Below are 235,544 nucleotides of genomic sequence, written 5' to 3' on the forward strand. Positions count from 1 at the left end.
TGGTGCAGGCAGTGAGAGATTGATCACCTACTTATGGGGGATTGATCCCATACGCAATTATTTTGAGGATATGGGAGCCTAGAGTCTCACTGTTGGGAAACGGAGCTACAAACATGGAAGGTAGAACACTCGGATGAACTCAGTGGTGTTGGAATGGAACTGGAGGAATGAATTATGTAGAGATAGAGAAATGGGGCAACAAATGAACGTGTAAGCATGTGTGTGTTTAGCTCTGTCCACAGAGAGAGCCTGGAGACTGACATCCCCGCAGTAATGAGCACACCTCCTGTCCAGATCTTGGCGGCTAACACCACACTCCACTAAACAGAAACACAGCATGATCCAGGGCTGGGGCAGAGAAAGAACAAGATACATCTGGAATATCTGGTGACAGAAGGTAAGGAAGTGCTCAAAGAATGATGAGGACCAGCTTGAAAGGCTACCCTGCTGGCCAAATCAGGACCAAAGTGAATCCACCCAGTCGTGTCCGACTCTTTGCGACCCCGTGGGCTATAGCCTACCACACTCCTCTGTCCATGGAATTTTCCAGGCAAGAATACTGGAGTGGGTTGCCATTTCTTTGTCCAGGGGATCTTCCCAACCCAGGGATCGAAGCCAGGTCTCTTGCATTGCAGGCAGACTCTTTACTGTCTGAGCCACCAGGGAATCCAATAAATCAGGACCAAGTTGAATATCAAAATAAATAATGGTAGAAAAAATTCTGGAGAAGGGGATGACAGAGGGTGAGATGGTTGAATGGCATCACAGATTCAATGGACATGAGTTTGAGCAAACTCAGAGAGATAGTGAAGGACAAGGAGGCCTGGCGGGCTGCAATCGATGGGGTTGCAAAGAGTTGGACACAACTGAGCAGTTGAAAAACAAGAGCAAAATGTATATGATTATAATAATGATAGTAATAGAAGAGGAGAGGGCTGTTTGCATACCACACACATAGGGCTTGCCAGGTGGCGCTAGTGGTAAAGAACCCACCTGCCAATGCTGGAGATGTCAGAGACATGGGTTTTATCCCTGAGTCCAGAAGATCCCCAAGGGGAGGGCACGGAAACCCACTTTAGTATTCTTGCATGGAGAATCTCATGAACAGAGGAGCCTGGCAGGCTACAGTCCATAGGGTCACAAAGAGTCAGACACTACTGAAGCAGCTTAGCACTCACACACACATACAAATGTAACACCCACACACACACACACACACATACACAGGAGATGTGGGCAAATGAGCTAACCCCCAGCTTCAACTTCTCCATCTATAAAATGGGACTGTTATAGCACCTATTTCACTGTGGTGAAAGTAACTCTACAGTTGGCAAATCTGGCAGAAATGACTGCAGTCCAAAGAACAAAGTCACCCCGGTAGGCTCTGGGACAAATAGAAATCTTGTCCCACCTCCTATGATGCAGGGAGCAGAACACAGCGTCACTTCTGTAGGTTCCTGAGAAGCTGCAGAACCTGAATCTAGACATGAAAAACCCCAGCTAAGACCATCACGGGAAAGAGCAGGCCTGTGCCATTTGGACGTGAAAAGATCGGGACAGGCAAGGACCTCTGCAGATGAAGACGGTTAAAGACGCTGTGCATGTGGGTGGGTGGGGGTGGGCACGCCCAGCTGCTCAATGCTGTCCGACTCTTTGCAGCCCCTTGGACTAGAGCCCACCAGGTTCCTCTGTCCATGGAGTGTTCCAGGCAAGCATACTAGAGTGGATTTCCACCTCCTCCCGCGAGGGATCTTCCTGACCCAGGGATCCAGCCCGAGTCTCTTAACGTCTCCTGCATTGGCAGGTGGACTGTTGACCAACAGTGCCACTCGTGTGACAGCTAAACATGAGGCGTGATCTGGGATCCTTTTGCTATAAAAGACGTTCTGGGACCCCTGGTGAAACTTAGATGGTCTCTGAGCATCAGACGGTTGTAATGCATCAGCATTAATTTCCTGCCTTGGTGGTTGTAATGTGATTAGGTGGAAATATCCTTGTTTGCAGGACATGCACACTGGTTTTTTTGCTTTGATTTGTTGCCTTTTTGCAGAGGTGGGGGGTTTCAGTGTGGATGGTGCCTGTGTGGGCATCTTCAAATAGTGTTTGGAAAAAGAAAGATTTCTACCTCAGCCTTGCTCTACCTGAGCCCATGTGGATGTAGCTGATGGAAGAGTCATCACTGCCCCATATGAGTACCAGCAGGGCGGCTGGGTCTGTCTCAATCACCAAGGAAGTGCCAGCACATGGCAGGCACTATATAGATGGTCCTTTTTACAATTTTAAAAATATGGACCATTTTTAAAGTCTTTATTGAATTTACTACAATTGTTTTTGTCCTTTTTCTATGTTTTGGTGTTTGGGCCACAAGGGGTATGGGATCCTAGCTCCCCGACCAGGGATTGAACCTGCATGCCTGCCTTGGAAGGTGAAACCCTAATCACTGGCGCACCAGGGAAGTGCCTATTGATGGTCTTCAAAGGGGGAGTTTTGGGGTCACAAAGGCAACCTGCTTATCAGAGAAGGGCTGTGCCTAGGTCTGGGTTCATCTCTCAATTCCTTAAGGGATAGGTTGGCTTTGTGATTTGGGCAAAGTTCTGTAACAACTTCAATTTTCTTGTTAGCAAAATGGAAATAATAATAAAGGAATTGGACTGGACAGTCAGTTGCAGCTAACGTGGAGAGAAGCTGGAGTCCCAGTCTCGGTCAGGGTGTCTGGCATCCTCACCTGGACCCCTGGACCACACCCTTCCTACCCCTCAGAGTTCTGGTTCATGCCGACTTTTGTTTCCTGGGGCCCTGTGATCGGCCAGCCCTGGAGTCGGATGCCCGTGGGCCAGGATACATCGGCCGTGAGCTCCCTTCAGTCTGGTGAGGACCACAGGCACATTGCCGACCACGACACAGTGGGGCAGATGCCGGGGGACCCCCAGGAAGGAAGGAGAGGCCAGTAGCCGCCCTGGATTTGGAGAGCAAAACCACCAGACTCGGCTCATCTGCCCAGGTCATCCCGACACCTACACGGTGGGGCGTGTGGGGATGAGCCTAAGTGACAAATCCCTCCAGCTTCAGTCACGGTCTCTGGCCTGTGCTCAGCGGCCCACATAGAGCATTCACTGTAATCCAGGAAACAGCCAAGTGAAATAGCGCTATTACTGCCCCATTTCATGGATGGAGAAGTGGAGGCAGGGGTTAGTGCACTTGCCCAGGCAGCTATTATGTGAACGCAGGCAATTCTATCCTTTCATATCGTTGGGGCCAGTGGGACGGGGAGGGTAGAGATGGTCCTCACTGACCCGCTGGCCATGCCAGCATCCTAGCAACCGAGAAGGCTCTGAGGAACACCTTAGTTAGTCCTGGAAGACTTACTTTTTTTTTTTGTATTAGAAATGTCACAGGAAGTCCACTCAAATGTTTGAAGTCACTGCCAAGCGTGCACACGTTTGATATTAATTAAAGCGAAAGATGACAGCCTCCAGGAAAAGGAGCAATTTTCTTCTCTTGGAGAAATGACCTTTCAGGAGAGCTTGTTCTCAGTTCTAGCTGGTCATTATCAGAAATTACTGAGTCTTTTCAATAAAGCTGGGGTGACCAGCTGGGGTTACCAGCTCCACCTCCTGGTAAGAGAGGGGGCTTCCGTCCTGGGCCTGGGGGTGGGGTGGGGGGAGTCCCTCACCCTTGGCCAAGCCATGAATGATGTCCTTGGTGAGCGAAGAATGAACTGTGCTTGGAATGCCTATAGCCCCACCCTAGCCTGGGCCCCTGCAGCCCAGGGGGACAAGGTCTCCGCTGCCCAGCGCTGTGGCCTCCTGCTTCCTGTGGTCCCGCCGTCCACCTCATCTCAGGCCTGCGGCCACGGCCGCACCCTGACCTTCATCACCCCTCCCAACATCACGCCCAGCTCACCCCCTCTGCACCCCCTTCCTCCTCTAGCAGCCCCCCTCCGCACCCCCTCCCGAAGCTGTGGGGACGCCCCGCCCTGGCCAAGATGGCCTTTCTGTCCTTTAAACCACACAGCCTCCCAGTCCCTTCCCTCCCTAGGGAACTCACTGCAGCTCCTCGTGGGCCACACCACCCAGGAGACCTTCCTCAACCCCCCTCACTGGATGAAGGACCTTCCCTTTCCGGCCACCTGCCCACCTGCTCTCTTTTCTTTTAGGTCCTTGCCAGCCTCTGGCGCTGTCTTAGCTGTGTCCTGGCGTGTTATAGGATTCTCCCTCCAGAACAGCAGGCCCCCGGGAGTTCCAGGCCCTCCCGTCCCTTCCTGAAAGGGAACCCACGTGGCCCAGGAGCCCCGAAAGCCAGGAACCGAACTTGGCCAGAGCCTAGGTCCTATGTTCCTCTCCCAGCTCTTCTCTCTGACCTGGTTTCCTCATCCACGAGATGGACAAGCCCCTATCTCGGGCCACAGGAAAGGTCAGATGGGATTGCAAGTCACCCCTGGATGGGAGGGTGTGAAGGTGGCCCACCCGTTTGCCCTCTACTGAGCAGCTCATTGAAAGCCAAGAAATGCCCAGTTGATGCCCACTTCATGTCTATGGGCCTGTTTATTTCTTGGAACATCCACACGCCTGTCCCATTGTTGGAGGTGCCTTCACTGGTCCTCGAGGTACACGGGCACACCATCCATCTCAGTCCCTTGGACGCACTTAGACTAATAAAGGCTGAGCCTCTTTACTGTGATGGAGGTGAAGCTGCTTCCAGGTTTCTTCTTGCAAGACAAATAGCTGGTGGAAAAGTAATACCGCATAATAGAATATAGTCAAGGAAGGGAGTGTTTTAATATAGCTGGATGCAGCGTGTGGGTGGTGAAAAATAGCTTAGTTTGTTTTTAAATAAGAGAAAAGAGAGGTGAGATGCTTCGTCCCCGCAGGAGAGCCTCCGAGGCCCACAGAGGAAACACACAGACCCGGGAGGGGTGCTGCAAGCTGGTCACCAAGTGATGGGAAGAGGCAGGACCAGAGTCCCGAAGCTGAATTCAAGTCGCAGCATCCTCTCCCGGCAGGTGCGAGGGAGTCAGTTTGGCCTCTGAGGCCTCAATTTTCCTCCTCTAGAAAACAGGGGTGATCCACCTTCTTCCCAAGTGTCAAAGATTCACTACCATCCTTCAAGCCCTCGGGGATGGAGGGACCCTGGTAATTTGGTGGAGAAAGAAGGGATGCCGAGTCTCAAGGACTCTGGAAGGTACTGAGGTCCATTATATTATCTTTATGTCTCCCTGGGTAAAGCAATGAGTGTTCTGACGGGGGCGCTGGGTTACATGTGGCCCAGGGTTTAGAAAAAGGAATGTGTGGAGGCTGAGTGAGACGGTTGGATGGCATCACCAATTCAATGGACATGAGTTTGAGTAAACTCCGGAGTTGGTGATGGACAGGGAGGCCTGGCATGCTGCAGTCCATGGGGTCGCAAAGAGTTGGACATGACTGAGCGACTGAACTGAAGGCTGAATTTGAGGAACCTTTGACATTGAGGAGGTCACACTTCAGTGGTGAAGGTGGACATAGAAAGAAATCATTAAAGCCCTTCCGGGTCTTCCCAGGTAGCACTAGTGGTGAAGAGCCCGCCTGCCAACGCAGGAGACGTGAGACTCAGCTTGGATCCCTGGGTCGGGAAGACCCCCTGGAGGAGGGCATGGCAACCCACTCCAGTATTCTTGCCCAGAGAATCCCACGGACAGAGGAGCCTGGCGGGCTACAGTCCACGGGGTCACAGAGAGTCAGACGCGACTGAGTGACTCAGCGCGCACACGGCACGCACACAAGGAGACCAAGGGGAGAGGCAGCAGGAAGGGTTTCCCGATTTTGTGCAGGCCATTGGAGCGACGTCCTGCAGGAAAAGCGTCTCTGTCTTTGTTGCAAGAAGTTTTCTTGGTCATTTGAGGCCAGAAGGCCCCTCCTAAGCTGCCAGAGGCTTTGAGGCCAGGGCAGTGGGCTCAGTGGGCAGCCCTGGTCAGCCTCCCCCTGGCTGTGCCCGTGGGGTGGGTGAGGGGTGGGGGGCGTCACACGCCTCTTTGGGTCCAGCTCCTTGTCTGGACAAAGGTGGTCATCACAGCTCGTCGTGTCGTGGGGGGAGGGCTGCAGCCGGGCTGCCCAGGTCCCAGTCACACATGCGCATGCACACTCACACACACTCACACTCACATCCGCAGGGTCACACACAAAGGCACACTCATGCACTACCTTCGCTGGGCCTCAGCTTCCTAGGTCATCAAGCCAGGTGGCCCCGGAGCCTCGAAGGGGAGTGATTGACTCACAGGGAGCGCCCAACGCATGCGGCTGCACTTGGCATCCCTCCCATTATCTCTTCTGTCTCTGCCAGTCCCTGGGTGGGGGGACTCGGATGGCCTCAGAGGCAGACCATAATACAGGTCCCATGCAGCACCCACATCTTGATGTCGGGGTGGAGGTAGGCTTGCTCCCCCCGCCGGGCGAGGGCTCAAGTCCATGGGGTGGGGGATGGCACAGGTGGGCGGCAGATAAGGAAAGCCAGGAAAGGAGGGGGCTTTCAGGCAGGTGGTGACAGGAAGGGCCTTCCAGGGGGTTCCAGGCCCAGGGGAGAGGGGCCCAGGCCCTAGAGGAAGCATCAGTGAGATGGTGCCATGACCCGCCCTCCCTGGCTGGCCGGGAATGGTGGGCTAGCACCCCAAAACCCACCAGACAGGTAAGTGCTCCATGCATGCGACCCTCTCCCCTAGAGATGAGCTCCAGCATGTGTTGCTATTGGCTGAGTTTTTCAATTGCCTGGAAAACCCTGTCCTTTTTCCTCTGTGTGGGCTACCAGTCTCTCAGCATTTCATTTCAAAAACAAAAAAGCACCACTTGGACCCTTATGTGCTGCTACAGATTTGTCTGCAGTTCTTGCTGTACTTTTTTAAAAGAAATTGAAAAAATTTTTTTGTGTGCAGCCTGGCAGCTCAATTTTCTTGCAGCCCCGAGAACGCAGCAGCCGCCTCTGGGCATGGTCCTTAGAGCTTCCTGAGGACTCTCTCGTGGAGACCCTGTCCATGCGGGCAGGCCTGGGACCCCGGTACACAGCGGGAAGTGACAGGCCGGGGTTCAGGCCCAGGCAGTCGCAGCCAGGACAAAGGGTCTTGCTCTGTATTTTTGAACTGAATTTAGACTCACAGAAAAGCTATAAAAACAGTGCAAAGTTCCCATGTATCTGTCACCCAGCTTGCCCTCAAGTTCACGTCTTGCATGACCAGAGTGTAGCGAGCAAACGCAGGCAATGAACACGGCTACTGATTAAACTCAGACCTTCCTCAGATGTTAGCAGGTTCCAGCGTCCCACCCAGGGTCCCACACCCCTTCATTTTCCTGGCTCCTTCATCCTCTCCAGTCTGTTAACAGTTCCTCCGTCTTCCCTCGTCGTTCACGGTCCTGGCACGTCCGAAGAGTATCAACAAGCTATTTTGTAAAAGGTCCCTCAATCTGGGTCTGCGTGATTGTTTTGTCAGGATTGGATTGAGGTTGTCCATGTCTGGCAAGAATCCCACGGAGGTGATGCTGTGTCCTGCTCGCTGCCTCATATCAGGAGTTCATGGCGTCTGTGTCTCTTCACTGGTGATGTTGACCTTGGTCACTGGTTTAAGGTGCTGTCTGCCAGGCATCTCCACTGTCAAGCTCTGATCTTTTCTTTCTAATCAATACATGTCTTGAGGAAGGTACTTTGAGGCCATGCAACTTTTGTTTCTTCTCGAACGTTCACGCATTAATTTTAGCATCCATTGGTAGATCTTGTCCACCACAGTTAATAGCATGATGTTTGCTAAGTGCTCACTTTTGGTTTTCTTCTTTTCTTTTATGTTAATAAATAGGAATTTGACTGTAAGGAAGAACTTTCCCTTTTCTCCATTTATTTACTGAAATGATTGTTTATATCAGTATGGACTCATGGGCAGATGTTGTAATCTATGTATTATGACCCAATACTACCATTATTTATTTTATTGCATAAACTGTTCCATCATTTTTATCACTTCCTAACGTCCTGATACCACAAGATGGCCAATCCAAGCTCATCTTGTATTTTCCCTGCTCCAGTCCTAAGACTAGTTCCCCCAGGAATCTTTATTGGAGGATGGTGCTTAGAAACCAAGATTAGGCACTAGGGGTGCTCACTGTTCCCGGGGCGTCATTACTTCCAGGCCCACTCCGTGGACAGAGCTGGGAAACACGTGTGTTCTACATGTGCTAAGCACATGCACGCACATCCATGATCCTGGTCTCCCTGTCTCATCACACATAGTAAAAACCATGAGTTCATACAGATCACAGGAATCATTTTAGCTTTCCTCTTCTCCTCCTTTGTAACTTCTTTCTCCAACAGTGAGAAAACCAGCTCTTGTAATCTGCAATATGATTAGTAGTTCAGTTCCCGTGGCCGAAGAGAGGAGTTTCAGGATTGCCTGCTGACCCATTCCCCTTCGAGAGACTCATTTCCTGACTGGATCTGTGTGCAGCTCTTTCCCCTGTGACCTTACAGCATCCAGTGAAGACACTGATTTCCAAAGTTACTTAGGTTAGTTCCTTCCCCATACCCTACAGGGTAGGTGTGCTATTCATGTGCAATGTGGCTTGGTTCATTGTTGGTGGGGGTTGTTCCATTTGGGGCTACTCTCATATCTCGGTTTGTTTGATTTGGGGGGCAATGTGAAGGACAAGCGAAAGTCTGGGAAGCATTGCAGAGGTCCTAACTCAGAGCCTGGCCCACCGCCCCCACTCCCTGCCACCTGGTTCCATTCCCCACTCCTGGGAGCAGTCAGAAAAATGGGGGAAAGACATGAACAGACAATTCACAAAGCCCTGAAACATCAAACAGTGTCCAAACTCATTCATCATGGAGAAATGCAATTTAAAGCAATACCGATGGACCATTTTCTCCCTATTAGACTAACAAAAATTAAAATACAACATATTCTGTTGGTGAACTGTGGGAAACAGGTGCTCTCATGCACTTCCGCATTTGCATTCATGCAAATTAGTACTTCCCTTGCAGGAAAATGTGGCAATACCCAACAGAGCTATGTATGCACTTACCTGTCAGCGTAGCAATCCCACTTCTAGGAATCTGTCCTGAAGACACACCTGCAACATGTAAAATAGATACACACAAAATCATTCATTGTAATGTTGTTTGTTATTGTAAAATACTGGAAACTGCTTAGAAGTTTATGAATAAGAGAGGGGTTGAGTCAACTCTGGTACCTCCACACAGTAGAGGAGGAAGATCTTCGTGAGCTGACCTGGAGTAATTTCCAGGATATGCAGTGAAGTGAAAAACGCAAAGTGCAAGAGAGTTTCTATAGCACGTTGCCCTTCATGGGAGAAGGAAGGCAGTCTAATACACTCATTTATGCAAAGGAAATACAGGAATAAAAACAGACACTAAGGAGATGAATTACATACAGGCAGTGAGGAACTAAAAATGGAACTGCCATATGACCTAACAATCCCACTTCTGGGCGTGTACCCAGAGAAAACCATCATTCGAAAAGATACAGGCGCCCCGTGTTCATTGCAGCACTCTTTACAATAGCCAAGACGTGGAGACAACTTAAATGTCCATCAGCAGAGGGATGGATAAAGAAAATGTGCTGCATATATGCAATAGAATGTTGCTCAACCATAAAAATGAATGAAACAACGCCACTTGCAGCGACATGGATGGACCTAGAGATTATCAAACTAAGGGAAGTAAGCCAGACAGAGACAAATATCATACGACATCACTCATATGTGGAATCTAATTTTTAAAAAATAATACAAATGAACTTATTTACAAAACAGACTTACAAGTATCAAAAGCCAACTAATAGCTACCAAAGGAGACACACCGCGGGGAGGGATAGATCGGGAGTCTGGGATTAACACACACACGCCGCTACAGACAGAGAAGGCAGTGGCAGCCCACTCCCGTGCTCTTGCCTGGAGAACCCCAGGGACGGAGGAGCCTAGTAGGCTGCCGTCCATGGGATCGCGAAGAGTCAGACACGACTGAGCGACTTCACCTTCACTTTTCACTTTCATGCATTGGAGAAGGACATGGCAACCCACTCCAGTGTTCCTGCCTGGAGAATCCCAGGGACAGGGGAGCCTGGTGGGCTGCCGTCTATGGGGTCGCACAGAGTCGGACACGACTGAAGTGACTTAGCAGTAGCAGCAGCAGCCACTATATATAAAATAGATAACCAACAAGGACCTACTGTATAGCACAGGAAGGCTGCTCAATATTCTATGGTAACTTACATGAGAAAAAAATCTGAGAAATAATGAATAAATGTATATGTATAACTGATTTACTTTGCTGTATACCAGAAACTAACACAACATTGTAAATCAACTATGTGGTGTTGTTCAATTGCTAAGTCACATCTGACTCTTTGCAAGCCCACAGACTGCAGCACACCAGGTTTTCCTGTCCTTCACTACCTCCCAGCATTTGCTCAAACTCATGTCTGTTGAGTCAGTGATGCTATCTAACCATCTCATCCTCTGTCGTCCCCTTCTCCCCCTGCCCTCAATCTTTCCCAGCATCAGGGTCTTTTCCAATGAGTGCGCTCTTGGCATTAAGTGGCCAAAGTACTGGAGCTTCAGCTTCAGCATCAATCCTTCCAATGAATATTCAGGGTTGATTTCCTTTAGGATTGACTGATTTGATCTCAACTATAATCCAATAAAAATTTCTTTTCAGTTATGTAGCCAGTCAAATCTATCCATCTTGTGTTGCTACTGGGTTTTCAGGGAAAGTTAGAGAGTCTTCAGCTACCCCTGAGTGTAGTCCTTTAAAGTGGGGAATGGGGAGGCGGGGAGGAACAGGCATGGGGAGGTGGAGAGCTCTGCTGGAAATAGAAGACAGGCCAGTTCAGTGTGGAGCTTGAAGGGACTCCAAAGGGACTCACTTACGCAGGTAGCTCCCCAAAACACTTCAGATTCGGGTAGATTTGCTGAAATTGAGCCGAAATCCCATGCTTCGTGAGGACGTTTATTTATTTCACGGTGAGAGCAGAGTCAAGGGCAGGGTCCTGTGCCTCTGGAGCATGTGTGGAGGGGTGGGGAGGGGACCATCTGAGCGAGGAGAGTCAGAGCTGGTGTTCCACCAGCGGGTTCTTTAGCTGCTAATCTGTGGTCCAGGTGGAGAAACTGGAGTTCAGTTAAGTAACCCGGTCACGTGGTGGAAGGGCTGGACTGAGTCCACCTTCCTCCAGGGCTGTGCTGAGGTGCAGCGGGGGCTTATTTGTCCCCCAGGAGACCCGTGCCCCATCCCCAGGGCAGTTTCGGCTAATGGCATCTGCAGGCCCCAGGCTGTGGTCCTGGGCTCACCTCTCCCCCACAGGAGCTTCCCACCCACCTGCCTTTCTTCCGAACCTTCCGGCTGGACCTCTCCGCCTGCCCTGAGGTTTATGCTGCAGATGCCCGGGCGGCTCCCTACTCTGGCCTGCACCCCCAGGCGCCGTGTAGAGCGCCATGGGGATCTGTCTACACTTCAGAGAGCCCCTCCCTAAAGGAGAAAAGCCCCATTTCTTCTACCAGGTTGGTGGGGGGGTCGTGGGCGGCTCTCTAACCAGCCTCCAGCCATCTCAGGGACGCCTCCTTTATCTCGGCCCCATCCCTGGCTCCAGCCTGCCAGCACAGAACAGCCAGGCACCAGCTGCCCCCCTGTCCACCAGGGACAGTACTGCTGGCTGCTGGGGCCAGGCTCCCATCCACCTCCCCTGAGCCCCCTGCATCCCTCTGACGTGCCCAGACCAACCCTGATTCCATCCAGTGTAGGGGTCTGCTCCCCAGGAGGTGGGCTTCCCTGGTAGCTCAGCTGGTAAAGAATCCGCCTGCAAGGCGGGAGACCCGGGTTCGATCCCTGGGTTGGGAAGATCCCCTGGAGAAGGGAAAGGCTACCCACTCCAGTATTCTAGCCTGGAGAATTCCATGGACTGTATAGTCCATGGGGTCACAAAGAGTTGGACATGACTAAGCAACTTTCACTTTCATTTTTCCCCTGTAGGTACTGGGCAGACTGAAGATGCAATAAAATGTCTGAAACAAGCTATTGTGGACAAGGAGGAGGAGAGATGGGGTGGAAAGAGGGGGATGGAGCCAGGGAGGGAAGTGCGGCAGGAGGAGTGGGGAGGTGGGAGAGGACTGGACCGGGTCCCTCTTGGCCCAGGAGGTCAACAGGAAGCCAGCGCAGGCCAGAGTCACCTTCGCTGCAGTTCCATGGCTAAGACACCACGGCCTCTTTTAACCAGGCCCCGCGGAGGGCCCAGAGCATCAGGTGTGCTCAGATTTAACACAGGTTCGCAGCCTGCAGGGATATTTCGGGATCGGCAGATGCTGCTCTGCGCTCCTGCGTTTCCCTTCCGCACCCTCCGAGCGGCAGGTGTCCCCGAGGACAGGCTGCTCCCAGGAATTCTGTAAAGCCAGTTGTGTCTTTGCCTGCAGACCACAGTTCTCCAAGAAAGTGACCTTTCCTTCCTGAAAGTGTGAGGTCACCCTGTGAGCTCCTATCCGTCCATCTGTCCCCTCTGCCTGCAGGCGGAATGTTGTGGAATTGTTGGGAATAAAGCATTCTAGTGAAAGCCACCGTTCTAACCATTTTCCAAATTATATTTTGTAAAAGTGTAAAAGACTGTTTCTTGTTTTCTTTTTTTTTTTTGGCTGTTTACAGTTTCAGTTTTAGCTCCCCTCTTGCTGAGCTAAATGGCTTGCGCTTTGTTCTTCTAGGGCATTTTTTGGGCACCTACTTTGTGAAAGGAGCAGTGAGCACAGGGAGCTGTAAATGGGGTGTCGGGCACCGACTGCAAAGTCAAGTCTCGCGGTGGGAGTGCTACAGTGGGCATGCAGGGAGGACCTCAGTCACAGCTTAAGGGTCCAGAAGCTGGATAGCAGGGGTGGGGGGAAATCCAGGGCCACAGGGCACCCGTGGACCAGGCAGGGTCCTGGCTCCATGCATATCATGAGTATTTTTTGGATAAATAGGTGTAATTGTAGGTCTTAAATGTTCCTTAATGTTGAGCATCTCTGTGCTGAGAAGCATTTATTTGCACAATACAACGGCAGCACCCGCAAGCCCCAGACACCCAACACCAGCAAAAGCCCACCTCTAGAATCAAGTTCTTGGCTGGGTCCGGGAAGGTACCTGCTCCCCAGGCGGTGGAATGCAAGGGCTCAGCGCGGTTTTCCGGTGGGCGGGTTGTCCCGGCTGGCACGGCCACCAGGGGGCGCGAGCGGAGCAGGGGAAGGGAGATGGCCCGGGTCGGGCCACCTACAAAGGCCGCGGGGAGGTGACCCAGGGCGGAGGGAGGGCGTGGGTTGGGTTGAGAGTGGAAAGGGAGGCTTGGTTTGTCTTCTGTTCTGGGGCGGAGGAGGTCTTGAGGTCCTTTCTCCGCTGTTTCCCGTGCCGGGAAGAGATGACAGAATTCCGTCCCGCGTGGACACGGCTCTGGGGGGCTGCCCGCGGCGGCGGTGTGGGGGAAGGGCGGGCAGGATGCCCATCGCTCAGCCTCACCCTTGGCCTCCGGTGGCCGGTGACCTAGCTGTCTGATGGCTGTTTGCTCGTCTGCCCGTGGGTCATTTCAGGGATTCAGGGTGACACTTTCCCTTAACACACGTTGTACTTCGTTGCCAGTTTGCAGAAATTATTTATTTCAAAATGTGCAGATTGGAGACTTGATGCCTGAAATCTACATAATTTGAATGACTAGAATCCTGAGGTGAGTGAACAAGCGCCTATACTCATATTATCCTACTAACAGTGCACGGTATTTGGGCTTAATTTTTCTATTTCCTCAGCTTGTAATCTACTTTCCTTCCCATCAGATACACAGCAATTCTGTTCTTCCAGGATCAGCTGTTTTATAATCATCACCCTGACAGCCGAACTACATCCCTGTATTCATTTAATAACTATTTATCATCCTCTATCTTCCCATTTTCAGAAAGAAATAAGTGCTCCAGAAATTGGAAAAAAAAAACTGAAATTTGACCTTTATTAACTGGGTTAATTGTCAAAATCTCTGCTTGTAAAAAAAAATTAATGACCAAAAAGTGTAACTTTTAGAGTTTCAAAGATTAGGTTCATGTCCAAGGAAATATAAACTCTGACCTTTTTGACACATGTCATAAGTAACATCTATCCTAGTAAATTGCTGCTGTGAGCAATTATAACATTTTTCCTGTATCCAATTATGCAATTTAATTGCCGCTGGAAATTCTGGCTTCCTTAAGAGATAGCCTGAAGAATTTTTTGATACCTACAGGAGTCATTTTATATTTGTTCCAGGGGAGTATATTTGTTCATTTGGATTTCTAAGAGATTGAGATGTCCTGGACAAAGCCTAGCCGCTTTGGCCAAAGGCAGCTTGATTAGTAAACAGCAAAACTTGTCACAGGAATGAGGGGGAAACAGAAGACAAGATTCTATGCCCAGATGCAGTCTGTCACTGAGGCTGGATCCTCTCATTTCCTTGTTAATTGTTTGTTTTAGGTGCAACTTAGTCAAACTCCATGGGATTAACAAGCTGGTTTTTTTTGTTTGTTTGTTTGTTTTCTATTTTTTTAAACCTTTTATTTTAAATTGGAGTATAGCCAATTAGCAATTTTGTGATAGTTTAAGGTAGACAGCAAAGGGACTCAGCCATACTTATGCACGTATCCATTCTTCCCCAAACTCCCCTCCCATCCAGTCCATCACATTGAGACAGAGTTCCCCATACTATACAGTGGGTCCTTGTTGGTTATCTATTTTAACTATAGCAGCGTGTATATGTCTGTCTCAAACTCCCTAATTATCCTTCCCCACTGTTTCCCTCCTGGGAACCTTAAGTTCAAGTTCATTCTCTAAGTCCGTGAGTCTCTTTCTGTTTCGTAAATAAATCCATTTGTATCATTTCTTTTGATTCCATGTATAAGGGATATCATATGATGTTTCTTTCTCTGTCTGACTTACTTCACTCAGTAAGACATCTCTAGGTCTATCCGTGTTGCTGCAGATGGCGTTATTCATTCTTCATTGGCTGAGGAATACTTCGCCGTGTGTATGGACCACATCTTCTTTATCCATTCCTCTGTTGATGGACGTTTAGGTTGTGTTCATGTCTTGGCTACTGTAAACAGTGAGCAGGTGGTCTTTTAGATGCTATCATTCGGGGATGGGTGTTTGCAGACTAGTTTGAGGAAGCGGGGCTAATGCCCTGCGTTCACACTCTCACACACCGGTCTCGTAACAGGTTCTGTTGTTTCTGTTTCAGCAAAGGAAACAGGGAGTTCAAAACTGCTATTAATCGAGTCACCCCAGAGCTATGATGCTGGGGTGCCCTCTTATCATTCCATCCTCATCGGAAGATCCCATAATGTTAGAAAACCTGGAAATGTAGGATCTAATAAACATGAAGAAGATTCTAGTTCCCTGAGGCATGTGTTCAAAGCAGTTAAGTAAAGTTGTGAAATCAGACTTAAACTCTCTACTGCTTGGTAATAGAAATGAACCTTTGGGGTGGAGGAGAGAGAAGGAATAAAAATCAGGCTAAGAGAGAACTAAGGTAATCTACCATTTTGTAGATTAAAAGCCCTGGCCAGTCTCTTATGTTAGGAATAGGAGAAAAAAAAAAGGAATGTACCTGAAGACCTGGTTTGGGGGTGACTTCCCCTTGGAAGGCCCCCCGCACCCTTCAGACATGGGCAGGGGGCTGGAGCTCCTTGTGGACAACGGGCCCAGGGTCTGCACTCTGTCCCCCCAGCCCTGATCAGGTGCCACAACTGTGGGCAAATCTACAGGTATCACTGAGGGAAAGTCCCTCAGTCGTGTCCGACTCTTTGCGACCCCATGGGCTACAGTCCATGGAGTTCCCCAGGTCAGAACACTGGAGTGGGTTGCCATTCTCTTCTCTAGGGCATCTTCCCAACTCAGGGATTGAACCTGGGTCTCCTGCCTTGCAGGCGGATTCTTTACCAACTGAGCTATGAGTGTCTCTGAATCAAAGCTTATAGGAAGAGAGAGTAGGATGAGACCCTGTGGCCATTGGTGGCACCTGGAGCTGCGTTTTGTCGCCTGGGAAACAGGGCTTCTGCCCTGCCCTGCCTGGGCCCCTGGGTGCTGTGGGAGGGAGCAGCAGACCAGGGCTGCCTGAGTCCCCGTGGAGAAGAACCCGCACCTGGAAGGCTGTCCGAGCTCCGAGAAGACAGACCTGGAAAACAGCTGGTCCCGCGGGGACCCTGCTCAGCCTGGTTGGACTGCCCCCCACTCACATTGCAGGGCTGAGTGAGTACCTGGAGGAGACAGCTACTCTGTCCGCACAAGGACAGGCGGGAAGGTCAAGCTCTCCTGGCGCGCTGAGGACTCGACCCAGGTGTCTTACGGGGGAGAGCGAGACCTGCTGCCTGAAGAATTGGGGAGCGTTCGTCAAGGTAACTGACCCACTAGTTAGCGGTTCCCAAGGCCTCTCAGCAGGCGGCAGGAACGCATCCAACCAGGCTGCTCTCCACCTCAGATCCCTTGGCACCGAGTCCGGCCGAATGCACACTGGAAACGCTCTCTGTGAAACACCACCTCTGTTCGAGCTGCTGGCGGTTAGGGGTAGACAGCCCTGACTACGACAGCACAGTGTCCGTGACGGCCCGGCTTTCTGCGCAGGGAGGGCGGACGCGAGGCGCTGTGTGGCGCTTAGTCGCTCAGTCATGTCTTGACTTTGCGACCCCATGGACTGTAGCCCACCAGGCTCCTGTGTTCATGAGATTCTCCAGGCAGGGATACTGCAGTGGGTGGCCATTTCCTCCTCCAGGAGATCTTTCTGACCCAGAGATGCAACTTGCGTGCGTCTCTGATGTCTCCTGCATTGGCAGGCGGGTTCTTTACCACTGGGCTTCCCTCATAGCTCAGTTGGTAAAGAATCAGCCTGCAGTGCAGGAGATCCCAGTTCGATTCCTGGGTTGGGAAAATCCCCTGGAGAAGGGATAGGCTACCCACTCCAGTATTCTGGCCTGGAGAATCTCATAGACTGTATAGTCCGTGGGGGTCAAGAGTCGGACATGACTGAGCGGCTTTCACTTTCTTTCACTCTCTTTCCACTAGTGCCACCTGGGAAGCCCAAGTGTGTGTGTGTGTGTGTGTGTGTGTGTGTGTGTGTGTGTGGACTCACACACAGGTACACCTGAGCCGTAAGAGGGCACTAGGAGACTGTGCCTAGGAGTTGGCCCTGAAATGAGTGCGAGCACCTGGGTTAACTTTCCCAACCCCACAGTCAGGCTGCCATGAACACAGGTTTCTCTGCAGTTTTATCGTGTTTCTACAGGAAATACCGACGGTGGCATTTGTGTTTAAAGCAGCTGGCTGCCGCTCCATTTTTCCACCTGAAGCTCACTCCCTGCAAGGTGGGTGAAACTCCGCAGGTGCTCTCCTGGGGGCCCCTGAGCCCCAGCCCAGTCCAGGAGCTTCCTGTGGGGTTCCTCGCGGAGGGATGGGGCTCAGCTTCCTGTGCCCTCACCGGGCCGGGCACTGCCCTGCACCCAGGGGAAGCCCTGAATGTCCACGTCCCACTTCCCCCAGCGCTTCTTTTCCCGAGTTCCCAAGTGCACAGAGCACCCCCTTCTCTTGAAGCGCGGCCGTGCTCTGCCCGGGATGGTGGTTATTTGTTCAAATGGCTGCCCTGCCACCTCGCACCCGGGCCTGAAGTTCCCTTCTCAGTGGACAGATGTGAGCAGCCTGTCTGCAGAGCAGGGACCCTTGTGCTCCCCCCACCCCCAGTCCCACGAACACTTCCTGCCTCCCGGGAGCGGCTCAGACTGAGAAAATAGTAATAACTCACATCTACTGAATGCTTAGCACGCAGCCGACACTGTGCCAGAAGCTTTTATACCCATTACCTCATCTGGTCTTCCCTGTCCCCTCGGGAGGTAGGAAGCACAAGATACCCTAAAGGCAAGTACAGAAACACCCAGGGACTGTCCGCAGGGCCTGGGAGAGCAGCCTGGGACCACGGGCCCCAGAACTTGCACTCTCAGCCAGCACGGACTGCCTGTATAGTGATGAATAAAATCAAAGTGCCCCTGGCACTTAGAACACACTCTTCACATCAGGCACCCCTTCCGATGGCCGGCGGTCTGTCCCGGTTCACGGGCACAGCGGCCTTCCTCGGTGGGGCTCTGCCTCCCTGACCACTGGCCAGGGTTGTGCCCAGAGTCCCATCCCTCCTTCCAGGGAGGGCTCCTCAAACACCCAGGATCAGCCCTGCAGCTTTATTTAAATAACAAATTTGACAGTGCATCTGAATGCAATCTGAGTTCCTCAAATTCCATTGACACACACAATTTTAGGTTTACACTATACAAGTTGCCACTGATTTAAAAAAACAGTAGGCTGACCCTTAATGAGGTGACTGGATTCTACTCTACACTTACCTGAAATTGACATTTAAATAAAAGTGAGCCCAATTCTTTGGTCAGGTGATAGGCTATAGCCTGTTAATAAACATGTTCATTTTGCCAGATCGATAATAATGGGAACGTGGCACAATATATCACAGAAAAAGCCTCTCACTGTAGCCATGGTTACAGCCAACGCTTCACGATCTGGGTTTTCTGAAACTCACCCCCTAAACCAACCCCCACTAACCATGATTCCTGGTTTTCTTTACAGACACTGCTATTTTAGTTCTGAGCCCAAGTTGTAGGTACTTTCTCTGGGTTTTTTTTTTTTTTTTAATTCTTTCACTCCAACATGTATGCATTAACCACCAAAAATATAGTTAAGTGATGATTTATAGAAAACGAATTCCCTCATTTTTAAGTGAAAGTTTGACTTAGCACAACCCTGTATGTTGGGAACCTGGGAATATTATATTTTTAATGTCTTACCCCATCTCTCGGAAAGATTAAACACATCTTTTAGTGAGCCTATTCTAGAAACTATTGGGGGAAATCACCCATCAATGGCCAGCTTGTGTGGGAAAACGGGGTGATTTTTCTAGGGCTGGAGAATCTAATTGCTAACTGTTTACACAAATAACACACAGAGCTAACGAAACAGAAGCAGAAGCTGGCGTTTTTCCAATGACTAGCCTGAGCAGCCTCTTATCCAAAAGCATTAGGAAGAAAGTAAACTTTAAAATGATTTGAAAAAGGTCTATTTTCATGACAGATGGCAGTGAGGGTTCTTCAATGCCAATTTAATCGCTTTTCCTCAGTTTTCAAAATGCTTCCGTTGTGAACCCAAGGGTCTGTGCGGTAGCACTGCGCACCTCACGGGCACAGGGGGCCGGTGACATGCACTGTGGTCTTGCTGACCCCGCCGGGGTCCTGCCAGGGTGATTCTCCTCGACCTGGGAAAGCGTGTTGTTCAACACACTGTCTTCCGACATCGAACGCGTTCTATGAGCACCATTTTTGTCACAGAGAGCCTCCTCCATTGGAGCCTAACCTATGTAACTGCTTTCTGGTCCAACAACCTTAACAAACAGGTCCTAGTGGAATTAGTGGACAGAGCAGTCTCCCAATTTTTAAGCAGGGACTGTTGATAATTTAGTACCATTCTCTCATCTCCCAAGTAAATGAAGGAACTGAGCCCTGAGTGTGGGACACCCCCCCAAACCCTCCTTCGGTGCCCTGAGGACCAGGGCTTGTCCCTACCCCAGTCCAGCTCCACCTCAACTGGAATCTTCTCCAGGGAGTATTTTGAAACCATCCCATCTCATGAAGCTAGTCTGAACCATACATACACCTTTCAAAGGACACATTTCACATTAGACTTGAAGGCTGTTATCCAATGAGAAACTCATCTACATTCCCGTCTCTGGGGCTTCTGTTCCGGACAGAAAACTCCCTGAATACCACTGTGCTTTTGCCTTTTGCAAGTTAGCCACGTACGTCTCCCAGACCCATACTTTGGTAAAGGGCTGATGGGAGAGTTGGTGTCACAGGCAGCCTCTTAGGAGGAAGTTGAAACTGTGATTGCATGAACAATGCAGGATGTTAACGGGCGCCGACCTCATGGAAAGATGAAACCTGCCGCGAGTGTCCAACGCGGCGGGTACACTTGATGCGCAGAGCTTGGGGAGGCAGGGTGTCCTCAGTAAAGAATGAAGCAAATGGTTGACAGAGCTGTGTCTTCTCCAAGGAGAAACCCCAAGAACATCCTGGAGACATCTGTGTGCAGTGATGTTACTGAGACAGTCGGGTGAAGAGTTCACTTGGCATTTTTAAAAACAAGTGATGTATTTAATAGGGCTTCGGAGACATGTGAAAACATTAACATGAAGTTGAGGATGACTGGCAATGAGCAACCTGAAGGCTGGTGGCTTTCTAGGGATGGAACCCACCCCACCCCCAGTCACCACCTCCCCCGACACTAAGAACCCCCTTCCAGTGTTCCTGGTGCTGCCGGGCCTCCCAGAGCTCCCCCTGCGGCTGAACACAGGCTTCTCATCCACCTTGCCAGGGGAAGCGAACACACCCAGCACAGGTCAGGTTCACAACCTGCCCAGGAGCGAGAGGCATGGTGTACATAAAAGCTCCCCTGGTGGCTCAGACGGGAAAGAATCCGCCTGCGATGCAGGAGACCTGGGTTGGATCCCTGGGCCCAGAAGATAACCTGGAGAAGGGAATGGCTACCCATTCCAGTATCCTTGCCTGGGAAATCCCACGGACAGAGGAGCCTGGCGGGCTACTAACACTTTCACTTTCGACTCAAGAGGCCTGTCACACTCCAAAGAAAAGGAATAGACAAAAATGTTAATCACGTTTTCCTTTTAATAAGGCTTGTTACTCAAAAGTGTAGCTTTGAAAACCTGTAGCTTGTTGTGACAACCAGAGAAGCCGGGAGCAGCCTCGCCTGAACACGGCCGCGGTGCCCTCACGGGCTCTCCGTCGCCGGCGAGGAGGGCGAACGCTTTACAATCTGAGCCAACGCGGAAATTTAGGAGCAGGATATGCATGTCCTACTTTGATTCCAGGAGAAAGGACAAGTTCTTAACACAGTAAAACAAAACACAAAGTAAACAAATCTTTAGAAATCACTAGACATGTGTGTGTGTGTGTGTGTCTGCGTGTTTGTATCATTAGGATTATCATCAACATTTAAAACTATTAAAAATAAGGTTGCCACCTTTCCTTTTCTTTTGGTACTGGGGCATTATTTTTTTAGGAAAAAAAAAAAAAATGAATTTCATTTTCTTTGCCCAGACTCCCAGGTTTCCTAACCTCAAGCCCGTTTTCCGCTGGGCAGCCACCTGCACCAGCGTAGCGCGGCACCCCGTCGCGCCCCCCTCAGGCAGCAGGCGGGTCAGGCCTGCCCCTGGCTGCCGAGAGGCCAGGCCCACAGAAGCACAGCGGACGGGGGAGCTGCATCTTCTCCCGAGAGGAAAAGGCGTCCGCCCGCAGCGGGCCTGCAGAACCTTCCGAGGCGCCGCTCCTCTCTGTGCTCTGCTTGGTTAACTGGTTGGTTTGGCCTAGAAGCAAGATGGCAAACATAATCAGAAAGGGAAGCTAGATTTTTTAAAATAACTTAAAAAAAATCATTTTTATATAAAGCAGCAAAAACATATTTTTCTCTCAGCAGAAAGAAACAGGGAAACACAGCGATGTAAACGGGCCTGTTCATTAAGCCTCGGCCGAAGCCGGCGCTACTTTGCACCGTCCTCGGCGCTGTCGGAAGAAGGTTCTTTGGCGTCTCCAGTCGCTCGTTTACTCTCCTCTTGAGTTAAAGTCTCCTTCTCTGACCTGGTCCCGTTGGGGATAGAGCTTTCGCCGTTGACGAGCCCGTGCTCTGCGGCCTGGGCCCTGCGGACGGCCTCGGTGAGCGTCAAGGCCTCCTGCGCGCCCGCCTCCCCGTCCAGGTTCCTGAGCACCAGCGGCAGCCGCGAGTCCGCCACGCCCTCCAGCAGCCCGCCGCCGCTCTCCTCGTACTTGGGCAGCGGGGCCCGCTCCTCCATCTGCCGCCGGTAGAACTCCCGGTTCGCCGCCGCGCTCTTGACCGCTCTCTCCAGGATCTCCTTCTCACCTAAGCGCAACTTGACGGCCATGGTGGCACGGGCGGAAAGGTCGTGGTTTTTCAAGAAAGACTTATCTTCCTGGAAAAGGAAACAGCAAAATCAACTATCACAAGTCGCTAAACTGGTAAACTACACCAACAGAAGGCAGGTCAGTCATTGCCGGGGAGGAGGAGGGCACAGGGGGAATTGGGGTGGGGGAGGAGGTTTGAGAACTTGATTGTGGGGGTGGCTGCATGACTATACACTTACACCCAAGCGTACGCTTCGGAAGTGTGAATTTTACTATATGTATATTGTACCTAAATAAATGATGGTCAAACACAAAAGAGGAGCCTAAATCACAGTGCTTGGATGCTGGATGAACAATGGATATTTGAAGTCAAGTGACCCAGGAAGAAACTTTGAAAGCACAAATAAAAACTTACACTTGCTTGTATGAATTAGAAATTATAAAAAAGCACTAAATAATTTTAAAAATTTATCTTCTAATCAACAATGCCTCGTGACTCTTTTGGTAAGGGTAAATGTGTTAAACAGAAAAATATTAGTGAGTTAGACTTGACTGTTGTTTGGCCGCTGTCGTGTCCAGCTCTTCTGCAACCCCATGGGCTGCAGCCCACCAGGCTCCTCTGCCCATGGATTTCCCAGGCAAGAATCCTGCAGTGGGGCTGCCATTTCCTTCTCCAAATGAACTGAATGAAAAATGTCAAATACACAATGATTTTGCTAAAGAATTATAGTAATTTACATTTAAGACTCTGATGAAACATCTTTTAAAGCATGACAAAGCACAAATCCTTGTTTAATCAACTGAATCACCTCAATGGTTGTCTTATATGTTTTTAGAAGAAGTGATGCTCGGTCTTCAAGAAATGTCCACAGTCTGACCTCGTTGTCCCAGCTGACAGGGTACTCAGAGTTCCCCAAGGTGAAGATTCTGTCAATGGCATTGTCTCCCAGCAAGTGCTCTTTCAGCTCTTCTACAGGAAACACAAACAGTCACCTGTTAGGGGAAACAGCACTACTTTCATACTAACCAGCGGCCACCTCACAAAACAGCCTCCCAGCGGCGTCCTCTGCCGTGATGAAGTGCTCCCTTCTCCCGGGTCAGTCAGAGCAGGGTCAGAGCCTGACCTGTCTCAGGGAAGGAAAAAGCGGAGAGGTCTTCTTGATTGGCATCTAGATCAAGCCTTGCTTGGCCAGCACTCCTCATCTCATTGTTTTTAAGAGGGGCCCTGAGAGCCTTTAGATGGTTGCAGAAGATGCTTCTTTAAAGACCATCTGGAGAGACACACCCCTCATTCTGAGAACACCCTTCCCGCAAACCATGAGCCCAGTCACACCAATTGGGTAGAAGAGACATGCAGGTGAGCAATGCAATCAGGGAAGACAAACAACAGCACAGGAGCCCAGTGACCCTTCTAGATTGAAATCTGATGGTACCAGTTCCAGTAGCTGACCTGACAAAGCTATCTGTCTCATCTTGTAACAAGTAAACCACAAAGTGAAACAAGAAAATGGACTAGAAAAACCTTAATGAAAAAAATGTGCCTATATCCCTCACTTGTCAGGCATTTAAATAGGAATTACAAATAAACACAAGTGCACATCTCAATTACCTTCAAATGCATGTAAGAAGAGGAAAGAATTCAGCAACTGCTCTGAGCACTTTATCTCCTGGCACATTATCTTCAAAAGACCAAAACGTGCCGATCCTATTCACGCTCAAGAAGCATGCCCGTGCTTCTTATGTAATTATGAGACAGTGTCTCTTTCAGAGCAAAATGCCCCACAGCTGTCACTATTTACAATTCAAATGGAAGAACTTCTGCTGCCAGCAAACCAAACTTTTATTAGTATTAGAATGATTCAAAGGACGCATCAATTGTCTTGACATGACAAACTATCTCTCTATGACTACAGAGAAACTAAAGAGAAGCAGCGAACCTAAAATGATTCAGAAGCAGGGTTTCTTTTTTTTTTTTTTTTTAATAAAATAGAAGTTAATCTAATATTCAAAAAAATTTATTAAGTTGCATTTGTTAGCAAAAGATCATGATAAAATTCAGGATTTTTAGATTTTTGAGCCTATAGTTTTATTCTTTGTATAAAGAATATAAACTCTGTGGGTGGAAGAAATGTCTTTTTAGAAGCCCCCGATACTAAGGTTCCTATCTTTTTTCCTTCCTCAACCTACTCAAGTTTCACCCTTTAATGAACTTTGTGAAGCCAAGGAGCTGAAGCAGAGTTTTCTCTCTGCTGCTTTTCACAGTGAAACCGGCCTGACTTCACACACCTGGAGAGATGAAACCTAGGAAAGGCCATCCACCTGCCTGCAACACTCGGGAAATGAACACAGCCTCCGGAAGCAGGCTTCTTTCCCCCTTCCCCGACTCACAGACCCTTCCTGGATTCCCTGCCGTCACAGGGCTCCTCACCACTGCCCTACTCCCCCCACCCCAGCCACCACGAGAGCGTGGTTTGGTGGCCCCCAGCCTGGCTTCCGTGTCAAAGACCCTGCAGCGCCAGGATCTCTTCCATGAGCTGCAATTCCTGCAAACCAGCCGGAGCCACAAGGGGGCTTGGGGCACAGGCTCTGAGTTGGCTGAGCTGGTCCCACGGGTCACTGCCTGTGAGCTGAGTGGCCAAGTTCCTCTCCTCGTGGCATAAGAGTTTCTACGTCAGTTAAGTGGGAAGCCCTGCCTCCCTTCCACAAGGCGGCTGAGAATGAACAGCCTGCTCCATAGTCCTCTACAAATGCAGACTCTGACACGGTTAGATAATCCAAGATGTTGTAAGTTTTCTCCCAATGAAGTAGAGAATTATGTGTTTATTACAAGAGCCCCGCGCAGAGTAGGGCTCCCAGACCCCAGGGGTCATCATCGTCATCATTGCTCTTAGTTATAAGCTTCTTCAGGCCATGAACTCAACTCTGTAACCCTACCTTATATGCAAGAAAAGCCCACAGTTAGCCCTAAACTCGGGTCCACTAAACTGGAGTGACGACTCGCTACCACTCACAGAAGCACAAGCTCTCACTCAAGGGACGGGGAGTCCGGAGCAGTGTGGCTGTGAACGAGGGGTGAGGACCGCCGTGCGTGTCTCTGGGTTCTGCAGTTGGGGTCTAAGTGGCCTTTCTGTGCTGCGGGACTCAGTTTCTCCCACCTCCATCCCGATGACCAGCCAGACCCAGGCAGCACTTCCTTGTGCGGATGTGAAGATAGGAGCTGGGCGGCAGAGCCCAGCAGGCTCCCTCCAGGGGCTGGCATTTCTGCTCCAGCCCAGCTGGCCTCGCTCCAATGCTCGGACAGCCTCACACTTGTCTTTTCAATCAGGGGGCACTCGCTCGCTTGCTCACTCTTTCCCGCCCAATCTGTTGTGCACAGGATCCAAGGTGCTTTACAACAACAGCAAACTCACACACAATTAACAATGGAACCTCACGACCAGAGGATCTGGAAGAGTGTATTTTCCGATGAAGAATGAAACACGACCGCAAGAGGTCACAACTCAGTACCAGAAACTCCAAATGGCTTATCTTACGGAAACATAAAATCAGTGCTCAATACTATGTATATATATATATCAAACTCTTTCTGTGCCTGAAGTAAGAGGCTGTTGACAAGAATATTTTGCAATTTAAACAGGTTCTGTTTGCAGTGTTATGTACTCCAACTGGATGCCTGGCATTAAAAGGCCTGCTGGCGACTTTGGATCCAAACCACAAAGCTGGTTAACAGATGAAGGCCTCTGGCCCACATGGGCCCCAGCCAACCCCACAACTTCAGTGACAATTGCCCCCTCACTTGTCCAGATGAATTAGAGACATCAGACCCCATGAGTACACAGAGGTTCTGTCATCCCAGGTAAATAAACACATCAAAAACTCCTGTCTGCCAATGAAGAATCTGATACGGTGAGATAGTCCAAGATGTTATAAGTTTTCTCCTAATGCAGTAGAGAATTATTTGTTTATTACAAGCGAATATTGACAACACATCGAGGATTTAATAAAAAACTTCCACGATGAAACATCATTTTCTTCTTTTTCCAATATTACCGTCTTACCTCCTCCCCTGAAGTGCTTTAATTTTAAGCAGTTTTATCTTTAATCTGAATCCCTCAGCCTCACACTTCATGAATTAAAAAAAAAGTCAACATTTTTTTCCCTGAGATGATTTACCTTCGGTCATGCAGAAAACGCGGAGAAAAGCCAGCAGCTGGGCGGAGATGGGCGGCTCCGTGAAATGCAGGGCAAAGACGCTGGAGCTGACGAGAGAAGAGGCCGCATCAGTCCCGGGAGCCACTCCTGCCCGCCCGCTCCTCAGGGAGATTTCTAAGCCTGCCCTCGGCGTGGTGACCCTCAGGGAGCGCCGGGCCAGCCATAGGCCCCCCAGCTTCTCCCCCAAACTCTAAATACACAGCATTCAGTCCTGGCAAAATGCAGCAGGGCTGGGCCGGCCCAGGAGGACGGCAGAGACCGTCACTGCCAGCGGTCGCCGGTCTAACAGCCTTCACCTCGGGGGCACATGACATACTAGGAGAGCCGAGCACACCCACGGTCCCTAAAAGGAGGTTACGATAATTTATGTTGAGTTCACATTTTAATCATTAATCAAATATTGACAAGTTCAATAAAAAAAGGTCTAGATAATCCATTTTCATTAAGAATGGTTCCTCCATTCCCTGGAGAACCAATAAATCATAATTCTTGTCTTCTTTATCATTTTGCACCTCAAATGCAAGAAGATCTTAAAAAATTTAACCAGAAATTCTTGAAATCACTGAGGATCATGACTTCATTACAGAAACTAATGGTGGCAAAGAATTAAATGAAACAAATTGATCCAGGTCATTAACCTTTTCAAGGTGAAAGGCATTAATGACATGGAGGCTCTAATTTAACTGAAGGAGGATTTCAGGCCACATCCCCAGGAACTGGCTGTGGACGCCTTCAGCGACATGATTATGTTCATCTGAAAACGCTGGTAAATCACCATACATCTAACGGTTTAAATTCGCAGTATAATAGGGATAAAGGGATTAAGACAAACTACAGCAGAGGAGTTGCATTAACTCGCCAATTAAACACTCTGCAACTGGAAGTATTTCAAGGGTCACAGGAGAGAGCTGACAGACTGTGTCTACGTACGTTGGGATGCCAGCGCGAGCCAGGACCTCGGCCTTCATGGCGTAGAGCCGGTCACTTTTACTCACTCCAAGCTTTATTTTCACTCTGTCGTGTGAATTATTGTCAAAGAAAAAACCACTGTGGATCACAAACTCTGCATTTGACCGAGTGCCATAAAAAATGTAAATCTGAGATGCAGTAAAGAAAAAATAAAGGGATATAAAAGAAACTTAACATCCATTCTCAGTACAAAGCAGGGCAAAGGGTCAGTTCTCATACATTTAGCGCGACTTTACACTAAGAGGACAGACAGCCCTGAAGGAACCACACCCTGTTCTGAAGGCCCGGTGCGGGCCCCCCAGGCCTCCCAGCACACACAGGAGCTGGGCCCGTCCCGGCCTGTCTCGTAACCCCTCCCTGCCCAGGCACAGCAATACTGTCCCTTTAGAGCTGCACGTGACAGTTCACCACGTTCTCCCCTCCCCTGACCACCAGAGTGTCTGGCGGAGACCCATCTCCAGAGGCTGCGGCAATTCTGCCCATAGCAGAGGGGTGATGAACTTTCCTCCAGACATTTGGTTAGGCCGACATTTTTCACCCTGTCTCCGAGGAATGTCAGTGGCCTGTGTCAGTTCTTGGTCACGGCTGACAGAGCACAGGTGTTCTTACCTGCGTATCTGCAAGCTGACTGAGAGGCTGAGCCCCGCCCACCCCGCCCCAATTATTACTGGAAACAGATTCAAGTATAAAAAGACAGCTCTTATGGGTCCCAATTCCCTTATGGTTTTGCCACTTAAATACACTGCCTCTGTATAAAGAAGGTTCTGATCCATAGAGAAAGATATGAAAGCAACGCAGTTTATATAATGGAAAAAATCTGTTCTACTGTCGTAACACAGAGTCGATTTTCAGTGGACTGTGTTACACACAGTAGGTCAGTTGTGCAAATCTTTCTCCCTGGCGGGACCAAAGGTCCCATACAGAGCATGATGTGTTTATCCTGGCTTTGGGTCCTAGTACATACTCCCTAAACAAGCCTCAAATACAAATCTCACACAGTGTGAGCTGAGGGTCTCAGGCGGAACCCACCTGCTCTCCGGCCCGGAAGTCCTGCAGGGCCACACACTCGCAGCGGTCATCCTCCAGGTTGTAGCCGGTGGTGATCTGAACACGGGAGGGAGGGGACAGGACAGTGTCTGAGTGCTCTGGCTCAGAAGGGCCTTTTTTTTTTCTTTTTGGCCATTAGAGGATAAGAAACACCCAAAGCTACTTAAAGGGGTACATTTGGCCCTGCTTCATCAAACTGAGCAGAGTTATTTTCATTAATTCTGTTCACAGCAGACATCCTCCTGGAAGACCCCAAACCTGCACTGAGGGACATACCCTTCAGAAAATGTACACATTATCCCTTGCTGGTCTTAACCAAATAAAATTATTCGTTACATAGTTACTGCCTTTGAGCCCATCCACCCCCAGCCCCACAACACAGGACAAGCACTCCCCAAGGAGGAAGCAGGATCCCAGGAGAACTGTGAAAGTGAAGTCGCTCAGTTGTGTCTGACACTTTGGGACCCCACGGACTATAGCCCACCATGCTCCTCCATCCATGGGATTTTCCAGCCAAGAGTACTGGAGTGGGTCGCCATTTCCTTCTCCAGAGGATCTTCCCAAATCAGGGATTAAACCCAGGTCTCCCACACTGTAGGCAGACACTTTACCGTCTGAGCAACCAGGGAAGCCTGTAACAGACTTGCAAATAGCATCTTTCTCCTATCTGGCCACTAAGAACCCAAAGCGAGTCTCCTACTGGATCAAGAATCAGGGAGAGAGAAAAATCCTGTTTCTGAATTATATACATATTTTACTCTAAAACTAGAGAAATTCAAGCTTTCAGACAAGCAAAAGAAAAACAGAACAACTTAGTTACATCCTATTTACTTTCTTTATGCTGAAGGGTACACTGAGTTTCTAAATTTCCCAATCACTGACTACACGGAAAACATGCATCTATCACCGCTCCTGTCCTGGGGCCTGGAGAGGGAGGGGAGAGGCAACATTGTAGTCCCAGCACTTATACCTCCACTTAATTCTCTGGGCCTCAGCTGGTCAGCATGTCACCTTCCAGGTCGCCCTTTGGATTCCATCTGTCCAATCATCCCCCTGCTCGTTCATGCCTGGTTTATCATGTGCAAAATCCTCCCAGTTGGTCTCCAATTCCTGCACTGTCCCTCCTGCATCCCTGGGGATATTCATTGTTGATCTCTTGTTTACAACCTTTCAGTGGCGCTCTCCTTTGCCTTCAGAAAAGAAAATCTGAATTCCGGAGCAAAGCCAGTTTTCAAGGAGCCCTGCGCCTCCTTATGGCCTCTGGACCTGCCACTCTGGCCACTGTCCCCACTCCCTCGTGCTTGCAGCTGCCTTCAGCTCCTGTTCGGCCTGAGCTCTGCCTTCTCTGGAGGTCTCCCCTCATCCCAGATTCCCTCCGTGCCCCCCAAAGCCCCTCCCACCCCACAGCAGGCCATTTATCTGTGTACCTGCCCCTGCCAGCCAGACCTGCAGCCGAACCCTTTCCACCTCTGGGCCAGCAGCTTGGCTCACCGTGCCTATCACCCGACGCTGCCTCTGCCCTTGACAACATCTGCCTGACAAAGCAACCTCCGGTGGGGGAAGAACACGGTCCCTCAGCGCAGCCCCTGCCATATCTTAGAGGGTCTGTGCGTGTAAAGTCAGTCACTTCAGTCGTGTCTGACTCTCTGTGACCCCATGGACTGTAGCCCGGTAGGTTCCTCTGTTCATGGGATTTCCCAGGCAATAATACTGGAGTGGGGTGCCATTTCCTTCTCCAGGGGATCTTCCTGACCCAGGGATTGAATCTGTATCTCCTGCGTTGGCAGGTGGATTCTTTACCCACTGAGCCACCAGGGAAGCCATAGAGTGTCTGTAAATGCTCATTAATAAGTTTGATCTCCTCATTTTATCCCGGAGAATCAGAATTCAAGACAGCTTCACGTGCTATTTCCTAATAAAGGTGTCAACACCTCAAAAGATTACTTCTGAGTCTAGGGAACGGCAGGCCAGACAACACTGCTCTCTAAACCCAGCACCCCAGAACCAATGGCTGAGTAGACACAGACCGAGAAATCCACACATTTGTGATCTGCAAAGACCAACGAGAAACAGGAAAGTGACGAGCACATCATGAAGCCAGGTGTCCCAGCTCCTTCTCACTCACAGCACAGCCTCAACACTTGATGAAGGAAAGCATGGCCTGAGGAGGCAGCGGAACAGTCAGTGCCGAGGCCCCATGGAGGGGTGTGGGGGTGCGGGGGGACAGTCAGCGCAGAGGCCCCACGGTGGGGGTGTGGGGGTGCGGGGGGACAGTCAGTGCCGAGGCCCCATGGAGGGGTGTGGGGGTGCGGGGGGACAGTCAGTGCAGAGGCCCCACGGTGGGGGTGTGGGGGTGCGGGGGGACAGTCAGCACAGAGGCCCCGTGGGGGGTGTGGGGGTGCGGGGGGGACAGTCAGCGCAGAGGCCCCACGGTGGGGGTGTGGGGGTGCGGGGGGACAGTCAGTGCCGAGGCCCCATGGAGGGGTGTGGGGGTGCGGGGGGACAGTCAGCGCAGAGGCCCCGTGGGGGGTGTGGGGGTGCGGGGGGACAGTCAGTGCAGAGGCCCCGTGGGGGGTGTGGGGGTGCGGGGGGACAGTCAGTGCAGAGGCCCCACGGTGGGGGTGTGGGGGTGCGGGGGGACAGTCAGTGCAGAGGCCCCACGGTGGGGGTGTGGGGGTGCGGGGGGACAGTCAGCGCAGAGGCCCCGTGGGGGGTGTGGGGGTGCGGGGAGACAGTCAGTGCAGAGGCCCCACGGTGGGGGTGTGGGGGTGCGGGGGGACAGTCAGCGCAGAGGCCCCGTGGGGGGTGTGGGGGTGCGGGGGGACAGTCAGTGCAGAGGCCCCGTGGGGGGTGTGGGGGTGCGGGGGGACAGTCAGTGCAGAGGCCCCGTGGGGGGTGTGGGGGTGCGGGGGGACAGTCAGCGCAGAGGCCCCGTGGGGGGTGTGGGGGTGCGGGGGGACAGTCAGTGCAGAGGCCCCGTGGGGGGTGTGGGGGTGCGGGGGGGACAGTCAGCGCAGAGGCCCCACGGTGGGGGTGTGGGGGTGCGGGGGGACAGTCAGTGCCGAGGCCCCATGGAGGGGTGTGGGGGTGCGGGGGGACAGTCAGTGCAAAGGCCCCGTGGGGGGTGTGGGGGTGCGGGGGGACAGTCAGTGCAGAGGCCCCGTGGGGGGTGTGGGGGTGCGGGGGGACAGTCAGTGCAGAGGCCCCGTGGGGGGTGTGGGGGTGCGGGGGGACAGTCAGTGCCGAGGCCCCGTGGGGGGTGTGGGGGTGCGGGGGGACAGTCAGTGCAGAGGCCCCAAGGTGGGGGTGTGGGGGTGCGGGGGGACAGTCAGCGCAGAGGCCCCGTGGGGGGTGTGGGGGTGCGGGGGGACAGTCAGCGCAGAGGCCCCGTGGGGGGTGTGGGGGTGCGGGGGGACAGTCAGTGCAGAGGCCCCGTGGGGGGTGTGGGGGTGCGGGGGGACAGGCCGAGCAGGCGCTTTTCTGCCACTACAAACACCGGGGCTTTCACCTCGAGACTGAAGCCTGACGCACATCGAAATGTTTCAGACTTTTCAACACCCCAACAGAAAGGCCTTGGGGAAGAGCCTCCCTTGGTTCTGCCTGAACCTCCCGAAGCCCGCTCACCCTGACTGGCAGAGGCGCGACTCAGACCCAGGGGCTGATCATCCGACATCCCCACCTGCGGGCAGGAGCACAGGGGCCCCAGACGGCCGGGAAGCGGCCCTCTCTGTATGAACAGACCGACCTCAAGGAAAGGCAGGCAGACCAGCAACCCCCGGTTCTGACCCAGACACACAGAATTCAGACACAGCTCAGCACGGCGCCTGGAGACCTGTCTGTGTGCTTCTCCCAGCGGATGGGAGTGGGTCCCCTGCGCCAGGCTGCGGCCGGCCTGGGGTAGCCACCCGGCCAGCCGCTTCCTTCCTCATGACCTTCCTTGGCTGCTGCTTTGGAATCAGTCACAGAACCTGACTCTCCCACCTCTCCCCCCGGAACCAGGTGCGGGCACACTGTCAGGAGCGCGCGACGTTGCCCGGTTACTCATTTCTGTCTCCTCCCTCAGTGGCAATCAGATCAGACAGACAACGGCTGCCAGGACAGACACACAGAGAAAAGCTTAATTTCAAATACCTCACTTTAAAAAAGATACTAACTGTTCAGATGTATGACATGCAACTTCACAGTGTTAAAATAGATTCTGAAATTACCCAGACAGAATTTCCCATGAAGTCTTACAATTACGACGGCAAACAGTTCAACAAAGGTGCAGCAGAAAGAATTAAGTATGTGGAGAGAGTAACCACTGGAGCGAAAAGTACTAACGTCTCACATGAGCCTTCTCAAGGTCAGCAGTGTTCCCGCCTGGGCTGCAGGGGTTAAAGACTTGGTGAACAGTGTAGTAAAAGACAGCATGAGCAGTCGTCATCAACTCAGTAATTTTATTACGAGATAAACTTTTTTTTTTTAACTTTTAGGGGGAAAATGTGAGTAGTGTACATGAAAGCAACATAAAAGCAGTCTGTGTGTGAGTGTGTGAGGGGGCAAATGCATGCAGAGACTCTCAGAAAGCCAGTGGCCAGCTGCCCAGAGGCATGAGGGGAACAGACCACGGGGCCCGGGACTGGGGGCAAACTCTTGAGTTTCACCTTGCAGAGGCTTCGGTTTTGTTTCACAGGTTATGTTTGTTCACAATAAAGTGTGTGCTTTTCACATTTTAGAAAGAAAAGAATAAACCCCAACAATCAATCAAGTCTGGGAACCAACGTCCCAATCCAAAAGAAGAAAAAGAAAAATGCTACAGCCAAAGATTAAATGCTATTTGAAAATTTTAAAACTTCAATATGATAATCAGTTCAAAACAGCTCTGAAAGAAAAGGAAAAGAACAAAATGTAAAATTTTATTAATGAAAATAAATGATAAAATATGCTAAGAACACCTCAAAATGGCTAATTAAGCATATCTAAATCAAGGCAAAAGTACTTTTAAAAAGTCTGGTTATTTCTTCTCTACAGTTTAAGAGTGTACTGGCTGCTGGACCTTCCCAGATCAGCACTAGGGTGCTCTATCTTAAGTGTTTGGCAAGTGTTACCTGTGTTCTGGCCATTTTGTGGAATTACATGTAAAATACTCATTTGCAGCATTTTTCTAATCTATTTATAATACTGCTAATAATAACAAAGAAAGCTGACACTGAGAAAAGACGAACAAAAAACTAACCAAACCCGTATACAAGCATAATGTATAAGTTCAAAACGTCCTGAAGTTGACTATCTTTCCGACACTGATTTCAGGAAACCTCTCTCGGACGCCGTCTCCACACAGAGTGGCACTCTCGGTGGTGGTTCACAGTTGAAAGCATGCTGAGCCAGAGGCAGGCTCCTCTGCGCGTCCTGACTAACCATCATCGCGGCATCCCCCTGTCTCCTTAGCATCCGCTGATGCCAACAGACTCCTCTATCCGAGGCCACATGCACCTCCCCCACCCCACCGCCAGGGCCACCAGGACAATTAACACCAGGTTAATCAAGGGAGCCGAGGACGTGTCCGCCTATCAGGTGAAGGAGTGGGCCAGGGGATAGAAGAGCATCAGAGAAGCTTAAGGAACCGGAAATCGGTCAGCAAGGAGAGAAAACCAGCAACACTGAAGGAAACAGCAGGAGGAGACAGGTTTCTTTTTTTTTTTTTTAATAAACCAGTATTTTTAAAAGAATCAGGAAAAAGAAACTAGTTTAGTCTGTGGTCCTTAGATAAGAAAATGTATGTCTAGGCTTAGCACATAAATGCTGTTCATTGTGGCTTCTGAAAGTGACATAAGACTCCCGTTTTCAGGATTAAGTAATAAACAGAGGGAGAAAACCCCCAGCCTCTACTCAGGGGAGGCAGGGCAGGTGGCAGGTTTGTTCTGTTTGCCCCTCTGGGAGGGGCGGTGGGGAGACTGACCCGAGGCAGGCCGCCCCGTCCCGACTGCACACGACCCGGGAGGTGGGTGCTCACCAGGCCGCTGGTGTGGTTGCACATGTCCCACAGGGGGATAAGCGCCAGGGTCACTCGGGAGCCATCCTCCGTGGGAATCTGGTTTTGTCGAGTCATAACGGAAGAGACCGCCCACCTGTAACAATCCAAAAAAAAGAGGCTGATTAGGTCTGGCACATCGAAGAGCCCAGCACAGTCACAGTTCAACCAAAACCGAGGTGCCTGACTTCTCAAAATTCTTTCCTAAGTTGCAAAGGTGACAACTGGCCACCTTCATCATCATTTAAAATTTACTTTCAGAGATGGTTGGTGGGGGAGGGGGACAGGTATGGAAGGAAAGGAAGTCAGGGGCAATAAAGGAGTAAGCGGATAAGAGGAGGTTGTTCTTGGGGGAGAAAGTAGCCTGGAAAAAGGGCTGGCTGACACCAGAGCTGGCCAGCCCTCTGCAGGTCCCAAGCTGGGCAGCCACAGGGACTCCATGCCTCTTTCACACAAACGATGACTCTGTTCCTATGTGCAGCCTCAGTGAAAAGCAAGCAATATAACTCCTTTCTGATCAGAAATCCTCTAAGAATGCTTCAAAATGTGGAATTCTATTTTTTATTATGCTGTGAACTACACTGAATCTTTTTGTTTAAAAAAAAAAGCCCCTACGTCAAAGCACTAAAATAGTCTACTTAGAAAGAAAAAAGATCCCCACGACCACCCCACACTAATGTTAATCCCGGGCAGCACTTGGCTACAACAACTAATCCCCACCAATACAGGTTAGTGGAAATTTCCACATGGCTATGAAGATGTGGCTACTTACCCCAGCTGTCCGGGGTAACTTGGGAAAGACATTTTTTACAGGCTTTAAGTGGTCATGCCAATCACTTCTTAGCACAGCTCTTGGCGCTTCTGAGACCCCAAAATCACTCAGGAACCACCCTCCGACACATATGCCTCCTGCACATACACAACACCCCCCATCACCCTCCCACACACCAACCTGTAGTCCTCGTATGTGAAGGAGTCCTTCAAGGGCAGTTTGTGGGCATGAGGATGGGTCTGGGAATGAGGAAGTTTTAGAAAGCAGAGGTGAAAAGAGAAAAAGGGAAGACAGAAATCAGTCAGCAGAATTTCATTATTTAGCTGCCTAACGGATCCTAACAAGAGCCAAATGAAGCAGGAGGCGTCCAGCCGCGCTACTGAGGGCTCATCGTGCTATTATGCGCTCATACATCACTGTCAACTTAATTTGTTGTGCCCAGCAGCCGCCATAAATCTGCTGCTTGTATTCTGATACCAGGGCCCACAGACAAGGCACAAAAATAAAATTTAAGGTGGACTGAGTTTACAAAAGGTAGGCACACCCACACTCTGAGTATCTGATCAACACAGAAACCCGGAGCCTAAGTCAGGTCCCACCTCCCTCCACATCCTAATGTGCGGTAAGGCCCTTACGAAGAGTCCAAATCTCCTTACCTCAGTAAAAGGAGCAATTAAAGGTACTCGAATAAACTGAAACTTCTCTCATTAATCTCTGACTTAAAATCATTTAGAAGGAAATCAACTTGTTATGGGCAAATGAATCACACACATGGCAGATGCAGCTCAAGTACAGAAAATCAAGAAAAAATACAGTTCCGTAAATTATAAATTAAGTTTTACAAACAAACATAATGAAGATAAAATTGAGATCAGCACATTTAAACTTCACTACTTTTTTTTTTTTCTCTAGACAAAGGATCATTTGATGAAAATATCCCAAATTTCACACACTGGAGAAAATTTTAAACATCTCAGGTTCTCGCTCCGTAACACTCTCCCCCGCACACCTTAGACCTTTTGAGCACGTAAAAAACTTTGTCTCAATTAAGAAATTAAAAGCTGTAACAGTATAATTTTAATCTTCAGTTTCCATTACAGGCTGATAGACAGATTGCAGTAAGTGATCAAATGAACAAATGGTGATTTCTGGGACACACATGGAATCGGCTGCACTGTCCCTGCACCACTGTTAATGCATGAAGCCCCATGTAGTATGCAGTTTTTACTCTTGACGCATTAGCATCACAAGTGCACGGCAATTTATCATCGCTCACTGTAATGTACTCGCTGGCACCGCACGCAGGACAGTGGGGGATGAGGTAAAAGTGGCTCAAACCGTAAATCAATTAGAAAACAAAAGCTGGTGCTCCGCGCGCAATTTTAGGCAAATTATATATTACAAGAGGCTGCCAATTGGGTGCTAGCTCCCAGGTGCCTGCTTCTCCCCTCTAACCCTCAACCCAGTTTTAACCCTTTGGAAGAAAAGTCAACATTAGGAAATACAGTTACACAATATGTAAATGTTGTGATAATAAAAATGAAATTAAAGAAGATGCCATTTAACATAAAAATATCCTATTGCCCAGGAGCATTCCCTTGCTACATTTCCTAACTAGGAAGATTAGGCAATCCTGTTTCTGGTTTAAAAAAAAAAAAAAACACAAAACCCTATACCATGGTCAAGCGCAGCAAAGATGGGAGAAGCTTCTCGTTACCTCTTCTTTGAATAGATAAGATGTAAGGCTGTGCTCAAGACTCCGAAAGATGCTTTCCATTTAATTATGGAACTTGACCACAACGGTGCTCGCGTTTTTTTCTCATAAAAATATAAATTCAGCAGACAGGAACTTCTCTACACTCCAAGCTGTGATAAGTACCATAGAAAAGCTTCCAAACTTTAAAGAAAGGAAATTCTATATTTCTATTCTATTGCTAGAATTTCCTTTCACTTATAATGAAATGAAGTTTCTCATAGTCTGACCTACTAGAAATGCGGCACAGCCCATCTCTCCTCAAACTCTAGGTGGTGAGAAAGCATTGCTGCTTTTGTCATTTTAAAATATTTTAAGTTCATTTAAACTGTGGAATGCACTACAGTATTTTTGAAAGTTGGTAAATTCCAATGCTAAAACCCCTAAGTATTAAAAATTTGACCCCTCCCCCTCAAAAAGTTTGACCTATTGGAGAAAGATGACAGTTTTCAAAATTAGAACGCTGAATGTCACAATGACTTGAGGAAAAATGCTCCAGACACTCAAACATCTTTAAATAGCTTTGGACTCTATGAAAACTCTTCAAACAAGGGCCACCTCCCTAAGGACCAAAAAGATGGAAAATTAACTCGCAAAACTGTCTTCCTTCCTACTATTTATATACATTTCTTACCAAAAATATAAGTTCATGTTCACTGTCCTGGCAAAGTCGTAAAGAAAACTCAAGGAAAAAAAAAATGTGCAAATGTTTTCTGCAGATTAATTTTGAAGATTATTTTGGCTGTAGAGTTATGTAATATTTGCAGAATCTCTTAGAAACAGTTGTTCTTATGTGCTTAAAAAATAAGGTGTGCCCACTGTATGTAATTCTGGTTTAAAGAAATATATGTGTTCTGCCAAACACACTCACTTAACAGTTAGACTGAAGCGGAATTTGAGGCTATAGAGAAAGGCGAGTAACTGCCATTTCAATGGGGCTCACCACTGTGACATCAGCGCCACCTACTGGCGTCATGGTGGAATACATCGGCGCTGCAGGGTTCTTGAATTAACAGTATTTCCCAGGGTAAGAGGCCTTCAGAGCAACTTATCCTAAGCCAAAACTGGGTTTATCCAGAGTGGCTACTAGCTCAGATTTACTCAAGAGAAATTTGGTTTGTAAAAAAAAAAAAAAAAAATCTAACCTTCCCCTTTAGATATATAATAGTTTTTTCACAAGGATCTTGAAACATTCAAATATTGAAATGATTTGCATGGGTGAAAGGCATTTAACTTTAAATATAAGTATTTTAACATACCCTGAAAAAATAAACAAGAATAAGAAATGTGTCTAATGCAGACACTGTTTAAACTTTGGACAGATTTTTTTTTTAAACACATTAAGTCTCAAGGTTTAAAAATACATCTTCCAAAAAATTACAATATTAATCTGAAGTTACTTGCAAGTTTCTAAAAATGTTCTTGGATGAAACTTATTACACTTATACTTTATGGGGAGGATAACTGAACACTCCTCACTTTATAGAGCGAAATCCTATAAGGATTTTGTTTATCTCCAGTAGAAGCCAGTCCTAACATGTACTTTAAAAATAGAAATCTAAATGAAAGCAGAAAATGTGGCTAATTGATTTAAGTTGAGATAGCTGTTTCCAGGATGTACCTACCTACACGCTGGATGGGGAGGGGCTGTCTGGCTAGAACAACAGTGACTCCATAAATGCAGTTTAGAAACCAGCCATAGATCTTCTGCAGATTTTTTAAGTGATTGATATTTTCACTTTCTTATGCATTATAAATATTTGAAGTTGAGATATGAACAGTTGCTGCAGCTCATGATCAGACCTGAAGCCCTGCAGAGCTCACTTTTAAAAGAGGATTCTTGTTTGCTCATGTCAAGCCCGGCAGCCCAGGGAAGCCCTCCCCGGTCCCTCTTCCATCAGAGGAGGTGTTTCAGATGAGACACAATAATACTGTACCTAGTACAAAATAATCACTGTGTTTGGGAAAGATTAATATCTAAAATCGTTTGTTTGGCTTCAATAAAAAGAAGTAATATTGCTAAATATGTAAGTATGACATTTTGAAGAATTTACCATATTGCATGGGTCTGGTAGCTATGCTTAAGGAAATTAAAAACCACTACAGTCAGCATATTTCATCCTTATTAAAGTTCTGTCTTGAACTATCACTCACATAAAACAAAAATAAACCAAGAAGAAATTTAAATAAAAAACCTATGGATTACAAGAGTTTGAATATGAAAAAAATGAACAATATTCTGGCTTTAAAAAATTGATTTAGCATGCAGCTTCTCTTTATAGTCCCTTGATAAAAATGAAATCTCCCTAACAAACACTTAATAAAACCTGTCAATATCTCTAGAAAGAAAAATGACACAAATGCATTAAGTATTAAATACCCTTGGAAAAAGTCACATATTCCATGAATTTTTGATGTACTATCTTGACATTAATGTAAAACCTTGATATTTATAATTGACAGATATTTAATAAAGTATAAAAGAAGATGGCTGCTGTGTAGCATGCAAATTCCTCAGGTTGATCAGAAATGAAAGATACAGTCATGTACTTAAACTAAATAAACAGTTAATATGTGCTGCACGAATCAGCTGCAGTCTTATTTTAAGCTCACACAACAAACCTTCGCAGAGAAGCAAAATAAGCAGAATTCATTATTATGTGAATTCCTAATTCAAAAGCATCTAGTGTATGAAACGGCTCTGAAACAGCTCTGCACATGAAACAAAATACATTTGAGTTAAAGTTGTTTTTTGTTTTTAACATTTGACAGTAAACATTTCAAAAATAAAGATAAGCACTTTGAGAACTACATGGAGAGGTATTTCCTAAAACAATTCTTTTTTAAAAAGCCACACATTTATCTGGAAGAAAGATTCAACATCCTCTAAGGAAATTAAAAAATAAAATAAAAAGGATTAAGACACATAAATGTCTCTAGGACATAAACACTTCTCAAAATTAGATCTTTACTTTTCTAAAAAATCCTCATCTCTAACCTTGACCAGTGTTTATATGGAAACTGAGTTGAACACATTTAATAATCACCTTCCATGAGGCATTTAAATATATTAAAAGGAAAGTAGCACAGTTCAAAAAAAAGACTCTTAAATACCATATTTTAAAAAATTTATAGCCTGCTATAATATATAATCAATTGTTAATTTGAAAACTATATATGGTAGTTCAGTGACTTATTAATGGTTCTACAGTATCAGGAATGACAAAATACAATTTAGAAATTGTACCTAGTTTGCTCTGGTTAAAAACCACAGCAACACGCAATTAGAACTTTCCAGCTATAACACGTCATAGGTTGCATTTGGCATACATACTAAAAGGCAGGGGACAGGGGAGGAGGAGAAGGAAAATTTACACTTAGAACACTGAGTTTCCCCTTCTAGCTCCAAAAGTAGGCTAATTAGAAGCGCTGTCAGGCAGCGATTTCTAGTAGGTCCGTCAACCCTCCTGCTCATATTTCATTTTCTAAGTGGATAGAATACAGTTTAACAGAATGACAAATTGCAAAATATCTACTGAATCTAGAATTTAGTTTTGATGACCATAAATCAGAATCAAAGAACGCTTGGTTCATACATTTGGCTCTTGAGGGAAAAAAATCAATTTTTAAGACTTTTATGTTTAAACACAGATTACATCCAACTCTTTAGGGAATTTTTCATCATAAAGTTCTCTGAATTCACTCAATACGATCAAATAAATACATCAATACACATTAAATTTAAACTGTTTGCCTTTTGCTTATATATATATATATTTCATTTCTATAGCAAATATGTATTACCTTAAAATAAAAATTTTTAATTAAGAAAATGAGATTAGTGGAGAAACATCAACACTCTTCAATAAATTTATAAAATTACTTTGTGATGGAAGAATTGTTTTTTTTTAATTGAAACACTGAAATCTGTAACCTACATCCAGTTTAGATTAAACTGAAACCTACTAAAACACTGCGAAAGATATGCCTGTTTAAAAACTTTATTGGTTACCATTTGCATTCCCTGAAGAGGGGCAATCATCCATGAATCAAATTTAGTTATAATCAATCTACACTTTTGACTGTCAATCATTTGTTCACTCAACAAATATTCATTGACTCCGAAAAGAGTTGAATAGGTTAGCACTAGAAATTCAACAAACATTGTCTTTACTGTCTGTCTTGAGAGGTACACAACGCTCCGAGAGGTGGACGCTGTCACCACTCTCGGGGGGCCTGCCTGGCTGCAGTCAGATAAGCGACTTTAAAAAGAAAGGTGACGCCCGAAGGTACACCCAGATGCCCTCCCTCCACCTCCGGGCTTCCGCACTGTGTCGGCCCAGCGCTGTGCCCTTCTCCCACCGTGCGTGTGTATGTGTATGTGCATGTGTACACACACACGTGCACATGCGGTTTATGCTTCTTGGCCCAAGGAGGCACGGGGGGCAGGGGCCATGTCCTTTCTGACCACTAGGGAATCCCCAGTGTCTCGCGGGCGCCTCATTGCCCGCCTGCCCCCGTGAAAGGCAAACACTCCACCTGCCCTTTGCCCTGGGCAGTGGGGAGAGCGGCCATCGCGGGCTCACAGGACTTCTGCATGAACCCGCTGTGGCCTCCATGACAGGAGAGCCGACGAGCGGCACCACCAGGGTCACCAGGCGAGTTGGCTGTGCCCAGACTGCAGCCCTGGGTACCTGGTCTCCACGCTCCTCTCAGAGGAGCCGGGCCCTGTGCGCACCGCTGCCGCACAGAGACACCGCCCACACGCTTCCAGAGAGGCAGGCCTGGGTTTCCTCTGCCTCCGACTTCCATCTCTCATGAATGGAGTATTTTTCTACCATAGGGCCAAAGAATCTTCTCTCTTTTGTTTCCTCCAAATCTACCTTCAAACACGTTTACTCGAGAAAGCTCTAGTTTAAAAATCTGCGGAATCTAAAAAAACGGCTCCGATGAACTTACTTGCAGGGCAGGACAGAGACGCAGAAGGGCAGGAACAGAGACGCAGACGTGGAGGACGGAAGTGCTGATGCAGGAAGGAGGCGAAGGGGTCAGGATGCACTGGGAGGCGGAGACTCCCACGCACACACTCCCGTGTGTAAACAGATAGCTGGTGGGAGCCGCTGCACTGCACAGGGACGCTCAGCTCGGCGCTCTGGGGTGACCCAGAGGGTGGGAGGGGGTTCAAAGGGCAGGGGGCACATGTATGCACACAACACATAATGTCATGTATATACACACAACATACGTGTATACACATTCTCACTGCTCTACAGCAGAAACCAACACAACGGTATAAAGCAACTATACTCCAATTAAAAAGAAAGAATCCACTGAGGAGCAAAATGGACCAAGCCCAGCTGTTCCCTGCTCCAAATGGTCAACAAGTGTCCCTCCAGCACACCCCCATGCACCCCAGCAGAGGCACACCGTTAAAGACAGCAGTGTCCTTCCTGGTCACCTCAGATGACCTGACCCTGAGCCTCTGAATCTGAAAATGGGGCCAGACAAGAGACCTCTATCTTCTAAGCTCTTAAATCTTTTGGTTTCTTTGCCTTTGACACTCCTCTCCACCAAATACCTCAACAGATGGGTCAACTTAAGGACTCTAAACCATGATTGTCTCTCTTTTCTGGTCTGCAAAAAGATAACAACTCCAAAGCAATATTTGCAACTTCTCAGCTTATCCCTAACCAGAAACAAATAGAGTGGTAAAAGCAGTTATCATTTTAGATGATTATACCTGCATCAAAAGAGCAGGCTAGAATTATTTATCATCAGCTTCACAGTATTCTACTTTTCATTTCAGCTACTTTAGATTTTAACAATTCAGGATAGAGTCTGTGGACTCTAAGTTAATCAAGCTAGCATGATAGGGGCCACCAGTCATTCATAAGAGGAGAGAATTCTGACCACCATGATGAAGCCCATCTTCTGGACTGACACTTAGAGATGCAAACAGACCTTGTCCCAGACAAGGTCAGAGTCAGAGAAACTGAAAAGGAAGGAGAGAGGGAGGCGGGTGGCAGAGAGGGAGGGACTGTTGTTTGGTCGCGAAGTTCTCTCCGACTCTCTGCAACCCCAGACTGCAGCACGCCAGGCTCCTCTGTCCTCCTCTGTCCACTATTTCTCAGAGTTTGCTCCAATTCATATATTCAATTGGTGACGCTATTAACAACCACCATTTGCTAAACCCTCAGTGCAAGGAACTCTTGTGAACTTGACATGTACTACATACATCTTGCTTCTTAGGAAATAGGCACTATGATTAGGCCCACTCCATTGCTGCAAAAACTGAGGGACAGAGAAATCAACAGTGTGTCCAAGGTTATTACCCAGTTAATAAATGACAGGGGCGGGATAATGGCCAGGCAACAGTTTTCTGGAATTTACTGAAAGGCACAGAATAATTAGCTGTACCACTTATATAAATTAAGTTTACGTTCTGATACGGTAAATACATTTTTTCTTGTTGAAATGCTAGAAATAGAAAAATCCTTGATAAATATTGCTCTCATTTAAAATTCAGCACAGAGGGCTTCCCTGGTGGCTCGGTGGTAAAGAATCGCCTGCCAAAATTCAGGAGACACAGGTTCAATCCCTGATCCGGGAAGATACCACCTGCCACGGAGCAAGTAAGCCCATCCACCACAACTACTGAACCTGCGCTCTAGAGCCCGGGAGCCCCAGCTGGTGAAGCCCAGCTAGAGCCAGCCAGCGCTCCGCAACAAGAGAAGGTACCACAGTGAGAAGCTTGTGCAGCGCAGCTAGAGAGGAGCCCCCGCCAGCCACAACTAGAGAAAGCCCACGCAGGGACAGAGACCCAGCACAGCCAAATAAATAAATGAACACTAAAGTTTTAGTGCTCAGCACAAGCACAGAGATATTTTAAGGACATTGCAAAGCTTACAGGCAGGCAGTATTAGCAAAACTAAGACTGAATCTGTTATTTCCAATTACCAGAAAGGACACCATATTGAAAGTCACTCTCTACAGTCGTGAAATCTCAGACCCAGGTGCTGACGTAGAGATCATCTAGCCCAATTTCCTGGTCATTCTGGAAGTGAAGAACCCTGGTTCCAGAAAACACACGTGTACCAAATACATGTAGAGATGTATACTCTTTTCCTTCAATACATTTTAAAACACAGGGGTCATATTTGGAATTCACTTTCTGGTATTTTTTTCTTCATTAAAATTATGCCACATTGGTGTTCCGACAACTTCCAATACCACGTTATCTGGAACCCCTATCATTTCATGATAACTCTGAATAGCCTCTAAGACACCCCACAGCTTTAATCAATCATTAAACCAGTATTATCTCCACGTTCTTACACAGGCACTATCTCTTTGGGCTACTTTCAATTCTCCTAGTTGTCATGTTGTTAGAAATGAACTTTGGTCCCTTAAATTTTCTGCCTTTAAGCCTAAAGGAAGTTGAAGAAGTCACAAGCAGCCAGTAAGAAGTGAACCCCAGGGCTGTGCCACGGAATCTGAGAACCCACATATTTCAGACTTGGGATTCTGATAAAGATGGGCCAACTTCTGATGTAATGCATCGATCCAAAGGATTCAGGAGGGTCCCTACAACTGAGCAAGCCTCTGGAACCTCCACACTCTGAGGCACGTCATATGAGCCCATACATCATGTATGCTCCTTTGTCACCAGCTGCTGCGAGTTTACTTTGGTAAACCCCAATGATAACAGAATCTAGGGTAAAGGTCCCTGAGGCACAGAGCCAGCTGCTGGTCACCAGGAAGGTGGTGAGGGTGTGAGGCTGAGATCACAGCGCCGAGGTCGGGGCGTCTCCACCAACCCTGATGGCGCTGGGGTGTGAGAGAGAGAACATGGCCGCTGGTGAGGGTGCTGGCCCCCCTCCACCGCAGGAGCACTCCCATCCCTTCCTTTCCCCTGGTCCGACACTTAACACAGTGCTCAAGAGGGGCCCATCAGAGAGAAAATCCCCAGCGCTGTTTCTCTGGGTCCCTGTCAGTAGAGCAAAATTACAACCAAGAGGAGAGGCACGGAGGCCACGGAACACGAGGCGAGCACACAACTCTTGTCCCACGGCCTGGTACACAGGAAAGCTCCCTGCATCTCCAGGAGAGAGACAGACAGGCAGACAGACCGAGAGAGAGAGGAGGAGGTAGAGGTGAACAGTATGTCACTGACAAAGAACTATGCCGAGAAAAGTGTAGAAACCTTTTCTGTATCCCCTGAAAAGGGAACCTGCAAACATATCACCCTGAGATTTGACAAAGAAAACAAATATTTTAACATTTTTTGGCAAAAAAAAAAAAACCCCCATTAAAACTGCAATAAACTGAATTATAGGCTATAATTTATTAGAGTCACACTAAAATGTTATTACAGTAAGTCAAGACAACTCACTTGACTAACCAAATATAATTTAAAATGCCCATGCCTTTGGGTAAAGTAGCTGAGAGCTTTCTTTTTGATTAAGCAAAATTATTTTATATTCCGCTTCAGTTGATAAAAAAAAAAAAAAAAAACTCTCGTTTCAAGAGTCCATAACTCTTTCGAGCACTGTTCTATCAAAAAATAAAAATTAAGAAAGTGTCACTAAGATGTCATTGGTATTTATTAGCTATTTCTCTATCGGCATTAAAATTTCTAATGGAGAAAAAGTCATAAAGAAAAATTCTTCTGTAGTTAAGAGTCTACCTTGAAACAAAACCGGGTATGAAATTGAGCAGGTTTAAGGGCTGATCAAGTTGTGCAGGGTTGCCTGCACCAGACTCTGCTCGGCTCCCACCTCTGAGAACCAGCCAACTGACAGCCCAGCAGGACAAGCAAGAAAATGCAAATCTACTTCTTTTCCCACCAAAAAAAAAAAAAATCCTTTGCCTTATATTTCCGTAATTAAATGCTTTACTGATCAATAGTTATGAGATGGATTTCATTCTCGTTTTTATCAGAGAAAATGCTGTCTCACTTTCTGAGAATAACACCACTAAACACCATTTTGTTGGAGCAGTCAATATCTGGAAATGAATTTCCAGTGAGAGAACAGTTTAACCAGTACACAGCTTTTAATCGCTACCTACAAAACAGGCAATTATCAAATTGTTCACTTGGAACCAAAAGCAAGGAATTGAATACATTAGCTAAAGTTACCTTTTGACATAAGATGACTTCTGATTATAGTTAGAGATGAGAGAATATTTTAGAACTGTGTTTTGAAAACCAGGTCTAACCCTAACCCAGAGTCCCAAAAGTTGGGGAGCACCCCTGTTCAGGGGCAGGAAGGGCAGTGACAGAAGCGCGGGGGAGAGCGCCTGACCGGTCAGCAGGAGCTCGGGGAGGCCAAGGTTGCAGGGCGGCAGGAGGCCCGGGCGGGAGGACTGGAGGATGGGACCCACTAGGGCGCGTCGCTGGCGGTGGGAGCACCCAGACCCAGCAGCCTGAGGAACTCTCACATGTAGAATATTCTTGGTAAATGCCGTAAGTGAAGACCGAGGGGACAGGACATTATCTCAGAGGCACAGGGACGTTGTGTAAACCCAGGGGCCACAACCGGGAAGGAAGGAAAGATGGGGATGGAGAGACAGCATCCAGAGCGACATCACAAGACCCGGGCACGGGCCACCAGGCTCATCTTAACTGCTGGCCAGGACTCCTCCACAGAGAGACCAAGGGAGGCGAAGACACAGAGAAACTGAGCTGGAGATAGCAAGAAACAGGAGGGGTGCCTGTCGCCAGCTCTGAGCTCTCTCTTAGTAAAGCAGGAGCGGGGGGAGCCTGGGGGCAGCTCAGGACTGCGGAGACTCTGAACCACCACCTGGGGGAGAGCCGGTCAGCAAGGCATGACGAGGCATCTCTCTGGCCAGGCGGGGGCTGCCTGTCTGGGAGCTGACGGTCACCTGCACACTCCTGACGATGCTCCTGGGCCGGGATCAGAGGCTGAGAGAGGGTGGCACGGAGCCCCGGGGTCTGCTATAAAGGGCAGTGCATACGCCTCCTTCCTAACAGACGACAAGGGTTTCAGAGTTAGTCTCAAGAGACTCAGGCTGGGGAAGGCGGTGCAGAGAGAACCTCTTTCTAAACACTTAATGAATCTGCTACAGAAAGAAAAAAACCTGTTTTCCCATCTGCACTTGCAGACGCCTATAATAATGTGACATTTTCCAACATAGGTTTTTCTAGATCATTAGCTTTGTCAATTAAGACTCCATGCTCGGCAAAATGACCATTGTTTTTTTCAGTCATCTCCTAATTTCTAAAAAAAAAATGTTGCAAAAACCTGGAAGTAATCTTATATATCCCTGAAAAAAAAATGTGATGTGGAAAAGTTTCCCCAATTCTCACAACTAGTGTTTGGTATTACTTTCCAGAGTAGAATGATTTACTCCCTGTCCAGTGATTCACTTTGCCAACCCTAAGACAGTTTAAGATTCCTCTTATTTCAAATCGTCAGATGACCTCCAGTGACCTCTGCATTTCTAAAACTGAAGTCTGCAAAATACCACCTAGCATTTGACTTCATACCATATTAAACTGCTCTTGAGTTGCTCCATTCCTTCATTCACTCACTAACTTGTTCAACAAACACTACCGAGTGCCCGCTCTGGAGTGAAGGCTGTACCCGATGGGGAACAAGTGAACAGGATGTCTTGGCCTTCTACTACCCTCCTGGCACGTCCTGTGTGCTGGGTAAGACAAGGCCACGGACAGGCTGAGAGGAGGAAGGCAGAGCAGAGGGGTGATCCAGCCAGGCAGGCGGCAGGGGGTGCAGGGAGGGAGGAGAGGCAAGCAGAGGCAGCCCTGGGCTCCCCTGCTGAACCCGCCACAAGCGAGCAGCTGACCCTGGTTCGCTGTTCCCACTTCCTGTTCCTGCTATGGGTCAAGCCCCAAGGGGGACAATCAGTAAGACTGGTTCCCCACACTCAGGGGCAATGACATCATCACAGGTAGGTGTCCGGATGGGCAAAACACGATGTGTCACGGCAGACTACATGCCGTGTGCTGGAATCACACAGAAGGGGTTGCAGACATTGTTGGGAACAAGGTCAGGCAGTGACTCACGGAGGAGGGGGCACATGAATCAGGTTTTCGAGTGGGAAGGTAGGAAGCGTCCTGGGCAGAGAGCACCCCGCAGCTGGGTTCGCGAGGAGGGGCTGAGGTGTCCTGGGTGGAAAAGCATGTGCAGAGCAGCAGCAGGAGGGGGCGAGGACCCTGCAGGGGAGGGGACAGGGCCCAGGGCATTGGCTCTGCAGGGGCCTTCACCATCGGTCAGCAGCCTCACCGGGAACAGGAAGACAGTGCCCGCCCCCCTAGGTTTGCTGGTACTTGAGGAGGCATCAGTAAGTTAGTATTCTTCCAGGGGGAGGGACTTGATTTTAGTAGACGTTGGTAAATTAACAGAAATGATGAAGGTCTTCTTGGAGCTGATTTTTTATATTTTTTTAATATTCTGGCCACACCACACAGTTCCCCAACCAGGGACTGAAGCAGACCACAGCAGTTTGACACTGCTGAATTCTAACCAGTGGGCCACCAGGGAACTCAAAGAAGGTCTTCTTCAGGTAAAGTAATTTACCAAATGGTGAATCAAAACAGAGAGCCAAGGACATAGAGAGTATGGGGAAGGGGCTGGTAGTTTGTGAATCTGATCAAAACCATAGGTCTGAGGTGGGAAGACCTCAGCCACGAGCAGTAAGAACTGCGTCCCCGAGGGGCAGAGACCTGCCACCAATGACGAGAGAGAGCCGGGACACGGATCCCATCCCAGTCAAGCCCTCAAATGAGAGCATGTGCTGACTGCAGACTGAGAGACGCCTGGACTGGAGGATCCAGAGAGGCCACGCCTGGATTCCCACACCAACCATGAGGCAATAAAAGTGCACTGTTTTAAGCCTTTAAGAAACACACAAACAAAAAAATGGGCCTGGGAGAACTTCTCAAGGAAGTTCACACAAGCACATACATGCCTTTTGAGTCAGGATGGGCTGGGAGCTGCTGTAGTAACAAGTGTCTTCAGTAAATGTTCACACCTTTCTGCCTTTTAGGAAAGAGGAAGTGACCATATTAACCAGAAAAAAGGAAGAAGATGAACAGAAAAGGGAGTAAGTGACAGAACAAGGACACATGGGCATTCCATTACCAAGAGCACAGATAGAAGGGCGAAAGGTGAAGACAGAACAGGAGTGAAGCTACGGGGAAACTCTGAGGAAAACAGAGAGAAACCACAGAAACTAAAGGTGGACAAAATACCTCAATTCACCTCAAACTGGAGGCCAGAGACTTTGCTCAGAACGAGGGGCATCTGGTCAGCTTTACGACCATTAAGACTGTGATGACATGGTTTCTGGTCCCTTCTGCCCCTATCTGAGCTCAGCATTCACTCAGTCACCTGAAAACTAATACTCTATTTCAATCCTAAATTTACAGCTCTTGCAGACATCCAAGCTCTTTGAAACATATGCTATGTACTCTGAACAAAGACACTGGCTAGTTAAGATGTGATAAACAGTTGCTTCTACACTGGCAGTCTCAAACAGAATCCAGTCCAATATAGAAACCCATCTGAGTCTCTTTAATTTCCAAAGCTCCTCATGAAAATCAGGCACTCTGAAGGCCTCCATAAGGCCCATCTTATATGCTTAAGGGTTTATTTTGGTCTCTTCAGTTCCACACACCTGTTTTGTTCTGTAAAACAGATGAAAACTGTGACGCATACAGGGGATTGTAAGAGACCCTGGACAGGCGCCAACAGCAGGCTCTCTGCTACTCCAGAGTCCTACAGTCCAGGGTGCTGCTCCCTGGGGGCAACGTCCAGGCCTCAGCCCAGACCCACAGACCGCGAGAGCGGCGTGCAGGAAGCACTGTTTCTAACAAGTTTCCAGGTGACTTACCCTCACTCGAGTTGGATCCAGGAACTGGGTGTACTGCCAGCTGCCACCAAGGAGGAGACAGTGAGGATCTCTGCTATCTGATCAAGCCCTCCCCACGCCTCACATGTACATATGTGCACACAGATGCACGGTGGCAGGATGCAGTCTGGGAGAAGCTACACTTCAGACTGAGGTTTCTGGCCCATCTCTGCCCAGATCTGCCCACTTGAGGTTCCAGGTCACTGAAACTCTGCCAAATAGAACATACAAAACCTTAACTTTCCCCCTTAAGCTACAGTGTATTTATTATTATATTTACGTATAGTTTCCAATTTTAAAAATAATTTCACTTAAAAAAAAAAGAAAAAAAAAGTCAAAAAGGCCTCTGACACCAAGGCCAAAGACTCAGCCACATGACTTTTTCCTCTAAAGTGATCTTAAAAACCTCTAACATGACTCTTTCGGCCACATTACTTTTTCTCAGGATCCCTAACATAGTTTGGGACCTGACCTGCAAATAATTGATCATCAGAATTTACTCAACATACATTTATCAGGGGCCATCAGGCTCGGAGCAGTAGAAACAAAATCAAAGAAAGTTTGTTCTCTGCCCTTCTGACGTTGAAATGGCCCCATTAAAGAAACTAGTGAAATTAAACAGGTGACTCATTAACGAACAATTAAACTCTGAATCTGCTGAGCAGTGAAGACACAGGTAAACGCGGGGCACCTGGCTCTCATGTCTCCTCCTTCCCGCAGCAGGCCCTCTCTGCCCATCATCCCCGCCCAGCTTCACAGCGTGGAGGACCACAACCCCGACGTCAGGGACTCATCACACCAGCTTCCAGAGGCCCGGTCAGCCTGTGCAGAAAAGGGTCTGACTGAGGCAGACACTGAATTTCATTGTTATCCAAATCAACTCTACAGTAACAATAAAATAATTAACATTCACTGAGAACCTACTATGTGCCAAGCACATAAAATATCCTAGGCATTTTACTGTGTAACTAACTTAAACCTCACGGGATTCCTATAAGGTTGGTACCACCATCACCCCCATTTTACAGGTAAGGAACGATGCCCCAGAAGAAATGAGCCCCAGGTCACCCAGCGAGGAAGGGGAGGTCCTTCCACATCTACTCACCTAATCTCAAGTGCTGCCTCAGTATAAACACAACACACGTCACAAACAAGTGGGTGGACCCACAAATAAGTGGGTGTGTGTTAGTCACTTAGTCATGTCTGACTCTTTTTGACCCCATGGTTTGTCCATGGATTTCTCCAGGCAAGAACACTGGAGTGGGTTGCCACGCCCTCCTCCAGGGGATCTTCCCAACCACGGGATCGAACCCGGGTCTCCTACACTGCCAGTAGATTCCTTACCATCTGAGCCATCAGGGAAGCCCTTGAACCAAATGGGGGCCCCCTCCCATTTCTGTGAGGATCTGTACTTCACAAAGAGCTCGTCACTCCTCAGTCAGTCCTCCAGGACCCACGTGGGACAGCAGCCAGTGCCTCCCCTACCAAAGTGGGAAACTGAGCCACCCCTGGTTTACTTAGAGGCAGAGCCGTGACTCAGACCCAGGTGTTGACTCCAAATTGGCACCTCTCTGGCGCACACTAGACACAAATACGGAGAAAAAGGGGAACCAGTGTTGCCCTAAAAGAGCAACATTATAGTATTTTTAAGGATTTTAAAGCAAAATCTAAGTATCTAACCCTAAAGCCCCTAGATCCCCTTGACAGGGTCAGTTTCAACAGCAAGCAGTTACCTGTCCACAACATATGCTAGATAAGATGATTTCTTTTCCCCATCTGACCACTCAACAGCCATAAATTCTTATATAAAATTAGATTCTAAAGAATATCATGAATGTACTGGACACGACATTAAACACAGGGGAACATTCACACAACAACCTTTTTGTCCTTGCCGTCCTCCTGAACAGCTGTCTACACGGGTTAAGGGCACCACTTGTGAAGTTAGGTTCTCCTCCTCCTACCAATTACTAGGATTTGAATATTTAAGTGGTCAGTTTTGTGGAAGACCTGACAAGTAGAAATCCAACTGAATTACAATGGAAAAACTAAACAATTCCCTGTCTGGCAAATTCTAATCATGACGCTTATCTGCAAAGAACCAGGTAAGTGAAAGTCACTCAGTCATGTCCAACTCTTTGCGACCCCATGGCCTATACAGTCCATGGAATTCTCCAGGCCAGAATACTGGAGTGGGTAGCTGTCCCCTCTCCAGCAGATCTTCCCAACCCAGGGATCAAACCCAGGTCTCCCGCATTGCAATCAGATTCTTTACCAGTTTAGCCACCAGGGAATCCCCTCAAAGAACCTAGTAACAGTCTAGTGAAAACAGCACAGGTCAGAGTCAGTTTATTTTTGTGAGTTGCATCTTTTGTGTGGGTGTTTTCATTACAGTTGCAACCTGAAAGTTAAAAAACCACAGTAACAAAAACTCTATTAAGTCCTTAATAATGGAGTTGGAAAAGGAAAAAACCCTTCAGTTTCTGCACGTGCCAGGCATTCACTTCATGCTCCAAACACTGGCCTTTAGACCACCAAACACCAAAACTTCAGTTCTGTATGTGAAAGTGTTCCATGTACGGTTCCTGACAATGAGTTGAATTTTGTTTTAAATAAAAGGCTGGAGGCCCAGATGTGGAAGAATCAAGATTTCTCTCAATTTCTTCTCATCCCATATACCTGGGTTACAGAGAGATGGATCACAGACTTAAACTGCTTAAGGTAAGGTGGGAAAACTTCCAGAAGCGAATGTACAAGAACACCCTGATGATCCTGGCCAGGCCAGGCTCTCCCCAGCTCAGCACTCCCGATGCTACGGGCCAGATGAGTCTGCGTTGTGGGGAATGTCCCGTGTGCTGCAGGCTTGGCAGCCTCCCAGGCCCTGCTGTGAGAGTCAAAAATGCCTCTCTCCCCGAGGGAAGACTGCTCTTGGTGGAGAGCCCCTGGGTTTGGCAAGGAACTCGTTACAAGGACACTAAGAACACTACCTTAAGAATAAGATAAGACTGATAAATCAGACTTCATTAAAATTAAGAACTTCTGTTCATCCAGTGATATCATTAGGAAGGCGACTAGGCGAGCCACAGACTGGGAGGAGACAGTCAAAACAGGTCGTGTGAAAGCCACACATCCAGAAGAAAGGGAGAAGGGAATGGTAACCCACTCCAGTGGGTAACCCACTCCAGTCTTGCCTGGAGAATTCCACGGACAGAGGAGCCCGGTGGGCTACAGTCCATGGGGTGGCAAGAGTCAGGTACGACTGAGCAACTAAATCATCATCATACAGAAGAAAACGCCAAATTATTAACACAAACAAATAATGGAACAGGGCGGGGGCAGGGGAGTTACTGCTTAATATTTACAGAGTTTCTGTTCATGGTGAGGAAAAGATTTTGATAGAGGTTATGGCTGTACATTAGGGATGTAATTACTGCCACTGAATTGTATGCTTAAAAATGGTCAAACTGACAAATTTTACATTACATATATTTTGCCATAATTTGAAAGCTTAGTAACATAATATAGTACTCCCCCCACAAAATACACCCTGGACTTTGATGATTCATTATAAAAAATCTAAAATATATCATAAATCACTTACACTGATTATATTTTTAAAGGATAATCTTTTGGCTATATTGGGTTAAATAAAATATATTATTATAATTTTATTTTAAATGAATAAGATTGCCATGGGCACGTCCCTAAAGAAGGTGTCCAAGTAATTAATAAGTGGGTGAGATCACCCTCAGCACTGCTAGTCACTGGGGACAGAAGTCGGGACCATGAGGAGACAGAACACATGCACAGGACGCCCCGAGGCCCAGGGCTGGGAAGGAGCTGAGCAAGCGGGACGTTCGTGCACGCTTCCCACCACCAACTGGTTCCCGCTGCTTCAGAAAATAGTCTGTCAACGTCTACTGAGGCTGGGTGGTCACAGACACGACCGCCCCACACCCTAGTTAAGTCTTCTTCCAAGAACATGCAGAAGAAAGGAATGCGTATGTCCACAAGGAGACATATACAGTATTATGTATAGTAGCTTCGTTTACAACAACCGACAGTAGGAACCACAGAAATGTCCACCCATAAGAGAACGGATAAATGCTCTGTGGTACAATTCACACACTGGAGGACTATACCGCAGCGATCAGACACAAAACCACTGCCACCCCAGCGACAGGGATGGAGCTCACAGACGCCACCCCCAGCACAGGAAGGCAGAGCTGAGTCACACCGCACAACCCTAATGCCAGGAGGCTGGTGAGCAGGCAAAAGCAACCCTTGGTGACAGAATCCCCAGGGCTCACCTGTGAAAACGGGGCAGGGAGGGCACAAAGGAGTCTGGGGCGCTTCCTGGGATGAGGAGATGCTCCATATCTTGATTTCGGTTCAGGTATTTAGTGTAAAGACGAATCTGTACCTGCTACCTGTGTGCTTCGTGAGTGTAAATTAAATCTCAATTTAAAAAGTCAACAGAACATTTCCCAAACTGTTCAGCTTTGTCACATGATGAGTGTTACTCACCTGAGTTACTAGAGGGCTGCTCCCTTTACTTTTTCTACTATATATTTATTCTATCAATATTGACCACTTTAAATAACTGACGCACTCAAAAGCCTATTCATTATATGTGACATAATTCATCAATAGATTTGTATCATTTTTAACTTTTTCAATTACTTGCCATGTATAATGTCTGGGGAGACTAAAGATAATCTCACTTTAAAAACAGTTTATAATGTTCAATGTTTGGAAGCGATTATTGACCTTTACTGTCTTTACAGTACTGCCTATTTTTATGTGATAAAATCTTAAACCATTCAAATCTTCCTGCCTCTAAGTTTTTGTCTAGAATTTTGGTAACCGACCTTGTACCAACCAGCAAAAGCCTCCATCACCATAAACCGTCACTGGCATGCTCTGCTGCCGTCCGGTTTCTCCCCATCTGTCTCACTTCTCCCAGGAGGCTGAGGAGAGAACAGCAAGCCCCCTGCACCCACCGGGCCGAGACTGGAGCAGCCACTCCATGCTCCTCTGAGCCAGGAGCAACCAGGGCTGGCCACGCAGCTCACTTCACACCTCATCTGAGATTCGCCTCTTCAAAACCCCCAAGGGGCAGTGACAGGCAGCCTCTTAAAAACAGGCCTTTGTAAAATGCTCTATTACCGAGGAGCAGCTTCCCTTCACTCCTCACCGCGCTTCACACGCCCGCAGGGGACACAGGGCAGGTCCCCTTTTCAGTGACAGACTGAGGGAGCGTGAAGGGCAGGTCCCTGCTCACGACACTGCGAGCCACTGCCGGGGAACAGGCCTGCGGGCTCTGAGGTCCGCTCACCAGTCCTCCCAGCGCTTCCTGTTCAAGCCCATCCTTCTAGCGTGGCCGACAGCTTCGTGAATCAAGGGAGGCTTAGTCTACACACAGAGTCTCCCTGGCTGTTCATCACCCAGAAACGGGATCGGCATGCCTCCCAGGTCCGCAGAGCTGCCCCAACAGGAGTGTGGGCGGGACAGGCCCAGCAAGTCAGCTGGAAGCCACCGTCACCTCTCCGACCATGTCCAAGGCACTCCTCTGCTACGGCACCAGGCTGAGTGAGTGCCTTGCTGAGACAAAGTATCTTCTTTAAAATAAAAAGCAGAACAGTCAGTGAAGTCGGCTTGGGATGACTCTTTCTCGGGGCGCGTCTGACTTGGCCCACAGCTATGTTCTCACGTGCTTTTCATTCCCAGAGCAGCCTGTCCAGGAAGCTGGTGCCGCCCACACACTCTAAAGGAAACCCAGAATGGCATCCAAACGTGCCGACCCTGCGGGCGGTCCCCACCTCCTCTCGGCCTCACCCAGGAGCTCTCCTTCTTCCCCGGGAACCAGGCCCCTGGCTCTCACTGCACACCAGCCCTCTCTGCTCTGGGTGCCCGACGGACACTGGCCAAGCCCTGCCTCTGAGGGGCTTTCACTTCCAGAGGACTCAGGGGCACACGTGCACGCCTGAAGCATTCCTACTGCTTGTGATGAAATGCAAACCAGATGGCTGGGCTGTGAGCACCCACACGTGTCGATAGAGTGAGCAACCGGCTCCCTTGGGTACGAGGTGAGGTCAGCATGGCATCAGAGAAGGGGCCTCAGATTCAGGCGGGAATCTAAGGCCTCATGTACCAACCACAGGGGTGAGTTTAAGTCCTGAAACAGATGGACCAGCAAAGAGGCCTCCATGTCTTCATCTGTCAAATGGGAACAACAGCCAGAAACAGCAGGGTGGTGGTGAGGATTCAGCATGCATCCAGTGAGGTGCCACCGCACGCTGGCTCTGTTCGCTCCCTCCCAGCCTGTCTCCCCTCCCTCTCTCCCTCTGCCCCCTCCCCCGTACACCAGGCTCTGGCTGCAGAGTGGCCAGGCTGTGTCCCTCCCCTCCTCAGCAAACCTGGACCTTCTTCAGCGTCAGCACCCCGCCGCCTCTTGGAAGCCTCTCCTGACCCCCAGGCCTGCTGCTGCTGCTCCCCTCACCTCTGGGCAGTGCCTCCCCAGCTCCGCTCTCCTCTCACGGGATGGGCTCAGCCTTCCGCTTGAAGGATAGCGCCCTGAGGCCAGAGACCAGGCTTGCAGCCCAGCACCCGCCAGGGCTCCTCTCACACCACTGGTGCCGGGTAACGGGGGAAGGCCTGGATGCACTGGGACTCCTGTGTGACTGTGTGATATGTGATGTGATGTGTGTGTGTGAGAGAGACCCATCCTTCCCAGGGGCTCTTTCGCGGTTTGGGAATACTCCTCCTAGGTCCATACATCCCGGTCCAACACTGCGCTCACTGAGGAAGCTTCACTCACATCTACGGCAGCTGCGACTCAAACACTGCTCCTGTGACTACACTGCCCGCGCTCAGGGACGACCTGGTAGCATTTAGACACAGCAGCCGTGGCTAGGTAGTCCCTCCAGCTACTGGCCTGCTAACGGGAAGCTGCCGTCCTTCTGGTTCTAGAAACTACGGCAACTAACTCCCATTAGACTAATCAGAAGACCACACAAGAGCCAGGACCTCTAAGCCGATGGTAGCAGTTGATATCAACACCATCAAATAAAAAAAAAAAAAAAAAAAAAAACAGGCTTATTAATTTTAAAGGACTTCACAGCATTTAAGGAAAAAAATGAGACTGACACAAAGATTTCAGAACTCATTAGAGACAGCCTGAAAATCACTGATATATTTAAATTGAAAGCTGCTCATCTGACAGCCCTTCGTTCAGACGTGCTATTGTGTGTATGTCACTACGGTTAAGGTTGAGTGAGCACTTCCATTAAAACCTTCACCTTTGCAAGCTTATAATTTCACAATAAAGATTTGCTCCAGGCTTGACTTTTGCATACAAAAGATTTCTGCTTGAAATATATATTCCAAAATATAAAACAAACCTGTCTGGACTGAAAACTCAGATACAAGGATTACTTTCAGTGTCTTGGGTTTAAATAAGTTAGAATAAACCAGAAATTTAGGATCAAAAGTTTCCTTTCTGAACCACAAAGGTTAGAAATACAGAAAGGTTGGGAAAATCAGTTTAGGAACAAGGGGAACATACTAAACTTAAAAGGATTTTATTCCAGAAACCACAGGGTCATCCTACACTAACTCTCTCCCAAACTCTTCTCAGCCAGTTTGTCACCACTGTCAATTCCACCTTTAAATACTTCTCAAATTCCTCAGGCTAACTGGTCTTCTGGCTTCCTTGCAGCGAGGTTATCTGTAAGCAAGCAAACACACCCAGGCGACGTGTGACCGCTCCGCTGCCCGGGGCACCCTGCGACACGAAGGGCACAGTCCCCAAGGCCGCCGTGGTCTCCCTCCCTCCCTCCCAGCTCCTGGCAACAGGCCTTTCTGCCTCCTGCCTTTTATGTCCACTACTGGAGCTTTCTTTTTTGATATCACTGAAACATGCTCAAATCTGGCTTCTGGTGAATTAGGTTAACAGGACGCTATGTTTTAAAACCACATTTTATCCCCTGATATCAGCTGAGACAGGGTGGGATGGAACAGTGGAAACTGAGGCGCCTAAGCAGGTGTCATAAACCCAACTGCGGAGGTCACAGCTCTTCCCTCCCACACTGGCCTGAGCCACAGAGGCTGCAGGCATTCCAGGGAGGCGCCCGGATCCACCTTCGGGGAGCTGGTCCCTGCGGCACACCCCTGCACAACCTGCCTCAACTCCACGGCTGCGGCCTCGGCAGGCCACTCTGTCTCCCATCCTCAGAACACATCCTGCCGCCCCTGACGCCATCCCTCAGCTGATGGTATTTCCCTCCCTTGGCCAGACAATTCTGCCCTTCGAGCCCCAACTCAGGCGCCACCTGACTGCCCCCAGGGGCTCAGGCAGCAGTCGCGGCCTCAGTTTACCATCTGCTCTCCAACGTCTCCCGCCGGCTGTCTTCCTCCCATCTCTCTCTAACTCCCACCACACAAGGGTCTCAAAGGACTTTTCTATCTCCCCAGAGCACCCATCACTGACTGGGAGGAGAAGCCAGCATTCAGCAAAACACCCTTGTTATAAGAAGATATTTTAGGGGGTACTCTTTTGCCCCCTTCTGATGCCTATGTCAGAAGCTTTCTCTATCTCCTTTATACTTTAATAAAACTTTATTACACAAAAGCTCTGAGCGATCCAGCCTCGTCTCTGGCCCTGGATTGAATTCATCTCCTCCGGAGGCCAAGAATCCCGCGTCTCATTGTTCAGCAACAACCTTTCATCTTGGGGGCTCTTCCGGGATCCTTCAGGACAAGGCATTAACAGAACTCCGGGAGACGACTCCTGACCCAGCCTCTGAATCCAGCAAGCCTCTATTTGAGCCAGGAACCGAGGTCCTCATAAAAACATTGGGATCTGGGGGCTCATCCCTCGAGCCCCTCTGGGAAGGCCCTTACCAGATGGGCCTGACAATCTATGTGAGCCTAGTTCTGCTGACTCCAGAAATCCTGAGTCTGCCGTTTGATCCTCAAGACAATGCCTTCCTGTCCTGGGCTCACTCCTATGCTGCATTCCACAATCGGTCTAACTGCTGGGTCTGCGGAGCACTCCCCTCTTCATCAGTGGAAGGCGTCCCACGGTGGACATCTCCACTTCAAGGAAAGGACTTTCTCCAAGTCTGCAAATACCGTCAACAATCACATGTGATGCCTCTTCTTAAACTGATGACATCTAACAACCTTAAGATGGACTGATGTAACTATGGACATAATGTGACTTTTCATTTTGATTTTAACTTGGTTTAATGACTATTTTGCCTTACATCTGTAACTGTATAATGGGGTTTTCTAACCGTCTAAAAGCTTTTAATTTACCAATAGTTGTCCGAGCTCCTATGAGTGCCACAGCCTCCTCCAACTATTACTTGGAGCCCCTGGATCAGACATCCTCACTATGAGGATTAGGAGAATATGTTGCCTCACCAATTTAGGGACAACGCCCCTTGTCAGCTCGGAAGCAGTTATGGAATGAGAACGACGCCCCTTTTCCCTAGGCAACATAAGTCTCCTAAAAGAAAAGGGGGGAATGAGAGAGTCATTTCCTAGGCAGGTTGATAAGAAGTCTAGGGGTCCCCAAGGAGAGAGAGGTCTGGGATATTCAAGGAGGAAGAAAGGACAAACCTTTTTACTTTTTTTCCTCTACATTCCTTAGGATTATATAACAATAATGTATCCTACCTGAGGACAGTCTTTGGATTAAACCCTCTGGCTAATTCTGTTATCTTAAAACATAAATTATGGGAGTAGGTCTGGTCTTTACAAGGATGTATCCTGCCTGAGGACAATCTTTGGATTAAACCTTCTGGCCAACTCTGTTATCTTAAAATGTAAATTATGGGAGTGGGTCTGGTGAGGTCTTTACAACCTCCAGACATTCTTTGGATTCATTGGAGAGTATATAACTCCATTGCTAACACTAGCAAAAGGGGTACTCTTTTGCCCCCTTCTGATGCCTATGTCAGAAGCTTTCTCTATCTCCTTTATACTTTAATAAAACTTTATTACACACACACAAAAAAGAAGATATTTTAAATAGATAGTTATCTGACTTTCAAAAAACTGTAATGAATACTATTGCAATTTTTTCATGATGAGGCTGAATGTAAATAAAAATAGAGTATCCATTCTATGTTTTCAATGACTAATATTTAGGACTCATTTTTTCTCTTAAACTGGAAGAATAAAATTGATTTGTGAAAGGACAAAATAACTCAAGTCATTAACACGTGACAAAGTTTAAGAACTAAAGAACACAGGTGGGCCTAAAAGTAACAGCTCTCCAAAAATATAATTTAGGCTCAAACTGTCGATAATCGCAGGGCGTTTTGCTACAGCTGTATGCGAGGTGGAGACACCCAGTAATTTTCAGGAGGAAACAGCCAGGAAGAAGGTCAGGAGGGACGCCCACGGCCTCAGACGGCCACATGGCAGCACGCAGAGGAGGGGACACCGGGCCCCGCGCGGTCAGGGAGCCCTGGCTGGGGTGGACTGAGTGGACGGGACACAGCAGCAGGAGGAGACCTGGAGGGAAGTGAACAACGGCCCCCGGCGCCCCTGCAGGGAACCCTGACTTGGAGCCACAGAGCCTGGTCGTGGGCACCAGGTGAGAAGGAAAGAACTGAAGCCAACAGCGCAGTGAAGTACATTTCACATCACCTAATCTTTTGGAAAATACAGACTATCTTTTTTAACAGAGGAAAATATAGTAGCCCAAGAGAGTATACATCAGTGATGTGGACAGCAGTGAAAGTAAGCCTGCTAAAAGCAGAGGATCTGATAAATCCTCCCCTCACTGCATGGTTCGTGTCCTGGAACAAAGACCGGGGCACATACATCCAGGGCCGCTGTGCTTCAGGCACAGTGAGGCCTTGCTCTTAGACTCGGGCAGCCCTCATCCACGTGGTTTCTCTTAGGGCCCATCAGGCTTAGCACCTTGACATGGACCTCCGCACAAATTGGAAATGGCTGCCTGCAGCTCTGTGGGGACACAGCTTGGGAAGTGGAGGATCGGCTGGATTTTGGCCATTCACCTCCCACGAGGCCCTGGCCATGCAAGAGTCACATGGAAAACCTGCGGGTGATCGGCTCCCCCAGGGAACAAGCTCTGCCCAAGCTCTGCAGGTCCCACACAGTGTCCCTCTGGGCCTGGAGAGCAGGGCCCCTCCAGAGGAGGACACAGATAGTAGGCTAATACATCAATATTACAAAAGCCTGCAGTGAAGGTGGATTTTGTGTGTCAACTTGGCTGAGCCTCGTGCCCACATGCTTAGTCAAGCATGATTTTGACAGTCCTGTGACGCTGCTCTTGGAGGAGCTTGCCATTTAAGCTGGTGGACTCTGAGTAAAGCAGACTGGACGCCCTAATGCAGGGGGGCCCCATTCAGTCAACTGAAGGCCTGAACGGAGCAAAAGACACCCCACTCAATCAAGAGGGAAGTCTGCAGCAGATGGCTTTTGCATCTGAACTGAAACATCAGCTCTCTCCTGGGTCGTCAGCCTGCTGGCCTATCCTGTGAATTTTGGACTTGCCAGCCTCCATAATCATGATACCCAATTCCTTGAAATAAACTCCTTCTATATAAACAGCTATGGTTTTTCCAGTAGTCATGTGTGGATGTAAGAGTTGGACCATAGAGAAGGCTGAGCGCCAAAGATTTGATGCTTTTGGAGAAGACTCGAGAGTCCCCTGGACTGCAAGGAAATCAAACCACTCAATCCCAGAGGAAATCCATCATGAATATTCATTGGAAGGACTGATGTTGAAGCTCCAAACTTTGGTCACCTGATACTAAGAACCAACTCATTAGAAAAGACCCTGATGCTGGGAAAGATTGAAGGCAGGAGAAGGGGATGACAGAGGATGAGATGGTTGGATGGCATCACTGACTCAATTGATATGAGTTTGAGTAGGCTCCAGGAGTTGGTAAAAGACAGGGAAGCCTGGCATGCTGCAGTCCATGGGGTTACAGAGTTGGACGCAACTGAGCAACTGAACAACAAACATACATACGGTCTATTGGTTCTGTTTCTCTGGAGAGTCCTAATTAACACACTAACACAGTAGATAAGGAAGATCTACTTGAGAGAAAGGAAAGCCACACTCAAACTGTAATGTTGTAGCTGAAACCAGAAGGCTGAGAAAGAAGCAGTCACTCACAGACTAGGGGGAAGCCCCCGCAGAAAAGAAGCAGGTGGCAAAGCCCTTTCAGCTACTGGCCAGAGAGGCTAGGCAGCACCGGGGAACTGATCGCAGCCAGAGGGGGCAGACAGCAGTGACGGGGAGGAGGGCGCCCAAGAATTCACCTGAAGCGGGCAGGAGCAGCCACCCTGGCAGTCCCACCCTTTGGGCTTTCCCAAGTATGATGGTACCAGCGGCACGACACAATTCATGTTATGAAAAGATGGCACTGGTTCTACTCAGACCTAGACAGGAGAGGTCAAAAGTGCAGAAACCCTCTGGAAGGGAGGACGGTGTCTGTCATCACTGGAAGGAAAATGAATTCCTAGGAAAGAAGACATGACAGTAAGAAAGCCCCCAGCCATTTTAACAAGTCCAAATTGTTCCAGATTGAAAATAAAACTAGAAAGTAACTCACTTGAACACTGAAAGAACCTATACATGGGACCGCAAAGTCACTGCTGGTGATCTCTTACAGACCATGGAAAATTTTAAAAAGCTGTCTGAACACAAGAGACAAGCAAAGCTCCCCATAAAAAGAGAAGCCAGGAAACACAGAAGTCTGCTCCTGACCCCTTGCAGGTTCCCGAGGAGCTGAGAAATAAGACGACCAAGCAACAGGTGGCCCAAGTTCTGGAACTCTGAGTTGGGCAGGGAGGGCGGTAGCATGTGGAGAGCAGGGGCTCTGGGGTTTGAGCTGAGCCCGAGACCCAGCCTGGCTACTGCCCACCAGAGATGCCTGGCAGGTCTGTCCTTCAGGAGTAAAGCAGAATTGTGCCTCTCACTGGCTCTTGACAGGAGGAAACAAAGTAAGGCAGTGTCTGACCAGTTGCACTAAATGCCATTTGCTGCTGTTTGGGCTATTGGCTGGTGGCTTTATTCAGTCAACAAACAACGGAGCCCCTGCAATGTGTTAGGTACCTTCCAGGTGAAGACGAAACAGCACCTGCCTGCAGTGTGCTGACATTGTGGTTGGGCAGAGAGACAAATAAATGGAGAAATACACAGGTTCCGACACACACTGAGAGGAAAAGTCGGCAGAGGTGAGGGCAGAGAGCAGTGGATCCGTCTCTGAGGTCACCTTGTCCAACCACCACTGCTTCCTGTTTAAAGCGACAAAAACCAAAAAAGTCCTCCTCAACCTCTCAGCTGAATGGACTCTTCCTTCTCTGAACTTCCATGATTTATTTTTTCAATCTATGCCCCCAAATATCATTTTAAGACTTTTTTTGATGTGGCCCATTTTTAAACTCTTTATTGATTTGTTACAACACCGCTTCTATGTGCAGAGATCCGCCCGGCAGCCCCTGCAGCGGACGGTGACGCCTCCACCACCAGACCGCCAGGGAAGCCCAAATATCACTCTCTACTGGACTGACTACAGAGGGCCAGCAAGCAAGCTCCTGACTAACTTTGTAAACCGCTGATTCCAAGCAGGTGCACCTTTCAGAGAGGTGTTTGCTGAATGAAGGCCTCTGCCGGAGGGCGGCGGGGGAAACTGGGGAAGAGGAGTCATCGTGGCAGAGGGCGAAATCTACTCTTTCACTCTAAAAGTCAGGAAACAGCTTTGAACGATGGCCCTAGGGAGGCGGATTTTGCCTCCATACAGACTGGCATCCTGAGTAGTCCTCGTGCTGCGAAGGGCGACGTTGTAGGCGCAAACCCTGAGCAGCCTGACAGATCAGAGGGTGCCTCGCAGTGGGCAGGGACCAGCAGTGTATGCCTGTGGGCTGGCTCCTGGTGCGGGGCCTGCAGAGGGCCTCCTGCTCTGCTCTACACGGCCTGGCCAGCAGATGCCCATGTGTCCTTTCTATAGATAAGGGACACAGACTCCAACCTAACCTGCACAGATTCACCCAGCAGGTGACAACTCAGACTACAGGGGATTGTTCCTTCCTCTGCAGGACACTGACTTCTCTGAAAACTGGCAAGCTGGGTGCAGAAGGGACGGCTCATGTAGAAGCTATAATTAACAAGACTATTTGAAAATTATTACATCGCATGGGCAATCTTCTCGATAATAATTGTAGCAATAGAAACATGCTGCTGAAGAGTTTCCGTGATGGTAAAAGATGTGGTCCGCCTGGTCTAACCCACCAGGGCTAGAACAATGCACCGAATACTCACATCAGAGTGTCTGCCAGCATCAATCCTAGGCAGAGCAAGTGTGCAGGGCAAAAGCAGTAAGCATGCAGCCCCAGCGGCACCAAGAGCAAAGCCCCACCCACAGCCCGGCTCTCAAATCCAAGAAGGTCAGGCAGCCTGGACTGTAGGTGTGTCTAACCCACGGCAGGCACCTCATGGAACAAGGGCGACAGAACACGGGCATCTCTGACCGGTCTCTGAGGGTCACTAGCCTTCTGTTTCCCAGAGCGACTGTCCTCGCCACCTCACTCCATGCAGGCCTGTTAAGTTCACTCACGCTCACGGCTCCACTGGGTATTAAAGCGCGGCGGGGGTGGGTAGTCCCAGCTCTGCCCACACATTCAGCTGCTGAGAGGCCCCAGGCTCAACTCAGGTAATAATGACATATTAATAATAAAAAAACTGGTGTTACCAAGGTTCCTCTGCTATCTCCTTCCTTCTCATGCCTCCACGGTAAACATTTTTCTCCCTGAGGAGGAGGATACACAGAGTGGCCATGGGATGTGGGCAGCCTGAGTCTTAAATTTCTTGGGTCATACACAATTACAAAAGCAGAACGGTTCTGCAGGGAAGGAATGGAATTGGGGCGTCAACATCAACCAACACGAGTGGCTGCAAATATGCTGCTAACACGAAAGAGTGTTCCAGTAAGGGTGCTTGTCAGAGGTCTCAAAAATAGAAGCAGGTTCCCACTTTATCAACACACTCAAAACAAAAAGTAAAACCCCAGAATCCTATCCCAGAGGATAGGGAACATAATCATCAGATACAGATCTCAGGGGGCGTAAGCAGGTTTTAAGAAAGATTTTTCGAAGCTTTTGTTTTTAAATTCGTTTTTTCCAAAAAGTTCTACTGATCAGATTTGTGGTCCTTCCCAAAGCCGGAGCCTGAGGAGGAGACGGGAATTGTAGAGAGGCCTGGTCTGCGGAGGTGAGGGAAGTGAGAAAAACAGCCTCCAGGGTCGGGCAGATCTGGGTTTCAACTCTGATGCTCAGCCCATCTCCTCACCTGTAAAACCGGGGTGGCGTCAGGCTCTGGGGTAATCAAACCACCAACGACCTGGGGCTGGGCCTGGGGGCTTCTGGTGAATCTAATTTGATTAATTCTGTCTCAGATTCTTATGGGAAGGCAGTAGTTTCTGGAATAAAAGGTAAGAAAGCTCTCTCAGTGCTGGACACACAGCCAGCTTTGCCAAGCATGATTACCCTTGGGATGGCTTTGCTGGACTTCCATTCCTAACTCTGAGCAGCAAAGCTGGACGCTCTTCTCAAGGGGCCCAGGTGACGAGTTCCGGGAGGAAGGCTGCGGTTCACAGAAGGACGGCCAGGGGGAAGCGCCAGCAGGCCCGGCAAGGGCAGGAGCCTTACCTGGAGAGCTTCCACAGGAGGACCCAGAGCGCGGGACTGCCCAGCATCTCCCCTGTACAGACACCGCAAGCCAGCACCCCCCCTTCTCCGCCAGGACGGAACACACGCCACCAACCGCACACAGGCGTGGCTTCTCCCACTCAGAACCAAGAACACAGAGAAGAGGCACCGACTTCCTGAGGCTGCGGAAACAAAAACTGGAAGCAACAAAGAGCAGGATTCCTAGAAGGTGAAGTCTGTATCTCTTTGAATTGTTATAATTTTACACAAAACAAGTCAACAACTAAAAACACAGATTAGGATTTTTTAAAATGTCTTATCTGCAGCCTGTGTTTATTAAAATGGTGAAAATTAGACACATGTTTAGGACTAATAATCTACAAAGTCAGAAACCTTACATGAGGACACGGTCAGGACAACACTCATACATTAACACAGATTAATAATGCTCAAGGTCAGCTATCAGGAACAAGCAAGGACACGGGCCACAGCATCTCAGCAAGACAGCCAGGGGCTCTAACAAGATCCCAAAGGCCCTGGAGACCCTCCAGAGAACACACAAGCCTGGAGTGATTCTCTTAAATCCCACTGTTTCCACAATTTTTATAACATTAAAAGCCAAGCTGTTAAGGATAAAGGGGGAAAAGGAGAGAGACAGAGAAGACCCCCACTGGTCCCAGCGAGGGGGGAGCTTCAGCCTGCGGCTTCCTCTGCAGGTGACTCTCTCCCACCGCTGCACACAGCGGGGCTGAGGCGGGGACAGGCTCCTCGGGGAGTGGAAGGAACTCCAGCAGGCTCCCTGTGCAGGCCCAGGAGACAGCCCAGCTTTCTGTGAAATGAGAGCCCAAAAGGGAGATGAAACAAGACTGCTCTGCCCTTAAACCAGATCGCTTCTTTGTCCCCAAAGTGAAGACCAGGAAGGACCGCAGAGGCAGACCGTGTCCCACCAGCCCTGGTTCAGGAGGGCTGGGGTCCGGCCATCCCCACCTCCCACTGCTCATTTGCAAAGGGAGCACATGCGCTGCTCCCTGGCAGGGTGACTGTCAGGACCAAAGCCCTAAGGAGGGGCCCAGGGAGGGTCACCTCAGCGAGTGGCTCTGTCCCCACGCAGCATCTTCGTTAGTGACCGCAGGTCCCTGCAGTGTGCTTGGGAGCCATTCCAGCACCCGGCACAGAGCACGACTCCCAGATCGGGAAGAGGCCCCGCTGCCTCTGGGTGCAGCTTGACACTGGTGGGCATCATGTTCTCCCCATTACATCCTGAGTCTCCACCAAGGCCGTGACCACAGAACCCGGGCTCACCTCGATACCCTGAGCCCCTGAAGCGCCTCCTCTCACCCCCGCCATCGCCCCCGCCTCACCTCTGCAGCGCTCCACACCCCCGCCCCCCGTCGGAAGTCACAACACTGTCAGGAAGCAGGCTGAGAACCAGAGCGCCGCACACAGAAGGCACGTGCTCCAAGGAGGAAACCAAGTGGGCCAGGGCAGGGGCAGAGTGTCCAGGAGGCGGTGCCCACGGCCAGGCTTTCAACTCTGTGTTAATCTCGCAACTTCTTTGTAGACTGAGAAAATCATTTTAAAATAAAAAGTTCCAGAAAAGTCTTCCTCCCTGTCCCCAGGTGTGGTGCCTCACACTGGAGATCTCAATAAACAGCAGATGAATGACTCAATAACCAGGAAGATATAATGGGAGAAAACAGAAAGAAAGGGGAGTGAGCCCAAGGGCAGGAGGAGCAGGTGGGTGGCTTTACCTGGGAGGGAGGACCCTTACACGGGCTTCCAGGTGGAGAGGAAAGGCCAACAGAGGGGGAAGCCGGCTACGGAGATCCCCCAAGTGCCCCGAACCGTGGATTCAGGGATGACACGGAATAAACCCACGCATAAACCGGGGGGTGCCGGCCACCCCCTCAGCCACCCACAGAGGTCAAGTTCTGTGAACGCGCACGCATGTCCTCCCCTGTGGTGCTGCTCGGGCACACACATTCACACACGAGTGCCAAACAGCATTCGACGCTCACGCACATCACCCGCAGGGGTCGATGTGTTGGATCTTTAAAGTCTGTGGAGGCCCAAGGGCTTGACTCAAACCCACTGCTCACTCCTGAAGGCCTCGGCATGATCAGATTTCTCTATGCAGACGCGAGCCTCACAGACACAGGGGCAAACCCGCCTCCAGAAACGCACGTCTGTGCGTCCCGTGTGGCTCTGCCAGGGCGAGGACAGCGGCGAGGGGCGGGGCCGCGCCTGGGGCTCAGCCATGTTGCCCGGGCTGCAGAGACTGCAGTGCCAGCGGCCTCGGGCCCTGGACCAGCCTGTCTTCAGCAGGCAGGGAAGCCGGCTACCTGGGTCCTGCGCCACCGAGGGCCTGGGGGCGGGGAGTTGGGGGTGGTGGCGGGAAGCTGCCTGTCCAGGATGATGGCCGCCATCGCACAGCCTCCCCCTACCCTGTAGCATGAGGCTGGCAGGGAGGAAGCCCACTGCCACGGACACACACAGTGAAATACTAAAATTCACAGCACTCGGCGCACAAGTGAGCTTCCCCTCCGCACCCCTCCCCTTGCACCTCTCAGATTCAACCAGCGCAAAGGAGGAAACCCAAGGAAGGTGGACAAATCACTTACGTGATGAGATCAACCAGAGACAGTATTGTCATAGATATACCCCTATGCTCTATGCTGTTATACCCCAAACACTTGAACTTACTTAAAAGAGTATCCTGTTCAAAGTCAACAGCACGGGAAAATGCACACATTCCAAGAGTACTCTCAACCTTTGGATAGGCTGGTGGCCCCCACCCAGGGCCTGGACCACCACTCAGGATCTAGTAATTTCTTTTCCACTGACGTGGGTGAGACACATTTGGACTATTATTCACCTATGTTGAGTCAAGATAGAAATTTCTTCCCTTTCTCATGATAACACTGCTTCAAAGTTGGGTTTAAGCTAAATCCTGCTTTTTATTCCCACTGATTTCTGTCACAAAACTAGTCATTTATTTCCACGCAAAAGTCCCAACTTGGAGCCAAACTTTGGAACGCCCTGGCCTGTCAGGTTATTTTTACTGGTTAAAGCTCTGCAGCAGTTTCAAAGGCCAAGTTCTCCCTCCACCACTGATCCTCTCTTCTTCCCTGGCCCCTCCTTCACAGACAGACAGAAATCCTACCACCACACAGGTTCTCAATCCCCACGAGCCTTTTCCAGCACTTGGCTGAGCCACAATTTCTAACTTTAGCTTCCTGAGTTTGGGTGTGGACATTTCTCAACCATGAAGCTGCAGTATAATGTTTCACCAGCAGGTGTTAGGTCTTAACACAGGTATGCAAGAGAAAGTTCCTGAGTCTGAGACCCTGGTTACATACTATCACCTTTGAGCACCTAAAAGACACCCTGTACACTGCACATCTCAAGAAGAATACAATGTAGGTATAGGTAAAAACCCTGAAGAACTGTAAAGCTGAAACCCTACTGCACAGGTGAGGACCAACAGAGGCCTGGAAAGGCTTTTAAACCAACTCTAGGAAGCAAGGTAAAGACAGAAAGTAAGCTGAACTAGCAAACAGCCACACTGAAAAACCCCTGACCAAAGAGATACGCTGGGAGGCAAGAACACAGGAAATTATCTTCCTAGGTCTGAGGCAACAACCAGCAGAGAGAGAGACACTAAATAAACAATGCAGGGCAGCGGAGAACTAGCAGAGTAATTCACAATCACTAGACGTTAGTACTAGTGCTGGGTTTCTTTTAGAATAAACAGCCTAAAAGCTGAAGCAAGAGGACTATGAACACGTCTCTGGGCTCCTCTCCAGGGAGCTGGGATCGCCACCAGACACCCAGACCCGGCATGCCTGGGTCACCCCGCTGTTGCACCGGGAGGCCGCGGCCAGCACACCCGGAAGCCAGAGGTCAGCTCAGAAGACAAAAAATGGGCTTTAGTTCAGATGCAGAGCTTAGGACAGGTCCCAGAAAATGACTTTAAATTGCAAGTCATAGCAGAAAACTGCAAATCAGGTTCTGGAATTTCAGTCCCAAAATGGTAGGCCAGGGTTTGTCATTACAGCGCACAGGCATATTTCTTTGGGAACAGAGTGCCCGAGACCCTGAAAGAGGTTAACGGGGCAGGTCACCACACTGAAAATGTTAACTCCGGGCTGCTGTAACCCTGGCCTCACCCCTGGGAGCTAGTTCATTGCTGAAGTAGTCTGTGTGCTAATAACCAGGAGCCAAAACCCAGCATCCAAGCCTAGAAAAGCAGCCGGTGAGAACACACTGCACAAAGTAGCAGCAGCAGGAAGGGAGCGGTCACGCTCACTCTTAGCGATCACTGAAGACTCCACAAGCAGTGAGGGCACCCTGAAACCAGAAAAGCAGCGAGACTCCGAAGGTGGTGTTTAAAAGGTAACTCTTCCTTACATCTGTTTTTCTTTGTCATGAATTCTTATGCAAAAACCCTCTTCTCCACAGCCCAGACCGTCTGGTTGTTTCAGCAATACATCTCATTCTGGGCTGCCTGGAGCTTTCATAGCAATGGACACAGAAGTTAAATAACTGATTAAGAAATTTTCTGTGAGTTTCAGAAAATGAACTTATGGTTGCCAGAGGGAAGGGACAGTTACGAAGTTTGGGACAGACATGTACCCACTGCTATATTTTAAATGGATAACCAACAAGGACCTATTGTATAGCATGTGGAACTCTGCTCAATGTTATGGTAGTCTGGATGGTAGTGGGGTTTGGGGGAAAATGGATACATGCACATGAATGGCTGAGTCCCTTTGCCATTCACCTGAAACTATCACAACATTGTTAATCGGCTATACCCCAATACAAAATAAAAAGTTTAAAGTCTGGGGAAAAAAAGAAATTTTCTATGAAAGTTCATTCTGATGTATTTTCAATTTGTGATCATCTCTTCTGCTGCCTTATTTTTACTAATTTCAAGTGACTATCACATTTGCTTTTCCTGAAAAAGACCCCCCCTTACACTGACCACACCGAGGGGCTCAGGGTGTTCACTCCACATAAAGCCAAGCTTCTCCAGCAGGATCCTGGGTCCTGGGCGCGCAGTGGCATGCAGGATCATGGGAGAACAGTGCTGGTTCCTACAATGCCAATCTATCTTGACAGTAAGCCACCTCACATGAATTTCAAACTTCAGCAAACAAACAACTGCATGAATTTTTAATATCTTAGGGGCTTTCCTGGTGGCTCAGATGGTAAAGAATCTGCCTGCAATGTGGGAGACCCAAGATCAATTCCTGGGTCAGGATGATCCCCTGAAGAAGGGAATGACTACCCACTCCAGTATTCTTGCCTGGAGAATTCCATGGACAGAAGAGCCTGGCGGGCTACAGTTCATGGGGTTGCAGAGAGTCGGACATGACTGAGTGACTAACATTTAATATTTAAAAACATGAGATTGAAAAAAAACCCAACAATAACAACAAAAGCATGAGGTATGGAAGCAATTTCAAATTTGTGAAGAGTCACTTGGGAGGACTTTCCTGGTAGTCCAGTGGTTAAGAATCTGCCTTGCCAATTCAGGGGACATGGGTTTGAGCTCTGCTCTGGGAAGATTCCTCATGCCACAGGGCAACTAAACCCATGCGCCCCAGTGCCCATGCTTCCCAACAAGAGGAGCCACCACAATGAGTGGCCTACGCATCGTAAACAGAGAGAAGCCCTTGCTCACTGCAACTAGAGGAAGTCTACACACAGCAACAAACACCCAGCACAGCCATAAATTAACTAATTAATTTTTTAAAAAAAGTCACTTGGCTCTAGGCCTAAGTCTATAAGAATGCGCTTTATTATCCACGGCCAGTAGGGATTTTAGTAGGAAAGTTAAACACTAACACGAGGTACTGTAGGACAAAGGAGGTGCAATTTAAACAATAAAACACAAACAGAAACGGACGAGTACTGCCATGATAGGTACTGCCGGATGGAGTGCCTCACACAGGTTAGCTCACTTCGCCCACTCAGCCACTGGGAGACAGATGCTGTATCAGCCCATTTTACAGAAAAGCAATCAGAAGCACAGAGACTTGCCCAGAATGAAGCTTCGGGGATTGGAGCCCTGGCAGGCCGGCTCCAGAGGCCACCCTCTCCGTTACCCAGTTGGGGTGGCTCCAACCACGATCTCCTTCATGTTTCACACATCCAAAGGCACCGCGGCCCTGGACTCTGCTGAGGGCTTTGGCGAACAACCCAACTTGCACTGACAATAGTTATACTGGTCTTCTAGTTTTACCTAACTTATTAGGAGACAAACACAGAGGGCTAGGGTAAAGCAACTAATGACAAACCACATTTAATTTAACTAATAAATATATTTATTAGGATTTCTCTGCTCTTCCCCAGTAACATACTGGATACCTACCAAACTTAGGCCAGGACAGGCAGGGGGCGGGGTGGGGGGTGGTGGTGCTCATCTTCCACTGGCATATCTTTTTGCCTTTTCATACTGTTTGGATGTGAGAGTTGGACCACAAAGAAGGCAGAGCACCAAAGAGTTGATGCTTTCTAATTGTGATGCTGGAGAAGACTCTTGAGAATCCACTGGACAGCAAAAAGATCAAACGAGTCAATCCTAAAGGAAATCAGCCCTGAATATTCACTGGAAGGACTGAAGCTGAAGCTCCAATACTTTGGCCACCTGATTAGAGCCAACTCACTGGAAAACACCCTGATGCTGGGAAAGATTAAAGGCAAAAGGAGAAGGGGGTGACAGAGGATGAGACTGTAGGAGGGCACCACCGATTCAATGAACATGAGTTTGAGCAAACTGTGGGTACAGTGAAGGACAGGGAAGTCTGGTGTGCTGCAGTCCATGGGGTTGCAGAGAGTCGGATGTGACTGAGCAACTAAACAAACAAAAGAAGTTTGCATTTCAATTCAGGTCTGTCTTACCACAGAGTTTGAGTTTTTTCTGTGCAGCCTCTCTCGCGGGCAGATCATCTCACTGCTGCTTCGACCCTTCCTGAGACCACCGTCAGTGAGGGCAGCCCCGTTTGGGGCACGTGGTCCTTCCCCTCTCTGAGTCCACTGCCCTCTTCCTGACTGAACTCTCACCAGCTCATGTGGAGCAGTGATGACAGTCCACCAGATAGAGTTCATTTTCAAAATGCAATTACAAGGATCTCATCTTGACTCGTTAACAACTCAAACATCTCCAAACCTAGTTATAGACTTGTAAATTTTTAAAAAGAAGGGATGTTTGTTAAATGGAAGCAAACAAAAAAGCACTTCAAACACATTCCCCCAGCCACAGCCAGCAGCTACTGCTGAGGGGGTGGGCAGTGGCCCAGGAAGACTTTCTGACCTACCAGCAGCCAACGCCAGTCAGACTCTAGGTGTCCAATCCCGAGGGGTTCTGGAATCACACTGGTGTCTGAGGTGCTGTGCTCACTGCATGAACATAAAGCAGGGTTCTCCGCCTCTGCACCACTGACATCCGCACTGGACGGTTCCTTGTCTGGGGGCTGCCCTGGACGCCATGAGAAGTTTAGCAGCATTCCCCCCACCACCGCACTCCACCCCGCCAAACCCAACCACCAAAACCATAACCACACACTCTCTCAAGGACAAATACCCTTCGACCGCCCAGCTGAGAAGCGCTGATGTAGAATAGAGGAACCTATTAAGTGGGCACAAATATACTTTGCTCTCTCTTCAGTTTGATAATTCTGACAGTCAAGAAAAACAGGGTTTCATGTCACCCTAAAATATTTTTAAACTTTGTAATTCTGTAATGTTTTTTCTTTTTACCTTTTGACCCCCTTTGCACCTTTATAAAATCATGACCATTATTTTTCAATTACTCAAGACTGACTTAATTATGCAAAAAAGCCAATGTTTGCCTGATGATTATACTTTCACATTTGATATATCCTGTTTCATGATTATTAGCTAAATTTCTCAATAAAAAGGAACAATAAATAAAGGAAACCCATAGGCAGAGGAGCCTGGAGGGCTACAGTCCAGGGGTCGCGAGAGAGTCAGACACGACTTGGTGACTGAACAACAATGACGATAAGGAATAATGACGGATAGGTCCATTAATGCTTTAAGCCTGTGGGTTTTCTTTTTAAGGACATTTGGATTTATTATAATTTATACAAACTGTTCTTGTTAGTCATGTGAGAATTTTATTATTCTTAGAAAAACCTCTAAATTAAAGTTTATTTTTAAAACATTCTCTACTTCCTGAGATATTCACAATAAATACAATTTACTACCTAGACTGTGGTGTAATTCAGTCACCTCAGCATCACCTCAGGGGGTTTATTTCAGAGGGTTGTTAAGAGACTCGGCATAAGACAGTTCCCAAAGAGAGTGTTTTAGTGACTCAGTCTTTAAAAATCTCATTGCCTAAGCAAAACCGCACTACTTCATTACGGCTGAAATCAACGGACCGGTGCATGCAGTGAAAACCCAGAGATCATTCTGCCAAGCCAGCTGTCAAGAGACCCGGCACAGTTCCAGAATTCCTGACCTGACCGCGGAGGCGCTACCTTCCCTCTCAGGGCAAGCCACTGGCACTCGCCATCTAACCGCCCCGATTTGAGAAACACATTCATGGAAAGAGCTAATTTCCAGGTTGCTGCCTAATGATAGGAAATGACAGAGGCTTAGACCTGCCAGGGTCAGCTTCACGTTTAGTCACTGAAGACACGAACAAGAACTTGGAAAAAAAGCACAACCCTTTCAGGTCACGAAGAACCACACCAAACTTCAGACTGCAGGACGGTAGGTGCAAACTAATTGAATAACCAAAATTTTTATTTGGCTCCATCTGTCTTTTTTCAAGGCAAGCACACTTGAAGTAAACAATGTATAGATCCTGTACAATAATTCTTAATGACTTCCTGAAGGTTAAAGTTTAGAAAAGCAGAGATTTCTGCTTGAAGATAAGAGTCATACAGTTTTTTTATATATCTGAAGTATTTGACCCACTGAAGGATGTAATTTTTGAGTGCAATATTCCTGTGCAGTAAGCATGCTGAATAGACAAACATTTATTTCCTGTTGCAATGAAATGAGATCACCATTTCTTGCAGATGAAACACAGCAGAGAGAGACCAGCTAAGGGAACAACCGTATCAGGCCTAATTCAGGTTATCAAACTGCCCAAAGAAAAGGGAAGGGAGCAGCTCATTTTTCACTGGCCACTCGTTAGGTACAGAAGCCCAGGAGCTGATCTGTGGGCAGATGAGAAACGGGGTGAGTCAGGAAGCAGAGACCTCCGCCCCTTCTCAGCCCCAGGGGAACCATGACGCTGGCCCTTCACCATCTGAGTGCCGACCAGCTTGAGCGGAAAGAGGATGTAGGGATGTTGGCTGAACTGCTACACCACAGCAAGGAGCAGCGAGGCGTAACTCAAATGCTCACCACCTCCTAGAGACTTCTGCGTGACGCTTCCACTTAGAACTAATTACAATTAATATACTACAGTGTACACTTGGAGAAACATAAAGAAATCAACTGTCAGTACTTTACTACTAACGTATATATGAAGAACCCATAAAGGGGTTTTCATCTTCTTGGAAAATTTAGACCTGGAGTATCTTCTTGTATCAGATAAGACTTGAGTGATTTCTAACATTCCAAAGTTATCTTCTGCTTCCAGAACAATGTCATGACTTTCACGAGATGGGAGTAACCGCTGCTTGTTTTCACAGGGGCATTGAGGCAATCAGATGTATTCCAACTACATTTCAGTGACATTTTGTAAAAACAGAAACATGCACTCCATGCCTCTTCCCTTAGAAAGCAAAATGCTTAAGGGCAGCACTCAAGCCCTCGGCTCTCCTCCTCCCCACCCCGCCAGCGCCGCTCACCTGGATGACCTTGTAGAAGTACGCGTACTGCCGCGCCGTGTTCTTATACTGGCTGAAGACGTCGTGTATGGCCTGTGTGGACTGCAGGTAGCGCACCTCGTCCTCTTCGAAGTAGAGGGGCGTGTCGTACTCGCTGGGGAGGGTCTGGATGTAGGGCTGCCAGAACGAGTTAGGGTCGGCCCGCTCACACAGCAGATGGAAGGCCAGTGTTATGTTCCCCATGGCCTGAAGAATTCGGTCTTGAGAATACAAGGGTCCTAAGTTAACCCAGAAGTTAACAGCATTAGTGCCACAAACTGCCTTACAAAGTGTTCATTTCAAAAGATACATTAAAGTTACAGGAGCAATCTGATAGTCTCATAACATTTAAAGTTTAAGTGCCCCATTATTCTACTATGTCATATTACAAGCATGGAAAACACTTCATGGGGACTGTGGGAAATATCTCACTAGTCTAGAAAACAACCAAAGATGGTCCTTCCCTCACAAAATGAAATTTTATGTATTTTTATCATTTTTGCTCTCCTTTCAACAAACAGAAATTATTCTCACCCAACACTGAATTTTTAGCAGATTCAACAGTCATTAGTAATTTTCGTGGAACCCATAAAAATAATTCTTCTGCCTAGGAGGAAAAAAATAAGAAGACTAGAATTACCAAAACATGTTACAATTGTCAATCCAACCACATCCATGGTCAGAAATCCAGTCACAAGGAAACACAACTTAAAGTTGCCAACTGGCATTTCATTTCTAATTATCAAACACAGTTCTAAATACAAACATTTGCATTATAGTTTAATGAGTATATGAATGATCTTGAAACATGTATCCAAAGGAATAGAGAAGAAAATGGCAACCCGTTCTGGTATTCTTGCCTGGAGAATCCCATGGACAGAGGAGCCTGGAGGGCTACAGTCCATGGGGTCACAAAGGAGTCAGACACGACTGAGAGACTAAACAACACATCCAAAGAAAATCCATACACACTGAGAAGAAATGAAAACAGTAGCTTTCAACTTGAATTTGAAGCAAACAGAACAACGTGGGGTAGAGCACAGGGTGTTTATTCACTGGTCTTTTTTTAAGATTTATCTATTTTTGGCTGTGCTGGGTCTTTGTTACTGCGCGGGCTCTTCTCTAGCTGCCGAGCGCGCCTTCTCACTGTTGCAGAGCACAAGCCCTGGGGCGACAGGCCTCAGGAGCTGCCACACCGGGCTCAGGAGTTGCAGGGTGCAGGCTCTGGGGAGCTGGCTCAGTAGTTGTGGCACATGGGCTTAGCTGCTTTGCGGCATATGGGATCTTCCTGGACCAAGGGTTGAACTGGTATCCCTTACATTGAGAGGAGAATTCTTAACCACCTTGTTTATTCACTCTTAGCCACACTTACATTAATTCTAAGAACAAAACAAAATCCTACCTCCCACAAAAAGCCTCACCTACCAGTGTGAATCGCCACTGGGTTTTTGAGGCCAGAGTAACCTCCCTTCCTCCACATGCTTGCCCTCAAGCACAGGGTTACCGATTTGGTAAGCGTTTTGGTTACCGATTTTTTCCAACAGTATCACCTCACCATCTTGGCAACATGAAGGCTTGGGTTCAGGCAGTCCTGCATGTGTGTCTATACTGCCTAAAGCATGGACACTGCTTTAGTAGTGCCTCAGAGAGGTGATGGTGTCACAGATACACACCTATGTCCAAGCTCATCAAAGTGTATTCATTAAAGATGTGCAGTTGTGTGTCAATTATGCTTCAGTAAAGCTTGATTAAATAAAACACATGCACACCATGAAGACGCCAGCACCAAGACACTGCGGGCAGCAGCCACACTCCCAGGGCTGCTCTTCTGAGACATGTCTGCGCGGGCCGCTCACCAGCATCGCCCGTTCCCTCTCACGTGTGTCTGGTCCCTTACTACACATCACAAGTGTCATGAAGGGAAAGGGCCTGGTGTTCTGGGAAACATGGTATGATGATGAACAAGGGACTATTCACATACTAGCTATTCAACGGGTATCTAATAAAACAGCGTACGGCTTATCAGTGTATCATTGAAAAGTAAACTACAACTTGACCACAAGTGTTGTTGGGAGTTTGAGGGGACCCAAATAAATAATATCCATTTCCTCCACCTAAGCTCTGAACCAACTGAGAGAGACACAAGAATACAACAGATGGTCACACAAAACGTCACCTACGGAATCCCAGAATTAGACCGACTCCCCCACCTAGTTACAGGCAGGACTGGAGCCCCGCAGGCCTCCCCTGTAAACTCTCAGGGTGGGGAGGTGGACACACATGGCAACCAGCTCCATGGAGAAAAAGGCCAGTTCCTTTTTCCGGAACCGTCAGGACTGCTACGCCTCCTCTCGAGGAGAGGCAGGAGTGAGCGCCAAAGGGAGGCCTGGTCAGGGAGGCCGCTGCTCCCTCAGCTGCTGGGAGGCCGCTGTCAGGGAGGCCGCTGCTCCCTCAGCCAGAGGAAGGACTGAGGCTGGAGAAGAGCACTGGCCCCTTCTTCCTTCCCACCGCCCCTGCTGCTGCCGTCTCAGTAAGCGGTACCTCCAGGCACTAGTTACCCACCCAGAAAACAGGTCTCCACCCTCAACACTGTCGATCCTCCCCCTGACCCCGCATCCAATCCCTCACAAGGTCACTGGTTAATAGTACAGTTCCAAGGACGACCTGGAAGGGGCTGCCTTGAACCCTGAGTCGAGGCTCCTCCGGACCCACAAGACCAGATAGGAGGCTGCAGGGCAGGGAGGGTGGCTGTGGACTGCACCGCCGAGGTGCCCACAGCCTCAGAACTCAGCCCAAGGCATCTGTCCCCAGGTCCTGGGCCCTCCACACCCCACACCATCCAAACACTGAGCTCCCGCCCACCCAGACCCACAGCTGACCTACAAACTCACCTTGATGTCTCTTGTTGCTCTCAAACCGAAGCCCTCTTCTTTGAAGTTCACCATTTCAAAACCCTCAACAGAGGCTCCATTTTCAGAGGCCCATTTCATTAGATCAGGAAAGTAATCTTCTCTTTTTCCATCAAAAGTAACAGACAGACCTATATTCATCCAGGTGTTAGAAAACAAGAGCTACTTTGAGGACATGTATCAGTCACACTGCCACAGAAAATAAAAAATAGACTACTGGAACTAACTACCTGGAAAGAGTAATAAGACTTCAATCTCAAAAAAAAATAAAAACTGACCACCAGCCAGTCACAGTGCATACCTTAACTTGTGACAGGAAAGGCAAGTTAAACCACTAAATGCCCCTGCTGGCTACAGAGAAACAGCTGCGATCCCAGGTAACGTGAACACTGGCTGTTCGGTTCTATCAGGTGATATCAAGGGATGGTACCATGGGAAGACTTCTGACCAGGCAGGTTTCCAGAGCAACCTGCCCTCTCTCATATGCACACGCAAACAAAACTCCCACAAGCACCAAGATCAGCAATGCACACATGTGCACGAAGACACGTGTGGAAGGGGAGCCCTAGACCCCGATTAAGAGCACAAAGCTGAGCTCTGGATTCCACCCAGCATCTGAGATGACAGGATCTGTATGTATCACTGTAAATAAAACACAAAACTTTACAATGTTTTTTTTCTTGAAAATGCAATAGTATGATACCATTTATGTAAACTGTTAAAATACCAAGTAGTACCATCTATTTGTATGGGGTTATAAATGAAGCAGAAACACATTCACTGTAAAAACAACCCCCCTGGTTGGGGGGTGGGGGTGGGAGTGTGGGGCTTCAGCTATCCCTGAGACACCTCCTTTCTTAAAAACAAATATAAGAACCAATCAAAGCACAGAGGGAGGGGAAGAGATGGGACCAGTAGGTGGGAAGGGAGGAAAGAAGAACCTGACCCAACAAGACTTGGGCGCGTGTTCAGGTGATACAGTGGATGCTTAGGGGTGATCTTCTGGGCCTCGCAGCACATTTAAAATATCAAAAAAGGTGAAAAGCCATGCATAGGAAAAATCATCATTTTTTTGAGGAGTAAGGGGAGAATAGGAACTTTAACCACATGAGATGCTGGGCATGGCATCAGCCCAGGGCCTGCGGCCATGTCCCCAGGACACAATTCATGGGTAACTGGATCGTGGGTTTGTGCCAGGTGAGACCTGCTAACTGGGGAAAACTGAGTTTGTGAGGAGTACTCTAAGACAGAATGTCCTCTTCCCTCACTGAGAACAAATGAACGCTCTAACCTTAGTACCAGGGGTAGTAAACGATCTCTACTCAGAACAGAGACTCAGGACATACAAAAACTGTTTGGCAATCAACGTAGTGAGCCAGGATGAGCACAGTGTACCAATCAGTGCAAACAAACACTCTAAAAGAGCCGGTCCCCGTGAGGGTCTGAGACCGTCCCACCTGAAGCCTGCCAAGCGTGCAGGAGCCACAGGACAGCGCGGACACTTCACACCCGCCAGCGCAGTGAGAACAACCGCCTTCCCACTTCCACGGCGAGAAACAGACAGGGAGCCAAGCTCTTTCATCCTTTTGAATGCAGGCTCCTTACTGTGTTCTCTCCTCCCACTTTCCCTGTGGCCTGCATACAAATCTACTTTTTGTGTTTTACAGCACAAAAACAATAGGTATATTGAACAAACTTTTCCAAATTGACACTTGGTCCTGTTGGCAGCCTGGTTGAGAATCATTAAGATGCCTACTGAATACACCCTGAAAAAACACAGCTTGAGAAATATAGCTAACTCTCTCATTCAATCAAGTTAGATTTGAGTTCATCATAAATCTTATTTAACAAGACACTAATCAATCTGGATATATTTGTGTGCTGACCATACAACATCATGTACTGACCTCAAACCCTGAAGGAAACACAGGATATCAAAACAGATTTAAAAACATATTTCATAAAATAAAGATCAATGAAAGTTGTACCATTTTAGTCCCCAGACACATTCCCCCCACCTGAAGCTTAACATTTTTATTCCTTCCAAAGCAGTCAGAGCACCTCAGAAATGGGAAAAACCCTGACGGTTTTCTGATGCAGTTTCCCCTCCAACCTAGAAGCCCTTCCACAGACACTCTCCAGACAGGCATGAGGCCTGAGGTTTCACGTGGAGACCTTCCTTCTCAAAACTGCTCTGCCTTGCCGGGGCCAGGTCTCCACAGGATATTATTAGAATAAGATCACTCGAGGAAATTTACCTTTTTGCTTTTTTCGTATTTTCTCCACTAGAGACCGGATCTGCACATACTCTTCCCACTCTTTTCCAGGGCCAGGGGCAGGGCTACTGCATTCTGTAACACAGAAACTATGGCATGCGAACAGTTTTCTTTCACCTTAACCTGTTAGCCTTCAGAAGAAAGAGGATCTGGGTTTTGTCATCGCTGTTGGTTTATTTTTAAAGGACAAAGATACTGTAGCTGTGATGACCAAGGTGAGAAGTACAAACCAGGTATGCTTTTTTAAAGCACATAAATCCTCTGAAATGGGCTTCCCTGGTGGCTCAGCGATAAAGAATCCGCCTGCCAATGCAGGAGATGGGGGTTTGATCCCTAGGTTGGTAAGATCACCTAGAGGAGGAAACTGCCACCCATTCCCGTATGCTTGCCTGGAGAATCCCATGGACAGAGAAGCCTAGTGTGTTACAGTCCATGGGGTCACAAAGAGTCAGACATGGCTGAGTATGCACACAATCTCTCTGAAACCACTCAGGCCCAGTGTTACACGGTGCACACAGACACAGGTGTGGGCACCTTACCTGCATCTACCTCATTCTTGCTCCTCGGATCAAACTTCCTCAGAATACACTCATAAACAGGAAAATCTAAAAAGCTAAGCTAAAATGCGAAACATTTCCCTGAAAACTCTTGTGGATGGTAAGAAGAAGGTACATTAAAAGTCAACATTTATTTCGAGTTAAACCCCATAACAATGACTCCCCAAGGGAACCAGATAAATTGGACATAAGGACAATTAGTCAACAAACGTTTCACACCCATGTGTAAGGCTCTATAATAAGCGCTCTGGGGGAGTTACAAAAAGAGACGACACAGTTGCTGCTAACAGAGCAGCGAGGATTCCATCACTGGGCCAGAACGGGCGCTGTGGAGGGCCGCACACCAGGACCCTGCCTGCCAGGGCCCTGCCCTCTTTAAACAGCTGCATCTGTTTCAAGACAGAGACCGCGCCCCACGTTCCTGCCAAACCTCTAGGCCCCCTCTGTTCCCCCAAAGAGAAGACTAGATGTGTAAATAATGGATAGTAACTAGTTACGTGTTGATGCATAACTATCAGGTTAACCAGTCTTACTTCTCTCTTCCATCAACACCGAGTGAGGCCCTGGGATACAGGAGTCTGTCCTTAGGCCATCTACAGTCTATCTGAGGAGACCTGCGGGAAGGAGCAGGTGGGGGAGCGTGTCTGTGGGGGCCCACGCTGATCTGCGGGGGGGGCACCCCCAGGGGAGGATGGGAGCACTCGGGGAGGGATAGTCACAGCCGGCCCCGTATCTGTTAGGTAACAGTTACTGTTGGTACCGTTTCTCCATGTTTATAGCTGGGGAGACTGCGGGCTGGGAAGATGGGTAATGTGCCAGGTCCCATGGCTAACCAGCTGGGAACTGACAATAGTCTGTTTCACCTCCTGCTCCCCAGACCAGGGACCCCTCCCCACAAGGAAAGATGCACGTGCCCCCCAAAGGCGAGTAGCCGAGTTGGGACTTACTCTGCAAGAGCTCACTGGTCAGGTTCAAGGTCTCCTTCGGGGACACGCTTGCTGCAGCACCAGTGCCTGATTTCTGCGTTTTCACTCGGCTCTTCTTACCCATTTTCTGACTACAGAGAGAAAGAAAAAACAAAGAGGAAAAGCCCTACATTTCCAAAGAACAAAATCAAGTAATAAAACAGAGCACTGCAGTGGCTCAGCCTGGAGACATTAAGATCTTACCTTGCAGGAGCCATATTCCTGAAGTTTCCTTCCAGAAAAAGCAACGTGTAACAAACACTAGTGTTTGGAGGCACTCAAATGGGGGGGGGGGGGGGGAGGGGAATGCTGCTTTGTAGTCTCTGGAAGAAAAGTTCATTCCTGTTCACCTACAAAAACTACAGTGGAAGCAAGTTTTACTCTGGAATTTTTTTTTAATTACATAGACTTCGTTGTACATCCTACGATGTTTATTCTGTGACACTACATTCATGTATCACAAACTGTCACATGGCCACAAAAATCTAGATATTCTTTTCTCACTTTGCTTTAAAAGAATAATTTCCTATGAAGAGTACCTATATCATAAGCAACAAATCAGACTCTCTGGATAAGCGCTAAAGACACTCTGGAGATCAAGGAAACTTTAGGGAGCTAATCCAATTCCTCAATCTCGTTTCAAGGAAAATCCACAGTGCCTTGCCCAGGGTTTCACAGGAGTCGATGGCAGACCCGAGCCTCAAAAGAGGTCTCCATCACTGCCTCCCCATCTGGCACTGCAACTACCCTGGAGGCCTCAATGGTCTAACAGACAAATGGCCACAAGCAAACAAGACAGTGGGACCGGCAGGTACCAATGGATGCTAGGCAGAGATGTTATAACATTTGTGAGAAAACAGTTGATGGCAGTGAGTCAGCAGACATATCTTGAAGAAAGCAAGGGACTGGGACATGTGAAGACAGGGTAGGCAACTCAAAGGTTGGGCAAGAATGAGAGGGGCACCTGGGGGCCCGGTGGGCAGTGTGCCCGCCTGGAGAGGAGTCTGTGGGGAGTGGGGAGAGAAAAGACCCTAATTGCAGGAGGGGTACCACTGCTGCCCGAGGACTATGATCCAAGGGCTCTTCCTAAGTCAGAAGTGCCTGAGGACAACAACCCAGGAAGATGGGGAGAGGCCAGGCGAGCAGCGACTGGAGCCCCCTGCACACTAATTGTCAATGAACGCCATGGTGACGCTCCACGGAACTCTCGCCAACAAGCTTCACTTCATCGCAAGGGTGAGCCAGAAAGCCAACTCTGACCTACTTTAGGTTTTTACAAAGAGAAACAAGTACTGAAGTGGGAGAGCTGTGACGGGACAAAGGGTTAAAATGCATGCTCTCCCACAGTCTAGCTGCTCGCTCACTCCACTGTAAAGGCTCCATGCACATACAGGCAGTGCTCAAACAGGAAACCGCATTCTCTTAAAGGACTGGCTATGTAGCTTCTGTCTCTGATGTAACTTTGTAACTTATGTATCCAATAAGCCTTCTAACACAGGGAGTGGAACACACAGTATCTGGCTTCCCAGAACCAAAGGAAACAAGTAACAAAACCTAAAACTTGTGCAGCAAAGAGAGTGAGTTATTTTGAGATCAAAAGCAGGGGAAAAAAATATTAAGTGTGGGGCAGGGCAGCAGGCAGAGGAACAGTTTAAGCACCTTTTCCTAAACTCAAGGACTAAAGAGAAGGAAGCTCCCATGTTCGCTGGCTCTCGGCCTGGACAGAGTGCCTGCCACTCTTCTCTGCAGCAGGCCCTCTCCACATCTACAGAGGGCATCTTTGCGGAGGACCGCTGAACTTGACCTGAAAACAACTAAGACTAGCGCTAAGTCCGCAAAGAAGGGCTCCTATCACACTTCCAAATGTAGCTTGGCAGGAGCAGTCGGAGATGGGCCTGCTGGCCTCTCCCTACAGCCTTGTGTATCAGACGCCAAGCAACTTGAAAACATCACTCCAATAGGAGCTCGAAGACCCTGCCCCATTCAGCAGGCCTGCGGCACAGTGAGGCCAAGGCAGCCACACCCCCCACCCCCACACTGGCTGCCTCAGGACAAGGACCCAAGGGCTACAAAACAGGATTTCCACTCTGCCTGCAGCCCTTGTGCCCACCCCGAATGCCTTCCCTCAGGAATCCCCCTGCAACTCCCATCCCATGCCCCAGCATCTAGATACCTGCCCTTAGATAAGGATCCTTAATTAAAGCAGCAGCAGCAGCAGCAGCGACTGTGCGTGCAATCCTTAACCTTTGCCACACGCAGCTAAGATGTGTTTGATCTTCCCAGACACTCTAATCAACAGACATTAACCTCCTCTTCTAGATGACATTCTCAAAAAGCTGCAGCGAGGACTCTGAAGCCTAGGCCCGGCCACCGCCCAGCGGCTCCTGTGAGACGCAGAGGAAAGCACGGCGCTCCACAGGGAGCAGGAGACAGGCAGGTCTTCCAGACCCGACACCAGCTGCGCCTGGACAAGGGGCCGCCCTGAGGACCTCAGGCAACCCGCCCCTCTGGAATCCACCTCCTGCTCAGACTGCAACAGCGTCCTGCGTTCTCCCTGCCCACACCCACCCCTGTAACGAGTCAGCCCCACCGTCAGCCCCACCGTCAGCCCCACCGAGTAACGAGCGCAGAAACACAACACGGGTGGAACTTCAAAACACATCAGGACGTGAGCACCTGGGAGATCCGCTGTTCTTGAACTTCATACAAGTGGGATTACACAACACACGGGCTTCTTTTCCTCAAGGCGAAGTCTTTCCACAGCGCTAAGGTGACACCCACTCTCCCAGGCACAGCCCGCAGGGCCCTTCACCCCGTCACCCCACTCTACCCGCCCCGCTTCCTTCTTCCCATCACCCCTTTCACAGCACAGCGTCAGGATCTGCTCATGTTCTTCCCCTTTTCTGGAAGAAAGCTACCTTTGGCTACCCCTGCCTCCTCTGGACAACAATTTTTCACATACCCAGGTCAAAATGTCCCCAGTGGCCCTGAAGAAATTCTGGGCTCCTCCATGCAGCCTTCACTCCCAAGGAAATCAGTAAGGCTGAGTCAAGTTCAATATGATCAGCAGATGCTAAAGGTTAGGCTTACTTTGAGATTTGTTCTTGTTTAGTTGCTCAGTTATGTCAGACTCCTTTGCAACCCCATACACTGTAGCCCACAAGCTCCTCTGTCCACGTGATTTCCCAGGCAAGAATACTGGATTTGGTTGCCATTTCTTTCTCCAGGGAATCTTCCCAACCCAGGGATCGAACCCACAATTCCTGCACGGACAGGTGCATTCTTTTCCACCAGGGAAGCTACCATTGATATCAGTCTTTCGGAATTCTCTTTGGACTGTTTCCCTCCCACAGGGATACAGGCCCAAAAGACATAAAGCAGCTTGCCCAGGTTGTTGTTCAGTTGCTAAGTCATGTCTGACTCTTTGTGACCCCACAGACTGCAGAATGCCAGGTTTCCCTATCCTTCACCATCTCCTGGAGCTTGCTCAAACTCGTGTCCATTGAGTCAGCGATGCCATCCAACCATCTCTTCCTCTGCCATCCCCTTCTCCTCCCGCCTTCATTCTTTCCCAGCAAAAGGGTCTTTTATAGTGAGTCAGCTCTTCACGTCAGGGGGTCAAACTGTTGGAGCTTCAGCATCAGTCCTTCAATTCAAGACTGATTTCCTTTAGGACTCACTGGTTCAATCTCCTTGCAGTCCAAGGGACTCTCAAGAGTCTTCCCCAACACCACAGTTCAAAAGCATCAATCTTTCAGCACTCAGCCTTCTTTATGGTCCAACTCTCACATCCATACATGACCACTGGCAAAATCATAGCCTTGACTAGACGGACCTTTGTTGGCAAAGTAATGTCTCTGCTTTTTAATATGCTGTCCAGGTTGGTCATAGCTTTGCTTCCAAGGAGCAAGTGTCTTTTACTTTCATGGCTGCAGTGATTTTGGAGCCCAAGAACATAAAGTCTCTCACTGTTGCCATTGTTTTTCCATCTAATTGCCATGAAGTGATGGGACCAGATGCCATGATCTTAGTTTTCTGAATGCTGAGTTTTAAGCCAGCTTTTTCACTCGCTTTTTTCACTTTCATCAAAAAGCTCTTTAGTTCCTCTTTGCTTTCTGCCATAAGAGTGGTGTCATCTGCATATCTGAAGTTATTGACAGTTCTCTCAGCAATCTTGATTCCGACTTGTGCTTCATCCAGCCCAGCATTTTGCATGATGTACTCTGCATAGAAGCTAAATAAGCAGGTGACAATATACAGCTTTGATGTACTCCTTTTCCAATTTGGAGCCAGTCCATTGTTCCATGTAAGGTTCTAACTCTTGCTTCTTGACCTGCATACAGATTTCTCAGAAGACAGGTAAGGTGGTCTGGTATTCCATTCTCTTTAAGATTTTTCCACAGTTTGCTGAGATCCACACAGTCAAAGGCTGAAGCAGAAGTAGATGTTTTTCTGGAATTATCTTGCTTTTCAATGATTCAATGGATGTTGGCAATTTGATCTCTGGTTCTTCTGCCTTTTCTAAATCCAGCTTGAATATCTGGAAGTTCTTGGTTCATATACTGTTGAAGCTTGGCTTGGAGAATTCTGAACATTACCTTGCTAGGGTGTGAGATGAGTGCAACTGTGTGATAGTTTGAACATTCTTTGGCATTGCCTTTCTTTGGGATTGGAATGAAAACTGACCTTTTCCAGTCCCGTGGCCACTGCTGAGTTTTCCAAATTTGCTGGCATACTGAGTACAGCACTTTCACAGCATCGTCTTTCAGGATTTGAAAGAGCTCAGCTGAAATTCCATCACCTCCACTAGTTTTGTTCCCAGTGATGCTTCCTAAGGCCCACTTGAATTCGCATTCCAGGATGTCTGGCTCTAGGTGAGTGATCACACCATCGTGGTTATCTGGGTCATGAAGATCTCTTTTGTATAGTTCTTCTGTGTATTCTTGCCACCTCTTCTTAATTACTTTCTGCTTCTGTTAGGTCCATACCGTTTCTGCCTTTATTCTGTCCATCTTTGCATGAAATATTTCCTTGGTATCTCTAATTTTCTTGAAGAGATCTCTAGTGTTTCCCATTCTATTGTTTTCCTCTTTCTTTGCATTGATCACTAAGGCTTTCTCATCTCTCCTCGTTCTTCTTTTGAACTCTGCATTCAGATGGGTATATCTTTCCTTTTCTCCTTTGCCTCTCACTTCTCTTCTTTCCACAGCTATTTGTAAGGCCTCCTCAGACAACCATTTTGCCTTTTTGCATTTCTTTTTCTGGGGATGGTCTTGATCACTGTCTCCTGTACAGTGTTACAAACCTCCATCCATAGTTCTTCAGGCACTCTATCAGAACTAATCCCTTGAATTTATTTGTCACTTCCACTGTGTAATCGTATGGGATTTGATTTAGGTCATACCAGAATGGTCTGGTGGTTTTCCCTACTTTCTTCAATTTAAGTCTGAATTTGGCAATAAGGAGTTCATGATCTGAGCGACAGTCAGCTCCTGGTCTTGTTTTTGCTGACTGTGTAGAGCTTCTCCACCTTCAGCTACAAAGAATATAATCAATCTGATCTCAGTATTGACCATCTGGTGATGTCCATGTGTAGACGCTTCTCTTGTGTTGTTGGCAGAGGGTGTTTGCTATGACCAGTACATTCTCTTAGCAAAACTGTTAATCTTTGCCCTGTTACATTTTGTACTCCAAGGCCAAACTTGCCTGTTACTCCAGGTATCTCTTGACTTCCTACTTCTACTTCCAGTTCCCTGTGATGAAAAGGACATCTTTTTTGGTGTTAGTTCTAGAAGGTCTTGTAGGTCTTCATAGAACCACTCAATTTCTGCTTCTTCGGCATTAGTGGTTGGGGCATAAACTTGGATTACTGTGATACTGAATGGTTTACCTTGGAAATGAACAGAGATCATTCTGTCATTTTTGAGATAGCACCCAAGTACTGCATTTCAGACTCTCTTGTTGACTATGAGAGCTACTCCATTTCTTCTAAGGGATTCTTGCCCACAGTAGTCAATATAATGGTCATCTGAATTAAATTTGCCCATTCCGGTCCATTTTAGTTCACTGACTCCTAAAATGTCCATGCTCACTCTTGCCATCTCGCCTCTGACCACTTCCAATTTACCTTGATTCATGGACTTAACTTTCCAGGTTCCTGTGCAGTACTGGTCTTCACAGCATCAGACTTTACTTTCACCCCCAGGCACGTCCACAACTGGGCGTTGTTTCCACTCTGGCTCAGCCTCTTCATTCCTTCTGGAGCTGTTTCTTTGCTCTTCTCCAGTAACATACTGGGCACGTACCAACCTGGGAGGTTCATCTTTCAGTGTCACATCTTTTTGCTCTTTCATACTGTTCATGGGGTTCTCAAGGCAAGAGTGCTGACGTGGTCTGCCATTCCCTTCTCCAGGGACCACATTCTGTCACAGCGGTCTGCCATGACCCGTCTGTCTCAGGTGGCCCTATATGGCGTGGCTCATACTTTCACTGAGCTAGACAAGGCTGTGATCTGTGTGATCAGTTTGGTTAGTTTTCTGTGATTGTGGTTTTCATTCTGTCTGGTCTCTGCTGGATGAGGAAAAGAGGCTTGTGGAAGCCTCCTGATGGGAGGTACCAGCTATGGTGCAAACTGGGTCTTGCACTGATGGGCAGGACCATGCTCAGTAAATCTTTAATCTAATTTTCTGCTGCTGGGTTAGACAGGAGGAATCCTCCAGGTAGGCACTGTCAACTCTTAATTAAGGAGAGTGTAGGGAGGTGCCTGTCCTTGTCCCAAGGCAAATCCCTGAGGTGCAGGAGCCTAGGTCTAGACCAGCTCTTAACGTGTGCTACCCAGAAGCCAGGCTGACAGTGACCTTGTCCAGGAAAGTCCTCCAGTCACCTGGCCCACTCTGTCAGGAGCCCCTCACCACTCAGTCCCCCTGCACACAGACTCAGGGGCGTCCTCAAGCCTTAAGGGTACCTGAGGAACTCACATTTCAGGAGGGCGGTGGTTCTCTGTACCCAGTTCTATGGCCCAGTTCAGTGGTTCTTCCAAACTCTGCAGCCATCAATGTCTGGAAGATTCATTTGCCTCTGGATTCAATGTGGTTCGGCACCAACTCTTCTAGTATTTGTGTACAGACACCCTGACTAGAAGCACCTCAGAAGCAAACACGCATTTCTTTTCACCCTAGAAAGTACCAGGCCTTCCTGCCGCTGTAACCCCCTTTGGCTTGGTACCACCCCCTGATCTACAAAAGTCTTTGGTGAAGGAGCCTAAGTCTCAGCTCAAATCCCACCTACCAACAACCCCCTCCCCAGTCTGCACCCAGAGCTCAATCCTGAGGCTCTGCGGCCTCACCCGCTGAGGTCGACTTCATTTACAGGTTATCTCATCCACTGGAGTGGGCTTCCATCTTACAGCAAAAAAACCCCAACCTTCCATTTTGAAATTATCTGTAGGGTCTAGTATGGTGTGACAGACACAGCTGAGGGTCAAATATTTGTTGAATGAAGGAAAATCTAATTTGAATGTACTAGTGTTATTTGTACACTTCCCAGGTGGCGTTAGTCATAAAGATCTGCCTGCCGATGCAGGAGTTCAATCCCTGGGTTTCAGAGAGCCCCTGAAAGAGGTGATAGCAACCCACTCCAGTATCCTTGCCTAGGAAATCCCATGGCCAGAGGGACCTGGCAGGTGACAGTCCATGGGAGTCGCAGAGTCAGACATGGTTGAGCAGCTAAGCACGCATAATATTACTTGTGAGTGATTTATCTCCTATCACTATAGTAAGATTGTATAGCAATGAACGATTTTGATATATTCCCCCAACACTGACAGGACAGGAGCCAAAATGAGACATTTACTTAATATTTAACTACTACCTCTAAAAAACTAGGATGACTCTTAAATCAAAATACAACTTTATACACATAAAGAGATATAAAATTCACATTTAAAAGATGGCTTCCTTTGGGAATCCAGTTTCTTGTCAGAAAAGTTTTAAGATATTACATTTCATAGAAGAATCTCTCTGGTTTCTAGAAAGCAGCCAAGCAGAAAGAAGTTCATTTCCAACAGAAACGGAAAAGCAGTGACTCGCTCGTGACTTCGAGCTCCGGGGACACTTGAGACGGGGGCACGAGCGTCAGCACAGCACTGCTCTGATCCCTCCGTCCCTGCCACAGCCCGCTGAGGCCAACGGTGACCACTGTGACGTCAGGGGACTCACACACGGCTACGACTTGGCCAAGAGTCCACAGCCATCAAGCAGTGGACCCACAGCTTCAACCTGAAGTCCTGTGTTAAGCCCAGCACATTTGCAATGAGACAAGCTCACCGGCATCCCCATGCCAGGACCATGCCAGTCACGGCAGAAGATGACCAAGTGAGGGACAGTCAGGCCTGTGGCCTCGAGGATGAGGAGGTGGGCACCCAGGACACAGCCTGGATAACTCCTCGAATGTGCAAGGAAAGTAAGGAAACAAAGAGGGGCGAGGAATAAAGTGCAGTTAAAGGAGAACAACTGGATGCTAAGATTCAGCCAGAGAAAAGTGTTAGAATCCAGTTTGGGTGGTCTCCTAAATTCAACCCCCTTCTGCCTTTCTTAGCTAACGAAGATGTCCCCAACACCAAGGATTTAAAATAACTACCCACCCGGTTCATGATTCAAAAACTTGTTACACACCATGAATAATTTTCATTGTGAGTTCAACCGAATTTGAGGCAGGATTCCAAGTTTTAGCAAATTAAAGAGCCAAATAGGTATCCTGAATATTCTTAATGTTCTCAGTGGAAAAAAACTACTGCTTAGTTTAATTCATCAACTTCCTACAAAGACTCAATATTTATCTTCAATATTTATTTCAAATATGTTTACTAGAAAAATTTATGTGCTAAATTACATCTGTGTATACATACATAAAGTTAAATTCCAAATTCCAGTCAAAAGGTACAATACTAAATAAAAGATCTGTTTCCTCAAAGTTTAGATCAAAATCTGGTATAAATTACGAATTCTTATTGAATTATCTTAGGGGAAACAAATATATGGTTTAAAAAAAGGACTGAATACTTAAAAGAAATTACTATGTAGAAGAGCAATACTGAATTGACAAGCAAATGGATTCTACAATAAACAGTTACTACAGTGACAGTCCCTCAAAGAAAGGGCCATCAATAAAAAGAAACAGCAAGCTACGAGTTTTACACATATCTACATTTCTCACCATCAAGATTTTTTAAAAATCTACAGAATCTTCAAAACCTGGCTCTTTATAACACCATAAGCTATTCTGCAAATCTATCAACAACCTCTCCACCTAAGAGATAGAACAGACTTAGAAAACAGTAAAATACATGGCATATTCAATTATTATTTAAATTGCTAATATGCAAGTGGCATCTGTAATCAACAATCACCTCTGACCAATGAAGTGATTCTTGTACATATAATCTGCACAGGCGAGGAGAAACATGAACACAGAGCATGCAGGGAACTCGGGTGAGGGGATGGTAGGAGTGGTAAGGGAGGGTGTTGGACACTTAACCCGTTTTTACAAAATCTAGTTCACACTTACTGAACAGACTGAGATAGAATTCAGCTGTGTGGGCTTTTTTTTTTTTTCCTGTCCCCCCAAAATTCTAAATGGAAAGACTGTAAATGTGCATTATTCTTGAGTTGCTTTCCACTAATTACAACTAGAATAAACATTTTTGATTACACTTACTTGGTAATTCACCCAGAAAACCTTTGTTGAAGCCCAGCATCTGCTTTTCAACACATCCTGCATTCTTCCTCTCAACTCTGCAGCTGGATTGACTAAGGGAGAGGACAGCCCTCAGGCTTTCTCCTACCTTGGGCTCACAGCTCTAAAGGTGTTGGAAGGGAGTGTGAACCCTGCCTGATCTCTGAAGGAAGAAAAGAACCTCACTGAAATCCCTTGCAAGCCATTAGGATCAGAGGACATTCTGAATTAAATACACAAATTACAGGGTGGTGGCAAATCAAAGCGCTCCCAAATTGAAAAGTATTTAAGTTCTCTCTGCTACAAAAACTGATGAGGTGTACATAGCCCTTGCATTGGCACCATGTTACTGAAACGTCAGGAACATCTCTCTTTGCACGGTTGCAGAGTCTGGTAACACGGTCAGGTCACACTAACTTATCCCAGCTCAAGAGGCTGACAAGCACCCACCATCCCAACCTCTATCACAGGAGGCGTGTGTGTCACACTCACAACCACCAGGAAGCCAAGGCAGGCAGACAGCTAAGACAGGGCAATTAACTTCAACTCAGTAGCTACACATATAGCAAGATGAAGGTAGACCTATAAGCTGTATGTAAGAAAAATTCCAATCTTTATACAGAACAAGCTGGGCGGTCAGATAGCTAGATACACAAACACACAAACTTAAGATCTTTTTTAAAAAATACAGATAATTTCTTGCTTTCTACAATGTTTTTGCTATATTTCCACTAATATACATGATAATTTTAGAGATGCTAAACTATCTTTGATTGACTTTTCAATACATAATAGGTGTACTTTTAAACTGCCGTTGAATTAAGTTACAAACTCAATTAAATTAAAATGAGGCTTCTATTTAAAGAAAGTCACTCCCCCCCCCAAAAAAAACCCTCTTTATAAAGCAAAGAATCACTCAGTATCATAAATAATCATTCCTTATTATACCTTTCTTAAAGAAAAAAGAAAAATGCTAAAGGGTGAAGAAACAGCTAGCTGGAATCTGTCAAGAAGTTACTTTCAAACCACCCACATTCCTCCCATAAGGATACTAGATTCTTGAACTGTGGAATATCAGGTTTGGAAGAGACCTCTAGGTTTATTATCTGTGTTAACCCTCAGCACAAACATCTTTAAAATAATAACATCTAATGTTAAGTAGCAGGTATGGTTGTCAAAGTGCTTTGCGAACCACAGCCAAATTCAACTCAAGGAGATTTTACTAATACAGATGGTCCCCAACTTAAGATGGTTCAGCTTAGACTATTTCGACTTTAATACAGATGGTGCAAAAGCCATAGGCATTCAGGGGAATCGCTGAATTCTGATCTGTCCCAGGCTAGTGACATGCAGTACGATACCCAGTGGGGTCCTGAGCAGCGAGTCTCAGCTGCCGGCCAGCCAGTGGAGCACGAAGGCAAACCACCAACACACTTGCCACCATTCTGAATCCAGACCACCGTTCGGTTTTTCACTTTCAGTACAGTATTCAACAAATAATATGAGATATTCAGCACATAATTATAAAACAGGCCTGTGTTAGATGATTTCGCCAAACTGTAGGCTAATGTCAAGTTCTGAGCATGTCTAAGGTCAGCCAGGCTAAGATGTTTGGTATGTTAGGTGCACTAACTGCATTTTCAACAACGATATTTTCAAATGCTATCAGGATATAACCCCATCATAAGTTGAGGAAGTTCAGTATAGCCAAAACAGCCTTACTTTTCCACCAGCCAAGTGAACAAGTGAATTCACACTTGGATTCAGAGCATATTTCTTGAGTAATCTGAAAAGGAGGGATAAGTTAAGGCAGCCTTTAGGATAACATGATAACCAACTAAACCCTTGGTTACATAAACTGATCTTCAGCTAGATCCGTGTGCTTTATTAAACAATAAATCCAGATGCAGTTTTAATCAAAATGCAATTATTCATGCTAACTGTCATGTTGTTTGTTTCCAGGCTGTTGAAAGTGTGTGTTCCCTAGGGCGGGTTCCCACATGACCGCCTTCATCCTAACTGCACCATTCAGGCATTCTCTGTATCAGGAACTGAGGTAAACATGTTACACAGTAGATAAAGCAAGATACTATGCCCACTTTACAGATCAGAAACCTCAAGTTTAGCGATAGACCGCTGGGAGGAGAGCCTCATCAACACAGCTTGGTGTCCAACTTCACCGATGCCCAATAATATTAACATGTGAGAGGTTAAAATTTTACTCTGGCTTGGTAATCAGTACCACTTTACCTCTCAAAATCTTAACTTCAGAGTTAAGACTTCATCTTCCATTGCCAGCCAAGAGTGTTTGGACTTATCTTGATTATTTAATTAGCTTCTAACAATACTTGGAAAGGACTTGAATAAGAAAAAATTTTTTCAAAGCCTCAACTTCGGTATTTGAATTTTATAATCATTTGGAATCATTTTTCTTCCATTCAAACTCATTTCAGTTGAAAATTGTCAATAGCTGTGTTTGTACTTCTGGTTTTATGATCTGTTTATTTCTAAACCTAGAAGAAACTCCCAAAAGGAAATGGAGTCTACACAGCTAATCTCTGGCCTGAGTTACTGAAGGAATTTAACAATAGAAAGGATTGCTATTCTTGCCAATTCTATTAATTGACTTTTTTCCCCATAAGACTATTAAGTGACTTAGAAAAAAGTCTCAACTCCTTCATAATTAAAAAAAATTATATTACTGTTTTGTTAGCAATTTACTTTGAGAATAAACATTAGGTAAATTATATTTGCAGATAAAAATATTTTACAATATCCAATTTTGTGAGTTGAAAAGTGAGATGACATAAGGAAATCCAGGATATAGAAGTCAATTTTGCCAAGTAAGGTACACTTGTACAGGCAATAAAAGTGAAAATCAGGAAAATTCAAAAGCAAGGAATCCTTAAACTACTACCTGTAAGCAGTTAAATATGACTCAGAATGAACTGATAGCCAAGATAAACACTTCTTCAACTGTAGCAAGAAAAAAGGATGCACAGGAAATCAAAATATTATTTCTGATAAATCAATGGGCCCAAATATATTACTTTTTAATTGAGAAAACCAGTTTCTAAAGATAAAAAACCTCCCAGTGACAGATATTCATCAAACTGCATCAAGAAAGATATAGGATTACTAGTTACATTTCTAAAAACTATTGCAGATTAGTAATTAAAAAAGAAAAAAAGGAGACTATGTAGTTTAAACATTTTAAGAGACTTGGAATGCCTCAAACTAGATTGACACCTTGTAAAAATAAAGCAGAGAAACCCTGAGCCAGGAGTTCAGATTTTTACTCATATTTTTACTAAAATTCCACAGGCCACAAACTAGGTACCTGGTTCCCACTGAATTCAATGATCATCTACTAAATATTTTCTGCAAGCAACCTAGGTCATGCTGTAGACCGCCTCTTCCAGCCATCCCCGTCTTTGTCATCTTCTTCAAGATCATGAGAGCAGCAAGTTCTAAGGAAAGGTTGTGACCAGTTATCAGAGCTCTTAGAACAAAACAGTTTTCCAGGGGCTGAACTTTAGAATGGAAAACTTTCAGTACAACCTTCACAGCTCTCTCATTTTCCAATGACTTCTAAAGCAAAGGTTTAATCATCATTCAAAATGTGTCCTAAATGTTCACCACACGGAAAAGCAGCTTAGTGTTAGTCTTCCTGACAATCTTATTGCACTCCTATTGACTGAATTGAACAGAAGTTTTCATGTCTACAGACATGCAGGCATAAATGTTTTCATATTCGAGTCCAAATCATTCCTGTTCCAGGGATCACTGGAGAAGAAACCAGAAGCAGCAACTATTTTACTCATTCAGACTTAGAGTTTCATTGCACACATTAACTTACAATTTTCAATACATACATATATATATATATATATATATATATATGACAAAGGGCAGACAGGAAGGGGTAATAGAAGGAAAACTGAGGTTGCTGAGGGCCCAATAAAAGTTGTTCTGTAGCTGTTTGAGAACTTGGCTTTGCACATCACTTTCCTAGGCCAGAGGAAAACTCCTCCTTAAAATGCTGGAACCTTTCCAAAATATCAATCACAACAGCCCCAGGGACTAATCTGGTAAGATGAGACTGAATGTATAGTAGCCTGAATAGACACAATGTATCATGGCTCAAGTAAGTCTTTCCGAATTTTAATGGTGGAGAAAAGTTGCTTTTATTTTTTTATATTCTCAAATTAAATGCATTCACTTCAAATAGTTTAAAAAAAAAAAAAAAAACTTCCCCTAAATAATTACTGGTTGCTTCAGTTTGGAAATAGTGGGGTCATTCTGGAGAAGAACAATGGGCAAGAGGTATCATTTGCACGTGATAAAATCCACACTTCTGCCAGTTTGGACAAACCCATACAGCCCTTTAACTACACCGCAAGCAAGTTATGTTCGGATCCGTCGCTAAAGGGTTAACGCCGCAGAGGATGTTAAAAGCAGAAGTCACCTGTCAACGGACTTTAAAAGCACTTTTGCTTCTGAAACATCACCTCCTGCATTTGGAAATGCAACACAATCCACTCCAAGTGATCCTAAACCTGTCAACACACAGCGAGGGCGAGCACTCCCCCCGTTCCCCCGCAGCAAGTGGCGCCCGACACACTAATCGGCTCCTTTCTGCACTCGCACCCCCCCACGCCCCCACCCCGGCGTAGACACACACACAGGGGAGGGGGGTGCAGACTTGCATCGCCAGGCTGGAGTCACGAGGAAGAAGAGTTTGATACCCCGGAATAACAAACTCCAAAGCACTGAATTCTTCTTCCTAGTAGGGCACGGAGCGTGGGGAAGATGGCCAAGGGGCGCGTGGGAAGAGAGATGACCCATTTTCAACGACCGTTTTTATAACTAGAAAGTGAGGGAGAGAAACGGGGGGGGGCGGGGGGGGGGGCTAGTCCCCAGCATCCCCGCGGGCGCCTGAGGTGTGGAGAGAGGAACACGAAAGCCACACAGCCCTCGCCCAGGCGGCGGGGTGACGACGGCAAGGAGGGAGGAGAGAGGAAGGAAGCGGGTGCGCGAGCCGGCCGCACGCAGGGCCGAGCCCACGGGCGCGAAAGGGACGGACCCCGGCCCCGCCCGGTGGGCGCCGAGGGGCCGGGCATTCCTGCACCTGCTGCAGCCGTCTCGGGGCGGGCGGAGCGGGGACCGGGGGATCTTGGGCGCCGAGAGGCGATGAACGCGCCCCTCGCCCCCGCCCCAGCCCCCGGCAGGGCCGGAGGGTAGAAAGGCCGTGCGGCGCACGCCGACCTCGCTGGACTCCCGGCGCCCAAGGCCCGACCCGCCGGGCCCCCAGGGCGCACACCGCCTCCCGCACTCTGGGCCCACAGAGGGGCCAGCAGGGCGCGGGCCTGACCACGGCCGAGGGCCGCCAGCCTGGGCGTGGGGCGGCCGCGCAGCGCTCCGGGGCGGGCTGGTTGGCGGTGGCGGAGGGTAGCGCGAGTCGGCTCCGCGGGCCGCGCGCTGAGGAGGGGCCGCCGCCGGCACTCACCTGCCCACTTTTGCCCCTTCGCGCGGCGGCGGCGGTGCCACACTCCGCCGGGACCCACAGGCCACCTCACCCAAGCCCCAGGCGGCGGCGGTGGCAGCGGCGGCCGGACGGGAGGGGGCGGGACGGCTGCCTCAGACAGCCCCGCCGCCGCGGCCCAACCCGGCTCCGCCCGCCCCCGGGCCCCGCCCTCGAGCCGCCACCGCCGCCGCCGCCCATTGGCCCGCGATTTAGACGCAGGGGGCGCGGCCCCGCCCCGCCGCCCCCTGACCGTTCCGCGCCGGTTCCTCCCCAGCCATTGGACGGGCGAACTCCAGGGGTCCGGAGCCGCCGGCTCGGCCCGCCAGCTTCCGGGCCATAATTGGCTAGGCTGAGCGCAGGCCCGAGCGTTGATTGGAGGACAGGCACTCCCCGCCCCCCCCGGGGCCCGCCTCTCGCGCTTCAGTTCCGTTAGCAGGTTCGGTTGCTCCAGAATTCCCTCTCCTCCCCCACCCCCACCCCCCAGGGGGCGGGACCGACGGGATGGGCCCTCTAGCGGGCCCCTCCTCCCTCACGCCGCGACCGTCGACTCGATGGGCGGGGCCCGGAGGAGACTGGCGGCTCTTTCCTCGTTTGAGAGCGCTACGTTCTTCTCATTGGCTGACCGGCGTTCCTCCGGTCGCTCATTTTTTCCGTCACAGACGCAGCGCGATGACGTAGCACCCCCGACTTTCCACGTCCAAGATGGCCGCAGTCGGCAAGGAGAGACGTCGCTAAGGGGCTTACCTCAGGCGAGGGGTGAGTGAGCAACGGACTTCGGACGGCGCCACTTAAGTCCTGCGTACTTGGAGGTCGGGTTAGGGTATGGCCACCAGCCTCCAGCCTCTGGTGGAGTCTCTCTTCCTGGATTCCGATTTCCTCCGCTACCCCCCTGTGCGAATCAAAGTTAGCGGGCGATGGCGGGGCTGCGGCTTCCGAGACTCGCTCGGGGAGAGGGTCTGAGGCGCAGGAGCGGATCAGGGAACATGGCTCGGACTCTAGAGTAGGTAGCAACCCACGAAGTGAAAGGCGGTTATGGTTCAGGGGGTTTCTGGAAAGTGGGGAGAAAGGGCAGGGGGTCTTAGGCACTCCCACACACTCAGCGATATAACCGCAGACCCACATCTTTCCAGTCATTTCGCAGTGTGTCAGTCCCAGCCTTGGTAAAGCCTGAGTCTTTGCGTATTGTTCCACAGCTAGGATGCCCTGACTTCGGAGTTTGAAGATCGGTGCAAAGAGGGTGGGACTAGGAATGAGGAAAACGCACTTCCGCGATTATTAATCGTTTCGTTCTTCCGTTCACGTCGCGCTTACAGACCCTCTCCAGGGTTGTTTGGTTTGTTACTAGAGGGATTGTTCTTTAAAAGTTGAGGCGTTGAGTCTAGAGGGATATCTCAGAGCTCTCAGATTACCCGCACAAAACATGGTCGTTAACGCTCCCGAAATTTGGCCTGCCAGTTAAAACGGAGCTTTCGCTGTTTTCTAACATTAGGAGCGACTCAGAGCATTTAGTTGAAAGGGGCCTTTTTATGTTTTTAACGTAAACTTGATGATGCTTGGGTATCTCTAATTCCCTCGTTAAAGATACCTAGCACAATGCCTTGCAATCTTAGCGCTGATTAAAGTTTGTATGATGTTGCTAGAGTGAGAGCTGCACAAAGCTTTGTATCCTCAGCATCTAAGATGCTGCCGGGATACTAATCTGTCCCTATTGCTTAATGAATGCGTGAAAGTGAAAGTCGTTCAGTCCTGTCCGACTCTTTGCGACCCCCCAGACTATACAGTCCGTGGAATTCTCCAGGCCAGGATACTGGAGTGGGTAGCCTTTCCCTTCTCCAGGGGAATCTTCCCAACCTAGGGATCAAACCCAGGTCTCCAACATTGCAGGCAGATTCTTTACCAGCTGAGCCAGGAGGGAAGCCCAAGAATATTGGAGTGGGTAGCCTATCCCTTCTCCAGCGGATCTTCCCCACCCAGGAATCGAACCCGTGTTTCCTGCATTGCAGATGGATTCTTTACCAACTGAGCTATCAGGGAATGAATGCATGGATGATGATAATAGTGGCGATAATCATAGACATTTGATTGGTTAAGATGCCTTAACCAACGTAAACTTAGATCTTAAGCATCTTAGATGCCTGCTTGTTGACTATGAATATAATAGTTATCCAAGATTCTTTTAGTTTATTTGGAATGACTACCATTGATGTGTAATTTTAACTGTTGTCTCACTTCGATTATCTTGTGATTCATTGTTGAAAAATATTAGTTGATTCTTGCATAAAAGCATGTTAAACATTTGTTCCATTTTATGGAACTTAGTTTGCATCAACAAGCAATAAAGAAACGTTCTAATTGTTAATGAGATTGTTGTGTCTTAGGCGTCATTTCTAAAATTGAATATCACAAAGAAAAAATGGTCATGGTTTGGCCTACAAAATAAATTGCTCGTTTCAGGAGATTATATTTGAAAGCAATGAATTTGCTAGGAATAGAGAAGAAAAAAATGTTTTCAGTTTTCTTTGAAACTAGGTCAAGACAAAACCAGGAAGGATTAAGGTCAAGGGAATAGAGATTATAAAAAATACTTAATTGGATTAAATCTAATTCATATTTTCAGGGTCAAATAAAAAATATGCCAAAATACTTACAGATAAGATTGTGAAATCATTGTTCATAACGCTTGAGGTATCTTAAAAGTGCAGTTAATGATAGAAGACTGGAGTCTGGTAAATGTGTCAGTTTTTGCAGAGAACAGTTGAATGGCTTTGGATGCTAGAGCCAGTTGTTGTTGTTGAGTGCCTCAGTCATGTCCGACTCTTTTCCACTCCTTGGACTGCAGCACACAGGACAGGCTTCCCTGTCCTTCACCATCTCCTGCAGCCTGTTCCAACTCATGTCTGTTGAGGCAGTGATGCCACCCAACCATCTCATCCTCTGTCATCCCCTTCTCTTCTAGCCTTCAATCTTCCCAGCATCAGGGTATTTTCCAATGAGTCAGCTCTTCACATGAGGTGACCGAAGTATTAGGGCCTCGGCTTCAGCATCAGTTCTTCCAATGAATATTCAGGACTGATTTCCTTTAGGATGGACTGGTTGGATCTCCTTGCAGTCTGAGGGACTCTCAAGAGTCTTCTCCAACACCACAGTTCAAAAGCATCAATTCTTCGGCACTCAGCCTTCTTTATGGTCCAACGTTCACATCCTTATGTGACTACTAGAAAATCCATAGCTTTGACTATATGGACCTTTCCTGGCAAAGTAATGTCTCTGCTTTTTAATATGCCATATAGGTTTGTCCCAGCTTTTCTTCCAAGGAGCATCTTTTAATTTCATGGCTACAGTCACCATCTGCAGTGATTTTGGAGCCCAAGAAATTAAAGTCTTTCACTGTTTCCATTGTTTCCCCATCTATTTGTCATGAATTGATGGGACCAAATGCCACAATCTTTTTTTTTTAAATGCTGAATTTTAAGCCAGCTTTTTCACTCTCCCCTTTCACCTTCATCATCAGGTTCTTTAGTTCCTCTTTGCTTTCTACCATAAGGGTGGCATCATCTGCATATCTGAGGTTACTGATATTTCTCCCAACAGTCTTGATTCCAACTTGTGCTTCATCCAGCCAGGTATTTTGCATGATATACTCGGCATAGAAGTTAAATAAGCAGGGTGACAATGTACAACCTTGAAGTATTCCTTTCCCAATTTGGAACCAGTCTGTTGTTTCATGTAAGGTTCTAACTGTTGCTTCTTGACCTGCATTCAGATTTCTCAGGAGGCAGGCAAGGGGGTCTGGTATTACCAGCACTTTAAGAATTTTTCACATTTTGTTGTGATCCACTCAGTCAAAGGCTTTGGCGTAGTCAGTGAAGCAGAAGTAGATGTTTTTCTGGAATTCTCTTGCTTTTTCTATGGTTCAACGGACGTTGGCAATTTGATCTCTGGTTCCTCTGCCTTTTCTAAATACAACTTGAACATCTGGAAGTTCTTGGTTCACATACTGTTGAAGTCTAGCTTGAACGATTTTGAGCATTACTTTACTAGCATGTGAAATGAGTGCAATTGGATGGTAGTTTGAACATTCTTTGGCATTGCCTTTCTTTGGGATTGGAATGAAAACTGACCTTTTCCAGTCCCATGGCCACTGCTGAGTTTTCCAAATTTGCTGGCATATTGAGAGCAGCACTTTCACAGCATCATCTTTTAGGATTTGAAAGAGCTCAGCTGAAATTCCATCACCTCCACTAGTTTTGTTCCCAGTGATGCTTCCTAAGGCCCACCTGACTTCACATTCGAGGATGTCTGGCTCTAGGTGAGTGATCCCACCATCGTGGTTATCTGGGTCATGAAGATCTCTTTTGTATAGTTCTTCTGTGTATTCTTGCCACCTCTTCTTAATTACTTTCTGCTTCTATTAGGTCCATACCATTTCTGTCCTTTATTCTGTCCATCTTTGCATGAAATGTTCACTTGGTATCTATCATTTACTTGAAGAGATCTCTAGTCTTTCCCATTCTATTGCTTTCCTCTATGTCTTCATAGTGATTACTTAGGAAGGCTTTCTAAACTCTCCTTGTTCTTTTGAACTCTGCATTCAGATGGGTATATCTTTCCTTTTCTCCTTTGCCTTTCACTTCTCTTCTTTTCTCAGCTATTTATAAGGCCTCCTCAGACAACCATTTTGCATTTCTTTTTCTTGGGGATGGTTTTGATCACCGCTTCCTGTACAGTGTTACAAACCTCCGTCCATAGTTCTTCAGGCACTCTATCAGAACTAATCCCTTGAATTTATTTGTTACTTCCACTGTGTAATCACGGGATTTGATTTAGGTCATACCAGAATGGTCTGGTGGTTTTCCCTACTTTCTTCAATATAAGTCTGAATTTGGCAATAAGGAGTTCATGATCTGAGCGACAGTCAGCTCCTGGTCTTGTTTTTGCTGACTGTGTAGAGCTTCTCCACCTTCAGCTGCAAAGAATATAATCAATCTGATCTCAGTATTGACCATCTGGTGATGTCCATGTGTAGACTCTTCTCTTGTGTTGTTGGCAGAGGGTTTTTGCTATGACCAGTGTGTTTTCTTGACAAAACTCTGTTAGCCTTTGCCCTGCTTGATTTTGTACTCCAAAGCCAAACTTGCCTGTTACTCCAGGTATCTCTTGACTTCCTACTTTTGCATTCTGGTCTCCTATGATATCTGAAAAGGATATCTTTTTTTGGTGTTAGTTCTAGAAGGTCTTGTAGGTCTTCGTTGAACTGTTCAAATTCTGCTTCTTTGGCATTAGTTGTTGGGGCATAAACTTGGATTACTGTGATACTGAATGGTTTACCTTGGAAATGAACAGAGATCATTCTGTTGTTTTTGAGATGGCACCCAAGTACTGCATTTCAGACTCTCTTGTTGACTGTGAGGGTTACTCCATTTCTTCTAAGGGATTCTTGCCCACAGTAGTCAATACAATGGTCATCTGAATTAAATTTGCCCATTCCGGTCCATTTTAGTTCACTGACTCCTAAAATGTTGATGTTCACTCTTGCCATCTCCTATTTGACCACTTCCAATTTACCTTGATTCATGGACTTAACATTCCAGGTTCCTATGCAGTACTATTCTTTACAGCATCAGACTTTACTTTCACCACCAGACATATCCACAGCTGGGCGTTGTTTCCACTCTGGCTCAGCCTCTTCATTCCTTCTGGAGCTATTTCTTTGCTCTTCTCCAGTAGCATATTGGGCATGTACTGACCTGAGGAATTCATCTTTCAGTGAATTTTTTCAGAATTCATCTTTTACCTTTTCATACTGTTCATGTGGTTCTCAAAAGCAAGAATGCTGAAATGGTTTGCCATTTCCCTTCTGCAGTGGACCACATTTTGTCAGAGCTCTCTGCCATGACCCATCTGTCTTAGGTGGCCCTGCAAGGCATGGGTCCTACACGGGACATGCTCAGTATATCTTTAATCCAATTTTCTGCTGATGGATGTGGCTGTGTTCCCTCCCTGTAGTTTGGCCTGAGGTCAAACTGTGGTGGCAGTAATTGCATTAATGGAAACCTCCTTCAAAAGGACTTAGACCAGCACCCTGCAGCTCCCAAGACTGTTGTATTCAGTGCCCCTGACTGTCAACCCACGCATCTGCTGGGGACTCCTGGGCACTCACAGGCAAGTTTGACTCAGTGTCTTGTGGGGTCACTGCTCCTTTCTCCTGGGTCCTAGTGCACAGAAGGTTTTGTTTGTGCCCAAGATTCTGTTTCCCCAGTCCTGTGGAAGTTCTGTATTCAAATCCCACTGGCCTTCAAAGTCAAATTCCCTGGGGGTTCTCAGTTCCTTTGCCAGATCCCCAAGTTGGGAAATCTGCTGGGCCCTAGAACTTTGGCAACAGTGCAAGAACGTCTTTGGTATAATTGTTTTCCAGTTTGTGGGTCGTCTGCTCAGCAGCTCTGTGGTGGGGCTAATGGCGACCTCCTCCAAGGGGACTGAGGCCACACGCTACTCCTTCCGGGTCTGCTGCAGCCGGAGCCCCTGTCCCCGAGGCATCCCCTGCTAATCCAGGCCTCCGCAGGGGACACTCACACACTCAAAGACAGGTCTGGCTCAGTCTTTTGTGGGGCCCCTGGGTCCTGGTGCACACAAGGGTTCTGCTTGTGCCCTCTAAGTGTCTATGGCGAGTATGAGGTTTGATTCTAAACACAATTTTGCCCCTCCTACCATCTTGTTGGGGCTTCTCCTTTGCCCCTGATGCAGGGTATCTTTTTTTGGTGTGATCCAACATTCTCCTGTCAGTGGTTGTTCAGCAGCTAGTTGCAGATTTTGATGTTCTTGCAGGAGAAGCTGAGCACACATCCTTCTAGTCCACCATTGAAGTCATACTCCAGAGCTTATTACTAATCTATATTAGGATATTTAGGATGCGCAAAAAGAGTTTCTGAGTATTTGGAAAAGCGGGCTCATAGCCTCAAACTGGCAAAGCTTCCATTAAAAAAAAAAGCTAGTGACACAAATTATATTTCCTTTTGTTATAAGTTTACTACACTGCTGAGGGATAATTTCCTAAGGACACTGAACATAATCCCACTTCATATAATAGATACCAGAGGTAACTGTACGCTGAATAACGTCTGGTTAGATGGATTTATAGCCATTCAAATTACCAAATCCCAAATGTTGATCAATAGGTTGATGTCAACTGGGAGAGAGTTCTTTAGAGATAAAGCTGTAGGGCTCTGGTCTTGCTCTCACTCTGGTTAGCACTTTTTTTTATTACCAGCTTTAAATATATGAGGCATGCTTCTCAAATTAATAAATGTACTCAAAATCTGTAGTGATAGTTAGCAAGTATGTTAGATGACACTTAGATTCAAAGCATTCCTCAAGGCTGAAATTATAAACCAAAATTAACAAGATGTAGATTTGCCAGGAATTACTGAATCCATGAAAATTCAATTATGTGTGTGTTTGAGATGAAGAAGATCTGACTTGGGGGGAAAAAAAAAAGGTTGTATGATGTAATGTTCCATTTACAGAAGTGAACTATAAAGTTCTCCCCAGCTAGGGGAAAGGTGGTGTTTTACTCTAATGATAAATTGTATTTCTTCCATTGACTAACTGTGGAATTAGGCAAGTTGCTTCATGTCTCTTTGGCCCTGTTTTCTCAGGGATAAATGGTGAGGAAAACATAGCTTGCGGGCATGCTGCAACTCAGCGGACACACAGTGGGCATGTTGGTGAATATTAGTATATTCACTCATACTATGCAGATCACATGAGGAATGTTGTTTTCCACGTTGATTGCTAATGTTTAGGGAGGCTCTTGAAATACGAAAAGCCGCGTTGAGAAAACAGAGCTGTTTCTTTACCCAGAAGAGAAAGGAAAAGAAAAATTGTCTTCACATATTTCAAAGTCAATCAGTAGATAAGGGAAAGGTATTTTCAAGGCTTAGGGGCTAGGTGGGAGCTACAAAGTTGTTGAAAGGTAGATTTCTTTCATTCTTTCATTCTGCACCATCTGTACCAGATCCCTGGGATGAACAGAACAGATAAAAATTGATATAAAATTAATACGAAAGTAATGTAAACACCAGTTATTGATACCTAGCAATACCATAGGCTGCTTTGTCAACTATTAAGGTCCCAATGAAAGTGACCAATTGAAAGTCAATAACCAAATGTTACTGTTTAGAGGCAGTCTGTGCACCGGATGAGAAAATTGAGTAGTGACCTTTACTGTTGATTCCAGTTTGTAAGTATCCGTAATTCTAAATGTTGAAAATGCATTTAATCTTTTCTCAGTTAGTGATACCCTTCAAGCACGTTCCTGAAAGATGTTGTTAAAATGCCTTGACATGCCGCTTGTTTACGGAGAGATTTTTACTTTGTGGAGCTCATAAATCTCCATCGTTTTCACAGTAGTCATGAACTGCTAATGAGAAAATTTATAACTCTAGAGTCTTGTGGAAAAAATAAATTGAAGAGTAATAGGGAACAGGGTTCTAGAACTGAGGTTAGAACTGTTTCAGGGGGTGACTGATTTAGAGAACTGTCTCTATTCTATTTACGTGACTTATTTTCTCTGTGTTGAGCCTGTTGTTCATCCTGTCCTGGAGCCTAACAGCACATAGGGTAGATTATTAGCGTGGGTTCTGGCGATGACAGCAAGGTAAACGGGTTTGAATTCTTTTCCATCCCTATTTAACCCCTACTGGACTGTTCCTGATCCTTTTTTCCACTCCGTCCCTCTCTTCTCAGCAGAGGTCTTGGCACTTTCCAAAGAGAATGGAGATGCTCTCTTATGTTTTATTTTCTCTCCCTTAGATGATTTTTTAAAATACCTTTCTCACACTCTTCCTTCCCGCTGTCTCAGAGAAAAAGCAAACTCCTTTTTATTATCCCTAGGCTTTTTATTATCTCTTGGCCCCTTAACCGCGCAGTTGCTTGCCCAGCCTCTTCTAGTGGCTCCTCTGGCCACAGACATCCTTCATTCTCCTCTATGCTGAAGAAACAATAACCCGTTTTATACCCTGTTCATTCTTTTTCACCCATACAGTTTTCCTTCTGCCCTACTGCACCTCCAGAAAGTTTCTTCTGTTTACACATGTGTATATGTCTGCTTTATTGAGGTACAATTCACATATCATACAAATCACCCTTTTAAAAATGTACAGGTCAGTGAGTTGTGCAACTACCACTACACTGAATTTTTAATGTTTCATAAGTCATAACCAGTCCTAGTAACCTTTTCTTAATTCCTGTCCTTTGATTTTTCTTTAGCATTTGTTACTGTTGGCTACTGCCTCTTACTTAAAGCTGGTGTTCCCTTGGTTTCTTATGTAATTAAGGGTGCAAATTTCCTTACCTTTTGACCATGCCTTCCCTTTCTGTCCTTCCTGATTCCTGAAGTTCTTCAGAGTTGTGTCCCTGTCTTCACTCTCCATCCTTCTGTCTATCAACATGATGTTATCTGTCAGTTCTATATAGGTGAATCCCAAGTAGATGAATCCTTTCTAGGTTTCAGTAGCCCTGTTTATGGGTCTGGTGGTTATTTCCTCACAAGTATCTAGTAATTATAGAACCACATTCTTTCCCTCCTCTGTTGAAACCAACTTTTTTTCACGCTTGAAACATAGTAAATTAACTGTGAAAGTGAAAGTCGCTCAGTCTTGTCCGACTCTTTGCGACCCCATGGACTATACAGTCCATGGAATTCTCCAGGCCAGAATACTGGAGTGGGTAGCCTTTCCCTTCTCCAGGGGATCTTCCCAACCCAGGGATCAAACCCAGGTCTGCCTCATTGCGTGTGGATTCTTTACCAGCTGAGCCACAAGGGAAGCCCAAATTAACTTTACTCTCAGAGAAAGTAATATTGAAGAGAAAAATGGGGAAGAGAAAGACTTTTGTTAACTATACTTCAATTTAAAAAACAAAAGTCTTTCTCTTCCCCATTTTTCTCTTCAATATTACCCTTCTCTGAGAGTAAAGCAAATGAGTCATCTCTTGCTATTCTTTGCCCCGTGGCCAATTGTGATGCCCCTCTTTCTCCCGCAGCCATTTGTGGGGCCGAGGCCTTGTTAGGCATTGTTTCAGCAGCTGTCACAGCCTTCTGCCTGGTCTCCCTTCTGCACATCTCTAAACTGCCCCTAAGGCGTCACTGTCCCCGCCCTACCATGCTTTATTGTTTCCCTTGACTCCCTGATAGACCGCGGGGCTCCCGATAGACCCTGGGGCTCCCTGATAGACCGCGGGCCTCCCGACAGACAGCGGGGCTCCCTGATAGACCGCGGGGCTCCCGATAGACCGCGGGGCTCCCTGATAGACCCTGGGGCTCCCTGATAGACCGCGGGGCTCCTGACAGACAGTGGGGCTCCCTGATAGACACCGGGGCTCCTGACAGACACCGGGGCTCCTGATAGACACTGGGGCTCCTGATAGACAGCGGGGCTCCCGACAGACAGCGGGGCTCCCTGATAGACCCTGGGGTTCCCGATAGACCGCGGGGCTCCCGATAGACCCTGAGGCTCCCTGATAGACCGCGGGGCTCCCGACAGACCCCAGGGCTCCCTGATAGACCGCGGGGCTCCCGACAGACCCCGGGGCTCCCTGATAGACAGCGGGGCTCCTGACAGACACCGGGGCTCCCTGCTAGACCCTGGGGCTCCCGACAGGCAGCGGGGCTCCCTGACAGACACCAGGGCTCCCTGATGGATACTGGAACTCCTGTTAGACACTGACGTATCTGTTTCTCTTTGTGTCTGCCTAGAATGTAAGCTTCTGATGGGGTCGAGAGCTTGCCTCTCTTGTTTCCTGCTATGTCATTGAGGCCTGGCTCATAGAAAATGTGCAGAAAACATTTGAATAAATATGGAAATACATTTGAATGAATATGAGGGAAATATTTGAATGAACATGGAGAACTGTTATTTTAATATGTTTTAAAGGCTCCCAACTAGTGTCCTGTGAATAAAGTACAGATATGCTGAGATGTCGATCCCCTTAGCCAACTGGCCAGTTGCCCTCTGCTCTACAAGAATGCACACGAATGTTTATTACTATTATTAATAATTGAAAACCAGAGACATCTCAAGTGTTCATCGACAGTAGGAAACCATTGTATTCACAGAATAGAATACTGTGCAACAGAGCTTCTCAACTTGAGCAGAGTTAATTCCTTGTTGTGAGAGATTCTTCTGTGCTTTAAAAAAATGCTCAACTATGTTCGTGACCTCTAGCCACTGGATGCCTGCAGCGGCCGCGCAGTTAGGACCACCAAAACACTGCCACGTGCACATGCCAAAACATGTGCCCTGGAGGGCAAGCTCACCCCAGGTTGAAAACCCCTGCTGTGTAATAATGAGAATGTGACAAGGACGAACCCCACAAACCTAACATTGAGCAAAAAAAGCCAGTTGTAAAAGAGTGATAATATCTCATTCCACATCCTTTAGAAACAGGGAAGACTATCGGATGGGAATAGAAGTCAAGATGGTGGTTATCTTTCCATAGGTGGTGATTAGGAGAGGAATGGGAACTGCTGGGGTTTGGTAATATTCTGCTTACCGACTGGACGGTGCTACACAAACATGTTCATGTTGTGAAAATCCATACCTATACACTTAAAATCAGTTTGCTTTTTTGTGTGTATTCTATAATGCCCTTGAGGCTGGCTCCTGAGTCCTTTTGTAACTTTGACTTTTAGGACTCAGGAGCTAGCCTGAAAGCTGTTTCCAGTGGCTGTAAACTGGACCAGTGAGAGCAGCAAATAATGGTAGTGGTGGGATTATAACTCAAAGAATAAAATAAGTATTGATGAGCCCATCCTTGTTTAAATAAATGATCTAATAAATAAATGAGGGAGAAGGAACAAATCTTTCTTACAAAAGAACTCCAAGTGATGTTGAAGGAAGGAAAGAAAGAGAAAATCGCCACTAGAGCACCATAGTAGTGGTTGCAGGCAAGATCCTCAGGAATGCTTAAATTAATAGGTGATGCTTTTAGGAGAAACAGGTACTTTGCATACTATTTTGCATTGCAAAATTCCCCCCCCCCCCCCCGCCCAAGACATTTATATTGCAGTAGTTTTGATAGAGGTCTGCACACATTCTTCAGTACAGCTCCTTCAGGCAGTGGCACTTAACTCCCTTATTTCCCTTACCCTAGAGTGTGGCCTGGACCTTGAGGTCGCTCTTAAAGAATAGAAGATAAAAAGTGAGAAATAGTGACTTACAGTGAGAAACTGGCAGACCCCATCGTAACCAAATGAGGACAGTAAAGCAGGTCATTCTGCAGTCACTTGCCCCCTCACGTGATGTGATGAGAAGGGCACTTTATGACGTTCTTCCTCAGAACTCCAGTCTATTAATAGGAAAATATCAGACAGACCTAAATCAAGACATTTATTACCTTCTAGTACTCTTCAAAACTAGGAGAGTCAAGATAAACAAGGAAAACATGAGAAACATATTAGAAGATATTAAGGAAACATGAGCCCCCAAATGCAACGTAGCATCCTGGATTAGATCCTGGAACGGAAAAGAGATTTTTGGAAAAATTCAAAGTCCAGATCAAGGCTATATAGTGTAGTTAGTAAGTTTCCAAAATTAATTTTTTAAGGGAAGCTGGTTTAGGATATACGAAAATTCATCTTTACAACCATCTTTACAACTCTTCTATAAATCTAAAATTATTTTTAAATGGCTGTTGTTGTTTTTAAGTAAAACCATATAAAAAGATGTACTCAGAGAAATCTTGTTCCCATCCCAGTTCTTTCCATTCCCTATTGGTAACCAGTTTTTTGATTAGTGTTTTTTTTTTTTTTTTTTTTAAGTAAAGATATCTATTTTTACTTCCCCTCTTTTCTTACATAGATATGTACCAATATTAGTAACCATGTATGCTGATCTTGGAAATTTCTCCACACCCATAGTTAAAGATCTTTCTCAGTCTGTCATAATAGCTGCATGGCACGCCGTTTGTGTTAATGTACCATATTATTCAGCTAGTGCCCTAATGATGGGCATTTGCATTGTCTGTAGTTTTTGCTGTTATAAACAATACTTTGAATGATCTTGTGCACCTTTGTCTTCTACTTGTGATGATGTTGTCCGAGTAGATCCTTTGAAGTGGAATTGCTAAATCAAAGAGCAAGTGCTGCTGCAATTTTGTTACATATTGCCAAATTCCCCTCTGTGAGAGTTGTTCCATTTTGTACCCCCACCAGCAGCATATGAGATTACTTGCTTTTCTCTGGCCTTGCCAGCAGAAAAGATTTGGGCTTTTTGCCGATCTGATTGGTGAGAAATGATATCTCAGTACGACATCTGAGATATACCATTTTCTGGATATATTATAAGATAAAGCAAATATATAAATGGTATAACTGAAGATCAAGTTTTTCAGTGCAAAGGAAACATATAGACAGATACACACACATATATAAACGAGATCAAAGATTAAGAAAAAACCAACTCTTCATTTTTACTAAGCATCTGATTATGAACTCTTAATATATACTGAGGCTTTAGTGAACCAGTCTCCCCCGGCCCCCACCCATTGCCCAGTTCAGTCACACAGAGTGTAAATTAGTTCAAGAAGATTACTTTTCTCCAGGTAGTACTTCATTCTTCCTGTTGGAGGAAGACCACATTCTCTTTAGAGCTCACAAGTGCAAGGAGAGCAGTCCACGCCCTGTCACTTTTCTGACCAGAGATGAAGTGTGGCGCACAGAAGTTAGGTTTCCAGATTAACTGAAGGCCCTGGCCCAGGGCCTGGCTGCCCGGATGCTACTTTCTTGCTGAACCAGACCAATCTGGTTCTAGCTGCCTCTTTAGAACCTTTTCTCTGCCCTGTGTGAAAATTCCTGTTTTCTGGTCCGATTTACAAATAATTTACATATTATAATGATCTCTAGGTGAGAATTCTTATTTATTGTTTTCTTTTCCCAGCTTAGAGGTTTTAGAGAATTTCTTCATTCTGAATGAAAGAGAAGGGGATGAAAGCAAGAAAAATTTAAAGGCACTTCTTTTCCTTATAGACCACCTCCCTCCACCCTCTCCCCCTAGATCACTACACCCATACCTGATCTACACTGCTCTGTTCAGTGGCTTGTTCAGATATTAATTCATCCAGTATGGTGGCTTTTCTAAGTGAAAGTACCTAAATGGAATCAAGTAAACTAAAAAAGGGAAAATTTGATTGGATGCTAGATGGAAGAAATGGATAATTTTGGAGCATAAATCTTTTGGGTTAGGACAGACCTAGGTTTTACTGAAGAACAGAATGTAGACCAGCATGAGGAAGCTAGGTCTAATGAAGAAAGGCAGAAAGAAATGAGACAAATGCTCTTCCTTTTAAGCTGTGAAATATGGGATTTATCATACTACATGACTTGAGTGTTATATTGTGTTTGGAGATGAGCCTGGTCTTCAAAGTGCCAATCAGTAGTGTGTCCTCTATTGGAATTTTTTTTATCAAGTACAAATCTATGATTGTAGATTGTTTATAATGATGGAGATTGTTTAATGTGAGGTATCCCTTTCCAACATTACTTCTTCTCTTTTTCTCAGGATTCTAACATTTTTTCCGAAAGTCTTTTGGAAAGAACAAGTCTACTTCAATAAATGAAGGAGAATAAAGAAAATTCAAGCCCTTCAGTAACCTCAGCAAACCTGGACCACACAAAACCATGTTGGTACTGGGATAAAAAAGACTTGGCTCATACACCCTCACAGCTAGAAGGACTTGATCCAGCTACTGAGGCCCGGTACCGCCGAGAAGGGGCACGGTTCATCTTTGATGTGGGCACACGTTTGGGACTGTATCCTGTTTCTGGAATCTACAATAGATGGGTTCCCCACCACCACCACCAAGAATTAAATTAGGCATTATAGATAAAAGAGTAACATCCCTGACTAAAACAGCTTTTAAATATCTTTCTTATTTAAATGCTACTTCAGATTTGCTTGGCTCCTTAGGGGTTTTCTGTTTCTTTTTTACAACTTAAGTGTGAAGACATAGCCACTGAGCTTGTGGCCACCAGTATGGAAAGCAGCGCCTGCTGATCACAGAGGGAGTATATCTAAGGGTAGTGAAGCCCTGCCTTGCTAAAGCTTCCCAGGTGGCGCAATGGTAAAGAAGCCACCGGCCCGTGCAGAGATGGAGGGCCAGTCCCTGGGTTGGGAAGGTCCCCTGGAGGAGGGCATGGCCACCCACCCTGGTATTCTTGCCTGGAGAATCCCATGGACAGAGAAACCTCACAGGCTGCAGTCCATGGGGTCACAGAGAGTCAGACACAGCTGAGCACACAGCACACACACCTTATTAAAGCACAGACTGCAGCTTGTACCAGAATCCTGACACCTTGAGGCTCCCATTCACCTGCTTTGTCACTGATAATATTTGCCTTCCCACTTCTCTTGTTGTTATTGTTCGCTTTTATTATTTTTCTGCATTTAACGAAGACATAACTCTTGGCCAGAGTCCTTAACCAGAACAACAGACACTATGACACCCTGGCAACTGGAATAATTTATTTTCATCGCTTCTATATGTTCCATTCCTTCAAGCAATTTCCAAGATATGTAAGTATTTTAATTCTATTATAATTCTCTATCATGTGTTATTATTTCTACATAGTTCAGTGAACAGATTGTAGCCTTTCTTTTTATTGTATGTCACAGGAAGTATTCATTTTTGTATGGTGCGTACTATATATAAACAAAATCAAGTTCAAACTTTGTTTTTTCCCAATTAACTGTATTAAAATCTTTTTTGACTGTTTTATTTGGATCAATATGAACCATAATCGTGTCGTCCTTAGTGTACTTTACTCCCTTGTTACTTTTCCCAAGATAAGATTGGCCTTACGGTTGAGACCCAGCAAAGGCCAAGATGGCATCGGAGTTCTTTGTTCCATGTCAGTGAGTCTTCAGTTACTTTTTAAACCTGCTCTGTGGGAGATGCCACTTCCAGTAGTTTCCGGTCCAGGACAGCTGGTCTGATGAATGCCAAGCACACAGTAGAGAGCGAGGCCACGGGAGAGGCAGGGAAGAAGGCTAGCGCTCCAGGGGAGGGGTTGCCTGCACCGGAGGAGTCGGAGCAGTGCCAGGGAGGCGGTGCCAGCCCTGAGTTAAGCCTTGGCGGTGAGTGGGACCTTGCTGCGCTGAGATGAGACTGAGCAGTCGTCCGCCAGAAACCGAGCTGAGCCAGGCTCTGGGGCGGGCGTGCAGCCAGCCAGGAGGCCCGTGGGCAGGAAGGGCATGGTGGGACTCTGGGTGCAAAAGTAGTCTGAGCTAGACTGTTGTAGACCTTGAATTCCAGACTGGGGAACTGTGACTTTAGTAGGTCAGCTGACGCGATGGGAGGGTTTTATGAAGAAGACAGAATTAGACATAACAGGAAGTTAGTCTGCTGGGGCTTCTTCCTTTTGCTGAGTTACTTAGTTTTGCACGCATCTCTTCCTCACTAGTTTGTGATGTTCTTCGGGGAGAGACCGTGTCTGGATCCGCTTTATACTCCAGCACGGTACTGACTGCTGTGTGACGTGTGGTCAGGATTCTTGTGAATGGAGGGGCACGTAGAAGAGCAAGCAGGCAGAGGAAAGCTGGAGACAGAGCAGTAAGGGTCACAGGGACAAGGAGCTGGACCAGGAGTCGGGCAGCAGAAGGAAGGAAAGAGCATGGGCGTGGTACGGGGCGAACACTCTCTGAGCAAGGCTACTGGTCAGGGAGGCAGTGTCTCTAAGAGCACAACATGAGAAGTTTGTTTTTGTGACTTTTTCCGTCTACATGATTTACATGGCAATTTAGAAAACTATATTTTAAATAATTTGTGAAGCCGAATTGGAGGTCGCAGGGTGGATTGTCTGTATGTGAACTTTCCTTCAGGCTTTTAGAGTGCCCTAGTGTTTGTGAATGAGAAGAGCAAGACAGGAAGGGAGGCGCCCCAGTTGATGGTGAAGGCCCCAAATCCTTCTGTTTCTGGGTGAGCCCTGATAGTGAGATCAAGAGCTTTTGTCTTCCTTTTAGGTGACAGGAGCTTGTTGTCTCTTTCTGGCTGGGAAAGTAGAAGAAACACCAAAAAAATGTAAAGATATCATCAAAACAGCACGGAGTTTATTAAATGATGTACAGTTTGGCCAGTTTGGAGATGACCCAAAGGTAAGAATGATAACTTCCTGTGCTCAGGTCTTGATTCCTCAGGGCAGCATTGTGGCAGAGTTCCTTGTGTTGACAATGGCTGTGGCCCCAGTATCTGCCAGTCCCTGGAATCCCTAAGAGGCCCTTATACAGAGATTGCTCTTCCTTGCTTCTGTGAGTAAGGAGGGGAGATAATGTACTCTACACTTAGGTGGCAGCTACTGATGTGCTGTGTCGGCTTCTGAGCCCTTTAGGGGCAACGGCACATAGAACCAGTAGGAGCAAAGTTCTCTCATGGCCGTTAGCACTCTTAGGCCCAGAAGCAGTTTGGCTTCTTGGGTTCATCTCTAGCCGGCTTCTGGGCAGACAGAAAGTACGGGTGCTGTGTGTGCATGTGCTGCGTGTCTTTTGCTTCCCAAGAATGGTGGAAGATACGAACATTTGCAGACACCCAGATTAATAGGCTGTCCATCTTGTCCCTTCCCCACAACACCTGCTACTGTCAGAAAATGGTGGCAAAATAATTGTACACATTCTTTTATTATGTTCTAAAAAGACCACTTTCAGGGATTGGTAGCGGCTTTCCTTCTCCCTGTTCTTGTCAGGATCTCCCATTATGATCCTTATAGCATTGATGAGAGTGATCCTTTATGACCTTTATCACAGCTCATAATTGCGTAGCTTTTTTAACCAGGTCAGCACACACAGAGTATCCCTTTTCTCAGTTGTCGTCTGTGAGCGCTCAGACCCTGTCTGTTCTGCCTGGTGCCTCGTGTTCTCTCCTGGCTGGACAGGGTAGATGTTCAGCAGGTACTTGTTGAGTAAATGACAGGCTGAGATTGTGGGGAGAAACTGAGAATCACAGAAATGCAAAGCTGACCCAGTCAGAGACGTTCGGCGCACCCACGGCCCTGTTTCTCCTAGTCAGCTGGTGTTGCTTCCCATGGCAGTCACCCTCCCTCCGGCCCGCAGAATCTGTATGTGTGTATAAAACACATGTGCTAGTTTTCCTTCTCCCTTCAAAGAGGTGACAGAGGCCAGAATGCTTTTGCATGTTCTGTGGTTGCAATAAATGGTGGTCCTTTGTGTAAGTATTGTCGGTGTGGGTAACCCTATCCCTTGAACTTGTTTATAAATCCATTCACCTGTTTATAAAAATGTGAACCTATGATAAACTCATAACTACCAGTGGTCAAAAATATATTTTATGAAAGTAATGTACCATTAGATATTTCTGATGCCATAGGTTTTTTATTTTCACGGAGCACAGAGTCTGTTGTAGAAATGGATCGTGCTTTAGTCAGCTCTGGTCACAGGGGCAGAAGGACCTTGTGGCTAACGAGCCGTGGTTACTCAGGAGTTGCAAAGATCTGGAAGCTGCAGCCGCTGGTGTGCGTCGTCCAGGGCGCCTTTGGAGAAGTCCTCTTCTGCTTGCAGCCTTAACCCCCTGCACCAGCACGCCAGGAACCTGAGACCCGGGCCAGGCACAGTGAGGCAGAAGTCCTGCGGCGCAGTGCCCAGAGGCCAGCAAGTGGGGAATGGCCGTGCTCATCAAGCTTTTAATGCAGGCCAGCTTGACCCACATGGGTAGCGGGCTCTGTAGCCCACACTCTGCTTTCTCACATGCAGTCTCCCTACACCTGACTGGGTGTCGGGGCCAAAGGAAAGAACCTGGGTCTGGGAGCAGTGAGAACACTGTGATAGATACTGTCTCGATGGAGAGGAGAGGAGGGCAGTTTGGAGGGAGGCCATGTAAGCACATAAGAAAAATAAGGTCCTGAATCATGTCCTAATAAACTTTGCCCGAACTGTGTGATTTCTCCGTTACGTTAATCTCTCATGTACTCAACAAGTACTTGTTCCAGGCTCTGTGTTAAGCACTAGACATTGGTAGCAATAGGGCTTCCCTCAGCTCAGTCAGTAAAGAATCTGCCTGCAGTGCAGGAGACTTGGGTTCGATCCCTGGGTCAAGAAGATCCCCTGGAGAAGGGAATGGCAACCCACTCCATATCCTTGCCTGGGAAATCCCATGGACAGAGGAGCCTGGTGGGCTTCAGTCAGTGGGGTTGCAAAGAGTCGGTCACGACTGAGCGACTAACACTCACAGGTAGCAAAACAGGCATGGCCTTTGCTCTCATGGGTTTTACAGTCGAGTGGAGGGATAGATTTTATGATCAAATATTCAGATAGCCAGTGATCTGCTTATGAGATGTGATAAATGCTGTGAAAGTTTATTAAAAGGTATGGTGAGGGCTTGCCATCTGGGAACCTAGGCAGGTATTCCAGACAGGTAGTACGGGGCTGAGGGAAAGTTCCCCGAGGGGTGATGTTGGCACCCAGACCTATAATTATCCCTTTAATTGAGTATCTGAAACACAAAGGGAGGCCAGGCCTTGAGCTGTCTTGTAATACTGTACTGTATGGGCTACAGTCTGGACACTTGTTAAAGAGTGTTCCCAAATTTAGCAGACACAATGAAGCTTCTAGGAAACAGGTGGTGACAAAAACACTGAGGGGTTGGGGTGGAGGAGACAGTGATGGTGGGATCTTTTTTTCTTTTTTTTTTCATACTGTATGAAAGTGTTAAGACTTGAAAAAACTTTCTTGAGAGAACACTTGGGAAACTTGAGTGGAAGCACATTCACCCTGCCTGCCCTGCCATCTGGAATAACTCTTGTGGTAGAATCCTCTGCCTTTTGTGAACTGATACCATACTTGAACCTAAAACCAGTTATCTACATGGCTTCTCTTCCCAGAGTTAACAGATTTATGTAACTGTTAACGATGAGATTGTCAGTCTCTTGAAACCCTTTCTTCTTCAACTCAAACAAGTGATTCTAACTGTTCTTGCCACACAGAGCATCTTGACAGTATTTTACAATCAAGTGAAATTGTCTTAATGTAAGTGCTCAGTCAGGCTGCACAGCCGTTGAATTCAAGACGTTCTTGTTTATTAACTAGTTAGGAAGTATAATCAAAAGAGATTCCATTTACAATAACAGCAGTAAAATAATATATCCAGGAGTAAACCTTAAAAGAGATTTATGGAAACCATGTTGGGACTGGGAGACTTTAGAACTACAAATGGACTGGAAAGGAGATTTTCATAAATAAATTTTTGATAGTAAGATACAGTGTAATTAAAAGGTCCATTCTATAAATCAGTGAGTTCCCAGTCAGAACATAGTGGCCTTCATTTTTTCTAGAATGGTACCAAATAAAATGATATTAAAATGCAGGTGTTAGGGGGAACATGCAAAAACAAGAAACGTTTTTTAAAAGAGAAGTAATAATTGAACTGTCCCAAATGTTTAATCACTTTGGTCCTGGTACAGAAATAGACCAACAGATCTATGAACAAAAAAAAGATTGTATGTGAGCACACATGTGTATATGAATAGGCAGCTTAGGATGTAGTTTGATAAAAGAGAAGATGATGATTTATTCAATAAATAACATTGGGAAAGCCTGTTTCAGGAAGATGAAAGATTAAAACACAGTAATTATGTGCCCCATTCACACACACACACATTTAACTGGTTTAATTCACTGTCCAGGTATGCATGAAGCCGCCACTATTACAGTCTTTCTTGCTTAAAATTTTCAGTGTAAATGCCTGAAAGATTGCATTTTTTAATACAGGTTTGGAAGGAAACCAAGGTTTATTAATGTATCGATAAAGTAAAGATCTGTTTTTTAAAGGGGACTCGTGTGTTGAACGTAATAACATTTCTGAGAATGTTTGTTTCCTATAATAGTTTTAAAAATTAACTCTGATTGTTTTGTTTTCCTACTTGTAGTTCTTTTGAGAATTTTATCGTCTTCTGAGCATGTTAAAGGCCTGAGTGGGAGAGAGGAGAAAGGGAATGAAAACTAGTTTCTAAAATAGAACTTGAGAGAGCGAATAAAAGGAAAGCTCACGTTTTTAATGCTGTTTCAGACCTGTGATTGAAATTACTACCCCAGCATTTGTTATTTCATTTTTAGGAAGAAGTAATGGTTCTGGAGAGAATCTTACTGCAGACCATAAAGTTTGATTTACAGGTAGAACATCCGTACCAATTCCTACTCAAGTATGCAAAACAACTCAAAGGTGAGAAGAAAAAACGTTATGAAGAGAACCTCTTCATTCTGAAATCATCTGTATAATAATTTGATGACACTCAGATTACACTTTTCAAGAGAGAAGAGCAGAAAGTTCAGTGTTTGAAGTACCCAGGCCATAGCTTGCCAGACAATTCATGTTATAGCTGCTAATGCTGTTTCCTTTTATGTATAAACAGGCTCTGTCATCCAGTTGCCAAGTGATATGAGGCAGGAAAATGAGTCAGAATTTTTTAAATAGCCTAATAAAATCAGCCTCAGAGCCAGGTTTCCCATAAATGGTGGTTCAGCATGGGTCATGTGGACAGGGGACAGAGGTAGGACCTGGGCCTGCTCGTCTGTCCTTGGCTGCCCGGCAGCAGCTCTTTGCTGTGTGTCAGGACTGCTGCTGAGTGTACGGTAGACTTCAAATGAGCACTTACTGCCTCTCGGGACTTGTTTTTTCTTTCTGTTGCTACTAATTTGCCTTCTCTTTCCCATCTCTAGGTGACAAAAACAAAATTCAAAAGTTAGTTCAAATGGCATGGACATTCGTCAATGACAGGTACGCGTGTTCTTAATCGTGGTGCTTTCAAACAGGCAGGGACTTCATGTGTCATCTAACCCGAACCCCTTATTTTGTCATGAGGAAACTGACTTGCCCCAGCTTTAGGGCCCAGTACACGGCAGAGCTGGGGTTAAATAAAATCCAGGTCATCTGCTTCCCGGCAGAGGGGTAACCTGTTACGTCATGGTGGTACAGGATGCTGAAGCCTTACCACCAGCTTGAAACAGAAGTCCAACGCAATATACCAGAGAATTTTGACAAGTAAATACTTAAATCCATTTGATTTTGCAAAAGTTGGAGAGTATGTATCTGCAGTTTTATACTTTTTGTGGTGGTTCTAAAGCCTGATGTTCTTGGAGCCCAGAGAGCTAATGAGGTACTATATGGGGAACAGAATGCCCATGAGTAGCGTTGCTTCATGTGAGGAGAAGGGTCAGCACCAGGATTCCAGCCACTTAAGAACTTAAGCAGTTTCGCTTGTATTTCACGGCATAGCAGTTTCTAAAGGTACTGGAATTCTTCTGCCTCTTCAAGGAGCAGACAGATTAGTAGCTGTAGCTACTAACAGCTAACATTACTACTAGTAGCTAAACATCATTTCAGTATGTTTAGAAGGCTAAAAAATTGCTTATTAATAATACTGTATTTGATCATGTATAGGGGATTATAAGCAAACAAGACACTTGGATACAGCATCTAATCTCCCTGCATTCAGTTAGTCATAAGTGTGCTCATCCAAGTCAAGTCACCTCTTTTTCTTGTTGAACTAGTCTCTGCACGACCTTGTCACTACAGTGGGAACCAGAGATCATAGCAGTGGCAGTGATGTATCTTGCGGGACGTTTGTGCAAATTTGAAATACAAGAGTGGACCTCCAAACCCATGTACAGGAGATGGTGGGAGCAGTTCGTGCAAGACGTCCCTGTGGATGTTTTGGAAGGTATGGGGCGTGCTGAGCTTTCTGCAGGCTGATCATTCTTACCTGGGAAACTTGAGTCCCGAGAATGGATTTTCCCCAGTAGGTGCATGCAAACTATTCTTTAATTAAATTCTCTAGAGTGTTCATTCTGTCCAAGGGTGAACTGAAAATGCACAGCAGTGCTTCACACACCAGAGATGGGTGATTTGTTAATACACATACGACCCGGCATAATGGTCCTTGTAGGGGCATCATAGCTGCAAGGGACCTTGGGGGCATTTTAAAACATCACTTTGTGAGGAATGCAATTGTTGCCTCTCGTTTAGACATCTGCCACCAAATCCTGGATCTGTACTCACAAGGGAAACAACAGATGCCTCATCACACCCCCCACCAGCTGCAGCAGCCCCCATCTCTCCAGCCTACACCGCAAGTGCCACCAGTGCCACCGTCACAGCCGCCTCCAGGCCCCGAGCCGCCCCAACCCCCACAGAAGGACTCACAGCAGCCGGCCCAGCAGCCGCCGCCGCCACCCGCCCAGCCGCCCAAGAAGCCATCCCCGCAGCCTAGTCCCCCCCGGCAGGCGAAGCGAACCGTGGTGAGTGCGCCGGCTCAGCGCCGGGTGGCTGGCTCCCCACGGCAGCCCCCCGCACGCGTTCCCCGTGCTGAGGATCGCCCGGAGCTGCAGCCTTGCCGTCTGCATGTCCGTGGGCAGCTGGACCGCTGGTGTGGTTGAGGGGAGGCCTCTGAGAGCCAGGGCAGCTCCATCCTTCAGCACTGCTGTTGCTATGCCGGGGCCCCAGACCCTGCCAGGGGTCGTTCGCACATCTGCACACTGACTGCTGGGGTCGGCGTCTCCCCTGGCTGTCAGTGACGCGCGGTGTCTGTAAAGGTTCCTCCCCACGGCAGGGGGAAGCCCTACGGGACAGGCAGGGCAGCAGGCCCCGCTCACCGCAGCTCCGACGGCTCGAGGAGGGCGCAGGACTCACTGCGCAGAAAAGCTAGTCCTTCTGTCCGATTTGAAAGGGAAAGAGGAAGGAGGCAGAAATGATGACCTGTCAGATGCCTTGGTTTGCTCTGCAGGTTCAAGCCAAAGTTAATTTTTGTCTGAGGCCGTGTCTGGCTGTGATTCTGCAGTGCCTGAATAATCCGTTTTTCTGATGATTACTTTTCAGAGTCTTGGTTAACCACTGTGTATTTTCTTTTGTAACAGGTTGTTTCTCCCAAAGAAGAGAACAAAGCAGCAGGTAATTTGCTGTTCTTGTGCTTCCTGTTTTAGTTGTATGTGTTGTTTATCAAAACTTTAGATTCTTAATCAAAAACTCATTTCCTTTCAGATTTAGATTGACCTTAAAATTTAATGTTGGAGCCCAGCAAAAACTTTATTCTACCTGCATTGTCTCTTCTGTATATTCCCTGACTCTGTGTTTTTGGATTGTACTCTAACAGAAAGTATCAGTTCAAAGAAAATCACTAGCGGCAGTGAAAACATGCTCAGCAACATCCAGTCGTTCCTTGGTATCAGCGGTGGCGGGACAGCCTCCGGGACCCGCCTTGGATACCAGACTCCCAGATGCTCAAGTTTCATAGTCTGCCCTCCCTGTCTACAGATGCGAGGGGCCGACTGTATATCAAAATATAGTTAGGAATGTAGGCGAACCACTGCAGCAGCATTTATTTTTGAAGGTTAGTTAAGCCCACCTCAGTCAACAGAGTGAAGGCCCCCTGGCTGAGCAGCAGGCAGCAGCGTGCAGGTAGAAAGGAGGGGAGCCGCGAGCCAGGGTGCCGCCTGTGCTTACAGGGTCAGGCTTCTCTGCAACACCTATTTTCCCCATATTTGTGGAGCCGAGTTGGTTAACTTGTTTCTGTGCTAGAAACCAAAGTGAGGGAAGCAGGATGATCACAGAGACGACTAGAGGCGTGTTGCCTCCGACTCAGCCGGCCCCGTGGTGATAATCCCTGTGCAAGCACAGAGCGGGTGTCTGTATTTCTGGTGTCCGTTTTCTCTGTTGCTTGGTTCCAGGGTAGGAACCCCAGGAATTATTTATTGAACTGTTGTGAGATCTTCACATTACAGTAAAGCTACATTTTTCTCAGGATCTTTGGGGAAATGATGAGTTCAGTACAGGGGAGATCTTTTTGTTTTTTGGCTCCAGGTGGGTAAGCAGTGAGTGTGAGACACAGAAGAGGGGGCTGTGCTGTTTTTCACGGGGGTGTACGATCCGCTGAGCCAGTACCACATCTGTGAGAGGCAGAAACAAGCCCGGTGGGCCTTGGGGGAGGACTGACATCAGCCAGCTGGGGCGGACATGGTGGAGTCTTTAGGTAGATGAAAACTCATCAGTGGAATTGAGACTTTGGGAGAAAACAGAGAAAGGAGTTTTACTGGACTGGGTTCAAGGGGAGTAGCTTTTGCTAGAACTGAAGATGGGATGGAAGCAGTGACCGTGCCCACCTGGTGGAGGGTGGGTGCTGCAGAAGCTGGGGCACCACGGCAGGTGTGTGAGCGGGAGATGGCACCATCTGACTTCATTCCGTTCAGAAAGTCTCCGGCAGCACTCACGGCACGGAGGCTGGGGAATTGGGTCGGGGGGATCTCTCAGGAAGAGAGTAAAGAGGTCCCTGGACCTCAAATTCAGCCTGTGTTTAAGACAGAGGAAGCCAGGAATGCTGAGCAACTACAGGGCAGAGTGGTGTACAAGCTAGAATAGAGCAAGTTTCAGGGAGAAAGAACCAAAACTACACACAAAAAGATGGAGTGCTTTTTTGGTTGTATGCACACTCTCTCTGCTCATGACCGGAAGGTACTGGACGCAGTGCAGCCTGTCTTGGCCACTTGGCCAAGTGGTCACTGGAGGTGCCATTTCCACGCAGCTGCCCCACCCCGAAGGGTGGGCCGTGTGCTCTGCCTCAGGTGGTCCCGACTGCTTTGCTGTTAGGTCTGCTCGCCTCCAGCCACCAGTTAATGGGCTGATAACTGGGAGTAAATACTTGTGAGAGAAAATAACCTCAGATGTGCCTGAGCGAGAATTAAACAGCGGCAGTTGCCCCTGTGCACACTCGGGGCCTTTCTTTGTGTTCTCTGCGTTAGGGTGGACCCCGATGGATACCACTTGGCACCTGAGATTCACTCCACTTCTCTCAGGTCATTGGAGGGCTTGTCTTAGGTGGTCAGGAGAAAACTGGGCAGATACGGAAAATGGGCTGGCCATTTTTGTTTTGGGGAGGGAGGTGGTGAGAGGTGTGGGGCGTGCGGGGGGTGGGGGCGGACAGAGGGATGTATTTGTTTGATTTCCTTTTTGTTCTTTTAAAAGGATGGTTTAGCCAGTCTGTCCTCAGCTTCCCTTAAAGCCTTCACATCTGCCTTTTCCCCAAAAAAATTCCTTATCGGTACATTTTTCTGTTCCTTCTCTCTCTCTCTGACATGTTTATTCTACATGAAGAGTCGCTTTTTAAAATCTATTTTTTTCTTTTTAGAACCACCACCACCTAAAATTCCCAAAATTGAGCCCACTCACCCTCCATTGCCTCCAGCCCATCCACCTCCAGGTAAGCGCTGCTGGTCTCTGGGAAGACCAGCTTTTCTCTCTGCCTTTTTAAAGGACAGATTTTGGAAGTCCTGGGGAAAACTTCTAGAAGAATTTCAGAAATATAAAAAGACATTAATGACCTGGGTGTGGATATTCGCTCAGTGTTGTCCGACTTTTTGCGACTCTATAGACTGTAGCCCGCCGAGCTCCTCTGTCCGTGGAATTCTCCAGGCAGGAATACTGGAGTGGGTTGCCATTTCCATCTCCAGGGGATCTTCCCAACCCAGGGGATTGATCCAGGGTCTCCTGCATTGCAGGCAGATTTTACTGTCTGTGCCACCAGGGAAACCCCTGGAACATAAAGGGGGTTGAGGGGGGTGGGAGTTGGAGAGGGTGCAGACTGACCGGGACAGATGTGTTCTGATGACCCCCTTTGTCGTCAAACAGGGTCATCAAATCTCTTCCAGTCAGTCTGCACCCTCCCCAACTCCCACCCACCTCCCCTAACCTCGTTCTCCCACTCTTACCTGACTTTACACCATCCGGCCCTCTCCCCCTTTGCCCCCTCTGGATATATTCTTGTTTCACATTTCTGAATTCACTTGAGTACTCTGCAGCCAGATACACTTTGCACAGTGGAAACAACTTCCCCTCTGAAAAATTCAGATTTACACCAAGGGCAGTCCCAATCCTCAGGCCTGAAAAATACTGGAAGTCTTCTCTCCTGCCTCGTTCTTAAGAGTCTGTTCCCTAGAGCCCCCATCAGACCCCAAGCTAAAATCAGAGGGACCCCAGCCGGGAGACAGGGAGACGTCTGAGAAGGAGCTCCTGTTGTGAACAGTGCTGGTGGTGGGGATGTGGGCGGGGGTGGTGGGGGTGCATCCGAGAAGGGGGTAAGGGGTGTGAGGCAGGGGGCTGGACCGGAAGGGGCTCGGGTGAGTCTGCACTCCAGCTTGAGCATCCCAGAGAAGTAATCCATGGCTGTTTCTACTGACCTGAAATCTCCCTCCCTCTGCCCATCAGAGGTGTCATTTTTTCTGACCTACATGTAACTCCAAGAAGCTCCATAAGGTCTACACCCGGGGCTCTCCCAGCCCCGCCCCCGTCTTCCTCCTGTCCCAGTCCCGCTGGCTGGGGCCAGGCTCGGGCCCTCTGCGACTGGCGCCCAGGCAGGCCACAGCTCCTCTCAGAAAATTGTTTTTTACAGCTGGATAATTTTGGGGATGTTGTGAATTCTAAGTATATCTGAATAATCTCTGATCTCTTGCATCCAGAGATGGTGAACTACCCATGAGAAACTAATTTAGAATTAGTTTTAGGAAAACAACAGCCCTGCCAACTTAGGAACATTGTGCAGATCCAAGCAGGAGTGCAGTAGGCCTCAGGCTCCGGGCTCTGCGCCTGCTTCCTCTTGGTGGGGTCCCTCCTCAGTACACTTTGAAGAGGAACCAGTTGTTTGTGGAGTCATGTGGAGAAGAAAGAATGAAAAGTGCTTCACAGGCACCCAGTGAACTAGGACACTTCTGTGACCTCACTAGAAGTAGAGGCGGGAAGTTATAAAGAACTTTCCTTCTTTACCCGTGGCATCATTTTGGAAGGCGAAGAGTTTAGCTAGAGAAGGCGGAAATTGGTGTGTGTTTGCTGAAGGGTGGAAGATGCTCCAGAGACCTCTGAGCCTCTGGGGGTGTCAGCTCTCCCCGTGGACTGCTGGGGCAGGAGCCGCCCAGGGCACTGGCCAGACCTGCCACCTGGGGGGGTGGGGGGGGGTCAGAGACTGACCCAGGTGTTGTTAGCACCAGGTCACCAGTGTGACCATCTCTCAGGCGTCCTGCTAGAACACCAGTGCCGCAGGCAGTGCTGTAGTCTGGGGGCTCGCCTTTCTCTGGGGGCCGAGATGGGCAGAAAGAAGGGGCCCCGCACGTGTTTGTGCTAGATGGGGGGCTGGGGCAGAAGGGGCTTCCTGCACCGCAGGGAATGCTCGTGGCTTGTGCACTCGGACCAAGGCGGGGACCCGCAGAGCGACTGGAGGCAAGGTGGTCGTGCAGGCAGGACCAAGCAGGGAGAGGTGGAGGGCCTGTGTGGTGGAAACGAGCCCACGGCGGCAGGACGCAGGCGCAGGCCATGCTGTCGGGCGGCAGAAGCGAAGGTGGCCCACGGCGCAGCGACAGGGCCTGGAGCCCCAGGGGTGACTGGGCTGTGCGTGGAGCCCTGAGCGGGCAATGGCCCCTGCCTCCACTCGCCGCCCTGCTGGGGAGGCAGCGGCCTGGGCGGGCCAGTGACCCGGCTCCTCTCCGCAGACCGGAAGCCGCCCCTTGCAGCCGCCTTGGGTGAGGCCGAGCCTCCAGGCCCGGTGGAAGCCGGCGACCTCCCCAAGGTCCAGATCCCTCCTCCGGCCCACCCGGCGCCTGTGCACCAGCCGCCGCCGCTGCCGCACCGGCCGCCGCCGCCGCCGCCCTCCAGCTACATGACGGGAATGTCCACCAGCAGCTCCTACATGTCTGGGGAGGGCTACCAGAGCCTGCAGTCCATGATGAAGACCGAGGGCCCCTCCTACGGGGCGCTGCCGCCCGCCTACGGCCCGCCGGCCCACCTGCCCTACCACCCGCACGTCTACCCGCCCAACCCGCCGCCGCCGCCTGTGCCCCCGCCCCCCGCCTCCTTCCCGCCGCCCGCCATCCCTCCCCCGACTCCTGGCTACCCCCCGCCCCCGCCCACCTACAACCCCAACTTCCCGCCCCCGCCCCCTCGCCTGCCCCCCACCCACGCGGTCCCGCCGCACCCGCCCCCGGGCCTGGGCCTGCCTCCGGCCAGCTACCCGCCTCCGGCGGTGCCCCCGGGGGGACAGCCCCCTGTGCCCCCGCCCATCCCACCACCTGGCATGCCTCCCGTGGGGGGGCTGGGGCGGGCAGCCTGGATGAGATAACCTTTGACCCCTTTCTTTTCCTTTGTTGTTTTTTTAAGAAAAGTTTTTCTAATCGACTTGAAAAGTAGTTAAAGTGGGTAAGCAGCAGGGTACCTTGTATTACATCGACAGTTGGAGTATGAGAAGAAGTGGACGGGACCGGAGATGAAATTGGGGTGCCCCTGCGCACCTGAAGAGTGGGCGCAGCAGCCATCGGGGGCCCGGGCCGCCCGGCTGTGACCCCGCCATCTCTCCCAGCTCGGCAGTGTCCTCGGGCCCTGCGCTGGGTTACTTCCCACTGCTGAGAATGTTCACCAGCCATGCTGGCTCAACACACAGCTTCAGTGAGGAGTGCATTTCCTTCTAGAAACCAGTGCCTATTTTTCCTGGAAAGTCAGTTTTCAATAGTCCAGTTCCGTCTGAAGTCAAGCTTGTCATTGCTGTCATTCATGAAGTTCTCGCCCACGGCGCCCAGGCCAGATGAACCACTGTCTGATTTAGAGAGAACCCACCCCGTTTGTGTTTGAGGTACTCTGAAGGGGCTGCCTTGCTTGGATGGCTCTATTCTTTTTCCAGGGAGAAAGGGAGAAATGTTCTTGGAAGTAATGTATGTTTACATCAATTTGCAAATTCCTATACATAGAGATATATTTTTTAAGTGTGAATGTAACAACATACTGTGAATTCCATCTTGGTTACAAACAAGACTCCTTCAGTCAGTTACCCAAATAAAATCGGTTCTGCAATGGCCCCTTTCCTTTGTTACGGGCAGAAGGCGGGGCGCCTGGGGTTTGCAGCCCAGAAGCAGGCCGCCTTCCCGGGGGTTCTGGGGGTACGGGAGCAGGGCATGGAGGAATGCCCCCCAGGAGATGGCCCAGGGGGACCTTCCGGGGGCCGGCCTCCCACATCAGGCACCAGCTCGGGCTTTCTTGGGAGGAAGTCGTTGAATGTGATGGTGGTTTGGGCCTGTCTGTCTCCCTCCATAGACAGGTCCCTGGGTTTAGACTGGAAACCCTTTTCCCTGCTGGTCTGTGACTGAGACCCTGGAGCAGCGGGTGTCAGCCCCACTGTCTGCCCCGAGGGGCCCCATCGCCAGAGATAATGAGCACTGCATACGCACCGCAGAGGCTTGCAAGGAGCCTTTATTTATCTAGCGCAAAGTATACACTATCACAGTCTTCTCTGTTACTTTTACTAAAATAGTTCAAATCAATGTTTTTACCACACTATCAAAAAAGTTCTATTTCTTTTTCTCTCCCCAAATCAAAGTGGTTCAATAGAAGGTAGAAACGGGCACAGGAGTCCAGGGCTACCGGCACTGCCCGGAGCCGGGGAGGGGTCGGCCCGGGGCTCCAGCGTCCCACGGAAGACAGAGCGTGGCTGCCAGCCCGGGGACGGGAGCCAGGCACGCACCCGTTCCCAGAGAGCAGCACAAATAGTTCCCCCACGTTATGAAAAATATACACCTCTACCGCTCTGCAGTCATGCATTTCCTTTGTTTCTTTAAAAAAAAAATCAGTAGTATGCATGGTTTCCTCTCAAGTTTTCAAGAAAGAAAAAAAAAAAAAAAATGAAAGGTCACTTTTCTCTTTCAAACACTGATGTGTGGGTAATAACTTTTGGATTAAAATGTGCTCAGTGGATTCTGATTCCAGGATGGGCCTGGCCACCTGGGATGAGGCTGGAAGGGTGACATCCATCACAGTGGGGATGAAAGCCACAGCATAGGGGTCCCATGGGGCTCTGGCAGCAAAGAGTGTCTGAAACAAGGACCTTCACGAAAGGACACCAGGTTCAGTGACACCCCTACCCACGAGCTTCAGAGCTAAGGCTCCGGACCGGAGGAAGGGTGCCACGGTGGCCCTGCACACACTCCCTGCGTGGTGGCAGAGCTGGGACCCCCCTGAGCTAGCCGGGATCCCGGGGTCCTCCTCCCAGCCGAGGGTTCCTGCTGCAGCCAAGGCCCCAGGCCCAGCGCGGGCCAGGCGGAAGCGCTGCAGGCTTTTCAACAGCTTAGGTGAACGAGATGGTATCCCAGGTACAGCTTTGTCCTGGAAAGCCGTTCCCAGGCAGCGCTGGCTCTGGACACGGGCAGGGGGCAGGAAGGAGACCTCAGCACCGGCCGGAAACGCCTGCCCCGCCCCATCCCCTGGACGCCACCTCCCTCCACCCGGGAAAGGTCCCTTTGAGGCCATTCCCCAGGTCAGTTTGCAGGAGACCCGCAGGTACCAGGACGCCTGACTTATTGCTTATTTTCAGTGGTGGCCGAGCCAACCTGACCCAAACGTGACACACGGGTTCTCGGGAGTGGCTCCCACCCCGGAGACCCAGGAGGGGGGCCCTCTGCCCTCCAGCTCGCTGCCCACCTAGGTAGGAATCACCCAGCTCCAAGTGCACACCCCCGGAGACGGGGAGCTCACCACCTGGCCTGAGGACCAGCTCTTCCAGGGCGCCCGTAGCTTCCTGCAACGCTCAGGGCATCAGGACCATGCCTGATGCTGTCAGCAGCACCCACTCGGCACCCTGCGGACGCGGGCCTCTCCCCGGGGACTGTGCGCCCAAGGGTGCCGACGGCAGACAGGCAGTGGGGACAGCTCTGAGTCCCCGTGGGGGCAGACCCAGGGCAGCCTCGCCCATCCCTTTACCTGGTCCCCGCCGCTCACGTGAGCCTGGACGAGGCCGAGACAGCCTCTCGGACCGCTCGAGCTCTCGGTACCGCCGAGGTGCAGGGGTCAGCGGTGCTGGAGGAACTGGAAACCGAGGCCTCTGGGCCTTACTTCCCTCACATAAATTTTAACATTTACATGTCTCGCTTTACAGTTTTATACATGGTCATTTTTACACCGAAGGTCTCATTTGATCCCCAGAGCCCTGCAAGGAGGGCCTTAGGCTGCGCCCTCGACAGGAGAGGACACTGAAGCTCAGAGAGGGAGGCGGCCACCCATCGAGGCGGGGGCCAAGGCAGCGGGGCTCCCCTGCAGCCCCCCGCCCCCGCCAGCCGCCCCTCCAGCAGGAGGGTCCCCACTGGCCCCTGCGCTGTGCGTGAGCTGCTGGCCCTCATCCTCTGAGTCCTTTTTTCCCCACCAGGGGCCCAGAGATGCTGAGTGACTTGCTGAAGGTCACACAGGAAAATGAAAGCCAGAGCCCGGGGGGGGACTCCTCCCAAGGAGGGCAGAACCCCTTCACCTGCGGCCACACAGCTCTGGGCACAGTCACCCAGGAAGGGGGCTGGGCTCGGGGGGACCATTCCTGAGCAGAGGCCCAGCCACGCCGTGGCCCGCTGCCACCCATGCAGAGGGAGGCCCGGCCCAGAGGCTCCACGCGGCCCGTCGTGTGGAGCACAGACCAGGAAGTGCCTTGGGCCCCTGGGCACGAGGGACCCAGAAAGATGGGGCACCAGCTGGCACAGGCGAGGGGACACGGCAGAGGGTGTGTGGCCAAGGGTGGGGGTGTGGAATCTAAAAACAAGCAGCGGCTGGCAGCAGGGAGGCACCGGGCCTGAGGGCCAGAGGAGGGGCCACAGTGGAGCCCCCGTCATCCAAGAGTTGGGGCACCCTGCTCGGGGAACTGGCGTTCAGAAGTGGAGCCCCGCGGGGCGGTCCGGCAGCCAGCGACCACTGTCCTGGGCAGGCGGCAGCCCGGGGGGCCCCTTCGCCAGGGCTGGGCATCTCCGAGCACCCCTCAGCCTCTCGCCCACCGCCACCGGGCCCTGGGTCAGGAAGGAAGCTGTCCAGGCCGCTCTGCTGGGGAGCTGACTCCCTGGTGTGCTGGTGTCTGAGAGGCAGGAGGGGGCCGTGCCCCCTGCAGCCAGGAGGCAACAGGCAGCGTCCTATGTACAGTCCACCAGGGAGAAAGGAGCCGGCGGCTCGGCACAAGGGCCAAGTCCACGTCCGCAGGGGAGCGTCCCTACAAAGGCCCTTTGAACTGGTTCCCAGAGAGGTGCTGCCGGATGGAGGGCTTGGAGCTGGCGGCATCTCCCAGTTTCCTCCAGACCACCTGTGGGGGGGGGGGGGGCGCTGTGAGGGGAAGGCCCACCCCGAGCCGCCCCTGGGGGCCTGTGGGCACAGACTGCCCACTCGCTCAAGATCGCCTGCGTCCCCCCAGAGCCCTGGGGCCAGGAGGGGGCACGGAGGAGACCCTCAGACCCGGTCTGTGCACGCCCACCCTCACCACCACACTCCCCACCCCGGCACAGATCACATCGGTGCGGACCTGGCCTCACGGTAGTCCAGTGGGGTTTACAGACCCGGGGGGGTGGGGGGGTGGGCAGAGGAGGGGGGCTCAGGACACACTACCCCAAGGGGGCCTGGGCGCAGCCCCTGTGATCCCCCTTCCCTGCTGGCTCCCTCGAGGTCCACAGGGACAGCACGCATGGACCAGGCGGAGAGGAGGAGAACGCTCTGCCTCCCCGAAGCCCCAGGGGGGCGCAGCTTCTCAAAGCCACGGCAGCCCCGGGCAGAGAGGGCCCCATGGGCACCCACAGTGTGAGCACCACCTGTGCGCTGGCAGCCGGACTGACACCAGGGGACAGGGGTCAGGGGTCAAGGGTCAGGACACGCGGGGCAAACCAGACCAGGATCAGGGACTGGGTTCTCAGGGAGGGGAAGCGGGTCAGAACAAAGGTGGGGCAGGGAAGGAGGGAGGGGAGGAAGGGGAAGGGAAGGAGGGAGGGGAGGAGGGAGGGGAGGGGAGGAGGGGGAAGGGAAGGAGGGAGGGGAGGAGGGGGAAGGGAAGGAGGGAGGGGAGGAGGGGGAAGGGAAGGAGGGAGGGGAGGAGGGGGAAGGGAAGGAGGGAGGGGAGGAGGAGGAGGGGAACAGAGACTGCTGGGAGATCCTGGAGCCCCCGAGCCCACCCCCAGGCCCTCGCAGCTCACGTTGCACATCTCACGGACGATGGCCTTCTCCTTCTCACTCAGGTCCTCCTCACAGCTGTCCTGCAGCGGCCGGTCGAGGTTTTCATGCACCTCCAGGACCTGAAGGGGGCGAGCCCCGGGTCACCAGGCAGGCCCTGAGCAATGCCCACCGCCCCCCTCCCTGACCTCCACCAGGCCTCAGCGCCCCCAGCTGCCGCCCAGCACCCCCAAACCCCTCCCCCACACTGTCCCAGGCAGTCATGCCCCCCCACCCCCCCACCCCACCCCCTTCCTGCCCTGCTGCTCAGCGGCCCTGAGGCCCAGAGAGGGCAAATGTGGGGTCCAGGGTCACAGAGTCCGGAAGAGCAGCAGGGACCAGGGTGGGGGTCCCCCAAAGCAGCGGGAGCCAGCAGGGCCTAGCCCTCACCTTCATTGCGTGCACCACGGCCTCGGGCTTCTGCCCTGTGGAGCTGTAGCCGCCGGATGGGGGCGAGGGCAGCTCGGGAGCCGGGCAGGCTGGGCCCTGTGGGAATAGACTGTGTCTGAGCTCGGAGCTTGCCCTGGCTGGCTCCTGGGCCATGGGGCCATGGGGCCACCAGCGGCTGGCAGAGGGCCTTGCATCTGGGCTAGGGCCCAAGTGGGAGGAAACGGGGGCTGAGGTGATGGGGGGAGAGGAGGCTGGGAAAGAAGACTGGGCCGGGGCAGAGAAGAAGCATCAAGAAACCTTCCCCCTGCCCAAGAAACCTCCCAAATCCCATCAGTCAGTCAGTTCAGTCGCTCAGTCGTGTCCGACTCTTTGCGACCCCATGGACTGCAGCATGCCAGGCCTCCCTGTCCATCACCAACTCCCAGAGTTTACTCAAACTCATGTCCATGGAGTTGGTGATGCCATCCAACCATCTCATCCTTTGCGTCCCCTTCCCATAGGCCCCTGTAAACAGCCCACGGGGCAGGTCTATTGTTCTGTTTGGCAGGTCACCTAGGAAGGTGCGGAAGGGCTTGGGCTCCAGCCCCAGGCAGCCTGACTCCTAAGGCCCCTCTCCCTCCCCCATTTCCATCCTCTAGGGCCATCATGGGGCTTCCAGCCCTGACACTCCCAGCCCTGTCCGAGAATGGCCACCACATTCTGCAAACACTCTAACTGGCAACTAGGAGCCAGGTTCCCACAACAGCCGGGGAAGCCAGGAGATGAGGCTGGGAGAGGAAAGGATCCAGCCTCCGGTCCCCTGCCTGCCCGTGTCAGAGGCCAAGCATCCGTCCAGCTTCTCCCGGGCAAGGGGTGCTGGCCTTGTGGCCGTGGGGCTGGAGGCAGGCCTTCAGGCTGGAGTTGGGACCCTAGGCCCCAGAGCAAGGTCAGGAAGGACTCAAGGCCACACAGAGGGAGCTCACACTCAGAGACAGCTGGAGCCCTGGGGCCAACAGGAGCCAGGAGGTCAGGAGACGCTGGGCCGGGCCCTGCGATAAAGCAGCAGGTGCTGGAAGCCAGAGAGAAAACACCGAGAATGCCCCAGGGAGTGCGTGAGGGGAGAGAAGACCCTAGAGTCCTTGGGCGTCCCTCGCGTCTCTGAGTCGTGGTTTTCTTCTCCATCAACCGCCCGATGACGCCTCTGGAGACCAGGCCAACTCAATGAGCTCAGAAGATGAGGCCATGGCCCCGGGATCCTCCCAGCCTGGCCGCGCTGTGCAGGGACCCTCAGGGTCTGGAACCTTCCACCACCAGCGGCCAACCTCGGCACTTGCCCTACCGGCCAGCATGGCCTGGACCTGCTCCCAGGGGAGCCTGCCAGGCTTGTCCTGCTCCTGGTTCCATGCAGAGGCCAAGACCCCACAGCCCTGGGGTCTGGGAAAGCTGGGCATGAGCATGGTTCTCAAGGGAGGCCCGACCCACTCTGGATCTCGGTCTCTGTCTCAGCCAGGGCCCCTGTGTGTCCCAAGGCGTGTACAGAGCCCTGGGACCCTGTTCCCTAACTCTGGCCCGGGCTGCCTGGTCTCTGGTGTCATACGGGGGAACCAAACAGGGTCCTGGGGGGTAGTGGGGGCAGGGACTGGAGGGGGTGTGGGCCACACCCAGGTGGGCACCTGGACAGAAGGCTGCCTTCCTCGCACCGGCCAGCAGGGGGCGACGGTCACACACGTACCGCCCCGGAAGGCGCCTGGCCCTTGGCTCTGGGCTCAGGTCTCGTCTGCACCTGGGGCTCCCTGCTCCGCAAGGGGACATGTTCCTAGAACAAAGGCCAGGAGTGGCTGGGGGAGGCTGTGCAATCCAGCCCTTTCCTGGGCCTCCTCGCTGGGCCGATAGCAGGTGCTAATGGGGCTTCCCTGGTGGCTCAGATGGTAAAACATCTGCCTGCAATGTGAGAGACCCAGCTTCAATCCCTGGGTCGGGAAGATCCCCTGGAGAAGGAAATGGCAACTCACTCCAGTACTCTTGCCTGGAAAATTCCATGAACAGAGGAGCCTGGTAAGCTATAGTCCATGGGGTCGCAAAGAGTCGGACACGAGAGAGCGACTTCACTCACTCAATGAGTGCGCAGAGGAGCCTGTGAGTGAAGCCACCGCCAGACACTGGTCAGGACTGTAAACTTGAGAGCATTTCCCAAACCAGCTCACCCTGGCAGACTCCCTCAGTCACAGCCTGGAAGGCCCAAGGATGCCTCCCCAGCTCCCCAAGTGCCCACTCAGAGCAGGGCAGCCTACCAAGGGCTGACTGCAACCCTCTGTGTGGAAGCTGTCTTTTCTATGCACCCATTTTACAGATGAGGAGGGGAAGGCTGCAAGACTTGCCTGAGGCCAAACAGCTAGTACACCACGGGGCCCGAGCCTCCAGCCCGGGGCTGTGGGACGCCAGGACCAGCGTCCAAAGTGGGGAGACGAGTGTACACCCCAGAGAACTGAACACAGACGTCCACACAAGTGCCCCGTCTGGGGGTGTTCAGAGATGCACAATCACAGGAGGCAAAAGTGGAACAGAGGCATGCACAGCGACTGACGAACGGATGAACAAAACGAGGGTCCTCACATGGTGGGGTGCTGCTTGATAAGGAAAAGGCATGAAGCTCTGACACCTGCTACAGTGTGGCTGCACCCTAGAAACGGTGCTCGGAAGCCAGGGACAAAGAGTGACACGTGTTATGCTTCCATTTATATGAAATATCCAGAAAAGGCAAACGGAGAGGCAGAAAGCAGATTAGTGATTGTCAGGGGCTGGCGGGGGTGGGGGGTGGGGTGGGGGTGTGGGGAGGGATTGCTAATGAGCACGGGCTTGCTTTGTGGGATAAGGGAGACATTTTGCTGCGATGATTGCATGGATCTGTGAAGATACTAAAATCCACTGAAATGAACACTTAAAATAGCCTCACAGAAGGCGTGCCCACACCCAGGTACGGAGAGACAACGCCTCTGGCAGCATCAGAGGGCAGAGGGTCCTCCCCATAAAAGCCTCCTCTCCCGGTGCATCCGTAGGCTGGACATGGGGCTCAGCGCCCAGCCGCTCCAGAGAGGCTCCATGCCCCCTAAACAGCCCGAGAGGCCTGGACCACGACCCTCCACCCAAGCTAGGGCCCCTCTGCGGCGGCCTCCCACGAGATACCCCAACCCTCCCCCTCCGCCCCAGGAACCTGCCCCCCAGCCTCAGTGGAGCTTCGGTCGGGCTGGCCCCCGGCCCCCAGGCCCAATTTGGCCTGGGTGCTGGCATGGACTAGCCACGTGACCCTGGCAGTCCACCCCACCTCACCTCGGTGGGCCTCAGCTTCCTTCCCTCTGAAGTGGGGTAACAACCCCTGGCTACACAGGGCGGCCCAAGGGAGGCCCATGGAACCCCTCTTAACGCCTCCTCCAGGAAGCCTTCCAGAAGCCTCCGTCCCCTTGACAGCCCAAGCAGCACTGTCAAGGCCTCAGGGGCTCAGCCCTGAGGAGCAGAGGAGCGAGCTTCCTCTGCTCACATCTCACAGGCCTGGCACATCACGGGAGCCAGCAGGGTTTGCACCGCACTTTCCAGCTTGCAGCCTGCCGAGGCTTCAGCGCACAGTACCATCAGCGGTGAGGATTCCCACAGCCCAGGGAGAGGATATGCAGGGCTGGGGAGCTGCCCCCTGTGGGGGCGATGCTGGGCTTTTCAGAGCCCTTCATCAGGAAGCAATTGGAGCCTCATTGAGCCACGGGGCTCCTGGGTAAATATTTGGATTATCTGTCGTCAGCGGGCTTTGCCACCTCCGCATCGTCAGCAGCTACATTCCTGGAGAAGGTGCGAGGCCTCGGAGAGAAACTGCAGAGGGTTCTGCCGGCAGCCAGCAGCGGTGCCAGCCCGCTCCCGCCAGCTCGGAGTCCCAGGAGGCGCCCCGGGCTCGCCCTCACTGGCCGGTGTGGAGGCGGGCAGCAAGGCCGGGACCCTGGGCGAGAGGTGGGCCCACTGTGACCTCAGGCCGGCTCGGTTTCCTATCTGTTCCAGGGGGACAGTGAGGTCCCCACCCTGTGATGGGGTTTCTGGGCGTGGGGAGAACCCGGCACGGCCCTCCAAGTAACAGATGCTCAATAAACATCCCACGGCTCACTCAGACGCGTGCTTCTGGGGGAGGTGGTTTTGCACATTCACCGATTTGTGCAGTCACTCAACAGAACACTTTCATCACCTCCTCCCCGCTCCCCCCAGCCCCTGGCAACCACTCACGCACTCTCTGCCTCTATAGATCGCTGCCTTCTGCACACGCAGTCACCGGGGACGACGGCGCGCTCACCCACAGGGAGCGGTCCTGAGCTGACCACGCTCGTCCCGGGGAGCGGGCCCCCTGCTGCCCTCCCAGGGCAGGTCAGGGCCCAGGCGAGAACCCAGGACAACCGTGTGGGCCACTGGCAAGAACTGAGGCACATGAGCATACACCTGAGCTCAAGCCAGGGTAGCGACCCCCGCACAGACTCGGGCCAGCCCCAGCCCAGCCAGGCAGCCTCCCCCGGCTGCGTCCGAGGAGGGACACAGGCCCACGAGAGACACAGACGGTGGCCGGGCCTCGTGGCCGCTACACCAGCCTGCGATGCCAGGGACGGCATCTCAAGCCGGGCCTCCACCTCCCGCCAGCACACTGGGCCCTTACAAGGCTCCAAGAGTCACAGGTGGAGGGCAAGGGTCAGGAGCCCAAGCCCTGCCCCAGAAGACCCACACCCAGCTCAGCTGTGACCGCCAACGTGGCCCTGGGCAGGTCACGAGCTCGGTCTGAGCCTCATCCCTCCAATTCCCTGGGGGGTGCAGGGTCCTCCTAGGCATGGTGGGGCCCTTGGGGGAGGGGCACTTACGTTCTGCAGGGAGTCCTGGTAGGAGGGCGGCAGGCTGGAGAGCTGTGACTCCGAGTGGTACGGGGAGAAGCCTTTCCGCAGCGTCCTGAACTCCCCGGGGCCTGCCTGCTGCGAGAGAGAGAGAGAGAGAGAGAGAGAGAGAGAGAGAGAGAGAGAGAGAAAGCGGGTGGGATTGGATGTGGGGTGGGGGCTGGGCCAGGGAGGCCAAGAACCGCTGGCCTCTTTGCTGGACCAGACGCCCCCACCCAGTCCTTGGCTCAGCAGGGCATCCTCCTCGGGGCACCTGCCGGGCGACCCCGCCTGTGCCCTCTCCCTTCCCCGCCCCCTCTTCATCCATCCCCACCGCCACAGCCATCGGAAGCCCTGGACATCCCTCCCTCTCCCCACTCGAGGGTCAGAGCCACGAGGCCAGGGGCTTTGATTAGCTCCCCGCTGCATGCTTTATAAGCATCTGTTGGTGGCCGAATAAACAGGTGAGTGAGTCAGTGGCTCCCCCCACCCCTCTCCACTCTTGCCCCTCTGCGCCAGCATCCTGCCTTTGGGGTCCCCGCCAGGCCTGGGGAACAGCCTCTCCAGCCCTGGGGCTCAGGTCCTGGAGGGGGGAAGCCCACCCACCACCATGAGGCTGGGGGCTGCCCATGGGGTGAGCCTGCACGGCGCTCTGACACGTGCCCACGAGCCTCCACCATCAGACAGGGAACTCCCAAACATGAGCCCGGGGCCTCGCCCTCTGTCCACAGGAACCAGTGCCGCTGGGCTCATGACTAAAGCCCAAGGCATGCTTAGAAGGAGTGGGCAAGGGAGAAGAGAATGAATGAATGAATGAATGAACAAGCACAGATTTGGCCTTAAGTGGTTCGCTTGAGCAAAGCAACACACAGCACCCCCTACAGAAGCTGGGGCTGGACCCAGACAGGGGGAGGACCCAGGGGTCACACTCGATCCAGCACAGCCCCCAGTCCGGCCGAACAGAAGCCTTGGTCTGCGGACCCTCTGAGTCCCTTCGACCCTGGGATGGCGTTTCTGACCCCAGCACACTCTTCTACTTCAAAGGAACTTCGGGAACACTGCTGGGCAGATAAAATTCAGCGGAACGTCCCATAAATCAGCAGGCTGTTGAGTTGCCCAAACAAACCCTTCAAGAGGAGGAGGCCAGGGCTGGGGTGAGAAATACAGGCAGCAGCCTCACTGGGGCAGGCGGGGGGCGGGGATGGGGGGACCTCCTTCTCATCAGCACCCCTGCCCCCCGCCTCACCCAGAGGCGTCTGCACACACCCTGCCGCCCTCTCGCCAGCCACTGGATCCAGGTCCCCGTTTCCCATGGGACCTTCAGCCTCATCGACTCCCTAGGTTCTGCTCTCCTGCCCCCCGTCACGCCCAGGGCTGACCCCCCAGGCCTCACCGTCTCTAGTGCCTTGTGTCTGCAGGCCAGGAGTGGAGGCGGCCAGGGGAACAGGGGACAGGCGGCCGCTCCTGATTAACACCCCCAACCCCTATTCCCAGCTCCCGGCAGCCGGAGCAGACACCAGCCACCTAGCTAAGCACGGTTCCCATAGCCTGGGGGGCGGCCAGAGTGGGGAGAAGCGGGCAGGGTCTCACTGGGGGACCTCGGGCACAGCCCTCTGTCTGGAACTGGGACAGTCACGCCCCATCACTGCCTGTCTAGGTCAACCTGCGGCATCAGCGCCCCAGGCACAGAGACCCTCCCTGGCCCGGCCAGGGGTCTGAGTGGAGAAGCCTCTACCAACAGCCCCCAAAAGAGAGAGGCCCTGCGTCTGCCCCCACCATGGGGGTTTCTCACCCCCAGGGCACCCTTGCCTTCCTGTGGGGCTGGGGGGGTCTCACCCGCAGCTCCACTTAAAAGCAAACTTCCCAAACAGAATTATTTTTTGGCCAGATCTCCATGACAGCTGCAAAATCACCTCCAACTGAGAGTGTGTTCTAAACCCAACCCACGGAATGTCCACTCCTGGGGCCACCGGCGTCTCACCGGGCCCCGGAGCCATTCTACAGTCACTCCCCCGCCTGCCTGGTGAGAGAAAGCCAAGGGGCCAGGCGTAAGGCCCAGCTGGCCCGACACACACACACGTGTGGATGTGGATGTGGCCCCAGGGCTGGGCTCTGGGCCCCGGTGCTCCCACGGGCCCCAGGGACCAGGAGGCAGACGTCTCCCTGTCCCCGCCCACACGCGGTCCAGATGCTGCCCTGGGCTGTGGCTCCCCTCGTCCACAGCATCTCTGATCCTGGACCCAACGGGATCACAAGCAGCCCACGTGCTGCTTCTGAAAACACTGGTTTGTACGTCTCCTCCCTCCCCCAGATGATTCCCTGGGGAGGAGGTGTATTTGTGTGTGCAAGGGGGCGGGGAGATTTTAATTAGCAGCGGGCAATTCCCACCCCTGCCTTCGGTGATGGGTGTTGTGCATCAATATTTGCGAGCCCACAGCGCTCGAGAAGCAAGCCACAAAGCTGGCGGGGAGAATGCACCAGCTCTCACGAGGGGCAACGTGCCTAATGACGCATCGAAATGAAGAAACATAATTGCACTTAAATCCAAATTAAAAATCCTGCTATGTGCCCACCAGTGCCCTGGAAGATGAAATCCCTGAGGGTTTCACCGCTGATGGGGAGCAGTCTTCTAGGGTGACTGGGCAGACAAGGGACGGGGCTCATTGCCGCTCCCCAGGAGAGGACCGCCCTGCCCCCCCAGGCTCCCAAATGGGGTCCCTCAGGATGTGGAGGGGTGGGTCGGGGACACAGAACAGGAGCTGGAGAGTTGCCTGAATCCTTAAAAGAGAAGGCAACGATCCCAGTGCTGAAATGCCCTTCCACTCGGTCCCGCACCCGCCAAGGGCAGCGCGAGGGTTCTGGATGGGGTTTAGAGGCCAGGCCAGGTGGGGGTGGCCCAGGAGGCTGCAGAGGCCTCTGTCTGGGGCCCTCAGCTCAGAGCTGGCTGCGGCGCGCGGCGTGAATTCAGGCCGCCCAGCCTCTCCAGGCCTCTGTGGAGCTGCAAGGAGGTTCCAGCAGCGGGAACGGCCATCATCTCCTTCCCAGGGACTCCTCCTTGCAAAGCTGGGGGGGCGGCACCCCCGGGATCCTCCTGGGGAGGACCATCAGGGGAGGTGCTGAAGACAAACAGAACTCAGAGTAAAGGGGGCCAGGCGCCCACCCCTCCGCCCCTCCTGGCTCAAAGGCAGCTGCTCGCCCTGCCCTCCTCCCAAAGGGCTGGAGGCCCCTCGGGTGGGCCGCACGCTACCCCCAGATCTGGTCACTAAGCACCTACTGTGTGCGCACCTGAGCAGAGGGCAGCACCTGATAGGTGAGGCGACGCCTGCGGCTCTGGGGATGGAAGGTGAGAACTCACACAGGGGTGCCCGGGGTCCCCACCAGGCAGCCTGCCCACCGGTGACCACTCAGGTCCAGGGCCCCCAGGCTGATCTGCATGCAGTGATCAGGGGCAGGACCCCCTCAGGGGGAACCATCCCTCGGGCTGCCGGCCTTCGTGGGGCAGGGAGGTGTCGGCGTCTCCATCATAGGAACAAGGCCCTGATCGCAGATGACACCAGTCCTGCTTTCCAGAATGGTAACCCAGGGCGGTATGCCTGCCTCCCAGGGGCGGTAGGGCTCTACTGCTCGGTGGGGCTGGGAGCCTATCGCTGGGCGCCGGTGGGCTCTTCTGACCACCAGGCACCCCTGGAGACCTCGCCCGAGGACCCGGGCCAGCCAGGAGCCAGCACTCACGCCTGGGCCTTGGCCAGCCAGCCCCTCGCCCCACCAGGCGCTGCGGGTTCTCCTGCAAAGTGTGGATCACGACCTGTCCCCCTGCTCCCCCCCAGCCCCGACCTCGCATGCTGGGCAGATCGGGCAGATGGGATGAGAGGTGGGTGAGGGGGGCCTGGGCCGAGTGTCACAGCAGGCTGCTGCATCCTAACTCTTGGCTGTTGTTTTGTAAAGCTGCCAGCTCAGAGAGGAGGCGAAACCTAAGGTGAATCCAAATGCCAGACCCTGGGTGGTGGTCAGCTCCCCGGGGAAAGGACAGGAAGGCCATCACACAGCACTGCAAGCCGCCCCCACCCCACACGCCACTGCACTCGAGCCCCAGTAGGGGCTACCTGAAGCCAGCGTCGGGGACGGCCGTAGGGGCGGGGCAGCTGGAAGGGAAAAGAGCACGTGTCAGCCCGCAAACGCCTCCCACCACCCTCACCTCTGCCCTCCCCACCCCCCCCCCCCCGCCCCAGACTCCCACTGCCCCAAAGCCGCCAGGGCCTCGGCTGGGCTGGAGTGGGAGGGTGTCCCAGGGCCCAGGTGGGGTCCCCAAGGTGCCTCATCAGAGTCCCACGTTTTCAGAAACTCTGGATTCCACGAGGTCGTGACGTAGCACATGGCCAGCCCCTGACTCCCCGAGGCTGACACCAGAACCCAGAACACAGCTGCCCTCCTGACAGGCACCCTGAGACCCCAGCCAGCCCCGGGGAGGCCGGGGATCTGCCTCTGCTGTGTCCTCAGGGTGAAGGTCCCTCACAGGAACATACAGGTCCTGCCAGTCAGATTTACTTCCGTTTCTCCCCCTGGTATTTTATAAGAACTCATCTGCAGGCCATTGAACAAAGGGCTGCAGGGTGACCCAGGCCCAGAGGGTTTTTCTGATCGGTGCTCAGATGAAGCATGTGGCGTCCTCGTGTGGTTAACGAATGGAGAGTATTTCTCATCCGCGGCTGGCACTGCCCCCTACTCCCCACGCAGCTTTGGCGCTCAACCTGGGATATGAGGACTGCCCAGGACCGTCCGGCCTGTGACCAATGGATACCACACAGACCGGGCCTCAGCCACAATGACCACTGTCTGCTCCTGTGTCCCCTGGCACGATGAGGTGACTGAGGGGCAGGCCATGGGACCTCCATGGGGGGAAGACGAGGGCTTTGGAGGGCACGTGCATGGGTGCATGTTTAGTCGCTCAGCTGTGTCTGACTCTTTGCGACCCTATGGACTGCAGCCCGCCAGGCTCCTCTGTCCATGGGATTCTCCAGGCAAGAATACTGGAGTAGGTTGCCATTTTCTCCTCCAGGGGATCTTCTCCACCTAGGGATGTCTCCTGCACTGCAGATGGATTCTTTACCACTGAGCCCCCTGGAAGCCCTTGGAGGGCACTGCTGCTGCAGCTAAGTCACTGCAGTCGTGTCTGACTCTGTGCGACCCCATAGACGGCAGTCCACCAGGCTCCCCTATCCCTGGGATTCTCCAGGCAAGAACACTGGAGTGGGCTGCCATTTCTTGGAAGGCACAGACGTTGCTAAATCCCAATCCCATCACAGCTGTCGGATCTGAGCAGCTTCCCAGCCTCCTGGTCTCTTGCATGTCAAATGGGGTCCAGAAGACACTCAGCTGCTGGGTGACCCCCAGGCGAGGTCACAGTCGCTGACCCACGACCCCTACCACCAGCCAGGCCTGGCCCTTTAGGCCCTTCCATGATTCGCCCTTTAGTCCTGGGCAGACACCCTTAGTGTCCTCATCTCATACATGGGGAAACGGAAGCACAGAGGTTAAACCACTGGCCCAGTGCCACCCCGCCAGTAAGTGGCACTTTAGGGATTTGAACCAGGCCCTCTGGCTCTAAACCCTGGGGTTGCCCTCTAGCCAGGCTGACCTGGCCGGCAACTGGCTCGCAATGGACACTGGTTGAGACTCAGGTACAGAGGTGAATTCCTAGTCTCTCTTCCTGCCCACGTTGCTAGATGGACCATCCATCAGATGGTGGAAAGAGGGGGTGTTCTCCCTGGCTGAGAAAGAAGGTGGACTGGGTCAAAGATTCTGCTAAGGATACCCATTTAAGCCCTCCGGAGACCATGTCACCCCTGACAGAGGGGACAGGGAAGTGATGGCCAACCATAGACACCAAACAAGGGGAGAGGGGGTGGTCCAGAGCCTGTCAACAGAGCGGCACAGAGGATGCTGGCGAGCAGGCACGCCGTGAGGCCAGCACCTGCAGAGGGCTTGGGCGAAGGAACCACCACCAAGAACAAGCCCCGTCCCCAGGGAGGCCGGAAACAGGAAGGAGGCGTCAGCCATGGACTGAGACAGCAGAGGCCCCTTTCTCAGTCCCAAGGCCTGGATGGTTCAAAACTCAAAGTACAAAAAGGAGCAAGCAGTTCATCAGGGATCAAGCCCGGCTGAGTGGGCGCGGTCTGCCAGACCCTGGAAAATCCCAGGCTCCCAAGACCAGGAAAAGGAGGGAAGGGCAGATACTTGCCCAGGGCGCCCCAGGTTCCGACCAGCGCTGCAGTGGGCACCCCGCCATCCCTGGGTTACAGGAGAAGAAACCGAGGCACTGGGACATAAGACACCCCACTTAAAGTCACACACACAGAGGGTGACAGCTGGAGCAGGCATCGTCTGAACGCAGTCCTCCGGGGCCCAAACCCACTTTCTCATACCATCAGGCCGACAGCCCCACAGCGGCAGGTTGAACTGTCTCAATCAAATTTATACATGGCCCTGTTGACCCCCACGCCCCCAGAATTATGAGACAATACATTTAATACATTTCAGTTGCTTAAGCCCCTTCTCCACCCTCCCACCTCTACCAAGTGTATGGCTCTTTTCCCGGGCAGCCCCAGCAAACCAACTCAATCACCCATCCCGGGAATCCTCCTCCACCCAGGCCTCAGTTTCTCCATCCTGGCTCGGTGTAAATTCTGGGGTCGCTTCCAACCTGAGTGTTCAGCGATTCCGTGCGGCGTGGCAGGACAGGATGAGCGGGCCCTAGGGCCAGGAGGCGCGGGCAGCTGGAGCCAGTCCCAAGTCTCCAGCCTGGACCACTGCCTCTGCGCCCCCAGAGGGCCACCCACTCCTGCCCAACCAGCTTCTTGCTCTTTTGTGAAGCTGGCTTCTGGGCGCCTTGGCTGATCAGCCCTGCAGGGAAGTGAACGGAGGGAACCACGGAGCAGCGTCAATGACAGCCGCCCCCAGCCCAGCCCTGCCAGGCACAGAATCCACAGGGAAAATCATACCATGGACCAGGCTCCAGATGAATCATCGCAGGGGGAGCAGCTGCACTGATGAAATTTTAAAGCCGACACGAGAAAGAAAATAGGAACTGCAATACACTAATTTAGCCTGTGGACACTCTGGAGCATTTTTAATTAAAGCTATTCTGGAGCTAAATAGAGGCAGTGGGGGGATGGGGGAGGGGGTGGGAAATGGGAAAGGGAACCCGTGGAGGCCCTCTGCCCTTCCCCTCAAACCCCAAAGCCACATCATCTGAAGATAGTTAAAAGAATAATGTTGCTCTCTGCTGCTTTTTGCCAAAAGGCAGATTTTTCTGCTTTGCACAGGGCTGGAGGTTCCTGGGCAATTTTTATTTCACTGACAAGACTTGGGTGCCAGAATCATAAAATCTCACAAGCCAGAGCCCATGAGGCTGTGGCCAGATGTCCACCCATGGCAGCAGTCTCCTTCCTAAACCTGGTCATCCATCCTCCCACCCATCCACCCTTGATTACCTCCAAAGATGATACACTCACTACGTTATGAAGCAGCTCTCCGTGGGTTAAGCGGATCTTCCTTACTCTGGGCAAGAACCAGTCTCCCCTCTGACCCAGAAGACTGGGTGGGGTACAGGCAGGGGTCCCCAGATGCATCCACCAAGTCCAGCCAGGAACTGAGGATGTGACCACTGAGATCCTGCAGCCCAGTCCGTGAGAGGCTGACACTCCAGCACAGGTAGGGGCTGAACTCCCCAAGGGAGGATCCCAACACCCCATCCGAAAGAGCAGCCCGCGGTGCAAAGAGAGCTCAGAGCAAGTGCTCACTGGCCAGTCTCTGAGTTCCCAGCACTTCTCCTGCACTAGCAAGAAGCTGAGCAAAAAGATGCTCTTATTCCCTAAAGCCGAATCTGATTGCCTGCAGCCAGCAGGCCTGGGGCCAGGCTAGAGGCCACCCCACATCTGAGGGATGGAAATCTGTGTCGGGAGAGCCTGGCCCGAGTGTGGGCACAAGCTGGGGACAGAAGCCCCCTGCTGCTGCCTCCAGGGCAAGGCCCTCAGGAAGCAGGTCAGAGCAGGCTTGGGGAGGGGAGGGCCCAGACAGAGACACCCGCATACCCCGATGCTCCAGACACAGGGCCCCTGTCAACCTCCACCTCTGCCCATGTGGGCAGGGGGCAAGTGGACAGACACAGACATGGTAGGGTGCTCCTTGTGAGACCAGGGGGTACCCACAGGGAGGAGGAAGAGGAAGGGCCACCAGTCTGGGGCCTGAGCACGTGTAGGTTTTGAACAAGTCCCCGGGGGCTCAATGGTAAAGAATCTGCCTGCAGTGCAGGAGACGCGGGTTCAATCCCTGGGTCGGGTAAATCCCCTGGAGAAGGAAATGGCAACCCGCTCCAGTATTCTTGCCTGGAGAATCCCATGGACAGAGGAGCCTGGCGGGCTACAGTCCATGGGGTCACGAAGGAGTCAGACATGACTGAGCGACTAAACACAAGGCCAAGTCCACCACGTGGGAGTGGGTGCGTGTTCTCGATGGGACGGCGTGGCCTAGGAGAGCAGGGGCCACAGGGACACATCCACCCTGGTCCTCAGAAACAGGACCACGAGCCACGGCAGGGCTGGCCCATGGAACAACACTGCAAACAGCATCCGGAATTTGGGGTCCACGCTCTCAACCTGCTTCTCCCCAGAAACAGTGCGATTCTCCCCTACTTGCTGGATAGGAACCAGCTCCAGAGCCAAGGCCCCCAAGTTCTGATGCTGCCCACCCCCATCACCTCTGCCTACAGTTCCCGCAGCCCCCCACCACACACCCTCCTTCGCCCCCAGGACCAGCCCCCGGGGAGTGTTTGGGTGTAGGGAGCCCCAGCTCACAGCCAGGCGAGCCCCCACCCCTCCCTGCCCTCACCAGCCCCAAGGAGCCTGCACACGTGGGGCCAGGCACCCGACACCCGACACCCGAAAACGGGCCTTGCAATTCGATGCCTGACCGCGCACCTAACACAGAGGCCACGAAGGAACAAGGCCAGGGTGCGTGGACCACGTACTCCGCGGAGTCCTGCACCTTCTAGCCGCCCATGCAAGGGCGAGAGGTGGGACAGCAGCCGTGGGGCTGCCCTCGGGGCGGCAGCACGCCCACCGGTCGCTTAGCAACGGGGCCCCGGCCGCCGAGCCCTCCCTGGGGTCGATTCCCAGAAACACGCTCTGGGATCCAGGCCGGCTGCTTAGGAGCCAGCAGGCGTGGTTGGGGAGACGCGGGTGCTGAGATGGAGTCAGGGCTGAGGACAAGCGGGGAGAGAGGCTGGAGGGTCCACCCAGCCAGCTGCCCATCCCGCCACCGGGCGCCCCGATTAACCAAGCTGACCGTAGGCGCCCAGCAGCACCCCGTCCGCAGCGGGGAGGGCCCCTTGTCCTCGACTGGGTAGCCAGGTCCGCTCCAGGCTCCAGCCGCCTGCAGCCTCCCAGCTCCATCTCCTCCCTGCACCAACCTCGTCACCCATCCCTGACCCGTCGTCCCCGTGCTGGGGACAGGCCAGGGTCAGGCCTGGCCTCGGCCCTCTGTGGCCCCAGGCCAGGCAGCAGGGCAGAGGGCAGATCCCAGCCCATAAAGAATCCGGCCCGGCAAGCCCAGGGAAGTTTCCCTATGGGTCTGAGCGCGGGCGAGCCTGTCTGCCTATCAGGCGTTGGATGCACCCAGCAGAGGGGCAAAGCAGCCCACTTCTTCAGCAAGTGTGGGTTCCACAGCATCTCCGGGCCCCCGAGGAGCTCGCAGGACACCGGGGGGACAGACAGGGGATGGCCGTGACGGAGGGATGCCCGGAGGCTGTGGGGTCCCTGAGCAGGTGTCCCTGGAGGTGACTCTGGGCGGGAGTGGAGGGCAGGTGGGATGTTGCGGGCACGAAGCAGGAAGGAACCCACAGAGGCCACCTGGGGCTGGGAAGCCAGGCCCTGGAGCGGAGGGCGGTGCCAGGGCCCGCCCCGGCCCTCGGGGTGCAGCCAGCCTACCTGCACCAGGAGCTTGTCACCTTCCAGCAGCTTCACCTTGGTCTCCAGCTGCCGCACATAGGCGGACGAGGGATCTGAAAGGCACAGAGGAGTCGCGTCACCGGCCGGCAGACTGTCTCCCGCAGGAGGGCCCTCCCCTGCGCGCCCCCCGCCCCGGGTGGGCTTTGGAGCCCGGTTTCCCCGTCCACCTGCAGAACCGGGGTGAGGGGTGCTCTCACCAGCTTGTCCTGGGCTGACGCCTTCAGCCTCCGCAGGGCTTCAGGTCCAAAAGGAGGTCCCTGATGGCCCCCTCACCCCGGGGCGGCCCACCCCAGGGCCCGCGGGGCAGGGAGGCCCTCGCCCACGCAGTGGGGGCAACTGGGCTTCCTCCACTCCGTCCCACCTGAACTTCTACAAACGACTGTAGGCGTAACCCAGCACCTTTCCTGAGGTCAGGGGCCGGACCAGAGACACCCCCAACCACACGCCCCCAGTGTCTGAACACAGCGTGGGGGTGAAACCCACCCTCCCTTGACTCACTGAGCCTGCTGCATCAGAAGCAGGAGAAATTCCACCACCCCAGCTACCCACAGCCCCGGACCCCCCTCCCCATGGGGCTGGAAATGGGCTCAGAGGAGAAAAGTCCCTCCAGGCCAGGACAAGGGAGCCGGCCTGGGTAGAGGTCAAGGGCGACATGGGGCAGGTGGAAGGAGGCAGGAAGCGGGGTAGGGGAGGTCACAGCAGGGGCAGAGGGAGGAGGCTGGGCCCAACGCCTCAGTGACAGCATGGGCACCTCCCCAGGTCTGCGGGCACGTGGGAGGAGACTGCCGCACGCCTCTGAAGTCCCACGGGCGCCTGGCTCAGGCACCAGCCAGGACCCTGCTCACCCGTGGGCCAGCCTGCTGCTCCTGCCCTGACCCCTGGCCCATGACAGGACTCAGGGTCTTTCTAGATCACACTACTGACCCTTCATCTCAGAAGGCACCAGACCTTCGACGTAAGCCAGCTCCCTAACCCGCCCACAGCACTGCCCCCCACGGGGCTTTCGACCTTCTCGGGCAGGGGGTGGGGGGCAAAGGGGGCTTGGCTGCTGCCAGAGGACGAGCTGGGACCGTCACGCAACCAAGGCAGCAGAGTCAGCACACCCCCAGAGGGGCCCCCAGCCCTGAGGGTCCCCGTGTGTGACGTGGACTTCACGCCCCTTCCCCACGGAGCCTGTGGGCCAAAGAGGAGCCCACGGGTGCCCTGTGAGGACGAGGCGGTGGGGGGCCCCCTCCCCAGATGCCATGACCACCACCCCCCACCGCCCTGCATGGAAGCTTGGGCCCGGCTCCACCAGCCTCTGCCCATCAGCAGCTCTGCCCTCTGACATGCCCGGGAGGCGCTTCCCCCTGCAGTGTCCAGATGCCCCTTGCCCTGTCTGCTGGGGGTCACTCTGTGACCCGAGCACCTCAGAAGGACCTGGGGAAGCTTGTGTGCCCAGCCCGGGACCAGACCCAGGAGACTGCGGCCCAGCCCTGGGCAGGAATGGGAGGCGGCCCACCCCACCCTGATTACACAGCCGACTCCTCCCCTTGCTCTCTGCCAGTCACCTCTCAGGAATGTGGAGGCTTCTAGTGAGGAAGAAGGCCACTCACCCGCCAGCCTCCCACCCACAACCCCAGGGGTGACACCGGGAACCAGAAGGCAGATCTGCAGCGAGCCCTGCGCGCTGGTCTCCGAGAGGTGAAGGGGCTTCTTCATACACACACAGGGCAGTGGCGGAGGATGGCTGGACCCCAGGCGGGGACTCCAAAGGCCCCCCACTGGGACCCGGTACCCAGGTCAGGGCTGGGTAGATCCCCCCTACCTGGGCGGGGAGCCCTCGGCGGTCACTACAGTCCACGCCCTGTGCCATTCCCCTGCCTCGGTTTACCCATCCGTCTGCCCAACCTGACCAGTAGCTCCCACATCCCGTCCTCACCCACCCACACGCACCCACACCCGTCCACACCTATCCACACAAACAGGCCCGATGGGAAGGGCCTTAAGGTTTGTGGTCTGTTGGGCCCTCTGAGCACCAGGGTGGAGATGGGGTGCAGTCTCCCCAGCGCTCTGTCCTTCACCAGCTGCCGGCAGGAGGGTTCCCTGGAACACCACCTGAGGAAAAGACCCTCCCAGCTCCACGCAGATGGTGCTACAGGGACCAAAACTGAAACCACTCGCTCAACAACAGCAGAGAGTTCATAGCCTCGTCATCTTTCAAATGACGTTTGGGAGAGCGTCTCTCTTCAACGATACAGGGGAAAAAAAACAACACTTCAACGCCAGTGAAAAGAACTGGACGCAAAAGCACACATATAATTGCTGTTGTGTTTAAAAATATCTGTGCATTGAAATAAATCCAGGAAGGAGGCACGGGGAAATACTGATTGCAGTGTTGCTCACGAGGGGACGGGTGATCTTTTATTTATTCACACCATTTCCTGTTAGTTTTCCAATAATCTGCTTTTAGAATAGGGAGCGATCTTTCTTTATAAAAAAGGAGGAGGGATTAAATGATTCCCCTCCACATCACAGAGCCCCCTGTTGATGTCAAGGCAGGCAGAAGAGGGGGCCCAGAGCACGGCCTGGAAAGTGGACCCCATCACCCACCCTCTGCCCACGTCCTCCAGTTCTGGTCCGGGGGCCTTTCCTGAGCCCCAGGCCCAGCTCCGAGCCTGCCCAACCCTGCTCAGTTTAACAAGGGAAGAGGCCGCCTCCTCATAGTCCTGGATAAACCTCCCCTGCCCCACGGGACCCCTCCCCACTGTCTCTATCCTCAGCTCTCCAAACCAGGCTGTGCACGCTGCCCAGGGCCAAGGAGCCGGACATCTGGTCACCCAGGGGGTCAGAGCAGGTGCCCTGCGGTGGAGAAGCATGAGAGCCAGGTGGACCCTCAAGTCGGGGGGGGCGGTGTGGGGAAGGGACAGCAGGAAGGGCCTGGCTCCCTAATCCTCCCCAGCAGCCTTGGGCAACTGGGATCCCATGGGGCGCCTCCATGCCCCAGCCTCTAGGAGACAAGCGTGTAATTAAATTAATCCCAGGGTTTGCAGTAATGAGTGGAGCCAGCAGGGAGGGAAGCGTCATTTCCTGGCCTGATGGCTGGGCGGAGGGGCGTGGGAGGGGGGTGTAAGGGGGGCGGTTGACTGCGGAAGGGACCCCGAGCTGGGCTGGCCAAGGTATCCATCCCCTCAGACCTCCCCTGAGCCAGGCAGGGCTCACTGGTCCAATTCTGGGGGACTCATGATCCACCTTCCATCTGGGGAGACAGGGAGCGCCCCCTACAATGTTCTCACTCCCAGGAGCCTGAGCACCAGCCCTCCTCAAGGATCCTTGCTCCTGGGGTGCGTGGAGGACCAGTGCAGCCCATGAGGCGGGGGGAGTCACAGAGATGCAGGTCTCCAAACTCCTCCCCAACGGCGCTGATCAGCTCCCCCCAGAAGCCCTGTGCCAGGTGCTGGCCTTGACCATCCCTCCCAGAAGCGGCCAGGTCACATCTCCCCTCCTGACCCAGCCCCCTTGCCTGGCTAGGCAATGTCACTCCAGCCTCAGCATCAGTCCAAACTGCAAGAATTCGGGGGCCAGAGGCCAAGTCCAATCACCCATCACCCCCTCCCCACCTAGCTCATAGAGTTTAACAGGCCATGGGGCCGCCTCCCCAAAGTCCTTGAGAAACCTCACCACTGGGCACCCAGAAGGTCCTGGGAGACCTAAGGACCAAAGAAGAATTCATCCTTCCTGGTGGGTCGGACTGGTTTCCCCAGAGGAGTCGACCTTCTCAGTCCTGCAAGCTCCCGCCAGCAGCAGCAACGATGACAGTCAGAAGCACCCAGCCTGTGACCGTGACATGGCACTGCCAGGCCACCCAGGGCAGAGCAATGCCAGTGGCCAAGGCCCAGTGTTCCCCGGACCTCAGCCCGCAGCACTCACGCTGTCCCACCATGAACTTAATGTCTTAGTTTGGATGAGACACAGGCTCGTGGGCAAGCGGTGAGGTGGGGGGGGGGGGGGGTGCCTGGGAAGCCCAGGTGGGGGGCGTGGGGAGGTTAGAGGGGATCACAAGGAGCCAAGGACAGGGGGTGTCAACCCTCTGGGGAGCTCCGGGGGCCTCAGAGTCACTCGCCGACCCAGGGGCTCGCTGACGGGAGCCGCTCCTGGCAGACGAGGGGTGTGCGTGCCCCAGGACTGCCCACCTGGACGGGTGATGGGACAAGCCCCCACACAGAGCTGCAGGTGCCAGCAGGCGAAGCGGGTGGTGGGCTTGGCGGCAGTGAGTGCCACGGGGACCTGGGGAAGGAGCCAACAGTGCCCGCCACAGTCAGGAGAAAGCACGATTCTCCTTCTCTGCACGGGAGGAAGGGCATGGGGGCTGGGGGGCGGGCGCTGCGACACACAGCAACACACGGGGCCTGACTCTACAGCTGCACCTCTCCCAGGGTCCCCGCCAGCCCGGATCCCTGCCAGCCCCCTCTCCTTGAGCAGGGGGCCCGTAAGGGACTGGGGACAGGCAGGCTTTGTGGCATCACTAGCAGGAGACGCAGCCATGCCATGCCTTGGAGCCATCCGTGGGGGCTCACACCCAGACGCCCTGCTCTGAGACGGCTGACGTTTCCACGTCTGATTCAATTCCTTTCTCCTCCCGCTTCATTAAAAAGGGGTCGCTTGCGGCATCAGGGCTGGGGGCTCCATCGGGCCTGAAAGGTCTCATTAAGCCGAGGCCCGCTCACTGCTCCAGGTTCTCTCCCCCTCTGCCCCAGGGGATAAGAGCAGCTCCTAAGAGCATCTCTGCCTTCCCAGGAGTCACTCTGGGCTTTTCTCCTTTCTACCCCCATCTCAGGACTCACCTCCAAGGGGGCAGGTGAGCACTACCCACGCCTGCAGCCGTGGAAATCGAAACCAAGCAGGGTGGGCCCAGAAGACACCCGCACTCTGCGCCATGGGGCTCACTCTCCACGCGTGCCTCCCACCTGCCCAGGTGGTGGAGCTGTGGCCTCTGACAGGCGACCCCATGGGAGGTACCCCCCGCCCCCCCATAAGGCGCAGAACAAGGACGCAGGATCGCACCCGAATCACATAGGCAAGGGCCTCCAGGAGAACCACGCCCAGGGGGCTCGGACCAGCTCCAGGCTCACACCCAGGGGGCTCGGACCAACTCCAGGCTCCAGGAACAGGGGCGATGCTCTCAACGCTTGTGTCTGCCCCCACTGCAAAATCCACATGTTGAAACCTAACGACCGGCAAGACGGTGCTAGGAAGCAGGGCCTTCGGGAGGTGCTTAGGTCATGAGTGTGGAGCCCCCACGAGGGCAATTAGTGCCCTAATAGATGAGACCCCAGAGAGCTCCTTTGTCCGCTGCCTTGTGACCACACAGTAGGGAGAAGGCCATCTATGACCCAGCAAGTAGCCCTCCCCAGACACTGAATCTGCCAGCGCTTTGACCTTGGGGTCCCAGCCTCCAGACGGAGGAACTCCTGTTGTTTATAAGCCACCCGGAGCAGCTGGAGCAGACTCAGACACAGAGCCAGGCGCCCTTGCCTGCAGACCAGGCTCAGCACGCCCTGGGATGATGTTCCTGCTGTCTCTGCCTCTGACGAAAGAGCCACGCAGGTCCACCACCCACCACCACAAGGACACTAATCCAGCTGAGCCTGGGCACCGTCCTGTGTCCTGAAAGGACTTAAAGGGCGTTCCAATCCCAGACCCAACTACTCCCGACCCTGGGCAATCCCAAAGGTCACCAGAGCACCGCGTTCTCACAGAGCAGGTGGTCCCCAAATCCAGGACCGGAAAGGAGAGTCACCAACTTCATGACAGCCCAGGCTGCCAGCAGGGAGTGAGCTCCCCACTGCTGACGGGAAGCAAGCAGAATCTGGAGGCTGGAGAGAAACCCCGGTAACAATGAAGTTTCCCCACCAAGCTGGGAGGAAGGGGGGGACCCCGTCAGGTGGGCGGCAGAAAGCCCAACCTACAGAGAAGGGAAAAAAACACTCAGACTTGGGCTCACCCAAGGTCACAGGGCCAGGTGCCAGCAGGACCGGCAGTCAGCATGCTTGTCCCAGGGCATGGTCCCCTTCTGCGAGGGGCTCTCAGCCCAAGGAAGGAGCTGCAGGAATAACCACGTCTTCTGAAGGGCAAAGGGTAGAGTGAAGAGGCTCACCCTGGGATGACAGGGCACAGAGAGAGTGAGGATGCACTAACAGGGAGAAATCAGGGAGTCCTGCCTGAGGGAGGTGGCATCTGAGCACTGAAGAGCGAGCAGGACACTGACCCGCAGGCAAGTGGGGCAGGGATGGAAGGCAAGTCCCAGCTGAGGGTGCAGAGTGAGCAGAGGCAGGAGGTGGGGTCAGGCAGGTTCGGGAGCACCTGGGCCGGTGCCCACTGGCATCTGTCTCCTGGCACACAGCGTTGCCCCAGGAGGTGCGGGCTGAATGTGAGACGGACATTATTTATGGATGAGGGTGAGAAGGCTGCGGCAGGCATATCAGAGGAACATCAGGTTCCTGTGAGGACACCGCCTGGCAGGGGCAGCGCTGAGCGGGGAAGGCTGCCTCGGCACCTCCCTCCTCCGGCTGGGCCTGCCCACCTGAGGTGCCCACAGTGGGTCTGCAGGGCGTGCGGGCCAAGGCAGCTGACTTCCAGAGCCTTGGGCATGAGAAAGATGTCTCCTGTCCACACAGAACAAACAAGAATGCAAATTTTACTGAGCACCTACTGTATGCCTGGAGTAGGGAAGTGGAAACCCACTGCAGTATTCTTGCCTAGAAAGTCCCAAGGACAGAGGAGCCTGGCGGGCTACAGTCCACGGGGTTGCAAAGTGTCGGACACGACCGAGCACGCACGCTACTGTATGTCAGCTGGCACTGAGCAAAAGCCCAGTCCTTCCAGCACCCCCGTGATCCTCACACACCATCCGCTGAGACTCAGAGAGGTTAAGTAGCAAGTCCAGAGTCACGTGGTGAAAACACGGCAGGGCTGGGATGTGAACCCAGCTTTGTCTAGAGCCAAGGCTCTTTCGGCCCTTCCTCGAAGCGCCCCCAGCAGCCCTGGGGCCACACGATCACCCTGGGCCTCTCAGAACGTCACGGCCAAGGGGACTGGCGCTGCTCAATCACAGCCCTGACCCAGTCAGGGGACCAGTGATTTTCACCCACTCCCCGGATGGAGAAACCAAGATTTGGAGGGGCTCAGGAACCGGTCCCATCAGAGCGCATAAAAGCAGGGCTGTAACTTGAGATGTGCATGTGTGTGTGTGTGTGTGTGTGTGTGTCCATCCCCAAACTTGAGATGTGCATGCGTGTGTGTGTGTGTGTCCATCCCCAAACCTGGTGCTCTTCCAGGCCACCCATCAGGCCTGGGAAGGCCCATGGCTTCCCTCCCCCCACCTCCCTCTCCCTGAGCACAAATTCTCACCACCGGGCAGCTCTGGAAACTCTCCGCCTCCAAGGCGGGGCCCAGGGAGCTCCGCCCTGGACGGCATTCTCCTGGCCCTCTCTCCCCTCGGACCCCCTCCACCAAAGGCACCTGCCGGCCCCCAGGGTCTAGACCTCACCAGGTCACGAGGCTCCGAAAGGCTGGCACCTAGCCTCTCCCCCACTCTCCCCTGTGTCCTGAGATAGGGGACCCTGGAAACCTCAGATCCCACCTCTCCAGTTCAAACAAGACAGCATGCCCCACCTTCCTCATCCGGATCCTTCAGAGGCAAGAAAATGAAGGGGCACAGAGAGAAACGAACACCTCATTGATGAAAACTGAGACCTCCCCAGGCCGGCCACTCACCCTCTCCCGGAGAGGCACAGGGCTGCCCCTGGCAGCCACCTGCCCCTTCGCATGCCACGCGCACGGCTCCAGGGACCCACAGCTTGGTGCTCTGCCCTCCTGGGGCCGCCTGGCATTCAATCTAATCCACGCTGAAATCTGGAGGGACCGGCCTAGCACACTTAGAACCTGCCCCGGCCTGGATCCACCTGCAGCTGCGGGTGTTCTCCAGCCGAAAACAAACTCATTCTCTCCATCTACTGCTTAGGAAGCCTGACAAGCCAGACTGAAACCAGGGGAAAAGAAGGGAAAAGAGACTTCCTTCCCCATGCCTTCAGCTTTCCCCTGCTGGCTCAGAGGGTAAAGCGTCTGCCTGCAATGCGGGAGACCCGAGTTCGATCCCCGGGTCGGGAAGATCCCCTGGAGAAGGAAACGGCAACCCACTCCAGTACTCTTGCCTGGAAAATTCCATGGATGGAGGAGCCTGGTAAGCCACAGTCCATGGGGTCGCCAAGAGTCAGACACGACTGAGTGACTTCACGTCAGTTCGCAGGCCCAGAAACTAGCCTGTGTGCTTAGGCGCCAGAGCAGGTGTCAGCCCTGTTCATGTCTCCACCCCCACCAACCCTGATTTCGCTCTGAATGATTGGGGATCCGTGACAGAGGCGGGACAGACCACCGAGAGGCCCCCACAGAAGGGGGAACACACAGAAGCCGAGTCCCACCTGGCCTGTGTCTCGGCCACAGCACCTGGCTCCCCGGGGATCTTCTCAACGCTTGATCTCTTCTCCCCTGAAACCCACTAGACTGGACTCCAGCAAAGGGGCCTGGAGGTCCACATACAATTCAGACGTCCTCCTGGTGATTCTATCGGGCACATGGGCTGGGGACCCCTGATCTATGCGGAGCAATGACTGTTCAAACGGTCCCCCTCTCGGGCTCCTTCCCCGAGGGACTCCATGCCGTCTGCCCCTGACTATTCCTTGGGGCTCAACTCCTGCAAACGTAGCTGCACTACAGGGACCCCGATGAGACCAGGACACGCGGACGTCTAAAAGTGGTGGGAAGAGGGGGCAGTTCATGGACCCCCGAACGTATCAACCAAACCCTCTGGTAGCCAAGTGGAGACCTTGTGGGTTTGAGAAGGAAAGAGAGTTTGCTTTCCTGCCTAGATATCAGGTACGTCTCTACCAAGCATGCTCCTTAGAAGAAAAGTTATGACCAACCTAGACAGCATATTAAAAAGCAGAGACATTACTTTACCAACAAAGGTCTGTCTAGTCAAAGCTATGGTTTTTCCAGTGGTCATGTATGGATGTGAGAATTGAACTATAAAGAAAGCTGGGTGCCAAAGAATTGATGCTTTTAAACTGTGGTGTTGGACAAGACTCTTGAGAGTCCCTTGGATTGCAAGGAGGTCAAACCAGTCAATCCTAAAGGAAATCAGTACTGAATATTCATTGGAAGGACTGACGCTGAAGCTGAAGCTCCAATACTTTGGCCACCTGATGCAAAGAACTGACTCCTTGGAAAAGACCCTGATGCTGGAAAGATTGAGGGGAAGGGGACGACAGAGAATGAGATGGTTGGATGGCAACACTGACTCGATGGACGTGAGTTTGAGCAAGTTCCTGGAGTTGTTGATGGACAGGGAGGCCTGGCGTGCTGCAGTCCATGGGGTCGCAAAGAGTCAGACACAACTCTGACTGAACTGAACTAAACCAAGCATGAAAAGCTGGTGGGGCCGGAACGGGGCCGACTGGCCAGCCGAGGTCGCCGGAGGCAGGGGACAGGACACCAGGGCACACTCCAGCCGTGGGCAGGGGCAGGAGAAGTGGGGAGAGGAGTGGCAGGTGGAGCAGGGAAAATCTGGGCGTGGCTGCCTCCTCAGACCCAGGGATCCCCATTCCAGATACAGGGGAGCAGCTGGAGGTACGGCCAGCAGCTCTGATGTCTGACACCTCAGCAGGAACCCTGCCCCATGGGTGAGCAGCAGAGCTGGGGCTCAAGGCCTTGGCAGCAAGAGAAAGAGGGGGCTCCAGGCAGCGAGCTCGGGAGGCAGCATCACATCCGGACAGTTTTGCCGATTCAGTAAAAACATGAAGAAGTCGAGCTTCCCTGGTGGCTCAGATGGTAAAGAATCTACCTGCCAAAGCAGGGGACCTGGGTTCGATCCCTGGGTCAGGAAGATCCCCTGGAGGAGGGCATGGCAACCCACTCCAGTATTCTTGCCTGGAGAATCCCATGGACAGAGGAGCCTGGTGGGCAACCATCCATGGGGCTGTGAAGAGTCAGACACGACTCAGCGACTAAACAAAAACAACTTTGGAAAACCTCACAAACACCCACGGCAACGGGCCTCCTCTGCTGCTGCCCCCAACCCTTGGGAGCAGCCGAGTGGCGGCAGGTCAGAGCCTGCAGGGAGAGGAGGGGTCCACGGGGATGGGAGGCTGACAGCAGTGGGAAGCCACCCTCCTGCAGACAGTTCAGGGACAAGGGCGGGTCCCATCTCTGCCCCCAAGCACCCTGTGGCCTTGAACAAGCCCCTTCCCCTGCCCAGGCCCAGAGAGATGTGGGTAGGAGGCGCAGGTGACCCAGAGGGCTGAGAGCAGGACTGGGAGGTGATTCAGAGCCCCTGCAGCGCAGCACCCCTGCAGTTAGGCAGAGCAGCCAGGACCCGCCCGTTACAGTGACACAGATTCGGCGTGGGGACAGCAAACCGCCCTTCCCACGTCACAGGACACCCAGAGCAGGTGGCTGGTGACCGAAGGACCATGAAGAAGACTGACTTCTGCGTGCCTCCCCCGAGGTCCTAGGGAGGATGCGCCCTTCTAGCTGGTGAGGGACCAACTCTTTTGTGGCCAGGGCACATCACAAGAGGAGAAAACCAGTGAAGGGTCCCAGCTCCGGCAGCACCCTCGAGCTTCAGTCTCCCCCAAACAATACGATAAAGGTATCAGCCTGCACTTATGAACTGTACTTGGCAGACTGCTGTCCACCCAAAGATGCCCACTCTTAACTCCTGGAATCCATGAATACGTGACCTTACGCAGACAAAGAGACTTTGCCGATGTGATTAAAGTCATGGCAGTCAAGGGGCGGGGGACTACCCTGGATGATTCCCCAACCTAGTCTCATGAGAGTATGAAAAACGGAGAGCCGTTCCTGGCTGTGGTCAGAGGGATGTGTGAAGTGAGGAATGGTCAGAAGAAAGCACTACTGCTGCTTCGGAAGACAGGGACGGGCCACGAGCCAAGGAATGCGGGTGGAGTCTAGAAACTGGAACAGGCAGGAGAAGGTTTCCCCCTCAGACCTGCTGACACCTGGACTTTAGGACTGCTATAAGATGACCCATTTGTGCTGTGTACGCCACCCCAAGGTCGTCATCGGTGACGGCAGCCGTGGGAATAAAAGCTGTGGCTGTGACTTCAGGTGACATGCCCAGCCACTCTAATCTCAGTTTCATTTTAAAATGAGAAGAGAAAATAAATAAATAAATAAATAAAATGAGAAGAGAGAAACCAGCCTTGGGAGGCTGCCGCGAGGACTAAGAAAGCTGAGAGAGGTAGCAAGCAGCCCTGGAAGCCCTTGGCTCAGCGCCTGGCATAATTAGTAGATGCTCAGTTAAAACCCGGCCCCATCCTCTCCACTGCCCACATCCTAGCGGCACGACCTTGACGGGAAGGAATTCACGGTAAGCGGAGGCTTCCATGCTGCCAGCCAAGGGCACACCGCCTCTGAGCTGTCCCACCGGCACCAGGTCACCATGGAGATGGCGGCATCAGGCCACAGCCACCTCCACGGCATGACCGCCCACCTGGGGCCTGGCCCACCCGAGCCCCCTGCATCTGCCTCGCTTTCAGAGTTAGCGAGACTGGTGCATCACCAACAGCCTGTGAAAATGGGGTATGAATCCAATTTAGGACCGTCACACCCAGAGAGTATCTGAAGCAATGGTGGTACTGTTTGTTCACAAAACAAATGCCCCCTTCTCTATTTTAAGTTGAGATTCTTGTACAGCGTGGTGTGCACGGACACCTGAGCTGGCTGTGACGGAGAAACAAACCGTGCTGGTTCCACAGACCGCAGGGAAGCCCTCCCTGCCATAAACAGAGTCCCAGCGCGGGTAAGGGTCCTCTGTGCACGGACCCCTGGGGCTGCACAGACCCCAGCGCCCAGCCCCGTTTTCACGGATGCATCACAGATGGCCTCCAGGGGGCGGGGAAGGAATGAGCGAGCAGGTGAGCCCGAGGCCAGGCTCAGCCCCCTACTCCCTAGCACACTGCTCCCCAACCCCAGTTCAATACCCCAGGAAACAGGGTTCAAGAGGCAGCCCAAGCCAAACCCAGGCAGGAAGGCGGGTCCACAAAAGAAGAAAGGAACATGGCGAGAGAAGAAATGACCCAAGCCGACACTCACCAGACCCCAGGCCCTCGTGGCAACGAGAGCCAGGATGAGCAAGGCCAGAAAGGATGTGCTTGGTCACAGGGCACCTAGAGGTCTGATTCGAAGGCTGTAAGGATGGGGTCAAACCCTGAAGCTGGGGGTCCAGGCATGAGTCTCAGGGAGAGGAAGGACGAAGCTCCTCCCGGGCAGGGAAGCCTGCACCCCACACAGCCCCATGCTACACGCATGGGGGGGTCTCCTGCAGCACCCAGGGTGGATGGGCAGGAGCCGGCTACCGCCTGGTGGGGTTATGATTTTGGTGCATGATCCAACTCCTCTGAGGAAGCTCACAGACCCACACGTCCACCCTGGGTCATTGTGGGGGCCTTCACGAGGCATCAAGTGCCCCAGGCAGTCCTGGGGCTACAGCTGGCAGGGGGGAGGCATGCACAGCCGCATCCCTGCCACACTGCGAGGAGCGCCTGGGCGTGGGGTCTGGGCTGGCTGCATTTGCCGGGCAAGTCGTCCGCATCCATGAGTCAGAGAGAACCATGGGGAAAGACCAGGCTCCCCCAAAAGGCCGCAAAGACCCTGGCAGAGAGGGGCTGCAGCCCTGCAGGCGGTGGTGTTGACGGGGGTGCCCCAGGTGTTGGGCTTCACCTGGCCCTGCCAGCCTCCCCAGGTGCCTTCCCGTCCTGCCGTCAGCTCTCTGAATGACCCTCGGGCCCAGGCTGCCTTTCACCTGGTCAACAGAGCTGGAATTGCCCTTTGGACCCACAACTCTCCCCACGAGGGAGGGGGTGCATGAGCTTCCAGGATTCAAAGGTCACCGGCTCACCTTTGGGCAGGGCCCTTCCTGCCACAACCTCAGTGGGTGGATCCAAACAGGACTGGCAAGCCAGGCCTCCACGGCGCCTCTGGTCAAGGCTCAGCCTGCTGGGGGAGACCCCAGCGCCTGTCCATTCCGCCTCCCCCAGGGTGCCTCTGATTGGAGTGCGCCCACCCTCTGCACGTTTCTGGGTAGAGAAGGTGGCTAACCCTCACATCCCGTACACTACACAGAGCAGGAACCATCAGCCCACTCCCTGGCATCAAACACCGGCCCTGGGCTGATAGGGGACCGGTGAGGCTCGTCACGGAAAAGGGTCACCAGCAGTGAGGGGAGCAGAGCCCAGGCCCCAGGGCCTGGGACCCACCACCACTCGCCGTGTGACCCTGGGCAGGTCGCCTGCCTTCTCTGGGCCCCAGAACACCTTCTCTGTACAACAAGGAAGTTGAAGGCCTCCGGGGGCCCTTCTGACATGGTGGGCACAGCGGGGGCGGGCGCATCACCGCAGCAGCACCCCTGCCCACGCGGCTGTTTCTTTAAGAAAGAGACGAACGCAGACAGACCCGAAGGTCAGGAGAGCCGGTGCCAGGATGAGGTCAGTGTTTGGTTACCAATGAGAACAAACAGGCCTCGGCCCCGTGGAGGAAGGGCCCTGCTGGAGACGCACCGGGGGAGCGTGAGATGGGCGGGGCCAGGGCGCCACCCCCCCCCCGCCCCCGCGTCGTCACGCCCACAGGTGACAGGTGACAGCTGGCCGCCAGGAACTGCCCGCGGCCAGCACTCAGTCTCAGCAGGGAGCCAGCACAAGGCCTGGAAAGGGGACCCCCCCAAGGGAGCAAGAGGGCCCTCAAGGTCAGCCTTTCCCAGCTTCTTCCTAACATCAGGGTTTACTGAGGGACCCCAAGATACTCCCCAACTTGCCCGAGGTCATAGGCCCTCCTGGCCCCCAGGGCCCCACCATGGACACACAGGCATCAAAGCCAAACTCCCGCCTTCTCCTCCCTGGCATCTAGCCAGCTGTTTGTCCCGGGCAAGGTGACAATGACAATAACAGAGAAAGCCAGGGATCGCAATCACGTTGGATAAAATAAGGATCCACACCGATAAAAACACATCCACACACACAGGCTGCTGAGCGAGAAGGGGAAGCCCTCCCTCCCTCCCGCCCCCGCCCCCGGCAGAATTCCAGCCGCTGAGTAGCAGGTGCATGGAGGAAGTTATAAAAAGTCACGGCCACCACAGCCAGGGGACGCCAGCCACTCGAGGGTGAGCATCCAGTGAGCATCAAGACACCGGTATGTCCTCAGAGTGCTTTCCATGGGTGGTTTATTAACCACAGAACTCCATGTACTGACCTCACGGTGGGGAGACCGTGGGAAACCTCCTGACCCCACGGAGGGAAGTCTGCTCCCAAGACGGGCCGTACTGGGTGCCCCTGGCAGGACGGGCTGACGACACGGTGTCCCCTCGGGGCCATTCCCGCCCCAGACACACAGCCTGGAATCCAACCGTGAGCCAAGCTCGCGGCTGCTCCCTGCTCTTCAAAACAACCGTGAACCGTCAAAGGAAGATGGAGACAAGGTTCCCCAGGAAGGACGACCAAGGGGAGGGTGTGACCCTGCACGGGGCCCCTGATCAGAAAGCGGTTGCTCTAGAGACTTGCCTGGTGGCCCAGTGGTTACAAATCAGTGGAGGGGAGAAAGGACCAATCCCCGGTTGGGGAACCAAGATCTCAGATGCCTTGGAGCTCCGGAGCCCAGGAGCTCTGGAGACCACGCGCCACAACTAGAGAACCAGTACCGCAATTAAGACCTGATGCAGCCAAATAAATAAATACTTCTTTAAGAAAGAAAGCAGCTGCTCCAGAGCACCAAACCGGGCAGCACAGGGGGCCGGCTTCCACCCCCGGGCACTGTCACCATATGGGCACCACCTAAGGGAAAGTCCCGGTCCCCAGGAAACGCAGGCCGAAGGTGTGTGTTAACCCCGACTCCTCCCAAACGGTTCAGGGGCAAAAAAACAGCCCACGTGCAGAGAAGGAATGAGCAAGGGCTGGACAGCCCTGGGAAACGAATGCACTTGCTCTTAGGGACGTTTAAGGGCAAGAATGGGAAAAGCCAAGGAATTCCAGCCACACGGCGTCACCTCCCACGAGAGCCACCCCGAGTGCCACCTTGCCGCGCTGCCTGGAGCATCACCATGAGGGGACCTGGGGTCCCGCCACGGCCCCCAAACCAACACCCCTCCTCCCAGGCAGAGGCCGTTGCTGTTCAGCCGCTCAGCCCTGTCCGACTCTTTGCGACCCCATGGACCGCAGCATGCCAGGCTTCCCTGTCCTTCACCATCTCCTGGAGTTGCTCAAACTCATGTCCACTGAGTCAGCAGAGGCCGACCATGGACCTAAAGCACCCCCCATGCAGGAAACAATCTGTGTTTCCCCAACAACAGAGCAACAGTCACATAAATTCTGGTTAACTCACTCGAAGGGATGTCGTACAGACACTAACAAGGTTTAGGAAGTCTGGTGCAATGTTGAGTGAAAAGAGCCAGATTCCACATTAAACCCACAGCAAGATAACCAGCCACCAAAACACGCCTGCTCCGGGGAGAAAGCAAACACTCTCATGTTTTTATGAACAAAACAGGCTTACGTCAATGGCACATCGCAGGGTGGAATCTTCAGAGCAGGGTCAGGGGTGGGAGGAGGGTAGGTACTGTGCTAAATGTGTTTTGATTTTCTTTCTACTTTTCCAAATCTTCCTGTTTCTCTGAGGAATACGTATCCACTTAGAAATAAAATCAATCAAATCTGTGCCTGGGCCTCACAGGCCTCCCCAGCACACAGCCCTGGAATTCCTCGTTGCAGGAATCAGCTCATACCAGCTGCTTCCCCAGGCAGACATGTGCTAGACCCCAAGGATGAGACCCAGGAACTCTCAGGCCAGGCTGCTTCTGAGTGGTGGCCTCCCAAGGCTGCCCACTTAACCCCGGCAAAAAGAGGGGTCTTCAGGCCAGCCCAGGGGCAGGCAGAGGGTCTGGACAGGGCGATCCTGGGGTGAGCCCTCTGAGTCTGGGCATGCCAACTGGGAAACGGTGATAATCACACACGAGGTGAGTTCACTGGAAGGCGGCAGTGCTGGCAAGAACGCCTTGAACGGAAGCACAGGGGTGCCCAGGGAATGACAAAACCCCCGTGTTGCAATTCTAGAGCCCTCCGGCGCCAGGCTCTCTTTGGAGAAGTGGGGGAGGAGGCCTGGTGACATCCAGTGGGCCTGGCCCTTCCCCCGTGGGCATTCCAATGCCACAGAGTGAGGGTGCCAAGGACATGCTCGCTCTCAGAGGGCCCCGGAGGGAGGCAGCTATTCATGCTCTTCCCCGCCACCCCGGCCCCACACCCGGAGGCGGGCCCCACGTGCAGAAACACTCTGAGCTGGGAGTTGCCATGCAGGTCACACACGCCCCCAAGGGTGGTTTGGTTCATCAACAGCCACCGCCCAGCTCTGCCCTGATGCCAGAGCCCCTGGGAACGCGAGAAATCTCTTATACGGGGAACCCAGATCCAGAGAGGGGTCCAGGGAGTTTCAGAACCAGGAAGAGAAGCCAGCCTCCTCTCCCCACACCCAGTCCAGGGAGGACGCCAGGATTCCAGCTGCACTGGGGCACTGGCTGCACCCACAGGTCAGGGCCCCCGGTCCAGCCAGGACGACTCGCTCACGTGCACACACCACCAGCTGGCGCTGCCCCTGGGGGGCAGCACGTGGGGGCAGCCGTGGCCACTCTGCCCCAGACCCGGCGGAGCCATGGCCTCATGGCGTGGCCTCAGCCTCTCCACTGGGCTGGACCCAAAGACCTCTGACCTGGTCTTGCAAGTTCCTCTTACCCCGAGGCCCAAACACAGCTTGTGCCTGAGCTCACTCAGCCACAGGAAAGATGCCTCAGGCAGCCCAGCCCTTCTCCCGGAGTCAAGGGGCACCAGGGGAAGGAGTGAGGCTTATTTCGTAGCCTTGGGTGCCGGGTGATCGCCTGGATCTTCAGGAGCATCTTCAGTGCCCAGGATCCAAAATTTAGGGATGACGCAGATGGCGAGCAGGGGAAGGGTGGGGATAGGCGGCAGCAGGCCCTCAGGGAACCCCAGCACAGAGGGGTCCTGCCCGCGCCCACCCCACACCCCGACCTCCCTCCTGGGCCTACGGTGCCTCTCTTCTTCCCCTAGGGGCCAGGACCCCAGGCCACAACTCTCAGGGGGCGGCTTCAGGAGGCTGTGCCCGTCCCGCAGGAAGCACCCACACCCAACGGTGACCTTCCCATGGCTGCCCTCACTGCGATAGGCAAAAGTGAGCCTCGGCGTGTCTGAATCTGAGCCCTGGGATGGCATGAGCCTGGGCGAGTCCCTCTGGCAACGGAACCACCCTGGCAACCACCCATCCATCTACCCGACTGGAAAAGACACTCGCTAGCCTGAGACGGGGGCGTCAGGGAGGCTGGAGCCCTCCCAGATCAGCAGGGTCAGGAAGGAGGGGCTTCGAACCACAGACCCGGGCCCAGGTCACACTCAGAGCGTGCCTCCTCCATGCCCAGCCCCGGAGGCAGACTCTGAGGACCCAGGCCTGCCCTGGGAGCTCACAGCAGAGAAGGGGAGGGGGGCCAGGGCGAGGCACCCACAGACAGGGCGGCACACACCCGCCGAGGGCTAGGCTGTGCCAGGGCCTGCCTCTGCCCAGGAGCCTGGTCGGCCCAGCCACGTTCCGCATCCCTCGGCCTCGGCGTGCCACCCCCTCCACGCGTCGTCACAGCGGGCACGGCCGGGCACAGCAAAGGCCAGAAGTGGCCTCAGACACTCCAGGCTCCAGAAAGAACCACCAAGGCCCAGAATGGTGGAGGCGCCTGCGGGCCACATGGCACTCCTGGGAGCTCCCAGGGCTGCAAGTTCAACGTCGGGCTCTGGGCCATGCAGGGGCCACGAGATGGCAAGGGAGCTGGCCTGGCAACCCACCAGCTCCCGACACTGTGCCTGCCCACGCTGGGGCCCAGGACACCTCAGGGAAGGACAGACGGAGTATGGAGGGCCCGGAGGGAGGGGGTTTCACGCCCGACCCCGCCGAGTGGCTCTGGCTCTGACTTATCACTCTCCCAGCTGTGAAAGAAGCATCTTCACTGCAGAGCTGTGTGTGCTAAGTCGCTTCCATTGTGTCTGACTCTGTGTGACCCCGTGGACCACAGCCCGCCAGGCTCCTCTGTCCATGGGGTGCTCCAGGCAAGAATACTGGACTGGGTTGCCATGCCCTCCTCCAGGGGATCTTCCCAACCCAGGGATCAAACACGTGTCTCTTATGTCTCCTGCATTGGCAGGTGGGTTTTTTTTATCACTAGCGCCACTTGGGAAGCCCTGGGGAAGTTCAGTTAAACTTGATTCCGTAGGATGCAGGATGCAGGGAGCCCAGTACCGGGCCTGACTCCCCACCATATGTACATTCCCCTCCTTCCTCTCCCCTTTTCCTGGGTCACTCACGTAAGGACCTGGAGGCAAAACTGCCCACCGGGGCCCTTGCTTCCTTCACTGGGCCATTCTCCCCCCAGAAATGCCCGGGGGCAACCCCACAGAGGTGCCAACGTGTGATACCCACGTCTTTTGGGGAAGGCGATTCTCCCACAAAACCAAAGCACAGTCGAGGGCAGAAGACAATGACCTCCCCCGGGCATGTGCAGCCCCAGCAGGCTCGCCCGAGCACCCCCAGCAGGTGAGCTTTCCAGACAGACAGATGCTCCACCCAGCAGGGGGCAAGGTCCCTCCCAGGACTCAAGTCCTGCTCCCCGCAGTGTTTCTGCTGCCCGTGACCTTGTGCCCACCCGCCTTGCTCACGCGGGCCTCAAGGACAGCGGCAGCCCCCAGCTGGTGCCCATGCAGAGCTGGCGCTCACCGCCTCCCCAGCAGTGAAGGAGGGCTGGCATGTCCCTGGGTCCCCTGCATGCCCACTACGGGAGGCAGGCGTTGTCACCTCGCCGTACGAGAACCTCAAGAGAGCCTCCCCGGGGGCAGCCTGGCCTCAAAGGGGGAAAGGGAGGTGTTTCCAGGGCCGGCACACCGCCTGCCCCGAGTAACACGCGCTCCCTGAGGGCCGTCCTGGAAACCAGAGATTCCTGAGGGCACCACCACCTCCCCCTCCCCTGCACACTTCACACTCACACACGGGAGCTCGCACTCATGCACCCACACACACGCACACCCACATACGCGTGCGCACGCGCGCACACACACACACACACACACGCGTGTGCCCCATCCCTCTCCAGGGTCTCAACACTGAGAAAACACTATCGAGTCGGGAAGCAGTCAAGGGGTCATTTATTTTAATTATTAAAACAGTAGCCACTTACTCTTAAGCCATCCATAATGCCACTTAATTACCTACTACATAAAACTGCCTTTGCATCTTAGCAGAGCAATAAATCAGCTCGGAACCAGAGTTGTTTAAAGCATTCTAGCCAAAGATTCCGGGGCAGGGGGGCGGTGAGGAGTTGCCCCCCTCGGCACCCCGGGAAGTGATAAACCAGGTCTCTGCTCTGAAGCTGCGGCCACAGAAGGAACAAATGGGCCGGCTCCCGCCAGCCGGGTGCGGGCCAGCCGGCCTGCGTCCTCTCTCGGTTCCTCTGTCCACCGCGGGGCCGGCCCCTGCCCTGCCGCGCTCCATCCTTTGTGTGGCCCACAATAGCCCCACCAGATGGCGTGGCGTGGCCAGCGGCCCCTTCAAGCCAATCGCTCATCCTGTCGAGACCCAGCAGGGGCTGTGGGCAGGACACCTGGGAACTGGCCCAAGGCATGACTCGCTCACCCCTGCCCTGACCACCTCCCGGTCCCTGGCCCACGGACACAGGCGGCGTGGGGCCCAGCTGGGCCATCGAGAGGACCTCAGGCAGGGATATCACCCCCCAGGGGAGGAGGCGGACCTGCCTGGTGATTAAGGGGTCACTAGGTATCTGCAAGACACCAGGGCGAGATGGGGAGGGCAATGGAGCAGGCAGGGAGACGCCAGGCGCCACGCGCCCCCAGGGCTGGCAGAAGGCGCAGAGCTTGCCAGCAGGCAGGCATAAATCACCCCTCCCAGGGGCCACCCGGGGCCTCCATGTGCCAGCACCCCCTGCACTCTTCTCGGGCAAGGAGTCCTGTGAACGGCCCATGAGGGAGCAGGTGGGCCAGGCCGCTCCTGGCACAAGCCAGGCGGGGCTGGATGAGTCCCGCCTTCCCCCTGAGCAGGGCTCCCAGGGCACCAGGGTGGGTAGCAGGCACGAGTCCTCAGCAGGGGACCCCTGGGCTGTCTCCAAATTCAGCCATCACGAGCTCGGCCGCAGCAAGGGCTGGGGCGGGCCCCATCTGCATGCCTGCTGAGGACCGATGCCCGACACGGGGACTGCTCGGCCAAAGGGGCCATGCCTCTGCGATTTTCTAAAAGTCACCAGATTGCTCTCCAGAGGGACTGGCCCCCATCACACCGCCATTAGCATGTGTGAGAGCATCCGTCTCCCATTAGCACGTATGAGGAATGCTTTCTCGCTTGCCCTTCATTTTCCAAAGAGAAGGAGCTAGCCAGTTGGACACCTTGTAGCTCCACATGCAGCCTCCTTGCTGCTGGTCCTCTCACCTAGGAATTCCCTCCCCTGGTGCGTGGTGCCCACCTCCCTGCCCACGCCCGGAGAGGCTGGGAAAGAGGAACAGGACCCAGGTGACTCTGAGACACGTCCTCCCGCCTGGGCCACCCTGCAGCTGCAGACCAGAGTCAAGCTCATCAGGAAAGAGGCAGTGCCTCTCCAACACTCCCTCACCCACATGGCCTTCTAGAAGTGCAACCCACTCCTGTATCCTTCCCTCATAGCAGGCTTCCCTCCTAGCTCAGTGGGTAAAGAATCCGCCTGCAGTGCAGGAGACCTGGGTTCCATCCCCAGGTCAGGAAGATCCCCTGAAGGAGGGCATGACAGCCCACTCCAGTATTCTTGCCTGGAGAATCCCATGGACGGAGGAGCCTGGCGGGCTACGGTCCCTGGGAGGTGGCACAAAAAACTGGACACGACTGAGCACGCACACACGCCTGCCCTCTGTGCCAGCCCTTCAAGCCCTCTGTGATTCTTGGCTCATTGTATCCCCTTTTCCCCGAAATCAGCCTCCGCCATCTGACTGAGCACCTCTCCCACGTCCCATGTGTCCCCTCCCGGTGGTGCCTGACATAGGCCCTTGTGGGGAGTGCCTGGTTAAGGCCATCAGGAGGCTGGGGCGGGTGGGCTGGATACTGGGTCATCCAGGCTCATCTCACGACACCAGCCAACAATGTCCAGCTTGTCACGGGTTCTCGGAGACAGCCCAAATTAAACTGTCTTTACAGAAAAAGAAGGGCATTCGGCCAGTCTGAGACCTTCTGGACAGACTGTGCCGGCTTAGTGGGGGTGGGGTGGGGGACGGCGACAGGACGGGGGTGGGGAGCAGCTGGGGACAGAAAGGAGCAAACAGGCCGTGAGGAATGTGTGCTTGTCCAGAGAACACTCAGGAACCGCGAGGAATCCGGGCGGGAGCAGCAGCCGCTGGGGACAAGCAGCCGCAGCGCAGGGAAACGGAGCCTCCCCGGCTGGCCTCGGGCCCCTGAGCACGCAGCCGAGCGGCTGCACTCGCTCAGAGCTTAGTCACAGGCCACTGGGCCCGCTGTCCCCCCGCTGGCTTGGCCAGGGACAGTCAGCTCAGGCTATAGCGCAGCCATGGGGGGCGGGGGGACCCCTGTTTCCGGATCCCTGGTCCCCAAGCGCTGCAGTAAGTCCTGCTACCCCCGCCCTCCACCCAGCCAGCCCCCCGGGTCTTCTCACAGCCACAGGGCAGAGAGGCTGCCCGCCCATCCCGTGGGCAAGGAACTGGCTCCCAGGGCCCCTCGACGTGATGGTTGGCAGTCACAGGACCTAGCTGGTCAGGTCCCGGGGGGCTCTGAGCAGGAGGGAACAAGGTCACCCGGGAGAGCTGACCCGTGTGACCCTCAGCTGACCCTTTGGAGACCCCTGCCTCCCGAAGTCTCAACGCGGAACCCAGGGTAGAAGGACGGGCAGGGGGAAGGGGAGGCTGCGGAAGGGGTCGGGGGTCCTAAGACAAGGGCTGGCACCCCTGCCTTGGGCCTCACCCAGGGCTGCAGCGCCCGAGGCTCCTGCCCCTGGCGGCTTACCGTCTCAGGGCACGCAGCGTTCGTGCCCGCTGATGACAAGACGCTGGGACGCCTGTCCTGTGGCTCTTTAAAGCTTGAAGGTTTCCTTACAGACACAAAGCTCATTTGCCCCATCACGCTGTCTGAGCCTCACCACAACCCCACCGAGCGGCTCACACTAAGTTCCCCCATCTAACCCACGGAGACACGGAGGGCGCAGAGAGAGTCCACCACTGAACAAGTCTCCTCTGCCGGCGAGGCAGCAGGAAGTGTGCCCAGATCGCCTGCCTGCCCAGACACAGCGCCACACCCTACTGACGGCATCCGTCCATGGTACCCACACCTGCCTGCCCATCACGGCAAAGACAACGGCAAAGCGGGAGGGGGCCGTGGGAACGCCACACGCCTGCGTAACACAGCAGGGCACGGCTTCGGAGCACTGCTCTGGGCCTCCGCAGGCCCAGGGGTTAAGGCCCAGGGGTGGTCACGAGACAAGTCCAGTCCCAGAGGCTGGGGTCTCTGAACACGGGGACAGAAGGGCCTGGGCGTGGGGAGGAAATTGAGGGGAGGAGGGTGTCTGAGTCCCACTGCCGGGCAGTCTCTTGGCATTCCCCAGGCCGGCGGGGGAGCAGGCGGTGGGGGGGTCTGGAAACATCAGCTGGGAAGGGCCATGCCAGGCACCGCAGGCCTCCGCGAGCCCCAGAAGGAGGCCCGAGCCGCAATCACCCCTTCCACCTCTGCCAACAGCTCAAGGCCGCTGCTCCTGTGCGGGGCGTTTCGACGTGGTGCTCGCCTCTTCCTTGCAGAGGTCCCTCCTCCACTGCGACCACCAACCGGGACTCAGGGAGCAGGTCCACGGCGGAGGAGAGCCAACTCCAGTGCAGAGGGCGCCAGGCCGGGCACCCCTCTGGTATGCAACGCTTTGTACTGTGCTGAGAGGGGGGGACTTCAGCCTCCCTGGTAGAAGCCGGGCCATCAAGAACACTCTCTCCCAGAGATGATCCAAGGCCTGAGTGGTGGTAACCTGGCTCCAGCGCACAGAGGCCTGAAAGTCAGACAGGTAACAAGCCCCACCCGGGGGCCTGTGTGTGGCCCCTTGACCTATGTGGCCCCAGAGAGAGAGAGGTGGGTATGTGGCCAGGCTGGGAGTGGGCAGGCTGCCACCGTGATGAATGTGGAGCCCAGCAGGACGCCACGGCCACCCCCACCCCCTGCCGCGGCCACCCCACCAGCCCCGGCTGCTTCATGACCATTGTCGGCTGCTCCACTAAAAGAGGAGTCTGTGCTGGGCAGCCTGACCCGACCAGAACACACAGACTGGAAGAGCCACAAATATAAACAGGCCCCCAGTGGGCCGGGCCAGGGCGGGCGCACCCCCTAGAAGAGGCATCATGATGCAGGAGGGGCACGTGGGTGGCCCCCACCCCAGGGCAAGGGAAGGCAGCGGGGGCCCAGCTGAGCAGTGGCAGAGACACATCACAGAGGGTCCCCGGAGACCAGGGAGGCGGCGGCGGCAAGGCCCCCACATCCTCCGGGCTTAAACCGTGTGGTCCTTCCCGAGCACCGACTGTGGGGAAGGCTTGTTCGCCCCCGTCACGGCCACTGACCACGTCTGCGGGGCACTTGCTGCGTGCCAGGCGTTCTGCCAAACACACCACGCGAGTTACTCAGGCCTACGAGGGATGCGCTGTCGTTGCTCCATTTTACAGATGGGAAAACTGAGGCTCCTGAGGGTGGTGTCAGGTGCCCGCACCACCGGGAACGGTCCTGGGTGGGTCTAAGACTTTGCATCCAGGACTGATCTACTCGGAGCTGGACTCTTCACCACTAACCTACAGCCTCCTGACTCTCCCTTCCCTGCCCCGCTGCCCGCCCCCCACCCTCCCCTTCCGCCAGCCATCCAGGGAGGTGGGGCGCCCGGTCCACACCCTCCTGGAGAGTGAGTAAGGTGTCAAGGCCTCCTCAGCTCCCCGAGACAAAAATGCACACACCCCCGGCTGACCCTGTGAACTCTGCACCCATTTACAGCAGGGGAACCTCACAGTGTCAGTGTCTGGGCAGGGAGGTGCCCGCCTCCTGCCAGGTGTTCACTGCCCTGAAAAGGCTTTGAGCAAACCTGGCTCCACGCCCATCAACCCCCTGAAACCCAGACTTGTCCCTCCAGGCTGGGGGCCTGCCTCCTGTTGGCAGCGGTGGACTCGTGGCCGCTTCATTGTCCCTCGCCCTCTGCTGATAGCAAGGGGCCCATGGCTGCGATCTCAGAAGCCCAGAGGAGCCAGAACTTCCATGAGACCCGCCCCGCCCAGGGCCGGCCACGGTCAGGGCGCTGCCACACCCACCACGCCCAGACATCACGGGGCAGGCGAGGACCATGGATGCCAACTCCCTTCCCTCACCCCACACCAAGAACTTCCCTGGGTCCCCGAGCAGGCAGCTCGGCCTGGGTCAGGACCTCCGCTCGGGCCCCGCGTCTCAGGGATGGGGAAGGCAGCCCCCCATCCCTGGTCTGGGTTAACAAGAGGATGACTGCTGGAGCAGTCCCAGGCCCCCCGGAAAGGCCTGCTCTGTCCCAGGCAGCAGCACACACAGCCTGGCGGCCAATGAGACGGGGCAGCACCAGGACCCACGGGAACCGAGGTAGGGGGCCTCGGCTCACCCCGGGGAAGGCACAGCAGGGACAGAAATCCTCCGGGTGGACCAGGCAGGGCGTGGAGATCGGCAGAGGAGCCCCCGTGCTGAGGCCCCCGTTAGGCTGGACTTTTTGTAAAGAGCTCCATGGGGTGGGACGTCCCCCGTGGTCCAGTGGCTAAGACCCCTCACTCCCCAGTTCAATCCCTGGTCAGGAACTAGATCCCACACGCCGCAACTAAGAGTTTGCAAGCCACAAAACTAAGGATGCCGTAAAGATCCTGCGTGCCACAATTAAGATCCGACACAGCCAAATAAATAAAAATAAAATAATAAAAGAAATATAGACAGAAAAGCTCCATAAAAAAAAAAAAAGAAAGAAAAGCTCCATCAGAGCCCTCGTTCTCAGAGCAGAAGGGACTCCCGGCCCAGGACACGGCAGATGCAGGCTTGTTTACGACGGGATGGGTGGCTTCAGGGGGCCTGTGTCTATGACCTTGCCCCCGCTGCCCATGAATTAGCTTCCCAACTCCGGCCTCTCTGGACCAGACCCACCCAAGCCAGGGCCCCGGGCTAGCCTCTGCGCCCTGCTGTCTCTGCCTGGGGGGGCCGGGGCCCCAGAGTCCCCGCCTTTGCCACTGTGTGCCCGTTTCCCGCTGGGAGTGGAGGGCCAGTCTTATGCATTAGGGGGCATCCGCCGCTGTTCAGCAGAGCTGCAGGGGAAGGTCTCTTTGCTGGGCAATCCAGGCCTGCAGCCCCAGGCCGGGGGTGCTGCCAGCCAAGTGTGTGAATTTCGGAAGGCCTCTGGACCCCTCAGATCTTCTCCAGCCTCCTCTGCCCCTCTGTGTCCTGGAACCTCTGCCCCCAGGCGTCTGAAGGCACATCCCCCCTCCCCAGCTTCCTTGCAGGATGGGGGAGAGCCACAGAGACCTCCTCTGTGGACCCCTGGACACACAGGCAAACACTCGGAAGACAGCGCCCTCCTGATGGGCCTGCAGGTGAGCAAGACAAGGACGTGAGTACAGCGATCAAGACAGAAGTGGCCGTGGGACCCTGTGTCGGCAGCGAGGGGGACGCAGACCAGCTTGACAGACGTGCAGGGCCCTCGGGGAGAGGACGCTGGGCCTTCCTGCGACTGGGGGACAGGGCCGGGGACAGCCCACACATCCCGCAAACGTAAGGATTACTGCGAGCTGTGTGATTACTAGCGGTTTGGCCAAAGGCCAGACACAGGCTCAGAGAAAAGGGCAGATGAAACGTGACTTCAGTCAGGCTGTAAACAAAGGAGAGGATTACCTCGTCAGAGACGGTGCTGGAAATGATGGGGGGGCGGGGGGCTCCTCCGGGATCCCCACCCCCAGCTCCATCTCGAACGTGGTCCCAGGAGTGGGCAGGGCCCTCTCTCCTGGAGTGGCCGGTGCCTGGCACCGCAGCAGGAACAAGCCTCAGAAACACGGGTGGGCTGACCAGGGGTCCCAGCGATCGGGAGGGGGGCTGCAGAGAAAGACAGCTCTGGGGAAGGTCAGACCCCAACTCTCGGCCTGACTGTCCAGCCCCTGCTCCCAAACCCAGCCACACCACGGCCAACTCTAACAAAAGACCCATGTGACCTTATGCCTTATCCACAAAGCAAGATCCAAATTCCCAGGGGTGGCCCGGTGTCAAGGAAGCTAAACCCAGGAACCCGGAAGCCGGGAGCCACACAACACAGGGCACTGGGTGCCGAAGCTCTGAGGTCCCCCAAAAAACAGGCCACTGGCCAGCGCGGTGTTTGCTCAGCTGCACCAGGCGGGATTCCAAAACGGTGCGTGTGGCTGGCGGTGGTCACCACTGCCCAGGGCTCTCGGCAGTGAAGGTGGGGGGAGGCGGGGTGCCCTCTGGTGCCAAGACAAAACTCGAAGCCACGGAAGTCCAAGCCTCTTATCCAGACAGGCTCAAAGAAGAGACAGGGACCCAGCTGCTGTCTGAGCCACAATGCCAGGACGCTCGGGAACCAACCCCTGAGCCAGGGGCAGCCACCTCAGGCGGGGATCCCGCAGCGCTCCAGGAGGCCCCATGAGAGCCCGAGACCTGCACTCGGTCCTCCCGCCTCCGAGGGGCTGCATGTGGGGGTCCCGAGAGCACCCAGAGCTGCCCTGAGCCCCTCTGTCCAGGTCACTGCCCCAGACGTAGGCTCACGTGTGGCATTTGCCGATGCTGGGCTGGTGGGAAGGATCCGGAGCTGAGGGTCGGCCTCAGCTGGGCGGCTCACGGTCAGAAGAGGGGACCTGAGCGGGCAAGCCTGGCTCCAAAGGAGGAGCCCTCAATATGGGGCTGGAAATACACTTCCTGAAGCCAACTGCCACCCGCTGGGGGTGACGTCCACGTGCAGCCATCACGGCCTGGCTCCTGACACACCTGAGCACTGTATACACGTCATCCCGGCCAGCACTCGCCACGCGCTGCAATAAGGAAGGTTCGAGCATCCCCCTGCTTGACCCACGAGGACAGAGGCTCAGAGAGGTTAACCAGCCAGCCCAAGGGGGTTTGCCGAGAACCCTCAAAGGGGCCTCACCCAGCTTCCTCCCACTGCACTCAGGGTGGAGGAACGTGGGGTGGCCTGCGTGCCTAGGCCCCTGCTGCACACACGCCCTGTGACGCGGGTCCCTTATCAACCCCACTCTACAGATGAGCGACCTCAGCAGGGAACACAAGTGGCCCAGACAGAGGTTTCTAAGGCAGTTAACAGGCCAGCAGGGGAGGGTCAGAGGGGAGCATGGGGCTACACTCCGACAGGCCAGGCCAGAGAAATGAAAAGGCGTTCCTAGACCTCGAGATATGCCCTGCGGGCCCCTGGGAAAGATGGGTCCTCCCAGAGCCAGAGGCATCTTATCTAGAGGTCAACCTCCTTGGCCACTGACGGTGGAACACCCAGAGCTTACAGGCACGTGCGGTTTTGGAAGGAGCAGAAAGGCCCAGGCCCTGGTACGAACCGAAGGGCAGAAGCCAACAAGAAGATGGCCAGGCCATGCTGGGGTGGGTGTGTGCTGGGGCCGGGGCGGGGCAGCAGAGGGGGAGGGAGGGGCCCCATCCCCGCCGGCCTCCCCGACCCCCAGCAGCAAGGCCTGCCGGTGGGTTCCCCCGACCAATCACTGCACACCCAGACCCACAGTCCCCACCTTTGCCAGGACCTCACTCTCTCCAAAAACCACCCAAGAGAGGGCAACACACAGGAAAGAGGACTGAGACAGAGAAAGCCCAGCCACGGGGAGACCAGGCTTCCCATTTTGGGGAGGTCTGCCCGCTGGGGCTGCCACCACCGCAACGATAACATAGGTGTGTGCGTGTGTGCTCAGCCGCTCACAAGTGTCCGACTCTTTGTGACCCCGTGGACTGTGGCCCACCAGGCTCCTCTGTCCGTGGGATTCTCCAGGCAAGAATACTGGAGTGGGTGGCCATTTCCTCCTCCAGGGGATCTTCCTTCTCCAGGGACTGAACCCACCTCTCCTGCATTGACAGGTGGATTCTTTACCACTGAGCCACCTGGGAAACCAACAATAATAATAATGGTCACCAATTCATAAAGACAATAATGGTAACAGTCACCAATTCATGAGAACACCCAGCCCCGGCTGCTATGAAGACCAAGTGCCCGTTGTACACCTGGGGTGCTGAACGCACACTCCAGCCCCAAGTGACGGGTGGTGAGCGGCAGCTCAGAGGAGCAGAGGGTCGGCCCACGGCGGGGGTCACAGGGCATCCCTGGGCGGGCTGCTGGAGACGGGAGCCGGCTGGGTCCTCCACCGCCTGGAAGGTCAGACTCGGCCACAGATGTGAGAGCACGCCATACCACCTCGGATTCCTTTCCTGCCCTCTGTTTGCAGCAAGATTTATGATGCCAGGAACTCCTTGGAGAGAAAGGTAGGTGGGAAGCTGAATCACAGGCACGGGGTAATCTGTGGCCTGACGGATGCACATATTTCGGGCAGGCAAATGGAGAGTTCCAGGCCCCTGTGGCTGATTTCTTGAGTCAGGCCCCATCAGGCTGATTAGAAATCAAATCACTCTCGTCCCCGAAATCAAGTCTCTCTTACCCCTTCCCTCCTGCCTCCTGACATGCAGGAGGGAGGGACTGTCACACCCGCCAGCTTCCTGGCCCTTCATCTTAGCCCGGAGTCACAGGGAGGGGGGCTGAAGGGACAGGGCGAGGGGGCAAAGGAGCTAGAAGCTGCTCAGTGTGGGCCCCCTACCCCCACCAGGGCGTCTGCACAAACCTGAGGCCCAGAGGGTCCCCTCACGGGGTCCTGTAACCCCACCCCAGGCTCTGGAAGTCTCTGGAAATCAGTGGTGGGGGTGAGATCCCCTAGACGCTCTCCCAAGTCCATGGGCTCCCTCCACAGGGTGGTAGCCCGAAAGGGTGGACTCCTGCGTCCCTGGCCACACACGCCAGCCCTGGTGTCAGCGGGTTGCGGGGGGTTGGAATGTTTGTGAATGGCCAAGGCACAACCCTCACTCCCTGGAAATTCCTCCATCCCCAGGGAAAGAGCCACGCCTCCCTCAAAAATGAATTGGTTTTTTTTTTTTAAATGAATTGTTTCTCTCTAAGAAATATCACGTAAGTCCCAACACCAGAAAAGTGGGGGTGTCATCTCCTCCCCCCTCCCCAGTCCTTAGCAAGGAGACTGAAAGCTGCACCTGTGGCCTCTGTCACCAGGACACGGCAGGGCCTCCAACCAGGCACCCCCACCCCAACCCCGAGCCCACCCTCCACCAGGCAACCCAGAGCCTTCGGAGAAGTCTGAGTGAGACAGTCACCTCTGCCTGACTTAGAGAAAATCCTAACTCCAACCGCCCCGCCCACTCTGCCCCTTCGGTCACCAGGCTCCAGCCACAGTGGCCTGCATCCTGTCCTGGAAAGCACCAGGCTCGTTCCCACCCGCCTCCGCATCCTCCCTGGGCTGGAAGACCTCCAGCGACAGCTCCTGCTCATCCCGGCCGTGGTCCAGGCGGCCCCCCTCCTCCCTGGCGGCAGCCACCGCCTCTTGTCTGCTCTTCCCGGCACTCACCAGCACACAAACCTCTCTTGTTCATTGATTTATTTGCTCATTTGTCTCCCTGTTTGTTTAACTTCTATATAGAGTACATCATGCACAATGCTGGGCTGGATTAATCACAAGCTGGAATCAAGATTGCCGGGAAAAATATCAACAACCTCAGATATGCAGATGATACCAAACTAACCGGCAGGAAGTAAAAAGGAACTAACAGCCTGTTGACGAAGGTGAAAGAGCAGAGTGAAAAAGCTGGCTTAAAGGTCAACATTCAGAAAATGAAGATCATGGCATCCGGTCCCATCACGTTATGGCAGATAGCTGGGGAAAAAATGGAAACAGTGATAGATTTATTTTCTTGGGCTCCAAAATCACTGCAGACAGTGACTGCAGTCATGAAATTAAAAAACACTTGCTCCTTGGAAGGAAAGCTATGACAAACCTAGACACCATATTCAAAAGCAGAGACATCACTTTGCCAACAAAGGTCCACATAGTCAAAGCTAGGAGAGTTGGACCATAAAGAGGGCTGAGCGCCGAAGAATTGATGCTTTCAAACTGTGGTGTTGGAGAAGACTCTTGAGAGTCCCTTGGAAAGCAAGGAGATCAAACCAGTCAATCCTAAAGGAAATCAATCCTGAGTATTCATTGGAAGGACTGATGCTGAAGCTGAAGCTCCAATACTTTGGCCACCTGATGCGAAGAAATGACTCATTGAAAAAGACCCTGATGCTGGGAAAGATTGAGGGCAGAAAGAGAGGGGGGCAACAGAGGATGAGATGGCTGGATGGCATCACCAACTCGATGGACGTGAATTTGAGCAAGCTCTAGGAGATCGTGGAGGACAGAGGAGCCTGGCGTGCTGCAGTCCACAGGGTCGCAAAGAGTCGAACGTGACTTAGCAACGGTACAACAAACTCACCAATGAGGTTTCTGTCTACGTTGCTCCGGGGACTATGCCAGGAGCATGGACACAGGGTCCCGACGTGAAACAGGTGCTCAGTAAACAGCTGACAGAGAGCTCCCGCTTCGAGTACCACAGAGGGCAAAGGGCAGGAGGCTGGGCCCCCGCCCCCTCGCTGGTGGCATCGGGACCACCCCGGGCAGGCTCCTGGACCTCTGAGCTCCATCCTCCATCCACCGTCCCCGTGCATAGGACAGGATAATGAAAACCTCAGAACGTCATGGTAACCACGGGAGACGCCAAGTGACAGAGCCTGATGCTGACGGGGACAAGCAAGCCTGCCGCTATTTCTGGGGACATCAGAAACCAGGCAGAGACGGCCGCCCCACCACCCACACACCACTCAGCGTCTCCGGGAGACCCCGGCGTCTCCACCAGTGCTGCTGCTGCTGCCACCATCCAACACACCCACCGCTGGGCCGACCACCCAGAGTGAACGCAAGCCCCCCCGGGGGTGCTCCCTGCAGAGGAAGGAGCCATGGGTGGCCAGGACTCTGACAGGCGCCCCCGGGGAGAGCTGGCTCTGCCTGGCGTCCGGGTTATTATGGTCTGAAAGTCTGTGTGCCTCCAAAGTTCGTGCTGCAGTCCCGACCCCCACAGGTGATGCTGTTGGGGGCGGGGCCTTTGGGAGGGGCTAAAGCCAGAAGGTGGCACCCCGATAATGGGACGAGTGCCTCACAAGGGGCTCCAGAGACCCCCCCACCTCCCCCCACCACCGGTGAGGCCACAGGGAGGAGGCAGCAGCTAGGAACCGGCGCCTTGATCGTGGACCAACAGCCTTCAGAACTGGGAGCAACACACTTCTGTTTTCCCGATAACACCCCCAGGCAGGGGTATTCCGGGACAGTCGCCCAAAGGGACAGAGGAAGGGGGCTGCCCCGGCGGCCTGCACTGCCCGGCCGCTGGGGGGGGCTTCTGTTTCGACATCACTGAGGGTCATCTGGTGTCTCTTAGAGCACAGACCCTCAGCTGGCACCCAAGCACAGGCACTGACTGAAGTCGTGCCTTCACGGTCACCGCCGCCCTCCCCACTCCGGGCCTCGATTCCCCTCCAAGGGGCAGGCTGCTCGGGGCCTTGCTGGTCGGTGATGAGGCCCCTGAGGTCCGGCTGCTCTGGCTCCAAGCACAGAGGGCACTCCGTCCACCCTAACCCCCAGGCAGTGCCCTGGGCAGCATCATTGGGCTCCACCCTCACTGTCTCTAAACAGCCCCGGGCAGCACCCATCACACACAGTCCAAGGCTGGCAGGGGTGTGCTGCTGCTGGGGGGTGGGCAGGGGAGACAGCCTTCCAAGAGGCCTTCCTTTTGACAGCAGCACTGTCCCCCAAATGCACTCCTCCCCACGACCCCACCCAGACCCTCAACGCCCCCTGCCCCTCCTCCACGCAAGGCTGAGGGTGGGGACAGAGGAGCCTGGGTCAGGCCCAGGCAGCTTCTGGGTGACTCTAAGCGAGTCCCTCCGCATCTCTGAGCCTCGGATTTCCAGGCGTGTTAACGCCCGCCCCCAACCTGCAGAAGGCCTATGATCTCTGCAAGCGCTTCGCAGCCCCTCAAATGAGGGACGAGCAACCCGAGGAAGGGGCTTCATCCCGCCTCGCTGGAGTCCCCCGGCCCGCCACCCCAGGGTGTGAAGGACGCACATGGAGGGCTGTGTTTGGCAGCGGCCACCTGGAACTTGGGGTCTCGGCCAGGCATCCTGGCTGACGGAGGGCACGGCTGCTTGCCAGCTTTAAAAGTGAAAGTCGCTCGGTCATGTCCAACTCTTTGCAACCCCATGGACTATACAGTCCATGAAATTCTCCAGGCCAGAATACTGGAGTGGGTAGCCTTTCCCTTCTCCAGGGGAGCTTCCAGACCCAGGAATCAAACAGAGGTCTCGTGCATTGCCGGCGGATTCTTTACCAACTGAGCTATCAGGGCTTTGGGTCAGAGTTAAATTCTGCGACACCTGCTCCTTCCTCTCTGCCGTCCCACCAGCTCGCAGTCAAGGACTAAGGAGCCCTCCTCATGGCAGGGTGTGGGGAGCTGGGGGGCAAGCAGCTCAATGGAGAAGTGAAAACTTGCGGGGATTTTCCGTGTGTTCACAGGAGAAGCAGCTAGCTCTCAGCTGGAGTCGTCCCTGGCCCAGGGGAGGCAGAGATGCCTGCTGGGCACCATCCCAACCACAGCGGGCTCTCCCCACAACTCGGGTCTGACACATGCCCAGCACACCCCTCCCCCCAGGGTGAGGCAGAGAATCCAGCAAGTTCAACCCAGACCTGGGGCTCCCTGGGGATAAAGATGACCTGGGCAGGTGATGCGGGGCACCCAGGAGGTAGGAGGCAGGTGGGCCTGGAATTCAGGGAATGTACGGAGATAGGGGAGAATGGCAGGGAGGCAGTCAGTGCCGAAGACCAGAGGAAATGAACATTCCTAAACCTGTTCCCACCTGTGAAGGGCAAAACCACAGGAGGGCCCACCACAGGGCATTCTGGAGGTTAACAAGGTCATGCGCTGGGTCCTCGCCTGGGCCTGGCTGTGGACGGGCCATCAGTGGGACACCGCTGGCCACCCGTGGGTTATCCCACGTATATGCCCAGGGTTCCTGAGACGCGAGGGACTGCCAAGGTCAGCAAGCAAACAGCTTCGACCAGCGACAGGGAAGAAAGGCTTCCTGGAGGCGGGGACTGCAGCCAGAGCGTGGCCTTTAGGATCGCATCTGGGCCTCCTCCTTCCTGTTTAACGGGCACCACCCCCAGGATCCGGCCGAGTTCCCTGACACGGGAGCCCCGGGTGGGGCCTGCTTCCTGACCCTGGGCCCAGCAAGGGAATTAGGGCATTCAGCAGGCACGCGTGTGACCACGCGAGGGAGGTGGCAAGGGCCCTGGGAGACGCGGAGGCCCTGGGACCCACAGACGGTGCCGGGCCCTCTGCCCACGGCTCACCCTGCAGGGCTCGGAGGACACCGGGACCCAGGGACCATTCCGTGAGCCTGGTCCCCTTCTGTGGGTGGCGGGCGCCCCTCAGGGCTGCCGTTGAGGACCTAGCAAAAAACGGAGGAGACTCCCTGGGGCTCACAGCGGCCCACCCTGGAGGAGATCATTCACAAATGTCTGTGCAAAGCCACACGCCCTCCACCTGCTCCAGGCCATCTCCCAGCCAAGCTCTGCACGGGGAACATTTGCACTCCAGGCCCTGCACAGAGACGAGCCCACTCCAGTCTCCCAGCTCCTCACAGGGGCAGTCACAGGCCATGAGATACAAAAGCAAAGCCAACGAGAAGGCAGCTTCCAGGCCAAGGAGCCCGCCCTGGGGCATCCAGGGGAGAAGGCTGGCATGCTCCCCCGAGGTGGATCCTCACAGATGGCCTATGTTTCACGGCTGCGGGGACAAGAGTGGACATCGAGAATCTGAATTGTCTCCCAGGCCAAATCAGATACCTGTGGGCCGGCGGGCCCTCCCATTCCCATCCAGAACTCCAGTCGCCATAGGAAACCTTAGGGAAAGCCGCCACGTCCCCTGCCCACCCCACAAATCTCCCCTGTCCATACAGCTCTGACGGGTGTGGCCTGAATGACAGTCACATCTCCCCCATCTTCAAAGAGGAACCCCAACCCCACAAGGGGGGTCCAGGGCACACTCCAGGGGCTGACAGATCACCAAGGCAAGCTGTGATATTTGGTGGGGCATTTCAGATGCCTTAGTAAAATAAAAATCAGAGAGCGGCTGCTAATCTTCCCCACTGACCACATCTAACACCCAGGGCCAGAGGCCTCCAGACTGAGTGTGGTCCCGTGGGTCACTGCAAGTGGGGTGAGCCGGCTGGACAGTGCATGGCACTCCTTCCAGTTCCAACACATAGGACCAGGCTGGCCCAGGAGAAGGAGCCCCCAGGAGGCCCACCCCCGCCTCTGCCTGGCATCGTGCTATCCCCAGGACAGAAGAGCGTCATCCACTCACGTTCCATGAACCTCACCGGTGGGACCTGCCTCTCTGGGGAGGCAGCCTCACCTCTGAGAACAGGAGACCTAGGAGGTAATCAATGAGGAGCCGAGTCCCACATCCACATTGGAGTACTGGGGGCCTGCAGGTGCAGATGGCTACAGAGCTTCCCCGGAGTTCACACTCACCCCAAGCCACCAGGCCTGGTGACGTCAGGGCCCCTGATGAGCTTGCATGACCTGTTTCAAGTTTACCATCCTCTCACCCCACAACACCCTCGGGAGACTCAGGGCAGGGCGGGAGGGCCAGACGCTTCACTCAGCAGGAAATCAGGGCTCAGAGAGGTAGGAATATACGCCCGAGGTAGCACAGCAAGTCAGCACTCTTTCCACACCACCCTGCCCACCCCATCAGCCTGGAGGCCCACGTCAGACGCCCTTCCCACACCCACCGATGAGCTGTCCCTCCCCACCGAGGTGGCCTGGGCGCACGGTGGGCACCAGTGACCAGATGCCCCAGGGACCCCACCCACCTGCCCCATCCGCTTGCTTTGCAGCCGGCCGGAGGCCTCAAGTCAGAAAAGACATCGGCAGGGGATGCGACCACACCTGCGCCGAGCTGAACTCCTTCCAACCCCAGGAACAACACTCCCGGCCTGCCTCCTCGCCGCTTTCCAGTCTGCGTCTCGCCCATCACCGGTGCTCAGGGCACTTCACACACACACACAGTGGACGAACAAAGGCATCTCCCCCACTGACAGCTCGCTTTGCGCCGGGCGTGGGTCCCCAGTGTGGTGCGTGAAACTGCCCGAGTGTCCCTGAGCCCGCTCAACAGAGGAGGGGACAGAGGCTGGGTGAGCGGGACAACCTGCCCAGCAAGTGGCGGCAAGTCACCCTGGGCCCCAGACCCTGGCATGACCCGGGGCTGCTCCTCCTCCACGGGCCCCTGGGCTCCAGGGTGTGCCAGGAGGCACTCCACACAGAGGACAGCACCCTGACACCATCTCCCCGGGGGCATCTCAGGGCTCAGGGCCGCCTGGCTCTGAGCAGGCCAGCTCCCTCCACGCTCCAGGCCTCAGCATCCTCACCTGCACGGAGGCTTTAGACTCAGCAGAAAGAAGGGTCAATGTTCCCGGAGCCTCCGACCCCCGCCAGCACCAGAGGGGCGTGGGTCAGCAACTGCCTCCCTCCACACAACCGGGATCTGTGGATGGCGGGAGGGTGTCATGAGCCTGTAAACATCAACACTGATACAGACAGCATCCACTGTCACCTAGAACCTTCCGTGGGCGCCGTCATACCGCCTGGCAGATCATTAAATCCTCACCCCGGGAAAAGAAGCTGGCAGAAGTCAGCTCTACTCTTGCGAGAGGCTGGGGGTGGAGGTGGGGTGGGTGGGGAGGAGCATGGGGGCCCAGAGCAACGAATGGTCCTCTCTCCCAGTTACATGTCATAAACCCAGCAGCGCACCCACAGCCCAGCATCGTGAGCATTTAACTAAAGGTCGAAAGCAAAAATAGAAGCTGTGGGGAGAGATGCTTTCAGGACATTGAACGTGAGCGAGGGGAGCGGGGACAGGCTGTGTGGGCGGGGCGGTGACTCACACACTCTCATTCATACACACACACTCACAGACACACATGGACACGCGCATTCTGACTCACACAGACACACACTCTCTCACATATACATCCACACTCACACACCTTTCATCCTCCCCACCCCGGGTCTTCCCAAAGCCAATTCCCTAGTGCGTGCTAAGTCACTTCAGTCGTGTCTGATTCTTTGTGACCCCATGAACTGTAGCCCACTGGCTCCTCTGTCCATGGGATTTTCCAGGCAAGAACACTGGAGTGGGTTGCCATGCCCTCCTCCAGGGGATCTTCCCGACCCAGGGATCAAACCCACATCTCTTATGTCTCCTGCACTGGCAGGCAAGTTCTTTACCACAAGCGTCGTCTGGGAAGCCCCCAATCCCCTAGGGAGCCTTCTCCTCCTGCCTGCCCAACACCAGGCACTGGGCCCAGGGCAGCTCGAGGAGAATGCGGGTCCTGTTCTCAGGAGCCTGGTCAAGGGGCCGCTGAGAAAGGCCACGCTCCCTTGGCGCCCTGCGTCATCGCTGCAGCTTGGTTAATCCGAGAAGCTGGTGGCTGACTCCACAGTCAGGAGGCTCGGAGCTCGGGGGGCCAACAGGGGGTGCCCCACGCCCCAGCCTCCTCCAGCTCACCCTGCAGAACCCCAGGGCACCTGTGATGGGCCCCTGGTGCTCCAGATGCCCCCTGGCAGCCGGGGGGCCACTGAGCAACTCAGTCCACCCTGCTCTGAGCCTGCCCGGAACCCAGCCCAAAGAGCACAGGCAAGAAACACAGGACAGGGCAGAGCCCGAAAGGCCAGGAACAGGGTCAGGATTGCCGAGGCAGAGGGGGTGCCTGCATGACCCGGGGGGGCTGCCTGATGTCTCTCAGGGCCCTCGCCACCCCAGCTGTGACGGCCGCTGGCGGAGGGAACCACACACCATCTCCTGCCCACCGTCACCCCTCCTGACCCTCACCATCCGCATCTTACCAACAAGGGCATCAAGGACAGAGGGGGTCAGGCTGCCTGCCTGCGGGCGGCCTGAGACACCCGCTGTCCACCCCCATCTGGCTGGGTCCCACAGCTCCGGGTGTCAGCCTGGGGGTGGGGCACACAGTGACCGCCGATCCCGGTCACCGAGGCGGATGGAGCCCCCGGGGGCAGGAAGCAGGGGGCCTGGCCACTGCGGCCCTGACGGAGGAGGAGGAGCCGGGCACTCGGCACGGCCCTCGGCATCGGGCGGGGGAGACACGGGCCACCGCGGGGCGCTCCCCACTCGGGCAGTGGGTACCGGACCAGTGACAGTTAGGATGCGGGGCCATCCCGGGAGTTCAGGCAGGAGGCTGACGAGGAAACAGCCACAGACCAGACAGAATGAAACCTGACTCAAAGAGATCCACCCCGAGTGCTGGGGGAGGGGGTGGCCAGAAATGTGGAAAGAGGGGGCGGCATCTCAGCCACAGCTTGCAAACAGGCAGGATCTTCCAAATAAGTGGCGGGAGGCGAGGCGACGGGAAGGGGACTGGAGGTGGAGGAGACGGTCAAGGCAAAGGCAGGGGGAGCACAGACGCCTGGATGGCACTCGGGAGCTGCTACTGGCCTGGGGTCGTGGAAGCTTCTGGAAGGGACGGGAGAGGCGTGTGGAAAAGGAGTCAGAGCGCCTCCAACTTTGCCCCCAGGAAGCTACACTCGATTCTGAGGCTGAGGGTCCCCGTGGGCTGGGGGCAAGGTAGGGGCTGTTGTTTCCAGAACATTCTGGAAGGCCAGAGTGAGGGCTGGAGGTGGAGACCCTGGAGGCAGGGAGGCCACCTGAGAGGCTGGCTCCAGGAACACTGGCGCAGAGGTGGGCCTGGGGGGTGAAGTCCCAGCACCGAGGGATCGGGGTGGGAGCGCCCATGCCTGGAGACTGCAGACCCACGCCCACAGTGGCACCACAAACCACAGGCTCGTCCAGGCAAAGACCGCACAGAGCAGGGGGACGGAGCCCCAAGGGCAGCCCCAGACCACGCCATGCCAAGCCAGGTAGACCCTCTGGGGGTCTGGACTTCTTGCAAAGCACGCAGCCCCAAGTCAAAACTCCGAGCTCTACAGGACGCGGTGTGGCAGCCGGGGGCCGGCCTGACTCCCCCCTCCTTCGGGGCCCCCGCCCAGCGGGCAGAAATCCAGTGACCTGCCCAACGGTCGACGGGCGACCCTGCTGACAACTGCCTTTTGTCTGGCGGTCCCATTGTCTGCAATTCTCTCGCCTGCCTGCACCAGGGTCAAAGCAGGGCTTCCAGAGGGATTTCTCAGCGGGCTTGGGGAGAAACATCCTGTTGGCGGGACCCACTGCTCCTGGCCAGGAGAGTGGCTGGGGGTCAGTGACCTTTCAGAAGTGGCCCCGGATATAAGCAGCTACTCTAAGCCAACCAATGGTTGGATTGCAAGGTCGTACACAGGTGGCGGGAACCCCCTCCTAGGGTCATGGGGCCCCGGAGGACAGAGCCAGCCTCCAGCTCCTCCTGGACCCCACACCACCCCACTGCCACATTCTGCCCTCTTATATGACCTCGCCCAGTCTGGGGGACCCAGGGGAGCTCTGGGAGAGGTCCGTGTGCCCCCAAAGCTGCCCTGTCTCAGGAGAAAGGGGTGCCTGGTCTGCTCCTTGGACTCCTCCCATCATGGGGGGGGGGGGAGGGTGCTGGACACTGACATGACCAAAACAGCCCAGAGGGACTGCAGTGGCCCTTCTGAAGGTCCCGGTGGGGCTGGCCACAAGACAAACAAGCAGAGGGCCACCCAATGTGACAAGTGAGAACTGCCTGATATGCTTTGCTGAGATACTCTCAATACAACCTGGAAAATCAGCAATACTTCAATAAATTGAGAGAAATTCTCAACAAGCTCCCAGGAAAAAAAAAAGGTGGGATTACCAACTGGAGGATGTCTGGGACTTCCCTGGTGGTCCACTGGCTAAGACTCTGAACTCCCAATGCAGGCGGCCCAGGGTTCGATCCCTGGTCAAGGAACTAGGCCCCATAGGCCTCAACTAAGAGTTCGCATGCCTCAGCTAAAGATCCCACAGGCTGAAACGAAGATCCCACGTGTCCAACTAAGACCAGCGAAGTCAAATAGACAAATATTAAAAAAAAAAAAAAAAAATCATCTCTTAGATAGCATCGTGAACAGAAGAAGAAAGCTAAGATCTGGAAGTGCGGACTCTAGTTAACTCACACGTACCACTATCGGCTCAGGAACCGTAACAAATGTGCCAGTTCCGTTAGAGCCAGCAAGCAACAAGAGAACGGGGTCCAGGGTTCATGGGTAGCTCCGCTATCTTCTCAGTGATTCTGTAAATCTGAAAACAGTTCTACACAGAAACACTGCTTTTAAAAAGTGTGTCTAACAACTCTATACACGTGGCAAGAGCTCATAAAACTCCCCACACACATAGGAATGAGAACACTGGAAAGACGGACTGGTCAGAGGGAGGGTCTGAGGTCTGGTCACTGTGTGGGGTCATCATCCATCGTTGCTGTGGTTTCAATAATGCCCATTCGCACAAAGACGTCACTGCGGGGGGTGGGGGGTGAGGAAGGGCTCAAGGGAGCCCACTGTGCTACAACTGCAACTTCTTGTGAGTCTACAGTTATTTCAAAATAAAACGTTAACAGAGTCTGCTTTCTGGGTGTGAGTCTCTTTCTGTTTTATACATAAGTTGTTTTGAATGGATTTTTCTTTTTTTTTTTTTAAGATTTCACATTTAAGTGATATATGTTATTTGTCTTTCTGTCTGGCTTATTTCACTTAGTATGATCGTCTCCAAGTCCATCCACGCTGCTGCCAATGGCATTATTTGCAGACTCACACGCAGAACAAGCTTACGGTTACCAAAGGGGAAGTTGGGGAGGAGGGATAAACTTGGAATCAACAGATACACACTCTACTATATACAAAATAAACAACATGGGCCTACTGTGCTGCACAGTGAACTATATTCAATATCTTGCTGCTTTGTTAAGTTAACAAAAGGTGTGCACAAACCTCCCCTTCGAGCCAGCATCTATTTCCTCCTTTAGGAAAGGAACAAAATGTTAATACCTGTTCTCTCCAGAGAGCAGGATTATAGGCGATTTTCAAATTTCGAATGTTGCATCTCTCAGTACCTTCCAAGTCTCCCCTGACGGGCACACCATAAGCAAAGGATGATTCAGGTGTGAGCAATACTCTGTATCCCCACCAGGATAAGCCAGAGGGGTTGGGGGGAGGGGGTGGGGGTGGAGTCTGCAGCATGAAAGGACCAGGTGAGACACAGCAGCTGGAGAGGTGTCCCCCAGCCCCAGCCCCAGCTGGACACATTTGTGGGGAATGATGTCCAGAGCACCTCACTACCACCCCCGCCCAACTCCTTTCAGGGGATCTCAGGATAAATGAGGAAGGCTGAACTCAGGCTTGCAACAGGGGGCTGTGCATCCCAGAGGGTGGGTAGGGGGTACTGAGGGGAGGGGGCAGTGACACGCTGGGAAGAATCTGCAACTCAGGAAATGCTGCAAAAACATAAACCCGGCGGGGCTTTGGGGCCAAGAAATTCCAGGATAAGTGTTCCAGTGACATACGTGTTTCAGGTCCACCAACTGCCCCACTGCCCGCGGAGGGGAGAAACATCACACTCAAACTGGAATGTTCCTGATTGTCTCCTTAACTCGCCCATTCCCATGGCCAATGCCCCCAGGGAAAGTGGGAAAACGCACCCATGACTTTCAGGCCATATCACTCTGGTTCAGAGACCCTCTGCGTGCTGAGCCCAAGGTGATTATTTTCCTAAATTTTCTACAATAAACAGGCACTGTCATTTATGTATTTATTTTTGGCCACGCCACATGGCTTGTGGGATGTTAGTTCCCCAACCAGGGCATCCAGGCCTAACCACTGGGCCTCTGGGGAATTCCCAACAGGCAGTTATTTCAGAAGAAGAAAATGCATTGATTGTGCACCACGTCTTGTGCAGAGAGGCAGTGCAGGGTCCCGGTGAGGGATGTGGGCCCCAGAGCCAGGCCCCCTTCTTCCCCCCTCTCCCCTGGATCTGGGCTGCTCAACCTCTCTGGGTCTCCACTTCCTCTTCCTGTCCACGCGGGAAAACTGAAGTGCCTGTGCTTTCCAAAGGTTAAACACGTGGATACCCAGCATGCAGCACCCATTACTGTTCCTACCAGGCTGCTCTTGCTGTTACTAGGCACACATCTTGATCCAGTCTCAACAGCCCTAAGATGAACAAGGTCACTCCATCAAACAGAGACGGAAAGGCGAGGCACTCGAGTTTGTGTGACCTGCCTGGGTTCACACCAGGGGTACCCACGACCAGAACTCAGGACCCTCCATCTGGACCCGGTCAGATGGTATCCAGTGCCCGCCAGGAAACTGAATCACAGCCCTAGCTGAAACCCACCCAGCAAGCTGGCCCTGACCAAGTCCTGACCAAGTCCTGAGGGTGAGACGCCAAAGCCCCCTCCTCCCTTGGACCTCAGGTCAGAGGCTGGGAGGTGGTCGAGCTCAGGACACAGGGACAAGGGCCAGGCCGGCCACCCGGGAGCCTCCTCCCTCCTCCCTGCAGCAAGGACGGTCCCACTCTGGGCAGGATTTTCTTTCCCGGTGGCCCCTGCCTGCCCTGGGTGGTGCTCAGACCACGTGGTAATGATGACCCAACATGTCACTGTTGGGTCAACATTGTCATTGGTAATGATGGCCCAACATGTTAATGGGACCTCATTGTTCTTGTTCAGTTGTTACTCAGTCGTGTCTGACTCTGCAACCCCATGGACCGAAGCAAGCCTGTCCTTCACTATCTGCTACAGTTTACTCAAACTCATGTCCACTGACTGGATGATGCTACTATCCAACCATCTCATCCTCTGTCATCCCCTTCTCCTCCTGCCTTTAGTCTTTCCTAGCAATAGGGTCTTTTCCAATGAGTCAGCTGTTTCCATCAGCTGGCCAAAGTATTGGAGCTTCAGCTTCAGCATCAGTCCTCCCAATGGATATTCAGGCTTGATATCCTTTAGGACTGACAGGCTGGATCTCCCTGCTGTCCAAGGGGCTCTCAAGAGTCTTCTCCAGCACCACAGTTCGACCTTTGCCGGCAAAGTGATGTCTCTGTTTTTTAATGGGGGAACCCCCCCCCCAAGCATCCTCCAGGGCTCCCAGAGAAAACTGTCCCCCTCCCACACACACACAGGTACAAACTCAGACATCAAACTCCATCCGTCTCCTGAGCGGGGACCAGCAGCCTGCGGGGAGGGACGCAGGGGTCAGCAGCACTGGGGCCCGGGTCCCATCCACCACTGCCTCCCCACATCGGGTGGCACTCTGCTGGAGACAGCATGGCACAGAGCGGAGAAGACCACCAACACCCCCACATTCCCCCCAGGACAGAGGCAGGAACTGGGGCTCAGGGATGGACTGGGGGGAACCTGTGAAATCCTATGGCCCTGAGGTCTGTGTTCCCCCTCCTCTGTGCCGTGGGGCCGGACCAGCTCTCCTCCCCGTATCCAGGCCCCAATCCGGGCCACAGCAACCGGGGGACTCCTCCTCCTGAAGGCCCTTCATGATAAATGCACGCGTTTTTAGGAAGCACGCTCTGTAATGAGGCGTCATTTCCAGATACCAGCTCATCACTCTTTTGCACAAGCATCTCCCTGTCTGAGCCGCTCTGGACATGGAGAGGAATGGTGATGTGTCAGCAAGGGACCCCCCGACCCCCACCCCCGGGACCCCCGCCTGCCCCTTCTCCCACCCCTGCCGCTGCTGATCCAGGACCCCAAGTCACACCAGGCCGCCTCGGGGCTGGCGAGCCACGGCTAAGCCCTGCGGCCACAGGCACACCTCCAGAGCTCACGTGGGTCCCTGCCTTTCTGACCTGGGGTCCTGCTTGCTCCTGTGGGTGGGGGTAAGAGGGGCAGAGGGGCCAGGCCAGCTCCCCTTTTCCCCCAGCAGGGCAGCCTCCCACCGGGGCCTCCTTCTTCCCCACAAACTCTCCTCCTGGGCCCACGGACACCTCAAGCCCCCGGGGCATTAAAAGGATAAACTCTAAGGACAGCAGTTGGTGTGTTATCCGAGGCAGCCCTCCTGCTATGGGGGCGGCCCAGAGCCCAGCGCAGACTCAGCCCCGACATCCCCACCCCCTCCCCGTCAACACCCGGGGTCACTCTCCCTTCCAGGACTACCCCCTCCCCATCATCCTCTAGGAAAGGCGACGGAAAACAGCCTCGGTGCCTGATGACAGTGGTCAGAACTGAGTCTTACCCAAGACCTCTGAGGGAGGTGGTGGATGCCGGTTTTCTAAGTTATTAGAAAGAAAAAAAAAAAAAAATTGAGTGGTGTAGGTGGATTCTTTCCAACTCTCTGTGGCAAGGCCCTTCCAGACCCCTAACCCAAGGATCTGCATCACCAGGGACAAAGCAGAGCCGCCCTGGGGAGGGGAGCGGAGGGGAGGGGAGGGGAGGGGATGGGAGGGGATGGGGAGCTCACCGCTCCCTCGCCTGAAGGGCTCCCCCGCCACAACAGGACCAGCCAAGGACAGACACAGGCCCCAGGGCTGGGCGCCGGGTGCACCTCCTGCCCGGGAGGCGGTCACAACAGAGCAGGTGCCCCCGGCTCTCCCTGGCCGTCCCCACCTCCCCAGCCTGCACTGGGCCAACCCCTCCTCCCAGACGCATTCCCAGGTGCGGAAATAGGACATTGAAGCAGGTGGTCACTCCCGCCCCGGGGCCTGCACCACGGGCAGCCCTAGAAACGTCTGCCACGCCAGTGACGAAGCCACGCCACCCTCCCCGTCCCCGTGCAGAACGCGGCAAGCGGGGTCCCACATCCCTTTCGTCTGCCCTCGGCCACCCCTTACCTGCAGCCCCGCACACACCCCCCCGAGGCCTCCGAGACCCCATTCTCCCCTTTGGGAACGTCCTTCCTGCTTTGGGAACGTCCTTCCTGCTTCTTCGAGGCACCAGTCAGCAGGCCACGGAGGGGCCAGTGGGCATGACGCGGGGAAACGAGGCCTCTCGGCTGGGCACAGGGCTCCCTTGAACCCACAAAGCCTCCCGGGAGGCTGAAAACCCCAGCCGGCACACAAGCGCATTAGCACCTTTCAGAGCCAAAGTCACAGGCTGGATGCCGGGCCGTCAGTCCAGGCTCAGAGCCGCCTTCTCGCCCCCGGGCCTCCCCTGATGCCCTAAGGCTGCCGTTTTCATTAAGGCGAAGGAGGCACTAATGCATATATTTTCAGCCAAAGAACGGCAGCCCACAGACCGATTCAAAAGTCACCAGAGGCCCGGTCTACAGGAGGAGGGAGGTTGCCATTCAAAAGAAGGAAATTAGGAGACTTTCCCATGTTCATTCTGCTCCCGCTGGTGATGGCTGAGGCGCCCACAGCCTCGGGGAGCTGGCACATGCACCTCTGGTTCCGGGGGGGCAGGGGGCAGCTTGGAAAGCCAAGCCTTCGTAGGAGGGGTGGGGGCTGGGGCAGAGCAGTACGCGATCCCTCCTGGCCACTGCTTGCTGATTCTGGGCCGGCTCAGCCCCCACCGCGGCAGGCACTTGGAAGGCAAAGGCCTGAGGTTAGAAACTGAGTCACCTTGGATTCTGAAAGCCCCAGAGATAAGAACATCACCCAGAAAAAAGCCCCAATGGCACTAGTTCAGCAGGGGAGAAGGGGCCAGGCCGGGAACAGCCACCGAGGCAAGGCTGCTGCCCAGAAGGGACCCCGCGTCCAGAACCTTCCCCAGGTTCCTCTGGGGTCTCTGAGCCCCCACGGACCTGGTCCAGCTGCCACATTTCCCAGCTGGTAAGCTGAGGCCCCGGGAAAATGAGGCAGAGGGGAAGCGACACAGAAAGTCAGGAAGCAGAGATGTGCATGGAAACACCTACCTAAGCCTGAATCCCTCACTGCGAGAGAGGAGCAAGGGCGTCCCTGGGGGCTCAGTGGTAAAGAATCCACCAGCCAAGGCAGGAGCCACGGACTCGACCCCTGGTCTGGGAGGACCCCACACACCGCAAAGCAACTAAGACCGTGCGCCTCAGCTCCTGAGTCTGTACTCCAGAGCCCGAGAGCCACAGCTACTGACGTCTGCGCGCCCGCAGCCTGTGCTCGGAAACAAGAGAAGCCCCACAATGAGAAGTCCACGCAGTGCAACTGGAGAGCGACCCCGCTCTCTGCAACCAAAGAACGCCTGTGCAGCAGTGAAGACCCAGCAGAGCCAAAAATAAATCCACAAATAAAATTATTTTTTAAAAAAGACAGAGGAGCAGAGGTGTGACTTTCTGAAGACGGTGGGGTGGGAGGTGAACCAGAACTTGACCTCCAAACCCACTAGACTACAGGCTCAAACCAAGATGGTCGGTGTCCAGGATGCCCGGTCAGCAAAGGGAGAGGCCATTAGATTTCACTCCCTGCGTCCTGCATGGAGCCTCTTGGCTAGGTGTGTGTTAAGCTCATTCATTTTTATTTTTCAAAGGCTTCATGGAGAAGCAACCTAAATGTCCATCGATAGGGGAATTAGGGGAATGGGTAAAGGTGTAGTATAATATATATTGGGCTTCCCTTTATGGCTCAGCTGGTAAAGAATCCGCCTGCAATGTGGGAGACCTGGGTTCGAGCCCTGGGTTGGGAAGATACCATGGAGAAGGGAAATATTGATATATACAATGGAATATTACTCCTCCATAAAAAGAATGAAATAATGCCAATGGCAAGAACTAGAGATGATCGTACCAAGTGAAGTAAGCCAAAGAAAATTTTCATATTATATTTCTTATATGTGCAATCTTAAAAAAAGACACGAACTGGTTTACAAAACAGAAATAGACTCACAGTCAGATAACAAAGGTATGGTTACCAAAGGCAAAGGTGATGAGGATAAATTAGGAGTTTGGAATTAAAATATATACACTACTATATATAAAATACATTACCAACAAAGACCTACTAAATAGCACAGGGAACTGCACTCAATATCTTACAATAAACTACAACGGAAGAGAATATTAAAAAAGAATGTATATATCTACATACATATGGACAACTGAATCGGCTTGCTATATACCTGAAGCTAAAACCACACTGCAAATCAACTCTATGTCAATAAAAACTTTAAAAAAGAAACTAAACAAAATCATTTATATATATACATACATTTTTTTTTTTTAATTGTTTTAAAACCTTCAGGGAGGGATTGCACTGTCCCTCCCAGTGTGATTCTGGGTCTTTCCTGGGCCAGAGACCACGCCCCACCTCTTAGAAATAGCCCGAGAGCAGTCATGTTGGGGACCCGAGTTTCCGCAAAGCCTGTCTTGCCCGGGTTAAGGAGACCACAGCACACGTGTCCACCGGACATCAGCTCAGGGCAGGGCACAGCTGACCTTGAAGCAGGAGGGCCTGCTGAGGGACCAGAGGAGGCTGAGGAAGCCCGGCTGTCTCCCTCCTATCACGACCCCCAAATTGAAGCCCCAGGCCAGGAAGCTCCAGGGACCCCACCTGCACTGCCTTTCCGGAGAGCTGGAGGGCAGACTGGCCTCCCCACACCTCCAGCACCCCCACCCCCGCCCGCCACTCCCCTGCCCACGAGTTTGAATTGCAGCAAAAACAAGGGGTCTTTTCATCCTGCGTTACCCACAAGGACCCAGCCACACACACTGGGGAGCGGATCACGTTGCCCACAGCCAGGCCAGCGCTCACGGGAACCAGGTCTTAACTCAGAGGGGACGACAGGGATTAAGGACCCTGCAGGGAGAGGTGTAAGATGAAATTAAACTGCACTGGGGCCCACCTTCCAAGGGCAGGGATCACCCTCGAGGGTGAGGACCACCCTCCAGGGCCGGGACCTCGGAGGGAGGGCAGGGAGCACCCACCGGACCTCTTGACCACACTCGGTCAGCACGAGGGGGTCCCACGACTGGGGGGCTACAGGCTGGGGTGGGGCAGGGCTCCCAGGAAACCCACAGCCGCAGACCAGGGAGAGGAGGGCGGTGGCAGAAGGGGGTCAGCAGACCCCCAGGGAGATGACACCAAGGGTCCCCCACCCACCAAGGGTTCCACCACCATCAGCTGCATTTCCAGAGGAAGATGACTTAGAAGGGGCTCTCCTTGGACCCTTCTGGCCCCCAAGGTCGGGAAGGCCGGAATATTAGCTCGTCTTCCCGAGGCCAAGCCAGTGCCCCAGCAGGCCCTCAATCGGAGAGCAGGAGGGGACACACGGGGGGCACCATCCGGCTGTGATCTCATCGGTCCCCCTGCCCTCCCCCACCAAAACCCAACAGTGGGCTCAAGGAGGGGCAGCAGTCAGCGAGGCCGAGCCCAGGGCGGGACCCAGGTGTGGTGTGTAATGGCTTCATCTGCCAGGGAGACCGGCCGGCCTAACGACCCGCGGCTGGACTCCGGCAACTCATTTAACCCCGAGATGGTGCACCCGCCTGCTGCCTGTCACAGCCACGGAGGGCGGCAGGGGGACCCTGCTGGGGGCTGGTGACTGGCCAGGATGCTGCCGGCAAGGACGGCAGGAGGAGACGGATCGGAGGCCCTGGGTCCCCTCCTCTGCACCCCTACTCCCGCCTTACCCCACCGTTTCTAAAGCCGTTTTCTCTGTTTTCTGATCCTGCAGGCTTCTTGGTCTCATTCTGAGTCTGGGCGCAGGGGGCTGGGCTCTGAGGGGGTGACCTCCGCAGCCTCCGGGGGCCCTGCCTGTGGCCCCCTTGGTTTGGGTTTCCTACACAGATCTGTGGACCCACACACAAGGCCACCAGCAGGAGCGGCATCCACGGCTGCAGGGCAACCAGCGAGAGGCTCCTGCGGACACCGGGGCATGAGAGGACGCGGACTGCTGCTCACTCAGCTGGTGAGCGGCCACCTCGAAGGGCAGACCTAAGCCTCGAGGGAAGAGCAGGATCCCCGTGGGGGCAGGAGGCAGGAGAGGGGGTTCCTGCCAACAGAAGCCCTCAGGGCCGGCTGTGCACCTTCAAGGCAGGCAGACCTTGGGCAGGTGCATGGAGCCCGGCAGGGAGGGGCAGAGTCCCTGACACCAGCCGAGACACAGAGCTTCCTTCCATGCACAAGAGCAAGTGCAAGGCCTGGCCAGGCGTTGTCCAGATCGGCGCTGCCCACAGAACTGTCTGGAACGACGGAGAGGTTCCTTTCCTGTGTTGACAACAAGCTGCGAAGCACCTGCAAGGGGCCTAAGTGCAGCTCAGAAACCAAACCGCTCTTGTTACTTAATCCGAATTAACTCAGATCAAAACAGCCTCCAGTGGCTAGTGGGCAGCTCAGGGCCAGAGCCAGGAAACCCTGGAGTAGGGTCACCACCCATCAGGTGGAAGACACAGGGGCCCCGACATCAGCGAGCAGCTGACTGGGACACTGGACAGCTGGACATCCAGGTCAGGAGAGAGAAGCAGAGAAAGACCAGGGGCTCATTCCAGGAGGGAGGCAGCCCGGCAAAGGCGGGAGGCAGCCAGGCACCCAAACACTGCAGCCACGGAGGTCTGGGGGCAGGCGGCACACAGCCTTGTTCTAGCAGACGAGCCCAGGGTGGGCATCAAACACCACCGGGAGGTCAGGATGAGGAGAAGCCAATGGGCCAAGCCGGAGCTGCCTTTCCTGTGGCCCAGGCCCCCCAGGGGCCAAGAAGCGGCGGCGGGTGGGAAGGTGGGCTGGGCCTCGGATGCTCCGGGGAGAAGTGAGCAGTGGAAGGAGGAAGCCGGGGCAGGGAACAGAAGGGGGAAGACCTTGTTTATTGTTTTGGACCAGGAAACATGAGCCTATTTGCAGGGGAAAGGAGCCAGGAGAGACCCAGAAACAAGAGGAGGGGGACAATGGTGGAGGCAGGTCCCACGGGGGGCTGGGAACCCGCCGCCCCACCCCCCAGGCTGGAAGGTGCAGAGAGGGAGAGAAACATGCAGTTTGATTTTCTGTCCTATATAAAAGTGGGGTGTGTGTGTGCATTCCCCCAAAATACAGAAAATACAGAGAAAAAGGCGAAAGGGCAGGGCGGGAGGCTCCCATTGTCCACCCCCGGAGCTCCGGGAGATGTGAATCGAGCCTTCTGGGAGCCCCTGGCACAGGCAGCGTGGCCGGAACCCGCCACAAAGGGCCACTCCCAGAGCGGGCTCATTAGGACAGGAGCCGGTGCGCTCGATGCGGGGCGGGCCCTTGCAGGCGGGCCCTTGCAGGGGCGCCGCACAATCGGGCCCTTGTAGGGGGCGGTGGGGGGGGCGGGCGGCTCCCGGAGCCTCTGATTCCAAGACAAGAGCGCGCCTGCTTCTTGCCTTACAGCCCTGAGCCGACAGAAAGACAGATCGGGGAAGACAAAGAGATGCTTCCCCTGACAGTTCACGGGCTATTTCTGGAAATGGGTCGGCTCTCCTGCCGTCTGGGTGCTGCCAGCCCTGCCCACCTCTGTCCCCTTGACCGCAGCCCTAAGGAGGCCCCCAGCCCCTCTGGGTGGCCCAGCCTCCCCCTCCACCACCCACCGCCCCGCTCCACGGGGGTGACAAAGGCCGTCAGTGCCTCCCAGCCTGAAGCCTGGCAGTCTGCTCTGGCTCCCAAGTGGGGTGGCAGGGGGCAGGGGGGTGGGGAGGGGACCACTGGGCCAAGCTGTGACCAGGGCTGGGGTGGGTGCTCAGCAGACGCAAGGCCAGCTTCAGACCCAGCTTTCCACTGTCCGCCGGGCAGGCCAAAGCCAGCTCCCTGGGCATCCAGGCGGCAAATGCGGGCAAGCGACCATCCGAACAGGCCTGTCTCACGCTCACGGCTAACGTGAGCCGACACCAGCCTCCAGGCCCGCGCGCCTGGCTCTGTGATGCCCCAGTGTGGGGAGGTGTCCTTGCCGCCAGCTGACCTGCAAACAGGCCACCTCCAGCTCAGGTGACCAGTGGACCCCACAGCTCATCCCCGAGAGCTTCCCACCAGGGAGGAGTCTCCAGGGAGCATCTCCAACACCCACCCGCCCCGACCAGACGGGCCCATCTCCGAGGACTGGTCCAGGCACTGACATTTCTTCAAGTTCCCAGAGGTGATGTCTAATATGCAGCTGAGGTTGAGAACCACTGAAAAAAGCAAAGAGGTACTTCTAAGGAGTTGTTAAAAGGAACAGGGAAGCTGGTGGGGGGCGGGGGGGCGGGGGGGCGGGGCGGGCAGTGGGAAGCACAAGTCACCACCCTGGGGGTTGGGGAGGTGATCTGATTTTTGTTTTTAAAGTAGTTGAAGGCCATTTGGCGCCAAATGGCACAAAAAAAAAAAAAAAAAGAAAGGCAGGTGGCCAAAGCGGATGGACCTCTGTTGGGTTTAAAACCAGAGGGAGAACTCATCCAACGCCTCTGGGTTGCTCATTTCTCATCCCACCATTTACTGAGTGCCCACCACATGCCAGGAAGACTGGACCCTGCCCTGGGGAAGGTTATGGACTCGGGGACAGACAGGACAGCAAATGGCGTAAGTCCAGAACAGACAGACTTGTCCCGGGTAACCCACACCTGGGGACCAGAGCCCAGCGCCCTCTTCTAGCAGCGCCCAGCCCTGCAGAAGGCGATCAGATGGCAGGGGCAGGTAATTCCACTGGGGCCCTCACCACGGCCCCTCACGAGGACAGGCTGGCCAGCCACTGGCTTGGCCTCAGTGCTGGACAGAGTGGTGCCCGCCTGTCATCACGGCAGCCACAGCCCCGCCACCGCCCAGACCTGCCCCTGCGAGAGACCCAACCACAAAGGTGACAACCAGAGGAGGACGGGCAGGGCAGTGGCCCGTTCCCTGTGGCTCTGCCAGCTCTAGGAACGCTGAGTCAAGGGGCCAGAGGATGCAAGGGTCTCTGGAACCCTGGACACAGCCCACCCAAGCCTCCCATTTTACAGAAGGGCAAAATGAGGGCCCAGAGAGAAGACGGGGCTCGCACGAGGTCAGCTCACGAGTGGGCTGCGGCCGTTGGTTCTGCGTTGTCCGGTCCACACACAGAGCCCTGACCCGGGGGGCGGGTAGGGCACAGCCATGCCCCTGAAGCTGCCCCAGATGTGGGGGCTGTATCAGCTGGCAGGGGGCCCCTGTGTGTGTGTGTTCAGTGGAGTGCAAGGGGAAGGGAGCAGACTGGCTATGGGAAGTGGCAGTCTCTTGAGAGCGCCTGGGACAGCTGACTGCAGAAAAACTCTCCGAGAAGGTCACAGCTGGAACCGCTCACAGCTGGAAGAGCCCAGCCCAGGGACTGCAGCGGGGCACGCGGTGAGGGCAGCGCCGCAGAGCCACCTGCCCCAGCATCACGCAGTCAGCCCCACCCCGCCGGGCCAGATGTGCCAGTGCTCCAGCGGTTCCTCCCTCCACGCCTGGCCTCTCCCCTGCTCTCCTCTGCTTGCGCGGACCTGCTCCGTCTCAGCTCCCAGCTCCAGCCAACCCCCTCGGCTGAGCTCCGGGCACCCCCGAAGAGGCTGAGAGCCAAACCAGGGCGCCTCTGAGAGCAGCGAAGGGGGGCATGATGAAGTCACATGGCAGTGGCGGGGCACCTTCACGTGCAGCTTCACGTGGATGGCCCCATCCCCACCCCCACGTGACCTGATGTGACTTGCCTCTCTGCCCTGAGCCCCCCTTCCTCAGCAGAAACAGGGACCCCACCCCGACCCCGCCCCGGTGCGTCTCCTCGCACCGGTGTGGCCAAGCCTGGGGCGGGCCCCCTTTCCTTCCCAGTCTCTTCCGAGAGCCTTCAGGGCTCCAGGCAGTTTGCTCCCAGGTTTCCGGCTTTCCCAGGCATGGCATTTCCTCCTCTCTAAGATACCATCAGTCACAGATGCCCGATTTTCCAGAGGGAGGGAGGGGAAGACCTGCAGTAAACACACACGCTGATTCTAAGATGCAACCCCGCATTGCAACGGAGGAGAGCAAAGCCCACGTTCGAATTCAGGAAATAACAAATGACCAGGGCCTCTGGCCAATGGGGAAGCAGGAAGGAGGAAAGGGAAACAGACCCTCACCTACTCCCCAGGGCCCGCGGGCTCTGCTCTGGTTAAACGACGCTCCACACCTCTGCTTAAACATCACACACAGGGTGATCCCAAGAACATTTACCGATGAATCAATACAACTCCTGATCTTTCTGCCCTGCTCCCTGGACAGTGGAGACCAACAGTGAGTTGCTCAAGAAGAGGCAGGCATCCCATCACCAGGGGACTGACCCAGCTCCAGACCTGCCCTCCACCCTCCTGCCCCTGACTGCCTGAGGCAGCAGAAGACAGCAAGAGGGGAACAGGTGACAGTGACCAGCTCTCGGTGCCTGGAAGCTGAGGGTGTGGGGGACCATTCCTGCCTGTTCACAATCAAAAGAGCATCAGGTCTCTTTCGCAGACCAACTTGTTCCTCTATCGCCAGGCTTCGGGGAAGCCACTCGGGTTCCCTCGCCACCCTGCTCCAGGCAAATTAGCGCTGCCTCCTTCCCAGCTCTGAAATCCCAGGGCACTCCCTGCAGGGACCCCCCGGTACCAAGGTTGTAGGCGTGGGCAGAGCCACCATGGGCGTAAGTATTCTGTGGGCAGGCACAGTGAGGCTGCAGAGAGAGAAGGCGTGCCTGAGCACCCCAATAGCTCAGGGTGGAGCCCCTGACCCCAGACGTCAGGAGTCAAAAGGAGGCAGGCGGGGCTTTGGAGCAGACACACCTGGTCTGAGGACCTGCAGAGAAGGTTCTCTCCTGTGACCACGGTCCCCGCGACAACCACCCCGGTGGCCCCCAACCCAGCCCACAGCACGACGGACTCCAGATGGATGCTCCCAAGCTGCCACTCCCCAACCCCAGCTACATGAATCACCGCGCGTGGCACTCTCAGACTGAGTAACCGCTCAAGAAACGTCTGCTCCTGTTTTCCTTCCTGCTTGAAGGGCGAATTCTCTCAACAACCAGCCCCACCCACCCGCCTCCAGACTATTCTCTACTCCTGTTCTGGACTCGCACAACCAGCTGCCCAGCTGTCTGAGTGCTTCATCGCAGTGGGTTCAGGAATGCCCTGGGCTTGCATGCCTCCCCTGATGGGGAGCTCCCCACCTCCAGAGGCAACCAGGTCTGCCTGGACCACTCTTGTTTGCGGGAGCTGAAGTCCGAATTGCTGGAACTTCGGGGGTCTGCACACAGCACTAATCCCCCTGGGCTGACAGCCCTCCCTGCCTAGCGGCCGCTCACCAACCCCAAAGCCTTTCATCTCCTGGCTCAACATGCTCGCTCTTGCTATTCCCGAGAAGAGGCTTCCAGGCCCCCTGCCTCCCCGCAGGTCATGAGAGCACCTTGCAGGCTCTGGGCTCTCGGCACCCCTGGTCCAGAGCCACCTGCAGGCCTACGGCTGCTGCTGGAATGCCACCCCTTTCCATTCAACCGGACAAGGACTCCTGTGACTGTGACGGGCGGCGGGCACAAGGGCCCCTTCACGAGCACGTGATGGGGGTCCCGCAGCCCCACCCCGAGGAGGCAAGTCTGCAGGAGTCCCTGAGCCCATCCTTTGAGGCTCAGTTCTCAGGACACAGATGAGGAAATCGAGGCTTCCACGTGCAGTAAGCTGCCTCCTCTTACACGCTGCCCACTTTACACACATCCCTACGCTCCCTCCTTCCTCAACCCGAAGGTGGGTCACAGCTTCCCACTTTGCAGATGAGAAAACAGAGGTCCCAGAACTCGAGCAGGGTCCAGGCCTCTGATGCTTTCTGCCAACGGGGAGGACAAGCAGAGCGTAGGAAACCCCCCACGAGTGCAAACCACAGACCATGAGCAGCAGAGCATTTCCCTGCTAATCCTGCGGCTCCAGGATCAACATAAAAACCAAGTCTGTGTCCTAGGAACTCAGAGGCCAGGCCCTGGGTGAGGGGTCTGGTGGGGCCGCGACAGCAGAGGGAAGCTGTCTGGCAGGGAAGCAAGGGAATGAAAACAGAAGTGAGGAGGGACCCGGTGTGTGGAAGCTGGCACTTCCCCATCCACAGATCTCTGGAGCCGTGAACTTCAGGCAAGGAAAGAGGACAGCAAGACTGAGGCTCTCGGTCTGGCCTGAGAAGGGGAGCCACACCTTAGCTACACAGGCCCCGCCCTGCCTGGGTCCATCTACAGGTCATTGGAGCCCTGCCCAGGATTAAGCTCAGAGTGGCCTTCCACGGCTGGAAGGGGGCCTCCTATTGGGGGGTGCTCAGACTGTCCTGGCCCAGAGGGGTGGTAGGCCCAGGCTCTGACACCCAAGGCTGAGAGAGGTCCCCTGGACTGATCCAGCCACTCCTCTCTGCCCCAGCCAGCCCACAGGACTGGGAGCTAGTCACCACACCTCTCCAGACCTCAGTTTCTCCATCTGCCATATGGGACCACTTGGGAGCTCTGAACACAATGGAGCTGGGACTGGGACGCTCTGTGGTAGGTATAAACTGTGAGGCTCAGGGCACATGCCCTGGGTTACCGGCCAGTGAGCTCCTGGCCCTGGGGGCCTGGTACCCAAGGCCAGTGACAGGTGGTGGGGTCAAGATGGGGAGGGAGGGGAAAAGGCTTATTCAACCCTGCCTCCTTGTCTTCACTGACCTCTGCCCCCAGGCCTGGCCAGGTTTAGGAAAAGCTGCCCATTAGCGTCCTGCCCCGGGGCTGCTGAGCTGGGATCCCCACATAAAAGACCTATTCAAGGCCAGAGGCTCTGTCTTTTTTTAAAGACCCAGACCACCCTCACTCTATCCTCCCTTTAAACCAACAATAAAACACAAGCAGGAGAACAAACCCATCTTATTTTGAGAAGCTCAAACTTTTCATGCAAACTTTTAAAGGTATAAACGGGGCCTGTACAAAGGGCTGCTGGAGGCCCTCGTTCCTGGGGTTAGCAAAAAGGGGAGTGGGCCATGTGACAGTGATGGGAGGACTGGGCCGGAGGTAAATGGGCACACGGTGGGCGGCGGGAGGGAGGAAAAAGGTGGGACACGCAGGAGAGGGAAGGAAGAACTGTTAAAAATAACTTTTGTTTGAAAATTGCATGAGTTCAAAGTGCAGACCTGACTGTCTGATGTATGGGGTTCGCCTGTCCCAGTCTGCCCCCCGACTAAATTAGAGCAAAGAGCATCCCAGTCCAGACTTTAATCAGCTCAGCCCGGACTTCTATCAAAGAAAAAGAAAAAAAAAAGACCAAGAAAAAGGCCTATTTGAATTCCCATTCACAGGCCAGTCAGGCCCAGGCCCAGCCAGGGAGGACCTGGAATACAGATGGGCCGCCACCCACCACAGCCTCTTACAGCCCCAAGGGCACCCAGCAGGACTGCAGGTACCCTGCAGCTTCCAGACAGGACTACAGGGCCACTGCGCCCCAGGAGGTGCAACCAGACACCAGCTCAGCCGCAAACACTCGGGCAAGCTATTTGTCTAAACAGCAAACAGAGTTTCAAAGAGAACCGCCGATGTCTATTTGGCAAACCCCCAACAGGTCCCTCTCTTTCTCATGAGGATCCTTGGGAGAAACACACATGACAAGGCCCTGACAACTGTTGAGGCCCACTGTCTGCAGGGATAGAGGAGGACCCACTCTACAGAAGAGGAGCAAAGAGAGGCTCGTGAAAGTGAAGTCCCTGGCCGGAGGGAAGAGGGAAGAGATTCGAACAGGAGACTGTCTGAGCCCTCCAGGCACGGGGGTTATCAACCATCTGCTCAGGCGTCACCGATAAGGAAGTGACATTTGCTGGGGCAGGAGAAGCAGGGCAAACGTGGGCCAGAATCAAGAACGGGGAGTCAGCAGTGTCTGTTGATGAATATTATCGGCCAAAATGACCACAAGCCAGAGACGTGAGCCAACCCCGTGGCCTGAGCAGTACATGACCCCCACAGCACCACCCAGGCAACTGACAACTGACATTGCAATCTCAGTTGCCTTCTCAGGAATTGCTCAGAACCTCTCTGAGCCTCTAGTTGCTTGACTGTAAAATGGGGATAATACTGCCTCGCAGGGTTCCTGTGAGGGTAAGCTGAGAGGGCAAAGAATCTGAAGCACCACTCTGGTATCTGATTCCACTTTCACCACCACCCAGACTGGGGCCTGTTATCTGCCTCATCTCCAGCTTGCTCTCCACCCAAAACTACAGGTCCAAGGGCAGAAGAGTGGCTTTGAAGAGAAGGGCCTTCCCTTGTCTCCAGACATCCCACTCTTACTGTTGGGAGACCATCTCAAGGCCACGCTCAACTCTGAGACAAAACTAAATTGACAACAATCCCACTGATGACTGAAACTTGTGATCATGATGCTGAGTGCTTATTTCACCCCAACAGAAAGCTGTGCCCCCACAGAATCTGTGGCAGTCCTGTGTGCACGGGTCTTGGGGGAGCGTGGACTCTACAGGGAAAACTACAGCTCCAATCCTCCCTGCCCCTCAGTGGGCTGGGAAACCTCAGGTGGGATCCAGTCCTCCACACCTGCTCTGCTCACAGCAGCCGCGAACGAAGACAGGGTCTGCGTCTCCTTGTCCAAAATAATGCCAGAACTTCTCTGCCAATATGCCCTGACACTTTAGTGCCCTGAAGAGAAACACCCTCGCCAAGTGTCACTGATGACGCAGCTGAAAACCAGAAACATTTTGCTTCCTAGCCACAGACTGCCGCAGTCCTCCGCTTCCTACAGCACTTGGGGAAACCGAGGCCCAGAAATCTGTCCCTCCCAAGCCCCACCCCTCCACCCCCGCCCCAGAAAACAAGACCAGAGAGGCTGAGACTGGGACTCCTCATTCCCCAAATGGTGCAAACCACCTAACTCTGAACTACTCCCACTGCCCTTAAGGAGCTTGCTGGTGGGAGGTGGGGTGGATAGAGTCACTGGAGAGAAACCCAAGTTGTAGCCTTAGATTGCTAATCAGTAATGAAATATCCCTCTACACCTAGCCCTGCCCCAACTCACAGGCTAGGAAGGTAAATAAAACCTGCACTGGGCTAGTGCCCCACCTCCCCCGGGTCCAGTTCCCACCCCAGCCCCCACCCCGAGGCACCGGCAGAGGCCACTTGGCTACCAAAGCAAAGAGAGAATGTCCTGTCCCAGGGCTGTCACTCAGGGGAAGAACAGTCATTTAAGGCCTAGATACATTTTCTCTGAACTAGGAAAGCCTTTAAAGAGAACCAGAAAGGGCTGTTTAATCTCCACCTTCAGGCAAATAGTTCAGGGAGCAGGAACAGCCACCAGAGCAGGAGCCAAGCCACCAAAAATGTGGAAAGACAGGGAGGAGGGAGAGGAGTGGGGCAGGGGGACAGCCACCGATCAGAGAGCTGGGGACCGGGAGGGCGACCAGCTGCGACAGAGCCCTCTGCCCCGGGCCCAGCAGTCAAGTGGGCTGGAATACAGTAGCTGGGCTTTCCCGAGGCCAAAGGTCCTTCCACCCACACCCCAGCAGCTGCTGACAACCTCCGCACTTCCTGCAAGGTGAGCAGTAATTTACAGACCCCTTCAGAGGCTTTTATCTCTGCCTCAAATCCGGGAGGTAGGGATTACCGGCTCCATTCTACAGATAAGGAAACTGAGGCCCGAGGAGATAGAATGCCAGGATCCTGTCCAAGCCTATATTCCTCTGGGAAATATTAAGAGCCTCAGTTGAGAAAGCTCCCCGGGGGCGGGGGGCGCTGAGAAAGGCAGGAGTAATAGCAAACCAGGAAGGTTCTTCCACCCCAGTACTTGGGCCCAGCTGCCTGTGACCCCTTCCCTGGGGCAGACAGCACGGAGAAGCCCAGGTGGAATGCCAGCTCTGCCCCGGCACACAGGTGATCATTGCTTGGGGGCTGCCTGTTGTTCCAAGAAGAGGGAAAATTTCGCTTTCGCTCAAAGGGCCTATCACTTCCCTCCTCCCCGCGCCCCCTCCCATTAAAAACTTCCCGGTCCCGGGCCAGGGTTTCCAGGCAGAGCTGCGGCACCTCCAGCCAGCCCTATGGTCCCAGATTCTGAGACCGATAAACTCCGCAGGGGAGAAACTTTTGAGGAGCCTGGGGGTCCCGGACCGGCTGCGGATTCAGCGCGGCAGGGACACGCCCCCATCGCTTAACCGGAAAATTCGGCACCTAAAAAAAAAAAAAAGCCCCACCGCGGGCTGGCTGGCGATCTCTCCGACGCCAGCCGGAGGAGGGGTCCGGAGTGGCGGCCGCCCGCGGGGGAAGGGGCTCTGGGCCCGAGACGCGCCCTACCCGGCGGGCGCCCTCCTTACCGTGCAAGCCGTTGGGGATGCTTCGGTGGTGCGGCGGCGGCGCCGAAAGGTCGTCCAGGGACCGGCGCGTGGCTACCGCCTTGCCGTCGGGGGCCTTGGGCGGCCCGGGAGGCAGCAGCGGCGGCGGGACGTGGTGGTGATGGTCCGGGCTGCCGCCGCTGCCCGCGCTCGACGTGCTGCTGCCGTCGCCCACGTCCCGGGTACCCGCGCCCGCCGCGCCGCCGGGCAGCGGCCCGCTCAAGCTGGCCTGGCTGTCGATGGAGCTGCGGGAGCCGGCGCCGCCGCCGCCCGCGCCGCCCGCGCCGCCCGCGCCCCCCGCCAGCGCCGCGCGCTCCTCGTCCAGCAGCAGCACCAGTTCTTTGAGCTCCAGGTTCTCGCGCAGCAGGGCCTCCTGGCGCGCCTCAAGCTCGCGGAGCTTCTGCTGCGAGCGGGCCACCTCGTGCCACACGGCGCCGGCCGCGTGGCGCCCGAAGCGCTGCCACTCGCGCGCCAGCTTGCGCCCCTTCTGCCGGTCGTCGTCGAGGAAGCAGCACAGCTCGCGCAGCTCCTGGTTGTCGTCCTGCAGCCGCTGGTTCACGTCCTTGAGGCCGCGGATCTCCAGCAAGTGCTGCTGCAGCCTCCGGTTCACGTCGCGCATCAGGCCGCCGTGCTCCAGCATGAGGCCCACCTTCTCGCCCTCCGCGCGCCGCAGTCTCCGCGCCAGCTCCTCCTTGCTCCAGCGCAGCAGCTCCTCGTCCGGCACCTGGCTCAGCTCCTCCGACGCCGCCGCCGCCGCCGCCGCCGGGGGCTTCGCCATGGCGGGGCCGTCACCGCGGCATCGCCCGCGCCCTCGCCCGGCCGGCGCTCCCCGTTCCGGGGCTGCGCTGGGCCGGTCCGCGCGCGGGCGGCGGGGTGGGGTGGGGGTGGTGGTGGCGGCCGGGGGGCGCGTGCGGCCCGCCCCGCGCTGCCTCGAGCGCCCTCACGCAGCGCCTGCCCGCCGCCCGGGGCGCCCGGGGGAATCGGTGCGTCTCGAGACTCGGCGAGCTGGGAACGCTGCTGCGTCGGCGGCCGCGGTGCCGGGCTCTCTCCCGGCTCGGGCTAAGCAGGCGGAGGCCCGCCCCCGGCCCAGCTCCGGAGCCCCAGCCGCCCCGCCTACTCCGGGCGGGGAAGGGGCTGGGCGCACGCGGTCCGGGCCCCGCCTCCTGGGGGGAGCGAGCCGGCGCGCGGGCAGAGGCGCGGCGGGTCCCCACGTCTCCCCCGCGCCGTGCGCCCGCCCTCCCGGCGCCCAGCCAGAGGCGCGCTCGAGCCGTGGTCCCACCCCCGCGCCCGTCCGATTGGGTCTTCCCGGGGGTGTGTGGGAGGGGCGGGGCGCACTCGGGGGACGCCGCGGGAGATGGTACAGTCCACCCTCCGGGCTGCCCACAGCCCCCCCCTTCCGCGGTTCAAGTTTCTGCGGCCGGAGGACGCGGCCTCCGCCAATCCCAGGGCTACAGGGCGCTTTTAAAATGCAGGTACGGCTGCGGGGCGGGGGGGTGACGGTGGGAAAGGTAGGGCAGGGCTTCCCTTAAAGGAGACGCGTGGAAAAGGGCGCCCAGCCCCTTCCTGGGCCCGCGCGCCCCGCCCGCCGTCCCCCGCCCCGAACAAACAAATAACCACGATCGGAAGGACGGCTCCCCTTCTCCCGGCCGAGGGCACCAGAGGCCAGCTTAGTCTGAGATACGGCGGACAATAGGACTCAGGCCCGGGGGGGTCGCTCTCCCCGGCGGAGAGCGGCTCTTTGTCCGCTCCCGGCCCCCGGCTCCTCCTCCACCCCGGTCTCCACCGTGGTCCCCAGCCCGGAGCGCGCCGAGGTTGCAGCGTTTTCCACTCAAGCCAGGGGCTGCGGCTCCGGCATCTGCGCCCCAGGAGGGCCAGGGTGCCTCACCCGCCGTCCCGGATCGGGGTCCCGTACCCTCCCTGCCCCGAGAGGGCGAGGGCTTGAGGAACACGCACCGTTCCCCCGCCAACCCGACCGCTCGTCCCGGAATGCGGGAGGGAATCTGTGACTCGCGACGTGGAGACCACTGGGGAGGGGAGGGGAAGGTCTTTCACTGGGGTCTTAACTCGGGGCTGGGGCGTCGATTCCGCGGCAATAAAAATCAAACCCTCCCCACCGACAGCCTCGCCTGGCACCCGGGTCTCCCCCCACTGGCTTGTGCGAATCCGTCTCGTTATCCTCGCGTCCCTGAAGTGCATTTACGGCGAGTCTGCTGCCAGGCGGGCGGAGGGGGGCGTCCCTCCCCCCGGGACCCGCGCCCTCGACAGAGAGCGCCACGGCCCGGCGCGCGCGCCCGCTCGGCAGCGGTTGTCCCGGCTTACAGCGACCCAGCCATTCATTGGACAACCGTGTACAGCGCCTCCTCTAAGCCAGGCTTGCTCTGGACCACTAGGGGATTCTCTAGGGGACCGGCGGCCACTGCCCGCTGGGGGGACTTTGCACTCTGCGGGGAGGAGGGGCGAGAAGAAAATCAACAAACTGGAGAACGGTGAGGCTGTAATAAGTGCTGTGCAGGGGATTAAGACCAGCTGCTGTCGCTGAAAGTGATTATCAGTTACTTTAGATCCCGTGGTCAGGGAGGACCTTTGAGGAGGTGCGGTCTAAGCTGCTGTCTGAGTGACGGAGGACAAAGATAAGGGGGAGGGCACTACCAGGTAAAGAGAACAGCTAGTGCAGAGGCCCTAGGGTTGCCCTGTTTGTGGCCTATTCAAGGAAGAGGTGTGAGAGATGAGGTCAGAGAGACCTGATCATCCGTGATTCTAATGCAGCTGGGAAAGCCGTGGGGGTAATTAGCAGGACACAACATGACCCGACTTGCCTTATAAGAGCTTCACGCTGATGGCTCAGACAGGAAAGAAGCTGCCTATAGTGTAGGAGACCTGGGTTTGATCCCTGGGTCAGGAAGATCCCCTGGAGAAGGAAATGGCAAACCCACTCCAACATTCTTGCCTGGGAAATCCCACAGACAGCGGAGCCTGTGTGGGCTAGATTCCATGGGGCCGCACAGAGTCAAACAGGACTGATGGACTAACACTTTCTTTTCTTTTTCTGGCCCATATGTGGAGAAGGGGTGGGGGTGTGGGGTCGCAGGGTAGTACAGATTCGCCACTCCCTTCCCCCCCCCCCACATAGATAGATGTTTAGGAAAGGGTAGTGAGGAAAGGATGAGCTGGGCGGGGGGTGGGGGGGAGCATAGCTTCGAGGGTCAAACCCCAGGGTAGCCAAGGGTCCCCAGGCAGGTGAACCAGTCCCTGGGTCCTGCGGGGGCGGGGGGGGGGGTCACCCTCCCCACTGGGGCACTGTGCTTTGAGGACCCAGCCCAGGGCATCTAAGTTTGAGTTTGAGAAGAGTTCCAGCTCTCATTTGATAAGGCTAAAGTCTTTCTTACCCCCAAAGGCCAACCGGAAGTAATAGCTCCCTGGAGGCTGTCCCCAGAACAAAGGCCGGTCAGAGGCGCTCCTGGGAGAGTGAAGGGTGAGCACCAGGGAAGTCGCTGAGATGTTAGCACTGTTTGTGGGGACCCCCTCCCCCCAATTTGAGCGTGGCTCCAGGTTGTTCCCATAGCATCTAGTCCTCTGATCCTCCAGGGCTGGCAGCTTCAGCTGAACTTTCCAAGAGAAAAATGAAGCCTCTATCTAGAGGGGGTTTACTTGCATCATCTACAAGATGTGGGACCTAGAGTCCTCCTTGCCAAAACTCACGAGAGCATCCCTCATGTCCCTCTGGTGCAGCAAAGACAAGGGGCTAGAGATGAGGCTACTGGGTAGGACGTCACAGGGACAGTCTTAGCTCTCCCCACTGTGGCTGGACAGGCCGAGGCACAAGACCGATGGCAGGAGGGTGAGAGGGTCCAGACCTGAAACAGGCTTCTGAAGCACGGGAACCATCCAAGCCAGAGCCCCCTCCCTAAGGGTCCAGCAAACGCCAAGCCCCGCTAGAACACTCGCGGTCCAACAGACCCTATACCCAAGCTAGGATCCCCAAAATATCAAGTGTCTTTGGTTTTTTTTAGCTATGTGATCGTAACAAGCTCTGCTTTGTCATGAAACCTGTAAAACTGAACCATGGATCTCCAATACAGTAACTCTTACAGCCCCATGTACTATATCCTGCCAGACTCCTTTGTCCATGGGCTTTTCCAGGCAACAATACTTGGAGCGAGTTGCCATCTCCTCCTCCAGGGGATCTTCCCGACCCAGGACTCGAACTCAGGTCTCCTTCATTGCAGGTGGATCCTTTACCGACTGAACCACCAGGGAAGACCCTAATAATTCTCTAGATGGCCAGTACAAGTAGCTGTGGGTGTTGGAAAAAAATAAAGATGCACCACCACTGCTCCTCAATTTTTTTTTTTTCTTCTGAATCTCCAAGGCTGTGTGTGTCCATTTAAAGCCACACAAATGTTTTTGAGAGCCAGCTAGGGGGACAGCCAGTACACTAACATATAGTAGACAAAATGATTCCTGATCACAGGGTCTGTGAACCTGGAAAATGGTAACAGCACACTAGGGGTAAGTAAATTGTCTCCACAATGGGAGGGGAAGGGGGTTCTTATGCCTCTGTGTCTGGGCCCTGAGCATAGACCTCCCAGCAGCCACTCTTTACTGTTTGCTGAGTAAATGCGTGATCAATCAAGTCTGAGTCCCACGTTTTGATGATAAAGATACGGAGCCCCAGCAGGGAAATGACTTGCCTAAGGTCACTTTCATTCATTGATTTCCGAAACACACAAACATAATTGGTTCAGTGTTTATGCATAAATGCATATGTATATGTGCAATCAGATATGCATTGGAAATGCAGTGTGGTAAGTACCACAGAGGAGAGGAGCAGAACACATCATTGTGGGAGCATCCTGAGGCCATGGAGGAGGTGACACCCACCCCCCTGCCACCCCCACCTTCCACCCCCACCACCACCCAAAGGGAATTAAAGAGTAGGAGTTTATCAGATTTTAGATGGGGAAGGAGAGGGTTGAGATAATCCAGGTGGAGGCAACAACAAAGCCAATGCCCAGAGGTGAGCAATGGTGAGGGCCAGGTGTAGACACAGCCATGCCTTATTGCCTGAAGAGGCAGAGAACAGCAGGGAATAGTTCCAGGGGAAGTGTGGCCCCCTTCCTGGGGCTCTGACGGCTAAGAGCAGCAGCAGCAGCAATGATAATAATAACCATCACCACCTACCACGCACCCAGTGGGTGCCAGGGGTCCTAAACCAGCCCCCACGTGACGATCAGAATGACAACGTCATTAACCCCTTGGAGGATTTCACATGGATTCCTATTGGCTGTGGGTTTTGTCTCCACAAAGCTCAGATCACTGAGTGCAAACTTATGGGCAGTGTTCAGAGGCTGGTGGATGTCCAAGGCCTCTGGTGTGGCCAGTGGAGGTTTGTGTGGTGGCTGAGGATTTCTGCAGGTCAGCGAGGCGATGGCAGCTGACAGGTCTGGGACCAGGCTCTGGGGTTTCTTCTCTGCACCCCACCCTGCACCCCTGAACAGGGGAAGTCACCATGCACAGCTGAGAGGCCACAGTGAAATCAGGGCCAGTGGAAAAGCAACTGGAATTGTTATGAATAAAGGGCAGTGTTTGCGGAGCACTTGCTACACATCTACCCAGCCCTGGGCAAAGGCTTCACAGGGATTGTCTCACTGAGTCCTCAATGCAGTCCTCAGTTAAGAGCCTCAATCCCTGTTTTACAGAGGGGCAAACCAAGGTTCACAGGCTAGGTCACTTGTCCCAACTCACAAGGCAAGCAAGTGAATGAGCTGAGATTCAAACCCACGACCTTCTGAGCCCACAGCCCACAGCCTCCTGCACGCCCGCTGCTCTGCAACATCCCTTTCACTGTGACTCTGGTTCTACCATGGGGAGGCCTGCACTCTGCCCGCACCACGCCCATCACCCAGCTTCCTCCTGCTTCCGCCTTCCCCATTGTCCCCAAGTCAGACTCCCTGCGCCTCTGGAGGGACCACTGGGTAGAGCTTCCCAGCTCTCCCTGCTGACAGATCAATCACTGCGTGCTGTTAGCTCTGTCTCACAGCTCTTCTCTCACCCATTTGCTGGGTGACCTTAGGCCAGTCCCTTACCCTCTCTGAGCCAGTTTTCTCCTCTGAGCCTTCCTTCACGAGGCCAGTGTCAAGGCCCGGAGAAATGTACCTCTCCTCTCTGCTCATTCTCCCCACCCTCTGGATCAGGACAATCTTCCCACAAGGACGTTTGCACCCATTTTCCAGATGCAAACCCTGAGGTACATTGAAACAAGGGCTGTCCAGGAAGCCTAGTGCTTGCCCCTGGCAAACAGGGCTACAAAGGATGCCAGCTATGGCCTTGGGCTGCCACCGACTTCTTTCTGGAAAGGGTGCAGCACAGAATATGAGGTTTAGTGATGAAGGGTCTCAATTCTCACATTTTTAAGTGGGGAAACTGCAGTGATGCTGGGCCACTAGCAGGCAAGTCTGCTGGGATATCAGCCCCTGGAGCACAGCCCTGGGAGGTCTAGGGGGAGGGTGGGCTCACTCACTCACATCCTTAACCAGCTGCCAGGCCCCTGGGTGCTGGAGATCAGGAAGTCGGTGATGAACTGCACAGGTTCCAGAACCGCCAATGTCACAGGCAAAAGCCTCAACGTTAACCTAAGGGTGCTAGTGGAAAGAACCCGCCTGCCAGTGCAGGAGATATAAGAGACAGGGGTTTGATCCCTGGGTCAAGAAGATCCCCTGGAGAAGGAAATGGCTACCCACTCCAATATTCTTGCCTGGAGAATCCCATAGACAGAGGAGCCTGGAGGGCTACAGTCCGTGGGGTCGCAGAGTTGACACAGCTGAAGCGTCTGAGCACAAGCCCGCACTCAACCTGAGGGCAGTGGGAGCCGCAGGAGAGGGGCGAGCAGGAGAGGGACCTGGCAGGCTTTGTTTGAAAAAGAGCAAGTGACCGGAGCTGTGAATGGATCAGAGAGAGAGTCAGCTGAGGCTGAGACAGTCAGAAGACTGCAAAGCCAGGCTGGCCAGAGGCCAGGGCAGAGGTGGGAGAAAGTTGCCTTTAGGGATCAATTCAGTGATGGGGGATCAGGACTCTCATCCCTCTCTGCCTCTCCCTTCCCCTCTGGAGCCACCAAAATACCCTCCTTCCCCTGCAGCTGCTGACACCAGCTCAGACCATTGCCTCAGGAGCAAAGCACCAGTGGAGGGGGAAGGGGAAGGGGGGAGGGGAAGGGGGAAGGAGCGGGGAGGAACCCTCAATCTCGGGGAAACCTAGTGAGGAGAGCTCTTTGAAGGACTGGCTCCCAGCTCCGTGCACTTCAAAACACCAGTCTTCTCATTATGAGTGATTTCCTACCACAACAAACTGCAATGCAGGTGCCTGGAACCCTACTGCCCAGCTTAAGGAATCACCGACCTCATTGGCCCCTGGAGCCCCTCCCAGGTCACCTGGCCAGCCCACCTGACCCCAGGGTGAGAAGGATCCTAAATGTTGCATTGCTTATTCCTGTATCTCATAGTGCTGTATTTTCCCCTTATAATATACTGCTTAATCTTGCATGCCTTTGAACTTTATTCAAATGGTATTATACTTCATGTGTCCTCTGGCAGCAAGCTTTTAAGTCATGCATTATTATGTTGAAATATGTCGCTGGGGTTCATTTATTTGCACGGCTGGCTGTAGAGCGAGGTTTCCCAGCCTCAGCACGTTGGCAGGTTGGACTGGAGAAGTCTTTGTTGTAGGGGCGGGGAGGGGGCGTCCTCCCCAGTGTAAGATGTTTACCAGCTTCTCTGGCCTCCACACATTAGATGGAAGTGACGCCCCTGCCCCTGTTACTGTGAAAACCACAAACGTCTCCAATCTAAAAAAATGATCCAAATGAACTCATTTACAAAATAGAAACAGACTCTCAGACTTAGCAAACAAATTCATGGTTACCAGAGGCAGGAGGTGGCGGGGAGGGATAAATCAGGAGTTTGGGATTAACAGATACACTTGCGTCCTTGCTAAGTCACTTCAGTCCTGTCCGACTCTTTGAGACCCCCACTATGGACTGTATCCCACCCGGCTCCTCAGTCCATGGGATTCTCGAGGCAAGAATACTGGAGTGGGTTGCCATGCTCTCCTCCAGGGGATCTTCCCAACACAAGGAGCAGATACAAGCTACTATATATAAAATAATCATCAAGGGCCTACTACAGAGCACAGGAAACTCTACTCAGCATTCCATAATGACCTAAATAGAAGAATAGATATGTGTATATGTATAACCGAATCACTTTTCTGTCTGCCTGAAACTAACACAACATTGTAAATCAACTATGCTCCAGTATAAAATAAAAATTAAAAAACAGGAACAAAAATGTCTCCAGACCTTGCCAAATGGCCGCTGAGATCGAAATCTCCCCAGCTGAGAACGCCACCATCTAATTTCCATTGCATGAATACATTACCTTTACTTCTCTTCTCCTGTTGAAGGACATTTGTTTCTAGTTTTCTGCTGCAGCGAGCGATGCCACCGTCTGTGTCCCTGTGCTCACAGGCACAAGCTTCTCTTGGGTCTGTACCCTCGTGGCTCTCGGGGCATAAGAGAAACCCGGGCTAAATTTCATAGTGGAGGTGCACAGTATGTTAGGGGGAAAAAAGAAACAGTATAGCAGGTTTGCCCACTATGACATCTTTGAAATGTTTATCAAACTGACACTTTCAAATGTGCAGAGATACCAGTGAGACATGACTTATGTTACTTGTCAGATATACAGGATTTACTCCAGGTGATAAGTTCCAGACCCCAGACGCATGGTCTTTGAGGCCAGCTGTGCTTCTCTGTGACCCTCATGACTGTGCTAGGAAGGGGGAAGCCCAGGCGAGCAGTCCCACCTGGGATGGGTGGTTTCCATCTGCCTAGCCGCAGCTGTACCCTCCTCCAGGACAAAGCCCCGCCCTTCTCTGGGACCCGCCCAGCAGAGTTCCCTGGGGGTCTGCATGAGATACCTCTGGACCACACCCCCAGAGACCCCCACCCCCACCCCCAGGCCCCACCTCAGCCTCTAGATGTCCTGCCCGCCAGGCCTGGGCAGCTGCCCTTCTGGCCCTGCTCTCTGCGGAGATCAGAGACCAGCCTCCTCCGCTGCTGAATATTTCATGCTCTGACGGTGGAAATGAAGTCGGTGAAGACCTTAATTGTTAATGTGGCTGCTGCCAGTTCCAAGACCAGCCTTTCCCACTCTCTCCAGCCTGCCCCCTCCTGTCTGATACAACAACAGCAGTATCAATAATTCCTCCTGTGACCTGCTCTGGGTGAGGCTGGGCTGAAGTGAAGTTGTCCCCCTCACCCAGCCCCTAGGCGAGTCCGCAGCTGGGCAGAGAAGCTGTGACGCAAGTAACTTTACCAACCGAACCATCAGTTGGGTCCACCTCTTTGATTACCGCGACTTGAACTGTGGTGCTGGGGAAGACTCTTGAGAGTCCCTTGCCCAGCAAGGAGATCAAACCAGTGAATCCTTAAGGAAATCAACCCTGAATATTCACTAGAAGGCCTATTACTGAAGCTGAAGTTCCAATACTTTGGCCACCTGATGGGAAGAGCTGATCATTGTAAAAGACACTGATGCTGGGGAACAGGGAGGGCAGAAGGAGACAGGGGTGACAGAGGATAAGATGGTTGGATGGCATCACCAGCTCAGTGGACAGGAGTTTGAGCAAACTCCAGGAGACAGTGAGGGACAGGGGAGCCTGGCGTGTTGCAGTCCATGGGGTCACAGAGAGTCAGACAGGGCTGAGCGCCTGAACAACAGCAACGTTCCCCAGAGTCCTCCCAGCAGAGAGCTGGGAGCTCAAAGAGTATTTGTGGGATGAATGAATGATACAGGAGGGAGCTGGTTTAAGTAGGAAAGCCCTGGAGTTGGAATCTGTGTCTCTAACCTGATGCTTAACCTGGGGAGTCCTGCCCCTCCCTGAGCCTCTGGACGGAGAGATTCTCAAACGCACGCGAAAAGGCAGGCTCGGACCCTGAGCCACACAGTGAGGCAGGTGGGGAGCTGGTCTGCTAGGGAAAGGCCTGGGAATCCCCCCGAGCCCAGCCGGAGACTCTAGGAGGGCTGATCCTTCTTTCCAGCCCAGGCTCAGCTCCACCAAGACCCAATTCCAGGACACAGCTTTGCAATGGAGAGTCACATCTTAGCATCCCCAACTGTCAGAGCCTCTATAAACGAGTCAGGGTCCTAATGAGGCCGAGCAAGGCCCTGTGGGGCTCCCAGGCCTTTCTGTCCCACATTTCTTATAGTCAAGACTCGAGCCATCATGACCTTCTCTGAGTTCCAGAGTGTGGGTTTGAACAGTTGCTAAGCAAGGGAGGAGAAGCCAGGAGACCACCTGAGGCCAGAGGAAAGTGATCAGAGAAGCTCATCAAGAATCAGACCATCCTGCTCACACCCTAACCTTGTCAGAGACCCCACGCTTGACTCTGTTATAAAAACCCTCATCAGGTTCTTTGCAATGGAGACACACAATTTTTCAAGGCAGAAGCCTGGCAAAGCAATAAAGCTACCCTTTTCTACTTCACCCAAAATTCTGTCTACAGGATTTGATTCAACACCAGTGCTCAGAGAGGCCACGCTTCCAGTAACACTAAGGAAGCAGCTATTTCCTGCTCCAGGGGATCTTCCCAAGCCAGGGATCGAACCTGCATCTCCTGTGTCTCCTGCTCTGCAGGTGATTCTTTACCTGCTGAGCCGTCGAAAAGAATCAGACAGGACTGAGTGACTAAGCTCACAGCACACAGGAAGTAGCTAACTCTGAACAAGGCCAGGGGGTCAGATCAGTGGCTGTCAGCTCTGGGCACGGACTGCTCAGACTCACCTGTGTGCGTGCTAAGTCGCTTCAGTTGTATCCAACTCTTTGTGACCCCAAGGACTGTAGCCCACCAGCCTCTTCTATCCATGGAATTCTCTAGGCAAGAATACTGGACTGGGTTGCCAGGCCCTCCTCCAGGGGATCTTCCCGGCCCAGGGATCAAAACTGCGTCTCCGAAGTCTCCTGCATTGACAGGCAGATTCTTTACCACTAGCGCCACCCGGAAAGCCCCTCATAAGCTGGTAAAATGCAGATGCCCAGGCCCCACCCCAGATCCATTCCATCTGGAGGAGGGGGGGTCTAGCAGGCAGGGCGGAGAAGGACTGGGTTAGATGAAGTCCTTGTTCACTGGCACCAGGCTACCCAAGAAGCCACCACCATTTCTGGGGGCACTCCTTTCTCCAAGTGTCTGGATTTAGAGATTTTTCTCTAGGTTCTCCAAATACCCCAAATAATCTTCAGATACACTGCCGAGGTTAAGGAAGGGGCCAAGGGATTCTGGAGTTCACTCTAGAGTTCACTTAATGTCCCCCACTTTTTTTTTGCCCCATATCTAATGGGACAAAACAAAGGGAAGGAAAATATTAGCGATATGATACATAAAACTTATCTGGGACTGAGGGCTACAAAGCGCGAGCACAGAAGTGGATAAATCGTCATAAAGAGCACATCCCTGTAAAATATGAAAACATCAGGGTGGAGGAGATCCTAAAAATCTCCAGAAAGAAAGAGAGAGAGAAGGGGAGAGAAAGAGAGAATTCACACACAGAGGATCAGGAAGCAGAAACCCTGACGTTCTCAACAGTAACTCCAAAAGCTAGAGGATCTTGGAGCAACACATTCAAGATTCTGAAGGAAGATGATTTCAGTATCTGGCCAATTACGTATGAGGGTAAAGTATGACATGTTCAGATTTTAAATTTTACGTATTTATTTTGGCTGCGCTGGGTCTCCATTGCTGTGCACGGGCTTTCTCGAGGTGCAGTGAGCGGGGCCACTCTGTGCAGTGCGCTGGCTTCTCATTGTGGTGGCGTCTCTTGCCGTGGAGCACGGGCTCTGGCTGCTCCGGCTTCGGTACTAGCAGCAGACAGGCTCAGTAGTTGTGGCACACAGGCCTAGTTGCTCTGAGGCATGTGGAATCTTCCCACACCAGGGATTGAACCTGTGTCCCCGGCATTGGCAGACAGATTCTTATCCACTGCGCCTCCAAGGAAGTCCCGAAAGTCCCCAGATTTTTAGAAAAGTATCTCCCACGCATTCTTTCTCTAAAAATTAGGAACTTAACAAAGACACAAGAAGATCCAAAATTCAGGAAGTGGGGAATTCCAAAGTGATGGTATATATCTCAGAGGACAAGGAAGCCTGGCGTGCTGCAGTTCACGGGGTCACGAAGAGTCAGACACAACTTAGCGCCTGAACGAAGGTGATGGCCTAGGGAAATCGGACAGCAAGGGCTTCAGGACTAGAAACAATCAGAGCACATTGGAACGGGGTGGGAAGGGGCACCAGGAGGAGCTGGCCGAGAAAGAGAACACAACTCATGGATTGCCTGGGGCCTCGGCTACCTAGAGAGGAGTGTTAGAGCTCTGTCAGAGAGCCTGGTGGTGAATGAGAGGCAAGTACAAAGAAGGAGGCAACTAATAATCCCCAGGGAAACCCAGAAGTCCTGCAAGGAAGGAAATACAGTCATAGGATGTACTATGGCTCTGTTGACCAGAGTGTTTAAATAGTATCATATGTAAACATTGATTTAACCAAAGAAAATTGTGTACAGTTTTACTAGGAGCATAGGGGAAGGGGTGGCATGTGTGGGGGTGGTTTATAAGTGGAGTAAATCTTCCTGGTCCCTAAGAGAAAGGCAGTGATAATACCTAAACTGGAAAGTCAAAGAAGAGCTGTGTTAGTGTGTTGTTTTGAACTGTGGACAAAGGAAGAATCGAAAGCAGTTGCCTCTGGGATGCAGGATCAGGATCGGGGTGGAGCCTTGAGGCAGGGAGTTTTTGTTTTTCATAGGCTTTATACTTGTATCTGATTTTTGAAACTCTGTGCACATGTATTTAAATTAATACATTTTTAACAAGCTGGCATTGGACTTCTTATTAGAAACCCTGGAGGCTAGAAGATCACAAGAGTCATCAGTCGCCTTAAAAGTCTAAGGGAAAAGGATTTCCTGCCTGGATTCTATGCCCACAGAGAACATCAGCCAAATATGAGACTGGAATATAAACATTGTCAGAAATGCAAGGTCACCAAAAAGAGGAAAAAATGGACTGCCGTGCACCTCTCAGGAAGCTTTTGAAGCACATGCTCCACCTAGGAGCTGAGAGTAGACTAGAGGACAGGACGGCTCCCCAGGGGGGCCAGTCCTTCCCTGGGGGGAGGGGGTGGGGGAGGGGAGGAGAAGGGGGAGGGGCCAGCCCAGGCCCCAGAGCAGAGAGGGGAGGGTTCAGCCTGGAAGAGCCCAGGTTGGAGCTGCGAGATAAGATATCCAAGTGCCTGACCATTTGACCATCCCGCCACTAGGTTAGAGCGGAGCAGATGGAAAAAGAGACATTTTACAGGTTTGTTTTTTTAAACGCATTAACTCCAAGGCATAAACAAACTCCACCAAAAAATAAACCATTCCTTGACTTTCATAGGCAACGTTTATAGAATCATAATGAAACCCTGTACGACTAGTCACCTAAGCCGTGGGTCGAGCCCTCAAGGGGAAGCTGACGGAGGAGATGTGAGAATGGGAGGATTTAAGAGAGGTGAAGGCTTGTCCGTCATGGCCGGAAGGAATTCTAGAAAAGTCTAGAACCAAGAAATCAAGAAAGCCATGGACAGAAACACCTTACCAAGAAATGCGGAGATCAAACCAGAAGGAAAACTAAATGTAGAAACAGATTGTTCCGGGGGTGGGGGAGGGGAGGAAAGGCCAGGGAAATATTTCCTTCTGAACCTTTTACTGTTATTGGGTTTGTTTTTACCCAAAGTGCATGCATTGTTTGGTTTACAGTATAAATAATATATATAACTATATATAATTAATATATTATAATTTATATAAACAATACATTTATATTATAATACAATTTACATAAAACATTTATATTATATAATTTATTATGTATAAACAATAAATATATAACTAATCTAAATAATAAAACCTACCTCTGGTCCAGGGCGTGTGAAACAAGAGAGAAGGACCAGAGATGCTCCCCCAGACACACTCCTAGACCTGATGCTCAGCAGCCCAGGCCCCGGAGCCTCGAGGACTGCAGGCCCGCCCAGCCCAATCTGCCCTCATGTTATCCAAGGCCATTTCCAGTTTATGAAGCATTCTCTGGGGAGCATCCTCCTCCCATCCTCCCTGCAAAGCCTGCAAGGTGACAGGAATGAGCATGTCCATTTATGCCCACAGAAGCTGAGAGTCCGTGTGTATTTAGGGGGTTGAAACGGGTCCCTGCCGTGGCTGATCAGTGGAGGACACATTCAAGAGCCAGGGGGAGGCATGGACCTCACCGGTGGTCCAGTGGTTAAGAACCCACCTGCCCGTGCGGGGGTCACGGGTCTGATCCCTGGTCCCAGAAGATCTCACACGCCCCAGCGCAGCCAAGCCGGAGCATCGCAACTACTGAGCCTGTGCTCTGCAACAAGAGAAGCCACTTCAATGAGAAGCTCAAGCTCCACGGTGAAGTGTGGCCTCCACTTGCCACAACTCGAGAAAGCCCATGCACCACAACAAAGACCCAGTACAGCCAAAAATAAATAAATAAAATTAAAAAAAAAAAAAAAAAGAGCCTGTGAGAGGCAGTCAGGCTGGAATTTCAGAGCTGGAGTCACCTCTCTCGGGCTGGGGGCACCCAGCCAGGAGGCTGCAAACCCTTCACTTGACTGTACAATTTACTTTTCCTCATATGTAGTCACAAACCCTACTCCCAGGGTCTATTGGAAGGAGCGTTTTGTCTAGCAAGTGGGGGTGCCCTGTTGAGGGGGTACCTCCAGTTGCCCAAGAGGAAGGGCTGGCACCAGCCGGGGCTGCACTTAGATGCGGTATCCTGGGGGCTGTGTGGGAGCTGGGCCGGGGGGGGCAGTGGACAGGCACCTCCACGCAGAAAGTCCAGCTGGTGGGATGGTGGGTCCGGGGGTCTCCATGCTCCTGAGACAGGCTCCGAGTCGTGCTTACTGATGATGAGTTTGCTGTTGTTTCTTTTCTTTTTCTTTTTGTAAATATTCATTTAACACAAAGATTTATTTTTATTTATTTGGCTGCTCCAGGTCTTAATTTCATTCGGCATCTTGAATCTAGTTCCCTGACCAGGGATGGAATCGGGGCCCCCGCGTTGGGAGCGTGGAGTCTTAGCCACTGGACCGGCAGGGAAGTCCTAAGTTTGCTGCAGTCAAATCTCTTTAGGTTCGCAGCCCCAGACTCTTAATATTCCCCTTGAAAACACACAATGGCTCAGGACCACCGACCCAGCCCAGTCCCTCCAGAGAAGATGGGAGATCCTGAAAGCTACTAAGAAAAAAGAGGCTGACCCATCTCAGGAGTGGGACACCCACACTCTCCCTGCAGTCTGCACCCAGATCTTCCTGGTTGCAGAAGCAGCATACCCAACACAACTCTTTAGTCTCCTCTATAGTCTCACACCTCTTCAGCCCACGTGGACCCAAAGCTCCGGACCCATGTGTACAACCAGCCCCCTAACGTCCCTTAGCCCAGTCCCCTCGGCGGAACAGCTAACAGCCCCAGGCCTTTGTCTGGCCTTTCCTTCTCTCTTTAAGATTCTGGGGAACTCAGCCCAGCTGCTTCACTCAGGAGCATCCTTCAAATACTTGGACCTGCGTGGGTATAGAGCAAGGGCTCAGACACCCCCTGGCTCTTGGGGACCCAGGTAGGAACGGAATGGGAAGGGAGGTGGCATTCTCCCCCACCTGGAGTCTGACACATCAGGTGCGCGGGGCTGCCGTGCTCTGCCCAGAGCCTCCATCCTCCCCTCCGCAGGCTGGGACTGGGCCTGGCCAGGTAGGGGGAGCGTGGAGAAGACCCCCGCAGAAACATCCCACCAGCCTCCCCGCCCGTCTTGACACTGGATGTCCTCAAAGCAGCCTGTGTGCACTGGGTGCGGTTGCTGGTGTATGTTGTTCAGTCGCTCAGCCGTGTCCAACTCACTGCGACCCCATGGACTGCAGCACTCCAGGCTCCCCTGTCCTTCACGATCTCCCGGACTTTGCTCAAACTCATGTCTGTTGAGTCAGTGATGCCATCCAACCATCTCATCCTCTGTCACTTCCTTCTCCTCCTGCCCTCAATCTTTCCCAGCATCAAGGTCTTTTCCAATGAATTGGCTCTTCGCATCAAGTGGCCAAAGATTGGAGCTTCAGCATCAGTCCTTCTAATGAATATCCACGGTTGATTTCCTTTAGGATTGACAGGTTTGATCTCCTTGCTCTCCAAGGGACTCTCAAGAGTCTTCTCCAGCACCACAATTTGAAAGCATAGATCTTTGGTGCTCCTCAGCTGTTTTTATGGTCCAGCTCTCGCATCCGTACATAACTATTGGAAAAACCAAAGCTCTGACTACATGAACCTTTGTCTACAGAGTGATGGTTCTGCTTTTTAATATAATGCACAGGTGTAACTTCCCCCAGTGGTGATGGGACAGGGCTGGGGAGAGGAAGGGGGAGAGGCAGGCTGTGTAAGTGTTGACAGCGGCTCCCAGAGCCTTGCATCCCATGGAGTCATCCTGTCCAGAATCTCACCAACCTTCCCAGAATCCCAGGGACAGGCCTGGGGCTAGGCCCGTTTCACAGATGCAAAAACTAAGACTTAACAAGGTTTAAATCAATGCATGGCTGAAGTTGCAATCTTAGCCGTGAGCAGGGTTTCTCAGCCAGCCCGGTGATAGGAATCACGCAGACCCTTGTCAGTTAGAACTTTTCCCTGGAGATTCTGATCCACCGCCTCTGGGTGCAGCTGGTAGTAGGTCTGCTTGATCAGTGCGGGGGTGGGGACGGGGGCATCAGCAACCTCAGGGTGACTGACCCACGGCCACCAGGCCCACCCCGCCCCTCCCGCCCCATTCACCTAATTTTACTGCCGTGTGCTATTTAAGCAGCTGAGGTGCTTGGCTGCCCCTCCACTGCGGGACGTGAGGGTGATTTCCGGGGCTGAACTATTATAAATACTTCCCGCGGGGCCGTGTTTGTGCACAGCTTGGTTTTCCTGTCCGATTGTTTCCTCGGGACGAGTTCCCAGAAGTGGGATTCCTGAGCGGAAGGATGGATGTTCTCCCGCCCCTGGTCCCCATCCCTAATCCAGTCTCGCCCCAGGAGGAGGATCCGGCCTTTCTCTGGCTTCTGGGAGGGGCGGCCGGCAAGTCGCCCTCGGCACTTCCGGAGGAAAATGACAGGCCTGGTCCTTCCAGTAAGAGCTAATGACCAGCTTGACGCGTCCACGGCTGGCAGAGCCACGAGGGCCAGGTGACTCAGTACCATCTTTCTGGGGCCCGCCAGGATGGCTTCACCAGCAGGTGATGGATTTTCTCCGTGAAGGTCACAGGAAGCAGAAAGCCATCCACATCTGTCAGCAGCTTTTGGGCAAGGGCCAGAGAGAAGGCCTGAGACTCAGTGAGCTGATGGTTCCTCGTCTTTACAGACAACAAAGGACCTCTGGCCTCTCTGACCCCTCTGAGGTGGGGGCCGCCCCTTCAGGGCACATCGATGGGACACTCAGGCCCTTCTCCCACTGAAAGTGAAAGTGTCAGTTGCCCAGTTGTGTCTGACTCTTTGTGACCCCACGGACTGTAGCCTGCCAGGTTCCTCTGTCCATGGGATTCTCCAGGCAAGAATACTGGAGTGCATTGCCAATTCCTTCTCTAGCAGATCTTCCCAACTCAGGAATCGAACCTGGATCTCTCATTGCAGGCAGATTCTATGCTTCTAATAGGAGCAGGAGGAGTCGACCCTGGGAGGCCAGCCTCTGAGTGCGCAGACTGTCTCACAGAGCCTGGCACTCGTCGGTTCCCCCTCCTTATTATGATTTCTCTGAAGGCAGGCCGGTGTCTGCTCTGTTTCAGACTCAGAAGTGAGCTCTCTGTCCCTGGAGGTGGACAAGCTAAAGCAGCATGACCATCTCTCAGAGGCCTGCAGGTTGTACCAGCTAGGTAGAAGGGTCTCCCCAGGCTGCGTGCCCACCCTGTGCCACTGTTTGCCCAAAATTTACTTGGCTCTGGATATTACACCCACTTTACAGCAGCATAAACTGAGGCAGAGGGGCTCAACTGGCTTGCCCGGCGGCCTGAAGACTCATTCACAATTCATCGTGCTTACTCAGCACCTGCTGTGTTCCAGGCCACCTGGCTTCCCGAGTCTCCCCTTGACCAGTTTTCCCAGCCATTGTCCACATTTCATCACAGGCATAAGGAGCGGCCGTGCGTCCATGCCCGCAGGAAGGGCGTTACCCCCGTTGCCCTGCCCCAAAGCTGATGTTCAGCTAGCCGTGACTCTCTTCGGCCTCGGAGCAGCCTGATAGCTGTTCCTGGGTAGAACTGGGGGTTCGGCCAACTCCAGTTGTTGTTGTGGGGGAGGGAGCCTTACAGGCACGGCTGGGGTTGCCTGTTCCTGGAGCCAGGCCACCGGCTGCCCTCCTCTGAAGGATTCTCCCAGGCTCGGGACACATAATAGGAAGGGGGAACCCACTAGTGCCAGGCTCTGTGAGATGGTCTAGCCACTAAGAGGCTGGCCTCACAGGGTCAGCTCCCCTTGCTCCTATTAGAAGCTTAGCTGCCTGCAATGAGAGATCCAGGTTCGATTCCTGAGTTGGGAAGATTCCCTGGAGAGGATCCTCCTGGATGATACAGGGGCATTCATCCAGGGGCCCACTGCCCACAAAAAGTTGATATAGAACGTTTTGTGGGCGGGCCCCAGGAAAACAGGTCCTCCATCTTAGCCTCAAGAGATGCTCATTTAAAAGACAATTTGGGGGAACAGTCTGTGCATTCGACCTTCTGCACACGAAGGCAGGTTATTCCGGCCCTCTTTGTTCAGTTCCATTCTGTTGGTCTCAGTCCCCGGTCCTGCTGCGGTTCCTGGAAATGCTGTGTTTTCGTGGGATGTTGCCACTGGCACATCTGATAAGCAAGCCTCCCGGGGCTCCATGCAGATGCTTGATTGAAACGAGCAGAGCAGAAGGCAGAGTCCCATGGCCCACCTTTAGAGACCCTCTCACATCAGACTGCACTGATTTACAGGCGCACTTTGCCCCCAGGTCACTGGGTCCGGGGAGTTACGGCTGCCCTCCTCTCCAGCCTGCATTCTCCATTCCACCGAAAGGACACCGTGAAGAGCTTGCCTCCTAGACCCACCCTTATCTGTCACACCTCCACGCCTTGGGCCACAGTGTTCCCTATGCCTCGGATGCCCTGTCCTTCTTCCTCACCTGGCTGACTCCCACGCTGCCTGGACACAGGCTTGTAAAGTCCTTCTCCACACCCCCTCCCAGCCCATCAGGCTCCCACAGGCCCCTGGGCTCCCCGTTCATGCCCCCCGCCACCCCATGGCCAGTGCTGTGGCCCTGTCTCCTGGCCCCTCACCTACACCCTGGGATCTCAGGGTTCTCAGAGCCCAGGTAGGACCACACCCCTGCAGAGGCAGTTCTGTGCTGCCGAAAGGGCCCGGGCTCAGGGCCCAGCCAGGTTTAGACCAATGGCTGAATCTCTCTGAGCCTCGCTTTCCCCGCTTCTCCAAACAGGATGCTCACCAGGTCAAGGGTTAATGAGGATCACAGACCCCCGTGCACAAAATGCTGGGCTGGGACGGGCTCTCTGTGCTCACTGGGTGAATGAAGGAGCCAGGAGCCACGGTCCCTGTCCTCAAGTTCGGTAGAGAAGGGGACAGATTCATGCTGTGGGAACTGCCATGAGGAGCCACGATTGACGGGAAGCAAGGAAGGCTTTATGGCAGAGGAGGTTCATGCACTGCTCGGGGCCTCCTGAGTTCTGTAGGCAGCAGAGCTGGTGGAAACATTCTAGCCTTCCTGGGGGTGCTCTTTCCTACAGAGCTGTCGGCACTGGCTTTTATCATTTTAATGATGAGCGTGTGTGTATATGTCTGTGTGATTTAATAAGGGTGAATGGTGTTGGAATAGCCTTATTCTGCATGTCTTTGAATGCCTGTTTCCCTTTAAGGCTGGCTCTGAGAACCACGCATCTCAAAAGTATGTATGAGTCCAGGGAAGTCCTTCTCTATTAGCTCAGCGCTGGAGCGCTTGGGTGGTTTTTCGAAGTGGTGCGTTTCAGATGATGAGATCCCCACTTGGTAGGGAAGAAAGGCAGGACCCTGGCATGCCCCGGGCAGCACCAGCCTCCCTGGGGCTGCCGCTCACTGTGATCTGAGAAACACGAAGAGTCTTCCCTAGCTGCCTCCTGGCCTGACATGACCCGCCGCCGCCTCGAATTCCACCATCCCTCACGTTCCTTCTTAAGGCAAGCGTTTCTCCTAGAATGTAAATATTTTGTCTGGGAGAGAACACTTGGCTTTATCACCAAGAGAGTGGAAGATGGAAACTTACTTTTATCGAGCACCTACTATGTGCTTTATTATCAAAGGAAAGGAAGCTGGAGACTTACTGGGGTTGAGCACTCAACACGTGAGCAAGGCCGGGGAGCTACCCAGGCTGCAGGTGAGGGGGTGGGCTCTCGGAAGGGCCCGGGGGCTGCCAAGGACTTGGAGGAGCCAGGAATTGAAGCCCAGAGCTGACTCTCCTCCTTGCTTGGCTCACAACACCCAGTTGCTCCTCCTTCTTGGCAGGTGGCTCCCTGGAAGGTGAGATGAGACGGTTCTAGAGTCCCAGGGCTCCCTGACCTGGGTTCCAGTGCAGTCCTGCCTCCCACCTGCTGTGTGGCCAGAACCATCACTACATCGCATCTGTGGATGGGACAGCAATAATGTCTGCCCCGCGGGGCTGTGGTGGAGACAGGAGACATGCGAAACTGGAGACGTACGGTCTGGACGAGGGCTCAATCTGGGACAAGTCTGGTTTTCTTATCAACTGACACAAGATAACGCATGTACAGCCCCGGGTCCCCCCTGGGGACATACTGCCCCTTCTCTGACTCTGGTGGATGCAGAAGTGGGACCTGCCTTCTCCTCCCCCGTGTCCCCATCCTGGAATCTGAGGAGACAGGGCAGGTGGCGGCTGGAGCAGCCGGCCTATAAGTGCAAGTTGTTCACAGGACTGGTGGCCTGTGTCAGCCACCCGACTCCCTTCCTACCCCGTTCATGTGACCATGAACTGGGCCCCCTTTTCTTGTCCCCAGAAGCCTAGTTCACTATGCAGAGGAGGCCAGATTCAGAATCCCACACTGGCCTTGGGCCGCCCCCTCTATGGCCCGAAGCAAGCCCCTAGCCTCCCTGTGCCTCAGTCTTCCTATCTCTAAAATGGGTGTGTGTGCGAAGTCGCTTCAGTCATGTCCAGCTCTTTGTGAGTCTATGGACTGTAGCCCTCCAGGCTCCTCTGTCCATGAGATTCTCCAGGCAAGAGTACCGGAGTGGCTTGCCATGCCCTCCTTCAGGGGATCTTCCTAACCCAGGGTTCAAACCTGCGTCTCCAGAATTGCAGGCAGATTCTTTATAGCTGAGTCACCAAGGAAGCCCCTAAAATGGGCAGTCCATCCCATTCACACCTCTGGAGTTTGGAGAAATGTCCCTGACTTAGTGAGAACTGCCTTAAGGTTGAAGTGCCAGAGCTGCCAGTCGAGGGGTCTGCTGCCAAGAGGCAGGTGCTGCAGCCCAGGGGGCCTGGAATTGATGGTCCCCTGGGAGCCGGTGGGCTCAGGCTCCCCCGGCCCCATGGCAGCATCGCAGGGCCTCCTTTCCTAGGGCCGCAGCTCCGGCCCCACCAGCCTGGCCAGGACTCCACCCTGTGCAGCCCCACCCCGGGGGGGCAGCCCTCGGGAACTGACACCCCTCAACAACCTCATCCCTGTTTGCAGAGGAGAAAACTGAGGTCAGGGAAGGTGCGTCACCAGCCAAAGGTCTTGAGGCGAAGGTGTGCCGGTCTGCCCGACAGAGTCTGGTCTCTTGACCATGACGCCAAAACTGCTTCCAAGGTTATTATCGTCATTACAATAGAATATTCATAATAGCTGTAATTACTGCTATGGAGGGCAGCGCCCTCGGCAGACAGGTCTGGGTGGCGTGTCGCCGGGGCCAGGTGCCTGGCTGGTGTCCAAAACTCAGCAGGGTCCTGTCCCAGGCGCCCCAGGACCACAGTGAAGATGCGAGGCTCCACCGTGCAGCCCGAGTCTGCAGGCTGGGTCAACAGCATGGGGCCTCGCCCACCCTCCGGCGGATCCTGGACTCCGGCAGGCTACTCAGTGTCCATCTGCTCCTGGAAGCATCTGGTGATGGAGACAGCAGAGCTTCACGGATGGGAACACTGAAAATTCAACCAAAGGCTCCCACTGTTTTGATAAAGCACGGTCTCCCCACACCTGCTCCCAGGCAAGCTAAGTAGCCCTGCTCCAAAAGGCGGTATGTCCTGCTGGTTAATGCATGATTGTTGTCGTTCAATCGTTCAGTCGTGTCCGACTCTGTGACCCCACGGACTGCAGCACACCAGGCTTCCTTGTGCTTCACCATCTCCTGGAGCTTGCTCAAACTCATGTCCAACGAGTCGGTGATGCCATCCAACCATCTCATCCTCTGTCGCCCCCTTCTCCTCCTGCCCTCAATCTTTCCCAGCATCAGGGTCTTTTCCAATGAGTTGGCTCTTTGCATCAGGTGGCCAAAGTATTGGAGCTTCAGCCTCAGTATCAGTCCCTCCAATGAATATTCAGGGTTGATTTCCTTTAGGACTGACTGGTGTGATCTCCTTGCAGTCCAAGGGATTCTCAAGAGTCTTCTTCAGCACCAATATTCAAAAGCATCAAAAGTGCTCAGCTTGCTTTATGGTCCTCCCATTTGTACCTGACTACTTCCCTGGTGGTTCAGATGGTAAAGCGTCTGCCTGCAATGCGGGAGACCCGGGTTCGATCCCTGGGTTGGGAAGATCTCCTGGAGAAGGGAATGGCAACCCACTCCAGTATTCTTGCCTGGAGAATCCCACAGATGGAGGAGCCTGGTAGGCTACAGTCCATGGGGTCACAAAGAGTCGGACACGACTGAGCGACTTCACTCACACTGGAAAAATCATAGCTTTGACTATACGAACAAGTGACTTCACCTGCGGCTCTGTTTCCCCATCTGCACAACAGGGCAAAGCTCAAGGTCCCTGTGAGGACTGCAAGCTGGAACCACGCCTGGCCCATGCCCATGCTCCATAAACGTTTGCACCATTATCCCTGCAGGTGGGGACAGCTGGAGAAGGGGCGGACTTGATGGCGATGAGTCCTCGTGGCGTGGCGGCCCCCATGTGTGGCTGGGACAGCCCCATGGCCCCAGCGGGCATCAGCTCTGGGCTGGGAAAGCCAGAGGGCTTGCTGCCCCCAGGGGTCCAGGACCACGTGTTTGAGCCCCTCAGGCCCCCCCTGGTTCCCTTGGAGCTAAGAGACCCTGGAGAAGCCTGCCTAACGAGTTCCTGCTCCCTGCTTCCAGCCAGGATTCCAGCTCCATCTTCTGCTCTGTCCTGCCCCTGGGACCAAGGGGGAAGGGGTAGAAATCTGAAGGCCTAGCTCCAGCCTCTGGGACACAGCCCCCCCAGCTGCCCAGCTCTGGGCTCAGAGACCAAGTCTGTAGCCTCAGGACGGGGTGTCCAGCGCCAGTGTCAGCCCGCAGCTGGCCTCGCAGGCTCCCCACGGGATGGGTGCCTGGCCCGGAGCCTGTCCAGAGGGCTGGTTTGCTGGCAGAGCGTTGAGAACGCCTAGGGCACCCAGAGGGAGACACCGGCATGGGCAAAGGGGAAGGCAGGGTGCATTTTCAGGTGCCTTTGTAAACGGACTTCCCTGGTGGTCAGACGGTAAAGAGTCTGCCCACAATGCTGAAGACCTGGGTTCCATCCCTGGGTTGGGGAGATCCCCCGGAGAAGCGAATGGCTACCCACGCCAGTATTCTTGCCTGGAGAATTCCATGGACAGAGGAGCCTGGCAGGCTACAGTCATGGGATCGCAAAGCGTCGGACACGACTGAGCGACTGAGACTTTCAACCATTCACATCAGTCAATAGGCAGCATGAAGGTGAGGAGGCCCCACAGGGGCCAGGATTCTTGGGGAGCGTTGCTAAGGCAGAGGGGCATCCCAGTGGCCACGAACAGCCAAGGGTCCGGGGGATAAGGGGATCCGATGGAGGCGGGGCAGGCGGGCTGTGGCTGTGCGTGGGACAACATCTCGCTGTCTTCTCCGAATGAAAACAACACCCAACAAGATGGCTTAAAATCTGTTGTTCTTTTCTTTTTGGGAGAGGTAACTGGGGTCAGAGGTGACCTCTGCGTCTTGCCCTTGCATTCCTGGACAAGGACAGCGGCAGGATGGAGGAGAGGCAATGCTCCTGGAAATTCAGTATGCTGAGTCCCAGTGCACGTTTGCCTCCCTCCCTTTGCGGAGCATCCAGTGGTGTGCTGGTCACCTCGGGACATGATGTGGCCACCAACACGACTGGGCAGCTCCATGGGGCCCCCTGGTGGCCCAAGGAGTTGCTGCAGCCACACAGGCTGGGATAAGCTCACCTGGACTCCCCCTGATACAGGACCTTTCTTGGGAGAACCAGACTGCATGTCAGGTTCTTTGCTGGGTGTCATTGGGGAAAAGTCATCTCCCAACAGTCCTGTGAGGTGGACGTTACCCCATCTTACACATGTGGTCATCTAGAGGGGACTGTCCCAAGTCATTAAGCTGCCACCAAAAATCCATTGTTAGAGAAACAAGCAAGAGACAGAACAGAAATAAAAATAACTTAAACATGTACTTACTTGAGAAATGAAGAGTGAGTGTGGTCTGGAGGTTGGCACAGAACCTGGTATCACCCTGTGCTTTCAGGAGGGGAGCTGAAGCCTGGGCGCAGGTGGGAGAGGAACCTTTCTCACTGGTTTAATTTTGTGCTTTCTGGTTTTTGAACTCTGTAGAAAGATTGCCTGTACTTAAAAATACATGAAAGGTCTAAGTATTCAGAGACTCAGGGACAGAAAGGAACATGGAAGTAGCTGGATTTTCCCCAGGTCACAAAAACACTGATAGGAAGCTGCTTGACAATTACTTGTATGCCTACAGCAAAGGGGAGTTTACTCCTTAATGAGCCAACTCCCAATCTGGAAAGACTCTCTCTCTATGAACTGAACCACATCTCTCTGGTTTAAACTCACTCTCCTGGGATGACCTTTGGTTATTGGTAGGATTCCAGTACTGGCTGAGCATCCCCTGGGGCCTTGGGTCCTGGTTTCAGCCCCTAACAAGCTCAGAGGCCCGTTTCTACAAGCCCAGCAATAGATGGGATTGAGTACAAGACTGTAGCCAATATAGGACTTGACCACCACACACAGGGTTGGCAGGTGTTTGTAGCAACAACACCCATTCACGGAACCCATGAATTCTTGTTGCATCCTCTTGTCCCACTTCCTACCGTCCAGTGTCTACAGATATGCCCTTGTACTGAAGTGTCTGATGGGTGTATCTGATTGGTCTTGCAGTATCAACATCCTGAGCCTCAGTTTCCTCATCTGTAAAATGGGGTTAATAAGAATGTTCATCCTAGAAGGTTTCTGTGAGGTGCCTGCCAATCTGCTGGTCTCTTTTCAAAACATCTATGCTTAATTTGAAACTTGAAAAAGAAGAAAAAGTACAAAAAACAAGAAACTGGTTATGATGCAGCTTTGTCCTGCGTCTATGACCTCATACCAGCACGACTGCACACGTGAGCTGTCTGCCATCAGGTCTCAGCTGTCAGGTCCCGGGGGCCACGTGACTCAGGATGCTGCCCCCACCCCTACCATGTGCCTGCAGGATCCTCAGGTCTCCCCAGGTACCCTGAGTCTCTGGGCGTCAGGTGTGAACTCAGGGGCAAGCTTGCTGGCGTCTTCCAGCCCCTGAGAACTTCTCCCACCGCCTGCCTGCACCAGCCGGTGTCTCCACTGACGTCCTGGTCACAGGCGGATGGAGACCCTCAGGCACAGGGTGCCGAAGGAATCACAGTGGGGTCAGGAAATGGGGGGACTGGGATTTGAACCCCGGGCTCAGTGTCAGGACACTTCACTGAGGCCCTGGGGGTGGCTTCCTGAGCCCCCAGGACCTGACATTTTGAAAAGAGACCAGCAGATCAGCAGGCCAGCAGGTCTCCAGAGACAGGCTGAGCTGCCTTTTGGTGACTGGCAAGGCGGATAGAAGGTAACCCTAAGCATCCGGTGTGCCCTGGACAGCAGTTCAGTGAGCAAGCTCCCATATTCACATGGTCGAATCTCCAACACCGGGTGAGGGGACAGAAGCCAGTCACAGGAGTGAAAGTACACGGCACAGCCCAGTCGTTCAAAGTTAGAGAAGGTGTTAGACGATGTTCTGAGTTCTCTGTGGTACCTGCATGCACCGCCTTCAGGAAAGACTTCCCCCAGGAGCAGAGGAAAAGGCTGTGAGGTCAATGTCAGCCGCAGAAGGTGGGAGCCAGCCAGGTCTGTATCAAGCGCATACTATGTACCAGGCCTCACCTGCCAGCCCATTGAACAGATGAGTAGACTGAGGCTCAGAAGGGTTAAGCAGCCTTTCCAAGGTCACAGTAAGTGGCAGAGCCCACACTTTGGATTACTAACCCTCCTGCCTGGCCTCTCACGGTTCTCACAGTTCCTCTTGTTTTGAAATAACACTTGAGACGTCTGAAGCAAATGTGGTCAAATATTAATGTGGGTAAAGTCTGGTGGTGTGTCCTTGGGTGTTCTTTCTCTCACGCTGTATGATTTCTCGTAGGTGTGAGGTGTTTACAAAAGCCTCTGCTGGCCCCAGGCCCTTTGCCCAGCTGTGATCCACATCACACAGGGAGTCCAGCTGCCAGGGTGACTGAGCTGGGACCAGCCCAGCCCCCAGCTCCCACATTCTCCTGTGCTAGGACGCCTAGCGTAATCTCCTGCTGTGGCTGAGTGGCCTGGGTCCTGGGGAGAAAGGATTAGCTGATTCGGGCTGCCCCCTGGAGATGGGGAGGGCAAGTGGCCCCCTGCGCAGGGCAGGCGGGTGGGGGGCCTTGCCCGTCGCTCTGGAGAAGGAACTAATGGCTGTGTAATCAGCGGGCGTCTGCTCAGCAGGAGCTGATGCATGGCTGGCGGCCCACACCGACCCAGTCTGCCTAGAGTAGGCTTTGGGTGTTCCTCTGGTCTCTGTGTCCGGGTTCTGGCAGTGCCCTCGGGGCTCCTGGAAATGTGGGCAATAGTCCTGCACCCTCAGACAATCCTCAGGCCCACTGGGCTGGGACCCGGAGTGGCCAGCAGTGGCCTGGTCTCACCTCCTCCGCACCGCCCCCACTCAAGAAGTAGGGCAATCGGGGCTGAGGGTGGGGAAGGTCATGCACGGGGTCACCAAGGGTGTTGATGGCAGAACTGCATGTCCCTCTTGTTCCAGGCGGGACCCGGATGGGCAAGAAGGCAGCCTTTGGGCCCGGAAGCAACTGCTCAAAGTACCCACGAAGCCAATGTTTGGGGAAGAAAGTCTGGAGGTTTCCTTAGCCACAGGCCTGGCTTCCGCCGCTGTTTCCATCACATGGAGCCCGAGGGCACATCGGCTCAAAGGACCAGCTTTGTTCCTACTGCCCAGGCAGTGTCCCCAATCCCCTGAATATCCCTGACCCCAGATGGCATTTGGTGAAAACGTTCAGGCCGTCTAGTCCGTGGCCACCGGCTCAGTCCTCAGGGGCTGTGACATTCACTAGTGTTTCTTAACCCACCCCCTTAGGTGAGACAGGTGGGTTAGAGGTTAGGTTAGGGAGGGCTGGAGTTGGGGAAATGCCTTGTGAGGGGTGTTGGGGGGTGATGTGGATGGGGCTCTCTCTCTTTTTGACATGCCTATGCTGATTAGTATTCTTTTTTTTTAAGTTATTTATTTACTTGGGTGCATCAGGCCTTAGTTGCAGCCCCTGGGACCCTCGTTGTGTCCTGCGGGTTCCTTCACTGTGGCACGCAGCCTTTCTAGCTGGGTTGCGCAGACTCCAAGGCACATGGGATCTCAGTTTCTCGGCCAGGGATTGAACCCACAGCCCCTACATTGTAAGGTGGATTCTTAACCACTGCACCACCAGGGACATGCCTCTGGTACGACTCTTAATCCTGGAGAGTGGGTTTCGTTATGGAGACCGTTGTGAGAGTATTTTGCGGTGGGTAGGGAGGGGACCATAGGCTTTCCCTTCCCCCTGCAAGAGCTGTGGGGGTCTTTGGCGAGGCTCCCTAGCGATAAAGTCCCTACTCCTTTAGACTGTGACCCCTGGGCCCCACAGGAGTTCCTCAGCCTCACGCTATTTGGCACGAAGCCTCCTACAGTTCATCAACATGACCTCTGAGGCCATCTGACAGGTTCTGGATACAGTACCTTCTGCCCTAAGTGAGCCGATCACCCCTGGCACTCTGGACTCGCTTGTCTCTTCAGATTTGGGGGTGGCGGTTGACTCTCAAACCTCAGTTCTCAGATGGGTCCAGGAAAATCACCGATCCAGGTTTCAGTCTATTCACCCTTTTTTTTTTTTTTTTTAAGATTTATTTATTTATGGCTATTCTGGGTCATTGTTGCTGCCTACGGGCTTTCTCCAGGTGCAGAGAGCGGGGCTACTCTTTGCTGCCATTTCTGTGCAGGCTTCTCATTGCAGTGGCTTCTCTTGTTACCCAGCATGGTCTATAGAGCGCAGACTCAGGAGTCATGGTGCCCAGGTTCAGTTGCTCCGTGACATGTGGGATCTTCCCGGGCCAGGGATCGAACCCTTGGGCCCTGCATTGGCAGTTGGATTCTTAACCATTAGACCAGCGGAGAAGCCCCACCCTTTGTCTTACTGGTGAGACAGGAGTAAAAGCTTCCAAGCTGTGACATGCCAGAGAGGAAGCGGAGACCCTGGCTCTCCAACGCCAGCTTGCTGTGTGCTGCAGCCCGTGTTTCCTCCTCTGCACAGCGGGCCTCAGCACGAAGACTCTGCGCCCACGCTGCCGAGACCTGTAAAGAGTGCTGGGGATCCTGGCAAGCGGGCGCCCATGATGGAGGCACCAGTCAGAGGAGTCCAGGCCCCCGGGCCCCCCTCCTCGGGACCCCAGACAGCAGGTCTTCTCCGAGGTCAGACAGCCCAGCATGCCAGAAAACAGCCAGGTGGGGACAGGGGCCTTGAGCCAAGTGCCCTGTAGCTGCTTAATGAACATTTGTTTAATGAACTAACAACACATCTCTAAAAGTTGATCCACCCAGGTGGGGATGGGGGCTCAGCAGGACTCCATGGCCCCAGAATCTGCCTGAGTGGCTGGCGGTGCCCAGGTGCATATGCTGCAGGGGAAAGGTGTCTGCCTGGCCATCTCCAGAAACTCCCGTGGCAATGACACTGGGCACTGGCGAGGCTGTCCCCATCCCCGAAGCTCATGGCTATGGCCCCGGCTCTGCGCCCTCCTCCCCGCCCTCCCAGCCCCTCACACACGCTCCAGGAGCCCGTGTGGATGTGCTGTTATTACGATCTGAATGTTTTCGTCCCTGCAGGACTCCCCTGGTGACTCAGTGGTAAAGAATCCGCCTGCCGATGCAGGAGACACGAGGTATGTGGGATCTTAATTCCCTGACCAGGGATTGAACCTGTGCCCCGCTGCAGTGGAAACAGGGAGTCTTAACCACTGGACTACCAGGGAAGTCCACCCCCGCCACATTTTAAGTACTTAGAGATGTTTGACCTGCTGTGGATGCCCCGGCTCACACATGGTACCTGTTCAGGCCTAAACCACAGACCTCAGGAGCTCAGAGTCCTGCAGAATCAAGTTCACCCTCAGTCCTGCCACGAGGGCCTGTCCCCCAGGGCAGCCCAAAGAGACCTGCCCAGAATGGGTGTGTGAGCTGGGGCCATGAGGGCTGAGTAGGAGTTTGCCAGACGGAGATGATGGGGAAGAGCAGTTCTGGGAGAAGCAAGTGCTAAGGCCCACCTGGAAAATATACCCTGGGGGATTTGTTGCTCTGAGATCCTGGGAATAGGGGGCAGTGTGTGTGTGTGTGTGTGTGTTTAGGGGGGTCCTGTCTGGGCAGTGGGAGCCACGGGTGAACCCAACCCTACCCTGTGTGTTGTATACCAGGGTAACTCAAAGAGTAATTCCAGAATTTCTTGCATTAGAGTTCTACGGGGTGGGGGAGGGGAGGGGCATCAGAATCTCTGCATGCCTCAGAAGCTGCATTTCAGGGGGGCTGGCTTGCTCAAGAGAGTTTGCAAACCGCTACCCTGGGCTCTGAGAGGCCTCAGGCCTGGTCAGCAGGGCAAGGACCCCCATGGTTTTTGCCTTTCTGAAAAACCTTTAGGGCTCTGTGGTGTGGAGCTGATGGGGAGGAGGGAGAGGAACAGGGCTGCTGCGAATGCCCCTCCCAACACCCGGCTGGTGATGCCCAGCACAAGCTGGAGGGTGGACAGTGGAGGCCCACCCAGGCGGTATGCAAGAGCCAGAGGGAGGAGGCCTTGCAGTGCCAGGCTGTCCGGAGTCAGCTGCCCAGGAGAGGAGAAGGGGAAGAAGCCTGGGGTGGGGTCCACGGTGGATTCTTGAGGCGGCCCCAACCTCCCTCCCCACCTTGTGAGTCCCAGGGCAGCGAAACCACCCATTTACATGACTGTGCTCCCATTTTAAGTGATTTTGTGAGATTTTCCACCACGGGCCCCATGGTGTCCCTCCCCTCGCCCAGTCAGAGTCTCCCGCACCTCCTGGGCTAAAAACCCCGGGGGGAGACAGCTGCATCCCAGATGAA

At 53.0% G+C, this 235,544-nt stretch overlaps 3 protein-coding genes across 5 annotated transcripts; 1 reads left to right on the forward strand and 2 right to left on the reverse strand.

Moving 5' to 3' along the window:
- Positions 1-20,712: 20,712 nt before the first annotated feature.
- Positions 20,713-97,285, reverse strand: SETD3 (SET domain containing 3, actin N3(tau)-histidine methyltransferase). 3 transcript variants are annotated; one of them, XM_061159398.1, is made up of 13 exons: positions 97,145-97,285; positions 81,886-81,995; positions 80,364-80,456; positions 78,088-78,236; positions 75,731-75,803; positions 75,179-75,435; positions 35,177-35,235; positions 34,207-34,321; positions 28,194-28,268; positions 27,126-27,292; positions 26,157-26,242; positions 22,793-22,953; positions 20,713-22,051 (listed from the first exon to the last, which is right to left on the reverse strand). In XM_061159398.1, exons 2-13 carry the CDS (start codon positions 81,986-81,988, stop codon positions 21,605-21,607), a joined length of 1,785 nt encoding a protein of 594 aa, XP_061015381.1. In that variant the 5' UTR covers positions 81,989-81,995; positions 97,145-97,285; the 3' UTR covers positions 20,713-21,604. The 3 variants fall into 3 exon arrangements, 2 of the variants coding, with proteins under 2 accessions (XP_061015381.1, XP_061015382.1); XM_061159399.1 differs by lacking the exon at positions 80,364-80,456; XR_009695477.1 differs by lacking the exons at positions 20,713-22,051; positions 22,793-22,953 and having other exon boundaries at positions 27,126-27,209.
- A 518-nt stretch (positions 97,286-97,803) lies between these two features.
- On the forward strand, positions 97,804-127,036 carry CCNK (cyclin K). Its single transcript, XM_061159400.1, has 11 exons — positions 97,804-97,918; positions 111,718-111,968; positions 112,650-112,731; positions 114,178-114,309; positions 118,276-118,381; positions 118,879-118,936; positions 119,710-119,879; positions 120,185-120,456; positions 121,072-121,105; positions 123,336-123,407; positions 125,686-127,036. Exons 2-11 carry the CDS (start codon positions 111,772-111,774, stop codon positions 126,309-126,311), a joined length of 1,749 nt encoding a protein of 582 aa, XP_061015383.1. The 5' UTR covers positions 97,804-97,918; positions 111,718-111,771; the 3' UTR covers positions 126,312-127,036.
- A 375-nt stretch (positions 127,037-127,411) lies between these two features.
- Positions 127,412-205,649, reverse strand: CCDC85C (coiled-coil domain containing 85C). Its single transcript, XM_061159401.1, has 6 exons — positions 204,840-205,649; positions 146,421-146,494; positions 136,429-136,536; positions 131,570-131,665; positions 131,164-131,262; positions 127,412-130,286 (listed from the first exon to the last, which is right to left on the reverse strand). The coding sequence occupies exons 1-6, from the start codon at positions 205,633-205,635 to the stop codon at positions 130,197-130,199; spliced, it is 1,263 nt and encodes a 420-aa protein (XP_061015384.1). The 5' UTR covers positions 205,636-205,649; the 3' UTR covers positions 127,412-130,196.
- Positions 205,650-235,544: the final 29,895 nt, after the last annotated feature.

Source organism: Dama dama, chromosome 13 (genome assembly GCF_033118175.1).
Source record: "Dama dama isolate Ldn47 chromosome 13, ASM3311817v1, whole genome shotgun sequence".
NCBI lineage: Eukaryota > Metazoa > Chordata > Mammalia > Artiodactyla > Cervidae > Dama > Dama dama.

Coding starts and splice junctions, on each gene's coding strand:
- SETD3 (XM_061159398.1), bottom strand. CDS start 81,988: ATGGGTAAGAAGAGCCGAGTGAAAACGCAGAAATCAGGCACTGGTGCT. Junction 22,954..26,156: donor CGTTTTCTGCATGACCGAAG/GTAAATCATCTC, acceptor TGTTTCCTGTAG/AAGAGCTGAAAGAGCACTTG. Junction 22,052..22,792: donor CATATAAGACAACCATTGAG/GTGATTCAGTTG, acceptor TTCCTTTTCCAG/GAAGATAAGTCTTTCTTGAA.
- CCNK (XM_061159400.1), top strand. CDS start 111,772: ATGAAGGAGAATAAAGAAAATTCAAGCCCTTCAGTAACCTCAGCAAAC. Junction 118,382..118,878: donor GTATGCAAAACAACTCAAAG/GTGAGAAGAAAA, acceptor TCCCATCTCTAG/GTGACAAAAACAAAATTCAA. Junction 118,937..119,709: donor TGGACATTCGTCAATGACAG/GTACGCGTGTTC, acceptor TTGTTGAACTAG/TCTCTGCACGACCTTGTCAC.
- CCDC85C (XM_061159401.1), bottom strand. CDS start 205,635: ATGGCGAAGCCCCCGGCGGCGGCGGCGGCGGCGGCGTCGGAGGAGCTG. Junction 131,666..136,428: donor ACCAGGACTCCCTGCAGAAC/GTAAGTGCCCCT, acceptor CTATTCCCACAG/GGCCCAGCCTGCCCGGCTCC. Junction 130,287..131,163: donor TCGTCCGTGAGATGTGCAAC/GTGAGCTGCGAG, acceptor CCCCCCCCACAG/GTGGTCTGGAGGAAACTGGG.